Below are 206,588 nucleotides of genomic sequence, written 5' to 3'. Positions count from 1 at the left end.
AAGACTTTCACTAGGAACTGAGGTGGCAGGGATCACCAAGTACTTCTGGGCGAGTGCACTTAACAGCGTGTACCTGAAGCTGCCAATGGACTACCAACACTCACAAGTATTCATACCCCTTTCCAGAAGAGGCTTTTCTGCGTAGTCTGTAACTTCCCTCTCAGAGGATGCCAAATGTGTCTTCTCTTTGTTCAACAGTAGATCGTCAAAAGTATTCCATACACTCGATGCCACCAGTGGACACGAAGTTGACGCTGGCACGGCAGTGTCCCCACTGCGTTCCAAGAGAGCTGCCTGGAGCTCCCTTGTCATAAGGTCTTTCAGCCACATCATCGGACCAGATGCCTGATGAACTGTGGCCTTCAAGCGCGGATCAAGAAACATGCCTAGGCTGGCCGCTTCATCAAATTCGCACTCCGCATAACGAGTCTTGATAGATTTTGCAAAAATGTTAGAAAACCCTGAGTTGCCTTTGCAACCTGCAAGGCAATGTAGCATTTCATAAATAATTCGAATTTATAAAGCTCGGTGAAAAAGAAACCGAAACTGGTCATGTCTCAAGGGCCTGAAGCAGATATACTGAAACAGACCATACAGATAATGAGCGGATCATGCGAAGTTCTCAGTTAATAAACATGTTCTTAGGAGAATGCGGAGCAAGCATTCAATTCGTTAATTGGTCAATTATTCGCAGTCTATCCTAATATTCGTCGTTTCCACCGTTATTCGACCGTCCTCGAATATTCGGGAATTTCCGAATATGCATTTCTCGAATCGAATACGCTTCGAATAAGGAAAATATTCGATTCGTATTCGAAATTTCGAATATTTGCACACCCCTAATATTTAGACCCACCCTTCTGCTTTGCCTCTCCAGGTCAGTGAGCATGCATTGCGATTGGTCCCCTGAGTTACTAAGCAAGGCAATATCATCAGCGAATCGCAAGTTGCTAAGGTATTCTCCATTAACTCTTATCCCCAATTCTTCCCAATCCAGGTCTCTGAATACCTCCTGTAAACACGCTGTGAATAGCATTGGAGAGCTCGTATCTGCCTGCCTGACGCCTTTCTTTATTGGGATTTTGTGGCTTTCTTTATGGAGGACTACGGTGGCTGTGGAGCCGCAATAGATATTTTTCAGTATTTTTACATACGGCTCGTTTACACCCCGATTCCGTAATGCCTCCATGACTGCTGAGGTTTCGACAGAATCAAACGCTTTCTCGTAATCAATGAAAGCTATATATAAGGGTTGGTTATATTCTGCACATTTCTCTATCACTTGATTGATAGTGTGAATATGGTCTATTGTTGAGTAGCCTTTAGGGAATCCTGCCTGTTCCTTTGGTTGACAGAAGTCTAAGGTGTTCCTGATTCTATTTGCAATTACCTTAGTAAATACTTTGTAGGCAACGGACAGTAAGCTGATCGGTCTATAATTTTTCAAGTCTTTGGCATCCCCTTTCTGATGGATTAGGATTATGTTTGCGTTCTTCCAAGATTCTGGTACGCTCGAGGTCATAAGGCATTGCGTACACAGAGTGGCCAGTTTTTCTGGAATAATCTTCCCACCATCCTTCAACAAATCTGCTATTACCTGATCCTCCGCAGCTGCCTTCCCCCTTTGCATATCTCCCAAGGCTTTCTTTACTTCCGGCGTTACTTGTGGGATTTCAAATTCCTCTAGACTATTCTCTCTTCCATTATCGTTGTGGATGCCACTGATACTGTATAAATCTCTATAGAGCTCCTCAGAATTTTATAAAGATATTAAAAAAATATGCAGATCCCACGCATATTACAATAATAAAGATGTTATAGCAAAAATTTTGTTTCTTCTTGAACACCTTATATTTTTGTGTGTGTGTACCATGATACATGTGCTCTCTGCATGTTTAACATGCTTGTTGTTGAAATGTTTTATTTGAATATATGCAAGGAACTATATGTAACTTGTCCACGTTCAGTTATTCCTGTGTATAAATGCTGTTTTTCTCTTTTTGGTATCTGCAACACATACTGGAAATGATGTGTGCTATCCATGCATAACCGTAACCCTTCACTATGCAAGTGACATTAGTATCTCTCCGAATGTGCATTTGTGCCCATATAATAAAGGTATTTTTTTTTGTGAAGTTCGATCGTTGTTTGTGTCATTGCCAGCATTTTTTGGCAGCCTTCTCGTAGAATGTAACACTAGCTTGCCTGTGTCTGCATGATGCCGTTGCTTTTGGGGTACTACTTAGACAACATGCACTTGTAGCTAGGAAGCACCACGTAGTGATGAACAAGAATATACACATTCCAGCCTGTATTGTTGCAACAAGCAGCTGCCGCCTGCTGGACCATTTTGATTTTTTTTTATTTGTCCTATAACAGCTACTATATCCATCACCTACATGGCCCTTTTTCTAATAAATGTACAAGATCAGAATTATAGCTATCAGTTCTGTGTATCTGTTGCACTCCAATTTGCCTTCAGTAGACGAATAGCTGAGAATTTTATTACTTTTGTTCTGCTAACAAAAAAGTAATTATTGGCCATCAGATGATGCAGTCTTATCAGAAATGGCTAGTGAACCAATCTCCCTTTTAGCCATGCATATAAACAAGGTGAATACAGCTGTCAGTTATCACAGAGTTATCACATACCGACTCTGTTGATCTAATAAGGGACCAATAACTGTGCTATTGGACTGACACACCTTCTATCGGTTTAACAAGACATAGATAGGTGGGAGTTATCGGACTGATACACTCTCTGTTAGTCCGATAAGAGACGAATAGGTCGCAGCTAGTGGACTAATACATTCTTTATTAATCCAATAAAAGACCAATAGGTGGCACCTATTGTACCATACTACTTCTATTGGTCCAATAAAAGACTAGAAGGTGGCACCTATTGGTCCAATAAAAGACTAATAGGTGGCATCTATTGGTCCAATACAACTTCTATTGGTCCAATAAAAGACTAATTGGTGGCACCTATTGGTCCAATACAACTTCTATTGGTCCAATAAAGGACTAATAGGTGGCAGCTATTGGGCTCTATTGGTTCCAATAGAATTCCTATACAGCCTATAGAGCTCCAATAGATTTCCCATAGAACGTATAGAGATATTGTATTGGACCAATAGAAAATCCTATTGGTATTTTTGCTAGGGTAACCTCGTGCGATCTGCAGTGTTACGTAACACTGGTGTAACACGGTGCCTTGGAACACTTTGGGATCGAGCCCGAGCAATCGTGCGCGATCGCACTTGAAAGTGTCCGCGTGGATACCCATTAAGGGTCGCTGGAGGAGAAATGGATTATTTTGCTAGCTGGTAATCGGCATCAGATGTTTCGCGAATTTTTGTTTTTGTTTTGTTTTTACTTCAGACAGCTACCAGGCTGACTATCAACGTTCTGAGGCAATACGTCAGCATTTAACGTAATCTGGGAGTGGATTGCCACGTAAATTTTGCCCATCTGCGGCCGTAATAGTAAAGCAAGTGCATGTGATAAGTAATTTTTAACGTAACCTTGACACAGAATAGCGGTGCCCAAAAGTGTGTAATGGACATCCAAAATTACAGATGTTCCAAACTGGTATAAGAAAATCAAAAGATGTGTCAACACTGATCTTAAAGGCTGGTTCTAATACTGACTGTCTCTAGTTGCGTAGACAAATTTTCAGCATATAGGCATCAATACAATAATTATTCTAAAATACATGTTGTGAGTTACGTAGAGCAAAATGTCTGCTGTTTTGCCGAATAGAAGGTGCTTCATGAAGTCTTTTTTTAAATGAGTTGAACGATACAATTGAAGACACCAAACAATACCACAGCAATCAGTAATTCGGTGACAAGCTTATGTGCAAGAGTATTTGTATATGAAAATGTTTTTGCTTTACTGTGGATGACCGTCTGAAAATACCTGATAATATTTGCTTCAATTGCAGCTATTGCACCACTGAAGGATGTTTGTGTGCCGGTTTGTGCTCAGTTTCTCAGCCAGCGGGCCTGAGAAAGTGTGCCACAGCAGTCTGTCTAGTGGTGCTCTTTGTTCTGGTAAGCTGTGCCATTCTATTGTATATCTGGAATGACGAGGCCTATGCAAGTAGAGTAATTTTTGCAGATGCATTCAAAGGATAATTGATGATTTGTTTTCCTGTGGCAACAAATTGGTTCAGTATGAGCACGTCGACTTGAAAGGGATATTGTTTCGTACCTGACTTGGTTGCACATATGAGTGGTGTTTAAAAAACACTTATAGTGCCAGAGTTCAAGATTTGAGGCAACAGATAAAACATGCACCAATAAAATAACTGTTTGTCTAGTGTTGGCTAAATGAGTATGCAACAACACTGCACACTGATCGTTAGCACTGTCATGCATGGGCTCCATGGTAACTTAGATTAGCCACAAATAAGCTCACTGTAAGCTAGTGTTGAGCTAACTATAACAGGTGAGTATGCGATGATGTAATTAAGCGCAAGATTGGAAGGCAATGTAACAATGTAAAATTATAGCCTGAGCTCACAGCTGCGTTGCGTGGTCAGGCGGCCAAAAGATATGAATATTTAAAAGGGAACGAACAGTGCTACTGCCAGTGTGAAGTGACAGCGTTGTACACAGCAACATATTCCCTTTGTCCTGTCTCTAGCCCTGTTCGGTTCCCTTCTAAACATGCACCAAGCAGCCCAATTCAGAACGTTCGGCAGGTTGATCTGAATACTTCAATTTGCCAAGCAGGTTAAGTGATGGCACGCTAGCATAGTGGGAGCTATTCTGAAAGTTATGTCTGCTATGAAAATGTGTCATGAAGATACTTCACTGCTAAAAATTTGGTGTACAACTGCACAAAGCAGCATCAATAGCTATGTTGCTCCCCCATGTTGTGTCAAGGGTCTGTGCATGTTTTGTAAGATAATCCTTGAGTCATCGGCCGGTTTGTCCTACATAATTGCGGCTGCAGGACAGTGGGATATTGTAAACAGCACGAACCGTAGTACCTATGAACTCCAGCACATACTTTTTGATGTAAACTTCACGTGTTGCCCTGGTCCGGTTAACATTTTGTACGTGCCCAGATTGCTTGGCACTGAAAATAAAAAGGTAGTTTCAACTCTCTGAGCAATTTGCTTGAATTGATGGTTGCCTTTGTGTATAGATTGCATAATAGTCATAGGCCTTGGCTTTCTCGAAGTTGTCTGACCTGACACGTCAACTACGTTCAACTCCATTAAATGCTTTTTGGCAATGCATGCTAAAAGGCAGTGCGAACGCACTGTTAAAAGCAAACATTGTACTTGGTTATGGAAGCTCCCCTCCACGTCGGGGTGGTACCAAAGGTTAAATGTGCTCTCCGGTGTTCCTGTAGCAACAACATGCTTCAGTGTTCAGGTGCACCAATAGAAAAGTTAACACCTTTGAGTGCAGGGAATAGCTCCAGCTCGATGCTCACCACAGAAAATCTTCAGGCCCAGATAGTGGAGCTTGCCTTTCAGTAGTAGTTTTGCTTACTTGAACATGCGTGGCACTTTATAGGAGACATTAAAAAGTTGCTCAACCACTTTAATTGCGACTTTTCACTGCCGAGAACACTGTCAGCTAGTCGTAAAACACTAGCTGCTGTAAGAACCAGCGTAGTAAAGGTATTCTGCTTCATTGGAAACTTTCTACCCTATGTGAGGTGAAGTAAGACTACTAAATGGGTTGAGTGATTTGTTTTCTGTCTTCTCTACAGTGCTAGATGAGCTCATGGAAGGGGGAAAACTACATTTCAATGGATGAAGTGCCAACAGAGACAGCACAGTCAGAAAGAACAAAGACAGGACAAGGTGCTACTTGCAACTGTTTATTGAGGTCAAAAGCACTGAATATATAGCCATGGGGAGAGGGGGAAGAAAAAAAAAAGAAGCACTGATTACGTGAATGCACATGTGCAAAAATATGGAAGAGGCATATGAAGAGAATCATAAGATTAACCAAAATCTAAAACTTATCTAAAAACATGCGTTCATTTCTGTAAATAGTCGGAGACGGGGTGTCGACACAGGCGTCGCCTCTTTTCTTAGTCTGGTTGGCCTCCAAAAGTTCACGTGCCACAGTGTCTTTGCTTTTAAACATGATTGTTGTATCAGGAAGCCTTGCTTCACGTGCTTGCTTAATCTCATTCTCACATGCCTTGCAATGAAGCAGCAAGTTTGAGCCATAACCATTTTTTAGTGAAAGCTTGTGCTCCTGCAGGCGTTCATTAATACATTGGCCAGTTTGTCCGGTTTTCTCCTTCCCACACTTCAGCGGTATGCAGTATACGACCCCTTCTCCATACTTCACAGAAGGGTTTGTGTGTTTACTAGAACACTCTACTTTCTTAGTCATCATATCCAATCAGACGGCACAAAGTAGCAAGTTTTTGGGGCTCGGAAGAAGCCACAGGAATTTTGTATTTCATGATGACATGTTTAAGATTATGCGCTGCTTTGTGAGAATACGTTATCACCACTGGTTTAGCTTTCTTCTCCAATGTTTGACCTTCTTCACTGCTTCAGTTTCTTTCTTTTTGCACCTTTTTCAACGCCTCTGAAACTTTGCTCAAAACCAAACAAGGAAAGGCAGCTTTCTTCAACTTCAAAGGTTTTGTGTGCCTTATGACAGCACAATTTTTTAAGGGTAAATTCAAGGCAAATAGTGGCAATCGCACGTTTAACAGTCTTGGAGTGCATAGACTTATACTGCAACAATTAATTGCAGGGTCGGTATACCGACCTCGTGCCCACAAGGAATTTCTGCCGTATCCAGTGGCGATACCGTATTCTCCCGAAGTGGTGCGTAATCTTAAACACGTCGCCGCTAAATATAAAATTCCTGTAGTTTTTGCTGCGCCCCGAAAGCTTGCTACTTCGTGCCGCCTGATTGGATCTCATGACTCTAAAAGTAGAGTGTTCTATTAAACACACAAATCCTTTTGTGAAGTGTGAAGAAGCGGTCGTATACCGTGGAAGTATGGGAAAGAGTATATCGGACAAACTGGCTCATGTATCAGTGAACACCTGTGGGAGCACAAGCTTTCGCTGAAAAATAGTTATGGCTCAAACTTGCCACTTCATTGCAAGGCCTGCAGGAATGAGAATAAGCAAGTATGTGAAGCAAGGCTTCAGGATACAACCATCGTGCTTAAAAGCAAATACACTGTGGCACGGCACGTGAACTGTTGGAGGCCAACCAGATTAAGAATAGAGGGGATGCCTGTGTCAGCATGCCTGTGTCTGAATATTTACACAAATGAATGCATGTTTTTAGATAAGTTTTAGATTTTGGCTAATCTTATGATTCCCTTCATCTTCTGTGTTCTCGCGCGTGCACCTTCACACAAGCAATGCTTCTGTTTTTTTTTCTTCCCCTTCTCCCCATGGCTATATATTTAGCTGCTTTTGACCTCAATAAGCAGTTGCAAGTAGCACCTTGTCCTGTCTTTGTTCTTTCTTACTGTGTTGTCTCTGGTGGCGCTTAATCTTCTGAAAGCCCTTCACCAAGTAGCCCCACGACGTGTTCTACTGGAAAACTACCACTAGACAGTGATCTTCCATTTCTTGACCTCATTGTTTTCTTTGGTGAGTGTCATGTGCACTGCATCTATGCGCCCCGTCTTTTAAGGAGGGAATGCTGCCTTTCACATCAGCGCACTGTTCGGCTGTGAAGCTCTGTCACAGAAGCACGAAATAGCATCCTCAACAAGTCGAGAACTTCTATACCTAGGTCTAACATTGGCCTACAGTGGTGTGACCACTGTTAGATCACATTTAGAAGGTCAGCCATAGTCTCAAAATCTGGGTTCAAAAAGGTGAATCAGACCAGGCCTTGATGCAAAGTGGAGCAAGAGGCACATGCAGCAGTTCAACTGTGTGGTTGTTTACAACATCCCGCTGTCCTGCAGCTGCAACTAGGCAGGACAAATAGGCCTAATATTTGTTTGTGTGTGTGTGTGTGTGTGTGTGTGTGCGCGCGCGCAATTAACCAAAAGTCTTAGCCTGCGCTCGTGTTGTCCCCGAGTAATCAGCCGGTGTCACATTCTTATAGAATTTGCAGTTATGAGATTCATGCTTTGGAACATGATCAGAAGCTACCAAATGGATGACATAATCCATCCACATGTGTTGGTGTAGATAAATGTGTCTGTGCAGTAGGGGTAGGGCATCATATGTGCTTGCTTAGCACTTATGTATGCACTTTTGTTTCCAGAGCTTGTGTCAAAGTGATTCAAACTATGTCTGTAAAAACAGTGCTGCACGTTGCAAGGAAATGTTACAACACTTGTAGGTGAAGCTCGGTGTTGTGAGAGGTTATAGAAACTTGCTTTTTGCAAGTTTCTAGAGCATTTTTTAAAGATGCTTAACTCCTGCGTGCATCGTGTTCATGACTCGCATGAAACTGTCAACAAGTATGTCCTTTATGCCACCCGTTTCTAAAGATTACATGAATATAATTAACCCTTTGAGGGTCGATCTTTTTCGCCATATTCGACCGCCCAGGGTCGATTTTTTTCATTGCAGATTCCAATTCTTAGGGACTTATTTCGAAAAAAATTTACCGTAATTTTTGTAGGGTGTCCGTAAAGCCAGAAAAAAATTATTTTGTGTTGGTATACTATATGTACTCTTTATTCATGAATAACAATAATAAAAAAGGAAATAAACCTATAAGAGTAAAAATTTTGTTACATTGTTATAGTTCAAGGCTTTGAAAATGTGCACACGAGAATACTTTGCAAGGCTCAAATGTTCCTGCTCTTACACTAATACGTACTATTATGAGCAATATCTAAGGGAACACAGGAACGCGTAGAAAACACCTTCAGAACCAGCTATATGGGTGATACGCAGCGGCCACCATCAGAAACAAAGTGGAAAGGGGGACGCTGTTCTAACAACTGTTCGCACTCCCGCCATGCGTCTGCAAAGTGTGGAATTTCACATCGCCAGCAGGCAGTGATAACACTGTTCGATATTGCGTCACAGGTAACCTGTTGCGTCGAATCATTACAAAAGATAGCACTGTTCCGGACTTCGATATTGATTTGTGGTAAATCTTCTAAACCAGGAAAAAATTGTCTTTAAGGGCGAGTTCAAAATAAATTTATTGGCGCTTGCCGAATATTAAAAAGATATTGAAGCAAATGAAATAAGGCAATAGCGTTATCGCAGCTTATCCTCGTCCTTTGCTTTGTTCGTTGGTGGCCTAATAACGCGTCATGCCGCCTTCAACTTAACGACGGCCTCCATTCTTTGAGGCAAAGACGCGTAGACAGCCTCGATGAATGCGGTATCACGCTGAAGGCGGGCTTCCACTCATGTTCTATTGCTTCCCATAGTTGGTCGGAGTTCGCCAGTTCTAGTGAGCTCTTCGAAAGGTTCACTTTCATACGGCCCCAAACGTGCTCTATAATGTTCATGTCGGCACCCTTTGCACACCACTGAAGTTGCATTACCCCTCGCTCTTCCAAAAGGCGCGCCACGTCCTTCGATGTGTGAACGGGAGACAAGTCCTGCTGGAAAAAATAACGCCCATCCGGGTGCGGCCTGTTCAACACATAGGGGATAATCTGGTGCTCGAGCAGAGTGCAATACGCAGCACTGGTGAACCTCCCATCAATTCTCACCAGTGGGCCTAGGCCTGCTTGGGAAATCGGCCCCCAGACGTTCACAGACACGTGTCCACTGGCATCCACCTCCTGGATATTCTGCGGACTAAAGCGTGTGTTAGCGGTCCACCGCACTCTCTTTCGTTGGTCCCAGCGGCTCGAGAACGTGAACTCATCAGAGAAAACTACATACTTCTACCTACTCTCACTCCAGCTGCGGTGTTTATAGCGAACCTCAGGCGAACCGCTTTGTTGGCTGCGGTGAGCAGAGGTTTCTGTGCGGCGATGTGACTTTGCAGTCCTGCTTCTCTAAGCCTTCGTCGTACCGTGCTGTCGCTCAAGTTGTTCAAGCCAAGAGCACCTCGAACGTCTTTTGCACTTTGAAATGGCTTGTCGCTGACGGCAGCCACGATGCAAAGGTCTTGGTCGTTCGTTGTTGATCGAGGTCGTGTGCGGTGCGGTGCATTGTTTATGCGTCCTTCGTCTCGGTAAGCCTGGATAATCCGGTTGACCGTTTTCAATGGGCGGCTTGTCACGAGAGCAATATTGCGCTGCGTATAACCTCTTTTAGACATTTCTATTATATCTTCCCGCTCTTTAAGAGGCACTCGAGGCATCTTGAGGCTACAAATTCAGAGTTGGCTGCTCTGCGTGATCCACTCCAGTGTGCGACGTGAATTTTTTCTGAATGAACTTCGTGCAACAGTCGCACGAGAGACAGTTTGTCAATGTTCTTCTTTTTAAAATTTTTCTTTATTCTATTCCTCTGTCGTCATTGGTTCGAGCGTCGCCGCTGTTCGAGGTGCAACTGACAACCGAGTGCATCGATTCAAATAAAGAATTGGTTTGAAATACAGGGCAAACTTTTTCTCAGGGTACTATCAAGCGGTTGCACGAACAAAAAAAGAGAATGAAAGAAAAGAAAGTGAATCAGTGTAGGTCACTGGCGATGATCACAGTCTTATCGGCTGTTGGACGATCCATGACGTAAGCTGCTCCTTTGTAGAAATGCCAGCGTGGTGGGAGTGCCAACAGTTAGTGGAAGAGCGCTCTCCTTTCCCCCATCGTTTTTCACAGCGCCATCTGTGTATCGCTCCGAGTCTGTTTCAAGGCTGTTTGCCATGCAATCCTGTGTTCCCTTTCATATTGCTTATGATAGTATATCCATAGCGTAATCGAACTGTGTAGGTGCACGCACTCAAGAAAACTGTGCGGTTGTGTGCCCATCAAAAAAGCAAAACGTGTGACAAACTTCCACTAATCTTCATCTTATCGCCAGCCAGATGCAATTAGTTTTCGCGAGTCTAAAAAAGAAAGAAAAGGAGCAACAGAAGCGCATGCACGGCAGCATCCTTCCTATGCGCACCCCTGCGAGCACTAGATGAGCGAGAAACAAGCAGTAGCCTTTTGAGCGATTAGTAACGAGATAGCCATCAGTTTTGCAAGCGCAAGAAGCCAAAACGGCCTGCGAAAACAAAACCCAAACCGCCACCCTCCCGCGCGCACGCCAATGCGCTAGCGGTAGTACATAGACGCGCAAGAGCAAACTAGCGCTAAAACAAACCATGCAGCGAAAACTGAGAGAGCGAGGCGTGCAAAAGAAATTCCCTGTATTTCCACATAATGGCAGCACACGACAGAAAAGAAAAGGTTAGGAAATTGTCGCGCTTTTTAAACCTACAGACAGCGCCGTAAATATACGGCATCGACCATTTTTGTACTTCGCGGTGCAGTATATTTACGTCATTGACCCTCGAAGGGTTAAGGAGTCATGCTCCTTGAAACAATTTCCCATAACAACATTGCAAAATACCACCTGAGGGTCTCGCATCTCTTACATCTGCTGTTTTGCACATCATAATTTAATAAAACTGCATTTAGTAGCTGCTCAGCACAGGCCCCATTTTGTTTTATCACACTTCTTTGTCTTTTCTCCCCCTGCCCCAGGTCTTATTTCAACAACTGCTATCTGCAAGCCGTCATAAAATTGCTTCAACATTGTTGACAGATTCCAATATTTTTTTCGAACCATTCTCTCATGTGATCTAAAGAAAATTAACTTGATTAGCGTGACATGAAGATGAATTTGAAATAATTTATTTATTGTACTTGCTTGGTAGCACTGAACTGTTTCTTTAATCAATATAATACTTACAATTCACCTTTGTATTGCTGGGTACCGGTAGAGATAAGGTTAGTTATTCACCAGAAAGGATCCCAAATTTTCCACCTTCTTAGTGTAGGTTAGACACTCACTTGTACTTCACAAAGAGCAACTTGTGGTTGCTAGGAAATAAAAGTTTACTGAGAATTTTCATGCATCCAATTTGATTCTGTGTAATAGCATGTTTGTATTAGCATGTATTTCATGGAGTTGAGGCTCCATAAAAGTAAATTCTGTCATTCAATGTCTGTGACATGGTTAAGCAGGTTGACCATATCTAATTAGAACTTCCTATGTTCTCGGGCACTTGTTTGCAACTTAAATTATGTGGTTTGGTGCTGTCAGTGTAAGCCTAATGTCGTTTCTTGTTCTCCCAGGAAGGACCCAAGCATTGCAAGGAGCCATTTGACCTGCCGCCACACTAATATTGTATTTGGTAAGGTCTATTACAGATATAATTTCGTGTAGTATGTGCTATAATTGTGTACAATGTGTTCAAAACTTCAGTAGGTGGGCTGTTCGACAACAGGTGTTTACAAATTATTAATTATAAAAGATGTTCAAGGTCATTAGTGATACAATTGCTGCTCACTGCTGAATTTTATCCAAATTAAATGATGAGCCATCCAGCAAGTGCGGCTCTCCTGGCTAATTACACAAACTTTCAAATACGGTAAATTTTTTATCACATGTGTATAGCAGTCGGGGATAATTCTTCACAGCGACAATTTCATAATATTTACTTACATGCAAAAGTGAGTCAAATGTCAGGTGTACTTATGAAGTTTTGTGAAACAAGTTCATCATCATATTGCTTACTTCATTGAAAAGTTTGTCGTGGAATTCTCACTTCTATGAACAGATCAACAGTTGTCGAACGATGGTCGTCTCTATAGCCAATGTTTGGGCAAGAGGCTTGTCTTCAGAGCACTAACAAGAGACTTCTTTGCCATGCAGCTTGAGCTGATCAGTATGAAGAGATTACATAGGATAGGGACGCAAAGCATTAGTGGGCCTCTTCGATTATCAGTCCTTGACAGTCCTGGACTGCTTAGCACTGCTGTCCCGCATTCGATTTTCTCAATCAGCTTCCGAAGCCCCATCCACCAGTCCGAGGGCAGCCAGTATCGCATTCGTTTTACCAGAAGTCACAGACTCTGCGGACTCTCAGAGCTGTCAGCAGATATTTGTTCAGACATATGCAAGTAGCTACCAGACGGCGGCTGTCTTAAAAAGATGCATGGGGCTTGACGCCATGTTTTAAAAGAGGCTGTGTGTTTATGTGTACTTCGCGCGTTCCAGACAGAAAATATCATGCACTCAGCTATTGCTTCAGTTAAATCGATGCTTTGTGTGCCATAATGCGAGGTTTTCATGAGTGGTCTAATTGCTGCAACCTTAGTCCTTGTGTTTTTTTAGGGCAAAGCACAGTGATCAGGCGCAAATGCTTGCTTTTCTTGATGTTTTTCGTGAAATCTGTCAGGCTCATTGCTATATGCATAGTAAACAGGTAGATTTCGCTGTTCAGATGAGTGAAACTGGTGGACGAAGAAACATATCATATTGCATGTAGATATTTAATGCTGGTAGCTGGCGTCACATACAGGGTGTTTCACGTAACTTGAGCCAAACGTTGAAAATATGCAAATGCCACGTAACTGCACAGAACCAAGGTAATGTTGTTTGCCCTCGCTTCGAGATACTTTTTTTTCATTTTGCCAGATTAAATCATTAGTATTCTGTAATTAATCAACTTCTCAAATAGTATGACTAATACATGCTACATAAAAGTGTTTTTCCTAGCGTGAAAGAAGCCTGCAAATACACACTAAATTGTTGCGTGACTGTCCATTCGCAGCCCTTTGCACGTATTCGCAAGCTTCTTTCTCGAAAAAACACTTCTACGCAGCATGTCTCGAACAACAGAAAGCTGTATGGGGAGCTTTTCATGTTGCTCTACAATTTTCTCATGGACACTTCTAATCTAATTATAATATTTGAAAAGTTGATTAATTAACGAAGATAAAATATTTATTGTGGTGGAATGAAAAAATATCTAAGTATCTCCAAGTGACGGCAAACAATGTTACCTTGGTTCTGTCGAGCTACGTCACATTTGCATATTTTTATTGTTTGGTTCAAGTTACGTGGGACAACCTGTATAATCAGAGCTTCACCGATTGCCGTTGACATGTGTGCCGATTCCTTCTGTTACCCAAATTCGAAATTTTGCTTTTGGATGTGCAGGATTAGTAGACAGTGGCGACGCGCTTTGTCCTAGACACACGTCAGGCCTTTAGTAGACGGTTTCACGAGCTTTGAGAATATCGGCCTGTGCTTTGTGGGTGAACAGTGATGTGGCACAACCGTGTTTTTGCTTATTTTTGTGTGGCAATGACGCTTAAATTTTACAGGAAATGAATGAGCTGGCTTAAATACAGCGGTTAAGGGGCCCGAAGAGCGAAAGCACGATGTAAACTGAGCTTTGTTAACATGTTCAATGTGCTCAGGCTGCGATTCCATTATGCAAGCTTTATGGTTGTGTCGGCGGCATGGCCTCTGAGACTGCACCATTTTGATGACCACGCTACTGAATTTGCTGGGTAGGGCGCTATCTACAAGTAGCTAAAAGCACGAGGTCACGGGATTGAATCCCGTCCACGGTGGCCGCATATCAATGGGGGCAAAATATGAAAACACCCATGTACTTAGATCTAAGTGCACGTTAACGAACCCCAGGTGGTCGAAATTTCCGGAGTCCTCTACTGCGGCTTGCCTCGTAATCAGAAAGTAGATTTGGCACGTAAAACCCCATAATTTAAGTAGCTAATAGCAGACAACAGCAGTCAGGAGAGCGACTTCCAATCACGGTGCTTTCAAACAAAACCTTCGACAGTCCCAGGCAGCGGGATCACATGACTGTGATGTGCCCTTCTGTCAATGCAAGCCAGACCAGAAGCCGCAGGTGGTTTGCGGACAGTCTGGGACTGCATAATCGAAGGGGCACAGTGCTCTCACATACATTATGTCCACTGCGGGACGAAGGCCTTTCCTAGTAATCTGTAAATATATATGGCTTGCGCCAACTGACTCCATCCTATGCTTGCATATTTACAAATTTCGTCATGGTGCCTAGTTCTTTACCGTCCTCATCAGCGCGTTTTTTTTAAATTTATCATGCATATCATTTTTTGTCGTTGTGTTGCTTGTTGAGCAAGCCTTCATTCTCAAGCTCCATTTTTTATCATGTCAGGTTTCAGTCTCTTAGGTTAGTTTTAGCACAATGCAATGATGGTACCTTTATGTGACTTAAGTCTTCTAAACAATTTATAGTCTTTAAATTTTCTTCTACTGATCCAGGACTCCTGTGACTAATTGCCTTAAGTAACATACTTCATTGCCTTCTTGCCCTAGAAAATATAACCGGTGCCTTCTTGCAGGCCTCTAAAGTGGCAACATGTGTACTGCAGACAGTAGGGCATGTTCAGATGAATTCAACTGGACATGCCTAACGATCACTTTTAATTTTGATTTAAAAATTTATTTTGCTGCCCGAGCCTGGCGACAATGAAATTAACCTTAGTTTTCCAAGAAAGAAAACGGTGTCTCTGCAAAAAACAATATAGAATTACCTGTTTAGTTAGAAGCATTTTCCCTGGATTTTACCGAATCTGCATTTTGAATAGATCCGAATGAAATAGTGTTGTCGCTGCGGCTTTAAAAATATTTTGTACCAGACTGCAGGCCAATAGCATTAATTCCAACTAATAACCACAGAGTATCCCCACTATGGTATAAAGAAGAAAAATTTTGGAAAGAAACATTGCATAAATTGACCAAAGTTTTTTTTCTTTGCATTTACTAACAGCACGGAAATTGGCCATCCTGTTGCCATGAGTCGTAGAAATTTGAGCAAATAGTTCTGTCCTCATTGGCTCTCAAAATCCACGGGAAGTGCTCATGTTTAGGCACGTTAATGAATTACTCTACTTTAAAAGTTTTTAGGAGAGGCTTGATTCATTTAAGAAATTTCCCAAATTAAGCACATTCACATGAAGCAATGCAATCTGGAAAAATATGTTGCATTATTTGTTTCGTTATGGGATTGCAAGTCAAGAAACGGACAGAATAAACAGTACTGCCTGCCAGAGCCATGTATAGGGTCCAGGCATAATTGCAGGCTTCTTTACAAAAAGGGCAAATTTTTCGGTGAACACAGTGCAATATTATAACTTTTTATGAAGATGGGAAGGGTATGTTGATGCATTCATGACCGTAACTTTCAATTTTCACTGCTTGAGTAAAAAGAATATCACACATTGATACTTCTTCCGTGACACAAACCATATCCGAAAGGGGCTGACAGCTGTTGTGACACAGTTGTGGTGCAAGCATAGTTTTTTTGTATTGTTGCTATTCTACCAGCCTGTCAGCTGGACAATATCTTTGGCTTGCTTGTTCTGGGTCGGAAGTAAACAACATGCATGGTTTGCGCTTGTTTCAAGAGTACTTCATTGTTTTGGGAAACAGTGAAATCTGCAAGGTTGTTTAATGGAGCAGTGAAAGTTGAAAGCTATGGTCTGCAGTATGTGGCCATGGCAGCTCTACCTAAATATGGGAGGTGTAATCTCCAAATGTCATAATGTGCACGTGACATCCAAGCAAACCATCAATTGACTTGGGTCCTTTCTATCTGAAGCTTTTTATGCTATAAGGCTACGAATGAATATATACCAACATGGCTGAGTCTGAACCATTTCTTTTGACAAGAGCACTTGTAGTGACAGTTGTGAATACGAAATCATTGTTTATCTGAAAAACAATAGTGATGATGATAGTAAATAATTGAACAGCTTTAATTGATTGGTGTTTCTTTCTTTTCAGGCAAAGCCGAAAGCCTCTGCAAGCAGCCAGTCATTCCAAGTCTCAACCAATCCTTCCTCTAGTCAGCCAATTTCTAGTGTCTATGCGGAGAGGACTTGCGCAAGAGTGGACACGGGACACTAAAAAGGCGACAAGGACAGACGTAAACTTCCGACCGGTGTTCATTACAAAAAGGTATGTATATGTACTCTTGCACACTTGATCATAATCTGTTACAATCGTGCAAGTCAACATGGCCATCACAAATAAACGAGCGCACCAAGGCCTAAGGCGGCTTCCTGCATACAGACCCCAGATATTCAAATTCTTTAACAGTCAGTGCTATAGGGATGGCTTGCTAACGCAGTTGCATTCTGCAATAGCCGCTGCCTCAATGATGAGTCTAGTGTTTTCTTTCACACTGCTTGCTATTATTTCTGTTTTTTCAAACAGTCGATGACATTTGCATTGGGAGCAATGGATTCCAAGGGAACCTTCTTTCCCTTTTTGTACTTTCCGATTATGTTCCTGTAGTCTCAAGTTTAGGGAACTTCCTATTTGTCCCACGTAACGCTGCCTGCAGGAAAGAGGTATGCTATACACTATTCCTCTTGAGCATTTGATGAAACCCTTTCTCTGCACAATGTTGCATGATTTTGATTGTCTGCTGACAGGGCTGGTTTTGGCACATAACTTAGATAGCTTGCGGGGCGCGGAAGAAATGACCAAGACTGCAGTCCTTTGGCCTATTTTCTTTAGTTACACCTATGTGGTACTGTTCGCAGGAATCTAGCAGTCATCCCATACATTCACGTTATCTTGCATAAACTAAAGAAAATAGGCGAAAGGGCGGGAGTTTCGGTCGTTTTTCTCACACCCAACAAGTTATCTCAGTTATGTGCCAAAACCAGCCCTGTCAGCAGACAATCAATTTCATGCAACATTGCTCACAGAAAAGGTTTCGTCGAAATGCTCAGGGGGAGCAGTGAATAGCACACCTCTTTTCTGTGGGCAGCGTTACGTGGGACAAACGGGAAGGTGCCTAAATATGAGACTACAGGAACATAACACAAAAGTACAAAAGGGAGAGAGGGTTTCCTTGGAATCCACAACTCCCAATGCAAATGTCATGCACTCTGAAAAAACAGAAATAATAGCAAGCAACGCACAAGAAAGCACTAGGCCCATCATTGAGGGGGCAGATAACGCATAAGGCAACTGCATTAGCAAATTATCCCTAGCGTTGACATTAAAGAATTTGCATACCTGGGGTCTGTATGTGGGAGGCCGCCTTAGGATGTGGGGCGGCCTTAGTGCGCTCTTGTAACTGATTATGATCAAGTGCACAAGAGTATATATACATGCCTTTTCGTAATAAACACCAATTGGAAGTTCGCACCTGTTCTTGTCACCTTTTTAGTGTACCGCGTTCACTCTTGCGCTGGTCACTTCAGCATAGAATACCAACTAGCCCGGTCTCACCCTGCTTTTTTCAGTAAAGCAGAATAAGCACAGGTTTTTTTCAGATTCAAGTGGCTTGTTGTTTCTCGAACACAAATCTGTATGTATGCTGTGTACATGTTGGGTGTAGAACCCAAGTGCAACATGACAACACTGACACGAAGAATAAACGGTGTAGAAAACAATGACACTAGGAGGAAACATGCAAACACAGCACATTCTGTGTGGTGCATTTCCTGTGTGCTATGATTTCTGCCCCATTTCCAGCTATATATTAAATGATGTTGCAAGTTATCCACGTTGTAATGTACGACTTGGGTGGTTCATTTCCCAAAATAACTTATTCCAATGAACGAAACAATTTGGCTCGAGAACACGAGCATTCAAGTCCCCGTTTCTTCATTACCAAAGCACGGTCATGTACTATAATCACAAGTACGGGGCTCAATTTACAGCATTTCCGTTTTACGGAACTCACCGTTTTTCTTATTTGCAAAATACGGTCAATTCTGTGATCACAACTACGGAGCTCACCGTTTTCCATTTAACGGAAATAATTTTTACGGCCTGTCCGTTCTACGGAAACACCGTTTTCCATTTAACGGAAACATTTTTACGGCCTGTCCGTTTTACGGAAACATCATTTTCCATTTAACGGAAATAATTTTTACGGCCTGTCCGTTCTACGGAAACACCGTTTTTCATTTAACGGAAAAGTGTCCGGCAACGTTTTACCTGCAACTTTGACCGTAAACTGAAGAAATTTTTTTTACAGTGTAGTCGCCGAGTTGAGGGCGCTTGTCGAATAGCTTTCGCATGTACATACATGGTCCGCTTCCGTTTTTGACGTAGCCGAAGTACTAGCAATATGAGTGCGATGTTCTGGCTGTCAGGCATGGCGGCCGCATTTCGGTGGGGGCGAAATGCGAAAAACACCCGTTTGCTTAGGCTTAGGTACACGTTAAAGAACCCCAGGTCAGAAAGAAAGTGGTTTTCGCACGGAAAACCTTGTTGTTGTTTTTTTCTGGCTGTCAGGACAAGTTAACGCCATCCCGCAAAAGTTTTCATTTTAGCGCACAAACAGCGCGCGGAACGAGAAGCGCGCGCTACCCGAACGGCGAGGGTATATGCAAGACGCGCATGCGCCATGTAAACAGCTGTTCGCCGCGGCGAAGTTGCGCTCCCGGACGCACAGATGGCGCCAGCCTCGAGCTGCGCGCGCGCGCCGAACTCTAGAGGAAGCAAATTTCTTGCACCCCTGGCGTCGCTAGCGCAGCGTATCCGACTTCGCCTGCCGCGGCCTGGCGCGCCGATAACGCCGGACTATATCTTGACCTTAAGCGTGACTGTGCCCGCATCGACATCGGGATGGATACCATCACATTTTAGTATGAGGTGTTCTATTGTTTCTAAAGATTTACCATACACAGTACGCATGTGTCTTCTTCTTCGTTATATTTATTCAAGGTGATAATATCGCAGCGCAACGAGGTGGCAAGCGGCTGAAGCGTTGTGCAAATCAAACCTGCCAAACACAGCTTGTAACGCCATAAGACCTAGGCGCACTTTAGACATGGCGTGTACGCTGCGAAAATGTGTAATAATATTCTAATTAATAAGTTCTTTACCTTCCTGTGCTTAATCCCCAGTACTACGATGGACACCGTTTTTGGGGATTCCAAATTAATTTTCACCTCCTGGGCTTTATCAACGTGCACCTAAAGGTACGTACAAGATCGTTCTTGCGTTTGGCCCCCATCTAAATGCGGCGTGGAACCAATCATCCGACATGTTATCAGGCATGCGATGCAGCTGGGGAAGCGAGCGGAGGCGAGCGTCACGACGAGGAACGTGCTGAGACGTCATACCAAACGGGCGCGGCGGAAAGTCGCGGCGCTGCGCAGCGGCGGAACACCCGTGGCTCGGTGCTACTAGTGGTGCATGCGCAGTAGCGACTAGGGAGCGAGAGAGAAAGAGAGAAATATCCGCGGCGAGGTGCGCGTTGTGACGTCTGTGCCTCCTCGGAGCACCGCCAAGGCGAAATCGCAAGTTCGCGAACAGTAATGCTTTCGCTGTAAAGCAATATTTGTCTCCAGAAACTGAATGACGCTATAGCAGCAACAACGCGGCAACGCACTAAAATATGAGATAGAGGTACCGCCAACGTCATCCTTGTTCCGTCTGAGCCTCCCCGCATTCTCGCCGAACGCGCGCGGTGTCCGTAACTATAGCCAGCGTCTCTAACGGCGGCTCGGCAAGTTTCGACATTGGAAGAAGGGTTGGATTCACGATCTCGAGGCCACTCCGACGAGAGAGCCGGAGCGGGCCTTCTCACTCGTCGCGTAGCGCCTAATTTCCTATTTCTTGATTTCCTATACTCTGCAGAGGGACAAAAAGTGGCTGTGGCTTAGCTAAGGTTAAGCCCAGGATGCGAAGCATACTAGCCTTTATTTTAGTTGTTGAACCACTGTTTAGCCTGGTGAACTGCTGCTGCTTGGCTATATTCGAATCGGCTAGACGAAGAAACAACTCATGCAGGCGAGCGCACGAGCTGGGACCCGGCTATGTAGCTACGCGGCCGCAAGCGAGCGCACGAGTTGAGCCTCCGCTTTTGCAGCTGTTATGACGTCATATGGTAACTACGCGGCCGCGCGCGGCGCAGCAAGGAAGAGCGTGGTTGTGCGGCTTGTATGCTTTGCATAAAACAAAGACGGGAAGCGTGCTGTGCCTCAAACCACCAAAGATGAAGCAGTGCTAATTCGGGGAACGACAGTAGAAGAACAAGAAGAGAACCAGTTTCGATTGCTTTTAGTCTTGGAATGTTTGAAATCACACGACCGCAAACGTAACATGAGGGAGGACTTTCATTCTCAAAGAAAAACAATAAAAAAAATTAGCGACGATTACGTTACTTCCTAATGCGAAATTTGAGCGCAGCAAATGCGAGCCTTTGCTTGCGTTTGGCCTCGGCCTCGGCCGCGTGAACGGTAGAGTCTTCTCTGCGACGGCGATGAGCTTCTGCTTCAGCCTCGCTTACTGCTGGTTGCTCTCGACGGCGGCGATGAGCCTCCGCTTCGGCGGTGCGAACGGCAGGGTCTTCTCGGCGGCGGCGATGAGCTTCTGCTTCAGCCTCGCTTACTGCTGGTTGCTCTCAACGGCGGCGATGAGCCTCCGCTTCGGCGGCGCGAACGGCAGGGTCTTCTCGGCGGCGGCGCTTAGCCTCTGCTTCGGCGACGCGTACTCCTGGATCATCTCGACCGCGGCGACGGTAAGCTTCTGCTTCGGCGGCACGCACCTCTGGATTCTGACGGCGACGGCGCTGGGCCTCTGCTCTGGCAGCTCGTTTAGCAGCAGCAGCAGCAGACGGAGGACTTCCATCGGTCGTCTCGCTCATGGCTCAGAAAGAACTGGCAGATAATTTCGCAGTGGCGAACGGCAGCGGCAATTTCGGCTCGGGCGGTGCACATATACAGATCCGCCGCCACCGATCTGGCTCTCTGATTGCCACCGCACAGGGCGAACGGCAGCGGCAATTTCTGCTCGGGCGGTGCACATATACAGATCCGCCGCCACCGATCTGGCTCTCTGATTGCCACCGCACTGGGGTTGCATTGGAGGAGGAGCGAAGAAAGGAATTAAGTTCGAGCCGGCGCTTTGACAACCGGAGACTCGCAGGAAGAGGGGGGAGGGGGGCGGCGTGTACACCCAGCGGCAAACGATGGGGGCAGAAGCGCGCGCAGCAAGCGGACAACACGATAAAGGGAGGAGGGAAGAGATAGCAGCGACTGACTGATGCCGCTGACGCCGATAGTGAGTCAACCCCAGCTGCGGAGTTGGTCTCAGGGACAACGCCGCCGATGCCGACACAAACAATATGATACCCTCGCTTCCGCAGCGCTAAGAACCAGGTCTAGCCGTGGGAAAGTGGTCACGTATTCGTCGACGTGCCGGGGCCTACGTGAAATAACCGGCGCGTCGGCAACTGAAGAGCACCCTATCCGCCACACAAGAACAGGGGGGGGGGGGACCCTTTCCTCCTCTTTCTGCATGGCGGCGACGGTGTTCTACACTGTAAAAAAAATTTCTTCAGTTTACGGTCAAAGTTGCAGGTAAAACGTTGCCGGACACTTTTCCGTTAATGAAAAACGGTGTTTCCGTAAAACGGACAGGCCGTAAAAATTATTTCCGTTAAATGAAAAATGGTGTTTCCGTAAAACGGACAGGCCGTAAAAATGTTTCCGTTAAATGGAAAACGGTGTTTCCGTAGAACGGACAGGCCGTAAAAATTATTTCCGTTAAATGGAAAACGGTGAGCTCCGTAGTTGTGATCACAGAATTGACCGTATTTTGCAAATAAGAAAAACGGTGAGTTCCGTAAAACGGAAATGCTGTAAATTGAGCCCCGTACTTGTGATTATAGTACATGACCGTACTTTGGTAATGAAGAAACGGGGACTGGAATGCTTGTGTTCTCGAGCCAAATTGTTTCGTTCATTGGAATAAGTTATTTTCGGCAATGAACCACCCAAGTCGTACATTACAACGTGGATAACTTGCAACATCATTTAAGATATAGCTGGAAATGGGGCAGAAATCATAGCACACAGGAAATACACCACACAGAATGTGCTGTGTTTGCATGTTTCCTCCTAGTGTCATTGTTTTCTACACCGCTTATTCTTCGTGTCAGTGTCGTCATGTTGCACTTGGGTTCTACACCCAACATGTACACAGCATACACACAGATTTGTGTTCGAGAAACAACAAGCCACTTGAATCTGAAAAAACCTGTGTTTATTCTGCTTTACTGAAAAAAGCAGAGTGAGACCGGGCTAGTTGGTATTCTATGCTGAAGTGACCAGCGCAAAAGTGAACGCGGGACACTAAAAAGGTGACAAGAACAGGTGCGAACTTCCAATTGGTGTTTATTACGAAAAGGCATGTATATATACTCTTGTGCACTTGATCCTAATCAGTTACAAGAGCCCACTAAGGCCGCCCCACATCCTAAGGCGGCCTCCCACATACAGACCTCAGGTATGCAAATTCTTTAATGTCAACGCTAGGGATAATTTGCTAATGCAGTTGCCTTATGCGTTATCTGCCCCCTCAATGATGGGCCTAGTGCTTTCTTGTGCATTGCTTGCTATTATTTCTGTTTTTTCAGAGTGCATGACATTTGCATTGGGAGTTGTGGATTCCAAGGAAATCCTCTCTCCCTTTTGTACTTTTGTGTTATGTTCCTGTAGTCTCATATTTAGGCACCTTCCCGTTTGTCCCACGTAACGCTGCCCACAGAAAAGAGGTGTGCTATTCACTGCTCCCCCTGAGCATTTCGACGAAACCTTTTCTGTGAGCAATGTTGCATGAAATTGATTGTCTGCTGACAGGGCTGGTTTTGGCACATAACTGAGATAACTTGTTGGGTGCGAGAAAAACGACCGAAACTCCCGCCCTTTCGCCTATTTTCTTTAGTTTATGCAAGATAACGTGAATGTATGGGATGACTGCTAGATTCCTGCGAACAGTATCACATAGGTCTAACTAAAGAAAATAGGCCAAAGGACTGCAGTCTTGGTCATTTCTTCCGTGCCCCGCAAGCTATCTAAGTTATGTGCCAAAACCAGCCCTGTCAGCAGACAATCAAAATCATGCAACATTGTGCAGAGAAAGGGTTTCATCAAATGCTCAAGAGGAATAGTGTATAGCATACCTCTTTCCTGCGGGCAGCGTTACGTGGGACAAATGGGAAGTTCCCTAAACTTGAGACTACAGGAACATAATCGGAAAGTACAAAAAGGGAAAGAAGGTTTCTTTGGAATCCATTGCTCCCAATGCAAATGTCATCGGCTGTTTGAAAAAACAGAAATAATAGCAAGCAGTGTGAAAGAAAACACTAGACTCATCATTGAGGCAGCGGCTATTGTAGAATGCAACTGCGTTAGCAAGCCATCCCTATAGCACTGACTGTTAAAGAATTTGATTATCTGGGGACTGTATGCAGGAAGCCGCCTTAGGCCTTGGTGCGCTCGTTTATTTGTGATGGCCATGTTGACTTGCACGATTGTAACAGATTATGATCAAGTGTGCAAGAGTACATATACATACCTTTTTGTAATGAACACCGGTTGGAAGTTTACGTCTGTCCTTGTCGCCTTTTTAGTGTCCAGTGTCCACTCTTGCGCAAGTCCTCTCCGCATGGACACTAGAAATTAGCTGACTGGAGGAAGGATTGGTTGAGACTTGGAATGACTGGCTGCTTGCAGAGGCTTTCGGCTTTGCCTGGAAAGAAAGAAACACCAATCAATTAAGGCTGTTCAATTATTTACTATCATCATCACTATTGTTTTTCAGATAAACAATGATTTCGTATTCACAACTGTCACTACAAGTGCTCTTGTCAAAAGAAATGGTTCAGACTCAGCCATGTTGGTATATATTCATTCGTAGCCTTATAGCATAAAAAGCTTCAGATAGAAAGGACCCAAGTCAATTGATGGTTTGCTTGGATGTCACGTGCACATTATGACATTCGGAGATTACATCTCCCATATTTAGGTAGAGCTGCCATGGCCACATACTGCAGACCATAGCTTTCAACTTTCACTGCTCCATTAAACAACCTTGCAGGTTTTACTGTTTCCCAAAACAATGAAGTACTCTTGAAACAAGCGCAAACCATGCATGTTGTTTACTTCCGACCCAGAACAAGCAAGCCAAAGATATTGTCCAGCTGATAGGCTGGTAGAATAGCAACAATAGCAACAATACAAAAAAACCATGCTTGCACCACAACTGTGTCACAACAGCTGTCAGCCCCTTTCGGATATGGTTTGTGTCACGGAAGAAGTATCAATGTGTAATATTCTTTTTACTCAAGCAGTGAAAATTGAAAGTTACGGTCATGAATGCATCAACATACCCTTCCCATCTTCATAAAAAGTTATAATATTGCACTGTGTTCACCGAAAAATTTGTCCTTTTTGTAACGAAGCCTGCAATTATGCCTGGACCCCATACATGGCTCTGGCAGGCAGTACTGTTTATTCTGTCCGTTTCTTGACTTGCAATCCCATAACGAAACAAATAATGCAACATATTTTTCCAGATTGCATTGCTTCATGTGAATGTGCTTAATTTGGGAAATTTCTGAAATGAATCAAGCCTCTCCTAAAAAAATTTAAAGTAGAGTAATTCATTAACGTGCCTAAACATGAGCACTTCCCGTGGATTTTGAGAGCCAATGAGGACAGAGCTATTTGCTCAAATTTCTACGACTCATGGCAACAGGATGGCCAAATTCCGTGCTATTAGTAAATGCAAAGAAAAAAAACTGGTAAATTTATGCAATGTTTCTTTCCAAAATTTTTCTTCTTTATACCATAGTGGGGATACTCTGTGATAATTAGTTGGAATTAATGCTATTGGCCTGCAGTCTGGTACAAAATATTTTTAAAACCACAGCGACAACACTATTTCCTTAAGGATCTATTCAAAATGCAGATTCGGTAAAATCCAGGGAAAATGCTTTTAACTAAACAGGTAATTCTATATTGTTTTTTGCAGAGACACCTTTTTTTTTCTTGGAAAACTAAGGTTAATTTTATTGTCGCCAGGCTCGGGCAGCAAAATAAATTTTTAAATCAAAATTAAAAGTGATCGCCAGGCATGTCCAGTTGAATTTATCTGAACATGCCCTACTGTCCGCAGTACACATGTTGCCACTTTAAAGGCCCGCAAGAAGGCACCGGTTATATTTTCTAGGGCAAGAAGGCAATGAAGTATGTTACTTAAGGCAATTAGTCACAGGAGTCCTGGATCAGTAGAAAAAAATTTAAAGACTATAAATTGTTTAGAAGAGTTAAGTCACATAAAGGTACCATCATTGCATTGTGCTAAAACTAACCTAAGAGACTGAAACCTGACATGATAAAAATGGAGCTTGAGAATGAAGGCTTGCTCAACAAGCAACAGAACGACAAAAAATGATGCATGATAAATTTAAAAAAACGCGCTGATGAGGACGGTAAAGAACTAGGCACCATGACGAAATTTGTAAATATGCAAGCATAGGATGGAGTCAGTTGGCGCAAACCATATATATTTACAGATTACTAGGAAAGGCCTTCGTCCCGCAGTGGACATAATGTATGTGAGAGCACTGTGCCCCTTCGATTATGCAGTCCCAGACTGTCCGCAAACCACCTGCGGCTTCTGGTCTGGCTTGCATTGACAGAAGGGCACATCACAGTCATGTGATCCCGCTGCCTGGGACTGTACAAGGTTTTGTTTGAAAGCACCGTGATTGGAAGTCGCTCTCCTGGCTGCTGTTGTCTGCTATTAGCTACTTAAATTATGGGGTTTTACGTGCCAAATCCACTTTCTGATTACGAGGCAAGCCGTAGTAGAGGACTCCGGAAATTTCGACCACCTGGGGTTCGTTAATGTGCACCTAGATCTAAGTACATGGGTGTTTTCATATTTTGCCCCCATTGATATGCGGCCACCGTGGACGGGATTCAATCCCGTGACCTCATGCTTTTAGCTACTTGTAGATAGCGCCCTACCCAGCAAATTCAGTAGCGTGGTCATCAAAATGGTGCAGTCTCAGAGGCCATGCCGCCGACACAACCATAAAGCTTGCATAATGGAATCGCAGCCTGAGCACACTGAACATGTTAACAAAGCTCACTTTACATCGTGCTCTCGCTCTTCGGGCCCCTTAACCGCTGTATTCAAGCCAGCTCATTCATTTCCTGTAAAATTTAAGCGTCATTGCCACACAAAAATAAGCAAAAACACGGTTGTGCCACATCACTGTTCACCCACAAAGCACAGGCCGATATTCTCTAAGCTCGTGAAACCGTCTACTAAAGGCCTGACGTGTGTCTAGGACAAAGCGCGTCTACACTGTCCACTAATCCTGCACATCCAAAAGCAAAATTTCGAATTTGGGTAACAGAAGGAATCGGCACACATGTCAACGGCAATTGGTGAAGCTCTGATTATACAGGTTGTCCCATGTAACTTGAGCCAAACAATAAAAATATGCAAATGTGACGTAGCTCGACAGAACCAAGGTAACATTGTTTGCTGTAACTTGGAGATACTTAGATATTTTTTCATTCCACCACAATAAATATTTTATCTTCATTAATTAATCAACTTTTCAAATATAATTAGATTAGAAGTGTCCATGAGAAAATTGTAAAGCAACATGAAAAGCTCCCCATAGAGCTTTCTGTTGTCCGAGACATGCTGCGTAGAAGTGTTTTTTCGAGAAAGAAGCTTGCGAATACACGCAAAGTGCTGCGAATATGTGTATTTAGTGTGTATTTGCAGGCTTCTTTCACGCTAGGAAAAACACTTTTATGTAGCATGTATTAATCATAATATTTGAGAAGTTGATTAATTACATAATACTAATGATTTAACCTGGCAAAAAAAAAAATGAGTATCTCGAAGCGAGGGCAAACAACATTACCTTGGTTCTGTGCAGTTATGTGGCATTTGCATATTTTCAATGTTTGGCTCAAGTTACGTGAAACACCCTGTATGCGACGCCAGCTACCAGCATTAAATATCTACATGCAATATGATATGTTTCCTCGTCCACCAGTTTCACTCATCTGAACAGCGAAATCTACCTGTTTACAATGCATATAGCAATGAGCATGACAGATTTCACGAAACACATCAAGAAAAGCAAGCATTTGCACCTGATCACTGTGCTTTGCCCTAAAAAAAACACAAGGACTAAGGTTGCAGCAATTCGACCACTCATGAAAACCTCGCACTATGGCACACAAAGCATCGGTTTAGCGGAAGCAATAGCTGAGTGCATGATATTTTCTGTCTGGAACGCACAAAGTACACATAAACACACAGCCTCTTTTAAAACATGGCGTCAAGCCCCATGCATCTTTTTAAGACAGCCGCCGTCTGGTAGCTACTTGCATATGTCTGAACAAATATCTGCTGACAGCTCCGAGAGTCCGCAGAGTCTGTGACTTCTGGTAAAACGAATGCGATACTGGCTGCCCTCGGACTGGTGGATGGGGCTTCGGAAGCTGATTGAAAAAATCGAATGCGGGACAGCAGTGCTAAGCAGTCCAGGACTGTCAAGGACTGATAATCGAAGAGGCCCACTAATGCTTTGTGTTCCTATCCTATGTAATCTCTTCATACTGATCAGCTCAAGCTGCATGGCAAAGAAGTCTCTTGTTAGTGCTGTGAAGACAAGGCTCTTGCCCAAACATTGGCTATAGAGACGACCATCGTTCGACAACTGTTGATCTGTTCATAGAAGTGAGAATTCCACGACAAACTTTTCAATGAAGTAAGCAATATGATGATGAACTTGTTTCACAAAACTTCATAAGTACACCTGACATTTGACTGACTTTTGCATGTAAGTAAATATTATGAAATTGTCGCTGTGAACAATTGTCCCCGACTGCTGTACACTTGTGATAAAAAAATTAACCGTATTTGAAAGTTTGTATAATTAGCCAGGAGAGCCGCACTTGCTGGATGGCTCATCATTTAATTTGGAAAAAAATTCAGCAGTGAGCAGCAATTGTATCACTAATGACCTTGAACATCTCTTATAATTATTAATTTGTAAACACCTGTTGTCGAACAGCCCACCTACTGAAGTTGTGAACACATTGTACACAATTATAGCACATACTACATGAAATAATATCTGTAATAGACCTTACCAAATACAATATTAGTGTGGCGGCAGGTCAAATGGCTCCTTGCAATGCTTGCGTCCTTCCTGGGAGAACAAGAAACGACATTAGGCTTACACTGACAGCACCAAACCACATAATTTAAGTTGCAAACAAGTGCCCGAGAACATAGGAAGTTCTAATTAGATATGGTCAACCTGCTTAACCATGTCACAGACATTGAATGACAGAATGTACTTTTATGGAGCCTCAACTCCATGAAATACATGCTAATACAAACATGCTAGTACACAGAATCAAATTGGATGCATGAAAATTCTCAGTGAACTTTTCTTTCCTAGCAACCACAAGTTGCTCTTTGTGAAGTGCAACAAGTGAGTGTCTAACCTACACTAAGAAGGTGGAAAATTCGGGATCCTTTCTGGTGAATAACTAACCATATCTCTACGGGTACCCAGCAACACAAAGGTGAATTGTAAGTATTATATTGATTAAAGAAACAGTTCAGTGCTACCAAGCAAGTACAATAAATAAATTATTTCAAATTCATCTTCATGTCAGGCTAATCAAGTTAATTTTCTTTAGATCACATGAGAGAATGGTTCGAAAAAAATATTGGAATCTGTCAACAATGTTGAAGCAATTTTATGACGGCCTGCAGATAGCAGTTGTTGAAATAAGACCTGGGGCAGGGGGAGAAAAGACAAAGTGTGATAAAACAAAATGGGGCCTGTGCTGAGCAGCTACTAAATGCAGTTTTATTAAATTATGATGTGCAAAACAGCAGATGTAAGAGATGCGAGACCCTCAGGTGGCATTTTGCAATGTTGTTATGATAAATTGTTTCAAGGAGCATGACTCCTTAACCCTTCGAGGGTCAATGACGTAAATATAGCGCACCGCGAAGTACAAAAATGGTCAATGCCGTATATTTACGGCGCTGTCTGTAGGTTTAAAAAGCGCGACAATTTCCTAACCTTTTCTTTTCTGTCATGTGCTGCCATTATGTGGAAATACAGGGAATTTCTTTAGCACGCCTCGCTCTCTCAGTTTTCGTTGCATAGTTTGTTTTAGAGCTAGTTTGCTCCTGCGCATCTATGTACTACCGCTAGCGCATTGGCATGCGCGCGGGCGGGTGGCGGTTTGGGTTTTGTTTTCGCAGGCCGTTTCGGCTTCTTGCGCTTGCAAAACTGATGGCTATCTCGTTACTAATCGCTGAAAAGGCTACTGCTTGTTTCTCGCTCATTTAGTGCTTGCAGGGGTGCGCATAGGAAGGTTGCTGCCGTGCATGCGCTTCTGTTGCTCCTTTTTTTTTTTTTTTAGACTCGCGAAAACTAATTGCATCTGGTTGGCGATAAGATGAAGATTAGCACGTTTTGATTTTTTGATGGGCACACAACCGCACAGTTTTCTTGAGTGCGTGCACCTACACAGTTCGATTACGCTATGGATATACTATCATAAGCAATATGAAAGGGAACACAAGAACGCATGGCAAACAGCCTTGAAACAGACTCGGAGCGATACACAGATGGCACTGTGAAAAACGAAGGGGGTAAGGAGAGCGCTCTTCCACTAACTGTTGGCACCCCCACCACGCTGGCATTTCTACAAAGGAGCAGCTTACGTCATGGATCGTCCAACAGCCGATAAGACGGTGATCGTCGCCAGTGACCTACACCGTTTCACTTTCTTTTCTTTCATTCTCTTTTTTTGCTCGTGCAACCGCTTGATAGTACCCCGAGAAGTTTGCCCTGTATTTCAAACCAATTCTTTATTTGAATCGACGCACTCGGTTGTCAGTGGCACCTTGAACAGCGGCGACGCTCGAACCAATGACGACAGAGGAATAGAATAAAGAAAAATTAAAAAAAAAAGAACATTGACAAACTGTCTCTCATGCGACTGTTGCACGAAGTTCGTTCAGAAAAAATTCACGTCGCACACTGCAGTGGCCCACGCAGAGCAGTCAACTCCGAATTTGTAGCCTCAAGATGCCTCGAGTGCCTCTTAAAGAGCGGGAAGATATAATAGAAATGTCTAAAAGAGGTTGTACGCAGCGCAATATTGCTCTCGTGACAAGCCGCCCATTGAAAACGGTCAACCGGATTATCCAGGCTTACCGAGACGAAGGACGCATAAACGATGCACCGCACTGCACACGACCTCGATCAACAACGAACGACCAAGACCTTTGCATCGTGGCTGCCATCAGCGACAAGCCATTTCAAAGTGCAAAAGACGTTCGAGGTGCTCTTGGCTTGAACAACTTGAGCGACAGCACGGTACGACAAAGGCTTAGAGAAGCAGGACTGCAAAGTCACATCGCCGCAGAGAAACCTCTGCTCACCGCAGCCAACAAAGCGGCTCGCCTGAGGTTTGCTATGAACACCGCAGCTGGAGTGAGAGTAAGTAGAAGTATGTAGTTTTCTCTGATGAGTTCACATTCTCGAGCCGCTGGGACCAACGAGAGAGAGTGTGGTGGACCGCTAACACACGCTTTAGTCCGCAGAATATCCAGGAGGTGGCCGCCAGTGGACACGTGTCTGTGAACGTCTGGGGGCGATTTCCCACGCAGGCCTAGGCCCACTGGTGAGAATTGATGGGAGGTTCACCAGTGCTGCGTATTGCACTCTGCTCGAGCACCAGATGATCCCCTATGTGTTGAACAGGCCGCACCCGGATGGGTGTTATTTTTTCCAGCAGGACTTGTCTCCCGTTCACACATCGAAGGACGTGGCGCGCCTTTTGGAAGAGCGAGGGGTAATGCAACTTCAGTGGTGTGCGAAGGGTGCCGACATGAACATTATAGAGCACGTTTGGGGCCGTATGAAAGTGAACCTTTCGAAGAGCTCACTAGAACTGGCGAACTCCGACCAACTATGGGAAGCAATAGAACATGAGTGGAAGCCCGCCTTCAGCGTGATACCGCATTCATCGAGGCTGTCTACGCGTCTTTGCCTCAAAGAATGGAGGCCGTCGTTAAGTTGACGGCGGCATGACGCATTATTAGGACACCAACGAACAAAGCAAAGGACGAGGATAAGCTGCAATAACGCTATTGCCTTATTTCATTTGCTTCAATATCTTTTTAATATTCAGCAAGCGCCAATAAATTTATTTTGAACTCACCCTTAAAGACAATTTTTTCCCGGTTTAGAAGATTTACCACAAATCAATATAGAAGTCCGGAACAGTGCTATCTTTTGTAATGATTCGACGCAAAAGGTTACCAGTGACGCAATATCGAACAGTGTTATCACTGTCTGCTGGCGATGTGAAATTCCGCACTTTGCAGACGCATGGCGGGAGTGTGAACAATTGTTACAACAGCGTCCCCCTTTCCACTTTGTTTCTGATGGTGGCCGCTGCGTATCACCCATATAGCTGGGTCTGAGGGTGTTTTCTACGCGTTCCTGTGTTCCCTTAGATATTGCTCATAATAGTATGTATTAGTGTAAGAGCAGGAACATTTGAGTCTTGCAAAGTATTCTCATGTGCACATTTTCAAAGCCTTGAACTATAACAATGTAACAAATTTTTTACTCTTATAGGTTTATTTCCTTTTTTATTATTGTTATTCATGAATAAAGAGTACATATGGTATACCAACGCAAAATAATTTTTTTCTGGCTTTACGGACACCCTAGAAAAATTACGGTAAATTTTTTTCGAAATAAGTCACTAAGAATTGGAATCTGCAATAAAAAAAATCGGCCCTGGGCGGTCGAATATGGCGAAAAAGATCGACCCTCAAAAGGTTAATTATATTCATGTAATCTTTAGAAACGGATGGCATAAAGGACATACTTGTTGACAGTTTCATGTGAGTCATGAACGCGATGCACGCGGGAGTTAAGCATCTTTAAAAAATGCTCTAGAAACTTGCAAAAAGCAAGTTTCTATAACCTCTCACAACACCGAGCTTCACCTACAAGTGTTGTAACATTTCCTTGCAACGTGCAGCACTGTTTTCACAGACATAGTTTGAATCACTGTGTCACAAGCTCTGGAAACAAAAGTGCATACGTAAGTGCTAAACAAGCACATATGATGCCCTACCCCTACCCCTACTGCACAGACACATTTATCTACACCAACACATGTAGATGGATTATGTCATCCATTTGGTAGCTTCTGATCATGTTCCAAAGCATGAATCTCATAACTGCAAATTCTATAAGAATGTGACACCGACTGATTGCTTGGGGACAACATGAAAAGACAGTAGGCCAAACAACACGAGCGCAGGCTAAGACTTTTGGTTAATTGCGCGCGCGCGCGCGCATGCTCACACACACACACACACACACACACACACACACACACACACACACAAACAAATATTAGGCCTATTTGTCCTGCCTAGTTGCAGCTGCAGGACAGCGGGATGTTGTAAACAACCACACAGTTGAACTGCTGCATGTGCCTCTTGCTACTTTGCGTGAAGGCCTGGTCTGATTCACCTTTTTGAACACAGATTTTGAGACTATGGCTGACCTTCTGAATGTGATCTAACAGTGGTCACACCACTGTAGGCCAATGTTAGACCTAGGTATAGAAGTTCTCGACTTGTTGAGGATGCTATTTCGTGCTTCTGTGACAGAGCTTCAGTCGAACAGTGCACTGATGTGAAAGGCAGAATTCCCTCCTTAAAAGACAGGGCATAGATGCAGTGCACATGACACTCACCAAAGAAAACAATGAGGTCAAGAAATGGAAGATCACTGTCTAGTGGTAGTTTTCCAGTAGAACACGTTGTGGGGCTACTTGGTGAAGGGCTTTCAGAAGATGAAGCGCCAACAGAGACAACACTGTAAGAAAGAACAAAGACAGGACAAGGTGCTACTTGCAACTGTTTATTGAGGTCAAAAGCAGCTGAATATATAGCCATGGGGAGAAGGGGAAGAAAAAAACAGAAGCATTGCTTGTGTGAAGGTGCACGCGCGAGAACACAGAAGATGAAGGGAATCATAAGATTAGCCAAAATCTAAAACGTATCTAAAAACATGCATTCATTTGTGTAAATATTCAGACACAGGCATGCTGACACAGGCATCCCCTCTATTCTTAATCTGGTTGGCCTCCAACAGTTCACGTGCCACAGTGTATTTGCTTTTAAGCACGATCGTTGTATCCTGAAGCCTTGCTTCACATACTTGCTTATTCTCATTCCTGCAGGCCTTGCAATGAAGTGGCAAGTTTGAGCCATAACTATTTTTCAGCGAAAGCTTGTGCTCCCACAGGTGTTCGCTGATACATGAGCCAGTTTGTCCGATATACTCTTTCCCACACTTCCACCGTATACGACCGCTTCTTCACACTTCACAAAAGGATTTGTATGTTTAATAGAACACTCTACTTTTAGAGTCACGAGATCCAATCAGGAGGCACGAAGTAGCAAGCTTTCGGGGCGCAGCAAAAACTACAGGAATTTTATATTTAGCGGCGACGTGTTTAAGATTACGCGCCACTTCGTGAGAATACGGTATCGCCACTGGATAAGGCAGAAATTCCTTGTGGGCATGAGGTCGGTATACCGACCCTGCAATTAATTGTTGCAGTATAAGTCTATGCACTCCAAGACTGTTAAACGTGCGATTGCCACTATGTGCCTTGAATTTACCCTTAAAAAATTGTGCTGTCATAAGGCACACAAAACCTTTGACGAACAGATTTTGAAGTTGAAGAAAGCTGCCTTTCCTTGTTTGGTTTTGAGCAAAGTTTCAGAGGCGTTGTTGAAAAAGGTGCAAAAAGAAAGAAACTGAAGCAGTGAAGAAGGTCAAACATTGGAAAAGAAAGCTAAACCAGTGGTGATACCGTATTCTCACAAAGCAGCGCATAATCTTAAACATGTCATCGTGAAATACAAAATTCCTGTGGTTTCTTCCGAGCCCCAAAAACTTGCTACTTTGTGCCGTCTGATTGGATATGATGACTAAGAAAGTAGAGTGTTCTAGTAAACACACAAACCCTTTTGTGAAGTACGGAGAAGGGGTCGTATACTGCATATCGCTGAAGTGTGGGAAGGAGTAAACCGGACAAACTGGCCAATGTATTAATGAACGCCTGCAGGAGCACAAGCTTTCACTCAAAAATGGTTATGGCTCAAACTTGCTGCTTCATTGCAAGGCATGTGAGAATGAGAATAAGCAAGTACGTGAAGCAAGGCTTCCTGATACAACAATCATGTTTAAAAGCAATGACACTGTGGCACGTGAACTTTTGGAGGCCAACCAGCCTAAGAAAAGAGGGGACACCTGTGTCGACACCCCGTCTCCGACTATTTACAGAAATGAACGCATGTTTTTAGATAAATTTTTGATTTTGGTTAATCTTATGATTCCCTTCATATACATCTTACATATTTTTGCACATGCGCGTTCACATAATCAGTGCGTATTTATTTTTTTCTTCCCCCTCTCTTCATGGCTATATATTCAGTGCTTTTGACCTCAATAAACAGTTGCAAGTAGCACATTGTCCTGTCTTTGTTCTTTCTGACTGTGCTTTCTCTGTTGGCACTTCATCTATTGAAATGTAGTTTTCCCCCTTCCATGAGCTCATCTAGCACTGTAAAGAAGACAGAAAACAAATCACTCAACCCATTTAGTAGCCTTACTTCACGTTATATATGGTAAAAAGTTTCCAATGAAGCAGAATACCTTTACTACGCTGGTTCTTACAGCAGCTAGTGTTTTACGACTAGCTGACAGTGTTCTCGGCAGTGAAAAGTCGCAATTAAAGTGGTTGAGCAACTTTTTAATGTCTCCTACAAAGTGCCACGCATGTTCAAGTAAGCAATACTACTGAAAGGCAAGCTCCACTATCTGGGCCTGAAGATTTTCTGTGGTGAGCATTGAGCTGGAGCTATTCCTTGCACTCAAAGGTGTTTTTAACTTTTCTATTGGTGCACCTGAACACTGAAGCATGTTGTTTCTACAGGAACACCAGAGAGCACATTTAACCTTTGGTACCACCCCGACGTGGAGGGGAGCTTCCATAACCAAGTACAATGTTTGCTTTTAACAGTGCGTTCGCACTGCCTTTTAGCATGCATTGCCAAGAAGCATTTAATGGAGTTGAACGTAGTTGACGTCTCAGGTCAGACAACTTCGAGAAAGCCAAGGCCTATGACTGTTATGCAATCTGTACACAAAGGCAACCATCAATTCAAGCAAATTGCTCAGAGAGTTGAAACTACCTTTTTATTTTCAGTGCCAAGCAATCTGGGCATGTACAAAATGTTAACCGGACCAGGGCAACACGTGAAGTTTACATCAAAAAGTATGTGCTGGAGTTGTTCATAAACAGCACCACTACGGTTGGTGCTGTTTACAATATCCCACTGTCCTGCAGCCGCAATTATGTAGGACAAACCGGCCGACGACTCAAGGATTATCTTACAAAACATGCACAGACCCTTGACACAACATGGGGGAGCAACATAGCTATTGATGCTGCTTTGTGCAGTTGTACACCAAATTTTTAGCAGTGAAGTATCTTCATGACACATTTTCATAGCAGACATAACTTTCAGAATAGCTCCCATTATGCTAGCGTGCCATCACTTAACCTGCTTGGCAAATTGAAGTATTCAGATCAACCTGCCGAACGTTCTGAATTGGGCTGCTTGGTGCATGTTTAGAAGGGAACCGAACAGGGCTACAGACAGGACAAAGGGAATATGTTGCTGTGTACAACACTGTCACTTCATACTGGCAGTAGCACTGTTCGTTCCCTTTTAAATATTCATATCTTTTGGTCGCCTGACCACGCAACACAGCTGTGAGCTCAGGCTATAATTTTACATTGTTACATTGCCTTCTAATGTTGCACTTAATTACATCATCGCATACTCACCTGTTATAGTTAGCTCAACACTAGCTCACAGTGAGCTTATTCGTGGCTAATCTTAGTTACCATGGAGCCCATGCATGACAGTGCTAACGATCAGTGTGCGGTGTTGTTGCATACTCATTAAGCCAACACTAGACAAACAGTTATTTTATTGGTGCATGTTTTATCTGTTGCCTCAAATCTTGAACTCTGGCACTATAAGTGTTTTTTAAACACCACTCATATGTGCAACCAAGTCAGGTACGAAACAATATCCCTTTCAAGTCGACGTGCTCATACTGAACCAATTTGTTGCCACAGGAAAACAAATCATCTATTATCCTTTGAATGCATCTGCAAAAATTACTCTACTTGCATAGGCCTCGTCATTCCACCAACATTTGCAGTCACTGTCTATTAAGACTGCATATGCAAGACAGATATACAATAGAATGGCACAGCTTACCAGAACAAAGAGCACTACTCGACAGACTGCTCTGGCACACTTTCTCAGGCCCACTGGCTGAGAAACTGAGCACAAACCGGCACACAGACATCCTTCAGTGGTGCAATAGCTGCAATTGAAGCAAATATTATCAGGTATTTTCAGACGGTCATCCACAGTAAAGTAAAAACATTTTCATATACAAATGCTCTTGCACATAAGCTTGTCACCGAATTACCGATTGCTGTGGTATTGTTTGGTGTCTTCAATTGTATCATTCAGCTCATTTAAAAAAAGACTTCATGAAGCACCTTCTATTCGGCAAAACAGCAGACATTTTGCTCTACATAACTCACAACATGTATTTTAGAATAATTATTGTATTGATGCCTATATGCTGAAAATTAGTCTACGCAACTAGAGACAGTCAGTATTAGAACCAGCCTTTAACATCAGTGTTGACACATCTTTTGATTTTCTTATACCAGTTTGGAACATTTGTAATTTTGGATGTCCATTACACACTTTTGGGCACCGCTATTCTGTGTCAAGGTTACGTTAAAAATTACTTATCACATGCACTTGCTTTACAATTATGGCCGCAGATGGGCAAAATTTACGTGGCAATCCACTCCCAGATTACGTTAAATGCTGACGTATTGCGTCAGAACGTTGATAGTCAGCCTGGTAGCTGTCTGAAGTAAAAACAAAACAAAAACAAAAATTCGCGAGACATCTGATGCCGATTACCAGCTAGCAAAATAATCAATTTCTTCTCCAGCGACCCTTAATGGGTATCCACGCGGACACTTTCAAGTGCGATCGCGCACGATTGCTCGGGCTCGATCCCAAAGTGTTCCAAGGCACCGTGTTACACCAGTGTTACGTAACACTGCAGATCGCACGAGGTTACGGCAGCAAGCACGCTACACCGTCCATTCATTGTGATGTAGAAGCATCGCATGCAACATGCTCTATGAGGTCTTCATACACAAGCAGACTTTCGATTCCAGAAGCAGTCTTTCAATTACGCATATGAACATAGCGATTATGCACGCCAAGCACACTGCGTCCTAAGCTTAAGGAAAAATAGAATTCCGCTGTGATGCAATGCGTCGCCGAATACGGCTAACATAGTGTTACACCGCGCCGTGAGAGATTGCTAAGGGGAACACTAACTGCACTTTATTTTGGAATGCCAAGAACACATCACAACACAATGCAAAACTGGAATGCCAACGTCAGTAAACCAGCTGGCACATACAGCCGATAACGAACTGCTACAGACGACATCTTCGCTGATGTTGCCTACGCGCCTCAATGTACTCTATATGCAATCAGCACAACAAATGCTACACCGTTTATCACAGTCTCGCAATGCCGCGGCTTTATCAATCCTCATGGCCAAGCGGGAATGTCGTTACAGGGCATTGACAGGGCATGCTCACACAACACAGTTGAGCCCGTCACCGGCCATCGCGGTGCATTTCGCACGCGCGACGTGCACCAACAACAAAAAAGGACACTTAAATCACTTACTTGCGTAGCAGTCCATCGTCGATTCCTTCTTATTCTTTCAGTGAAATCCCAAATGCAACAGGCATACCACCAACGCACACCGCCATTTCCAGCCGCTGTCCACTCTATACTGTTGAGGCGGAGAAATGCAACCCGTCGTGTAGAAGCGATGAAGGGTGGTAAGCAGCGCCACCGCTGAAACCTCTTCCGTTTGTGCGTGCGTACTACAATTCGCCTATGAATAATGTTCAAGCAGCGTTACTTATGGTGATATTATGTAACTGCTGGTAAACGTGGGTGGTGTCTTTTCTTTATATTCGTTGCGTGTTGATTTTTCGCTCTTAACATGCTCAGTTGCCCTCCACATGAAATTACGGATGGTTCTCCGTATTTCAAAAAACAGAGCTCACGTCCGTTTTTTTACGTAGAATTCCGCCATTTTTCATGAAACTGAACGGTCTACGTAATTTTTACGGCAGGTTTGACCGTAAAATTATGGAAATTTTTTACAGTGTATGCAGTCACGTTATCTTGACTCTCTAGCGGCGTCAGCGGCATCCAGCGGTATCAGTCGGTCGCTGCTAGCGCTGGGGGGATGAAAGGGGGGCGGAGCTGGTTACGAGGCCGACGACAACGCCGACGACGACGCGAAACCCAGGAACGGACGCCAAAGAGCTGCACTCTAAAAATAATATGCGTTACAATTAGAACGCGGTCATGCCACAATGAAATAGTACACGACGCATAAATGGCGATGCCCGTGGAGACGCCGTCACTTCAAACTGCCGTGACAAAATAAAGCCAAAGCTTGAAGGCTGATCTCTCTATAACTGTTCGACGGGACTGCACAACAGTGCAAATCGCCTTCCTCAAGGTTGCGATGCAAAGCCCACCAACACAGTCAGGCGCTCACAAGTAGCACTATAAATCAGGAGAAGAAAGACGCCACTAAATGCGCAGTGGAAACTTCCGCCTTGCCGCTCCTGCTCGAGGCGAGTGGTCACGGCCACAGATAAGACGGCGAGCAAATGTAAATAAAAAAACAGATAATAATTGGTGTCACGATTCCGAATATAATGCCTGACGAGCTCGGAGGCAAGAAATAGTGATAAAGTGGCAGGCGGCCCTAATCTTTGAGTTAGGTGTCTCTTAGTGATAAAGTGGCAGGCGGCCCTAATCTTTGAATTAGGTGTCTCTTAGCCCAACTCACACCTCAGCGTAGGTATTCTGCACAAAGCGCACCTTACGTGTCCTCTCCGGTGCTGACGTCAGAGCATGTAACGAAGGAGCGCGCGCAGCTGTTGTAGCAAGCTGGCGACCGAGTGAGCAGGGGAGCGCCGGGAGAGGAGAAGCGAAAGAAGAGGGAATGACGTCACATACGTTCTACTAGGTAGATGTTCACGAGCAGCAAAACAGCGCTGAACAACAGGATGAGGAGAGGGACACACAGGCACCTGTGTCTCCCTCTCCTCGTCCTGTTGTTTAATGCTGTTTTACTAATTGTAATCATAAACCAACGAGCCCAAATGCGTACTCTTCAGGGGAGATGTTCACAATTCGCCTCTTTATGTTCCTGTACTGCCCTCTGACGCACGCCGCTGGAAACGTTTTGGAAGGGTGTCGGGGATTTCGTCGGTTGATTTGTGTGCCTGCGCCCATGTTTAATGTGCGTTGGTTGTGCGTTTCGCGGATCAAGATAAACTGTTTATGGTTTCTCCGGGGCAGCATGTCGTTCACCCATAGAGTATAGTGGGGGAACAAGTCCAAGTGCGCTGTTGTGGTGGTAACAGCGTAGCCGATAAAGACACGCTGAGTTCCGTCTACCGACGCGGCTGCCTTGAATGCGGTGTTGCCTTAGAAACGTGCCGTAGAAAGTTATACTTCGGTGTATATCGGTAATTGTGAGCATGTAAATTACAGAAGTCGCAGTTAAACACGTAGCAAAGTACGTTTTCGCTACACTCCTTCTGCGATTGCCGCACACGCAGAGCCATCTTGCGGCAAACACAGAAGACCCCCTCTTCGCAATGTACGGCGCTGCCCCGACAGGTGGCGCGCCACTCACCCGCTTTTCGCGGCCGTGCGGGGGCTGGTGCGGGGCGCGTAGCGGCCCGGCTGTCCGTGCCGATCCCTACGTTTGCCTCGCGTTGATCGTTTCTCCCTCCGAGACACCAAGTTCTTTGTTTAGTTCCGCTTGCTCAGGAGCACGTTTCGTTGCCGCACCAACGCTGCGTTGCTCGGCGCTCACCGCATGATTTGTGGCTGCAAAGTCCGGTGCGGGGTGCCCCGTAAGTGATCGCTGCACCGTAACGCATTGTCTTACACTCCTTGGCGGGTCGGCGAGAATGCTATCGCGTTCCACTTTTCAAGGCGAAGCTTAGGCGACCTCCAATTTTTTTGTATTCCTTTTACGCATGCACTAAACATTTCGCATATTCAAGAAGCCTTCGAGCGCAGCCTTCCACGTGGGATTTGCCAAAGCGGTGCATTTGTTTACGTTCACAGCTTCAGATCGCTGTTAGCTTCGGTTATTGTAGAAACTGCGTATCGCTGATGTGAAATGATCTGCAAACGTAGCAAAACATACAGACGAGTCAGTATGAGCGGCCGAGTCCCTTAAAGAACTGCAACTGTGAACCAGACATATATTACGGGCTGTTACTACTGATTCTCGCTTTTGTTTAACTTCATCATACTTACAGTTTGCGCGTGCAGTAAAGTATTATTAGAGACAACCGTGCTCGGCATAAGTCCCCAGTTATAGGCCGTGTAGTTCTCTCGCGAAAACGCGTATGCCATCGCTGGCACCGTTGGCAACTGAGCGAGTTTATGCTGCTGCACCGAATGCGCTGTCTCTTCTTTCCTGTATGACCCAGAGGTAAAGAGCGCTTCTTTGGAATGTCAGCATAACACGCACAGACCCACCACCTACGGGAATGCGACCGGCAGCGTTCGGGAACAATGACCATAGTACAAGATGTTGGCACAGTGCTGTGTCACCGCTTGCCGCTTATTGTGTACGTGCCGTACGAAGTGAACAGTAGTTATCAAACCGCTACAGGGCCACAGCCTAACTATGAGAGCCCTTTTTTTCGTCCTGACTGCTTATTCTTTAAGTAGAGCTCCATCGGTAGCGTGTACATGTACATACTCGACGAGGTAAGGTATAACCCAAACTTCGCGGGATAGGATCAACATTGACTCAAATTTCACGTGCACGGCTTGAGAGGACTGAAGCTCGTGCATTTCGACTTCGAAGGCATGTCGACACATTTTGAGCGCGAATAATTATATTTACAAGTCATTAAGCTGTAGCTATCGCGTTGTCGGTTTGACAGTTGATCACGTAGGGTTCGGACAAGCTACCACGGTCGGCACGCTGATTTTGTCGGTGCCGTCGACACGAAAGTCCGTCGCCCTATATGACAACTCACACCCGTCGGTTACGTCGTTGTCGGGCCATTATGATCAAATGGTCTCAATGACACAGTGCTGAATAATCGGCCAACCATCGGCGTCCGCGTCTTGGCGGTCTCGCATCGACCCAGTGTTACCACGCCTTAAAAGAGTACATGAAGTCAGGCATGCGCTACCCCCACGAGAAACAGTAGGCCGGCGCTGCAAAAAGACTGCGTCAGCAACGTGTTTTCGAAGTGTCGCCGAAGTGTAACGCTGGAGTTTATCGATAAATTTGACAGCCGTCAATTCAAGGTGGCACCTACGTGGTTCACGGTGCAGCCAGGAAGAAGCCCTGCTTCTTTTCTATTTCAAAGTGGACTTGCAGCCTTGCACACGTTTTTGGCACCACGCTGATGTCGAGCTACCAGTAGAATTTCGACGCGGTGCATGGCACGAGCCTTTGCAACAGCGCGCATCCAATTGCTTTCTTTCCGGGGTACTTCCCCCAATATCTGGCCACGCGGCCGCGCGCGCGTCCCTTCCAAAACGTTTCGCAACTAATCCGCTAGGGCAGGGCGCATGCGCTGTCGCGCCGTGAAAAAAGGCTGATTCTGCCAAGCAACTGTTTTCCAATAAGTATCCGGTTAAATGCCATGCCACCCGCTTGTATGTGACGACATTACTTCCGCTTCATATTTCCTTGTTTGCAGGAATTTCGCCATAGTCGGGCTCACGTGGCGGGTCCTTAAAGTCCACGATTCGGTGCATTGGTGAGCGGTAATCAGTGATTTCTAAGTAATTCTAATTATTCCAGTCACATTAGAAATTCCCTTGCAACTGAACTTATGCGGTGGTCATATGTATAATTAAAGCTATAAATTTTGTACTGTATTATTTTTTCTGACTTTTCTGAGGAGGTGAACCGGAAGTGCTGCGTAAGAAACAAGAGTGTCACTCGATGCTTGTACCACTCTAGAACGGTCCATATTTTTGTAAATAGTCGGTGTTCTCTGGGACGCTTATAGCGTAGCATGAAAATAGAAATCGTATTCAAAAGCATAAACCATTTTCGAAAAGTTGGTGTCATCGACCCTTTGAACTTAGTGTACAATTAGGGGGTGCATGTCCGACGAGCTAGCGAGCGTTATCGCTTGCCATAGATTCGATTTCATTGACATTTACCATGTCGCGAAATGGCTCTGCATATAGAACATCCTGCGGTTCGTAATTTACCGAAGTTAGCGTTAGAAGTACAGTGTCTGCACAAGTACTCATCAGCGATGAAGCTTTTCGAAACAGTACCCTTGGGCCATCGGCCTGGTCTCGCCGCTTTCGTCTAACGCAGTTTCGCTAGCTCGAACGACAAGGCCAAGTGAGAGCGAGTTGTTAGGGGCGCAGCGTTACCTTCTACGAACTCAGCGTGGCTACACGCTAATTCGCAACCCGTGCGCAGCTCGTTCTACTTGTAGTCAGTGAAACATGCATTATCGCATGCGTGGGGGCGGGCAATCGTGTCCACGTGGCTGCTGCATGAAGCAGAAATCACGAAATACACATTGACAGAAACATATTCGGCACATTTATTCAGACCTCGTCATAAAGAATCGACGGAAATGCCAAGGAATAGACGTAAAGTTTAAAACATTCATTGCGCGATCACTGCGATATTTATGACGAGTGACTACTTGTCGTGAGATATAAAATAACACGAAACGGTCGCGTGTAATTAGAGTTGTGTCCGTGCAATAGCAATCAAGATATCCGTATTGATCGTGCGAAAAGCTGGTGATATGCTGGTTGGATCTACAACAGCGGCTACCAAATAATGCATTTGCCGTAGGTGACCTAATTGGGTCAAGCCTTTGGGAGTGCCTCTTGCGGCTCTCATTCGAGACTTTCTGTTGTTGGCTTTGGCAAATTCTTAATCGCTGATGATGTATATGAGCTCGACGAAGGCCGGCCTTGTACCAAATCTGTCCGTTAAAAATGGACGTCATCGGCCCTAGGGCTCCAGATGCTCGCCCCTGCTGGTACACCACGGGCTCTTCAGAATGTGGAGCCCGTGTCGTTCGATGTAGTGATTTACATATGTCATCTAGTGACACCAAAGGACTGGACGTCGGCATTCGCAGTACTTCCCTATCCGGCGCCTCCTGCGAACGGTTCTCGAACACTTCCGACGTTCCTTTCGACGGTCCCTATGATAATTTGCACAGATCAGCGAGCCGGGAAAGGCTTCTGGCTGACGTCCGCGGAGCGGCCACTTCAGCCATTCTTCTAGTTGCCGTAGTTGACGTCCTTGGACCCGGCGAAACACGCTGCGTTCGCACCCACAAACCGGTAATTCGGTGGCGTTCCAGAGGCGAGTCTCCCCAAGACGGAAGCTTTGGGGAAGGGCTTCTTGCCACGTTGGGACACCCCGGCCTGTCGCGTTGTCTTTCAAGTTCCTCGAGAACCGCGCTGCTAACCCGTGGATCCTCGAAGCTGGCAGAAGTGTCGGGTTGACGCTTGGCGCCGCTGGCTACAGCCACGTCCTCTGTCGGTGACCTTGAACTTCGCTCAAGAGAAGGCCTTGAATGTTGAGGACTGGCACCGCGAGATCTCGAATATAGTACGCTTGCACAAGCTTTTTCTTCGCCGGACAAGCTCTTCGATATAGCGCTGTCGGACATAGCCGAATGTCGAGTGTGAAGCCTAGGGAGGTGTGCTTCCGTTTGACCAGTCGCTGCGTCAGTGTGCAATACGGATCAAGTTTCGCGGTGGCGCTAGGGGCAGTGCTCGTCAGATCCTTAAAAAGTGTGTTGCACCTACTCCCCCTGGTTATTACCAGGGCCAGCGCTGACGCGCAAGTTTCAAGTGGTGTCCACGTGACATACACCAACTTCTTTCTTTCCTTCAGTTGCCCTCACCGCTATCTTGGTGGCACCGAGATCTATACGGTGAGTGTGAAATTATTCATTCTGCTATCATGGTCTGAGTTAATTCACACGTGTGCTTTTCAATGCTTGTGGGTCGCCCTCGTCTATCTTGCAGGTGGTATTTATTTTTTTTAGTGGCGCGAGCTTCGAATGACGCCCTTGTTGCGCTGCACTTTTGTTTAACCTCCTGAGGTGACCATGGAGGAAATTCTAAATGAACCAGAAAAATAGAATAGAAAAGCACTCCAGTACAAAGTAAGAAAGTAATGTAAATAAAAAAATCCAGTGTATACAATTCACCATTTCAACATTAAATCATTGCGCTTGAGGAATCCCCTCGTTCATCCGACATTAAATATTACGGTTGCAGTTGGCCAGATATTTTTTTTTTTGGGGGGGGGGGGCACAGAAGAAAGGTACGCATATTTAGTCAGCCTACAAGGGTCAGATAAGACATTTCTCGGGAACGTTCGTATAACCATTTGTGTACAAGCGTAAACAAATAGATACGCCGATACGAAGCAAGCTCCCTTCAACCTGAATCTTTTAGCGCACGAGGTTGCCAAGCCAAACCTAGGATAGTGGGCCAAAAAATCTCGCTTTATAACCAAATACAAGTTTTGTACCCGGCCTACAACGGCATTCGCACAAATAACACGACCGCGAATACAACGCGAAAGAGAGGATTTTCATTATCTCAAAAAACAACAAAAAAGGAAATAAATGCTGCAATATCGCGGCGATTCCGCAAATATGTAAATGGCGCATAAACGTGAATGCACGAGGAGCTTTATTCATTAGTATTGAAAACTGCCGCGGCAAAATAAGGTGAAAGCATGATAGCTGATGTCTTTATCAGTGCTCGGGTGGGTCTGCACTAAAGCGCCTATCGCCTTCATCAAGATTTCGATTAACACCGCGCCACCACATTGATGCGCTATAAATTAGGGGGAGAGCGCCGCAATATGCAGTGGCAAATTCCGCTTGGCCGCTCTTGCTCGACGCGACCTGCCTTGCGCATAGACGAAACGGTGAGCAGTTGAAGTTAAAAGAAAAAAAAAACTAATGGTGTCATGAACGCGAATATAAGTTCCGAGACGCGTTTGGCAGACAGAAATTTCTGGTAAAGAACTGGTTATGTTTGTACAAATAGGGCAACTGCCAATTTTGTCAGCGTTGCTCCGTGACTTGCGTACACTAACATGAAAAGCAGGTATTGCGTACGAAAAGTTGGCGACATTGACCCTCTAAATTTTGTTTCCTGATTATGCGGTCATGGTCCCAAGAGTTGGCGAGCGTGATCACTGGCCATAAATACCGCATCGTTGCCATTTTACCGTGTCGTGAGTTGGCCATTTACGAAAGTTTACGCTGCAAGCAATACCCCTATGCAGGTTCTGGTTAGTCATTAGGATAGATAGTTGGGAGTGTTGGTTAAGCATGATCTGAAGTTAAGGTGCGACAACGACGCTGGACGAAGAGGGAACACACACACACACACAGTGCGCCACTTCCAACAATGTTTAATCAGAAAAAAACGCCACTATTTTGTACAGGGAGAGCAATCGCAGTTTCTCAGTGCGCATTCGCGTTCAGGTAAAGCAGGTCATTGCGTTACAGTGATACTGATGCAACACTTACGCACTGATCACCTGCCTCAATGCTGCTTTCGGCCTCAATTTTTAATCGAACCCGTTTGTCATTGCTTCTGGCAACCAGAGCGCAGGCGTGGAAATCTGGCTTACATTTGCAATTTCTGTTTCGCCCACGTACTTTGTACCACAATCTAAAGGAATCTCAAATGATTCCTGCCTGACAGTCTACGTACTTGTTATTGTGTTTTGTGACACAGGCCGGTGCCTTGCGGAAGAGAGGATGTCGCCTGTAAAAAATAGTGGCGTTATTTCCTGATTAAACATCGTTGGAAGTGGCGCCCTGTGTGTTCCGTCTTCGTCCATCGTCTTTTCCGCGCCTTCAATTCCAATCCTGATTAGTCAGTGATGGCGCTTTTCTTCACCACAGAAACTGGCCTCAGGGCGATCGACCCGGCCCCAGCGCTTTCGCCTGAAGCAATTTTGCTAGCTCAAACGAAGAGCCAAAGTGACAATGAGCCGTTACGGGGGTAGCGTTACCTTCTGCGAACGCTGCGCAGCTGTGTGCATTTAGCAACCTTGCGCAGCTCGTTCTACGTGTAGCCACAGTAAAACTGGCATTTCATACGCGGCGGCAACCGGTTAAGTCACCCGTCCTACTGTACGAAGCAAAAAAAAAAGCTATTAATGCACATTGACTCAAAACCATCGGTGGCTTTAATTCGTCGGCGTCAGTACAATGAGCGTTGCAAAAAGCAAAGAATCGACCTAAAATAGAACACGTACAATGTGTGATTAATACGATGTTTACGGTAAGCAGTCACGTCAAATGCAAAGGAAAATGAAACGATCACATATAATTAGGAGAATTACGGCAACGCAGTAGCAATTGAGATACCCGTATTGATAATAATCAATGATTGTCAAACCTCCAATGATATAAACAAAAAGTACCGCTCGCGCTATAATCTCTGCAGCAGCCACTTCGAAATCATCTCTCTGCCTTTGGTGACCTGGATTGGGTCTAGCGTTTGGCTGCCACTCTTGCCGCTCTCCTTCCAAGTTGGCTGTTGTTGGCTCAGGCAAATTTGAGATCATTGATGATGTATGCGAGCTCGACGAAGGCCGGCTTTCTTCCACATGCTGTCCGCCTAAGTTGGACGTCATCGGCTCTTCCGGCTCTTGTGCCCCAGATGGTTTCGCGTCCTGATGCACCACGGACTCTTGCGAAGTCGGAGCCCGTGTCGTTCGATGTACCGATTTACTCATGTCGTCTATTGACACAAGCGGACTGGATGTCGACATCGGCAGTACCTCGTTATCCGGTGCCTCCTGTGAACGGTTCTCCAACATTTGTGACGTGCTTTTCGACGGCCCGTATGACAACCTGCAAAGAGCTGCTGGCCCGAAGGCATCTCTGCATGAAGTCCGTCCATCGCTTTCTTCACCCATCCTTGTAATTGTACTAGGTGACGTCGCGTGCTTTTCATCTGGTGAAAGACGCGTCGTTTGCACCCACAAATCGGTGGTTAGATGACGTTCCTTGGGTGAGTCTCCCCAAGACGGAGGCTGTGGGGAAGGGCTTCTCTGCGACACAATGTTCACGTTGGAACACTCCTGCCTGTCGCATCGTGTTTCAAGTTCTTCGAGAACTTCAAACAATCTGTCCTGTGGATCCTGGAGGCTGGTTGGAGTGCCGGGTTGACCCTTGCTGCCGCTGGTTAGCGGCCCATCCTTTGTCGGCGGCCGTGAACTGAGCTCCAGAGAAAGCTTTGAATCCAGAGGCCTGGCACCGTCAGCTTTCGAATGTTCGTTTATGCCTCTGAAGGATTTTTCTTTGTCGAGCACGTTGTTCGGCTTAGGACTGTCTGACATAGTTAAAACTTCAGTGTGAAGCCAAGAGAGAACTTGCGTTTGACCAGCCACTGCCTCAGCGCAGCAATAAGACGCACGTTTCGTCGCGCCGCTAGATTCAGTGCTCATCAGATAATAAGAAAGTGTGTCGCCCATCGTTCCATTGGTTACTATCAGCGCCAGCGCTGCCACACAAGCATTAACAACGTCCACGTGATATCCACCAACGTCTTTCCTTACCGCTATCTTGGTGGCACCGACAGCTACAAAGTGACTGTGAAATTATTCATCCTGCTTTCGCGCCCCGAGCGCATTGACAACGCCATTGAATGTTGGTCCTTTTTTATCCACTGTTATTTACTGATGCGCATTTAGTTTGATTTTCTTCAGTACACCAGCCTGCCTTTTAAGCATCGTTCATAAAAACGCAACTTCGACCGTGGGCTTAGTTCTACTCACTTCTTCGTGAAACAGTTGGTCACGTGATTGCTGTTCTTGCTGGATTACCCGGATCCCTATTTGTGGACTGTATAAAAATGCGATTGTGCACTGCTCTTTCCTGAATTCATTGTTTCATCTTTGTGCTAGGCTGCAAGCATACGTGGCTATTATAGAGAGATTCTTCATTCATGCAATCTAACCTAGATTGAAGAAATACTTGCCATTGCATGTCCATGTAAAAGGTTTCGAGCAGTATAAAATGATGCCGGTGTACGTGGCACCGTTTTTTTTTCTGGGCCTCATAGGATCTGGAGATCTCGGAAGGCATTTCGGCACAAGGAAGTTGATGCAAAACCTGTCCTCGAGTACATTCGCGAGGCTGTAGTAATTTTTTCTCGAAGTGCATATAGCACTGTTTTCTGTTAACTGCGTCGCAAAACACGAATGGACGTAGTGGTTACTGTGCAGTATTTATCCGCGGTCATGTAGAGCAGCTCGTCTAGGGACAGACGAACCGAAGCGCGTCCTCCTTAGCCCTTGTGTGGTACCTAGGGTAAGGTAGATTCCGTCAGGCGAAAGTATCCAGATGTCTATCTCTCACTTCACGCATGCATCTGACTCTTTAGCAAGTACGAGAAAGGAGGCCTTGTCAGTAATGAGAGGTCAGTGGTGATTCGGGAAAGTTCCACCGAGATCGCGAAGCGATCACGCGAAGATCACCCTGGATTTCCCCTGGTCCCGAGATGTAGCCAAATCAAATTAACGAAAAAAGGGAAAACCTCTACCTGCTAAGAAGCACAAACAGGTTTAAAGCCAATGAAAACAAAAAAAAATAGGGGTTGCAGAATACCCGAAGCCCACAATTTAAGATAAAAGTCAATGGGAAAAATAAAGGGAGGGCACGGTAACTCCTAATGTCATAAGGTCGGGTCTGCGAGGGCACAAGGACCTCGCGTAGAGCGTTTATTGAGAAGGAATCAGGAAGGTGTGAATGAGAAGCACAATTGCCAGCTAGCAAGTGCCCGTAGAGGAAATGCAGATGGCAGGCTTGATTCAGCACCAGGTACTCGAGGCCATCAATGCAATCGTGCGAAAAGAATGGCTGCAAAACTAATACAAAATTAGTAATGACATGCCAATCCCCACCAGAATGGCAATGTCTCAACCAGGCGGATGGCCATTGCCTACGAAGAAAGCAACAACAAGCGCAATTATAAAGATAAAAGTTAGAAGAAAGGAAGAATTTAGAAACACTAGAAATACTAAACTTAGATGAAAAGAGACCACTAGGCGAAACAAGCAGAATGGGCCACTGAGCCATAGCTTTCGAGCACCCCTCGCAATCAATACCCGCCCCGCAGCTCCGCACCCATGGTTGTGGCATCAGAACTTGCAGGTGAGAGAAAACAAAGCGAGCAGAAAACAATGAAGACTATACAAAATGAAAAAGTAAAGAAAGAAAAACGAAAGTTAGGATTCCAACTGCTGAATGCGGCTATATGGAAACTTGCCCTGGCAGTGGTCAGGGGTATGCGCCTGCGGGCCAGGTATGTTAGCGTACCCGCTACTGGGGCTTGTATTTAAGACATGGCGCACACGTGAACGCCAGAACCATGGCCCCACGCCCCGAACGGCATCGGGATGGCACACACGGCAAGCTCGAGTCACCATTGACGCCGTTTTAATTAACGTGTTCCTTAAAGCTTAATCTCAAATCAAAGACGACGCCTAATAATTTCATTTTATCTTTTCTTTGGAGCCTGGATCACCCATAAACACTTTAAGTGCGTTCCCCTTCCTTGCGATACAGCCATGTGGGAATGTTACGAAGAATGGCTTCGCGGCGTTAATCTCCATTCTGTCATCCCGAGCCCAGCTGTTCACCTCTGTCAAAACCATTTCAGCAATGTGCTCAATGGCGGCACGGTTCTTACCCGGAGTTACAATGATAGTGTATCGTCGGCGTACGCCTGGATAAGTACTCAAGGAGGAACAGGAATCTCCAGCAGACAACAAATCCCTACATTCCAAAGGAGTCGGCTCACGGAGGGCCCTGAGGGCTACCGAGCGTCGCTCTTGGGATCGCGGCCTTTAAACTTTCTGTGTACGTTTCCGTCGTGGCTGACAAGGTATCCCCAGAGAAATATTTTTCCAAACTCGCTTCTGTGATGCTTTCAGAGCATTCATGCTGGTGTGCTGAAGTGCGTGGTCCTTCTTTTCAATAATAGCCCCCACAGAAGACCATAGGTTTTAGTCCAGGGTACTTCACCGGCCACTCTTCAGCTGGAATGAAATCGGGTGTGAGAACGCTACTGCACTACTGTGTTGTTGATTTGTTCTTCGAATACTGTGATGTGACACCATCCTGCTGCGAAGTCCAAGGCTACCCGCCGAAGTGGGACAGGTATGAGGCCAGTGAATTAACCTCTAGAATATACTCAGTGTGCGTGATTCTCGATCTTTGCACATTTTCTCACAAAAGCAAGAAAGATGCGGCCAGTGCTGGCTGTCCCAGCCCAAGCCAAGACAGACACCACATGGGAGTTTCGACAAACTATCGAACCGGCTGCATCAGGAAGCTCTCGCGTCGGAACAGCCACACTAGAGCTTTAAGGGCTGGGACGGCCATCTACCGTGAAAATTTTCTCATCGGTGAAGGCAGTTGTCGAGTGTTTCCCATTCACAGCCCTTGCCAACAGCAGCCGGCAATTTTCTCATCTTTCTTTCTTCTGCACCCACGTCAGTGCATGCTTTTTCTGGAACTTGTAGGGGAATACCGTGAGCTCCCTTCGCTGCACTCTTGTCATTGTTGTCGCCAACACATTTAGCTCCAATGCCAACGTTCCGATGTTACTCCGTGAGTGCCATTCGACATTCTTCCTTACAATTGTATTAAGGTGAGAAGTGGCCACAGAGGCTGGACAACCACTGTGAAGCAAATTTTTAGGGGTGAAATGTTTCAGGGTGCAGCGGACAATCTTAAGGTAAATGTTTTAGAATTTTGGTGACCATGGATGGAGACTGTTAAGCGCCGGTCAATGCCAAGATTGCGGGTAGAAGCATCCAGGGCGTGACATTTTCAGAGAAATAAGCAAACCACATAAACAGAGTCGATGTACGCAAGAAAGGCTGAAGAAATGTTTCACAAAATGATGTGGACAAATAATAAGTAAATCAAAGGCAGAATTATCAATCAATACGTGCGGCTTTAACTATGGCGCACCCTCTACTTTCAAGGAAATGTTTTGGCTATTAGCCATATAATTTGACTCTAGCATGTTTACATATATTTATTTATGTCTTGCACGACTGTATACTCTTTCTTAGTGTACACATAAAATAGCAGCCATCCCAAAACACGCCATTGCCATGACACTGTAGACGAGACGCAACAGGGTTTGCTGCATTTTGAGGATATTTGCAACCCTCCGCCACTCATTTCTCAAGCTGTGACACCTCATTTTATTCGCATCATGCTAATGCATACGATATGCAAGTATAGTACATGATTTTACAAGTAGAATTGCTCTCCTTTTTAAAATATGATTGCTTGATAGAACTTTTTCATTGCCTCAAATAAACAGTGGGGCTACGCGCATACCCCAGTCATTCTGGCACCGTCACTGCGCCGCTATTATAAAGTCGTCGTCCTAATGTCGTGGTGATGGCTGACCCTTGCGAGCCTGAGTCATAGCAGTAAGACCCGATCTCGGAGAGACCGTACCTCGCATATAGCCAAAGCAATCAAAATCTTAGGATGAGCACTACAGCTTCTAAATAAAGGTGTCTTCAGCAATGCGGTGAGTCGCTATATTGCTTTAATTCTAATCTCATTAGCGTCGACTGTCATCTTATTATTGGTTTTGCCGAAAGTTGTTTTATTTCTCTAAACATTTCGCTATTCTATTGTGCTTGTTGCAAATAATGTTGAAATACCTATTATCCGTATGCCCATTCTCGCCTTCGACACGTTCTTTACGCATTTCGTTCTGTCTCATCTATTTGTGTTCTCCTACGCTGATGTCTTCACAATACAAGAGGACTGTGCTCCATGATCGTTTGACGCTCATGGTTGTTCGCGCAGAATCACATACATTCTTGTCTTCGGGTCACGGAGATTGATGCTCCGTTGAATTTAGTTGCTTTCGGTGCCAGGTGGTTCGGTTTGTCTCAACAATTGCATGGGCGGAGGGGTTACCCTGCGCTATAGGGCGGAAAGCTCATTAGTAGGCGTGTCGGATAATTTTTCTGCAGGAAACATGACTATCCTGGTCATATGCAGCATACCCTTTGTGAGCCAGCGATACACGTTTCTTACTCATTCTTCAGACGCACACACAAAAACAATCCTACACAATTTCTGGTATAGCCCGGAACATTTAGTGGGTAAAATTTGATTTGAAAAGAAGCGTTTGATTCCTAAATCTTTATTTAAGCTGCTGTTTTTTTAGCTGCACTGGCCACATTTACTCTGAACCAGGTAGACTAATGCTCTCCTGTAGACCCAGTTCATAAACACATTGATTACTATGTAATTCGGGTTCTGTATGGTCAGGCCTACAAGAATTCCCGATTCTCTAGGATAAATTGGGACGGCTATGCCATGCCACCCTAATCAGACTAGCTGGTGGGGCACAGTCTGTACACTCTGTACATTTAAAAACCATCATGGGTGTATAAAAGGTGCTTGGATATCCAAAGGATAACGCCCACCTGATCATACCTGCTAGAAACGACCCGAAAAATACTATAAATGAAATTTCGACTCGCTGTCAAAATTTCTTGTCAGATATTTCATTGCGCTCAAGGTAGTCAAAAGGAAAAATTCGAGGACATCTACGCATTTCTTATGAGCTCCAAATGTGACAGCATTTTATGTCCAATTTACCACCGCTGATCGGTCCTTCGAGTTACGAACTCCTCGAGGTCGAAGGCTTGCCTTGAGACTCTTGGCGCGTTTTCATTTGGTCGTACCGACGCGCAGTTAGAACACAGGCAAGAGCTTGTGCGGTTAAGGAACGCCCGGAGAACACAGGCTTCCAAGGGTGAGAGCCATGGTGACGTAGAGAAACACGTGGAATCGCGATGGCGCGCTCTCCCTTGACGCAACACTGACGCGCTAACGGGGATGCATTTCTTCCGGCATTAGGGGTCCCCTTCTGCCCGCTCTTCTCCTTTGAGGCGCGCTCGTGGTATTTCGCAGCCAATGTGTCTCCATCGACGCGCGCTCGTTAGTGGCGTCCAAGCAAATGGGAAATGAGGTGCCATTTTGCTCCTAGAGTTGACAGATGCCGTCGTTTACGCTCAATAAGCCATTTGACGGCTTCGTACGACTAAGGAGTTTTCAGGTACGCCTTTCCACATCCCTCGTGTAGATAGAGCTCGACGTCGTGTGCGATAATTTTTAGGGCTCTAAAGATAAGCGTGTGACCCATGGGACGAGCTGACATTATTTCGGTTGTAAAACTCGAGATTGTACTCGCGAACGAGATTGTCCGGCTATTAGGAAGACTACTGCTATATTAGCATGTATAAAATAGCTGCCATTTTTGTTTTGACATATTAGCGGTCCACTTTGGCGAAAATTGTAACAGGGATAGACAGGTTAGGTTCACTGGCGAAGAGCTTTTACCGGGTGAGTCGGGAAGTGGTTAGGCTAATTCCATCGTTTATTGCAAAGTCGCATTCCCTATGCAAATGTCGTGCGCATATGATGGACAGGCCAGTGTCAGGTCGATTGCCACGTGGTTACTCGCGTCCCGCGAGAGAGCGAACCAAGGTGGCTCTTTTGACTTTTCCGGTGTCCGTCTTTGGTAGTGAATCCAGGAAGAAGACACCGCCGTAAAGGTGCTTCTGTAAAGCGTGGATACCTGCAAGGAAAAGGAAATAACTCTTGGAAAATGCTGTGCTGGTAATGCAAATGTGCGAAACAAAATAAGGATGTCATGCTGTGCCCTACACCAGAGAATTTGAATGGCCATGCCGGCTAACCGAGCTTTGACATTCCAATGATCAAATCAACGCACGTCTTAGGACGTGATATCCAAACTACATTAACGTAGCCAAGGGGAGGGGGGGTCAACTCTTCCCCCGAATTTTCCAGATGAACCCCCCCCCATCCTCCTTTACTTATGAACAAAAAGTTTCAGGAGGCGAGCTCAGAATGAGCGACATGGATGAAAGGGAAAGGCTGAATGTGAAACAAGTCGAGGGCTCGCGGTGCTACGAAGAAAGGGGAGGTGGATTGAAGGGATCGCCCCATGCGTTCTGGGGAAACCCTTTCATTGCGGAAAGAATTTATGGTGGTCAAACTGGCAGACACATCAATGAAAGACTAAAAGAGCACGAATATAACGTCACTATAGTACCTCGCACCATTTGGACATTCATTGCCGAGATTGTCTCTGCAAAACTCGCCGTGGTTCCTCAGTGGCTATGTGTTGGGCTGCTAAGCACGAGGTCACGGGATCGAATCCTGGCCACGGCGGCCGCATTTCGATGGGGGCGAAATGCGAAAACAACCGCGTACTTAGATTTAGGTGCACGTTAAAGAACCCCAGGTGGTCGAAATTTCCGGAGTCTTCCACTATGGCGTGCCTCATATTCAAAAAGTGGTTTTGGAAAATTAAACCCCATAATTTCTGTGATTGTCCCTGCAAACCACTGTTTGCAATCTAATCTAATCTAATCTTCTAATCTGTATTGGGCTCATCGCAGGACATCAAGGGAGATTGTCGAGGCCAACAAAATTAAGATGTAATTTAATTGAAAGAAGGCAGATAGGTCGGCCTGAGTTTAGCTAAAAATTAGAGGAAAGGTGCGGGAGCAAGCCATCAGCGTCGCAAATCTGAAAAAGTCATCATTGTCGCTATCTGAAAAAAGAGATACGATTCCTTGGTTTAGCGTTGTAACTATTGAAGTCTAAATTCTGATCAAGTCTTAGAGAGGGTTCATCGACACCATGCACCTCTGAATGTTCTTTTTTGTCTTGTTTGTACCCACTCGTGCGTTGTATGTTTATAGATGCGTGCGAAATTAATATATAGTTGAAAGTAGCGCTGTCTCTGTGTATCTGTTTCTTTCTACGTCCTCGTTCAGTCGCACCTACGCATTCTATCCCGCACGCGCTGGGGAACAAAGTAATTGCCTTGTTCCCATGAATTTGAATTTCGCTTCTTTGACTCTGATGATGTGCGACGGCTCAGGAACGATCCTACCCTTAGCCCAATGCCTAATGGCGCCTGAAAATTTCTAATTATCTATTGAGTTTTCGTGGAAACCATTGCGTTTGCAATGGCTACCTCTTCTGCTGTTTCGAAATGCTTGTAAGGGGTTTTGGGGTGTGATCTACGATTACTGCCGCGTAGCTATTTCTATGTGGGTATTGAGCCGCATCTACGAAGGTTGCTCTATCATCTGAGCCATCGCTTTGGATAATTTTCTCTTTTCTACTTGTTCTTATCTGGTCTTGTTGTAACCTGGATGCATGTCACACTAGAAGTTTCTCTCGCTCTCGTCCTCTTTTCCCCGTATAGATCTTGGTAACTCATTCCTAGCTTGCGTAGTACATGTCGTCCCGTTTTGGTTTTCGTCAGTCGTTCGTATTGAGATGTTTGTCGGTCTTCAAGAGATTCTGTTCAGTGTATTGTTCAGTCCTAACTTTAGCATGAGTGGGATTCCTCTGATGACTCCTTTGGCTGTCCTGTCTGGTGCTGTCTCGTAAGGATCGGTCTTATAAAACTTGCCGTTTATTCATGATATGTGCTACTTTCTGATATTTGATTGCTCGTTCTTGATCCGATGTACGGATCATCACAATATTTTGATCATTGCTGGGGGCGGAAAATATCCTGCTCCCTTTTGCCTTGAAGGAGGCCTGCCGCATCCTGTATCGCCGCTGATAGTTGAAATATACTGTGCTCGGATATCTTGACTCCTCCACGTGGCCTCACAACAATCTTGTAATCCCATCTTCAGAAATCTGGCGTTCTGGATACCTTGCGTATTTTCTGTAGCCTGGCTTTGCTGGTGTTATCGTTGCGCTTGTCGACTCACGTTGGCGACAAGGTGCTCTCGCGATGTCGGGAGGTTTCTTCTGTGCCTGACCTCCTCCCATCCATTGCTTATAACATTTTTTCCTGGTTTGCGCCACGCCCCTCTAAGGTGACTTCAATTATTGAGAGAATGATCGGTAATTGTTGAAGAAGCCTGCTCTACGGAATGAGGCCTCGCGGCCCTCCATCCACGAGGTCAGAAAAGTGTCGTAGAGGCCTGTAAATAGAGAATACCGCCTCATTTTCGGCATTCGCTTGCTCCTGGGAACGAGATGAGAGCATTGTTGTGGATATTCGGTGGATTTTGGTACTTTGCGCTGCAAAAGCAATCGTGGAATACGGAGCCGACGGGAATTGTGTCTGCTTTGCTCCGGCTCCTTCACCCCAAGAACAAATGTGTCGAAAATTTAACGACAAAAGAACAAGGTCGCGTCACTGCCGGATCCGTCGGCACCAGAGGGCCTTGGCCAATCGCATAGCTGAGTTTCACCTACCACGTCGTAAAATGTGCTACTTGCTGGTAAGAGTCAATTCCGAGAAAACGTCTCTGAAGTCTCAAGAATAGGCGAATGTCAGGAGACAATGATACTTCAAAATCACTAGGAGCTACTGGCCTCTATTTTACTGAGACTTGAGCATGCCGTAATTTTGAATCAGGCTTCTAACACAGAAAGCAGCGTTGCTTCGAACTGTCTGCCTTCTGGACTTCGCGGTGTAATTACATAAGCTCATGCGTGGCGGAATGAGGACTACTGTACTACGGTCGCAAGTTCGCTGTAAGCGTCTCTTCAAGCAGGTCAGACAGCAGACCATCGAGAGTGAAACTTGCATGATCCGATGCTATCGAAGTTTCAGCGCAAAGGTTCATTCCTATATTTGAAATGTAGAAGTAGTGAATACCGACAATGCAGGAAATGCGATCGAGTAACAGGCGACTTGCAAAATCTTCCGTACATAGCCATGGATGAAGAACTGAATAGAAGATCTGGTTGAAAACAATGCTTATCTCCGGGGTGACAAGGCATGCAAAAAGCATCTTTTTGCTCTTTGTATTTATTTCCAGCGCATTTCTTTCTCTTCAGGTATTCTCCGCCAAGTAACATAAAGAAAACACTAGTATTTTTTTCGTTCACAAAATAAAGAAAAAGCGGATAGAGGTGGAGTTTTGTGTGCAATTTGCAAAAATACAAGTTAGGTCTTTTGTCCGACTGGGCGCCTAATATGTTTCACTTATTTCATGCACAGTATCAACCACAAAGGGGATTTTAGCACAGAAACGTCATTCATCCCTCTAAGTACGGTCTCTCAACGGGAGGAGCGTGACCTCAGGGGGTTTAGAATTTCTAGCAAAATTTATTCTTCTCATGGTTCGCGAACCTCCACCCTGACGCCGAAAGGAAAGGTACTGTCGCAATTCAAGTGCTTTTGCTATCATCGAAACCTAGGAGATGGAGTAGGGCGCTTGGAGTGGCGTATGCGAAGCTGTTCATTGACATCAACAATAGCAACAAGAATCTGTTCTTCTGCGAATTCGCGGACCACCATGTATATATATATATATATATATATATATATATATATATATATATATATATATATATATATATATATATATATATATATAATCATAAGAAACCAACCAACACTGACACCAAGTACAACATAGGGGAAATTACTGGTGCTTAATAAATGAACTACATAAACGATACATTAATGGACATTAAAGTAGGTGCAAACAGAACTTGCCGCAGGTGGGGACCGTAACCACAATCGTCGCATTTCGCGAAGGCCGGGACCCTCGGTTAACCCCGTTCTTCTGGTATATATATATATATATATATATATATATATATATATATATATATATATATATATATATATATATATATATATATATATATATGTGTGTGTGTGTGTGTGTGTGTGTGTGTGTGTGTGTGTGTGTGTGTGTGTGTATTACAATTCGAGAACGCCTGAAGTAGGCTCTATCAATTATTTCGGAAGCAGAGTTGACTCCATGGTGGAATTTCACTGCTCGAAGCTACACAGTGAGCGGAAAAACTCTGTAGTGTCTCGCACTCAGTATGATTCATTTTTAACCCCGGAGGTTGAGTGCGGGGCACTGAAAGCCCACTACACCGAAAGCGAGGTACACCAGTGAGGTCGAACTCAGTGCCATCCGAACACTTGCCCCAGTGGTCGGAAATCGAGCAGGCGACCTGGCGCCAAGCAATAGGAAATAACAGCTGCTGTGCCACATTGGCCTGTATAAACATAACTGCGTAGGAGAAGCTGTTAGCTACGTCTTTTCATGTCCTCGTAATCTGAGCTGCATCAGAAAACCTTGAGTCTGTATTCACGGAAATCGCGATTTCATATCCAACAAATGACTATAGCAGAATGCGCGTGTCGCACCATACGTCTAGACATAGGAAAGTGGACCTTGTTGAGAGGAACTTAACAAATGATTGAAAGAGGCTCTCTTAGTAGCTCTCGTTCAATCTCGATTATGTCCAAGAGAATTCTATCGTCATAAGAACCTCTGTGCACCCGTCACCACTGCTAGGAGAATTCGAATATAAAGTTTGCAATTTCGGAGCGAATTCCATGATGAATATAAAGGGCGAAGAAATAAAAGAATCTTCAAATACATTTACTACAGACCTTTGTGAAAATGCTATTTTTTTCGCCAGTCAGACGTACACAAAAAAGGCAAGTTTACGACACTGTGCGTTTAAAGTAAACTTGAAAAAACGTACAGCAAAGTTAAGCTTCGCGGTAATCATAATTCTGTAATATGTACAACAATCTTTTTCAAAAGTGTCGCAACTACGGTTATTTAATGTTCTTACAAACAAACAATGGTTTCTGCGCATGTTCCTGGAGCAGTGACGCCCTCACCATTCCTCCGTACACTAAGAAGAGCCGTCCACTGGACACAGTAGTGTCTGGTGGTGGCAGGTACTGCTATGGTTTAATTTTTAGTGAGGATTTCACATGGCAGTTCGAGTCGTAGAGATGCATGAAAATATAGTAGAGTATGGATACTTGAGATCATAGTCCCGGGTAGCCATCAGCACCATCAATGACCTCGTAACAGTGCCCAATTTCAACTTTTGGTTTACTTCACAGCGTGGCGAATACGCTTCACCGCAATATTTTCGGCATGCTTTGCCGCTTCATACGACTTTACTGGGGAGAAGCTGATTATATACAAAAAAAAACCGACGAGGAGCATGTTCATCTCATGCGCATTGCCGTGCGCTTATCACTATACAAGAACACCGGCACGGCCTTTGTTAAAGCGCGCCAGGGGAGCTAGAAAGAACCGTCTAAAAAACATCATAACTGATGAGTGATTTGCACTTAAAACCCGTTCCGAATACAATTTGCAATTTTCCGTGGTTCAAATATTTTGAATAGTAAATGCGTCTATGGATCCAATCGAATACGAACCAATTTGAATGGAATTTCGAAGTTTGTATTATTCGCTCACCACTAGCCGTTATGGCTACTGTTATTTGCTCAGCAAGCACGCCCGTTGTTTGTGACGCATAACTTACTCGCTACTGTTGCTTTTATCTCTTCGGCGAGCAGCTTTGAGTCCTTCTTGCGGCCCTCGTCTGTGAGCACCACTGCCGCCGCCGGTGCCTGTACGTAGTGGGGATGCGGGATTCCCACAACTGCCACCTCGGTGATATCAGACGCATATTGGCGGAGAAGAAGCTCTTCAAGTTCGGCGGGAATCACGAGGTCATCCATGCAATCGATCATCTGCTTTAGGCGCTCGACGAAATAGATCCGGCCATCTTCGTCGTAGTACACTGCGTCACCTGAATGATCATTGCCATGAGCCTCCAGTCAAAATGTAGAATTTTGTTTCTGTGAATTAGTTTACTTCACCAAGTTTGCCACGAGCCTAATTCAGTACACCACTTCTACCACATGAGATGCTGCTATAACAGTAGTCTACAGCAGACTAAACAGGAGGAGGAGGGATAAACATTTATTTTTGAAACAATATCCCGCGGTAAGCCCGGTTCTACTCTCGGTGGGAGGCCTCCTCATTCCAGGAACCCTCTGGCCTTCGCTGCCTCCTTGGCCTGGCGACGAGGCGTCATTGTTGTTGCAGGTCCTGGGAGATGAGCTGGGCCTCCCACGTTTCTATCACATCTTCGCTTTCTTGTCTTACGTTACAACAAACACTATAATTATCATATCAAGCAGCTATATTTAATGGCATGTCAACAATGCACTAGCAGCCTCTCTCAACAGCCAATGATGAATGTTCCCTCCATGTTTGAATAAAACGTTACTTTGCTGATGCAAATATCACAAAGAAGGGGTGCACTAGTTTGTCCGAAAATTTAGCAAGAAACAGCAGCAATCGCCAAATATGAGGATAAGAACAGCTTATTACACAAATTGTTTAGCAGGAAATAATAGATGGCGTCTTCTACAAAGTACATGCTGGCTGACATCGGCAAGAAGATGCACTGCATACGAAAGGATGAATTTCCGGGTTGCTTCTGTCCCAGAGACCACCACTCAGCCCTTAGTAGTTACCCAATATGCATAACTTGTTTGGCTTCAAGACGAAAAATGCCTGAGTTTGACAAAGGGCTGACCGTTAATGCAAATGATTTGTCGACTAGGCAAAGTGATCTATGGGGCATATATTCAGTGAACTTCAGTAAGTTCATTGTTTTTAACCATTTTACCTTGATATATTTCATCTGCGAAAGTTAGTTTAGAGTAAAGTACAATGCCCGAAAACTTGTGCTCTTCATTCACAACTATTTGTTGCCCATGAGTTACCATGCAGGGTTCTGCAATGAACCCTTTCTTCACTGCGGTAAGTACACAGGAACTTTTATTGCGGCCCACTTAAATCAGTGTTCGCCTGCCCATTTGGACACATTGTTCAAGCCCTGTTGTACTTGTTTGTCACACATTCCAACGTTGGAGGATTTGAAGCCTATTTGAATGTCGTCCACGTAGACTGAATAAAAAATGTCTGGTGCTAATAAAACACGAAGCATGTTCATCTTGACGCCAAAAGAGCGTGCAGCTAAACTCTCCTCGCAGGGATACACCAGTTTCTTGCATAAAAGCGATTTGACAAGTGGCTTTCTATTATGTTTAGCATATTTCCACGAATGCCCATTCCCGACAAGTCTCAGAAGATCCCGTAACGCCACGTTTTGTCATACGCCTTTTCCATGTCAAGGACATAAGAAAAACTGCTTATGCACAAAGGCATCGCTGAGATTTCCTTCAATGCGCACAAGAGGACCACTTGTGAACCATCCTTCTGCGAAGCCCCACGCATTGGGATCAAGCATATTGTTGAGTTGAAGGAAATGTATGAGTCTACGATTAACCTTTTTCTTTTCTCAAAAAGCTTACACAGCAACTTCTAAGAGCTATATGGTGATAACTTTCCGCCAGGGAAGGGTCTTTACCATGCTTCTAAACAGGGTAAACTATCGCTTCTTTCCACGTAGATGGAAAAGGTCCAGCAGCCCAAGTAGTGTTGAAAAGTGCGAGTAGTGTAATTTATGTGTCAGTGTGTAAGTTTTTGATCTTGACATATGTGACTCTATCAGGTCCTGGTGCAGAGCTCTTGCATGCAATCAAGGCACCTCTCAACTCGGTAATACTCAAAGGCTGATTACATAGTTCGTTTTTCTGCATTCACGTACGAATTGCTTACGTGCTTCTATTTGTTTGTATTTAAGGAATGATCGAGTATAATGGATTCAGCTTGACAAACGCTCAAAATGCTTCGCGAGAGAGTCTGCCTGGCCTTGCAAGGTATTCCGCTCGTTGTTCATCAGAGGCAACGGATGAATTTGCTACCCTTTTAGCTTTCTTAAGTCATTCCGCGCTTTTGCCTCCTCCGTGTATGAATTAATACTCGAGAGAAACCACACCCAGCCTTCACTCTTTGCCTGACGCTGTGTCCACCTTCCCTGTGATTTATATTTTAAAATTTATGGAGGTTTTCTGCGTTTGGCGATTTGTGCAATACGCTCCATGGCTTATTCTGCCTCTTTCGTGCTTCTTTACAGTCGTTGTTTCACCAGGGAGCAAGTCTAGTAAGTGAACCACTTTTTCCTATTTCTTTCTTTTTTTCATACTTCGCGGGCTTTCATTGCAATCCGGAAAAGCGGACTATGTGAGATGTATCATAAAGGAAACATTTCGATCGGTGGTTTCTGAAGGTGCTCTGCAACTCTGCACATAATAATTGTGGTCCTCAGCCAATACTTAAATAGTTGGGTAAAAAAACTCAATAAATGAAGGGTGATGGGGAAAACTAAAATTGTCTGATCACTATTCGGGTCCCATGCACCTTTCATTTGTAAATTCTTGCCTCATGTTATGTGACACAACGTATATATATACATATATATATATATATATATATATATATATATATATATATATATATATATATATATATATATGTATATATATATATATATGGTTCTTTGAGAACAGGACATGTGCTGGCAGCTGTTTCGCCTAGTAAGAAGCTTGTACCTCTGCGTGGGGTGAAACTGAAACTGGGAGTGGAACACCGGGTATGTATTTCACCGGTCACAGACCTTTGCTTTTCCAATTCTCGACTTTGCTCCCGAAGGGTGCCGCATCGTTTTCGAAGGCATTATTACCACTACGTGCAATATGGCCACGGTGACGTTCCACTTCGGTGCCAGGGTGCTGAAATGAACTATAGCACGTCTCAACAATGAAAAAGCAAACTAGTTACAAGGGCAACTCAGGCACTGCTTGAATAAGAACGTGTGTGAACCTCAGGGTGAATATAGAGAAACGTTTGCACCTACTTTGCACGTTAGCTTGGCTTCCCAGATTATCCAACACTTGTGTTTTATCTGCGTAATTCCTCAAGTTACCCTATATATGCATTTGGGTTGGTGCTATATAATCTCGAAATTCTTTGTCTACGACTGCACAAGTAGAATGCTGCATTTAGCGCAGCCTTAGCCTCCCTTCGCCTATGGTTTCCAGTCTTGTCGGCGAGCAGTAAAGCCCGTTGTAGAGAAACGGAATAAAATGCGCTACTGATCCACAATTGCGAATCACGGGACGATCGCACGCAACAACTGAACAAGTGCGTCGTCCATTCTTGTGGCTCAGAAACGCGTTTCACTGCAGGATGTACAACAAAGTAAGTATAACCTTGGTCCTTCTAGAAAGGCTTAAGTAGCTGAGTCGCTCACCCCCTGCGAGGCTGAACACAGTACGTGGCCTCGGAGACTGTGACATGTTATTATATTCTGTCTGAGCGCAGCATTCTCCATGTCTTCTGATTCTGAAATTTTGCGCGAAATGCTTTGTGTGCTTAATTTATTTGAAAACTGTCCACTCTTTTGATTTTGGACCCAAAAGTATTTTTTGCTTTTTATAAACTTTTCTCGTCCATGCGTGGAGACCCTGAACGTCTAATTTAGTGGGAGAAAAATTTGCAGGCGCAGTTCGCCTTCGCTCCTTTCAGAAAGATTCCGAATTATAAAAAATAATATATAGCCCACGCCTGTTAGGTCATACCCCATCAAATTCCAACATTTAAAATTGTATAGCACGGGCCAGTATAGCGTGAAAAATACAGTACTTGTTTTTGTGTTGAATTCAGGGCGAAGTCTAATTATCCCCAATGTGACTCCTTATAGCCCAGAAAAGTCGAAAGTTTATTTATACTAAAAAAAACGGGAAAATCTGTGACCAAACGAAAATAAACACCACTGTAATTGGCGTTAACATCCCAACAACCACAACACTGCATCTTACCTGAAATAATCCAACCTTCCTCGTCGAACAGATCACTGGTTTCTTTGGGTCGTTTGTAGTAACCGCTCGTCATCCACTCTGCGCGATAGCAGATCTCGCCTGTCTTGTGGGGACCAAGTTTCTCACGCGTGAGTAAATCAACTACCTGAAACCCGACCGAAAGAATTGATGTTAGCAGCAAAAATGCATCTCATGTTGTTATTCGTAAGATAGTTAAGTAAAATCACTGTCAATGCATACAAGGTATGCCTCATCGACAAATATGATATAAAATAAACTTTACAGAAAGAAATACCATCTGGCCAATCATGGAAGGCTATTATAAGAAATAATATCATATAAGTAACGTACTTTATACATTTGGTTGCGACCTGCGGTTTTCGTATTTGCTACAGTGCGCTCAGATGTGCAGCTGGTCGCCTCAATATAAGATGAACCACATTTTGTACCTTTTGTTTTAAAATATACAAAGAAATGATTGTACAAAAGTAAGGTCATAAACTTTGCAAGCATGTTCCTTCAATATAAATGCGAAGAAAGAGGTGCTTACAATCATAACTCGCAGAAAAATATGGCGAAACGATCCCGCGCTAAAAGTGTTCGGGAGAGGACGGCGTCCTGCACGTCTGATGAACAACTGGCATCAATATTTTGGCGAGAGGTGGTTATCTATTGGCGCAAATAGTTAAAAAAGCTGGCTTAGCCAGTTTGTGATTTCTTCGTTCGCAATACTCTGTATTCGTAGTCCTTGACACTGAATACGCAATGAAGGTACGATCAATATTTCGGCTACCTAAGCAAGAAATTTGGCATGCAGTGCAACCATTTGGAGGCAGCGAAAGATAATTTGATTATTGCGAGAAACGCGGAGAGGTCGGCTGGAGGCATTTGAAGGTTAAATATGTGGAGCGTAAACACCTTTTCGGTTGAACTTTAATGCTCCGGATATCAAAATTTCATGTTGAAGCTTTAACAGGTGACGCTTGAATAATCTGAAGGGACAACCAAGCTCTTCGACCCGGGACCTGAGAAATATTTCAGCGAACATACCTCAAAGTGTTTTTTTTGTTTTAAACATGAGCCTACAGTTCTCCAAAATTTTGATAATCACATCAACATGTCGACGAGTACATTGACAAGCGCGCTGTAACGGAGCCCACCTGTAAAAGTAGCGAGGATAAGTGCATGCCTAAAGCGTTCTGGTGTCTAGGCATCATCTGCTGGGCTATGACAATGAATGCAGCATAACCCCTGCTATTTATGAGCTATGCTATCATTTTAAGGTGCCTATTTTACCCACTGTGCGCGCATGACATGCACACAGACTACGCTCTAGTCCGAGAACCATGTGCTAGCCTATTTCGTTAAGCTACCGATAGCCCCCCCCCCCTGCTGCTTATGTGCTTCCCTGACGCACACATAAATACGCTTACGACGTCGTGCGTGTGTTTATGTGTGCGTCAGGGAAGCACAGAAGCAGCACAGGGGGCTATGGGTAGCTTAACAAAATAGCCTAGCAGATGGTTCTGGGACTAGAGCGTAGTCTGTGCGCACTATCTTGCCTTCGCTAAATTCGTAGGGCAGCTCCACGACACAGCGCTGACAGTCGTGTCGGTTTGCACTCTTGTGAGATTACTAAAGATGTTACAGGGTAGCACGTGAACAGTCACAAATACGCCAGAAATATTTCTAAGAATATGCCAAAGAACTTTTTCATGGTTCAGTTCTGCGAAGCAGGAGATTTTAGTACAGCGCGGGATACTGTTGGGCTCAAATCAAACCTTTGCATTGTAATGGGAATGAGAATATCTTGCGTCACCACTGACGAAAACTAGCACGCTGTTATTTCGCAAATAACTATCTTTCTATTTTGGCGCTGAAACGAGGTGGGGGGGGGAGGCCAGGGTGAAGAAATGACTGCGACTGTCGCTTCTTAATACAGAGTACAAAGCAAGCTGTGTACCGTGACGTGACTTAAACCTACGCAGGAACAGTTATTGAGCATAGATGCATTGATGACATTGCATAATATTGGATGCTATGTCCTAGCTTGTCTGTTCGTCAAAGAGTGATTTCTCATTTCTACTTGGCGCATGTTGAAAAGTAGCACATAGAGAGTAGGCCAAATTTGTCTTCATGTAGGAGTAACAGGCTAGATTTATCTACGGATTGACCTTTTGTGCATTTAAGGATTTTTTTTTCGAAACGCCTGTTACAGATAACATAATTCTAACCCTTGAGCGGGATTATTGAGAGAGGCACACATTGCTTGCAATATAAGTTTAAATACATATCAGCCAATTACGAAAGATTCATTATCTTGTGAAATAAATACTTTACGGCAGATATTACAATTTGTGAATTGTAGCTGGTGAGTTTGCAAGATGTTTCCATTTGAAATGAATTTTCAGAATGACGCCAGTTTGGAGATATGCGCCATTATACTTGCCTTAATAATGCGCTGTTGTCCCACAAGGTTCTTTATAACGAAACGCTCGCTTATCGATTGAAGAACAAAAGTAATTGAAATGCCCTTTTATTTTGTGGTACACTTTCGGAAATACTATCTAGAAACTGGTATCATTATAGAAAATCATTTCAACTGGATACGTTCTGCACTCACCGGCTATAATTCGTAAGTTGCAATAAGTGCCTTAAAGTAATGAACAAAGAAGCTACTATCAGAATTTTCATAAACTCGTGCTAGTAATGTCGGCCTCCTCGAATAATAGAGCTCAAGGACAGGAATTACGCTAGCAGCTGCAGGCCACTTCCAAAAATACGATACAATCTAAAATGATCACCCTGCACATAATCCCAAAACGCCCCAAGTAAGTAAATAATTCTGGTCGCATCAAAAACGGTGGCGTTGAGCGCCTCTTACCTTTACTTTAACATTCGTAGCAGGGAAGCCGACGTCAGTGCTTATGCAGAGCTCTTTGCTCTTAGGTTGAGAAGTAACAGCGCAACACGCTTCGGTAGTTCCGTACATGTGCACCAGACACTCTAGACCACCGAACACTCTAGGAAGTTCTTCGAGCAACTGCTTCGGATAGAAACTGCCACCCATGGCGATGCCACGCATGCTGGGCAGTGTTCTTCCAGTGCGCCGCATCTCCCGCACCAGAGCTTGAAGCCTGCTTGGGTAAATCAGCGCTGACGTCGCCTGCAGGAGGTTTAAACCCACAGCGTGAGGAAGCTCTTGAACCAAGTTTTTCACGTGGCTTTCTTAATTTGGGTCTTATTCTTTAAAAAGGTGTGAGGGGGGGTCACGGCTATTTCATATTTTCATGTTAACTCTATTTCCATGTTTTAAACTGTCATCTGTGTTTGTTTCTAGATTATATTGAGATTTCGTTCAATTTATTCTTTTTTGTGTTTACGGCGGTTCACAGCGATGTTATTCTTCAATACAAGACCTCATAGCAGGTCTCGCTCACACTCTCGTGAATGTGAGGCGTCCGTTTGCGTTTATGTTTTTCAATGCAGTGCATGACTTGTATTTATATGTTCAGAGAAGACCGTATAGTTTTTGTTCAAGTTTGCAGACAGAAAGCCAGGGCTTCATTAGGTTTTACCACGTTTGCTTTGGTATGCATAAGACAAAAAGTGTGGCTAGAAAAGGGAGAAGCTTTTTTCTCAACATCTTGAGCACTGCAATCAACATTGAGAAGAAGCGCCTAATGTGAGTTTTGGTTCAGATATCGTGTGGAGGTGAACCACCCCAGAGTCGATGTAAGGTCAAGCGTCGGATCCGGTAGGCCAATTGAATATGTGACGTCGTGTAGAAGATCCCACTGCCTTGTGACGCTTGATGTATGGGCTCAACTGTCCGAATTCATGTACAATATTTCGAGGTGATCAAGACTTGAGGCATTTATTTTTGTCATAGTGGCAGAGTATCTAAATTGGTGATAGTTTGCAGCTTAAACGAGAGTCTTACGGCCAGTTTCAAGACGCAATGAGAGCGGTTCGCTTGATTATTTCTATTTCATAGATCTCTGGAGCATGACAAATTCTTTGAATGAAGAGATAAACCCAAGACCACTGGCTTTTGATTGCTACTCAGCAGTGTGATAGCGTTGTTAAAATGTAAAGCACACCATGCGATTGTCAAGTGCTCGCCACCACAGGCCGAAATTTCGTACAAAGGCCGAGGAAGAAACCACAGTTTATATTGTTACGCGAAGGACCAGTCAGTAAGACGAGCAACTATTTACAAGTTATATTTACAGCAGCAGTCGCAGCGCTGACCGGTTAGATTCACAGCGTGAGCCCAGTTTGTTCTTCCTTCTCTTTTCTAAGTGATGGCGTCCACGCCTCGTTCAAACAATCAAATATCACACGCGTGTAGTTTAATCCCTGGCAGCAGAAGCGACGTCCCGGAACGTCTAAACATCATCACTGGGAGGGTGATACTGCTTCAGTCGCCTAAAGTGCGCGATATCTCTGGACTAGGAAGCGGATGGGGTGTCAGGGGCGTTTTCGCAGGTCACGGGAGTCCCGGCACGAATCACTCGGTATGGGACTGTGTAACAAGACAGCATTCTTTCTGACAGGCCGACCTGACGCGATGGAGACCATAGAAGCATCAAAGAACCAGGCGGGAAGTGCACGTCTCGGTATCGCTGGTCGTACAAACGCCTTTGACTGTCTCGGTATTTCAGAAGGCGGTCACGGGCAATTTTCCTTGTGTGGGCACAGCGGGCATGGCGTCAAGTGCATATTCACTTGTCGATGCCACGTGAACAGAGAGGGTTGTGTCGAAGGCCAGCGCTGGTTCTCGGCCGAACAGAAGGAAAAATGGGGAATACGCAAATGTGACAAACGGTAGAGTGAGGTCCCAGTAAGTATGGTGTGAAGAAGCATGTTTGATGAGCATGTCCGTGAGAGTGCGATTGAGACGCTCCGTGAAGACTTTCGTTCGCGCATGGTATGACGTGGATTGCGTGTACCTCGTGGCACAGGACCACGATAACATTTGATAGGAATGTCCGGCCACGGAAAGTGAGGAGTTGTCGTGGAGCTCCGTATAATCAAATCACATCGCGTAGAAGAAAATCGGCGACATCCGTGGCGCAGCTTGTAGGAAGCGCTCGGGTGCTGGCGTAGCGCGTGGCGTAATCCGCGGCCACAGCGATCTATCCGTTCCCAGTGGTAGAAAGAGGAAAACAGCCAAGTAACTCCAAACCAACCCGAAAGAATGGTTCCGCGGGAATGTCAAGTGGTTGAAGATACCAAGCAGGGAGCATCGAGGGTGTCTTGCGTCACTGGCATTTCTCCCACGCAGCTACGTATCTTCGAGCGGAGCGAGCAAGGCCTGGCCAAAAGAAGCGTTGGCGGATCCGGTCGCAAGTACGTGACACATCCAGGTGACCGGCAGTGGGGAGGTCGTGAAGTTCGTGGAGAACAGTCCAGCGAAGGTGTTTTGGGATCACAAGGAGTAATGTAGGGCCGTCGGGGCCAACGTTGTGGCGGTAGAGTACGCCATCTTGAAGTGTGAATAAGCGAAGCGAACTGCCGGTGAGTGATGAATCCAGGCGGTCAATGATGATGCGCAAGGACGGGTCACGGCGCTGCTCGTCGGCGACACGGAGTACTGTAAAACAGAGAGAACACCGGCGTCGGTGTCACTATCAGACGTAGAGATCGTGCGTTCGACTGGGTAGCGAGAGAGGCAATCTGTGTCCTGGTGTTGGCGTGCCGAGTTGTATGTCACTGTGTACGGATATTCTTGTAGTCGGAGGGCCCAACGACCGAGCCGGCAAGTAGGATCCATGAGCGACGAAAACCAACAGAGCGCATGATGGTCTGTGATGACTGAGAAGTCTTGCCCATGGTATGCAATTCCTTGCCGCACAACTGCTTGGATGACAGAAATGGTGGGGGCCACTTGGTCAAAGGTACCTTCAGGGGGTCGTGCATGAAGGGGGGCCGGACTCACCGCTTCCATCTCAAGGTGAACGATTCGGGTGACGTTCTCTTGAAATGGTCGTGTGGCGGTAAGAACGGAGGAAGAGGGCGCTGCAAGGGTGTTTGGGAGCCGGGAAAAGTGTGGAACGACGCGGCGGATTTTGGCTATCTCGAAGCGGCGGCATTCTTTGACGACGGCGTCGACAGTAGAAACGTCGTTATAGAAGAGCAAATTGAAAGCGTTGTCCGCGATGCATTTTAGAATATGGCCCACCTTCTCAACCTCGGTCACGTGCTCGTCAACTTTACGGCAAAGCGCGAGAACTTCCTGTATGTAGGAGACGTACGATTCGGTCGACGACTGGACACGGGTGGCAAGCTATTTTCGCGCAGCCTGTTGGCGACTTGACCAGTTGCCAAAGAGGTAGCGAAGCCACTCTTTGAAAATGTCCCAGCTGGAGAGCACGTCCTCATGGGTGCGAAACCCGACAGGTGGTGTCCCGTCCTGATAAAATATCACATTGGCAAGCATGATGGTAGGGTCCCAGTGGTGGCTTTGGCTAACACGCTCATACATGCTGAGCCAGTCGTCGACGTCAACGTAACTTTGGACGGAGAATGTCCCATGATCACGGAGACTAGGAACCGCAACGTACGCTGTGGTAGGCGCCGCACAGGCGTAGGTGGCGACGGGGTGGTTCCATCGGAAGCCATGGATGAGAAGACGACGGTGTGGCCGCTTCGGAGCTCTGTGGTGAGGACAGGGAACGCCCCAATCCACCACAATGTTACACGAACGACGAGTCAGTAAGACGCGCACTTATTTAAAGGTTATGTTTACAACAGCGGTTGCAGCGCTGACCGTTTAGATTCACAGTCGAATGATGGTGCCCAGGCACCTCGTTGAAACAAGCAAATATCACGCGCGTGTAGCGACATTAACGAAATAGAACCAATCGCAGTGCCAGAGCTGCAAATGAGTGCCTCAAAACGTTTTCTAGCCTAAATAAAATGCTTCACAAGTCATATCCTAATATTTTAGACATGCTTGAATATTTCGCTTGAACGCTTGGCACGTTGCAGATTATTTAGTAGCACTCACTAAGCAGTGCGGTCGGAGGAAAGGATAGTTTACCATGCTATCCAACCACTCATATCCGCCCTTAATATTTATCAGGATGCTGATTAAATTACAGTGCCATTTGGTGTGAGGGCACACGGTAGCTAAGAAACCACCTTGTTACAAAAAAACTAAATGTCATTTAAAGAAATGTAATGACATTAGTTACTTTGCTTTAATGGTCAAAAATGTGAAGGCATAGCAACCTGGTGTTTGTCGACAGCGTCCATGATTTCCAGAGTGCTCATGTACTCTGGCACAAGTGCATACATTGCGCCGTCAAGGACACCTATCATGCCGTACATCATGCCTGCCTGGTGTGTGATCAGGTTCAAGCCAAGCAGGATGTCTGGTTCTCCCCAGGGCATGTGCATCCTGCACAGAAAGTGATGTGACTGACTGGCCCGCCACAAAATGGCGATGCTTACGACCTGCTAGTGTAATAGCCAAACGCGTTTAGAGATCTTCAGGCCTCGGTCCTTCTAGGAATGACACTGATTCTTGCGTATACAAGAGGGCTACTGGAGATGAGCTGAGCGGAACTGTAAAAAAAAACCTTCTAAAATATTTATGGGAAAATTAAAGTTGTCTTCAGTAGCCGAACTAAAAGCGGCGTGGAACAGAGGTAGAACATTAATTCTAATATGAAGCTATACTACTGACGCACCATACTGCTGACCTTTCTCAAATAATTATGGACCAACCTCAGCGTAAGTTTGGAAGGCGTTAAGAGCCCAAAATCCGATTGCATAGATAAAGAGCAGCTTCCTTGCATTTTTAACCATTGAAATATGAGTCTATGCACCACAAAAATTCGCAAAAAAGACACATTTGTAGCAAAAATAAAAAGGAATTATTTACAGCGCATTGGCGGGAAACAGTAATAGCGAAGCTGCCGACGGTGTTGACGGAAATGGGAAAGTGTCTCAATTTCTTCTATAAGGAAAACTTCCTCTTAGTTTTTTTGTTTCAGTGTTTGTCCACACTTGCTAGATTCTGAAGACGACTTCTTCATTTGCTTCTGGATCTGTTTTACTGTTCGTCCTCTGCAGATACCCATTGTGGGGCATAAGGGAAGATCTGGTTTATACCGAGTGGTGCATAATCAGAGACCGTCGCTGTATGTTCCGGTACGCGTCCACTGGAGCAGAGCTAGGCGCTGAAGTTGTGTACTAAGCAAGAGAGCAAGAGCCAGTATCCAGCAGGCACCACCAGCAGCGATGGGCAAAATTACATGTAAGGATCGCTTTAAAAGCATTGCCGGTGAATAAGCATGATGTAGATTGTTGAGAAGTGGCACGGCTCTACCCGTTCTAGTGGCTCCTTGGCGTGCCTTCAGAAATTAAGTGAGGCACGGAATGATCTCCGAGGCAGGTATTGCTGGCGACGCGCTTGAGTTAATGTCCTGAGGAACAAGCCGTCAGAAGTTTATTTACAACATAGTTATACTCATGTACACTCTAGCAATTTTTCTATCGCTCCAACGTTGACCCCACAGCGGTTGCGCAGCCCTATATAGCGGCACTCGATCTCCATACATAAAGAGCGCCGCAGACATCTTTTCTAACTGGAAATTGCCTTTCGCGCGCGCACATAGAGTCGCCGATGCTGCTGCCCCCTCCACCGCAAGGCTGCTGTGACGACGTGTAATTGGCGCTCGCACACTATTATAAAAAAAATTTGAACAGTGCACACCCTCGCAATTTTTGTACGCTTCAGGAGTGCCCCATAGCTACAAGGCTGCGGATACTATTAAGAGCTGCAAGTGGGAATACAAATACACATCAGTGCAGTCATACCTGCTAACTGCCAGTTGTCTGCTTAAGTGCTATTGTATGCACCAGTTGCCACTTTTTGTTTTCAGTTAAGCCTTACGTACTTCTTCTCAGCCACAAGATTTTATGTTGAACATTGAACATGTTTCCAATGCATGCTACATGCATTCTGCTTTGTCGTTCAGGATCGATTGAGAGTGGAAACTGAGCCGACGTGGCAGGTATTAATGCTTCGCTGCTCAAAGACAGCCAATGCATGAATACCAGAAACAGCGTAGTATGTCAGTATTTCATGAACCCGAACAGGCGTCTGATGTCCATGAAGAGGGCTGTAATTAACCTTGCTATAAACTACGAACTCCAGAAATCATTTGTGCTGGTATATAATGACCTCTGTTGGCGGAAGAATGAGTGCGCTAGAAAATAAAACGAAATATTCTGCTTTACGGGCCGTAGACTTGATATTATTATGGGGCGCGGCATTGGGAGAGGGGCTGGGAGTCTTGAGAATAATTTTGACCACCTGGGTTCCTTATACATGCAGCTCAATCTAGGTACACGGGCGCTGTTCCTTTTCGGCATTTTAAATGTGGCTGCCGCGGTATCGACCGAACCCGCTACCTGAAAATGAGCACTCACTAATTACGTAATGTATAGGCCTTAAGCTACCTGTAGCCCCTCTTTCCCACGTCACGGAAAATATTATCGCACAAAGTTTCTGCAAGTACCGCTTCTGTAGTGCTTCCGGACACCATCCCTGCTTGCCGAAGCCGTCGTTGGTATTCTGCACTGATGCCTTCCGGTACAAAAAGAATTATCCGAGCGGTGTGATTCAGTTGGCATTGCTACGCTATTGTCGTGCCTATGGCTCTTATATCCGTGTTTCGCCTCGCCGCATAAGCCAGTAACACAAGGGACGTATAATTAATTTGAAACAAATAAGAACAGAACAGACTTAGCTGTCATTACAGAACTACGCGAAATTTAGGTATTTAGTACTAAATATGGGGTAACAACTCACAGCGATCGTCGGCGCACGGTAGCAGTATATATCTATGCCTTCGAATTCTACTTTTAATAGGAAAACTTTCGCTAAACTTCATCACCGTCAAAACCAGAGACCAGATATCTAGGCAATAAAATAGCATTTTTCGGGCTTCTGTAACAGACTTTAGTTTTTAATTGAAATCATATATAGGCACGAAATCCTGTCTTTGAGGCATTAATAAGCTCACTCCACAGCAGCTTGAAAAGCTAAAATCCGGGCTTTTACGGGCTAAAACCACCATATTGTTATGAAGGAGGTCGTAGTGACTCCGAAAGAATTTGGACCAACTGTTATACTTGAAGCTACACACAATGCATGGTACACGGGTAGTTCACCCTCAACAAAATGCGTCCGCCAGTGCCAGAATCTCATTATGCGCCCTCGGTCTTCACAGCGCAACTTCAGAGCGATTACGCCACCAAGGCGGGTATTCAGAACTTCCACTGTGCACCTATGGTGGTGGTGTAGCAACAGGTGGGTATAGCCAGGTGATCAAGGCCGGCAATTGATCCCCCTGAGCCTTTCTTAAAATATCACTGTGGTGTTTGGTGTTTAACCACAAGTCCATCATATCAGTTATTTTTAAGAATCCCATAAGGAGACGTGAAGTTTCTTTGCGGGCTATAAATGGTCCTTTGCGCAGCACAAGGTGTAGCACACACGTATGTGGAAAGTCATTTTCTTGCTCTTCTTTCAGGAGAGCACCCCTTCTGTCTCGCAATTTTGGGCAAGACCACAGAAATTGTTCCATGTCTCCGGCATGGTCACTTGTCGTACAGTTTGGACAATTGGTGCGCCCGCTCCTAAATAACCATGCTGGTGTACTAGCAGATCCTGTTCCCATTCGACATAGAAGTGAGGCTTCCTCTCTACAAAATCTCCCGGTTATGCAGGGCATATGTAGTGGAACCTAATGTTACCCAAAGTGGTTTGGAATCTCAGATTTCTTAACGTGATTGCTCCTTGGGCCCTTGACTTTGGAAGGAAGATACAGTGCTGCGTAAGCAAGAGGTTGAGCTAATTGGTTGCCAGCAAAGGCAATGTAAGCGGGAATGTACTGAAACATTACCGCGAAACCTTTGTTGCCGAGTTATTTCACGAGGGGTAGTGATTTAAGTGGAAACTTGATAGACGGTAGGCCACGGTAGAGTTTTTGCAACGCGGCCTTTTATTCCGTAAGGAGGACTGCATTTTATGTTGGCAATGTCTTCAGTTTGCACAGAGCGGCAGTTATTGCCATGCCTTCTACGACTGTCCATGAAACTACCGTCCAGACAGGCAGACCACGCATAGCTCTGAGGGGGGAATACAGAATGCAGCTGCACAGCGATCTTCGTCCACTTTGACAGAGTCAGCTGTGCATACTTAGAGGTTATTCGAGTAAATCGTGTTCAAGTGTTCCAGAACTAGTGACTTCGTGTGTGCAGCTCGAATGCAGCTTTTTGACTGCGGTCTTTATACACTTAAGTTGCATTTTATATTCACAATGTGCACGGTGGGTCTACCTTTTCCCCATGTCTCAAGCAGCGTAATGCTAAAGCTCGAAGCATGTTCAGTGCTGCACAAAAATGTGAGCGCTGCAGTTTCCTAAAGTCTTAAGAGGGCTTTGCCGGATGAGGACTCTTTCAGCGGTTGTAGTTGAGTCATCAGAGTTTGGGAAGCATGAAGCCGCAGAAGCAGTGACTCCGTTTCGGGGAGCACTTTTTTGCTCGATGCCGGCTGAGGGTCTCCTAAACAGAGCCGAAGACATTTTCTGTCTCTAATTTCAAAACGCTTGTATTGGCTGAGTGTGACATTGGGGGTAGCTGGTATGGGATCTGACTTGTAACCAACGGTGTATATCCGTAGCGTTGACGTCTGGTAGTGCCCCAGCGTATGCCAGAGATTCACTTGAGCACGTAAACCTCTGTGACGATGACGTCATAACGTAATCCACAGCCTGGCGCCAGAGAAGTTTGTGGTGCAAGGTAATGCCATGAAATTGTGCGTTCGTGAATTGTCGAATATGATACCCGTTCACAATCGGCTTCATACGAGTAGGTTTTCTTTTATTCCAGAAAACAGTATGAATGATGACTTCTCTGCTGATAGTGATAAGCCAAGCGTTGTCTAGTGGCCCGTTACTGCTCCTTAGTATATTCGTGCTAGGCAACGTTGCTAGTAGCCAGAGAGCCATATGTAGATATCATCTGTTTACACAGATATCCTCATGGGTGTTAGATGGTTTAGTGTTCTTGGGAGAGTCATCACGGTTATGGTAAATTATAAGGGAGATAAAACATGCCCCTGTGGTATGCTACGAAATATACCAATTTCATCACTCAAAGTATCGCCCCGACGACGTTTCATGGGGCGATCACTGAGAAACTATGAATGAAGAGGAAGAGGTGACCTCCCGTAGCACCTATTGCTTGTAACTGGCTGATGATAGCTGTTTGAGAAATGTATTCGTAAGCCTTGGAACATCTATAAAAAGTGCAAGTGTTGACAGGCCGTCTGCATTGTAATGTTCTATATGACTTAAGACGTCCAGCACCTTGTCTTGAGCAGTTAGATGCTGCCAACGGTAGTTTCCGACCCTACTCGACTTGCGAAGTGAGTCTTGTGCACGCCATCTTTTTCATTACATTGGCTACGCAGGAGGTTAGCGATACCGATGTGTACGAGTCCATAGAAGTCAGATTTTTTTCAGGCTTCTGAACCGGTACCATCGATGCTACCATCCGTAGATCTGGGATATCTCATCTGGCTCACACTTCGTTAAAAATTCCAGCAGATCACGTCGCCTCTCAACCGGTAGGTTAGTCAGCATATGATTGCTTGTAAGGTCCCGTACCACCACACAGTGACGTTTGAGCTTTCTCTTTACTAGTTCTATCTCTCTCAGTGTCAAACGAGCATATATCAGAGACGATGAGAGCGGTGGAGGTGGGTTGGTTATGCTTGCTGACTTACCGAAAGAGTACACTTTATGAAAAGCATTTTCGAGACAAGGAAGTGACATGTCTAATTTTAAAGCTAGGGTTTCGAATGGCTTGCTTGGTCGGACCATTACAGCAAGGTTATTAACGAGCCACCATATTGTAGGTACTGACGTGAGGACCGAGAGGCTTGCATAACGTGTTGCCCCTTGCTCTGTTATTGGCCTTCTTGTGTAATGGCGAATCACTGCACTAATTCCGTCATACATTGTGTTCACTGGTGGGTCACCCTTCGTCCTAATCAGCATTCATTCCGCTTTTCTGCGGGCCACGCATAGGTTTTTGAGCTTTAAGTTTAGAGCGGGGAAGAGGTCCGGTAGCTTCACCTCAGCGGTAGCTAATCTTTGTTACGTAGCAAACCGCGAGAAGATCACCAGAAGGTTCGGTTAGACCATCCCTGTCCGTATTCCAATGCATCAGAGGACAGGATCTTCTGCCGGTGCTACAAGATCTAGCATTGCTCATGAAGGCAGGAAAACGGTCGCTGCCCATTCTATGTTTGCACTTCGTTGATCATGCAATAATGTCCGCTGGGTGTAATGCTAAATCAGTGATACTTTAAGAGGCCGGTAGTCGGAAAAACGGTGGCTGTCTGTCATTCACCACACAGTCTCTCAGTATCTAAATCACTGACAATTTGTTTGTCAGGAACATCAATCTTCTTGTCACCCCAGAGAGTATGGTGCGCATTAACGTTTCCGCATATTTTCCTCAGAACAGGGCAGCGGCCGAAGAGGTCTCTTCTGATTTCTCCCATCGAGCGCTTCTGATGAGGGCTCAGAGATATGCGCGCCACTTGAAGGCTTCGTTTTCCAACAGCACTTGCACAGAAGTGACCTCCAAAGCAATGCTGCAGAGGTTTTGATCTGTTCGGACGATGTGTGGTATTTTACGTGTGACATATAGCATGGTGCTTCCGTTCGCAAACTTCGGAATACTTTGGTTTTCATGTGCGGCATAACCAGCAATTCATGTGGAACTTGGAAGACCAGCCTCGGAAAGGGCTGATATTGGCACAGGCATTCTACGTAGAAAAACTGACAGTTCAGGTAAATGACATCCAAGATCCGCGCAGTTCCATTGCATAAGAGGAGGCACCTTTGGACGAGATGGTGAACATTGTGGCACTGAGTGCGTGCTGTGCTCGAGCATTGCACCAACATCTGCCCGAACATTGTGTAATTACTACGTCGATGTTGCTAGGTGTTTAACGAGGAGGCAGAACTTATAAGCATTGTCTCGAGATCCAGGACTTCTTCTAGCACGTCCTTTGTTGAGCTCTCCGGCATCTTCTCTATGTGTGATCACTGGGCTTCCAAGAGAGCACATAACACCTGTTGGCAGTCGTCCAGTGGTGTTGTTTCATCGCAGAGCGAATTAGGTCACTGCATAGCAGACACATAACGTCGCTGTTATAGTTGTTCAGCTGTATTTTCGTATACAGGGCCTTTTATCAATGATGTGACTGCTTTAGCCGTCCGCTGTGCTATATCCCCACTCTGTCCTGGGTTGCTGATGCAGGCTTCAGGGCTGGGAATGCAGTATCTGTCTTTCAGCTTCCACTGATGTCATCAACCTTCCACATTTTACCCTGTCTTATTCTCATCCTTTGCCTTTATGAAAATAAATGATTTCTTTCGCTTTATTGCCGCTGCCAGCGTAAGACGCTTGCTAGAACCAGCAGCGTGGACTCCACTACAATTTGCGCAAAGAATGTTCCTGGTGCGCGTGCATGTTTAGACATAATGTCATCCTCCGCGTCTTTTACATCTCGGCTCACCATGGCAGTACTTGACCGCATGTTCGTAGCGCTGACACCTAAAGCATCGAGGTGGTGTCTCAACCAATGGCCTTATGTCTTGCGAAGGCATGGATGATATTCTCTAGACCACCCGCGTTTGAAGCAGACGTGAGAATCATGGTGTTGGTTTGCCTGGACTCCCATTCGAACTCAGAAATTTGGACGCGTCGTGTAACTCTCCTTGCATGATCAACCACTTGTGGTTTTAGGTAGTACAACAGTTCCTGCTTAGTGTACCACTTCGGCACTCTTCTAAAATACAAGTGTTTACAGGCAAGAGTTGGGCACTCCGGCTGATACAGCAATCCCTGAGACTGAGTTGCAAATAAGAAGGGCTTTCATATGCTCTTCAGTCCGAACATCCAAAAGCAGCGCCACTTGAACAGTAAACCGACTGCTAAGTGGTGATGTGCCAAGAATTTCTCGATGTCCATAGACAGTGCACTGAGATTGAATTTTTTTAATGCCACATCCTTTCGTGACAAATGCAATTAGCACTGGCATTCCGACGGTCCTCTGAGGTGGCGCACAATCCTGAAGCCTTGATCGTTGAGATGAGTGACGTACGCTATACCACAATCTTCAATAATCGTGGAATCGTCGTCTGCTTGTGTAGCCTTACATCGCTTACATTCAAGGTTGCTCTCAGAGTCAGTTGGTTGAATCTGGCCTGGTGTTAGGTCTGGTGTAGTCATGCCGGTGCTCTCGCTTCCACCAGATCGGGCTTTTCTGCAGGCACCTACTGCAGCGACTGGAAGGGAAGGCTCCACCAGCCTCTGGTAGGAAAGGAATTTTGGCCAGTCGCCTGACGTCTTCGACAATTATGATTGACAAAACGTCAAAAATGCGAAAAAAAAAAACACGGAAGCGAGACAGCAGTGCGACTGTGGTTAACCAAACCGCCTCTTCTTTGTTCAGGTTCAGCTCAGAGGAAATTATGCTTTTTGTAAGAAACACAGCGCACCAGGTTTCGTGAAAGTAATTTTCTTTGCTTGATAAAATGGAAGGAGGCAAGATACTTGGCATACAAGATGTATCTGAATTTTACTGTGATTAGACACCAATAAAAAAGTTGAGCAGGCAGCGACGAACAACCACCATGTGAATAGTTTCTAATTTCAGGTTACAGTTTTTTGTTGTAGCATTGGTTTGTATGTAGAAATAGAACACTCAACATGCACCGGTATTAGCAGCACAGATTTGTACTTCGCAAGTTTCGATGATTCAATGCCGCCAATTGAACTGCAGAATGTTGGATCGTCAGGGCCTTCGACAGTTCTTTCTGCACCGAAATCTCGGTAATTTGTTCCGAGACGTCGGGTTGGCCCAAGACGTTGAGGGAATCCTCGTGTCCGATGACGATCGCATGTGCGCCCAACGCCCCGTCTGGCAAAAGCACCAGCAGGTTTCGGGAGTGCGAGGAAGCCTTCCTTTCGGGGGCGGAGCACGCCGATCGCAAGTGCTATCGGCACCACCGGTCGTGTCATGTGAAATGCCTCCAACACTACATGAGTGTCTTTCGTCACCAGCAAGCAGTGAGTGCAGCAGGCACCGCCACCTCTGCTATTTTCCCGCACATGCTTAGTCAGCCACGTTTTTGCCATGGTACACGCGGTGGTAGGTCGGATTACCTAACTAGTAAGTCGGAAGCCCATTTAACCTGTTATTCTGTTCGAGAAACCCCTCAGTAACTTAAACTACAGATATCTGGCCTGGTCGAGGTTGAGTTGCGATCGCAATCAATGCTTTTGGAGTGTACATGAGGTTGCAGTCCGTTCTTTCTTCGAGTTTGTACTGGGTCGCCATTGATGAGAAGACATGTGGCAACCGCGGTGGGCCGAGGCGCAGCACTGTTGGCACCTACCTCGTTATCCCTAAAAAATATCAAAGTAACTCTATCGGCAAGAGGAACATTGGGTTAGGGCAAACTTCCTCTGCACGTCAAAAGTAAGCTCTGCATTCTGGATCAGAGTTATGCCCAAGCCCTCAAGCTTTTGCATAATGCCGTCTATAAACATGAACTGAGCGTTAAAGTAAGCTACGGCCCCTTCAAGCGTATCGTCCCGTAGCCCAGTATGAGCCCTTCTCACAGCCTTGCTCTCATCTGTTGCGAAGCTGTCATTAGGGCAGCTTTAGCTGGACCGCAAAATTCTTAGCGTTTGTAGTTTACCGGAGAGGTATACGACTGCACGAACGCTTGTAGCAGCATATTGTGAAACTCCATCTGAGCACAAAAGTTTTCGTGCTCCGGAATGTACATTTTGAAAAAGAAACACTTAAAAAATGTTGTTATTCCCGATTTCACCACTACCGAAGATTGGTTGCAGTTGCAAAGGGCTGTTGCAGTTGCAAAGGGTTATTGCAGTAGTAAAGGGATACTGCAGTAACTGCTCTTTAATAACTGACCTACTAAAGCTCTGTAATCGTCTCAAGTAACTTACGCTGGCAATGTGTTTGTGGTAATAATCGGCTATCTGCAGCCGACGTAGCCCACGGGGGATATTAACCTAAACACGAGGTAAGTTCAGCATAAAACCAGGAAGAATGCATTTTTAGGTTCTGAAAATTTGATATAAGCAATAGCATCCAAATTGGTGTCTATAGTAACCAGTAAAAGTGCCTATCAAATGTTTCTACACCCATAACTCGTTCTTTTACATTAAGAAGGCACAATAAAGATTTAAGAAAAGAATTATGCATTTTGCCTAATGTTCTGGTCTCCAGTCATAACTGGCTTGCGTTTATCCCCGTGTTCATAAAAAATATTTTACATTTCACCGCCTGCTCTTCTGCTGGCATGCGGTACACGTTCGGACACTCTAACAGCAACTTTTCCGCCTACATCAAGGCGCACACTTTTGACCCAAATATTTCGGTGAGGCGCAAGAGTGGTGTGCTAGGACGGAGCAGCTACAACTATGTTGGAGATTAGTCACGCTGTTTCACTGTACTTTAAAGAAGCTTACTTCACCTCTTACGCTGTCGAAACATTGCCTAGGAACGTGACTTACGTAACAACGAACAGCCTTTAAGCGATCTTTCAGTAAAAAATTAAGAAGGCCTTGCCCTCTTCAAGCGACTATTATTTACCTGGATGTGTAGAAGCACCCCACGTAACCGAAGTGAGTCACCTCGGCGCCCTTGGGGAAGGCAGTGGTTCCCGATGTGTAGGACACAGCAAGAACGGTGTTTTTCGGATCGGTGACCGGGCACTCGTGGAAAGCTTTTTCGTCGATCTTCAAAAATTCGGAGGTAGACACGAAGTCGGCTGCTTGTCCCACAACGAATCGTCCCTGAATGAGAAAATAATTTCAGAAGCGCTTTTTCATGACTCCCAACCTCTAGAAGGATCGACATTTGGGCGAGTTCGTACTGATTGAAGATATTGAAGGGGCAGCGCAATATGACAAAGACAAAAGGCAGGAGCGCTGTCCTGTGTGTTTCTGTCTTCGTCATATTGCGCTGCTCCTCCGAGATGTCTTCCCAATCTCATCAAAACGTCATGCTAGATGCCATGTTTGTTTGTACGCGGATAATTCGGGCGCCCCTTGGGCGACCATATCATGGCGCCCAAGGGGGTATATCACGTGGTATTTTGTTTGTATTTCGCGGGCATCTGCAGTAAGCTGAAAAACACTGATACTTAATATATAGAGAATTAGAAACTGCCTTATCGGACGTTTTGAAAAGCGATATATAGCTGCCCAATTCGAATTTTTCGCCTAACTTTGTTGGCTCAGCAGCTGAGCAGTTAAAATTGACTAATTATTCAATTAGGCAAAATACGAAATAAATAACATGGCATCCTACATACCAAATTGAGCAACATGCATTTGGTCGAGCCGTCTTAGAGTGCATCCGCATATTTTTAAACTCTGGAAAAGATTAGCTCAAATACCTTCTATATAATATATGTGACGAGGTGTCGGTGCTGCTGTCGCATTGTACACGGGGTGCAAGCCTAGACCTAAGCTTAAAAAGGACTCTTTACTTTCAGTCCCAGCATCACTCATGTAATTATCTTCTATCTTTATGGTGTATCAAAATGACTTGAAATAAGCTACAACTCCAACGTGTTTTAAAATGTATAACAAGGAATATAGTGAGGAGGACAGATACTTTATTCATTGATATTAGTTTATCACAAATGTAGGTACTGCAGATTCAGCTGCACAAATAGTAGGCAGGAGATTTGTCAAATGTATGCAACAACACAAAAACACTTCTGATTGAAAGAAAAAAATTAAACAATGAAAACTGAGGAGTAAATTGTTCCTTAATGTGCGCACAAAAAACAGACCACTCCATACTTCTCAAGGCAACCACCTTTGCCGTGTACTCTCATAATGGGAACAATCCGGGATTTCTGACACATTCTGGTAAAGCTCCCGCGTGCGGAAGCAGCAGATCAAGATTTTTGCTTTCGACTGTCTTTTTGTTACCTAATTACAAAAATCCGGGCCTAACCATTCATATGGTGGCGGATTAGCCAGCGTAACTTTCGCTCGCAGACCGAGCAACTATGACCAAACTACGCGTCTAGAAACGTTGCCTCGAATTTGGAATTCGTCCCGCTGAAATTGAAAAGAGGTTCCAACTCACGGCTTCTGCCGCTAGGAGGAAGGCGATTAGACTGACGTTCTTCGGAGGCAAAGTCCCTGGCCGCATTCTGCACTCTCACACGGGCAATTTGTCGTTAGTTACAGTAGCGTGTCTGCAGTCGACGCACTCTTCTCGTGCTCGGCTTGTCCTTCGGCCTTGCGCACAATGCGTGGTGTTCCCACTTTTCCTATTTTTTTTTTGGAGTTGGAACTGTTGAGACTGTCTACCACTGCAACGCACAATCCGCGTGTTACAAACCGAGGTGGCTACCTCGGCGCACATCCCGGTGTTTTTCCGCCGCTAGTGCCACGCTGTTGCATTGAGTGCAGACGACAGCAGCAGACGCAGCCGCCAGCGACGACGGAAAGCGCGGGTTAAGTCCCCCACTCACTGGCAAGGGGGTGCGCGCGGTGAAATCACGTGTCCTTTCTTTTTTATACGCCGTACTATCGTTCGTTATCTTTTTTGTTCACTACACAGACGCTAGGCCACACAGATGCCCCCCCCCCTCTCCCCTTTACGAGAAGACGCATGCGGCTCATTTGTGCAGGTCCGTCAGGTAAACAGCGTCGCTGCTTAAAACTCGGGTGCAATTTGTACTTTTGATGTTATTCATATAAAGCTCGGCTACTGTGCCGTAACTTTATAAAGACAATCTCCGTTGGAAATGGGGCAAGGTGTGCGATGCTTTTGTATAATTACTTAGCGTACATAAACACCTAAAAACATCGCAAATGTGCCGCTACTCACCTTCAGCTTTAAGCTCGCAACTGATTTCCTAACCTTCTCTGCATTCCGCTCGTCGGTGATGACGTGTGTGCAGTCGCCGTCTTCCACTAGGCGGCGCAGCTCATCTGCACATAGTATATAGAGTACGATTTATTCTCTAAATGTACACTTCGAGGTAAAAAATACCTGGCAGTTAAATATCTAGCGTTGCATCCAAGAGGATGCCGTGTTTGGTATCAATGGGCAAAACGATGCTCGAATAGGCCTAATAACAATTTGCACGAACGCAAAGGGCGCTGAAGATGCCGACGCTTTGCTTCAGTAATATTCCATATTTTCACGCTAAGCCGTTGCGCAATGCTCTGTCAAACAGCCTGACGTGGCTGATTGCTCGTTGCAGCATCCAACAACTAAGCTATCGACTTGTCTTGTCCTCGCGGTCACAAGGCCAGCCATTGGGTAAACTCGCCATTTCTAAATAACTCTTTAGAGTTGTCTGCTGTCACGCACGCCAAACCTGCGAGCCCTAATTCACTTCTCATTCTTTTCGCCGCTTTGCGCCCAAACATTCAAAGGGGGAAAATTATTGGGGGAAATGTAGCTAGCAGGAAACTGTTCAATGTGTTGTTTTCGACTTCAATAAAATTTTGACATTCGAGCTTATGCGCAATCATTGCAACTAAATCAAAGTGAACACTAGTCAGGTTTACTAATTAGCTGATCAACCATAGCAGGAATATTGATGAGCACGCGCAAGGCGACTGCTAAGTGCTCTACTGTTGGTCTCACCATCGTATCTCGTAGACCTCTTTGTTCTGAACTGCGCGGCATGCCTTAGTAGGGGACATGGCGTAAATTTTCGAAAGAAGATAGAGTGGCGACGGCTACCACTCGGACGGTCATAGAACCATCTTGGATCAAGATTTCTTACTGTCCTTACATTTTACTTTGGGCAGGTAACTTGTCCAACTCACTAATGTAGCTATGGTTCGATAGTGCTGCACCTCCATTCTGGCCTCAAGTGTGCTTGTGATCCAGTGCTGGCCTGATTTGCGATAGCGTTAGGGGCAGTGGGTGCACAGCAGTCTGCGCATTTTTGACTAAAACTTGTATGTTTCACGTAAACTTCGCATTGACGACACCACTGACACATCCGCAGAAATGAGCGCAAGGTTAACATGCGCAGGAGCACTCGTTCAAACCACACACGTTTACGCATTACACGAGTCACGTAAGAAAGCGGCGCTCAAGTATGCGCATGTAGTCTTTGAAGCACTGCACACGAGCTGACTTGGAATGGGTAGCCTTGAGGGAAAGATAATCTGAAACAAATAAATCTAATTTATTGCAGTGCGTTAGTTTAAAATTCTTGCGAGGAATTTTTCTTGAGAGATAGCCCCTTTGTGTAGACGCTTTTCAAGTAGGACCAACCGCATGCGTGAAACTATTTAAATCAGTGTTCTACCCCTACCATAGACCTCACACATCTTGAATGTCACATCTCCTCGAATTAGTGTGGCTTCATAACATTTGCCAGATTTTTTCCAAGCGCGAACATCCATTGTCGGTTTTCCAGAAATTTGTCTGAGCCTCCTCTGTGGTTTAGTTGTAGCCTAGTGTATAGTGCACGAGTCAGCCAATAAAGCAAATAAAAAATGGCTGTGGCTTAGGTAAGGTTAAGCCCAGGATGCGAAGCATACTAGCCTTTATTTTAGTTGTTGAACCACTGTTTAGCCTGGTGAACTGCTGTTGCTTGGCTATATTTGGTTCGGCTAGACGAAGAAACAACTCATGCATTACTTCTTCGCCTTCAAGAGTGGAACGCGACAGCGTTCCCGTCGACCCGCCAAGAGGTGTAAGACAATGGGCTACAGGGCAGCGACTACGCGCCCCGCATTGGACGCGGTGAGCGTCGAGCAAAGCAGCGTTCGGCGCGGCAACGAAATGTGCGCCTGAGCAAGAGACGCACGCCTTAGAAACAGCGCGTTTCTAAGGCAACACCGCATTCACTAGAGGCGCTTTTGTACCGCTTTGAAGCGTTGTACTCGTGGCTCAGTGGTAGCGTCTCCGTCCCACACTCCGGAGACCCTGGTTCGATTCCCACCCAGCCCGTCTTGCAAGAGTTGAGCCAAAGCCACTTCTCCTCTGTCGTGACGTCACGGTGTCACGTGATTTCATGGTCACCGCCGCGCCTGAGGAGCTGGGTTGAGCCCTCGTAATATGCTTCGCATAAAAAAATACTGCGCCAACTCTCCATCCGTTTGCTGCTGGAATCTCAGCTGATTAAAACCGACACTCGTAGCACATTAGCGGGATGTCTGCCCGTTGTGTAATGCCACTCAGGGTTCAAACAGCTTTCGCTGGACTCTCGTCCGTCGCAGTGACAAAGGAGCTCGTATGGAATACAACACGTGTTCTATGCCTTGTCTTGCTCAGGGACCGCAGGTATTTTTTCAATATAACACTTCATTACAACTTGATCAACTCCTGATTACAAGCAGCCGCCGCAGTAGCTCAGTGACTATGGCGTTATACTGCATAGCTCGAGGTTACCGGCCCGATCACCGCCACTGCGGGTGCATTTTGATGAGGGCTAAATGCGAGAAAGTTAGTGCACTTAGATTTAGGTGCACATTATGAACAACGCGTGTTGAAAATTATTCCGTAGCCCCTCACTCTGATGTGCTTCATAAGCAGAACGCCCTTTGGCCCGTGAAGTCTCAGAGCTTTATTTAAATCTGATGTCAAGCACAGATCTGTGCTACGCGTACTTCACATTAAATTGACATGGTTCATAGATACTAGATGCATGGTATAGATACCGTACGCGTCAAGCTATCGCTGTTGGTCTGTGTAAAGTAAGAGTTTAAGGAACATGCGTTCGAACCGCACTTATATATACCAAAAAAAGTATGTTCATTTTCGCCGGAGGGCATCTATTTCTGATGAAGTTGTTGCGCAGAGAAAAGGACAGCCGCACGGGCGTCTCCTTACATGCGGTTAACGAGGCGCTGGCCAGGAAAGGTGTCGCACCCGCTAGGATGCATCCGTATATTGCTATCAGATTTTCCACGCTGTTGTTGAGGTGAATGGAGACATGGTCGCCGGGAAGCATGCCATTCTGCCGGAAGCCGACGGCATAGCGCTGCATGCAAGTCAGAACCTCGGCACGTGTAAGGCTCAGCTGTTCGTCGACCTGCAAGTAATTTTAGCGGGAAATGTGGCTTAGAAACAGTTCAGCAATTCTCACTGCAGAGACTCCATTGCATAATCAAAACGATTGACACAGAAGTGCGTTTTGTGCTATCAGCACCACACTTCTTCACGCGAGTGAATTGAATCTTTATGTGCACAAACAAATGAACGGCATTATCCAAACGCTACTGACGCTCTACTTACTCAGTGTATGCCATTTATTTTGTTGTTTCCATAGCTCTTGTTATGTCGTTTGCACAGTTGTTCTAGGCTGCCTTATAAGAAGTGCCAATTTGGCACCATCTGGACCAGTTAAACTTGCTGCTTCACCAGGTGTTTCTTAATACTGCAAGAACTATGAGATTTGGAGGATATACTTACGGAATCTGACTGCAACCGGCTATCATATGCCAAAAGCCCGCAGCTGATAGTTGCCCGAAGGTGTATTCAATAAAGGAAATATTACTGACAGTTTCTGGCCAATTGTTTGTATTGAGGATCGCATGGCATCAGGGAACAGGTCGCAGGGGCGTTGAAAGGCCTACTTAAATATCAGATTGCTAGCACAATCCAGCGTTTACCCAGGTTTTTGGAGTGCTATAAAATTAAGTTGCCCCATGTGCTTTGAAAATCTGATTGCCGTCTGATAATTTGGATATCTTTAGCAAAGCGTTTTCCTCTGCAATCTCTCAGAGCCACTTTGCAGTCTGCGGTCACGGTGCACCTACATTTCGTTTATGCAGCCGCTACATGTCGCCGTGCGCCGAAAGGCAGATGCAAGGTGCCCAACCCAACACAGCATTCATAATTTTCTTAATTTTAGTTGTCATTGGAAATGCTGACAGGGGACCTAAGTTCAGTGCTGGAACTTCGATTCCCTGTGCAAATATTCGTAGACCATAACTTCAAAAAGCCTTATTTTTCCATATCTGTTGAAGGTCTTGCAAGATACACATACAGGTGACCAGACCATTAAGGCCAGCGGCGTGGCTGACACCACATCATTCGGCATGGCACAGCATATTATATAAAAAAACCGGAGAGAGTATTATAGGAGAATTTCTGGCTTTTTTCCTTATCGCCGGGTGTATGTATGATGAATGTGCATCTAATGTGTTTGAGTGAAATGAACCATTTAACCAGTGCATTTAACCAATCATTAAATCCTGCCACGGTAGAAAGCGCAGGAAGGATATTGTCAAAGCGTCCATATTCGCTCTAACGGGTATCTAAATTTGTATATATATATATATATATATATATATATATATATATATATATATATGTAAATTGTAGGAGGAATATGTAGTAGCGCTGTGCGCTACTGCCACCGCTTCGGTGCGCGGCGCGAACTGTGCTCGAGCTACTGATGCCAAGATCAACCTACGATCCCTCGAGCGATCTTCAGTACACCTTCGTTTATATAGTGGGGGTCATAGTTTTTCGTGTGTTCTGCCAACGTGATCCGGCCATCGTTAGCGGCACCAATGGTCATGACGCGGAGGATTGGTTGGCATCGTACGTACGGGTGGGTCTGCCCAACATGTGGGACAACGCCACCAAGTTGCATAACGTGCTGCTTTACTTAACCGGTGCTGCGAACCTCTGGTTCCGAAACCACGAGCACAATTTCACAACATGGAACGGATTCAAGACATGCTTCAATTAGGTGCCCTGCTGTGCGCAAGCTTCGCGCTGAAGAATGTTTAAGTTTGCGTGCGCTACATCAGGGTGAATCTTGGACAAGTTACATAGAAGATGTCATTAACGTGTGTGAGTGCGTGAATCCGCCAATAGCAGAACAGGACAAGATAAAACGCGTTATGAAATGTATTGATGAGGACACATTTCAAATGTGGTTTTGCGAAGGATCCCTGTACCTGTGCCGAAGTTATCAATTTGTGCCAACGTATTGACGAGCCACGGAGGCAACGCATCTTAGCTCGGCACTCAGCGTCCACGGAAGATCCGCTAGCAGCAGTGGTATATTGGCGATAACCAGACAACTTTGCTGATGCAGATAAATTAATTTGTGCGCGAGGACGTCACGAGACAGCTCTTTATTTATACGACCATGGATAAGCCTTCTGAATATTCGGCTCCAAGAATTTGACATTCGCGTTATCTAGCGCTCCAGACATCAATATTGTGACGCAGATGCGCTCTCCAGTTCACCCATGCAATCGGACGAAGCGCCACCCTCATCCATGGAGTGCCCGGTTGGTACGCTTGCTTTTACTAATATGCCACCTGAAGAAAGAAAAGATCCGTAGATTGCGTCTCTCATTGACATTCTCACCAGTTATTCAATGGCTACATGCCCTCGAGTCCTTTGTTGCCAAGCCGCCAATTTCGCACTACGGGAGGCCTTATTGTACCACCGAAACTATCAGCCAGACGGTCGCAAATGGCTGCTAGTCATCCTTCGCCATTTGCGTTCCGACATATGCACGTATTTCCACGCCTATCCACTACAAGGTCATGCTGGCGTCCTAAAAACCGACGTACGGCTCCGCCAGCAGTGCTACTTGCACGGCATGTATTCTTATGTCGGCAAATACATTCAGTAATGTGCAGCCTGTCAGCGACGCAAGACGTCTCCTCATACGACCTGCCCTCTGCAACCTTTACGGTATCCTGCACGCCCTTTTGACAGGATTGGCATTGACCTTTATGGGCCTCTTCCCTGCACTGCGAACGGAAATCGCTGGATATTTGCCGCAGTAGACGATCTAACAAGATACGCCGGAAGTGCTGCACTTGCTTCGGCTGCTGCTCGGGACGTCGCTGCGTTAATCTTACGGCATTTAATCTTATGGCCCGGGGCACCGCGAGAACTGCTCAGCGACCGAGGCCGTGTCTTCTTGTCCAATGTATTATTGAGCTACTTGCCGCGTGCCGCACTATTCACCGCACCACTAAGCTCTATCACTCACAGACTAATGGTCTTACAGGACGATTTAACCGCAGTCTTGGTGACATGCTCACAATGTATGTGGCGTCTGATCATACCAATTGGGACGACGTACTCCCGTTTGTGACGTACCCGTATAATAGCGCCCCTCAGGCTACCATAGACTTCTCACCATTTTTCCTTCTTTATGGACGTGAACAATCCTCTGCTCTCGACACCGAACTCCTATACGACGGAGTACTCCCATACCAAGTGATCTTTTTGCATCAGCTACGCAACATATATCTATAATTCTCCATTGTTCCGTATTCTGCTGAAACACTATTTGTATTTTCTGTACTTTTTTTGTTTCTAATCCAGTGAATTTCCTACGATGTTTTTGTATATTCATGGATTTTTCTTTGCGCACATATTTGCTTGCTGTTTGCATAGTTTTTTGTATAATCTGTAGTTCTTTAACTTCTTGCAAATTGTTTTTCTCCTCTACTTTTTGTATGAAATTCATGCCTCAGTAGGCCATGCTATGGTGCATGGACCCAGTCAAGCCTTTTCAGGTTGTTTTTACGCATTTCAAACATCTGGCAAATGTTGAAACAGGCTGAATTGAATGGAATACCATCCGGATGCCTCTGAATTCACCCGTCTTTCCGATGTTGATCGCCATGCTGAAGAGTGCCGTCAACTGGCTCGCTCATTCATGTAGGATACCCAAGGCATTCGAAAAGATAGCCATGACAACAATCAGCCAGCACAGTCCTTCGCCGTGGACTCTCATGTTTGGGTTCAGCTGCCCTTCAAACCTCTAGGCCTTAGTCCAAAGTTTCCTCCGAAATATCAGGGTCCATACAGGATCGTCGAGTGTGCATCGCCCGTGAACTATGGAGTTGAACAGGTGACGCCATCTTCGGACAAACGCCGCCGTGGCCGCGAGATGGTTCACGTAAGCCGCCTGAAGCCGTACCATGACCACCTCATCGTGTCAGTACCTTAGGTCGGTAGGCTGGCTCCTCTTCACCGTGGGGGCCGTTGTAGTGGGTAATATGCATGTAGCGCTGTGCTCACTGCCAACGCTCTGGTGCGAGACCTGTGCTCGAGCTGCTGCGGCCAACAGCTACTTGCGATCCCTCGAACGACGTTCAATAAACCCCCTTTCATAATATATATATATATATATATATATATATATATATATATATATATATATATATATATATATATATATATATATATATATATATATATATAACCACAAGAAATACAAGGAGGCTAACCTGAGCAACGGAATCTAAGGAAAACTGAGGTGAGCTTATTCGTGGCTCTCACAGCCACACTCCTGCCTGCCGTCTTCCTTCATGCTACAAACCTGCATAGGCAGTCTTCTCCAAACTTCCATGAAGAATTTGCGCAGATTCGCCGAAATTTTTGTAACATGATGCTTAAGTTCGTCGATACGGGGATCTATGGCCCTTCCACTCGAGGCCCCCACATCCACCTAACAATACGTCAGCACGTTTATACATTGCCATACATGCAAAACAAGCTTGTACTACAACAAATTGCCAAGACTTACATGGCATCTTGTAATAATAGTACAGCCCGTATAGAATATAGCAATGTCAGAACGGTGTGTCGCTACATGACACCAATGTACGAGCGACGTTCCGAAAGTGTCGTCATTTTACAGCGAAGCTGTATATGCCTATCCGATTAGTTCATGCGTCCGTTGGTTAGTCGCCTGTACGCCGAAAGGGTGTCCGGCATAACCCAATGTGAATGCGCGACAAAAACGGAGAGAAATTGACGCGTGCGATTAGCCAATGGCACCTAGATAACATAGGGCCTATTTACTCTGACCCATGATTTTATTCTACCATGACCGATATTTCCATTCACAAGGCCGGCGTGATGACAGCGGTGAAGTCAAAATCACTGTTGCCTACTCGGTAGCATCCCAATTACTTTCTATTGCAGTTGGGCAAAGTAACCTGATGTCATGGAGTACAGTAATATTGCACTGTGCTATCTAGGTGGTGTTGGATTAGCCGCGCCAGCAGTGAGGTCGTTGGTCTCTATCGCAGCCGAGCGTGCCCACAGCAGTTTCTTTTCGGCTCCGAAATGGGTAGGCGACGCATCATACGTACTCCTCAGGAGCCGGCGGCTTTCGATTAGCAACACCGCGAACAGAACCGGGAACACGTTCGTCTGCGCCGTGGCGATGCTGTAGCCCGGGCACAAGAACAGGCTCGCGCAGCCGAGCACAAGCAGCAGCTGCGTAGCGATGATCCGGCAGCCTGCCAAGCCATCACTTAATAAACCGTAGGGATTCACTCAGTGATAAACACCGGAATCGTACGTTTCACCCTCGCAAATTAGCCATATGTAGGGAGAGCTTGGGCGGGAATTTTTTGAAAGAGAAGGTTAAACAAACAATCGCCATAAGAATCCATACCCTTTGCTGTTTCAACCACAGAAGGCTATTCAGCGTCAATGGAAGTGCGTGCTGTTATTCGGTATCAATGGACACGTGTAACTAGTGTCTGTCATCCATGAACGCCTACAATTCGTGTATGGTGAAGACGTCATGTCTGAGGCTTTGCATCGTAGGGCACTGATGTTTGCCAGAGTGGTTTCTTCAAACTTGTTACACTCTACGACAAATGTCTCAATGTCGGTAGCAACTGTATGGGAGTATAGTACAAGACATATTATTTATGATGCCATGGTGTATTTTGCTTTGGCAACAAAGTTTCCGTGTGAATAAAAATAACACAACTTACTTTCGGAACGCAAATAGTAAAATGAGTACTTTGCAATTTTCTTGCCTCTCCGCTTACACGCTTATAAGTAATTCCCAACAGAGCACGCGAAAGCGTGGTCAACACATCCGCCATCCCACCTCCTAAATGTCAAAATGCGCCCAAGCACGCGACCACTAGAAATCCACAATGAGGCTCTGTCGACAATTCTCTGCCTATGTATCGCTTTTTCGTGCAGCGCTAGATACGTGTATGTGTCCGTTTATGCAATATCGCAATAACGCTAACGCTATCGCAATAACGCTTGCTTCGGCACTCCCACCTCCATATTTCCTCAAAGGCCACCTACGTCGGCACCACACCCACAGGTGCAAATGTCAATAGCGCAGTAGCTCTGCTCTGGTGATGAGACCACGAGATCGAGAACATGGCGAGATTCGTTAATTGCGCTGCGGCGCAATCACAAGTCACACTTTGCAGGCCAATGAAAAGGTAATTTAGGAAGCCTGATATCAAACCACGCTGCCCCGACAGCTATTCTATGTATCGTCCACCGTGGTGTCATAGCGGTGGTATCTCACGTCTCTGAGTTTTTCTTTCCTCTACGCCATAGAGCAACTGTTTCCTAGATTTAGGCAAATATTGCTTTTTCCCTAAATAAAGCATAAAATCCCTACATTTCGAAAAATTCTCGTGGGCTTGGCATCACAGTTGTCAGTGCAATGACACTTCATGTATCCATCCGCCACATGATAGCTGTGATGAGAGCCACAGGTAAGCGAACTAAGATCGTTTCATGTTACATATTGATGGAGTTACAATGGGTGCCATGTATCATCTAGTTCAGACATGATACTTCAATAATAAAATTGTTGTATTAGAAAGAATTACGCTACGCGTGTGTGCCATTTCATTTCTATGTAACTTGTAATATACACAACAGACGAAATTAAGCCAACCACTCGTAGCTTAAGTTCGCATTGTTTCGTGCAACAACCTTCAGTTTGTTCTTAATTCAAGAGCTTACTTGCTCAGCGAATTTCTGTTTCACCGGTATTCCTCTCTCATAAGCTCCATATAGGTTATTGTGTCTACAAGCATCAGTGGCGTTTCAAGACCACAGGAACGTTGTTCTTACCAGCGCTACCTTGTTGGGGTTAATCAGCAGCTTCTCTCTTGCCAAGGCATAAAACGAGCACACTGGGATGTCGATATGCGGGTATGGTGAGTAGATGACGCGATCTTCGATGCGAGCCTTCATGGTTCCAGTAGGCAAGTCTCTCTGCGGCACTGTAAGGTTGCGCAAAGTTCGCATTTGTCAGCACTTGCTCTTAGTATCAGTTTCAATATTTCCTGCGTTTTGTACAGGCCCTCCGAAATGTTAGGATCGATGAGAAGTATGATGATGACGAGAACAACAGTAAATATTGTCGATACATTTTGACTCTGTGCGTGATCAAAGTTCCGCGCACATTTTTTGAAATATTAGCTTCTGTTTCAATGCCATTCTCGAGTAGCAGCTAGGCAAAAGGAAGAAAACGCTTAGTAGCAAGTCAACTTGTCGCTAGCCGCGGCGCATGTGAAAGTAACACCCAGAAGCGCCTATGATTATTGGTACGTGATGCGCCATATTTCAGACTACAGGTGCCAGTTAATTTGAACTTTAAATCAGGCTACGACGGTGTACTTTAGGAAACCTTTGTTTAGACACGACCTTTATTTCGCCAAGAAAAGTGGCAACTCAAACAATTGCCTCATTCTTTTTTTTTTCAGTGAACAAAGTGCACAATCATAAACACAATCGAGCGTACAATGAGGTAATACAATAACAAATCAGATATTCTATATTTGCTTGCTTGCACTTCCGCAATGTCACTGATGGTAGCAGATACCCTGTTAGATATTTAATTTTATGCTCCAGAGAGGGCCCCAAGATTCTGAAACTTAATTTTACTGAACTATCTTTGGTGCCTCTTAGAACAGCATCGGTACACATCGCAAGAAGCAGGACTGAAGGACGTTACGTCGCAAGCGCAAGGTCCTCAAGTCGCTTTGACGGCGAAAAACGTATCGGATACTTAAGGACATAGGAAATTCCAAAAAGAAACCGTGAGATTTATCACTCTTGACTGTCTGTTCAATACCTGAATGAATAATTTGTTTATTGATATTAAATTTTCTAGTCTATCTGTACTGCAATGATGCAGCTATTCAATGGCCTACTGCAGGAGTGGGAAAACAAAACAAAGCCGACGCACAAAAAATGAGAAGTCACGAAAAGTATTACAAAGACACATACATGAAAGCTGGTGAGAGCGAGCACTCAATGGAATTCAAAAATTCCTTCGGGGGTAAAGTTTGAATAGTACCAGACTGATTGCGCCAGTTCTTTTATATTTTAATAAATGGCGTGTATGACATGTAGTCACCTTCATTTGGCGCCGGCTGCTCGTTTTCAAATATAAATGCGCGAATAACAAAGCCCACAGGTATCCAACACAAATCACTTAAACGCACTAAAGCTTAAAAGCACTAAAAAGCAACATAGAGTTGATCGACATAACTACCCTGAAGTCAACACAAGGTCGGCTCACCCAACTGTAATATAGTAAGGACAGAGACGAAAACGCACAATGCATTCAAAGGAAGGCACACAATTCTAGGCATCATCGTTATACCATCGTCGTCATGCCGTCTTCAGCAAGCCGGCTTTGTTGAACCTTGCCAAGGTTGACGACTGGGCGTGTTGGTATAGCATATTAGAGGTTGGATTGCGCTCTGTGGTGTGTGTCTCTTCTGTGTGTCTCGTCAAAATGTTGCGCAATCCAACCTCTAATCCTCCTTTGTTGTTGTATCAGCCTCGATGCATCTTTGTCATTCTATCGCAAACGTACTGTCGTCATCGATTCGTGATTTTGGCTTTGTTGTCATGCCATCGACATCAATTCGCCGTCCGAAAACAGTTGCTGTCATGCCCTATAGGCACACCGTTGTTCGTCATGCCGCCATGGTTGTGGCACTGTGGCAACTCCAGCTTCGTCTTTTCACTCTCGTCAAACACTCGTTGCCAGGCTACGTGATGCAATCGTCATTTAAGAGCTGCAGAAAATTTCCCGTATGCTGTTCATGGTGTCATCGTTGGTTGGCTTCTTATGGCATGACTAATCATAATCGGGCCCTCTCGGTCCCCCCCCCCCTCTCTCTCTCTCTCTCTCTCTCTCTCTATATATATATATATATATATATATATATATATATATATATATATATATATATTACATATTTAGGCGTGCGTCAGGTTCATAGGGCACAGGTCGTCGAAATTACTCTCGATTTTGGTGCTGTTACGTAACATGCCATAATCTAAGGTAATTACTACTACTACTACTATTATATATTTAATAGCACATATAGGCCCACATCCTGAGGCGGCACTATCTCCAGGATCGGCTCAGCAAACGAGGCTAGAAGCCTACGAGATACGAAGAAGTGGTGCTAACACGTTTATGAGCACTTTCTCGTTGAAAAATAAATGAAAAACCAAAAAAGCATAATATTCTACCACGGCCAGTCTGAACTGCCACCGAAAGGGAATTAGAAGCTTGGATAGCGGGAAATGCAAGTCGTGTAATTCCATTTTGCGCACCCACGGGCTTGCGGACTTTTGTGCCCAGCTCTGTTTTCATTATCCAGGATGCTGGGCGTCTTAGTTACTGCTCCGTACTTTCGCGGTAGTTCATTGTGATGGCCAGGTGGTCCGAGCGATGGTGGACTGTGCCTGCTACAGAGTGTAGGACGCGGAAAAAATTGGGCTGCAAAAGAGCACGGAACAAGACAAGCAATAGCTGATCAGTCTGAAGTTGGCGGGGATGACATAACCTATGAAGCAAGGTCTTTTTATTTAACACCGTGGCTCACAGAAAAAGAAATTACATGTTTTGAAATCGCTGATCAATTTTTCTGAGGTCGCTCTTTTTGGCCACTTCACATGTCTGGAAAAGTTACCTGTTCCAAGCTATTATAACGAAAATTATTTGGAAGACTGTTTCTAGGCTTGAAACTTGTTCAGAATAAGACTATGGAAAGCTTCAATTGCTCAATTGCTTCTATAGATAAGAAAAGTATAAATTTCTGAATGACAGTGTAACGACCGTCAATCCCTTTGCCGTGCCTTGCCGGGGACATTGCCCCCTGCTTTTTCTTGGTGCCGATGCGGCTGCCAGACTGGGGTGCCAGCAGAAGCACTCGGCAAACCTGATTTTACTGTTTAATGAATTCAGTCAACGCCCCGTTCTCAAGCTGTGACAAAGGGGATTCCTTGCCTGTGATAAATCGAGTTCCCAATAATATGTGACCCAGGACATCTATGGTTTTTTTCCAATACTAGCAATGGCGACGCGGCTCCTACTGCGGCTGACAGAGACGACGCCACGATTGCGTCTCCTGCCATCGCTGCAGAGCTTCAGCTTCCCTGATTTTAGCCCAAGAATCTCCGAGTGTGTTTCACGCAAGTAGACGCCCGTTTTCTGCTCCGGCGTATACGTCACAGAGAGCAAAGCACCTGTACGTTGTCGCCACGCTACTTCCCGAAATCGCCAATGCATAGACAGTTTGCTAGCGGGTACGCCTGCGGCCACAACATACGATGACCAATGCTCTTCTCCGAGGAACCACGGTCAACGAATCCTGCACCGGTTGTGACAGTCACAGGGTGAGCACTCCGCAAATTAGTGGGTTTCCAATTTTTCGCGAGCTGTTCTGGCAACACCTCCCAAACACCGTACACGCGGTACTGAAGGGTTTCGATGAGACCAGGCTCTGTACATGAGTTGCACGAGCTCACTGCATGTGCAACTGTTCGTCTGCGGCACAGCTACCTATCGCCGCTGCGAGAGCCTCAGAGCAAGGAGACCGACTCTCGCTCCTGGACGATACAGTCAACCGCCTTACCGGTGCCCTGGAGACGCTGACTACGAATGGCAACACTGGCGACCAGCCTCGGCGCAGCCGTTCGCCTTCACAGTCTCGCGACGCAGCCTGTGACTCGCCCCGGCAGTTGTGCTGGTACCACCACCGCTTTCGCGAACAAGCGAGTCACTGCATCTAGCCCTGTTCGGAGAAGGGAAACGCACCGGCCTGACGCTAACAGCTGTATGCGACATCGGCCCTCGCACAAGCCGCCTGTTCTTTGCAGTCAACCGCATCACCGGGAGCCGCCTCCTCGTCCACACCGTAGCCCAGCCGTCCATCTTTCCCGCCACGGCCCCGCAGATCATCCCGCGGCAAGTCCACACGCAAGCTCTACGCAGTGAACAACGCTGCCATCGGATCGTGTGGGTTCCGGTCAATACCACTACATACCGGACTTTGGCGCTTGCAAAGATGAGTGTTTGTGATTCGCCGGCGTCAGCTTTGCCATACTGGGTGCGAACCTCTTCAGAGATTTAAACCTAGATGTTTGTGCTCACGATCGGTGCCTAAAAGATAACGTCACATCTATGTACTTGGCCTGCAGTATAATATCACCTCAATTGGCACCCGTACGCTCTGGCCAGTCTCAACGTACAAGATACTTGCTGAGTAGCTATAACACATGAAGCCCAGAAACTATGCGTGGCCAGCCAAACACAAGGTAACCCACCGTGCCACCGCCACCGGCCCAGCTATCCCCTCTTGGTCGTGGAGGCTAACTACGTCCCACGATAGTCCCACGCTAGTCCCACGCCGTAAGTTTCAACACATGCTTCAGCTCGGCGCTATCGGTCCTCTCTCCAGCAATCGGTCTTCACCTCTCCATCCTTTCTGCAGGACAGTGGCGACTGGCGGCCTTTTGGTGATTACCGAGCTCTGAATTCCATCACTACTCCGGATCAATATCTCTTTCCTCACATACATGATTCTAGCGTTCATTTCGCAGGAACTAAAATATACAGCAAGATTGATTTTATGAGCGCGTACCACCAGATTCCTGTCGAACCCAGCGACACTCCCAAGACAGCAATCACTACTACATTTGACCTGTTTGAGTGTGTTGATACGCCTTACAGCTGGAAGATTGTGGCGCTAACATTTCTAAAGATCACATAGGAAGTTACGCGCGGACTCCCGTTCGTTTCCCTGCACCTTGACTACATTATCATTGCAAGTCGCGTAGACGAAGACCATGAAGAGCACCTTAGCCTTCTGTTTGAACCACTGTACCAGCACGGCCTGGTCCTAAAGCTTCAGACGTCCATATTTGTAGTTGAAGCCCTGGGTTTTCTTGGCCATCGCATGTCGCCCCAAGGCATCAATCTATTGGAATCACGGGTGCGGGCAATAGAGGATTTTCCCTTTCCCACCTCCTTCTGAAAGTTGCGCAAGTTTCTGGGGCTCATAAATTTTCGCAGGTGCTTCTTACATCTTGTGTGAAGTCCTTAAGGCACTTACCGACTGCCTGCTTCGCGACTAGAAAAAAGACTAAATTCCACTGGTCTTCGGAGCATGCAAACTGGCTTCAGGAAACCAAAACACGGTTGGCGACAGCAGTGTTTCAGATTCATCAATTGCCTGATGCTCCAGCTCGCATTATGGTAGACGCGTGGGCCATGGCAATGGGTATCAGTACTGCAGGAGCACTATGGCACGCACTAAGGGCTTTTGGGCTTCTTCTCAAAGCGCCTCAAACATACGGAAGCTCACTACAGCATCTTCAGGAACGAGATGTTGGCCATCTATTCCACTGTAAAGTATTTCGGTTTTTCATCTTGAAGGCTGTTGCTTTTAAATTTTGACCAACCTCAAGCCATTAACCTTCATTTTCATGAACAACAGTTCCTCGTATTCAGTATGTGAGCTTCAGCAACTTTCCTGTGTGTGCGAATTTTCTGCGGACATCCGCAATATCTCTGGGACCGAAAATCAGGCAGCTGACGGACTGTAACGAATCAGTGCTGTGTCTGCTGGTCTTGTGAATTTCGCAGCTCTAGTTTCTACCCAGCAAAACGCCCTTAGCTGCGCCAATTTCAGCAAAAGGCTCATCGCTACAGCTTGCGTTGGCGCCACTTCCTTACACAGCAACATTGATCACTTGGGACACATCGGAAGCAACCCCTGGCCCTTTCCTGCGCCATCAGTTTCGGTGCCCAATATTGGATTCACTGCACGCGATAACCCATCCCCCATCAGAGTGGCGCAGACGCTTATCACAGGCCATTTCGCCTGGCCAGGGATCCACAAAGAGGTTCGAAGCTGGGCAAGGAGCTGCCAAGCCTGTCAAGCCGTGAAAGTAACACGGGACACGCATTCAGCGGCACAGCGTTTCGACCACCATAGAGGCGTCTCGATCACGTGCATTTAGACTTGATGGAGCCTCTTTGGCCCTGCCAAGGTATCTGGTGCCTCCTCACGTGTGTCTACCAGTACGCAAGGTGGCCTTAGGCGACGCCTCTACAATGCTTCACGGCCGACAGAGTGGCCGAAGCATTTGTTGCTAAGTGGGTGTCGTGGTATGGTTGCCCTTTGCGCATAGATACTGAATGAGGCCGGCAATTCTAGAACACTTTTTTTCCTGTTCTGGCGAGACTGCTCCGCACGCGCCTTCATCGCTATTATGAGCTATTATACATCAAGACACAGCTATTATACACTTTTCACTTGAGGGATAATGGCAACCTGCTGTTCATGATCTGAGAATGCCTGCCAAACGCACCCCTGCCCATTCTTCTGATTATTTCCCGACTGCGCTTATCAGAGGTCAAAGCGAACAGTCAGCTGCCCAGACCGAGGCCACGCAGCCTGGGAACTTTCCAGCGGAAGGAGTTCAAAACATGCTCCACTGTAAGGCCAGCTGCATCAAAACGTTGGCGCTTTCCATTATCACTGCGACCGTAGGCCACGAAAGAACTCCGTCGTTTGGAAAATACGGAGGTCATAAAGTGCTTACAGGCATCGAGATGGGTGTCGCCAATTGTAGTTGTAAAAAAAGAGGGAGCTATTAGTCTGTGTTTCGTCATCCTGGCCACAAACAGAGCCGTTGTAGCAATACTTATCCCCTTCCTCACAACGAACGGCTATTGCATAGTCTTGTGGGGGCGACGCCCTTCACACCTTCAGGAAGGCAACGCACCGTCAAGTTGTGCTGCATCTTGACCGCCGAAATCTCAGAGCATTGGTGACCCATGGTAGTTCATTCCGTTTCAAGCGTGTATGCTTCGGTATGGCCTCCGCGCCTTTTGTATTGCACAGCATGATGTCAGAAATTATGCAGTGATGTAGCGGCATTTCTTTGTATAATGACAACGTCGTCTTCGGAAGCGGCAGACGAGAACACACAACCAACCTTATTGCAATATCCCCCCTTCACCCTTCCCCCCGTGCTGCGTAGCCAACCGGAACTGCCTCTGGTTAACCTTCCTGCCTCTCTATGCATCCTTTTCTCTCTCTCTGTACTCAAGCTCACTAAAGAGACAGGACTCCAATTGAAGAGGAAGTGTCTTTGATACGGAGGAACGCTCACTTTTGGAGCATATGGTTGAAGCAAGTGGTATTGTTTCACTGACAGAAAAGGTTCGTTCCATAGAGGGCACTCCGGCACCCACATACGAAGCCACTCTACGATCTTTACTAGGCCTAGTCGAGTACAACGGTAGGTGCGTTCCTAATTTTGTAGCCATCGTTGACCTAGTGTATACTCTTCTGCGGAAGGGGCAGCCATTCTTGTGGTTAAAGGAGGCAGACACCAGTTCCTGAAAGATAAAAGAGGCCCTTTCGTCCACCATTGTACTGCGAAAGTCTGATGCATCCTTCCAGTTGTCGCTTCCACCGGCGCTTCGGAGTGCAGGCTTGGAGCAGTTCTCCAGCAAGTGGACAGACAAGAACTGCCCGCTGTCCGCTCTGAGGACGCGCCTGCCTGTTGGTGCTGACGCGATGTGGCGCCTGGTGTGATTCCGTTTGGAGCAGCCCTGGATGTTGCCTGCTCGTAGCTCACTGTTGGAGCAGCGTAACGCTGTGTCGGGGACGAGGTCTAATAAAGGCGTAACCATGGCGTTTGCTTTGAGACCACCTCTTGCTCGAGGTGGCACGTGGAGTTGTGGTGGTGGAAGCCACCCATCTGACACCTGTTCGAGCGCGATGGACATGGTAATGCAGCCAGGGACCTTCGCCTGCCTCATCTGATGATCAGTGTCGTAATCGTGTTTTGGCTCGCCTCCCACGAGAGTTCGGACCCTGGCTGGCCTCTCACGAGGGTCATCGTGCCTTGGCTTGCCTCCAACTAAAATTGAGGTGACACTTCTACCGACGATCACCGTCGCCATTGGAACTGCATATGTGAGACGTTTTCACTCCGTTCTTGGATGGTGCGCATAAGACTTAACGTAGACATGTGTTTGTAATAGTGACTTTCGTTCTGTACTCTGTGTTTACTGATTGTTTTGTTTCACTCCTACAATCTTCAATAAAGTTTGGTTTGCGTGTTTTTGGGCGTTCTGACGTTCATTACCGCTTGCCTGCACACAGACATACGTGACGAACAACCGTTACAACGGCCTTTCGAAGTGGTAAGAAGTACGCTTCTATATTGAAGGCGCAACGCGCATAGTAACCAGCTTCTTGCTGTTTGCGCTCGCTCGTGAAGGGCAACTGGAAGAAATTACAAATATTACCGGGCCCTGGTTTTTATTGCGAGAGTTGAAGATGTTTCAGCAACATCGCGAAATACACCTGCGCCAGTAATCTGTATACTACCCCCCAAAAATTGACAAAGTAGAGCACTTTCAACGATTTTTAAATAGTTTCAAGCAGCTACGTTGAAGCAGTCTCGGCTGCGTAAGGCAGTGACAGAATACCACGGTTTTTACTGCTGGAAGACGCATGCTACAACTAGAGGTGCCCCAGCCCACTGTTGCATGCAGGACATTAGCCAGGAACTCGACTCCATGAGGTCGATCAGCCATCAGCCGTTTTCTTTGCTGACCCTGGTTCGGAGCTCCACCGCCTAAGCGAACGTGTGAAACGAAAATAAAAGTACAGTAGACATTACACTGACACTCGCAGGGCCACAAGAAAAAGAAAGCGAATGTGTTGGTGACTCTGTACGAGTGAAACGGCGACACAACTGCTTTCAAATTAGACTTGTCCTGCTGGCGCCCAATAAAAGTGTTGTTGACAACGGCGAAACGCGGAAGATGTCATCAGCCTCCACTGCCCTTTATACGCCGAATAAGACACGCGACTTCTAGTGAATGCAGGTCCCCTCCAACAAGTGATGGATCCTTTCCGGAAGCTCCAAAGAGACATCATCATCATCTGCTGCTGCTGCAGCAACGCCGTCTCCCGTGCCACTGGACACTTGCAGTGAGTCCAAAGCAATTCTTGCCGCCAGGGCTTCTCCTAAAACAGCAGAACCGCCGCACAGAATACAGCCACGAAAAGACAGACGACCCGCACATTGCTATGGCTACCATCTATATGTATGGTGTGGCACTGCGTGGCCGAAAGAGTAACACTCGAGGTTTCTCTCGAGTGTTATCGTTTGTGAGAATGTTGCGTGATAGAAATTCCATGTGGATGCATGCTTTTTTTGCACAGTTATTTATATACTACGTGCACATTACCTCTACCCAAAGTCATCAATGTATATCTAATTCTGGATGGTAGTACTAAACTACCCCTCTACTAATCGATGTAGCTCTCGCAAATGCGGGGTTTTACCTGCCAGAACTAGAATGTCAATGTTAGCCCCGCACTAGTGGGCGACTCCGCATTAAGCTGGACCACCATGGGACCTTTAATGTGACTCCAGTGCACGGGATAGGGCTCTGTTGCATTTTCCTCCCATCGAAATGCTGTTGCCGCGGCCGAGGTTTGATCCCGCGACTCCGCGCTTAGCAGCGCAACACCGTAGCCGCCAAGGCATCGCGGTGGGTGACCATCTAACTGTGTCTCTTTACGAGCGGGGACATGTTGTATAATATATTTTCTTTTCTGGGAACGATCAATGGCTCTTGTGGTGCCATTGTCGTCGTGTGTATAATAAACGTGTGGGTTGCACATAGGGGTTATGCGTCAGTAGTTTGGCTGTCTACAATCATCTGCAGCACTTGCCGCCACAACAATCACTTTAAAATTGTTAGAGTCGTGCGCGTACCTTTATGTCATGCAGATCAGATCTCATGCTGTGCGTGCCACAGTGGTTCACGACGCGTATGCGTTCGCTTTCAAACAGCTCTTCAAGAGAAATGTTATCGTTATCTCTAGTACATAGATTCATTTCCATTCCACGCACTCACGTACGAAACGTCGGAGGTTTAACACAAGCCAAACCAAGAATTGCATCTTGGCAAGCAGTACTTTGTGTCTTTTGTGTTGTGTAATGTCTGCTGCAAGAAGTTAAACTGTGCCGCAGTGTGAGGTCATTCAAGTGATAAAAATGGGGCTTGGTATGAAGTCTCGCATTGTTGATTTCTCTGAGCCAACGCAAGAATCAACTGCAACATGCGTTTTGGTCAATTACAGGCTCCTGAGTTATGTCTCTGCCATTATAGAATGCCCGTGCCGTGTGCGGACACCACCATTTACTTTGACAATCACTGATACGCAGACATTTATACCAAAGTGGAGCTCACGTTCTTCAGCCTAGATTAAGAATATTGTTACGAAAAAGAGACACAGGCTGGGTGATCTGCCTCTTGAGGTGGCTTTAGCAATTTATTTCAATAGTGGAGAATAGATCAACATTTGTTGGGGGGGAGGGGGGGGGGGGCAGATCACATTTTACATTTAGATTGCAATGAAACATTAGCGTATTTGGTGCTCTGTGGGTTGTTCCGGAACGTGTTTGAATTGTTTGATGTTCTATGCCCGCATTTTACCAATATTCTTGTCCAGGTTTTTTAAACTCACGGTGTCAACCAGCTCGGCTACCCTACATAAAGTTAACCCTAGTCACCTAGATATCCGAAATTGAGACGAAAGGACCAGCAGACAAGAATCCTATAGGAAACATGATGCTAAAATGAAATTGTGGAGAAAAGAGGTGCACATGAAAAGGAGGCTGTCAATTGGGGTTGCCAGCGGGGTTTCCGCCCACGTGAAGTGGAGGCCAAAAAGATGTGTTGCCTAAAGGCTTAAAGGTCGAAACGCTCAGCATTGGCTCGACCGCGAGTATAATACTTTGTCCCGTCACGGTTAAGCCTTGCATGGAGATGCGCGGGTGGCACTGACTTCTGAATGCTCCGGTGCGTCGTATAGCAACAAACGAAATCCGGGGAAGAAATGAAATGAGAAACCAGGGAAGTGGGTTCAAAGACGCACTAAACCCGTCTAGGTTGACAAACCATTGTGGGCTATACTCACCCGAAGCCCACTGCTTCTTCAGTGCTAGCTGATGTCGGCTCCGTGCAGAACGTCCCCAGTGCCTATATGGTGGACGTGTCACAGTAAGGGAACGCTCGTAGTTTAATGTGCCTGCCTGAAGTTTTAGTGCATCCTGTTAACTGCGCACGAGTATGTATGCGACGCAGGCAATAAATGTCTAGCCAGAGTGGCATACGTTCTGTGACCTGCGATTGCATCGGAACGTTGATCCTATTTCGGCATGTGGCGTAAAGTAGGGTATTGTTCTATTCGTCAAAAAAAAAAATGGCCGGATACAGCGGTACACCACAAATATATACGCATCCTGTGTGAATGTAGCAATGAACTATCGGCCTTTTTACACTTCATAGAGTTTTATAGAAACGCGAGAAATACGTGGCTTACTTACTTTATTATGTTTCTTATCTCTACGCTGAGGGTCCTTCGGCATTATCGATGTGAGTAGTTCAGAGAAAATGAAATGTTGGTGTATATAAATTGCTAGACTACAGAGCTAAGGTAATAATAATGCACAGTCTGCTGATGCTCTGTTAAATAGATCATCATGGCGCAACACAATATAACTAGCACCAGAAGTTTTAACACCTCTTCACGCAAATGAGAACTATCTTGAAAGATGTGGTAATGATTTTCGAAACTTTTTCATCATTATTATCGCTAAAATATCAGAAGATGAATAACTAAATTTAGTGGGAACCATAGTGGGAGCCACTGCATTATTATAGAACGCCTAAGCTTCGTTTTCTTGCGTGTAAATATAAGGACGTGTGTCTCTGTCCATGTCAGACCCATCTAAATGCAGCCGTCCTGGCTGGAATTGAACCACCGACCTCGAGTGTCGCAGCGCTACGCCACCGTCACGAAGCAGCCATGGTGGGTATCTGTCAGTGTAGATACATTTTTTCTGATCCTTCAATATGCGTGGTAAAAATTATTGTTAAATATGTGGTTTAGACACAAGATTTCGAAATTGATGCTAGTGATTAGTGCGGCGAGATTAGCAATCAGTTCGTAACATGAATTTCAAATTGGGAGGGAGGCGGTGATGTCGTTTATCAAGAAAACAATCATAGGTGATATAGCCTTCAGCGAACAGTGCTTAAAAGTGGTGAATTCGTTGGAAATGGCATGTGAGGTGCCGCAGAATATCTTCGCATGGCCTCTTAGCACAGATGACAATGTGGCTGGCAAAACATTGTTTCTTGTGTTTATCGTGTCCTGTGCACTAGATACACGATGTAGAGCTCCAGTTGGTCAAAATTAAACCGCAGCCGCCCGCCCCTCTCCCCCACCCCCACAACTCTGGCCTCAAAAGCAGATTATGATTCTCGGTCGTAAAACTCCAGAATCATATTTTTAATTTTTTGATAATATGAATTGGGGTGACTGGTTTCGATACCGATATAGATGTATCTACATTTTCTGGTAAATAGCTTCTTTATACGAGTGTTGAACAAAGGCTAGTGTGATATACAAGCCACAAGAGCAGTTGTGTACTTATTGGTGACGTAATTCACCCTTGCCGAAAAAAAAACATTCAGTGTGACTGGACCCTAGCAATACAACCTACTTTTAAAAAGGCCCAAGTTCACTCAGCTCGTTGTTTATTGCTTCACTTTAAGCGAATCCTTTTTTGTCTCTTCCGCCTAGTTTGCCGCCAATGGCTGGGTATATTTTTCTGTTTAGTGCCAACATCTTCGAAGAACATTAAAGCTTTTGAAGTAAATGTTAATCAGCATATTTTAGCAAAGTTATGCTCTGGCATATGAGCTACACAATATACTCGCAACGGCATATCCAACAGAAGTTATCCAATCTTGACTTTCCGCAAGCTGGAGCTTCAGCCTTGTCGGCGCCTTGCTATATTGGGCAGTACACATACATGTCTCATCGTATAGGCCAATGCAACAACATAAAGTGAAAAGAACCGTTAGAATATACGACCACACTGCTGTTTCCATATATGTTTTGCTGAGCTTGCGCCTTCATAGCATTTTCCTTGTTTTCTCTAATATGCACAGAAATGAATGTGTTGATAAAACGAAATAACACGGGGACTGCTGAAGAGAACAAACTCCAGTGCTGGGCTACGAGGTCGTTGAAATGTGAGCTCGGCTGACAACTATGCAACCCACGGGGAAAGTTGATGAAGCGAATCATATAAATAGGGCTTAGTGGTCATGAGAGACAGCCTCCCATTTGCAAATTCACGCTCCTTACAGCAAAGGTCGGAAAATTCGATGCTGATTCGACTTATTCATGCTCACTCCGACTCAAACCAACCCGTGAGTCTGAGTCAGACTGAACCTGGTCGAGGATAATTTTGGTGGTGAATTTGGCTGAGCCCTTAGCAAAAATACGTTTTGCGAGTGAGTCTGAGGGAGTTTATTTACCCTGCCTAAAAATACATCGGTAGAGGCACTGCGACGACTGAAACTCCACGCCTTGTACAAAGTATATCCCGCTAGTGAAAAAAAAAAATACAGAGTATGGGAACTAGCGGCCATCGCTTGCATTGTCGTGCGGCTCCGCGACGCACCAGCAACCACTTCTTTTTTCCCAATTCCCGTTCCCCCAATGAAAAAGCGGGCTTCAGTTTTACTGACGTTCTAATCGCAGCATAGGCAACTCACAGTGACGCCCTCAAGACTACACTGTCGATTATCATGGTTCCATGCCTTGACCATCCCTTCCCTCCGACCTATATCCTCTGCTTCCCGTTTGCCTACTATTCGAGTCCCCGCAGAGCTTTGGATGCCTGTTTAAAAAAAAAAAAAGTTGGGTCGAGGGGACATTCCTTTGTGGATGCACGCATCATCCTCGCAGACGCGAGTAGTTTATGCTATGCAGGCTACCCCTTTCATTCTTGTAGCAAAAGTCAGACAAGGCTAGTGTGCGCTAGGTGCGACCGCTCTGTGTGCTCTGGAGTACTGAGAAGCGACTGACACCACCGGCGAACGAGTTTCTCGAGTTTGGAATGTTTGGTTGACTCGGTTGCCGTTCGGAGCTCGGGCGACCTCTCCCGTATTCTTTGGACTCAGCATCAGCGAACTGACAACTGATTTCATGTCACTGGTCGTAGGCTGGTGGTCCTACGCATATGAACTTAGTGATTAATATGAGTGGTACTTTTGGGCTTCTACAGAGAGAAAGGGCTTTCAAAAGTCTTGGTGTTTAGCACAGTTTTTTAGATCCACGAGGGCGACTGGACTTCCAGCGATGCTCTCGTGAATCCTAGCTTGATTGAGCGTTAAAAAAGGGTAGTGAATAGGGTTTTACGCGCCAAAACCACGATCAGATTGTGAGGCATACCGCAGCGGGGGGCTCCGAAAATTTGATGAAACACCTGGGGTTCCTTAACGTGCACTAAACGTAAAGTACGCGGCTGTTTTCGCATTTTGTTCCATCGATCTGGGGCCGCCGTGGCCGGAATACGACCCCGCGACCTCGTGCTAAGCAGCCCAACACCTAAGCCACTAAGTGACTACGGCGGGTTCGACTGAACCTCATGGACGTAGCTTTCATGCAGACACTTTCGTGCTGTAGGAACAGAATGTCCACAAAGAATTGCAATTTATATATGAATTCAAACACATGCTCGAGTTGCGCTTCGTTCGTCCTGCTGGTAGCCTTTTTTCATCTCCTTTACACATGATGCCGAAGAAGACCGGTGATTGGCTGCCGTGTGGCGATTACCACACACAAAATGACGATTCCCGATAGGTGCCCTAAACCCCACATCCACGATTTCGCAGCATCGCTTCATGGTTGCTGCACAATTAGCAACATTGATCTTGGATCTTGGATCTTGGTAGCCTTTTTTCATCTCCTCTACACATGATGCCGAAGAAGACCGGTGATTGGCTGCCGTGTGGCGATTACCACACACAAAATGACGATTCCCGATAGGTACCCTAAACCCCACATCCACGATTTCGCAGCATCGCTTCATGGTTGCTGCACAATTAGCAACATTGATCTTGGAAAAACCTATCACGAATTTCGCGTCGGGCGTCTTGACATTCCTAAAACGGCAATCATTACCCCTTTTGGCATTTTGCATACGTGCGCATGCTATTCGGGCCTCGTAGTGCCGCTCAATCGTTTAATTGGTTCGCCGATCAAGTACTCCGCGCCCAGACTTGTTGCTTCGTCTATTTAGGCAACATTCTTGTATTCAGTCGCTCTGCTGTGGAACACGAATTTGACCTACGTAAGGTGTTTGAACAGTTGCGTCAATATGGTCTGGTTGCAAACATTTCGAAGAGTGAGTTTGTGGTTGTTTTTTCTCGATTCTCGTTGCTTTTCTCGATTTCTCAAGCAGGTGAGCATGACATCCAATTCGTCCCATCCTGTGTCGAAACCACAAAAAATTTTCTACGCACATCTTCCACCAAAAAATTACGGGCATTTCTTGGTTCCATCAATTACTATCGCCATTTCATTACTCGTTGTCCTCAAGTTTCTCAGCCTCTGCACATTGTACTATGTGCCACAACACGAGCTGGTGTGCCTATATCATGGACTAATGCTGCAGAAACTGATTTTATTGCTTCGAAAAACGCCCTTGCTTCCATTACTCTATAGGCACACCCGCAACGAGACCCCCCAATGTCTGTTATGGCAGACGCCTCTGACAGAGCTGCTGGCGCTGTGTTTCAATAGCTGGTTGGAAAGACATGGCAGCCTATATCTTTCTTTTCAAAAAAACTGACTCCGCATAAACCCACTACAGCACTTGCGGTCACGAATTGCTAGGACATTACCTCGTAGTCCGCCACTTCTGCCACAACCCCGAATGGCGTCAGCTGTTCACTCTCACCGACCACAAACGGCTCACTTATGCTATCACCTCCAAGAGTTCGCCAGCTTGCATATATCTCTGAATTCACTACGGATATTCGGCAGATCGGTGGTGCCGATAATCCTGTTACTCATGCAATGTCATGGTTTCATGTAAATGCACGCCAAGTAAATCGTTCTGGCATTGACTACGTCAACCTTACTACCGTTTAACGCACAGACCATGAACTTCAACCACTCCGGACTGCCAATGACTCTCTGTACTTCGAAGATATGCTACTGCTTGGCTGCAACGTCACGGTAATATGTGACATGCATACGGGTTGTCCTCGACCGTACGTTCCACAACAATTTCGGCAGCAAGTTTATGACACACTAAGCTCCTTATGGCACCATGGAGTACGCATCACACAGCATCTTGTCGCTTCCCGCTATGTGTGGCCGCGTATGAACGCTGACGTTCGTTGGTGGGCTCGGGCATGCTTACAGTGCCACTCCACCAAAGTCAGCCTATGCACTATGAGCACGCTTGCTTATTTTCCACCACCAGACATTCGTTTCGACCACGTTCACATTCACTTGTATCGACCGCTTAACACGCTGGCCCAAAGCAATGCCACTCCCCCACATTACTGCACAGTCTGTAGCCCAGGCCATAATAAATACCTGCATTTCTCATTACGGCGTACCACACACCATAACGGCAGACAGAGGACGGCAACGTGACTTGTCTCTCTTTCAAGCTCTCTCTCTCGTCTTCTGCGTGTAACGCACAGACGAGCGAGAGCTTATCACCCATTGCAAGTTCCCGTGTTATGGTAGAACACTTCCACCGTCAACTGAAACCAGCACTTCGTGCCCATGATTCCATGATTCCATGGACAGAGCGCCTCCCTTTGGCTCTACTGTTGCTGCTGTTTAGTTTCTCTTGAAGACACTGCTACTACCACGAATATACACTCTGTGTTATAAACTCTGTGACAGAAAAACTATGTGTCATAAGCACAGAACGCTATTATTGTCACCAACACTAGGCATTATTTTAAAGGCACGGTTGTAAGATAATATAAAAGTTCGCAAAAGGACGACAGCTTGAGTAATCATGCAGTGGAGCGCTCGCCACTACGGCACAATAAGGATCTGGCAGCAACGTTTTGTGCATATTAGTTCCAGTGAACTCTCTTGAAACGTAAAATACTGGGAACGAAAAGTGATATATTGTACCCACGAAATAATTACGTGGAAACTCCTTTAGAAGTGTCCATGTATGCGTAAGCGCACCTTTATTTTTTTTATTTTTTATTTATTGATACTGTTGACCCTCGCTTGAGGGTCGTTACAGGGAGGGAATACAATGTACAACAATGTACAATTTTGCACAACATACAAAATTCATATATCATAATCATCAAGTTGGGTGCTCCTGACAAAAGATGTCGATAGAACGTTCGAACTTGTGCACGTCCGATTGCTCGACAACTTCAACAGGCGAACCATTCCAAATTTCGATCACATCAGGAAAAAAAGAAAAACGAAAAGCATCAACACGTGACTCGTAAGGCTTGATGGATCGTGTGTGGTTTGTTCTCGCGCTCCGTTTTCCCGGAGGCTGAATATATCTATTTGATTTAATCTTAAAGTGCCCTTGAATTATTTGAAATAAAAGCTTTAGTCTTGATTTTTTCCTTCGATTTTCAAGTGACTCGAGCCCACATGAGTTCAGCATTTCCGTCACTGAATCCCTTCTTCTGTATCTTGACGAAATAAAACGAGCGGCCATTCTTTGAATTCGTTCCAGTTTATCTTTTAGGACTTTTTGGTGCGGGCTCCAGACAACACAAGCGTACTCCAAGGATGGGCGGATAATGTTTTGTAAGCTATCAGCTTGACATCTTTTGTTGCATGTTCCAATTTCTTCCGCAGAAAGTAAAGTTTTTGGGAAGCTGTCGAGCACACATTATTAATATGTTTATGCCACTGCAGATTATGTGCAATTGTAACACCTAAATACTTGAAGGTATCAACATTTTTTAGATTATTTTTTCCAATATTATAAGAAAATAGCTGCACAGTCTTCTTATTAGTTATATGCGTAAAAGTTGATTTTGTGTAATTAATTTCCATGTCCCATTTTTCGCACCAAAGATGCAAGGAATGAAGGACACGGTTTATTCTAATTTGGTCGGTAGCTTGTGTTATTCGAGAATAAATTAAACAGTCGTCTGCAAAAAGCTTCAATTCTACGGGAGATTCGGTAACCTCGTTAATATCATTAATATAAATTAGGAACAGTAATGGAGCTAAAACCGATCCTTGAGGAACGCCAGAAAGTACTTCTAGTGTAGAAGAAAAACAATCATCCACATGCACAACCTGCCTGCGATTGTTCAAATAGGCTTTAATCCACTTAAGAAGGGTTTCGCTAATTCCTGCTCTGTATAACTTGAAAAGTAATTTACTGTGTGGAACCTTGTCAAATGCTTTTGCAAAATCTACGCAAATGACATCTATTTGTTCTTGGGCATCTATGGCTGAACTAAAATCATGTATCGTTTCTATGAGCTGTGTTATGGTAGATAGCCCTCTTCGGAATCCGTGCTGATACTGATAAAAGAACGCGTTATCCTCGAGGAAAGTTAGTATATGTTTACTTATGATATGTTCTAATAGTTTACAGCTGATACTTGTCAGGGAAATTGGGCGATAATTATTTGCGAGTAGTCGGTCGCCGTTTTTAAAAACAGGTGTTACGACTGCGCACCGCCAATCTTGTGGCAACGAGTTAGTGTGTAGGGACTTTGTAAAGATTATTGTCAAGAAAAATGATATCCACTCAGCGTATCGCTTTAAAAACTGGGTTGGAATCCCATCCGGCCCGCTAGCCTTTTTAGAATCCAAAAGTAACAATTGATTAAACACGCCGGCCTGAGTCACGACCAGGTCTTCCATCGAACATGAAAGGGAGGAAGGCGGGTACGCGTCAAAGTCGTCATTGCTTGGTTTAGAAAAAACAGACTGGAAAAAGTTATTGAAATGATCTGCTATTTTTGTTTTTTCTGTTACTATGTTGTCACTAATTTGAATTCTATTTATTTCCTCTTTGTTGCCACTAAGGTAAAGCCAAAACTTCCGAGGTGCCGTTTTAACGAAGCTACATAGTTTTTTATTAAAAAATTGCTCTTTTGATTCCATCAGAGCCGTTTTTAAACTCTTTCGTAATTTCGATACCTCAGCTGAGCTGTCTTTTCTCCTGCGCAGCCTCTTTATCTTGCGCTTGATGTGTATAATAGGTCGATTAATCCAAGGGTTACGGGGTTTTATTTTCTTTTGTCGAGTTGGAATGAATCTGTCAACGCAATGTTTTATGATATTCTTGAAACGTAGCCATAGATCTTCAACTGGTTCACAATCGCAGGCAAGTTCGAATTCACTATATGACATTTCTAGAAAATCTTGAATGGATGTGTCGTCTGCCTGCCTATAAGCCTTAAATTGCACAGGTACAAAGGGTTGGCCACGAGTGTTTGTTCTGATCGGAATGTGCACAGAAACCATTTTATGGTCAGATATCCCGTCTTTAACAGACACAGTATAGTCACCCACTCTGCCCGAGAGAAACACCAAGTCCAAAAGTGACCGGGATTCGAGTGTTACCCTCGTGTCTTCTTCCACGATTTGTTTAAGATTGTGCGAAAACATTATTTGCAGCAGTGCTTCGGAACTAGAAATTTCAACGTTCCCAGGTACTTAAAACTTAAGGTAGCGCTAAAAAGGACGAACACACGGTGAAAAGACGACACAACGACGACGAAACGCTAATGACAACTGGTTTATTTTTTGAAAAGAGTGCAACATTTAAGAGAAACACAACACATGCGCACAACCGAACTGCGCCAGCCTTCTTTATCGTAATATCGCAAACAGTTACGGGATGTGCAAAATGATAGAACACCTAGCAGCAAGAAGTGAGCACATGACCAATTGAAGAAAAGCCATATTTTACGATTTTTAAATCTCTCCAGAAATGTGCGCTCAGCCGAGTACAAATTTATTGAAGCATCGCTGATGCACAGACCCGCTTTTTTCTATGTGGAAAGCTTCCAGCGAAACTCTAGCTTTAGCGCTTGCACTTCTGCCCAGAACCTTTGCTTCTTTTAACCGCGGCACGCACTCGCAAACCATTCACAAGTTTGTCATGTTTTGTTAAGCTTTGAGAGTGTTCCCTTAAGTGGTCATTGGGGCAACGCCCCGTCTGCTCGATATAGCACTTTCCGCAGGACAGGGGAATAAAGTAAACCAACACTAGGGCAGACCTGACGAAGACGTCTTCATGCTACTTTTTGCAACCGCGCTGACCTTCACTACAGATGCGGGGGCACAGGTTCGCCAACTTGTTTTGCGCAGAAAAAACAAGCGGCACATTGTGCCTGCTGGCCACTTTCTTGAGGTTGTGTGAAGTTTTATGAATGTAAGGCATCACCTCAGGTTTGGTCTTCACGTGTTCAGGTGCCGCCTTCCTTCGTCGGGGACCAAATTTCTTGAGAAGGGTTTCAGCGACTGCTACAAGGACCGAGCAAGGGAAGCCTGCTGCTAAAAGCTCGGGAACCTGATTGTCAAAGCTAAAAAGCATTTCGTGCGGGCACGACTTTTCAAGCGCAGATTCCATGCAGATCGATGCAATTGCTCTTTTCACGGTAGTTGAATGAGACGATTCATAAGGCAAAAGCTCTTTCTTTGCACGTGGGAAATACGCCCAACAGGTCTGTCCCTTAGTTATCCTCAGCTTGAGGTCTAAAAAACGTATTTCGCTATTTTGCGGCAGTTCATGGGTAAAAGCCAGGCCTTTACCATGGTCGTTAAAAGTACTTAAGACCTGTCGTACAGAATCTTTAAGAGAAATGTCATTACGAGCTTATAAAAAGATTAGAAAATCGTCGACATATCTAAACACCTTTAAAACCGGGCCTCCAAAAAAATCTATGTCCAAAAGGCGATCAACATGAGCTAAAAAGATGTCGCAGAAGATAGGTGCAACACAGTCCCGGTCGTATATTCAGCAGTGAACCATGATAGACCTTTTACGACTGCTTTAAAACCGCAAAAGTTTTTCTGGTGACACGTTCATTGCCTGCCTCAGCTGCCTCCGTTGCCTGTGTGTTTACAATGGATGTACATGCCGCTGGCTCGGCTTCGCAAACATCTGTTTGGGCGGATATCGCCGACGGTGACTGGGTGGATGACACGCGGAGCTTTGGCTACAGCTTCAAAGGATATGTAAGCGGTTTCAGAGCTCATATTTCTTTGTAAGTCCCGGTCGTGAATTCACCAGTGAACCATAATCGACCTTTTACGACAGCTTTAAAACCGCAAAGGCATTTGTGGTGACATGTCCATTGCCTATGCCTCCGTTGCCTGTGTGCTTACAATGGATGTACATGACGCTGGCGCGGCTTCGCAAACATCTGTTTGGGCGAATATCGCAGGCAGTGACTGGGTGGATGACACGCGAAGCTTTGGCTAAAGCTTCACAGGACATGTAAGCGCGTTCAGAGCTCATAATGCTTTGTCCAAACGGCGAGATCAGCGTATCCGGAGCTTGCAATAAAAGCGGGGCTGCATATCTATTCCATGCTTCATGCGTTCATGCACTCATGCATTTAACTTCAATTTCAATATTATTTTCCGATCTTGCACTACAGATGGAGGGGTTGCAGAAAAAAGCTACGCCGGGGCAGCCTCACGAGTCTAAAAATCTAACCTTCAGCAGGGAGGCAGTATTGGAACATGCACAATTAAAATGATAGAATAAATAGGTATACAAATGAATCACTTTAGTATACAGAAAACAGCAATATGTATACAGAAGTAACCTTAAGCCGCGGTATTTAGATACATAGTATGAAGCTCTTCGCGGGAACAAGAAAACGATTCATGAGCTGAATCAGTATCAGTTTGTTAAACTCTTTGTTCTGTATTTCGCAAATACTTTAAAGCAACGGCTTGTTATGTTTCCGACTCACTAAACTTTTCTGGGCGGTCCCTATTTGATTGCTTGTGGGTGTTCTCAGTTGCGATAGATTTGCTCTTGTTGGACACAATTCATGTAACGTATATCTTCTGTACGCTGTAATATCTTGTAGTAAATACGCATCGTCGCTAGCCACTAGCTTACTGTATGGACCATTGCGAAGCGCAATCACGTCGTCCGATCGAGCAGACGTTGCAACGCGCTACCACCGTCACCACGGACCACATGCACCCGGGTGATCAAACTTGCTCGGTGGCCAAGTCGGCCCTTCTCCTCATGCGGACCCCCAACTGGCGTCGCACAGGACGCCTCAGCCCACCATCATGGTTCACTCCTACTGCACACTCGTTCCCGTCGTCTGGCATCTCCGCGTGCTCGGGCTGATACTACAGGCCAATGGCCATAACATTGACGCCATCTACCGGCTCTCGCTTTCGGTTCAGCAGACCACGCGCATGCTGGCTCGTGGCCGAGAGCGGTGCGTGGGCATGTGCGAACATGGTCTCCTCCGCCTAGTCGATGCTTTCGTAGTTTCCCGTCTCACGTATGGCTTCCTCGCACTCACTCGTCTTCTCAAGTCGGAATGCGACAAGGTCGACGTCCTCTTCCGCCTGGCATATAAGACTGCCCTCAACCTTTCCCCCCGATGTATCCACGGCACGCCTCCTGTGCCTGGGAGTGCACAGCATCCTCGCCGAACTGATCGAAGCTCACCGCACCACTCAGGTGCAACGTCTGCATCATTCGCCGACCGATACCACATGCTCTCTTTCACCGAGCATGATAGCTTCTTTCACCCGCTGGATTTGGTCTCAGGTCTCACCACCGCATGCTCTTCGGGGAGCCTTCTCCATTAAGCCCCTATCTAGGAATATACTCGCAGGCCACCGCGACGCCCGCCACCAATCATGTGTGGTCATGCTTCACGCTAAGTACGCCGACCACCCAGCAGTCGCCTGCGTGGATGCTGCCCGACACACCTCGGCTGGGGACGCCTTCGCAGTCGTCTCTGTCTCGCCCTCCTCGGTGCCCTAGAAACCGACAATCACGGCGCCGAGGCAGAGGGGGAGTAGGCGGCCTTCGCTTTGGTCGCCAACTCGGCCAACGCCAGCATCATACTCTCCCACTCCAAGCACGCAATCTTCAATTCGCCCAAGGTCTCATCTCGCATACCACCCTATGGCTCCTTAACCCGCTCCTACCGGAAGACGAACCACGTCACCTTGAACTCATATGAGTCCTCATCCACTCGGGCCACCCTGGCAAAGAGTCGGCTGGCCAACATGCTTGAGGATTCCTCAACCGAGCGGTGGGTTCCTCCATGTCGGACGCCCCAGTGGCTGAGCGCCTGGTCCCCTACTACGATATTGCCCATCAGTGACGTCTCGAATGATGCACCTACCCGCCCCCTCACGGCCTGGCGCGGTGCCCAGCCCTGCATCTTTCCTTACCCCCTCATGTATTCGCGCATCCATTCAAATGACATAGATCCGCGCTGCTGCCTGTATGGCGACTTTGCTTCACATAACGACATCCCCTGCGGCTGCCCGGTGGACCCCCCGCCCACCCACCTTGTCTCACTACCCCCAACCACGAAACAATTGTTGGCCCTTCTCTCCTGCATTAACTGAGACATCTAAAGGCGGGTCTTGGCACGAGCTGAAGACGTCATTGTGGAGCACAGCCTGGCAACCTACTTAGTTCATCCTCCTTTGCTCCTCACCCCTTCGAGTAATAAAGTTGTTACTCACTCAGTAGTGACGCCCGCTAGGAGCATGAGCACGAGAACAAGCACATTAAATGCTCCGCTAAGCTTAGTGTGGTTTAGTGACATATAAGGGAACATAATTTTTTTGCCCGCACATTCATGCAATTAATACACAGGATGTCGATAAAACTGCAGCCGACAATGATGCGGGGCTACACATCTGGTTCATCGGGTACATATGAGCTCGGGCTGTTGGTCATCGGAGAATTGTTTAAAATTTACGCACAGTCAAGGAGGCGGAAAAAGGGGGTCTTCACGCATATATGGCCCTCCCCCAACCGGCACCTGGCCCCCGGGATCCACGCTCGGTCCCACTCCTGTTATCACGATGCCACTGGTGCTCTGTCGCGCATCTGTTGCAGATCACACGAGAAATACACGAAACAAACATTTTTACCAGCCACATTGCCACCCATCTTGGCATGCAATGCGAAAAAATTCTGGCGCACCTGACATCTTTCTAAGAAAGCAGCTGTCGAATGTAAGAAGGAGATGCCTTTCTAAGAAAGGAGCAGGTCGAATGACTTATCGCCTATCATTTTTTTTTGAAAATTGGATTACTGCCTTACTCTTTGTCAGAAATTCATGACACAAACTTATCGCTAATCGCACCGCACTGATCACTAGCATCAGGTTAAAAATTGTGTGTCTAACCCATATAGTTAACAATCATTTTTACCGCGTATATCGAAGGATTGAAGGAATGTATCGAAACTGAGTGTTACCCGCCGCGGTAGTTTTGTGTCTGTGGCGTTGCGCCTCGCCGCTCGAGGTCACGGGTTCAAACCCAGCCACGGCTGCTGCATTTCCATGGGGGTGACATGGAAACAGGCGCATGTACTTATACTTTGGCCAAGGTAAAGACACTCCAGCTGTTTGAAAATGTTGAGAAGACCTCCACTACGGTGTGCCTAATAATCAGATCGCGGTTTTCGCACGTAGAAACCCAAAATTCATTTACCTTACTGCTTATATTTTGTCGACGATAATATCGAAAAGTTTCGAAAAGGATTAGCATATCTTGAGCTATATTTCTCATATGCATGAAGAGGCATTAAAGCTTTGGTGCAGATTATATTGTATTGTGTCGCGAGGATGTATTTAACAAAGCATCAGTAGGCATTGCATCATTAGTAACTGAGTGGTGTAGGCTAACAATTTATATACAACAACGTTTTTTTTTTTCTATAAACCACTCAGATCGGCAGTGCCGAAAAACTTTTAACGTAAAAAAACAAAAAAGGAAGTAATCCAAGCATTATTCGCCGATAGCCCAATGCTAGCCTAATACAGGACTCGTATTCTTGTAGTGCGCGAGTATATCCGGCCATATGATCATCAACAGCAAGCCATCACAGGTCACAGAACATGTGCCATTTTGGCTAGGCTTTTAACAGCTGCCTCGCACACATGCCCTTACGCAGTTAACAGGAAAGACTAAAGCTTCAGTGCAGGCTCATTGTGCTACGAACGTTCCAGGTACTGTGACAGGTGTGCCATAAACGCTCTGGCGACGTACTGCACGCAGCCGACATAAGCTAGCACTGCAGAAGCAGCGGGGTTCGGGTAAGTATAGTCGACTGTGGTTTGTCAACCTAGATAGTTTTGGTTTATCTTTGAACCAAATTGTCTGTCTCCCCATTTAATATCTTGCCCGAATATGGTGTGTTGCGACACCGCGAAGCCGAGCAGCCAGGGGTCATACCCTCCCACGCATCTATGTGCAAGTTTTAACCGTGTCGTGGGAAGACAGTATTCTGGCAGTTTAGCCAGTGCCGACTGTTTGGAACCTTTAAACCTCTCGACGGAGGCAACGCGCCTCTCTGGCCTCCGCTAGACCTTAGCGTCCCCCCTCTTGGCACCCCCACTTGACAGCCGCCTTTTCCTCTCCACCTCTTCTCTTCATTATTATGCGAAGCATATTACGAGAGCTCAACCCAGCTCCTCAGGCGCGGCGGTGTCGCCTTGAAACCACGTGACACCGTGACGTCACGACAGAGGAGAATTGGCTTTGGCTCAACTCTTGCAAGATGGGCTGGGTGGGAATCGAACCAGGGTCTCCGGAGTGTGAGACGGAGACGCTACCACTGAGCCACGAGTACGATGCTTCAAAGCGGTACAAAAGCGCCTCTAGTGAATGCGGTGTTGCCTTAGAAACGAGCTGTTTCTAAGGCTCAGGCGTGCGTCGCTTGCTCAGGCACACATTTCGTTGCCGCGCCGAACGCTGCGTTGCTTGACGCTCACCGCGTCCAATGAGGGGCGTCCAAGGCGAAGCAGAGTAACGCATGAGTTGTTTCTTCGTCTAGCCGAACCAAATATAGCCAAGCAACAGCAGTTCACCAAGGTAAACAGTGGTTCAACAACTAAAATAAAGGCTAGTATGCTTCGCATCCTGGGCTTAACCTTACCTAAGCCACAGCCATTTTTTTCATATTAGTATGATATTTCCTATAGCGGTCCTGTGTCCTGTTCTTTTTCTCTGAATTTCTAATGTCCAGATGGGTAGGGTTAAGTTTGTGTAGGACAACCGAGCTGGTTTATGCCATGAATTTGAAAAACCTGAATGCGAGTATTGCTAAAATGTCGGCATAGAACACCAAAATGTTGACACACGTTCTGGTACAGTACACGGAGCACCAAAATACGCAGATTGTAATCAATATGTACATGATGATCTGGCCTTTAGAACACATGCTGATCTATTCTGTATTATTAAAACGGATCAGAACATCTAAAGTGGCATCTCACCCAGTTCGTGTCTTCTTCTTTATGAAATTCTTAATGTTGGCATGAGAATGTTAGCTCCAGTTTGGCATAAAGTCCTGTCAATCAATGATTCTCGCAGCCACATAAGCACGTTCGAACATGTCAAGCTCACTGACTACTTGGAGAGAAGTAACTAAGGTGTCCGCAGAAGTGACCTATACACATGCTGCTATTGTTTCTTGCACTGGCTCCGAGAAATCAAGATCGCGGGACTTCATAGCCAGTGCCATATTTACCTCTTCAAGGATCTCACACTGCGGCGTTGTTTTTTTTTTAATGTGAGGATAAATGCCTCAGTGCACACAGGCGTATGGGATGTTTAGTTCCGTGCAGCAGACATTACGGACCATAAAAGACACAAAGTACTGCTTGCCCAGATGCAATAGTTGTGTGGGTTTATATTAAACCTCTGACGTTTCATAAGCGAGTGCCTGGAATGTCAATAAAACTATGTAGTAGAGATAGGGAGTCTTTTAATTTTATGAGCTATCTTTTTTAATACGAGGGTAAATGTCTCAGGGCATACAGGAGTATGGGATGTATAACTTCATGCAGTAGACATTGCATACCATAAAAGAGACAAAGTACTCCGTGCCCAAATGCAATAGTTGTGTGGGTTTATACTAAACCTCTGACGATTCGTAAGCGAATGCCTGGAATGGCAAAAAACTATGCAGTGGAGATAACGAGAACTTTTCATTTTATGAGCTATTCGGGAAGTGAACGCCTACGTGTCATGAACCACTATAGCCCACACGGCATGACACCTGATGCGCATGACATAAATGTAAAGGCACAGTTTTTAAAATTTTGAAGGAATTGCAGTCACGATGCGTGCGTAACCACTGACGCATAACCCCTTTACTGGAAGACGCATACTGACAACACACAGAACGACAATGGCTCCACCCCAGGCAGTAATCGCGAACAGAATACAAACAAGTTATCCAACATTTCTCTTTGTTACAAAGACATAGTTAGATGGATTAGTAGAAACGTAGCTTAGTACAACTACGCAGAACTTGATATACAGCTGTGACAAGGGGCAACGGAACCATGCACGTACTTCATACATAGATATAAAAAAGTCCCAGTTTCGTCCGAAAGGCGAAACACCTATTGCGATAGCCAATTAGTAGACAGCGATACGAAGTAAGGATAGCAGTTTGATTGGTATCACGCGTGCGGAGGCAAACACACGCTAACAAAATCCTAGCATGAGGAAGCATGGCAGCAGAAGCAAGCGAAGTGACGTACATGCTGCCTATTGCTTCAACACAAACTAAACTGCGACAGTACAGCGGCCACACAGCTACAAGCTGTCAGCACCGTCAGCGCACCGGCACTCTGTCCACAGCAGAGTGCTTTCAAACTTAGGCACGGGTGGCCGTGCCACACGCAGCAGCCGCCGAAATGAAACGCCCCCTCGCGTCCCTCTCCTCACCCCCGGTGCCTTGCACGTGACGGAAGACGGCGCGCACTTCTGCCCTGCTTCATCTTCTTTCCCAAGCTTTAACTTCATCATCACTTTCACAAGCTTAAATGTCATCAGCTTCACAAGCTTTAACTCGCACAAACAACATAGGGCGCGTGGTGATGGGGTCGCCGCCCTTGGACGGAACGTCATGGTGACGGCGACAGCAAAAATTCGCCTGAAGTTTTGAACATATTTACTATCGGAAAAAAATACATGTGTCCTGGTGGTATTTATATCACGCCAAAATGTAAGAAACGATAACACTCTCAAGAAGTCTCCTTGTCCATTTTGCGGCAGTACTACGTCACAGCCTACACATGTTAGCTGTAGCGATCTGAGGGTCGTCTGTCTCTTGTTGACAAAATCTGTGGTGTGGTTCCGTTGCTCAAGTAGAAGCATTGGCGGCTGGAATGTTTTGTAGCTTTTTGTAGCAGCAACAGCGTTAGCAGCAGCAGCAGATGAGGATGCTGTTTTGGTTGGCGATTCTGGAACGGGGCCCTCAACTTGCAGCACAGTTCCTGCATTTACTAGCAGTACCATGTCTTATCATACGTCTAAAGGGCAGCGGAGTCTGATGCCATCTTCAAGAACTTCGAAGCCTTTCACCTTTTTCCGTCGTAAAGGCGTAAAAGGGATTGTCCATTCCTGCTGGCCACTTTTTTGTACGACTGAACGCCAGTTCGACTTTAAAAACAGTTGTGCTTTCCCTTTACTCAGACGGAGTAACCAACATATATACAGGGCGTCCCAATATCATGCACTATGATTTAAATATATGCAACTGCCACGTAGTTGGACAGAATTGAGGTAATTTTGCTTGCCGTCGCTTGGAGATACTCAGATTATTTTTGTGCTGCACATCAATACATAATTAGTCTTAAATAATAAATCAACATGTCAAATATTATAATTCGATGAGAAGTTTCAATGACAAACGTGTAGAGTAACATAAAAAAGTCCCGATACTAATGCAAACCCGCCACAAGTGCTAACTGCGTGGCATACGCAGACATAGTAACGCGTCCGAAAAACCCCTGCCCTGATATCCGTCCTTTCCTCGCTCTCAATTTCAGTTTATTGTAGTGAAGCTATGTCCTAATTATTTTCAAGCAGCAGGAGGCTAACCTGATACTGGCGTTTTCTTGCTGATAGCCTCCGAACGTTCGGGGTGGTTACACGTTGTGGCACCTGAAGCTTTCTTTAACGTCCCGCGTGGTGCGGTCAGATAGCGTGCCGCTCACTGATGCTCACGATATGTCGCCGGTAAAAGTGCACACGTGACTGGGTTCGTCCATGGTATCGCAATTCTTTACAGCGGCCTGGCGGTTACGCAACCATCCACCGTCCATGAAGTTCACAGCTTGCGGTCGCTTGTCGCGTGGAAATCCGAAGAGCGCAAGTAACCGCAACTACTTCGTGCTGTCTCCTTCCTCTTGCCAGGTGGAGCCGTTGGCTTCGAACTAAACGGCAGGTGACACGTTTGAGTAACTTTGGGACCTTCCCCGAGGCAGCCCAGGCACATTGGTGGCCATCCAGCTTCCACCAGGCGGGCTGGCTCACCTGCAATTTTAAATTAATGAGCAGCATCTTCAATGGGGATTCCAGGCTTCAACTTCGTGCCCAGGACACGCGTCGTCGACCCTTTCTCAGCGACGCCATGAACGCGCCACCATTCTTTGGCTACTTCACACACCTTGCCCTAAGGCAAAAACGCGGCACGCACACCACCATCCTTGACATTGTCCAGAACACAAGGCACTTTTACACGGAATCCTTGCTTGTTAGGATCAACAATTAGCATCGGCGTCCCTTGGCATTTACGTCGCTCACTGACAGCAACTTCTTCACAGGCACGGAAATCTTAAACGTGACGGCGCACCCGTGATTTATTTTAGAAGCCCTGAGGGCATCCACCTCAAAGATCAAATTTAAATCACCAAGGGCGTTCCGTTTGCATAATTTCATTCAGGAATATATCTGTCCGCCAGCATATTCAAAAGGGAAATGCAAAATTTCCATGTCTTTTTAGCTATTGTGTAAAAGACGTGAAGGCGAAAACCTTGTATAGCCTACTGTAATTCACCTTAATTAAGTTTATTCCACCCTAAGCCCCCTGATCTAGCATAATCCACCCTAATTCTCTTTAGTCGACCTTAATCCACCCTAATCCATCTTCATCCTTATTCATGGATCCTAATACACCTAATACACCATATTATACCCTAATCCAGTTTTCTCCACCTAAAGCTAAAGATTGACAAATCATTAATTAACTTTGAGAATAATTAGTGATCTCGTACGCATGGCCGGATATGCTTTTGGTCGCTTCTGTCCTTCCTTGGGTCACGTGATATTTTTGTGCCTCACAACGCGACCTTGAAACGTAGGGACCTAATGCCTTCACTTAAAAAAGAAAGTGATCGTAAGTATACATGCATAAACAGGGCAGCGTACGTATCTTTATTCGAAGGTGTGACATGAAATTGGCAAGTAGCACCGCAAAATATAGCGTTACTTAGGAGCAGAGAGTAGTATTTGCCCATGAAATTGTATGCAGTATTTAATATTCAACGGCGCCTATACTTGCATACTGAAACCAGTGTGGCACAAACGAAACCAGCGCACTTTGCAGTACCAGCAAGCAAACTGCCGTGCAAACAAGCGCGCGTACAGCACCAACTACTGCCTCCCAGCGTCATAGCAGTGAAACCAGCGTCTCGTCTAGTGTGAGTGAGCTCTTCTCCAGCGTTCTCACTCGTGTGCCACTGACTCCCAGCGAGCGCCGGCGTACCCAGTGCAATACAGTGTCAAAACATGTGCTGGTTTCACACCGGAACCCAGTGGAAGACAAGGCTTATGCAGTAGGGTTGCCTCGTATTCCTAGCGAATTTATCTGCCGCCTCAAAGCCTGGCCACCACGTGAGGCAGGGGAGCTCTGATGGGGCTAGACTCCAGGCCCCGCCCCCCTTAACCCAAGCAAGCACATTTCATAAAGTTTTCTGTCGCTGTCTCTCTTCCCCTTCGAATGAGGAACAGCATGTAGTTGAACATTCATACGCTTGTAAATCTTTCTTCTCCTAAATAAAGGGCCCTCTCTCTGTTCTCCATCACATCACCGGGGCGTTGTTGGTTTAAGACCCCTTACCGACTGCGTCATGCTGTGTTTCTCGAGTACCTTAAGTACACGTGGCTGTACGATGACACAGTGACAATCATGGCATGATAGCGGTGCTACGATGGAATGAAGACGGGTGCATAAAGACATTTTCATGGCCGTGACTGTATCATGAAACCTGTTTGTCAAGGATGGTGTGACGACGATAGCATTAGACTCAGGTCACAAAGCTAGATTGAAGAAGCTGCAACGACAGTGCTTGCAGTCACGGCCAACCTTACCAACCGAATGGCCCAAGCTATCGCGCGACTTGGGCTATGGCGCTGGCGTACAAGGTAGGATGATGACGGCATGACGGGAGTCCGAACACGAAGCGAGAATGGCGAGGATGCAACGACCATGAAGGTATCACTATCATGGCTCAAGCTGTTACATAACTAGGGTGGTTGCTTGGGCTAGTTGGTAATTCCTGGTCACAAATAACGTACAGCGCGAAGGACAAGGACAGCGATAGACGACATACACAGTGCTGTATGTCCACGACTGTCTACGAGGCGCTGTGTATGTCGTCTGTCGCTGTCCTTGTCCTTCGCGCTGTACGTTATGTTTGATCTGTTACATAACTTGAGCCATTTGGTTGGCGCAAGACTATCGGTAACTAGCTATCGGTAACTAGCAAGACTATCGGTAGCTAGCTAGCTAGCTAGCTTGCTAGCTAGCTAGCTAGCTAGCTAGCTAGATAGATAGATAGATAGATAGATAGATAGATAGATAGATAGATAGATAGATAGATAGATAGATAGATAGATAGATAGATAGATAGATAGATAGATAGATAGATAGATAGATAGATAGATAGATAGATAGATAGATAGATAGATAGATAGATAGATAGATAGATAGATAGATAGGCTCAAAACGTCTGAAGTAGGCAAATATAGCTAATCACATTAAAGTATTCTCCCTGAGGATCTTTGTGCATAATCCGGGACCAAATGGTCAATCCGAACTTTTAGCCGTGCTCAATGGCATCTGGAAAAAGGAGTGTGTCTGTGGCCTTTCGAAAACGTCCCGTGTCGTACCTAGGTTAAATCCTGTTAAAACGTCTCTTTATCCTGAGTCATTTCGACCAGTTAGTTTGCCAAGCTGTATTCTCGAGGCCACGGAGAAAATGACAAACACCAGTTTGCTATGGTGGTGTGAACAAACAAAAGTGCTTCTCGATCACATGACAGAATTTCAAATGCTGTAGGGCCGCACGGATAAAATTTTAGGCATTGTTACGTACGTCGAGCCTGGAATAGCTAAAGAACATTTCACAATAGTGGTCTATTTAGACATTAAACAAGCCTACGACAATGTCAATTATGCCTTCGTATTATGTCGCTTGATAGAACTGGAAGTTTCTCCAAGGGCGGAAAGGTTCATTCAATTCAATTCAATTTAGTTTCACCTACATAGGTGGTACAGGATGTCCACGAGGCGCGGTAAAAGGAGGCAACAATGCCTGATGACAGGGCCTTCACCACGGCATCACACATCATGACAGAAGGTCGGCATGACAAAACACTGCAATACAGTGTGAGATCAAAGCAATCAGTGAAAATTCAGCAATACATGCTGTTTTACATACGACAAATTTTCCTATAATTTGACATTACATCATTCTAGCTCACGGAAACAATGATGTAGAAAATCATTCGAATTGCACTTGCTCAAGACAAAAGAAAGGTACAATACTAAGCAAAAAAGGTAGGAGAAGAAAGCATCAATTTCATTATTTTCTTAAATTGAGAAAAGGTTTTTCAATCTTCTATGCAGTTCATCATTAAAGGATATGTGTTAGAGAGTGTAAGTATTTGGTTTTCTACGACCAGAGCACCACAATTTGTGCGTGACCTCGACGAAATCATAGATACAGTGCCCAAGTTAAGGGTAAGGTTCCTGTTGAAGCACTTAGTGTAGAAGGATGTAAAATCATGCCTAATGTTATGTAAAACAGGTACAGTCAATCAGAAACTCTAAAGTTCATACTACGGCAGTACTGTAACTGCGTCGTAGAGGGATTCTTTGGTAATTGTTGCGGAATAGATACCGTCTTCAACGCCCTTAACTGAAGCTAAAACGGTGGTCTCATTCTGATCGTTACATGTGCCCTAAACTAGCTGACAGTATATAAAATAGGTGTTAACTACGGAAAAAATAAATTTGCTTTCTCAAACCCAGAGGCAAAATCCAATTTAGTCCTTGCAACAAACCAATAGACCTAGATGCTTTCAGACGAACCCCATCCACTTGATCCGTCCATGTTAAGTCATATTTCAAGCAGACACCCAGGAAGCGGCGAGAATTTGTTGGCAATACGTTGGTATTATAGATCTGTAGTTGGACACGATGATTCAAGGACTTGTTTTTAGGGCGGAAAATAATATATTGTGTATTTTTCTTATATAGGTCCAGTTGGTCGCTTTTTAACCAGATCTGTAGCTGGCTCAGCCATTGATTTGCATGTTGTTCAAGCGAGGCTAGATTTGGACCAGAAAATAAGACCTTAGTGTCATCCGCGTAAAGGATAATACCCGGTGTGCGATGGACGTTAAGGAGATCATTTATTTATAAAATAAATAACAAAGGCCCAAGAATAGACCCTTGTGGCACACTGTGCGCAATTATTTCTATATAAGACAGAAATTTATTCATACCAGTGTATTTTTTTCTTCCTGTCAGATAACTGTCTACCAGCCCACGTGCTATTCCTCTGATATCATACTTTCTCAGTTTTTTCATAAGAATTTCATGTTTGATAGAATAAAAGACATTTAGAATGTCAAGGAAAATATCCATTGTATATAGCTTCCTTTCAAAGTTTTCCGAAATGTGGTGCTTTATGAAGTGCAGTGCTGTCTCCGTTTATTTTCCAGCCTTGAATCCCTATTGTTGTTGACATATTATATTTTGAGCATTAAAAATATGTTTAACCTCATGCATAGTATGTCTTCGGGTATTTTAGAAAAGAGCGGCAAAACAGAAATAGGTCTGTTTTATTGAGATAATTTTTTCTTCCTCCTTTAGATATTAAGGTTAGGCGTGCAACTTTCAATTTATCGGAGAATATACCGGTTTCTAATATGAGATTGCATATATATACTAGAGGACCCACAAGAAATGGTTCTACGGCCTTGATAAGGCACGCACTAATATTGTCATTTCCTGGCGAGAACCCATCCTTCATTGCATTTACAACACTTACAACTTATTTCGATGTAGGTATTAGAAACAGTGAATTAATATTACTGGAAGGAACACATTAATCAATAGGCGTCGACGCTTGGGTCATTCGTGAGTAATTCCGCAAGCCTGCATTAAGAAAATGTTCATTAAACTGCTTTGAAAGTGCTACACCTGAAAATCTTTTACCGTCGATATAAAATCAGGCGAAATGCTTGCTTTGCCCTTTTAATGATGTTGTTAGCTATTTGGCACAGTAATTTAGGATTGTTCATGAGTGTGGAAAATTCGTTGTCGTAGTAAGCTGATTTTGCTTTCAGATATTAAGGTAAGTTGTTACGGAATCTTTTAAACTCCTTCAATTAACCGGAATATTCGTTTTTATGAAACGAGCAAACAACCAGTTTTTCCTGTTTATACGTCTGTATGATGCCGGAGCACTTCACTCTTTTGTTATCCTCCTTTGCTTTTTTATAGGGAAGAGTGGAAAAGCACTGTTATAGTGGTGAAGCGCTTTCACTAAAATATGTCATATGCCTTCCACGGGTTACTTCCACTATATATGTCATCCCGGACTGCGCCAGCTATCAGTGAATGCAACTTTGCAATGTTATTTTCATTGATGATTCGTCGAAGAAATTTAGTTCTATCCATTTTTCTCACCAAGGAAAAGAAGGGAAAAAAGGGAGGTGATCACTTAAGCTCGTCAAAATTGCACCGGATGTAATTTTATTTGAAGCTAAATTAGTAAAGCACAAATATATGATCGTTCCAGAGCTTTGATTGATTCGTGTCGGCCTATCTACAATATTTTCATAGCCATATGTTAACATGAACTCGAGCAGGCACCTGGCTAGCATTGTATCTTAATAAATCAATGTACATGTCACCAAATATAATAACATGCCGTTTAGTGAAGGTAGCATATTCAAGAAAGGACCCAAGGTAAGTAAGAAAGGTGCTAACTAATCCGTGAGGGGGTCGGTACATGAGATTACTATGATTCGTACTATGATTCGTTGCACCAACTGTTTCAAAATCATAACAAACTACGGTTAACTCCGGAAGAACCTCATAGTAAATGTTTTGTTTTATGCACAAAGATACGCCGCCACCACATTTTTGTTTCCTAAATACAGAGACGTTGTCGTAACCTGGTAACTGTGCAACATCGCTATTCGATGTATACCATGTTTCTGTAAATCCAATTATGTCAAAGTGACATTTTATGAGCTCGAGATCAGCCTCAATTTCATCAATCTTATTTCTGAGGCTTTCTGCATTTAAATGATACAATGGCAAGAAATACAGGCTAGAGTCATATCATAACCAACCTGCGTATGAGAAGTGATGAGAATGGGGCCGACGAACAAGCTGGACAGCACGATGTTCGCTTTTTAAGGGCAAATTGAAGGGGCATTTCCGGGGAACTGGTCACACGTGTTGCAGAAGGTGATAATACAGCCGATAGCTTGTAGGTGGAGGCTTGCGCCATTGATGCCCAGAATTTCGATGATCGTGCGCATGACAAGTGATGAGAACGGGACCGACGAACAAGTTGCCGCCAGTGCTGCCCAATCTAATTTATTGAATGGCAGATCAATATTTACTCAAACAACCAAACATAAAAATTGTGCTAGTAATCTTAGCCAAGCAGTCGAACAAGGGACTGTCTTAAGTTTGTTTCTTTTTAATTTTGTTATAGCGGATTTACTGCGAAGCTTTCACATGCACCACGCTATTCTCTAATCACGGGTGACATGTTTATTTGGGCCCTGGGTTTGTGCCTCAAACTCTTCAACGTACTTTGCTGAAATGCGTAAACACCATGGAGAATTTTTTAAAAGAAACAATGGAAGTGTGTTAAAGAAACACGGCTGTGCTATTCTTCACCAGAGGATATCTAAAGGGCTTTAAGCTGTATCTTGAGGGACACCCTTTGGCCATCGTAAAACAGCACAAATTTCTGGGGCTACACAAGAGAACCTTCCTGGAATTCTCATATGAAAGCCTTCGAAGAACATGTAAACTCTATAATATTTTTTTGCCGCTTAGCAGGCGCGACATGGCGCGTGTAATTTGATTATTACGAAAGGTAGATAATGTACTTATAAAGCAAAAGATAGCATATCCTTCAAGTGTTCTGCATGGCAGAACGACTGCAACAAATAATAGCTAGGAAGCTCAGGTATGCTTAAACGTTATTAAGCAACCTAGAGTTCCTTAGTAAATGCAGAGGCACGTCACCCTTCGCTTCCTACTATGAAAACGGTTAAAATATATTGGCGCTACTTGCACGTTTCAATTAAGACAAAATACACCACTAGCCATTGCACTTATTGAGGGATACAGGGCTTGTATCAATACGGTGATTTATGTGCAAAAAAGCCTCCTACTACATCAATAATTTTAGATTTATGATATCTGCAACCCTTCATGACGACTCATCGCCCAAAACATTGGACTTTCTGTTCAATGTACTATACGGAAACGAGAAAACATGCTTAGAATAGCAGCACAATAAGCGTTATTCTAAGTATACTTTGGATCCCGTCATGTTCAAGTGTACACAGAAGGTTCTTGTCGAACAAAGTTTTCTACAGCCACATCTATGTAGGACATGGTGAATTGCAGTATACACTAGACCCCATACCGTGGTTTCAGAAGGACATGGTTCGATCAGATCTGGAAACCTTCAGATTTATTTTAAATTGATGCTTTACCTCAGTTGAAATTCGCTTACACATTGGCTAGAATCAAAACATTTCTCAAATCAAACATTTCCTGCAAAAACATTTAAAGCTCTGATAGTGCGCAATGTACTTGTGAACACGCGGATGAATGAATGCAACATATTCTGCGGTGATGGTAGCGAAACAACACAGAGATAATGTTTAACATGTCATTTAATGGCATTGCACCACAGGGCTTTCAGCCTCACTAAAATCTTATGCCCACGACGTACGTATTCATTTAAAAGGCGAGCGTTACTGGCTTTCCGAAGATTTCTAGATGCGAGCTAAATTCTTGGAAAGTATTCAGTGGAGCATGTATATGTGATAAGCAAACTTAGTGTTTCCTTTGAGTTCGTTTTATTCAATGTCTAGATTTCTGCTCTTCATCTATACCTATTTAGTGCTTTCTTGATCTGCCCTGACTTTTGTGTAGATGTGTGAGGAGACCCTGTGTATACTTCAGTGAACTCGTGTGACTCGACTTCGTGTTGAAGTGTTTCTGAGTTGACAATTAGTTTTTTTTGTGGCTTTAGTGTACTTTTGTACCAGGACACTCTGTTACTATGGTTAGGAGTCGGTTTTGAAATTTAGTAGTTTTATGTATTTTTTTTATATCTGTGGGTTTTATTATTGACTCGTGTCTTATGCGAAAAGGGGCAGCCTGCGCCAGTTAAAGGCGGCATCTCCTTCGCACCATTTAATAGGTGTCAGAAGTCTGGAACAGACGGCCCGGTACTGCCCAATCTCTACGCCCAAAAGAATTCGTGAATGCATTGAATGCTCTCCCTAACCTGCCTTTATATATATGTATTTGTAATACCTATTATGACTTGCCATTTTGTGTATGGGCGCTTTATTTTGTTTTCACACTCATGCAATAGTTCCTTGAATCGCTGTAAAATAGCAGAGAAAATAGATTAGAAAATATTAAATAACTAAACAAATTATTCATTGAGGGGTTGAACAGACAGTGGAGAGTCAGAGGTCTTCTAACGCTTTCTGGGTGAAATTTTCAGTGTCCTTAAATATCCTGCGTAATTTTCACCTTGAAAGCCACATTACGAACTTGCGCTTGAGATGTAACGTTGATATGTCCTGCTTGTCACGACATGGACCGAAGGTGTGCTAAGGCGTATCAAAGATATGGATGAAAAACTTTATTAGGGTCCTTTAGGGCGCGCACAAGCGCGCAGCGGGCCGCTCCCACGTCGGGACAGAGAGGCCGAGTCTCTCCGCCGCGTCGCGGGCCCGTTGGACAGCCCATAACTGTTCTTCGAGGTTGGGGCTGTGTAGGACCGCATCCCAACGTGAAGAAGTGTTGTTTTTATCGCTGTGTAACGCGGGACATCGCCAGAGCATGTGAGGTAAACTCGCTAAATCATTGCAAAGTGCACATGCATTTGTTATTTGAATTTCGGGGTACACCTTGTGAAGAAGTAGGGGGTTTGGGTAAACCCCCGTCTGTAGAAGCCGGAGTGTCAAAGCTTGAGGTCTACTGAGTTTGCCATGTGGGAGGGGGTAGATCCTCCGAGCCAAATAAAAGTGCTTAGTAATTTCGGTGTAGGATGAAGGAGAGTCCCGATTGTCAGTACCCCCAGCGTCAGGCTGCCCGGTAGCTACGCGGTTGATGATCCCTCGCGCAGCTCCGTGTGCCGACTCGTTGAGGTTGGGCGGGGCACCCTCGATCTGTCCCACGTGGGCTGGAAACCAGATCAATGTGTGTGGCTTGATCTCCTTGCTTCCTAGTATCCTTAGGGCCAGCTCGGATATGGTACCTTTGGCAAATGCCCTAACAGCTGATATGGAGTCACTGTAGATTGATGTCCTCTTGTCGTCCAATAAGGCCATCGCTATTGCAGCCTGCTCTGCGATCTCAGAGGACGTCGTCCGAATCGAGATTGCGTTTGTTATTTGCCTTTCATGATCTACGCTAACTACAGCGAAGGCCTGTCCGTCGGCGTAGCGCGCTGCGTCTACGAAACTGTTCTCCGAAGCCCGTTCACGAGCCTTTTCCAGGAGAGCCTTCGCGCGCGCCCGACGTCTTCCCACGTTGTGCTCTGTATGGACGTTTCGTGGGATCGGGGCGACAATGATGCGGTCCCGCTGCTCTCGAGGGATGCTACAGAACTTTGTTTTGATTACTGTGGGGGGAACGCCCAGCTCCTGTAAGATGCGTCTTCCAGCTTGTGTGGTAGATAACCTGACGAACTGGGCCCTCTCCTGTGCTTCCGCTATTTCCTCTAGCGTGTTATGCATGCCAAGTTGAAGTAAGCATTCCGTGTGAATGTATATGGGGAGGCCGAGAGCTCTCTTGATTGCCTTCCTGATTAATGCGTTGAGCTTATCCCGCTCCGATCTTTGCCAGTTGTGCATAGCCGCGACGTAAGTGAAATGACACATTACGAACGCATGTACCAATCTCACGAGGTTATCTTCTCCGAGGCCTTGCTGCCGGTTGGCCACTCTTCTGATTAGTCTGATGGCATTGTCCGTCTTCTTAGTGAGTCGCAGCACTGTCTGGTTGTTTGAACCATTCGACTCTACCATCATGCCGAGAATCCGGATAGCATCCACCCTCGGAATATATCCTCCGTCGTTTGTGCGCAGTTTTATGTCGCATTCGGCGAGTGGTTTCCACCCCTTCGGTTTCGGGCCTCTGCGCTTGGGTCGATAAAGTAGCAGTTCCGACTTGTGCGATGAGCACCGAAGGCCCGTGGACTCAAGGTATCTCTCGGTAGCATCAATCGCCTCTTGCAGGGCCGTCTCTACCTGTCCGTCACTACCTCCCGTACACCAGATGGTAACGTCATCTGCGTATATGGTATGACTGATACCATCGATAGCAGAGAGTGTCCTGGATAGTCCAATCATGACGAGGTTAAAGAGGGTTGGGGATATGACTGCCCCTTGTGGCGTCCCCTTAGACCCCAGCTTGACCATGTCTGAAGTCAGGTCCCCGATCTTAAGTGTGGCTTCTCTATTTGACAGGAAAGATCTCGTGTAGGAATGAAAGTGTTTCTCCAGGTTAAGACTCGAGATTGTGTTCAAAACGAACGAGTGAAGAACGTTATCGAAGGCCTTTTCCAGATCTAGACCTAGTATGGCTCTCGTGTCCCGCGTATTACAGTCAATAATGTGATGCTTGATGAGCTTCATCGCGTCCTGCGTCGAGAGTCCGACCCTGAAACCGATCATGTTGTGTGGGTAAATGTCGTGGTCCTCCAGGTAGCGTGAAAGCCTGTTTAGGATTGCGTGCTCAGCAACCTTCCCCACGCACGATGTGAGCGAAATTGGGCGGAGGTTATCGAGGCTGGGCGGCTTGCCTGGCTTGGGAATGAGAATGGTGTTGGCCGATTTCCACATTTCCGGGACTTTACCGCTGCTCCATGTTTGGTTAATGATGTCCGTTAGGTATTCGATGGACTTCTCGTCCAGGTTCCGTAAAGCTTTGTTTGTGATCTTGTCCGGACCCGGAGCCGATATGCCGTTGAGGGCATGGAGCGCCTGCCTGATCTCCTCAATCCCAAAATCTGCGTCGAGCTCAGGGTTGTCGGAGCCTTCGTAGTCAGGGCAAGGTGGTGTAGTGCCCGATGCGACTGACAGGTACTTCTTCACTAGTTGGGATAAAATTTCATTGCTCGAATATTCTCGCTTTGCTATGTGTAGGGTGCGCGCCAGTGTGTTGCGTTGGTTGGTTTTAGTGTTTGTCTCGTCGAGGAGATGCTTTAGGAGGTTCCAGGTGCCCCCGTTGCGCAGCTGCCCGTTGATCGAGTTACACACCTCATCCCATTGTTGTTTAGAGAGGGCTCTGCAGTGTTCCTCTATAGTTCTGTTGACTTCCGATATCTTTTTTCTTAGCCTGCGGTCGAGCCGTTGTCCTTTCCACCTGACGAGGAGCGACTGCTTGGCCTCCAACAGGTGAGCCAGACGGCTGTCCATCTTTTCCACTGGAAGATCGGTACAAACCTCTTTGGTGGTAGCTTTGATGTCCTGCCTAACCTGTACAACCCATTGTTCGAGGCTAGGCTTCTCCACACTCTCCGTTCGCTCTTCCCTAATTTTGCGAAATTTGTCCCAGTCTGTGTACTGGAACATACGCTGTCTCTTCTACTCGACTTGGAGGTGCGTGGCCAAGATATAATGGTCGCTACCAAAGTCTACCCCGAGGTTCGTCCACTTGACGGCTGCATTGCTCCTGACAAAGGTGAGATCCGATGTCGTGTCACGGCTCGACGATGTTCCGCATCTGGTGTGGAACGCTGGGTCCGTGACTAGCATCAAGTTTAGGTTTATAGCCTCACGCCAGAGTTCCTCCCCCTTGTTAGTGTTATATGGGTAGCCCCAGGTGTGGTACGGTGCGTTGAAATCACCAGCTATGATCAAAGGGGAGTCGCGCGATAGTTGCGTGGCCTTGGTGATTAGGGCTTTGAAGCGTTGTCTTGGAGCTTTGGGACTACTGTAGACATTCAGGATGAATATACTTTCGCGGTTAGTTGGGCTAGGAATTATCTCTATCATCATGTATTCGACTTTACTTGCGGTCATGTTAAGGTCGTGAGTGATGTGGGTCAGCTTGTTGCTAATCAGTACGGCGATCCCCCGTCCTTCTTCGTGTTTTGCTACGGGCTTGTAGCCAGACAGCGTGACGTTAGACGTTAATGTTTCTTGTAAAACGATAACATTTGGCTTCTCTGCGTGTGAGCGAATATATTGTTGCCGGCGAGCCCTCTTGGGAAGGAAACCCCTGCAATTCCATTGCCACATTCTGAATGAGCTAGTTTGAGTGGGCATCGTATTGCTCTTGAGGTGCTGTGCTAACCTTTGGAGGGCCGATCGCCCCCGAGCTGTTACTAGTCGATGCTGATGCTGGGAGTGTAGGAGCTTTAGGTACCAGCACAGGTGTTACAACGTTTTCTAGGAAGGATTCAATTTTGCTGATCCGTTGATTAGTGCGCTCCTCCATGGACGCCATGTTGCTGTGGAAGAGCGAGAACTTTTCATTTATCTGCTTTATGCTGTCACTTAGAGCGGAGAGCAACTCGCGAATCTCCGATTTGGCCCTGCCTGGTGCTCTTTCTTGCTCGTTAGCGATTGCCCTCTTCTTAGCGGGCCTCTCTGTATCGATCACCTCAACCATGGGGACTTCCATTGGCTGAGGAGCAGCCGGTTGCTTATCCGTAGAGCTCTTCTCAACCATGGGGACTTCCATTGGCTGGGGAGTGGCTGGCTGCTTGTCAGCCATGACGGGTTGACTGCGCTTCTTAATTTCGGCAATTTCTGTCATCAGTCGAGCTATCGTGTTCTTCATCATCTCGTTTTCACGCTCAAGTTGCGCTAGTCTGTTGTTACCTCTATCATGCTCTGGCGGTGAGCCCCGCGTTACCTTTCCCGGCGTTCCTCGAACTCGGTCGGCCCAAGTTGGGTAGCACTCGGGTCGGCGATCCCTGTAGCAGGACCTCGAGCAGGACCTGAACCGGACTTGACTGCCTCGGCGCCGGGATCCGGAGCGACCCCTGGAGCGTGATCTGGTCCTGGTTCTGGAACAAGAGCGCCCTCTGGATCGAGAGCGACTCCGTGGGTTCTCTCTGGAGCCAGAGCGTCCCCTGGATCGGGAGCGCCCCCTAGGCTCTTGCGGTGGAAGTTGCTCGAAGTGATTTTTGATGTCGCTGCTACGTGGTGTTGATGAAGCCCCACTTGTTGAAGCTTCCACCGTCGCACTCTCCCATAGCCTCCTTCTGACGATGTACGGGATCCGGAATCGCTCCTTGCACGTTTTGTCCGCCGTAGGGTGTGGGCCCCCGCACAACCCACACTTTGGCGTGCACTGGTGTTGATCGTCCGGGTTGACTGCCCTACATCCTCTGCAGGTGGACTCTTCGGGAGTCGGGCAAACGTCGGCACGATGGCCGAGTTTGCCGCACGCGTAGCAAATATCAACTTGCTTGCGATAAAGAAAGCATTTCACAAGGACTGGGCCATAGCGTACGAAGTTCGGAACCTTGAGTCCGTCGAAAGCAATGATGACTGTGCCTGTGTTCTTAATTCTCTTGACCGCCAAGGCCAGCGGGTTTCTCTCGTTGATGATGTTACGTTCCAGGTCCGATGGACTGTCGTTGAGGTCGATGTGTCTGATTACCCCTTTACACGTGGTGTGGGGGGCGGCCTCGTATGCACTGACTTCAAACATTCTTCCAGCCACATGAATTGCCCTGATTCTTGTGTATTTTGAAGCGTTGTCTCGGTTGGGCGTGCTGGCCACCAGAATGTTTTGTAGTATGTTAGGACAAATGATGTCCGAACTTATTTGCGTAGGGGTAAGACCCGCCGCTTCCACGATCGCCTTGCCGATCACGGTCGGTCCTGTCTTGGCAATATTCAGCCCTCCGCGGGGCCGTATGATAATTTTGGCATGTTCCTTGGGCATGGGAGGCATCCGTGACGCCCTGATGATTTTGCTTTTGAGCTTATCTCCATTTTATCTCCAGTTCTGAATGACACGCCAGCGTTACGCCTATTCCCCCATATGCCGCCGCTAGGCCGGTTGGCAGAGTCCGCCTTGGAGGACATACGCTTCGAAACTGCCGACTGCCATCCAAATTCTGCTGAAAATTCTTCAGGAGGAAGATCCTCCCCGTCAACCGTCATTTGCATAGTTACTGAGATCTCAGAATTCTTGCTCCAGCTACACTTGGTGACGCCAATGGGCGCTACGCCGGGCTAGGCTTGTCGTTAGGGCCAGATAGGCGGTGACGTAGGCCGAGCACAAAAACGTTCATAAAATGGAAGAGGCCACCCACCGGAGAAAGTCCGATATCGATGTGATCCTCTTCCCCTTAGACGTGCGTTGGTCACAACATGATGGAGATTGGAGGCGAAAATCTTGCCAAAATCAGTCAAGAGAGCAGGAGCCGAGATGGAACGCTAGCGCTTGCGACCGTCGTCTTCTTCTTCCTATCAAAGATATGTCAATAAAATATAGCATCCGAATCTCAGTGGCTTTCTTAGAACAGGAAAAATAGTATCCACTGGGGCAACTGCTATTCAAAGCGATAAACATTTATAAGTCTTGACTTATCAGTTGCGTATAAGGTAAATTTTACTAATGGAATTATAGAAGTTCCGAATCTTTCCAGCAAATGAAGAAGACCCAATAAATGAGCGACAATTGGTCATAAATTTAAAGCGCACACAAGGGAATAAAGCAAAGATAATACTCATATAAATCAGTGACATTGTCGAAGTGCAAGGAAGCAGTCTTATATCTTTGTCAATACTGTATTTCCTAGTTGTATGTTGAATACTGTTTATGCTTTTGGGTTTAGTTATTTCGAAAAAAGAAGCGAGACAACTGTCCGAATTAACAATTGTTTTAGGGAAACGAGGGCCTTGTCTAAAGAAAGAATTTCTTGAATTAACCACTGTAGCCTGATTTACAGCATGAATGAACTGGAGCCCAAATATCAAATAGGGCGCATCACGTAGGGTTAATCGCAATCGCTTGTGGGTGTACTGCTCCCATGCGTGCGGCCAGAGCCAAATCGACTAGCTAGTACTTCGCGCTTGCCTAGCTTGCATAATTCGCGCTTGCCTAGCTGCTGCTGGACAATGGAATTGAAGCAGCAGTGAATGTATGCGGTGCTTTGATGAGGCACCTAGACGAAATGTATCGGCAATATGTTTTCAGGCTCTCTTGATCATATTTACTGTAGCTACTAACATTTCATAGGGCCTGTACAAAACGCAAGAAACATTGAAACTAAACTAAACGTGAATTTCCGGCTGCCTTACAGTGCTTCAAAGCGACTTGCTTCCTTGGAAACATGAAGGCTCGCATCGAAGATCGCGTCATCTACTCACCGTACCCGTCCATCGACATCCCAGTATGCTCGTTTTATGCCTTGGCAAAAGAGAAGTTGCTGATTAACCCCAACAAGATAGCGCTGGTAAGAACATTGTTCCTGCGGTGTTGCACCGCCAGTGATGCTCGTAGACTCAGTCACTTCTGTGGGGTTCACGTGAGAGGCACAACGGCGAATCATAATGTTGCTGATTAATTGAGATTGACATTATTGCATTATGACAAAACTAAAGGTCGTTACACGAAGCATTGCGAGCCCAAGATGCCAGTGGTTGGCTTAATGTCGTCTCTTGAGCATGTTACCGGTAAGTTACATGGAAATAAACTTCTATTGAAACCAACGCTTTTTATATCTAACTAGCCTTTCTGAATTATGTGATGCATGGCATGCATTCTAAATCTATTCAAATTTAACACAAAATGACCTTAGCTCGTTTAGCTCTGCCTTCATCACAGCGCTTCTTGTACCAGATGAATACATGAAGTATCACTGCCCTGCCACCTGTGACGCCAAGCTTGCACAAATTTCCCAAAAGTAGGCATTTTAGGCTTCGTTTAGGGGGAAAAAATCTTTTCACATATTCAGAAATTGATTGAGCTAGGACTTCTGGGAAAGCAAAATTCCGAGACATGAAAAACCGCCGCTCTGATACCAGCATGACCGATAAAAGGACTGTTGACAGGACAGGGTAGTCTCATTTCAGGCACTGCAAATTACCTCCGCATTAGCCTGCGAAGTGTGTCTAATAATAGCCCTGCAGCCCAGGGAACAAATTTTGCCGTACAAACGACAAGGTGTAATCTCCTGCGTCATTAACAAAAGAGTTGATTGTTGGGCCATGTCGTGTTCCATAACTGAACTAGTAACTTAGCGCAACAGAAATCACAAACACAAGAAAGGCGGACACCTTTCTCTTGTCTGATTTTTATTGCGCTAAGTTACCAGTTCTATCATTCACAGACCACAGCTACGCTGCCATTGCTGTTTGTACCTCTGGCTGCGCTGTCAATTTTTGTGGCATTTGAACTTAATACTTATCCCTTACTGCCGAAACAAACTTTACTGCAGTATGAAACAATGGAGCAAAGGCATATGCGGACACATATCCAGCGCTGCATGACAAGGCGGTCCGTAGGCAGAGCAACCTTCAACAGAGCCTTGTTGTGGATTTCTAGTGGTCATGCGTTTTTGTGCGTTTTGCCAGTTAGGGGAAACGGCCGCACTTCTGGGTGTTTCGATGGAAAATACGAGAAAGCGCGTCATCGCAATGAGAAGAAAATTATATAGTTTTTATTTTACACCAATTTCGTAAAGTGGCACATCATTTATATACTGCTTCATTTATAATGATGGTCAGGCCCGCATGTTCCTTACAATTCTTACAAGGTACTACATAAATATTTGCATTTTGTCGTAGTGCTAGCTTGGTTAGTATTTACAGCAAAGTACAGACATCCCGACGTCTTCTGCGAATACGGCGGCCTCAAAGAGGAGGCCTGTGTGGTTAGCACTACTTGCAATGTGACATCATTTCAGCTCCTGTGAAGGGATTTGACTATTTAAATAACTTAAGCAAATGTGGACATTATTAAAGTAGAAAATATGCTAACTATTTACATTCAGAAAAGGATCTTTATAGGTACCTTTATACAAGCAATCTGAAGAAGTGAATTGCCTGAATTTAAGCAAGTCTATGGAGTTTCTTCACGCAAGTTAGAGGAAAACTGGCTTCGGACGTTGGTGGCACGGACTGAGAGCAGCAGGCAGGAGAGTTGCTGTGCTAGCTATGAATGAGACTAGCTCGTTTTGCATTAAATTTGGTTCCTCAGGTAATCCTCCCTGTATTTATTTTGCCTCTATCTCTCTAGGTCTCTCGATACCTGAGAGAGCTAATATGAGCGCTTTGCTGACATTGTTCCTGCGCTTACTACTGTGTGAAGGCTTACTGAAGTGAGGCGCTTGTTAAAGAGCGCAATAAATTGAAAACAAATAGAGGCGCATTCCGGGCACATACACCTGGCGATTTGGAAAGAAGCCAGAAATGATCTCATATTACCTTTTATGGTTTTCTTATCTACTCTGATTTACCATGCCCAATGATGAGGTGTTGGTCACGTCGCAGCCACTAAATGTCTGCTGACGTTCAAGTGCTCCTCGCAATACTTTCAATGGACATATAAAGATCATGCCTACCGAAATTATCGCCCCCAACTTGACGGATTTGGTGCCTCCAGCAGTGAACAAAATTTCTCCCTCAGCATTTGCAATACCAATGTAAGTAAAGAAAGAAAGGAAATACTAGGATGGGGGGGCTAGACGTCTTGCGTATTTCTTTCATCGCCAGGTGACACATTGCAGCTCCATAAGCGAAGCATCGTTGCACCAAGAATTCAGGCTGCAGAGTGGTTGAGAGAGAGTGCAGAAGAAAAATCTTTACTATAAATCCGCTAATTCTCACACAGCATTCAATTTTTACTGTAAATGTGCCACCTAATTCTTGAGCGCCTCCAAAACTATAAGTAAACGCTGGACTGCACTAGCTTTTTCATATTTAAGTAGGCATTTCAATGTTGCTCTGAGCTATTCCATGATGCTGCGATAGCCTCAATACAAGCAATCGTCCCGAAAGTGTGAGTAATAATGCCCTGATAGAATACGTCTCTCTCAAGTAGCAGCTACAGAGTTTTGGTATATAAAGCCCACTGGCGGTTAGATTAAATAAGCAAATTACGCAAATATCAATGTTCTAGCAGTATTATGAAACACTAGGTGTAACAGAAAGTTGGACTTTTGCAGAAGGCGCCAAATCGTCACTTCTTATTTGGCTATCTGGAAGAACTCTTCAAACTACATGAGAAAAATTATAGAAACAATCAAATTTATGCGATACTCTAAGCAGGTAGAGGGTCAAGACCGTTTGAATAATGCCATTTGTTTGTTTACACAGATAAAGATGCAATTCGCTCGCACGCAGAAGTATGGTGCGCACGGGATAAAATGCGCGCTAAAGCACTTCAGTATCCCACATTTTTGACTATGCAACGACGGCTCTGTACTGAAAATTGCTGAATGGTTTCTAAGTCACCCTTTCTGTTACAATTACTTGCAGGTCGACGATAATCTCAGCCTCACACGTGCCGAGCTCTTGGCTAGCATGCAGCGCTATGCGATCGGTTTCCTGCAGAATGGCATGCTTCCGGGCGACCACGTCTGCATTCACGTGAACAACAGTGTGGAAAATCTGATAGCCATGTACGGCTGCATCCTAGCGGGGGCGAAAGTTTTCCTGGCCAGTGCCTTGCTCACCGAACGTAAGGAGATGGCCGTGAGGCAGTCGTTTTCCCCGCGTGCTAGTGCTTCAGAAATAGATGACCTACAATTAGCTGTTTTGTTCATTAGTTTACCAAGCTGGGCTAAAACGCTGTTTTATGAAAGGTCTGGCTTTGTACTGAGAGAAAGCGATAGCTTGATGCATACGGAATTCGTATGATTAATACAATATTTATCGGCAATGTGAATACCCTCCGTAGCATATATTTATACTTGTGGTCAAATTAATTCTAGCCACACTCCAGAGTTTCACGTGGCAATACAGCAGCCTGATTTTGAAACACACCAGTGGGGGTTACGGAATGTTTTGATTCTCTGATCCTCAATGCGCGTCTAAGTCTAAGTAAGCGAAAAATTTTGCATTTAGCCCCCACAGAAATGCGACCGCCCCGGGGGCGATGGAACCAGTGACCTGGACCTTAGCAGCCTAACGCAATGCGCTGCTAAGCTAATGCGGCTGCTGCTTCTATTTAAGAGTTAATGAAGTTGTAATAACTGTAATAATGAAAAAAATAATTCCGGTACCTGACCCAGACAGGGCTTAAACAGCAGTCGTTTTGGATTCCATACGAGCTCAATTTCCCCTATGCCAGACGGAGTCCATTAAAACTGTTTGTGGAGCACTACCGGCTACCAGCGTAGCTTTGAAGCAGCAGAGATTGGGGCAGCAAATGGACGGACAGTTGATGCAGAATACTTTTATTCACTTTATTAGATGCTTGGTGTGTTATAGATAAGAGTGTAACTAAGCCAACGAAGGGGGTCCGTCACAAACTGTACGAAACGACAGCGGACGTACGCACTTGCAAAACGTGAAGAAAATGTTATGAAGCGAGACAAACTAGAATATATCAGAGAATAATTCTGTGGGAGAGATATGGTAGGTGTAGAGTGCTGATTTAAAGTGTTTCAGGCATGAGTTTGGCCGTAATTGAAGAGCGTATCTCTCAATGAAAATTCCTCGCAAAAATTTCAAACGAACGGCTGCAATAAATTACGTTTAATTGTTTCAGATTATGTCTCCCTCAAAACTAACCATCCCGAGTCAGCTCACATGCAGTGCTGCAAAGACTACATTGAATGAGTGCTCGCATGCCTCGTATTGCTGCACTCGTTCCTACTGCTGTTTCAGCGGTGTCGTCATGGGGAAGTTTAAGTGGAGCGCACGAGTTTTAGTCAGCATGGACAGACTGCTGTGCACCCACTGCCCATAACTCTATCCCAAAGCAGGCGAGCACTGGATCAGGAGCACGCTTGAGGCGAAAATAGAGGTGCAGCACTAGCAAACCACAGGTAGTCTAGTCAGTTGGAGATAGACTAAAACAAAAAGAGAAGGTGAAACGTAAAGACACTAATATTGATCTGAGGTTATTCCACGACCGTTCGAGCAGTAATCTTCGCGACTCTATGTTATTTCTAAAATTTACTCATGCCTCCTACTAAAGCATGCCCCGTACTTAAAAAAAAATTCTACGAGATGCGACAGTGAGACCAATGATGGAGCGCTTAGTGGTTGATTTGCGCATGTTGATAAATGTTCCTGCTATGGTTGATTAGCTAATTAGCCAACCTAATTAGCGTGCACTTAGATTTAGTTCCAATTATTGCGTATAACCTCGAATGCCTAAATGTCATCGCATTCGAAAACATCACGTTCATTGGTTTCCTGCTCGGTACCTTTCCCCCAATAATTTTCCCCGTTCCAATGTCGGGGCGCAAAGCGCAGAAAAGAATGCGAAGTGATGTAGGGCCCGCACGTTTGACGTGCAAGACAGTTGACTTCGTTAAAGTGATTTCGATATGGCGATTCTACCGAATGGCTGGCTTCAGGACCGCGAACAAATGAGAAGGCGACAGCGCAGTTGTTGCCTGCTGCAACGTGCAAGCCGCGACTTCACGCTGTTCCATATAGCATTACGCACCGGCGTAGCGTGACACTATGGAATACCACTGAAGGGAAGCAAAAAAAAAAGAACCCAAGGCAAAACCACGGCATCGGTTCTTTAATGTCCTCTTGACGCGTTCTTGCTTATTCTTATTAGGCCTGTTATTGGATAATTTAGCGTATTTGTGCCCTACGTGACGCGGCATTCTCGTGTATACAAAGCTAGACATGCAACTGTCAACTATAATTTATCTGAAAGTAGCATTTAGAGAATATACCGTACTATATATGCTACGTGCAGATGAGCTGCGCTACCAAGTGGAAGACGGTGACTGCGTACACGTCATCACCGACGAGCCGAATGCCGAGAAGGTTAGGAAAGTATTTGCCAGCTTAAAGGTAAAGGTGAGTTTCAGGGCATGCGCATTGCTTGTAGGCATTTATGCACGCTGTGTATTTTAGAAAAAAGCTACGCCCACCTTGCACCATTTCCAACTGCGATTGCCTGTAAATTGGCGGAGCATTACCAATGTTTATATGAACAAAATCGGGAAGTGCATATTGCAGCCGATTTCGTAAATTAGGTAAGCAAAATACATTAAGTACCAAGCGTCTTTATTCTACTTTCGTAGGCGGTAGCTCCAGCAAATGTGTGCACAATACAGCGATTACCCACATTACGAGATTACACAGCAGAGCTGGTTGTCTTGAAAAGTGCGAACCGCCTGCAGTGCGCGCAATAAGAAACAATTTACACCTTTGTTTGCTGTTTTTTTTTATTATTGGTTATGCTATTGTCCTCGAATAAATGTTGGCCTTGGTGACTCCCAATTATAAATGCGAATAGTTTTTGTATTTCTGCATACATTTGCAGAAGTCTGCACAACTTCTACATGTGATCTACTGACACCTATGAATAAAATATTTGTCATCTGGGTTGTTCTTCAGAGCCTGCAAGAAGTTCATCATACCATACCGTAACTCTTTACTACATTTTCTGTCATAAATGTTAAAACCCATTTCAGTCGTGGCTTAATTCCCAGTTTATTTCAGCAGAGAGAGAGAATAAAATTATGTGAGTCATGCTGGGAGTGAAAGTAAAGAGCCTTTTGTAAGACTAGATCTAGGTTTGCACCCCGTGTACAATGCAACAGGCATAATGTGACATATAGTTACAAAAAGTAACGACAATTGCAAAAGCAACTGCTATTCCTTAATAAACATTAATAAAAGGACATCATATTAGTTTGCTACAGAGTTTAGAATTTGTGGGACTAAGGATCAGATCATCTGAAGGCCATAATTACTGAGGGTAGAGGTAGTCTTTCAAATCGGTTTACTGTGTGTATTTCTTAAGAGTGAATTAGGGATGTCGGGGACTAGGCTGTAAATTAAGGACGTGAATAATGTGGTTCCTGTGCGACTCACGTGGTGGGTTTGCAATTATTCTCAAAGATTTACTATCTATTCTGTGTATTCCCTATATGTTAGCTTCTTATGCGATACCCCACACAAGACACTCGTGTGTCAAAGTTGATAAAGAAGAGAAATACAGGGGTGCTTTTTAGACAATGGATAATTTTAAGAAATCGCCTTTGCTGATAGCATATTTCTAGTGACTGAGCTGGATTGCTCGAAGAGGTGTATACTACTTGTGAGGAAAGTGAAAATACATATTCCACTAATTAAGAGATATTGGCTAATTATTTTTTTATTTTTTCACCTAATGGCACATCGTGCAGTTTATGAATAGTAGCGGCTTAGTTCGCAAGGTGTATCCACATGGATCGTGTTTTCAGGATGACGTCAGTTTCGAGCCGTTCATCCCTCAAGCGTGCGGCAAAACACATGGGTGATCGTTTCTTTCGTTCTTGAATTCATAATGTGGTGGTCTCTCTCAAAAACAAAACAGCACACTAGCGCACTTTTGCCGCAAGTATGACGACGCATATCCCGATGCTTGCACGATCTATATTAGCCATGACAGTCGTTCCAAGTTTGATACGCCTTGACAACTCACCAGTTCCAATTCGCACATTGGAATATGCGGCGTAATAATGTAATTATAACAAAGTGAATGACCGAATGTTTTGGTAATTATTTGGTTTAGAGCGTCAATTTTATATGCAGGTAATGTCCGCCTCTTCGAGTAATCCATATCAAGTTCCACCGCTGGGCTATGTAACACACGCGACCCTTAACAATTCTCTATGGCCTAACAACACCGCATATAACAGAATTGTTTCTTGTAGCAGCAAGTGGAACTTTATGCGCCATAAGTCTCAAAAGGTGGCAGAGTGCACAGCGTGAATATATTGTCAGCCTATTGCAAAGCATGTTCCCTTGATAACTAACATCCGTGATTTTGAGTGCACGTGTAACGTAAGTGATAGTGCAACCAACTATTGCCTGTACTCAAGTAAATTAAGTCAATATGGTCGGAGTGCAGTAATTATTGGTGAAGACAACACTACTCTAACCGAGATATAACGGCTATAACTATTGCGCTGTTGTGTAATTGCCTTCGAAGAGAAAGTGCAGATCGAATGTTTCCGTGTGCTATATTTTGCATTACACTTTTTCCGCCATCTAAGAGACATTCCGCGAAATATCGAAAAAAACGCCACGTGACTTTGCACCAACGGGTAGGGGCAACAGCACTCTCAGGTGAGCTGAATAGAGAGGCACTCGTGTCGCCTCTAGCGCATTGCCCGGCCAAGCGTGTTGCGTTGCACAATCAAAGAGGCACTTAAGATATAGCGTAAGACATACCTTGTGTTGTCATCTCTGCAATAAGTATAATTACGAAGTTGGGTAGTCGTCACAACATAATCAGGAAGAACACAAAAAGTAGGAGATGCTCCTTCGAGTTTATGCTAGCAACATTCAATTGATTTTACCCGCATAGAAGGCTTGGCATTCTTTTTTTTTTACTTGGTGCATGTGGCTGAGAGAGCTGACATATTGGATGCCTACAAATGCTGCTAGTTCAAGTAACAAAAGTGATACTGTCGTTGCATTTCTTTCTGGAAGTCGCACGTTGCCTTGAGGCATTGTGTAAGCAGCCTGACTTACTTATTGTCAACGCATGATACATGACATTATTCTGCTATGGCCTACCGTAGGGCTAAGCCATCCACACTGCTACTGTATCGCGCTGCATGTATACACAAAAATGTTATCAACTCACCCAACCTACTGTGTTGATTCAGGCGTAGGTGGCTTGACAGGGACTTATGCACAAGGCGTGGATATACAGGAGGCGGCATGAGCACAGAGACCGATCCTTCGTTATAGCCATCATGCAGTGATAGTTCTGATGAGACTGGGAAAATCATTGAGAAAGCTCTTTTGTAATTATTTTCCCATGCAGGGACGATTCATCGTGGGACAAGCAGCCGACTTCTTCTCTACCTCCGAATTTTCGAAGATCGATGAAAAAGTGTTCCGCGAGTGCCCCGTCGTCGATCCGAAAAACACCGTTCTTGCTGTGGCCTACACATCGGGAACCACTGGCATGCCCAAGGGCGCTGAGATGACGCACTACGGTTACGTGGCGTGCTTCTACACATGCAGGTAAAGGATGGCTGCGTGAGCAAGGCGTGGCCTTCTTGCTTTTTATTCAACGATCGTCTAAATGCCATCTATTTCGTAAATTGGGCTAACTAGGTTAAATATTTTATGTTGTTTTGCACTGTTGCTGTGGACTGGATGTTGTTCTGGACGCTTCTTACGCGGTTTACCGCGTAAGAGGCGATGTGAGCTGTTTTAAAACCTAACGAAACAGTGTGAATCACATCCGTCAACGGGGTAGCAGCTCCAACCAATCGCACCACTCCTTTGTCTCACTTAAATCTTTCAGTGAAGATCCTGAGCCTAGGAATCTTGGTAAAAGCGGCACTTGTAGATTCAAAACGCGTACCGCTTGTCGGCGAAAAAGCAAGCGATGACAGGTGCAATACTTTTTCGGGAACATGGGAACGAACAAAGCACAGATATGAGTAGAGAGCGGAACTTCACGCAAAATTGTATTTTGTCATAATTATTGTGCCTATTTAACGTATAATCACAAGTTATGGGCCTAGAAAGATTTGATAGGCACTCCTAATGTTGCCTATAAATGGCTATGTTGATCTTGGTGCCTATATGAGTTTTTAGGAGTCTAAAAAACATTTTTCTAGTTTTGCACTGACTTTATGTTATCGATAATGTTGTCACTCGCTGGCCAAGTTGGCAGTAGTTATCCGACTATAGCCAGAAATACATTGCCCGCGTAAAGCTTTCATTTGAGAAGATTAGAGAGACTTAGTTTGCCCTCGAGGTTCTGCTTCTGCTTGCGGAACAGCGGGTTACAGGAGCCGTATAAACTTGAGCGGCCGGTTTGGAGGCGTAACTTGGTGGCATAAAGCTTAACAAACAAAGATAAGTTTTAGTAAAGAGGTACCATTATACTTTGATGCTGCAGCAAATCTTCGGCACCGGCGTAATGGTGAATACGTAGTGTACTCATGTGTTTTGTTTCGAATAGGACACTCAGAGAAAACGAAAACACGCGCTTAGACGGAGCGTCACGGTATGCTGCTATGCACGTTGCTTCTCTCTAGGCCTCTCCGGTAAACCGCAAAGAGTAAGAATTTTGGTGTCCGGGTAAAACTCCCTAATGACCGCTTTGCAACGAACTAAGGCATCGCTGTGAGAAGCGATGGCGTCGTTTGTGCGATACGCTATGATGCGCTTGAAGGTGTCATAGCTTACTTTTTAGAGCTCAATCCACGTTTGTAGACGGCATTATTGACAAGCTTGAGGGCTTGGGCACAACTCTGACCAAGATTGTGGAGTTCATTTTGGGCATTCAGAAATAGTTTGCCCTAACCCTAATGAGCCTGTTGCTGATAGAGTTACTGAGTGGGATATCCATTAATTATAGTTTTGTCGAGTGTAAGTATATGAAAGCAAGCTGTTCTTTACCTAAGCAATCTGAAGTCGGGCTGTTCCACGATGCCAAATTACGCGGATGTTCGCTTTTATATTCGTTGAAATGGCTCAGCAAAATCGCGCGCCAGTAGTTTATCTAGGGATTAAAAGCCGATGTTCGAACTGTGCACCACGCCACTAATAGTTCGGTTATTGAAGACAAGTTACCTTTCCCCATAAGGTATTTCAAAGGGTCCTCTTACGTCACGCTTATCACATTTCCAGTAGTTTTCTCGTATATGCAAGCGGCAGTGACAGTGCTAGAAGGACCAACGTCTTAAGATCTAAGGACATGTTGGGCTACTAGCAGGTCGTAAGCGTCGCCATTTTGTGCCGGGCCAATCACTCACACCGCTTCTTGTGCAGGATACACGTGCCCTGGGGAGAGCCAGACATCCTTCTTGGTCTGAGCCCTATCACACACCAGGCGGGCATGCTGTGCGGCATGATAGCTATCCTTTATGGCGTAACCTATGCACTTGCGCCAGTGCACACGACGCCTCTGCAAATCATGGATGCTGTCGACAAACACAAGGTTGTGGTTTCTTCATGTTTTTGTCGTCTAACGCAAAGTTACTGTGACTTCACCTTTCCTTAGTTCGCATTTCTATTTTCGTAACGAGGTGGTTTTTCAGCTAAAGCAGGTGCTCACAAGAAATGTAGCTGTCATTCAATCAACAGCCTGGTAAATATTAAGGGGCGGTATGAGCAGTCGGTTAACGAGTCGACCTATCGTTATCCCAACATCACTGCTTATTCAGGTAACGAGTTACAATTTCGTAGGACGCTTTTATCTATTCTACAAAGTGCCTTGTGTTCCACAGAAATACTCAGATATGTTTAACACAATAACATACTACATGTAATGCGTTTTGATTCGGCTAAAATGTTATTGAGGAACTGATTTCTATGTAATTAGCTGGAATTGGTTATATTTCCTTTATACGTCGGGCTTTCTTCCTGAGTGTTCTGGACTATATTTCTGTCTTGCGTACTTTATTGTTTAAGAATACTATAACACTGTTGAGCGCCAATCTAAAGGCAGCGGTCTAGGGTTTATCTCCTAATCCAAAAGCTTCCTTATGTTCCAGACATCAATGAAATAATAAGCATGACGTATATCTCCCCATAGCTTCTTAAAACAGGGTGCTTGACTTTCGCATTAGTGGCACAGGTATAAAAATTTCGATACTCTTCCACATTGACAAAAATGCATGCCTCAAGTATTGATCTCATCGAATCATTGAACAATAATTGGGACAATGTGGCCCCCGCAAGAAGCGTCATAAGACAGTTGTACCTCATACCCGACGTGGCGCATTCAGTCGGCATACCAGATTCTATGCTTGATCTTACATTGATTATTGGGTGTTTCACCTCTACAATATATCCGAACTAAAACTCAGGTTCGGCACTCCTTCCCTATGTCCGTTCGTGTGCTCAAGATATTACAACAAAAACAAAATTGTCTCGTTTGTGCCCCTAATTTTTCTGTTATGGATGTCAACCCAAACCTGGTCAAACCTAACGAAAGGCATAACTTTTTGTCTGCGAACTTGAACAAGAACTATACGGCTTTCTCTGAACACAGAAATAGAATTCATACCCTGTATGAAAATACATAAACTCAGAAGGATGGCTCAAATATAGGAGAGTGCGGGGGAGACCTAATATTAGATGCTATAGCGTAGACTAACATCGCGGAAAATAGCGATAAGCCCAAAAAATTAAATTCAACAAAGTGTTTATGGAATCTGCAAGCGTACATACATGACAGTATAAAACACCGAAATAGAGTTAACATGAAAATATTCAGTAGCCTTGAGTGCCCGTCATATTAAGAATTAGTGACCCAAACTGAGACCAGAACGAGAGAACTCTGTTTCGAAGAGTTTCCTTACGCCGTGGGTTCTAACCTCCTGCAGGCGACGGCAACACAGATGTTCCCAAGCCAACTCCAAGTTCTGGTGCGCGAAATGCGGCGCACTGGTAGAACGCTGCCTAGCGTGCGAGCCATCGTCGTGGGTGGCACCTTCTTTTCGACATTGGTGGCCGAAGAAGCTCGTAAAGTGTTTGGTGGTCTTGAGGTCCTGATGCAATCGTACGGCATGACCGAAGCGGGTAGTCTTGTTACTTCACAGCCTAAGAACAAAGAGCTCAGCGTGAGCGCTGACGTGGGCTTTCCTACTACGAATGTCGCAGTAAAGGTGAGAGACACTCGACAGCGCCATTTTAGTGTGATTAGAATTTTAGGACAATAACCTTAGGTAACTCGTGCTACGAAGGCGTTTAACGGAAATTTGGCGTGTGGTCCAAAAGCAGAAAAACAACCGAGTTGACTTTCTCTGAGCGACCGGCGAGTGCAGAGGTGAACGAGCTCGGCGCCCAGACAGAAACAGACAGACATCCGAGCTTGAAGGACATAGCATATATTATGCAATGCCACCGATGCATTTCAGCAAAATGAATCTTTCTGTGCGAGCTTAAGTCACTTACCTGTTGAAAGGTTGCTTTGCACTCTCTTTTATCAAGCGGCCCAACTTGTCATTCTTGCGCCCCCCCCCCCGTTTTCAGCGCCAAAATAGATGGTTCCTTGGGGAATAACAGCCTCCTAGTCTTCGTAAGTGCGCACACATGGTATTCTGATTCCCATCACAATGCAAACATCTGGTTTAAGCCCAACACAGTCCGACCCAACACAGTCCGACTCAACACAATCACCTGTGTAGCAGAATTAAAGCATGAAAAAGTTGTTTGAAGCCTGTAATGTGCTTAGAAATATCTCCGCCATATTTTCGTGTGCTCACTTGCAACCCTCCAACATTTTAGTAATCTCAATAGAGGGTCGACCAATTTGAAGGTGAGTGCCATGTAACGGAGCACCCCTAGGAATCTATCGAAGGTAGCCGCATGTGCACTGTCTGCGCTCTAGTCCGAGCATCCTTTGCTAGGCTGTTCTGGTAAGCTCCACATAGCCCCTACTTCTGCCTATGTGCTTTCCCTAGGCACACAGAAGTACGCGCTCGTGATCCTGCGCGCACAATAGGTAAAACAGGTACTTTTCAAATGACAGAATAGCTCATAAATAGTAGGGGTTACGCCGGCTTCATTGTAGTAGCCCAGCAGATGATGCTTAGACACCACAACGTTTTGTACGTATGCCCTTATCCTGGCCACTTTCACAGGCGCACTCCGCTACAGAGCGCTTCCGTACGATTATAACAATTCTGAAGAGATGTAGGCTCACGCCCAAATTAACATCTTGAGCTATGCTCACTTAAACATTTTCTGGTCCCGCAGTTGAAGATAGAGTTTGCCCCTTAACATTCTTCAAAGTAATGCTTGATCACAAAATTTCTTTTTGGAGCACCAAACTTGAACTTGAAACACATTTACGCTCCATAGATTTAACCTTGTCATTCCTGCAGACGATCTCTCTGCTTTTCCAGCAATAATTCTTTTCTGTCTCTAACCTTCAAGTGGTGAGGCTGCTTGCCTAATTTAGAGCTTAAGAAGCCTAACGAAATATTGCTCATGACTTCAGAGTCATAGATTTGAAGACTGATTATTGCGAAATGAATAATGCCGGAACGAATAAAACATCTTTTTTAACCTATATGCGCCAATAAGCCGCCTCCCCCTATCGAAAAAAACTTGATCCCACTAGTTCACGAGACGTCCAGGATATCGGCCTTTCACTAGCCCTTACAGCGCTTTATCCGTTTACGCCATATTTTGTGCAAATGATCATTGCAAGAACCTCTTTCATTGCATTTCCCTGGAAGGAGAATTCTTGCCACGTTTCTTGTTTTACAACAGCGTAATCGTTCCTTTACACTCTTTAAAGAAAAGGCAGAAAATGTGGCTCATCCAATTGTGGGTAGGTCACCAGCACATCAGAGTACACCACAACAAACACGAGAACCGTAGGTAGTAAAGAAGTGTTTAATCTACATGGCTTATAGAATTTCAAGCCTTATAAGCATGCCATAATCGAGTAGCCGGTATTTTTTCTCTAAAATATATATTTGTATCATATTTGCCAAAGTGTGATAACTTTGATATATTGACAGTGATGTTACGAGTAGTTATAGTGTCTTACGAATAAAACAATTTCATGTTTATTGTTACTGCTAACATAAATTTTTGGTTGATTTTCAGGTAGTTGATGTGCTCACGCGTGAGAAACTGGGTCCCCACCAGACAGGCGAGGTCTGCTATCGCACAGAGTCGATGATGAGCGGATACTACAAACGACCGAAAGAAACCGCCGATCTTGTTGACGAGGACGGTTGGATCAAGTCAGGTAACGCGCTGTTTTGTGTTTGTCGGAATTATAGTGCAAACTTTTGTGGCGTTCGTCTTCGTTTACCGACAGATTTTCGCATTATTTTACTGTAGTTTCACTTTGAACATTTCTTGGCTAAAATAAAAGTCAAATTAATGATAATTACGCTCCACGTTGATTTCTTCAGAAAAATGAGCACTATATTTTTCGGCCTATAGGGGCAAGTGCAATATAATTTTAAGTGATGAAATATTATGGGGTGCCGACTATCAACGGGTTACGTTATATATACTTTCTCTATTTCGGAGGGGTAATGAAGCAAACGAGTGGGCATGCGTCTGCAAATTTTTCTCCCGCTAAATGAGATCCTCACAGTCTCCACACGATACGTTGAAAAATCATTCATAAAAGGAATGAAATATATTTTCTTGTCCACAGCGAAAGAATTGACTGGTTGCAAACGAATTAAAAACAAAAGCACTTTGCTCACAATTTCAGAATCGGAAGTCATGGAGAATGCTAAAGTTACGAGAAACATTGCTAAGGCTCCAAGGCCACGTACGTTTTTTAGCCTTTCGGATGGTGGGCGACTCAGCAACTCAAACCTTGCTGTGAAGGCTAAAACATACCTATCTTTTTGCACACGCTGAATTGAAATGCACTGCGTAGCCACAACATCAGACGATGGACTTTTACACTTGCTGTGTACGTTCTTTCCGTCCTTCGTTACTGTGGATCAGTTGCGCCTTTCACTACAACAGGCTTTGCTGCGAGCCGATCAACCACGAAACTGCAGGTTAAGGGTGCGCCAAGGTGCAGGCGCTGTACTGTTACTGTTGTATACAAAGAGTTCTGTAAGGATATAGCGCTGACCACAATGAATAGACCTGTTTCCTTGGGAAGTTATGCATGTAAAACACACGTTTTGGGCAATCTTGGAAGTCAAGCTTTGTGCAATGTTTGTGCGCAAGTTGTTCGATGTTCGCGCTTATGTTGGGACACATGTTTATTTAGAGAGTGCATGAGTTGTCTGTGCAAGTCGTTTGTTTTTCACTGTTCAGATGTTTTATAGTTGTTCATTTCAGCATCTTGGCACTTCAGTGGAACGGCACTGTTATCATTTCACAGACGACCGCTTGTAAGGACGAGGAATGCGCGGAAAAAAGGGCCTTCACCAAAGCGACCATAATGCCTTCGCATTCCCGCCCCTGAGCAGTGTGAAGTGTCTGCTGAATATTTTTGCCGAAGCGCTATGGAAAGCTTTTACTGTATATGGTTGGTTATTTTACCTCCTTGCGAATCCTAAATGTGCGGTATGCCGGTGTGCACGAACACTGAGAATTATGCGCTATCTCTACCCGCGGAAATTCGTGTTGCAGCGCGCTAGAGCTCAGGGTTGCGGTGCCTGAAGATACCCCATGGTGCGGGTACGATTACAGCCACCCTCCATTACTAAAATCCTCAGTGATTTGTCGGACAAAATTTCTTCCGCGGGAAATTTCCGCCGCTTTCCGCATAGAGTATGTCGGTTTCTAGCCTCTGTGGGGTGCAGAATCCGAAAATTATGCATTTGAAAAATGGAACAAGGTTGACGGTGGCTGATTACGAAGTATACATTTCTTCACAAAGCGGCCGTGAAGATAATGAACCCTATATAAATAATACAAAATATGCTAACCCACAACTTGCCCACAAAGATGGTTTTTCGTCAACTTCAACTTAGGGACTGAATTGTCCTCGATTTTTTTTCTTTAGTTTATGAGCACCATGAACGAGTAAGCCCGCATTTTTCCCTGCCTCACCTTCGAGATTGGTCATAACTTTAGTCAGACAGATAGCCGGAAAGAAAACAAGTCTGAAAATGCCAAGAACGCTAGCCACGTTAAAAAATACAAATTAGAAGTAACCGGCAAATAAGAAGTTCCAAGACAGCCCCACACTCTGCTTTAGAGGCCATGCTCAGCGCCTGCAACTCCTGACTTGATGTTGTAGCAATTTTTATAGAACGTGACCTGGATAGAAACTATCTGCCCTTTCACTTGGTACAGCTTCACCGTGGCAGGCTTTACATTATAATTGGCCCACTATTATCACGTGAGGCCACGCGCCATGTTCATTTTTGTAATTTTTTTTGTTCAATCGCCATTTTTGCTTCAGCAACGTGGCAAGACACTCGAGCAGAATGCGCTGTCTCTGTGTTGTGTGTAGAGTTTTTGGTAGCTTTCATAATCATCCGAAATGTAATCGAAATAACAACTTTGTTGAACGCTGCTTCTCGTCATAATGAACCTATGTGTCTTCGTATGCCTCAAATAATTCGGCTAAAACAAGAAGCTCCCCACGATACTGCCCGGCGTGGCGAACGAAACACCTAATGAAACTATCGTAAGCGACCGGTCATCAATACAGGCGCCAGAGCGCCTCGAAGTTCAGTGAATATATGCCCCGCACATCATCTTGCCTAGACAGCCAATCATTTGCATTCATAGCCCGGGGCTTGTCTACCTCGGGCGCTTCCCCGTCTAGAAAACAAACGAACTATGTATACCGGGTCTGTTGTTAGTGAGGGCCGAGTGGTAGTCGTCTGTCTAATGGAAACAATCGGGGAGTTCGGACTCTCGTACGCAGTGCATGTTCTTGCTTGCCCTTGTTAGCCAGTAGGTAGATCGTTGAAGACGCCGCCAATTTTATCGTGCTCATCAGATTGCGTTATAAGCTGTTCTCATTAGCATACTTGTTAATTACTGCTGTCGGTTACTCATTTTTGTGGACGAACTAGGGCACCTCCTTTTTGTAATGTTCGCATATGTAAGGTAAACTTTTCTGGAAGCACGGAGGGATCATTCATCATTCGATTTTCAGAGAAGCTGCTCCTGCATTACTTACATGTCACTAAGTATAGCTGCTTGATATGACAATTACCGTTGTTATGTCTGCTGGGGACTATTATACGGACATCTCATGGGGTAGCGGTGGTGTACCTAATAAGGCTGGTCGCGATATCCTTCAGCACAAATAGTTTACAGCAAGTACATTTAAGATTTGAATCTCGTAGGCTCATGGCAATGATCATGCAGGTGACGCTGGCTACTACGACGAAGACGGCCGGCTCTATATCGTCGAGCGCCTCAAGCAAATTATTAAGTGCATGAACTACATCGTGATTCCCGCCGAATTGGAAGAGCTTCTTCTCCTCCAACATGCGTCTGACATCGCCGAGGTGTCAGTTTTGGGAATGCCGCATCCCGACTACGGAGAGGCAGCCGCAGCTGCCATGGTGCTCACACAAGAGGGCCGTCGGCAGGACCGAAAGCTGCTCGCCGAAAAGATAAAAGCAACCGTGGCGAGTAAGTTATGCGTCAGGAACAGCGGGCGATCGTATTCATTAGGTAACGCTGGCCGTAATGGCTAGTGACGTAGAATCACAGAAACTTCGAATATGCATCCAGAGTACAACAAAGAAAGGCGCAAAGCACGTGCACAACACATTCAATCAGCCTACTCTAATAACCATAGGTACAACACGTACTACACGGACGCAGCTCTGTATGCAGAGGCGACCGGGCAGCGCTACCAAAGGAGGTACGCCCTCGCAGTCGTGAACGCTATCAGCCAACAGCATATTACCGCGTCGGCCACGGCGGGATCCCCAACCTCGGCCGAAATGTTAGCACTGGCGATCGCACTCGCTCACGCGGAGCGCTCGCAAAGGGACTCGGTCGTGGTCACGGACTCCCAGGAGACATGTCGCATGTTTCTCAAGGGGCACGTGACTGCGGCTAGCCTCGCGATAATCCCCAGATCCTTCAACCACCATCATCGCCTACTCTGGTGCCCGGGCCACGCGGGGGTACAGGGGAACGAAAAGGCTAACGCGTTAGCTCGCGGGTTCACTAACCGAGCGACGGCGTCCTCTTCTAACCCCACCCACCCGCACTACCCATCACAAAATTCCACCAATTTAAATGCCAAAGACATCCTTGCTCATCAGCGTGGAGTCCGAAGAAAATGCCCGCCGCCTCACCCACAACTTAACGGGGAAGCGGCCGCCGATTGGCGTAAAATACAGACCGGGGTGTTCCCCCATTTAAAATTGCTGAACGTCATGTATCCCACTCGTTATAGGGCCAACTGTCCTTGGTGCGCTGGCATACCTACCCTAATGCACATAACCTGGGAGTGCACTAAGCACCTTCATAGGCCAAACACCAGTAGGACAATGGAGCAGTGGGAGGCACAGCTCGCCCGCTCCGACCTGGCAGGACAAAAGTCCTTAATTAGCCAGGTCAGGCAGGCGGCAGAGGCCAGTGGGGCCCCGGACTGAGAGGCTCCGACCACCCCTCCTTCAAATCTTTATAATTACACTAAAGTTTCTCTCTCTCTCTCTCGACATGCCATTCGCATAGGTTTGTATTTGATTGAATTTGAGAGAAACATTTACATTTGAAAAGTAATCCAAGCGCTGAAAATTCCGAAGTGGATTCGGAACCTGTTTTAACGGCGAAGTGGCTGATCAATTAGAGTATTTATTGGATGGTGCTTCCTAGGTCACCTAACGCGCTTTCTCAACAGCTGTGCCGATGTTCTTATATAGGCATTAGCGCGCTGCAAAGCGCATATGGATAAACATGCTCCTCGTCGGTTTGCTCCAATGCGTTTAGTCTCAGTACAGTCGTAGTAAAGCGGATATATATATATATATATATATATATATATATATATATATATATATATATATATATATATATATATATATATATATATATATATATATATATATATATATATATATATATATATATATATATATATATATATATATATATATATATATATATATTCCAGCGAAGCACCTTCGCCGCGCAGTGAAGCATACCATAAGTTCCAAAGGGGGCACTGTCATGGGATCACTGATGGTGCTGATGGCTATCCGACACTATCAGCTCAAGTAGCCATATTCTACTACATCTTCATGCATATGCATGATTCGAACAGCCATGTGGAAGCCTCACTACAAATTACACCAAAATTGTACCTGCCAATACCCGACACTATTGTGCACATTGGGCGGCTCTTCTTGGTTTCTGGAGGAATTGTGAGGCCGCCACTGCTCCATCATGTCGAGCAGCCATTGTTTCTTCTTGGGGAGATCAAATAACTGTGATTGCGACACTTTTGTGCAGGCGTGCTGTACATAATAGGGAACTATAGTTACCACGAACTATAACTCTCATGTGCATTGTTTTTAAAGTTTACATGAGACGCACAGTGCCCCCAGTACTTGCTTTTTTGCAGCATGCGCTATTGGGGAAAAATTACATTTTCGAAAAAGGCTGTAGTATCCGTTTTCAAAAAGTATTTCAGCAATTATTAGTTCACTTTCATTACACCAAGTCACTTAGATTGAAAGTTTAATATTCTTCCACCCCTAATGACGGTGATAGGTCTGTGCAGGTTCTTACAGAGATAGAGTTATGGTAGACCCGATGGAGATGGAACGAGGCGGTTAAATAGAAGCTGACACACCTTTCGAAAAAAAAGAGTTCCCTTCGGCGTTCTACAGTATTTAGACAATTGAACACGAATATCTAGTTTGAAAAGGGCAGGAAGAAACGCCAGCGGCTGTATTTTGCAAGAAAACGCTCACCAGCGCCTCAAGGCATCGCGTGAAGGCCGCTGTTGCCCGTGATTGGTCGGGACCGCTGTGACGTCATTCACGGGGATCACCGCTCGGCACCGCAGTTTCGGAGCGTAGCACGCTGTTCTGGTCTGGCTTCACAGATGACTTGTAAGCATTATGGAACGTTCTCGCTTTCTCGGACAGCTTGTATTTTCGCCTTACATGTTCGTACCGACAGCCGATACAGAAAACGATGGCGGCAGCGACGATGTTGAGTGTGCCAACAGCGAGAACGATGTGTGCAGCTTCTCGCGCATGGGAAATATTAGCTGGTACATATGTTTTTTCATGTAGCTGCAAGTTGCAATGACAGGAGAAAAAACGCGCTAAAGTGTCACTGGGAACATGTCTCTGGAAGAATGTCGAAGCACTAACTTCTCATTAGGTTATAAACACGGGTGCTATTCCGCGATGTCAAGCACCTTGCCGCTGATTGTCTAAAGTTCGGTGGTTTTTTGCGTGTTGATACACGATCGCGAACATAAGTACCACGTTTTAAAGCGCGCACATACAGTGCTGCGAGGTAGTCATGGAAGTTGCTTATCATACACATCCAGATCGATATGTTGAGCGGGATTATATGTGCAATATTTAGACCATGGTTCGACGAGTTTGCGATTGTGGCTGGATCAAGAATCTGCATGCGTTCTGCATGCTAGTGTTGACATACAGATATTAGGCAGTTTTAGTACCGCCATGTGATAAACACGGTAAATTTACGGTAAATGCAACCATGCGTCGAATGTCGCTAGTCAAGCCTTGCAACGCTAGCAACAACGCATTTGCGCATTGGTCGTAAGGCTATCGGGCTACAGACAGACAGACAGACAGACAGACAAGAAACTTTAATTGGTCCTAAGGAACTACCGTGTCGTAGTCGCGGGCCGCACCTGCGCCGGGGGCGGAAGACCGTGATCTTCAGCCCTGTCGCAGGCCCTTTGGACAGCCCGAAGCTGGACTTGAAGGTCGGTGCTCTTGACGGCTTCATCCCAGTCTTCTTGCCGGTTTAAAGGCGAGTGGCGCAAAGCAGAACATTGCCACAGCATGTGGTTCAAGGTCGACCGTTCCTCGCCGCAGTCTGGGCAGCGGGGATCCACACCTGGAGAGTAGTGGCTCAGCCTCGAGCGAGACGGAAAGGAGCCCGTCTGCAGCATTCTCAGCACCGAGGCCTGGGGTCTGCCCAGCTTCGGGTGAGGAGCCGGATACTGTCTGCGTCCCAGCGGGCTACGCTAAAAGTGTGTTACCAGACCTCCATGGCTGTAAATGTTCGCATTTCTCGAGTGCATCCAAGTTGGCACCGGAACACCGGTATTGGAATACCGATTACCCGCATTGTTATTAATCTCTGATGATAATCACTGTCGCGGAATTGGTCCCAGCACAGCACAGTTTATTTCGTCGGCACGAAATTCTCTCCTCACCGCACAAACCCACCGCGCTGCAAGCTTCTTGTCCCTCGGGAAGATGTGAAACACCACATCGTCTGGCCCATCTGTGTTCGCACAGCTGAATGCTGTACAGAACGAGAGCATGTTGGGCGCCCTTGGCTGTAGGCACTAACGCAGCTGAGAAATGAAGCACAGTTCATGAAAATCGCAAAAGAAAGCAAGCGTCAGTGGCGGGAGATCACTCGTAGCGTCGTTTAGTAAAGCGCAGGGCGGAAAGAAACACGCCAGCACATGCCAGCACGCTGGTCCGCCGGCACGCTCCCCGGGAATGACGTCACTCTCACAGGTTCTCTCCTCAGGCTGCCTCTTCACCCGGCGCTCTGGGAAGCGACGGGGGCGTGTCCGCGGGGGGGATTTTGAAAGCAATTTCCGCCCCTTATATTAACAAAACGCAGAAAAAAATTCAGAACCGTAAATTAATAGGTCTGTTCTTCCCAACCCCAGCAATTCATGGAATTTTGCACAACACCATGGCTATGGTGTTGTGCCTCGGAGGCCGAGGTCGCCTGTTCGATTACGGGCCGCTGCGGCCGAGTTCTGATGGGACTGAGTTCGACATCACTGGTGTACCTCGCCTTAGGTGCGCCGCGGAGAATCTAAATGTGTTAGACATTAGTCATATTGAGTGTGAGACACCAGACAGTCTTTCCCACCACAGCGCAGCTCCAGGCGGCGAAACTTCGCCATGCAATCAATGCTGCTCATGAAATAATCGACATTGTCTATTTAGGTGTTGCTGAGTCCTGACATGTATTAAATGAACTCTCCCCACTGGCTACGCTAATGTAGTCTAGATATCACCTTATAAGCGGCGCAGTGATCCGATTTCCTGAGTATCACAGCTCGGTTAACTCTCATGGCCGTTTAAATTCGCTGGAATAGGACACAGCATGACGCCCCTTCTTAGCTTCGAGAAGCTGAATTGTAAGCAAAACATTTTCCAACAGTTATTGTCTTTTTGTTACAGGTACCCTTGCTTTACACAAGCACCTATATGGCGGTGTCTTCTTCATGGATTCACTACCAAAGACGGACACCGGAAAAGTTTCCAGAGCCACTTTGGCTCGCTGTCTCGCCCAGTGCTAGTAAGCACATGGCCATCTACCTGATACTGACCGGTCCAACATGTGCGCTCGAGATTTCCACTGCCGATGGGAATTCGCAATAAACTATAGAACTAGTCTAACCATTTGCAGTCCCCATTCCGGCTTCTTTCAGTCAATGTTGACTGCTAATGTATCAAGACGAAAGCGCTAGCTATAAAAAGTTAACCGAAGCCTGTTTAGCAGTCTTCGGCAAACCAAGATGACCGCATTCATGACAATAATTTCGACTTTTACAAGCGAAATATGTTAGCTTGTCCCATAGGTAACAGCTTTACCTTTACCGCCATAACTAATAATTGCACGTGAAAGTGAGCTCTAACTACACGAGCCATGCTAAAAAGCGTACGCGCAAACTCTTTATTGATGCGACAGCGTCGAACGTGAACAAAAAAACCTGTATTTCTGATCTGTAAGCGCAAAAGGACAGATAATTTTGCATTGGCCGCGATGCCGCTTCGCGACCTCACGTAGGCAAGGTTCGCGTTGGCTGCGACGCCACCTCATGAGTGCGACTCAGTGGAGCAGAGCGGGTGAACCACGACACCTGCAGCCCCGATAGCGCCCCAGATGTTCCATGAAGGGAGATGGCATTGCCGCGATGCCACGTCACTGCCGTTTGCGGAAGCCTATGTTATCTACACGTTCCTTGTCCGCACGAAATCTAGCCTGTGTTCTTCGTGCGCCTCTGTAAGGTCGAATGAAAGTGCGTCAAGCATCTCAAGGCGCTTGCTTGCCCGCGAGCTGTTGATAACTCAAAGAAATTCTCAGCGGCGTTCAATAGGAGACTAATTCTTTTGCATTCAAAAGTCAGAAGAAGTGCTTAGGTTTCCTCAAAAGAAAGCAAAAGAGGGGTGCTCTAAAATTTTAAGTTATGATCGCCTGCAGGGCATAAAAATATCTGACAAGAGAATTTAACAGTGACAACTTTGAAACTTAATTTAATGCAATTCTCGGGTCGTTTTCAGCAGGTACGACCACGCGCGCATTAGCCGCGGGACAACCAAGGATCCTTTACGTACTCATAAATGTTTTAAAATGTCCAATGTGTACAATTGGACTGTGTTCATCCAGCTAATGTGACATCCCGGTGCGTTCGAGTGAATCGGAGCTTTCATAAGCTTGGGCCCTATTAAATGTGAAATACATGTAAATCCATGTGTTGATGAGTTCGGGTCTACAGGAGAGTATTAGTCTAAATGGTCCCCAGTAAATGTAGCAAGTGCAGTTCTCTAAAATCTGCAGCCTGATCTGGAAAATATGGAATCAAATGCTTCCTTTCATAAATATAAAATTCTACGCGTAAAATGTGCCAGGATATACGAGAAATTGTGTAGGATATATTTGTCCGTGTCTGAAGTATGAAACATAAGAAACATGTAAAGTTGACTAACAAGGGGTATGCTGTATATGGCCATGTTAGTCAGGTTTCCTGTGGCAAAATTCTCCGACATGCCTACTAATGCACTTTACATCTTGTAGTTTTGGGTACGTCCATCCCACCGAGTGTTTGTGGGAACAGACAGAACAGCGTGCCACCGAACGTAAAAAAATAAACATTCAACGGGGGATCAATGCGCATGTCCTCACGACGACAATGAATCTAATTATGGGCGAGTGCCCATGAATTTCAAAAATTCATGGAAAATGGCCATGCTGTTGTGTGTGGACATCGAGGTAAGTACGCTAGACGATGAGGGAGAACCAAATGCCTAAAGGATCTGTGGAAGGCGGAAATGGGCATGCGGACCACACGCATTTTCGAAATTTCATATACAACAGAATGAGAATAGGCTAGCGAATTTATGCAATAAATAAAGAGAGCATTTGACCGAACCAATATTACAATGAGTGTCAAAACTAATGAGCAATATAGCAACCGACAATATTGCTCAAGACACTTCTATTTAAAGTTTGTCATGGTCATGCAGAGATTTTCTTTGCGTCGGCTGTAGGAGACATACAATGTCTCTGCTTAGACTTCGATGTAATGACGTGGGCAGTACAAATACGATAACATGAAAACATTGGCGTATTGACAGCTGTATGACGACGACAGCGTCACGAGAGTCCGATGAAGAAGTTTCAATAATGACAATCGAACGGCCACGACGGCATCAGGGCCATGAAACGTCCCAAGTCAGTAACACCTTGGGTCACTACGTTGGTGTAAGAGTCTAGGTGAACAGAAGGTTTCATTAATGTGCCTGAAATTGGCCAATAATGCTAATCGTGTTAAACTTATCGAAACATATTTAGTTGTTGAATAGAAAGCGCGCAGCAAGGTGTTAGAATACTAGAAGTACCACGTCGTCTCACATATTGTTCCCCACAGAGCTAAACAAGGCTTGTTCATCCTAGGTAATCATGGTAGCAAATTACATAGATGGGCTATGTTGTAGAACATCACGTTAATTTTAGAAGCTAGGCTGAGCGGGCAAACGTGGTTTGCCTACTGAATATTTGCAATAGAGCCAGTGAACAGGCTCGATGAGCATATCAGGCCGTCACAAAAATTCGGCCCTTAAATATTAGTGAAATATTTCTAAGTGGTACTGACAAGAAAAATGCATTGAGTAATTGGAACATAGAGAATCATATATGCGTGATTAAGCAATTTTAATGACCTAGTTTAAAGGAAGAGCCGTTGCTACTAAGCGATACTAGGGGTGTATTGCAGACAAAGAGGCAGAATCCCTACTTAAAATTTCAGAATAGCCAACCATAAATTTGAGGCTGCACAAGATAAGAAATGTGTTGGGCATGATGGAAAACATGTTGCATATGATGGAATTTATCGTGCTTATACTGGGTGGATGGTGGGTGCAGCGGTAGATGGAAAGATGTATTGGTGGCATACAAAATGAGTGTCTTGTCTTAAGGTTAGGTACTCTGAGTGAATGGTGCGTTTACAGGGTGAATGGTGGGATACATACCGGGTTACGTGTGTAAGAGGTCGGTGAAATCTCAATGCGCTGGGTGAAAGGAGGGTGTGCTGGGTTTATGGTGTGATACATAATGGTGAGTGTACTGGGTGGATGGTTCGATACATAGTGGGAGGATAGTGGTTGAATGTATGCGATAATCCAAAAATAATAAGGTCACTTATAGAATAGTAGTAACACATTGATGATGCCAAGTTCCTCGTGGCAAATTGAAAATTTTTCTAATATAATTAGTTATTTGTAATGAGTACAAATGATAATCATGCATTGAGCACAGAAAAAGGAAATACGACATTAAAAAGTTCCCAGAGTGATAACACAAAACTCCCAACGAATATTCTAAAATAACTAAATACAATATTGTTTCACGCAGCGACAATATTGTTACGTAGGAAGACGCAGACGAAAAGTTATGTACAAGTATATTTACAAGAAATTACGCTGCGCTTGGCCAAGAGGCAACAGCCCGTGCTAGCTTTTAATCGTCGTCGTCGTCTTCTGACTGCTCGGCTCTTCGTCATTGGAAATACTATCCCGTAGCACTACCCCCGGCGGCAAAAGCGCCGTCCCGGAGCGACTAAAGGCCAGAGTCTGAAGCAGTGTAGTAGGCCTTGAGCCTACTGACGGGCACGACATCACTAGATGCCAGAGTAGATGATGAGGCTGAGCTCACAGGAGAAATTTCGTACATCACAGGCGTCACCTGGCGCAGCATGCGGTGGGGCCCTATGTATTGCGAAAGGAGCTTTTCTGAAAGCCAAATGTGACGAGAGGGTGACCACAGGTGCACGAGTGCACCAGGCGAAAACCATACATCACGGTGGCGGGCGTTGTACTGACGCTGCTGCGTGGTTTGCGAGTCCGTCAGTCGAGCATGGGCAAGCTGGCGTGAATGGTCGGCGAGGGCGATGGCGTCGCGCGCATACTCGGTTGTTGAGATCGCAGCAGGAGGAAGTACCATGTGAAGGGGCAAGTTTGGTTCGCGACCGTAGAGTAGATAAGATGGAGAAAATCCGGTGGTGTCGTGCCGGGAAGAATTATGAGCAAATGTGACGTAAGGAAGGGCAACGTTCCAGTCGTGGCGGTCCTTCGAAACGTACTTGGACAGCATGTCGGTAAGAGTATGGTTTAACCGCTCCGTCAGGCCATTGGTTTGAGGATGGTATGAGGTAGTCAGCGTGTGTTGAATAGAGCAGGAACGCACAATGTCGGCGATAACTTTCGAGAGGAAGTTGCCTCTCACATGAGAATATTCAATGATGAAACGCCTCGTCACTGATGAAAATAAATTAGCCCACAAATTTAACGAATGCTTCCACTCTGTCTTTGATCGTCTCGCGGAATCATCCGCGAGAACTGGCTCCGGCCTGAGTGGTTGTCTGCAGTCCAACATGTCGAGTGTTGTTCTGTCCGAGCAAGGAATATTGTCGCTATTATGACAAGTCATGCCGCTGTCTCGTCATTTCAATCGGCTGCCTCAATCCGCCGCCAATCTCACCGTCGTGACGTCATGTTGTGGAAACGAGGAAATGGAGAGGCCTTCAGTAGTCAAGGTGCTGTTGACTAAGGTGACTTGCGGCTGAGGTTAACGCGCACACCAACGAATAATGACGTGGTCCCCCTCCGGAACCAGCTTCTCAATCGGGACATCCCTCCCTGTGCTAGCGAAGGGTGTCGCGCCACCATGTTCTCCGCCATGTTACTGGATACAAATGTCTGCCATTTGCCTTGATTATCTCCTCGCTAAATGTTTTCTCGTTAAAACTGCAATAATAGTGGTGCGGGAGAAAGTTTCTTTACAACCAAAAAGGGGACAGTTTGGACACCGCACGGAGACGATTGGTTGACCATTAACTTTGATTTGGTTGTGACAGACTGACTATTCGAATTACTCACTTACAGACTACAGGAAAACTTTACAAAAGATCCATTTCATGACCTGTATAACGGTCATGGGCAGTAAAACAGCAGCTCCACAGAAACTTTGCTAGAGTTGCCGTGACAGCTAGCATAATACTATCTTCACAAACCTTCGCACATAGTAATAATATATCACACTTGTAATACCCTTACCGTTAGCGTCTAGCCAAAAAAATTATAGAAGATGAAAACAGAGCTCTAACTAGACGTATCATGGCAAAATACGTACTTGAGAGCTATGTAATAATTCTGACAGTCTTTGGGGTAGAAGAGAAATATCCCATAAGAGAATTTCACAGGGAGGGATATGAAACTTTCTTGTCGGATATTTCTGTGCGCCCAATGCAGTCAGAATGATCGCATAATTTTTATTGACGTCTTTTTTTCTTCGCACGTCTAGTTACAACACCCTTATCGTCTTATATCCGTTCGCGTGAGGCACATAGGTATGGGTGTTACTTGTGCAACAAGAAAACACCCTCAAGAGCAAGGTTTAGCTCGAGCCCAACTCCGAAGTGGCCTATTCAAATACCTGTAAAACTCTACAACGTTTTCTAAGATAACCCTTGGAAAGATTTTGATGAAATTTCAGAGAGAAAGTTAAATTCTAGTGACCGCTGGAAGTGGAATTTGGATTTATGTACCCTGAATTTCGTTACAAAAGTTTTCAAAAATTTGAAGGTTTGCAAGAAACAGAAGGGCGAAATTTACAAATGAATAGCTCTGCACCAAAAACAGATATTGTGGTTTTGTAAACGGAATACATTAGATCATAAAATTGGACAAATTTGACAGGTGATTTTGTTTCTGACGTGAATTTGTTACGTTGTGTGGAAGGGTTCTGGAAAAGCTGTATTTTCATATTACTCAACTTTTCGAGGTGAATATGTAATGTATCAAATTTGTCCACGTTAGATCTACTAATAAATGCAATTCACATAATTATGGCATAATATTTCATTGCTGCGTTACAGGGTTGTAAACTTAATGGTTTCGTTTTCTGAAAATGTTGCATTCTGGGAAATGCTTAATAAAAATTGAAAACATAAATAGAAAATTCAAAACCAACAGTCACTAGATTGTAAGTTCTTCTAAATGCGACAGACCTTGTCAAATTTAGTGGAGTGGTTAACAAAAAACGAATTCACCTCTTACATGTATTTACATACGAGCACTAGAGTTAAAGCTTCCTCTTAAGAGTGTAAGGATTTTTACAGGCACACACGTTATCTGTTAAAAGAAAAAGCAGGAGTAAGTCACACACACAAGATGCATCGCTCAAGTCGCGTTTCGTTGCGTAAGAAGAAAGAACTATTATACCTAGTGCTAAGTCTCAAACTCCCGAAACATATTCCAGAGGATACGGTTGACAGAAAACCCCTAGCGTACAAGAAGACACTTCTCGGTATGGGAGCGTTTTGATCGTCCGCCCTGTTCCAAGAATAAGGCTGCAGTTGCCGGAAATATAATCCGGCAAATTTCGCGGAACAGTAGAATACCACAGCAACTGAACTACAATTGATGATGCATACAAGATGAAATGCTTTCTCTATTGCGTACACTGAAGGACATTTGAGAACGTCGTTACGTTTTGCAATTAGCAAGATGAACAGTGATAAAAAAAGTGCGCTTGAGTAACGTTGCCTTCAAAGGAAGGTCACTTTACAAATGAAACGCTGTCTGCCAGAATCGCTGTACCATATTTATGCGTGCTGTTTCATCGGCTTTATCCCGTGGATTACATAGTTGTCAACTAAGAGTGGATTCTTCCGCCCCCGTAGCCACTTCTGGAATTCTTCGTTAGTGTCTTGGAACAAGACGTGCCTTTCTTCAGCAGTCAGGGTGTTATTTCCTGGTATCAATGCAGCCAGCATTCCTGCGGAATAGAAAGAGAAAGAAAACAAATCGACTTCGTCAGAGCACATACTATGCAATTATTATTTGTCAACAGCGCTGGGGTTATATATTTTCCATTCGTTTTGTTTTCTGACATCGGCTCGCAGGATGCTGCTTTCCAGCTAATGAATGGATCAGTCACTTGGCACGGTGGATGCATATATATATATATTAAATAAGAGGGAAAGAAGCCTTGTGTGCAGGGCCTGGAATTGTCAATTTGGTGTGTTCTTTTCGGAAACATAGAGTTCCCAACGTGAAGAACTTATAGACATGACATTGAAGATATTGAATAGAAATACAAAACATATCAAGAATAATGTTTTATCACGATGTGGTTGGTGGGTGGAAGCTCGACAGAAAGTCAAGGAATGCTAAAGGTGCTTTTTTTTCACCGAAAAAGACGGAACTCAGTTGGTTCATGCTGGCGCCACTCACCGAAGCCAGTAAGCGTCATTGACTTGCGAGGTACCAAGGCCAACAATATTTTTTAAAAATTTTAACCCAAGCGATGCACACTTTGTTCTGGCTCACAAGAAGGTATAAAGAGTCCAAAATAAAATAAAACGACATATTTCCTCCAATTGAAATTGCCTATATTGAGCATTTCGTCATATCTTAGCGATAAGAAAGGTTCCCATACTGTGACCCTAAATAATCCTCGCTAGCTTCTCTCTGAGCAGTTATTGTCGAGTTCGCATATAATATGTGACTGTGACCAAGCTAAATGCAGAAAGCTATTCGATTAGGATTGCTTGCATGCTGTGTGACGACTGTTCGGATTCGTCGAACTTTGCATATGCTAACCAACCTTCTGCGGATTGTGTGAGGGTGGTCGGGGCCTAAACACTCACCGAGCCATTCTTGTAAGGGGACATAGCAGTGCGCCATCTCGCAGCTCCTCAATTCCAGCCCAACATCCTTCGCCAGTGATCGGACGTAGTTGAGCCTCTCTTCAGTGCTCCCCATGTCCTGGGACGGCGGAATGAGGTCTTCCCACACCTGTAACCGTGGGTTCCAGAGTTAGTTGCGGCAACTGTATCACGAATAAACGAATGAGTTAACGTATACGTAATCAAATAACATAATCAGGGGCCGCGTTCACACATGTTTTCGTTCGTAAGGGATCCTGGCTGCCAGCCAGTTAGTTCCTTCACTGAGAATATGACCGACGTCAGAATTGGCTTCAGCGTCTGTTATTCAGCGTCAGTTGAGTCAGCGTCTGTCTTCAGCGTCAGTTGAGTCTGTTACGCGAAAGCGCAACATTTTTCGCTTGGTGCGCTAAGTTATGCCTTCACCATAAAAACGTATGAATGCACCCGAGCTGATGTAAAACTGAGAGCGCAACCGCCAAGTGCTCATGTTCTAGCCGCATTTACGCAGTAACTAGGTAAATTGCCTGAGTGTGCTAACTTCATCCTCAGGATATCAGGAGTCTCCACTATTGCTGAGTATGGCACCCTTCCAGCCTTGGTTATGCTGGATTCAAGTGCGATAATTCGCGATCATAATAGCACGCCTCCAAACAGGAGTGCTTGTCTTTTCGGGTGCTTGCGATTTTCATATATTGAGACTTGTCCCGTAATTTTCAGATTTATGTCCCACAGGTCATATTTGAGCCTAACTGTGCCTGCGCACTCGAAGACAAGCAAGATCATGACATTACTGAAACCAGCAAAATCAACCCATGCCATGCTTTCGTACAGACCTGTGGCGTGTGCCAGTTGCATAAGAAAAACCATGGAAGGCATGGTTTCAATGGGCCTGGAGTGGGTTTTGGAGAAGCGTAATATATATGCAGACTCGATTACAGATTTTCGCAAGGGAAGACCTAGCAACGACTGTTTAATATCGGAAACGTCGCCATGGCTGCTGTCTTTCGTGATATCAGGGGTGCTTTTGACAATCTTCTACATCATGAAATTTGAAATGCCCCTGCAAAATATAGCAGTGGAGGCTGTATGAATCAGTGGATAGCCAGCTGTCTACAAGCGAGAACGATATTCATAACAACACTAGACGGGGAAACAAGGAACCACCCAGTTTATTGTGGGGTGGGTCAAGGAGGCGTACTGAGCCCAACATTATTAAATGTCGTTCTCGCTGGACTCGTCGAAGAACTCGCAGGTACAGGCTTGGTCTCTGTGTACGCAGACTACATCTGCATATGGGCCGCGCGCTTAACGCGCTTGCAAGGGGAAACGAAGCTTCAGCGTTCCGTGTAGATGGCATCGACATACCTAATGTATAGCGGACTGCATGTCTCACCGTCAAAAAGCCCAACCATGACATTTACACGGAGGTCAATGGCCTGCTACCCCGTTAAGATTGATGGGACTATTATACCTTCGGAAACGCACTGCAAATTTCTCGAAGTATTCATCAACCGTGACTTATTTTGGTCGAAGCAAATCTCTGCATGAAGAAAAAAACTAAACAGCTCTACTGAAATCATTCGATGTATGTCTAGAAATTCGTGGGGGCCTTCGAAATCATCTCTTCTGCAGCTCTACTAGGCACTTTTTGTTGGCTACCTCCACCACAGTCTGCCTGTGCGTTCTCGGGTTACTACCACTGCTGTTCGCACACTTGGAAGTGCTCAGGCTCGTGCACTAAGAATTTGCCCAGGACTACCATGATGTGCGTCTACTTGGGTACTACTGCAGAGGCAGCTCACATGGTTCCGAGAATGGGGATGGCAAACGTTACAAAATAGGACACAGAACATCGACTACAGCAGCTGAGTTGACTGAGAAGTAGAAAGCGTTCTGTGACTAAAAACCAGCACTGCAACTCATCAGCAATAATATGAATCGCAGAACCGCATATAGCCCTCTGGTATATTATGTAATGTCTCTGCTTGCTGAGGCTTCTCAATCCGGCCATAGCGCCGTGCTGCAGTGGGTTTCTAGCCATTGTGAAATAGATGCAAATGAACAGGCTGACTCGGAACGAAAAGAAGAGCACCCTGGCGGGAACATTACAGAAAGTCATTTTTCCACGTATGACATCAATGCCTTGGTCCATAACTCCATCAAAACCTCTATGGATCGACAGTGGGACCATGCCGAACATCAGCAAGGCCGTCTTCATAGAGTTGATGCTGATTTACGATTCCGGGTTCCGCTTCGGTTGCGGAGAGGCCAGGAAACACTCATCCGTCGATTACGGCTTGATGCGGCGTACACTCACCGACACCTTCACAAGATTGGACAAGCACAGGCCCCTTACTGTAGCGTATGCCACACTCCCAATACAATAAATCACGTAGTTTGCATGTGCCCTGAATCTGTGGCCCAGCAAAGGACACTTAAATGTGATGTTGACTGCTTGCACACCCGTCCCTTTTCGGAAGAAAATATTTTAGGCGCGCGGAGAAGAGTTGTCCATACCCAGCGTGACATAAAGTCACTCTTGAACTGTCTGCGTGAGACTGGTCTATAAGGTCTCCTCTAGAACCTGTGAGACGTGCAGACAGTGCGAAATGTGTTTGCGCGATGACTTTTTGTGTGGACAGGATTACTCTTGCTTGTATTATGTCTACAGCGGTCATCCACATATTGGACGTGTATACAGTATAGAAGGATAGGCATTTGGGCGAGTTGATACTGGTTGAACATCTTGAAGGGGCAGCCCAATATGACGAAGACAGGATGCAGGAAAACACAGGACAGATGCTGAACTCACAGCTATCTTTATTCGAAGATACACACAAATCTATGTAAACAAACCATACCCACGTGCTCTCCCATGAATGGCGTCATTATCAGTTCGCAGGCAAAAACGCAAGATCCTGTAATCTCATGCTAGACTATGAGGTGGCCTAAACATTCAAATTCACTGTCATACAACTTCAACGATAGCATGCTTACACAACGCGACCCTTTCTTCCTGATGTAGTAGGCCTCAATTACCTCCCTCGTAGTCTGATTTCAATGTGCGGAAAGTATTGTGGTGATCTTATATATTGGAGTGCACCTATGCTCAGCGCAATGCCGCGCGAGAGGTGAGTAGGCATTACCCGTTAGCGACCGCCTATGCTCAGACAATCTAATGTTGAGGCAACGGCCTGTTTGGCCGATGTAGACGTGACTGCCGCAATATGGAAACTCGTAAACAAGTCCCATTCTACAGTGCACAAGCAGCGACGTATGATTAACAGTGCAGCCTTTCCCAGCATGAGTGAAGACAGCCTGGGCCAACGCCCTATCAACCTTACCGCAAATTTTGATCATTTTTTTAGGGGCAGACAAAACAACCTTTACGTCAAACCTGCCTGCTTCAGTCCTGAGGCTGCGCGATGGCCTATGTATGTACATATGGAATTACAACCATTCTTTTTCTTCTTGACGGCAGGGTCTGGATTGTTCATTCTTGTGGGTGCTCCTAGTTTTACACGCTTAACAAGCTTCGAGTATGCTAGAGGATGCTATCCGCATCCTCTAGCATACTCTACCAGCCCGCCACGCTCTTCGTTTCGAAAGTCATGCGCGGACTGTTCATTAGTGCCACAATATGGCGCAGCGAGAGCAGAAAGAAGTGCGAGAGAGAAGCTATGTTGCCTCATTGCAGGTTTCTCAGCGACGCACCTCAGAGGCTACGCACCGGTTTCGCGACGGTGGAGTTGCGCGAAAGAGGAATCGCCCTGAAGTGCACACCTTATACGTAACTTGATTGGACGGGGGGTAAAAAGTTGTGTAGCTATATCGATTCAATCATAAACGCATTCCCGTCAGCAGTTGTGCTGCGATGCGATGGGTGCTGCTGAGATTTCGCTTACTCAATCTTAATTTAGCAAACCCATGTGCGACGACGTTGCCATCTTCTTGTTTTTTTTGTTTCCATGGTTCTGAGTGTTTGCTTGCATTTTGTCACATTTGCCTAATCAGAGAAAGGAGCCGGCAGATTATACAACTGTGGCATAAATTATTACTTGCGCATATACGTTTTAGGTGATCTTCACAGGCGAGAATATTGTTGTGCGGGCACCAGAGAGAGAAAAAAGTCCTGACTGGCTTGCCTATAGGGCTGCTACCGTTTAGGTTTAGGAATTCAAAGAACGTCTAGTAGCCTGAAGGTTTTCGTTTAGTATTACGCACACCTCTAGAGTGGTGTTCTCCCGTTTGAGTTTATTGAAAAGTTAATCAGCTGCCGTGGTTGCTCACTGGCTATGGTGTTGGGCTGCTGAGCCCGAGGTCGCGGGATCAAATTCCGGCCACTGCGGCCGTTTTTCGATGGAAGCACAATGCGAAAACACCCGTGTACATAGATTTCGGTGCATGTTAAAGAACCCCAGGTGGTCGAAATTTCCAGAGTTCTCCACTACGGTGTGCCTCATAACCAGAAATAATTTTGGCACGTAAAAGCCCATAACAGAATAGAGTACATAGAAAAGTTAATCATACTCTACATCCGTATACAACTTCTGAAAATGGAACGTTGTCAGGATCACCAGAGCTTGCTACCTCTATTGGTAACGAATCCCAAAATTATGACTCAACAAGTGAATTAATAAGGGTTCACATCTTATGCGCGTATATATCGTGGAGATCCCACGCCCAGTAGCCCAGTAGTTTTGGTTCATACAAGCTTCGCTTGTATGAACCAAAACGACAAAGCAGCATAACCATAACAGACAAACGCTTCCCTTACACGCTCCAACTGACGGCAAGTATCCTTGCAGATAGATGGCCGGAGCATCGGGCTGCCGGTCTGAGGGAATCAGGCTCAAAGTGTATCATAACACACTAAATCTTGTTTTTTATTTGATGAGAGCTTCCAGTCAGGGTGGAAGATGACGGCCACACGCAATATCGCGCAATAGTAAGCAAACGAAGCTTGGCTGGAAAAAATTGTGACAGGAAATTTACAATGCTTTTCATGTAAACTTTGTCTTTACCATTGGCCAATGGCATAAACAATTAGTACGTCAAACATCACACTGACTTGTGACAAGTTTTAGGACAGTTATAGCATTAGAACCATTTCGTGATTACGTGCGCTACTTGTAAGTATCCACCACTCACCTCTGTAAATCTGCTCCAGCGTTCCTTTTTGGCCAATGCCCTCCATATTTCCGGTGTAACGTACCAAGCGGCGTAAAACAGAAGACACTCTCCACCAGGCTTCAGTAGCTTCGCCATGTTGCGCCATGCCTTTGGCTGATCTTTCACGCGGTTAAGACTATTGAAGCAGTAGAGGCGATCAAAAGGTCCGTACTGGCTGAGGAACTCGGAGACGTCTCCTGTTATGTCCAACAGTTCGTACGCCAGCTTTGGATGAGAGCTGTGTTTGCGGGCATAGGAAACCATGTTTGCACACACATCGACCCCTACAATTCTCCCTATATTATCTGGAACATTGGGTAGCAGTATCTTCATGGTCACTTGACCGCAACCAGAGCCCACGTCGAGGAATTGCAATGGTTGACATGGACTCATGCTTTCTTGCCCGATGCCGATGTCTAGCGCACTTTCGAATGTCAAGTTGTAATAATTTAGCAACTTAGTTATTGTAGGGAAACAACAGGAGACGTTCTCTGAGTACTCGCTCGCGTCGTAGTCAGGTTTCTTGTGATTGGGCTGGGCTTCGTCTTCCATTGTAATTGATTCCGAATGATAGTTAGGTCCGTGGCTTTTACTTGCTGTTCTGAGACGTTCCTGAAAAATTGAACAGTTACAATACGGCAATTTGCCTGGCGTTTTGGCTCGCTCTCATTCTCCATGTTAAAGACTACTTGCAACAGCATTCGGAACTGCGTAAAATGCCTTGTTTATTAAGGTAAGCACACAGAGTAGCCCTCTTGCGATCATTGGAAATTTCAAAAGGCTAGCGCGAGCGTCATGAAAAGCTTGCCAATATAGCCATTTTGATACCAAAAAAGTACGCTGCGACTACCGCTCGCCGGAAGCGACAGATGACCCAAAACACGGTTCCTCAGCAACGCTTCGGCAGTCTCGGACGTCCCGTAAATGCAGATCCTGCGGCCACCGCTGGCTACCGCAACGAATTCTGTCCCCGTGTAAGACGATTAGACTGCGGCGTCCTCTGATTCGCCTTTTTGGTTTTACACGTGTGGCGACGCAAGTTATCCGAGCTGGCGTCGTCCTCTGTTGCGTGCAGCTCGCTGATAAAGTTCCTACCTGGCTTGCTGGGACTTTCGTCCTAACGGCACCAGGCGCGCACTTCTTCTTGGGTGTTGCGTAAAAGTTGCTAACACTCAAAAACAAACTACAAATTACCAGCTCTGCGGCGTTGCCCAAAATATTTCAGTGGCATACATTACACATTCGTGACAAATCTGGCCATAATTTTTTTATATTTGGCTTTGAAGTGTTCTTCAGAAGCAAGACTGCTTTGCGCCTTGATGTATATGCTGCAGGAACTGCTGCTGGTAGGCGCAATGGAGGGTATTTTCACTCACATCGTAGCCAACAATGAGGCTGAAGAAAAATGCAGGACGAGACGGGGCAAGCAACCTTGAGTTGGGCCCCGGGTTCAGCCCATAACGTGAAATACTTTGATGCGCATGTGCAACAAATACAAGTCGGTGTTGTGACGAGCGGACTTCTTGCTTTGTATAGAAATTTGGTTCAAAAAGGTTGCATGCTTCCAAGTGTCGGAAAATGTATCAAACAAGCAACGAACTGCTAATACTTACCTGAATACCTTGTCAGAGCACTTTTCTAAGCTAGGCTTCGGCCTGCAGTGGACATTGGAGAAACGAAGCCGCGTATATATGAAGCGTAGTATCGTTCCCTGCTCAGCGCTCTTTTATGGGTATATTGCACGGCAGCGGACGTGGTGCACATGTGTCGTGATGAGTCAATATAAGTTCGCTTTGAATAAAAAGATCAAAGATATTTCCAAAGGTCATAAAAAACATCGTACGATCTCTACTCCTACACGCACTAGAGTCGTCGTGCCGTAAAGTTCCTTCCTGTTTTTCTTACGGGTTAATTTCAAGCGCTGACGGCATGTCACCCGCATTCACCGGATGGGAGACCGACACTGTCGCCTCTTTCTGTTCATAGAACACCAGCGAAAGTGCAAATGTGCTCGTTTTGTCTCTCTAAGTTTTTTCCTTGTCTTTCTGCATATCATGCTCATCTTTTCGCCAACACAGTGTAAGAGCAAACTGGACTTTCTTTTCCTGCATGGGTAACCTTTATTCTTTTTTTTTCCTTTTCTTTCTCTCTCAGTGTACAGCAGTGCCTCACTCTCCTCTGTATAATAAATACTAACCCCTAGAATATTCGAATAATTCAGAAAAATAAACATTAACAGCAGGTGAGATAATCATATCCAGCTTTTCTGGTCACGTACCAACTAGCGCTCCAAGCGGGCCCGGCACGATGCTAGCGTGTTTTCATGGAAGAAGCGGGTTTGTTTTCCGCGAATAACAAAAGCTGCAGGTCGATTATTGAAAAAGGCCGGTGACAGACGTGTTCTGGAAGTCAATCCACACGAGCCGAATGCAGTGATCATGCTATGGCACGTAAGAATTTCGTTCCCACGGTGATTGAAGATTTAGCAATGGAAGCCTACGGAAACGGCGAAAATTTTTACTCGATTTACGAGGCAAGAACGATGCCTGTGATAAAACTACGGCGTCTATCGTAATACCTAGTGCAGCGTACGTAGTCCGGAGACACTCTCCACCCGGCTTTCGATTGATGCCAATGTGGACTCTCCACACATGCCGTACCACTGTTCCCAAAAGCATTTTTTGCAGCATTGACGTGAAAATTCACGCGGTATCTATAAAAACATGAGCGTACCCCTTAGCCAAGCCTCCGAAGTCGTGGCCGAGGGGTAGAATCGCGCGCACCTATAGTCCCGCGTCATGGTGGCCGGAATTTGATTCGCACTTCTTTTTCAAGCCGCATAGGACGTAGTTTTGTAGTCTCTCACTAGATGGCAGAAACAAAAAACCCAGGATTTGCTTTCGGTTCTGGTTTTTCAGCAGCGCAATCTCTTTTCAAAACCGCATAGGACTTAGTTTTATAGTCTCCTACCAGATGGCAGAAACACAAAACTCAAGATTTGCTTGGGGTTCGCTCTTGAAATATTATCTTTTCTATTTTTCCTTCCTAAAACGTAGCACTGTCATGTTCATTTGTTAAATCATCGATTTTATGAAAGTTTTATTCATTGCACTAGAAGCTTGCGCACTAGAAGCACTAGAAGCTTGCGCATGGCTTCGTGTTATGCAAAAAAAAAAAAGAAATCTTTTGTACTTTGCAGCGTGGTGCCTGGGGCAAGAAGATGGCTATTCTTATCGCGTTCTTCTGCAAGGTGCGATTTCTTCGAATTTCGGCTGTCCTTAATGGCACATACTCCAAGCGAATAATGTCCACCTAGGCCACAATGCTACCCGGTGGCCAGTGCCATTCCTATGCAATATTCGTTTGGAACAAAGGGTCTGTTGCTGAGTCGTGACCCGATCGAACTTTAATTATTTCTAATGATTCATCCAAATATGAAATGCACCAACTAGGAAAAGATGTGCAGCGTCTGGATTAATAGCTACTGTTAATGTGATCCCTACAGCCAAGTGTCATGAATCCGTAGGTGTGACCCTAAAAAAACCGTTTGAATAAATGTCCCGTGCTGTGTCTGCCCCGGTCGCTCTACAGAGAAGCAAGCATGGCTAGCCGTCAGCATTTAGGATCAACATATGGCGGCCCTCGTTCGGTGCATTTGTTTTTAATGCGAAGCATTCCTTGCCGAGTACTCCAGCAATTTGGTAGCAAAATGGTGCAAAATCGTGTCTGCAACGCCAAAAAATTTGACGCATTTCCCATATAAATACATAGGTCTTCATAAAAGGGCTGGGGTGCCCAACTTGAAATTGGAAGTGGCATCAGTATAAGTTTGGGCGTTATACAGGGATGGTCCAAGCTGAAGTTGGTAGTGATATGGAAATGGGCCCAACCTAAATTAGGGGTGAAATGGTAGGAAGCCAAGCTGAATTCGTGGCTGATATGGGGGTGGCCCAACCTAAATTTGAGGTGATAAAGGAGTGGATAGTCCTTACTTTGTGGGAATATGGGGGGAGGGCCAGCCTGGATTTTGGGATGATATGAGGGTAGGGGAACCTAAATTTGAGGGTGATATGGGCGGTGGGCCGCCCCAACTATTGGGGTGATATAGGGCTGGGCCGAGCTGAATCGGAGGTGATATGGGTTGGGCTAACCGAAATCTGGGAGTGATGTGCAGTGGGCCATCCTAAATTTAGGGTGATATAGGTGCGGTCCAGGTTAAGTTTGGGGCTGATATGTAGGTGGGCCAACCTTAATTTGGGGGTGACATGAGGACGGGCTAACCTAACCATGGGGGTGATGTGCGGCTGGGCCAAGCTGAATTGAGGGGTGGTATATGGGTGGACTAACCTTAATTGGCGGTGATTTGCGGTGGGCCATCCTAAACTCGAGGTGATCGAGGGGTGGGCCAGCGTTAGTTTGGGCCACGTAGTGAGTGGGCCAATCTAGATTCGCAGGTGGTATTCTAGTGGGCAATCTAAATTTGGTGGTTTGTATCTGTATATCTGTATTTTTTAAATCTGTATTTGGGGGTGATATGGGGGTGGGCCAACCTAAATTGTGGGTTACGTCGACTTGAAATTTGAGGGCGATTTATTCATATTCCTTTGTGGACCAACTTCAAAATTAGGGGGGCCCAATTGAATTTTGGGACTGGGCCAACTTGAAGTTTAAGGCTGGGTGAAAGGAAAATCGGGTGTGGCCGACTTGAAATTTGGCGTGGGCCTAATTATTGCTTGGAGGTGGGCTACATGGAATTTGTGGGCCTGTTTACGAATAGTAAGACAACACCAGTGGTGTTTCTGCATCCTTTTCATCATGCCAAATTACGTATATTAATAATTGTTAGCCAACACCTCTCAAGGTGAGCTGGCATTCGGCCCTTCCAAACCCACCGGGCTAATAATGTTTTAGGAGTGCTCTAATCGTGGCGACTGCGAGGTTCAATGTGGAGATCCACAAGAAATTCGCATGTGCTAGACGCAACACAAACTTACAACGATAATAATTCAACTTTAAATCGCACGCTAGTCGACACGCTCTCGGTGCATAATTTCGCCAATCATCTGGACAGGAACTTTGCTGGATGTTTCAGTTTTATGCTGCGTCGTTTTTCACTAAGGCCTTTTCCCTCAGAGAGCATACATTTTTGAGATTGACGAGGCAAGCTAGTATATAACTCATACGAAGGGAATGTATAAACGATTATACTGTTTCAAAAAAATATATAAGTAAATAAGATTTCAGATGGTATTGTTTTGACCGGGCATGACAAGGATTTCTTCCCGCCCGTCACAGTGCTTTGACCAAAAACCTAATCATTTTACTCAAACGTGTTGCCGCAATACTACATGGGCTAAATGTACAAAAGTGCGGTGCGTGGTCACAGCTTCAAAGCCAGTCTATTTTATGTACTGTAGTTGATATTGTAGTAATGTGGAGTTTTCCTCTTCATAAGAGCACAGAAAGAAAAATATTACAGTCGATAGCTAAGCGCAAAGTTCATTGGAAGATCTGAAACCAGCGATTTTTTTTTATTTGCAGGTTGGTCTTCTCGGCTGGTAGATCGCTGTCCGATCACTTCAGCGCATTTTGTTTGTGTGCAACTGTAGCAAAAACGTCTACGCTACTGTTTCATTGCCACGACCTTTATGCCCTCCACACACACAAGAATTTTACCATATAATTGGCGCACGCACTTTTGTATAAACTGATATTGTTTGGCTACTGTTAGTGTAGCGAGGTGTCTGCGAATGGAGCATTTTCTTATTATCAGTGCAGCGTTAGCAGTTAGAAGCAGTTTGGTCAACCATACCCATGAGCGCATACTAGCCATTGTTGCGCTTTACTGTAGGACAAGTGAAGTGCTAAAAACTTGGTGTGCATTGCACTTTCCGGAGGTCGTCCCTCCATTATGCTACGGTGACGATCAACGTTGTGTCCGTCGGGCCTCCTCTTCATCTTTAGCTTCACCATCGCGAGAGCGGACAGAGAAAGGAAGCTTGCTTCACAATCAGCCCCAGCACTCCACCACTCATAACTGCTGCAATTTGCAGTGGCTCTCTACATTTTCCGGTCATTAAACTACTTCTTCTGCATTCAGTGGCTGGACATGCTAACCACATCCTTAGTTTCACAATCGCTAGAGCACACAGAAAAAGGAGAGCGTTGGTCGCTATCACTACCACGATCCCATGTGAATGCAGATATAAGTACGTGCAGCTGTTGGGCATGCTAACTTCTGCGCTTGCATCTGCCGCCGCCACCTTAAATTTTCCATGCATACCTGCTTCTTGTTTTCATCCCAGACGCATGCAGGACAAACGCGGCTAAGAAAAAAAATTCAGTGCCCTTCCACTCTGTGAAGAAGGATGACCAGCAAAGCTGTGTATGTGGGCCCCTTAATAGCGAACTGCACCTCCACCGCGGGTCGGCTCGCCATTGCATATTCTTCGGGATCGGCCCACGTATGGGGAGTGCCTAACGCCTGCTTCACCGCCGCCACGGGTCAGGTCGGTAGTGCGCAATCTTCGGGATAGGTCGACGTATGGGGAGTGCTTAACGGCTGCTTCACCGCCGCCGCGTGTCAGTCCGTCTTTGTTCTATCTTCGGGATTTTGTTCTACACGCGGACACGATAGTGGAGAAAGTAGCCCTTAAAGGGGTGGAGACATCAAAATTTTCGTTCATGCGTTTGTTGCTTCAAACGTTGCGTCATGCTTCAGGGAGCACGATACACACAGCGGGATTCATATATATCCGATAAATAATTTAATAATAGCATTATTATACCGAGCGATTTCGGTTTCGGTTTCTGGGCTGCGGGGGATGCTATGACGTCACAGAGGAGGAAACGCAACATGGCTTGGTCACGTGGGCCACAAAAAATAGTGACGTAAAACTATGCTGCGTCGTCTGCTCGCGCATGCGAGTGCTCTGCCAGCAGAGGTCAACTGGCGATTCGAAGTGCATGTCAATATTATTATAATTATTGCGAAGAGCGGCAACAACGGTAAGAAAATATTGCGGCTTGTGAGAGTCGGTGATTCATTCCGAAGCGCCGTAAGCTTTAGCTTCGAAGTGAACCGGAAAAGGCCTAGCCACAATATCGGTGGCGCCGAACGATCAGAGGCGGTGAAGCTGCCGTCGGTGCACAGAGTGACCACTCCTCGGACGCTGATTGGCCGCTTCGCCGTACGGCTGTCGCACAAATGGGTCTCGGGCCCGTGCTCTCTACAGCTAGGAAATCTCGCCGTTCGCGAGCAAAACCGCCGTGGCACGGGGGCCCGCGAACGGCAAACGGCGTGCGGCGAGTTTCCGTGCCTGTAACGTGGACGGGCCTTCACGTTGAGAAAGGCCAAGCGAAGGAGAGACCGCTCCGAGCTGCCGAACTATGCGACTATGCGAGGAGAGAAGCGGACAACAAGAACGCCGCATATCCTGGTCGGCCGGCTACTGTTTTACACTCAAACGTGCAAAGGCCCGTCGGCACGGCAACTCGCTGCACGCAGTTTGCCATTCGCGGGCCGCCGTGCGGCGTTCGTGTTGTCCACTTCTCTCCTCCTGTGTCTGTGTCTGCACGCCTTACCCCTTCTTTGCATTAAGAAAGGATTTCTATATGCCTGTAGCTCGCTCATAGTATGAAGGCTAGAAGGTTTTCCTACACTGTAAAAAATATCTGTTAAATAACACAAAAAAGAGGAAGATTTTCTATTTTGGGTACAGAAATGCTCTTGAAGTAAAAATAACAGAACTTTCTTTCTTTAGAAGACAAGCTTTTTCAGTTAGCGCTACATATACACTTTTTCTTGAATTTAACAGAAACTGTTTACGCGAGAAACAGGGTTGTTGTTGAATTTAACAGAAATGCCGGATGCTGAGGATACCTTAATAATATCATTTCTTTTTAGGCTCTCTTTACTTTAATGAATGATTTCACGAACACATCTGTACAAAACGTGATTCGATACAGGACTATCGGAACATGACACGTGTTCGCAGACATGAGGACAGTCGGTATAGAGATGCTTTGGAACGATACGTTATGGTATACGGTCCGCAGCGAAGTTCAGATGAATCTTGGCTACCTGGGGCTCTTTACTCTGCACGCCTCCATTAGAACGCGTGCGGCCTATGCAGCCAGGATTCGATCTCAAGTCCTTGAGTTCAGAATCCGAATGGTACAGCTACTTAGCCACGAGCTACTAAGCAATCGAGAGTTGAAGCGTAAAGTGCATGCACATACGCGCCATTTCCCAAGCTTCAGAAACCGCACTGCATAGAACATACGTCAGCAAGCCGTCCGCATATCCACCGCTGCTGTGGCTGAGTGGTTAGGGCGCTCGACTGCTGAGCCCGAGGAAGCGGGTTTGGTCGCGGTCGAGTCGGCCGTGTTTCCATGGAGGCGAAATGCAAGGCGCCCGGGTGCCCTTTAAACACCAGGTGGCCGAAATCTCCGGAGACCTCCATTATACGGTTTCCCTCACAGCCAATGTCGCATCTCCGTGTTAAATTGTATATATATAGATGTATGTATGTATGTATATGTATATATATACAAGCACTAAACCAAACCATGCACTTCCGACCATGCAATGTCGGCTCCTGAGCACGTAGGCACAGTACAAATGTGGAAGTTGTCGTCTCTCGCGCGACGCAACTCATGTCCAATGGAGCCGCCGCGACCCTGAAACCACATGCGGCACGCTGTAGAAAGTGGGCTCAAATAGACAAGCCTTCGCCTATGGCCCCCTAGGTGTGAGGGCCGGTATCGAGGGCTCCTTTACATTAGTTTTACTAGGGGACCGTCACCTGTGTTATTCACAGGAGGTAACAATTTTCGAAGAATAAACATTGATTTGATTTGAAGAACTTAACGGCATTGGCCTTGAAAGCAGATGATATGTTGCCGGATGCGACTGTCCCATTATCAGACATATCCGAAACGTTACCATACGGAGCCGACATATCCGACGTATGCTGCAGTGCTCATGCGAAATATGCCGGGGCTTCATCTTCCAATGCGCACGCAAGGAGGGTGATCGGAAGCATGATTGGCGACGGAGCACACACGTACGTACGTGAGCCGCCAAGTCATTATATCTGTCACCGGGAGTTCTAAGTAACATATGCCATATATTCGGGACGGATACAGAGCATTATCCAATATCAGAGAGAGACCTTCAGCATCTTCTCATGGTCGAATGTGTCGAATGGTTCTTAGAAAGTCAAATGGATGTCTTCGTAGCTACACTCAGTTTCCCATTGCTGTGCTGGGAACCTCGTCATACTCGCAGCGTGCCGATAAGACTATAGCGGCCGCAGGCGTCACTGGATCATAGTCTGTTCTAACGTTACTAGATTACCTCGTTGGTCTGTGCGTCCCCCTCCTCCTCGTGATACCGGATGAAGCAGAATAAAGGAATATTCTGAAGGGGTCACAGCGCACACAGGGCCGAGAGACAAAGAAATACACAACACAAGCGCTGGTATTGTGTCTCCATGTGCGCTGTAGCCTTTTCAGAATGAAGGGTTTTCCAAATATCTCTTCAATAGAGGGAGTATTCTTTTCACGCCACCGCGACCGGACGTTTGCTCTATTCTTTGAGCCCGGCGACGCATGGCATCAAGTAAGCAGGGCCTAAGATGCACCGCGAGCGACTATGACAGTCGCGATATAGCAACGGCGCAGCGTACCGAGAATAACCTTCTTCATACAGTCGTCGTGCACACTAAATGCGACCAGTTCGTTGCGCACATTCAATATAATAAAAAGGAAACCGAAACACGCCGAAAACGAAACCGAACTATTTTGCGGAGGCAGCGGAGTAACACAACATCCATACGCGGAAGCTCAACTTTGGCGGCCGCTTAGCGCACTTTACTAATTGCGCCTGAACGTGTTTGTTCCCGTGCTGCGGCTGTGCAAGTGGATGTTGGGTTCATCGCGAGCTTCTCGTTTACGGTAGTCATCGAGTGCGTGTATGTTTGCTTGGTTAGTTCTAGCAGCATCGTGTATTTGATGCCTTGTGACTTGCTAGAGCTGCATCTCGGTGAAATTTGGAGCGCCTAACGAACGGGACGGCACCGCGCTCGTCCTGGCTGAAACAAGGTAAGCATGTGTAGTAATTCTGGCTTCATTTCGCTTATGACCATGATTAAGCGGGGCTATCTCGCAAGCTGTAGTTTCTTGTCTTGTATAGCGGGTAATGGGATTAGCCATCGCTACTCCTGTAAATGCCGCTACTCGTTGTAGGGCTACAGTGAACGGGGCCTTGTTGCTCGCGGTCATGACTTCAGCCTTCCTTTTTGCAGCGGTGATGTGTAGCCTTCGGGGATTGGATCGCGAACGTTGCCTGAAATTGTGCTGTGGTTGGTGTTAAGGCTTCTCTTACGGCCGCGGCGCACGCACGCCGGTGGTCGTCGGTCACGTCAAGTTTGTCGCGCCAGGCGCGTATTGAGCCCCCACTACAGTTAAACAGTTTCGGCGTGGCATGGCGGCCGAGGTAGCGGCGGCAGCGGCGGAGCGCATGCGCAGATCGTCCGTCGTGGCTTTGTGAAGCCGCGAGCTCCTTACGAATCCCGCGCCGGCAGCTGTGGAAGCGTGCGGAAAGCCGCCGAACACGCTGCCAGTTGAGTGCCGCGGAGTGTAGTTTGGCGCTGTGGCCACCGTGACGTCGCTGAGCCGCGCGCGCGCGCTATGTTGAAGTATATCTGCGCCTTTTGGGTAACAGTAAAGCCCAGACCACACGTACGCTTGCGTACGCGCGCAAGCTCGCGTTTAAGCGCCTGCAGCGCCTAGCGTGGAATGGTGGTTTGCATCCACAAAGACGCGCGCGCGCCCTCACTGCCTTCGCTCACAGACGCCTTGGAAAACGCCACTTCGTACTTTGCCATTGACTGTGTTTCAAGATGCTTCGATATCTGTAAACGTAATCGTTATATTTTTAGAGCTGTTTGATCAGCACGAAAAGGAAAGATTAAACACTTTCTTGCATGATATAGATCTGCTTCACTGAGTTGAATGTACCGTGCTGTGGCTGCGCAGGCAGGCGCCTCGACGCGAGGTGGTCCAAGCGGGCGAAAACATGAGCTGTTCACCGAGATCGCGCCGCGTTTCGACGCGTACAAGCCGTGCCGCATTGTCTGCGTTTACCTGGGCGCCCGGACGCGAGCTCGCGCGCATCAACAAGCGTGCGTGTGGTCTGGGCCTAACGTCGCCTATATGCGCCGAATGGCTGTGAGGGGTAGTTCGTAGACTGCAAAGGACTGAACGAGTACGTTGGTAGCTTCATAATGAAGGCTCCCGCAGACGGGAGCCGTTAACACAGTCTCGCTATATCCTTTAGGGCATAGCCTAGGTGTCCCCCAAATTTTAGTGGTGATAAAGGTTATATGAAAAATATCTGTTTAGTCTACCTTAGTAACCAATATGTTTGTGGCTGCAACCAATAGTTTCTGTATGGTTTAAAGACGTTTGGCTGATTTCGTGTCAATGTAATTGTGCAGCTAATAACAAAATCTGTCTTTAGAACTGTTTTGGCTTTTGCATGTGGTTTATCTTGTCATTTTTTGTAATATGACGGATGGCCTGTAATAAAGGAGTAATTTCTCTTTAGCATCCACGCAAGCAGGACAACCCAGCTACGCAGGAAAGCTGTGCAGCTTTCACGCTAACTTTGCATTTGAATAAAAATTCTTCCCGGTCGCATATTTGAACCCAGAACCTTGATGGATTTGCCTAAACATCAGTCCCTCTCATGACCTGTACCTTTGTTCTTTGGGTACTTGACAGGTGCAGCCGAGGGATCGGCTGCTACGTCCAATTATGCTACATATCTCGCCCATGCTTGAACAAGATATTGACATGAGTGTGAAAAGGCAATTGCTTTGCACAGAGTATGATCGTGTACATTCCGCAGGCGTTGACACAATCTCATTTCTATTTCATGCAGCAAGATATCAGTTTTTGAATGCCTTCCCTCCATCTTGCTTTTCTCATTTTGCAGGAGACTGCCCATGACGATGACTTGAGAGACATGCCATTGACGCCCACAATATGTATGAAAGGTTAGATTTTGTGATCATTGACCATCTCACAATGTACTAATATTCCTTTGCTCTATTTTTTCTAGGACCAGCTCTCTTTGAGGCAGAAATGTTCACTGTCTGTGTGGATGGTGTTGCTATCTTGACCACTCAGCGGGCTGCAGCTTTCAAAGTCATGTTTCTCTTATACTTCGTTCTTAACATCGAGTATCCACCTGAAGTGGCTTTGACATTGGCGTTTGTGCAGACGTGAGGTCTTGTTTTCTTTATCTTTCCTGATATGTGTTGGTATTGACCTATTGCATTTCTTACTTTCGCACATATCTTCTGGAAATATTGATGTTGGGCTGTTTTAAAATTACTGTTTTTAGGCCACTACAGAAGGTGGGGAGTGAGTCGCAAAGTACATGTACGCAAATGACGTTCTACAAGAGGAGCCGGCAAACTGGGGCCATTGACCTAGTCGCATCATGCCCTTAAATGCGGACTTAAGTGTCCTCCGCTTATTTCCTTGAAATGCCCGCTTTTATTCTGAAAACAGAAGAATCCAGCACTGATTTTAACTTACAAACGAGGCCACAGGGGGAGGCGAAATTTGTTATGCTGTCCAGTGACTTGTGGCTTCTTTCATACATGTTCTGAAACAAGTGGATTATTTCCAACTTTGTGCACTCATGAAAAAAGCGAGCCAGTTGTTCCACCTCGCTTTCCACTAGTGAGGATTTCTTTGGGGATTTTATGTTTGTTAACATTGTAGCCGGTCATTTTGATAAATTTTCTTGATTTGTCCAGTCAGTGCTTTGAACAGCATCTAAGCTTTGGTAGTACCCAATATTAGCCCGGTGGTATTGGTACATTAACCCCAGCTCCTTTTTTTTGTCTCTAAGGGCAATCGCAGGAATCAACCCAGAAAGAAGCACAAAGGCACGACGAGCGTCGAAGAGGCAGTATTGTTTGTCGCCAAAAGTGGCTGCCTTGGCGAATGCCCTGGATCAATACAAGTTCTAAGCTTGAGTTTGAGTTCTAAATAAAGAGTAAAATTTGGAATGTCAAGCTGTTGCCTTTAACTTCGCTAGTGAATATAAATCACTCTGGTTATGCTGCTAGCACCATGCATGCGAAGTTGGTGCTGCCCGCAGCTTCTATTGCAGATGATAGCACATAAACAGCAACTATCTAAGTGGAAATATCTACTTAGCTTAGGAGAGAACAGAGCCCATTTTTCTTAAATATGGTAATACAGTTGCGTTAGTACAGGGTTCAACCATGTTTCTGCAAAATGACAAGCAGTATATGAACAGAAAAATTGTCATTGCAAAATAACGTTTAACACCAAATGCGAGGCAGAGAAAATTTGTGTAGAATTACAGAAAAAGCATTAACAGAAAAATTGTGTGCGATTACAAAATACAGCCTCTTATTTGAAACCTTTCAAGGGAGAGAAAATGTCTGTAGGATAACAGAAAAAGCATTAACAGAAAAGTTGTGTGCAAAAACATAAAGCCTGTTTTTTTAAGAAGATATCGGAAACAAAAAATCTCTGTAGAACTACAGAAAAGCAATAACAGACAATAGATGCAAAATTCCTGGGAAATCGAAAACGGAAAACATACAAGAACAGAACTGTTATGTCACTAAATTTGCCATGCATTTTCTGTTTTTCTCATAAAATTTTTTTTACACTATAGTGTCACGACCGAGCCGGCGCAGCTGAAATAACTTGCTATGCGCAAGGCAGATGGCGCTACCGCCCGCTGGCGCGCGGGCAGGCGCAAGAAGCCCTCATGGGGGTAGTGCTCTCTGGTTCAGTCGGTTGATCGTGTGTGTGCTGTTGTCACTGCTTTGACAAGGCGTTAAAGTGCTAAAGACAGTGCAAACTCTGGCATAGGCTCTCTTGTCATTTAGATTCGACACGGACTAGCTGTAACGCCGAGAGCGTGCCGCGGCAGGAGCAAATGCAAGCGTCACATCGGGCCCGACCTACTGCGCCGTAAAGAAGCGTAAGAACACATCTTGTACATGATACCGAAACGAGAAAATGAAGCGGGACAAATCGCAGGGCGAAATGTCTATATTACACAAGGTTCCATGGCAACAATATACTAATGCCTTTCCTTGTGGGAAGTGCCTTGTGCAAGGCTACCGACAGCGCCTCATTTTCAGCAGCTTTTTCTTTTATCGCTGCGCTCTTTGTTTACTGACTTTACAAGAAAATGCATCCTAGTCAAGGCGTAAAACTTCATCACTTCTGTCGTAATTCGACGTCCATGCTCCTCGCAGCTCACACCTTGAAGCTCACGTCCCTGAAGAAAATGCAGAAAGCTGACCATGCTATCTGCGTGTAGCTTATTGCGACTGATAAACACCGTAAATGCGTCCTCAAGCTTTGCTATGAGCTGTTAAATTGGCCTTGATGGATAAACTAAGCCTCCATGGTCAAAATTTCGAGTAAGCGAGGCATTGTTTGACTCGGCTTGCAAAGACAAAGTGCTGAAACAAGTTGCACATTGAGGGCAAGCAAATCTTTTAAGGATTTTTCTTACAACATACCCAGCTACATAAAAAAAATTAGTCTGCTGTCACTTTCTTTTTTGTCTACACAGCCCTGAGGATCGCTCAGGCTGCTGTGCTCCTCGATCACCTCTGCATGCAGCAGAAGCCAAGTTTCCGCCATCCAGTAAATTATCGACAAGTTCAGTTATTCGCGCATTTTTTTCTTTGGGGACATGAGATGGTTGCAAGAGGGCAGTCACTACTTCTGCAAGTACTTTTGCTCCTTTTGGAGGCTTTGCGAGGCTGTAGAAAGCCAAGTTGTTGATAATTATCAAAAACTGCCCCACTATTTGATGATCATTGCAACCGAAGCACTGGCACGCAATACCAAATACATTCTCCATCCTATCTTGGCTTAGGTTTGCGGTCAACAAGTACTTGTATTGCAGGGACGTGGTTAGGTATTTTACAAGCGGCAGTGTGCTTTGCAGCGTTAAACGCAGCCCAAGGGCAGTTCCTGCACTTAAAAAGCCGCCACCATGCTGTGCAGCATATTCTTCCCGTTTATTGAGAAAAACAATATACTCATTCAAAAACTGTGCACTTCTTGAATCAGCACGAAGGCCTTTTGATGGGATTCTAGACGAAATTATAAAAATTAGTCTTTCCATTAGTTTTACAAACCGTTCTGTCGTGCTGATGTTTCAGACGTCACCCGCCGCGGTAGCTCAGTGGCTATGGTGTTGGGCTGCTGAGCACGAGGTCGCGGGATCGAATCCCGGCCACGGCGGCCTCATTTCGGTGGGGGCGAAATGCGAAAACACCCGTGTACTTAGATTTAGGTGCACGTTAATGAACCCCAGGTGGTCGAAATTTCCGGAGTCCTCCACTACGGCGTGCCTCATAATCAGAAAGTGGTTTTGGCACGTAAAACTCCATAATTTTTTTCAGACGTTGTCCCTTTGCAAATGCGGATCAGGAGCTGTGGGCTCCTCATCCGCATGAGGATACATTCCAACACCCACAGCTGATTGAACCGCATGCCCCGGGTTGACTTTCTGGAAGCTGCCTCGAAACATGCCTTCACACCAGGGCGCTGCTTTGGAGGAAGGCCTCCGATTTTCTCCTCCAGCGCAATAGTTGGGATGGACTGCGTGAGTGCCCGGAGGTCTTTGATGGTCTTGCTGAATGTTGTTGTTTTTTTTTTGGGGGGGGGCGGAATAAGTCAAGGGATTTTCGCTTCCTTGCATTTATTTGTTTCAAAGTCGTGAGTCGTTTCTTATGCTGCCAGCTGAACTGGTTCAAGATAAGCTTTCTTGAGTATTTGCAACGTAGGCAAGTATTGCATATCGGACGTCGTCACAGTGCAGGGTTTCGAGAAGTACGCTTTTCCATACTGTGTATGTTGGCCAGGTGAGAGAGGCTCAATCTAACTGCCGGGACAAAGTAGCAATTTATCTCGTGCTTTGAACGTAGCGTTCGTTGAAATGCCTTGAGCACACGACACAGGTTTCGTCGAGAGCCTTGTCATCTCGCGTTATGTTTCGAGCCCATTCTTGCGATCGATGAGGGTCGGACGGGGCGCGGAACGACACTTTTTCTTTCGACGACTATTAGCCACCTTTGCAGAGCGGCACGAAACACGTGCGACCTTTTTTTGTCGGCATTATTACACGTGCATCTAGAGGCACAAACAAATCACGCGCAAATCCCAGCCCGCGCGCACTTGTCAACTGGCTGGGCGAACGACGCGCCTAGAACAGCGCGGCCAAAATTCGCCTGGTAGCTGCAGCGCCACCTACGCAGTGCATCCAAACTGGTTTCACCGGGGCCCCCTGAAATGGCGGCCGTTCACGACACTAGGAAAACCTTCTAGCCTCTGTAGTCATAGTGGAGGTTATGCTCGGTCGCTCGGCTCAGCAGGCTCCGTAATCGGCATTTCATCGCTACTCATCATACGTCACGTTTTTGTGCTGGTGTGCTATGACGTCAATATTTTCGTTCCTCCTCTGTGACGTAGTAGCTGCCGCGCTAGCGATGGGTCTCGACTACGAGAAGGAGTTTTTAATGACTTTTTGGAGCTGAATTAAAATTATTGTGAAATGTTTGCAGCGTCCGATACCTCGTTCTGGGTGTCCTTGCATACGGAAGCAGCCTGCAACATGCCTTTTATAGCCTCAAAATTTGGTGTCCCAACCACTTTAAGAGGAAGCTTTAGCTTGGGTGATTTTATCTAAATATATGTAAAAGGAGAATTCGTTTTTCTCGGCAACCACTGCAGCAAATTTGACAAGCTTTGTTGCACTTTAAAGAAAATCGTAAAATCTAGTGACTGTTGGTTTCTAATTTTTGATTTGGGTCATCATTGGTTTGCTGAAAATTGGCAAAAATCGCCAATTTTCGGAAAACAAAGCATCAAGATTACAACTCTGTCTTTCGGCAATGAAAAATGATATCACAATTCTGTGCATTGCGTCTTACAGCACATGTAAAGGGGACGAAATTAATATATTACATATCAATCTCAAAAGAAAATTTGTAATATTGAAATACAGCTTTGGAGAACCCTATACGTAACAAATTGACGTAAGATATAAATCAACCTATCGAATTTGTCCGCATTGAACGATCTAATCGATGCCGTTTACAGAACCGTGATATACGTTCTTGATCCGGAGGTATTAATTTGTAAACTTCGCGCTTCTATCTTTCTCGCACTTCCAAATCTGAAAAATTCTTCTAACAGCATTTAGGCCCTAAATAGAAAGGCCGCTTCCAAAAGTCACCAGAATTTACCTTTCTCTCTAAAATCCAGCAAATTTCACTAAAATCGGTCCATGGGTTATCTGAGAAAAGCGTTTTGGCATTTACATCTGTTTCAATAGGCCGTGCCGTAGTTGGGCGCGAGTTAGAAGTTCCTCTTAACGGCTTCGGTATATAAAAAATGAAATAAAGAAAATAAATGCCTCAGCCGTCTATACCCGCGCCCCAGATTTCGTGCCGATGGCACCGTCACCATCGGCACGGCTCCGTGAGCTGCTACCAAGCTGTTCACTTTTGTTATTTTCCTTTCCTAGGTGGCAGGACATTGTCTTGATGCCAGCGACGCGCTATATCTGCACCATCATTGCGTCATGCATCGCTTCTACGACCAAGCAAGCTTTCGGCGGCACACGTTCGCTGCTACATTGAAAATAAGAATTTAAACTGTTTGCCTTCGAAACAACAGCGTGAAAAAAAATTGAAAGTGGACTGTCCGACCACAAAGAACGTGCTCACGGGGCCATACTATTGATGACAGCATCACAAACGGCTAGGTGCGGTCAGGTTGACTTTACAGGTTTGCAATTAAAGGTTGACGGGCTAGTTGCTTCACTATCACAGAAAAAAGAGCGCTTCAAGTTGTTAGCCCAGCTTGTGTGTTGCTCCTCCTTTGTGTCACGTCTTGAAGTGCTGTTCTGTGACTTTATATATGTTCTTTTTCTGCGTCAGTTCCGCTTTCCAAGAGCATTTACTCAGAAAATTTGTCTTCGCATGCCTCTTACAGAAGCATGTTTATTCAAAATTTTTTCACTTGCCTGCATAATCTCGAGGACAGCTCCAAGCTACTCATTTTCTTTAGCCATGTAAGATCAATTACTGAAAAGTTAATTAACGTAGCTTTCTTAATTAGGCACACAATTTATTAGGTTACTCCGCATCCAAAGGTTACAAATCTGAACACTCGCATGACAGAACGATGTCACCATTGCTTGTATTGGTTTAATAGTTTTGTTTGGTGCAGGTAAAAGCAGCCGGCATATTGGTGCTGCAGTAGGCTTCTTATAAAGTAAGTGTGAAAGTCTTGGCGCAAATCAACTTCATGAGCTCAAGAGGAAACTAGCTTGGGCCCATGTTCAACGCGTCCCATTCATATACACGTAAGACGCAAGAACGTTTATCCGAGATTACCCCTGGACCATTTATAATGAAATTTGTTGCATTTGAGAGAGTAAGTTCAATTCTTCCACGCTTCCACCAGCACTTCCACCAACTGTAAAAGGGTGCAATTAATAATTCATCTGGTAGCGTCAAGCCTAACCGACAAATCAGGCAACTAAGAACAGGACTCGCTGGATGGACGAGCAGCTTTCTTCCGTGCCAAACACTGATGATCCGGCTGGCTGAATGGTTGCACTCCAGACATCGAATAGACAGCCTGGCTAGCCTTGTTCATGTGCTGTTCATCTTCCTTACATAGCCCCCAAGCTGCCTCATGGTTAGTTGCATCAGAATAAACGCACATGATACAGACTGTGTAAAACGAAGCTTTAGTGATTCCTATAAATAACTGATATAAAACTGAAGGCGATGCTCATAATCGAGTTTACTTTCATGTAATGCAACCTGTGCAGTCTCGGGCATCAGTCATGTTTATGAATAGCAAAGATACACATCTAAATTCCATCTAAATTCACAATAGCACATAGATCTGAATCCATTTTAGGCTTCTATACTGCGTTTGGCGCAATGATGCATACTATTTCTGGAGGATTAGGCAAATGGGCCACGGTGCTGTGGCCCATACCGAATGGTTGAATAAAAAAAAATTTACTTTAGCAGTGTAGTGGATGAATATAATGCGTATTTTCACTGAGTGGTCGGTGTGGTTCAGGGATTCCTATGTCCAGACATTACGTGCTGAGGTCTGATGTAGGAATTGATTATTTTATTGTGCAGGACATAGATGCACTCACTTGCACTCATGCTCAGAAATTTTTAAACATTGCCTCTTAAAGAATCTGTTGTTCTTCTCGGCAGTACGTCAGCATCAGACAATTGGCAATAACTTGAAAACGTCATATTTTATAATGTTGGTCCACTTTCCAGGAGTTTCAAAAAGGAACGCCGAGAGGGTAGTTCCTTCCAATAACGCACGAATTTACAACACTAAGTTACGACGTTGCTGCTGCTTTGTAGGAGTGTTTCGGTCTGGACTAAACCAATGCTATAATTCCGAACTATGAACCCACTAAGTGTCATAACTGCGTGCCTAAATATAAGAAAGTACCCTATAGACGTCGCAAACGAGCAGTTGTTTAACTTGGTCGATCTCCGATATCTAATGTTTGAACGTGCAGCCCATTTATTTACGCTGGTCTGAACAGCTAAATTTAGCAGATTACTGAAGGCGCAATGCCCAAAATTCTTCAGTATGACTCTGTTGGTCAGCAAAAACGGTTTATAAAAGCCCGTTCGTGCGTACTTGCATTCACTGCACCTATACGCTTCATCTCTCTCTTTATGTATGTATGTATGTATGTATGTATGTATGTATGTATGTATGTATGTATGTATGTATGTATGTATGTATGTATGTATGTATGTATGTATGTATGTATGTATGTATGTATGTATGTATGTATGTATGTATGTATGTATGTATGTATGTATGTTTACAGAAACATAATGAGCGAGGAAAGGTTAGATGCAAATAAAAATCGGCATTAATGCCCTTGAATTTTACAAGTTTTCTTGCGGCCATCTATCAAACTTCACTATCATGCACCAGCGTAGTTAAAAGCACCAAATAAAATAATAATAATTTGAAACGCCACCCCAATTCCAACAACTTTCCGCTAACAATGTCGAGAAGCTACGCCTTGGAATAACATGCCTATCTACGGCAGTTATTCATAACTCCTTTGTCGAGTTATAGCGGCGTTTTTTTTCCTGACCAAAAAGCTGCTATAACCAAGCAATGAAGTTACGAATAAGTACCATGAATACGCATCTTAAGAAGGGGGTACTTTCCCGACGCTGGCAACGAAACGTTGTTGAAATTGGGCCGGCATGTTGAAATATAATTTCTATATTGCTACCCTTTGACTTATGTGGGTAACCCGGGGTGAAGTTTGATGAAATAGAAAGTAGCAGTGTCCCAAATTCCTGGAGATCAATAACGAAAAATTCGAGCTTCATTTTCTCTGATAGTAACAAACCTGTTGCCGCTCAATTATTAAAAATAGGGTTTGTGAGAATACCGGAAGCCTGAGCAGAATAGGTTTTTGCCTTCTCTTTCGATATACAGGGATCCAGGTATCAGCGTTTTCGAACACAAAATTAAGTGAAGAATAAAGAATTCTGACGTCGAACTATCTCGCCTACGTTTCCTGTTCAGTCGGAATGTTTGCAATATTCTAGGAGTTAATAGTCAGGGTACACAGGAGAGCCGAGTGGCGCTCTCTACTGAGAGAGAAACAAACAAAAAAAGAAAGAAACGCAGGAATATCAACCATGGAGAATAAAAAAAATTCGGTTTGCTGTCTTACACTGGAGCGGGGGAGGAGGAGGATGATATGTGGAAACGCGAGAACAAAATAGAACGAGAAAAACAAAGCACATTCGCCTTACCGCTGCCATTCGCTCAATAGAAGCACATGATACTGTTGGTCTCCCATTTGGTGAAAACATGTACCATGACTTCCTTGCGTAAAAATAAGCCGTAGTAAAGATATAACGGCACTTTATGGCACGACGACTCTAGTCCGACTAGAACTATTGGTTTTACGATGTTTTTCACGATGTTTTGGAACTATTTTTGATATCTTCTATAACAGCCAACATATATTTGCTCATCAAGACGCAGCTGCACCACATCCGCTGGCGCGCAACGCTCACAAAACAGGGCACTGACTTGCTAGCGGGCTTCACATATGTACCACCTTTGTCTCTTCAATACTGAGTGCAGGCCGAAACCTAGCTTGAAAAAGTCCTTCGACAAGGTATTAAGGTAAGATTTGGCACTTCGTTACAGGTCGGATACCTTATCCGACACCTGGAAGCATGCAGCCTTTTTGAACCAAGTTCTATTGCAAATCAAGATGCACGATTGTCTAAACATCCACTTGTATTTGTTGCATGTTTTGGAGTGTCTCACGCTGAAGGGTCGATACAGATCTGAACTGCAGGTTGCTTGGCCCGGTTTGTCCTGCGCTTTACTTCAACCTCATTCTTGGACACGAAGTCAGTCCAAAGATGCTACAGCGTGCCTAGCTTCAGCAGTTCCCGCAATGTATTTTCCAAGGGGCTCAGCAGTTTTGCATCTCAAGAACACTTCAAAGCCAACTGTAAAGTTATATTTATTGGCCAAATTTGTCACAAGTGTGCAATATGACTTAAACAATTCTCTCCAATCCGCAGAGCTGATAATGTAAAGTTTGTTTTTTGTTAGCAACCTTCTGAAGAACACTTCAAAGCCAACTGTAAAGTAATATTTATTGGCCAAATTTGTCACAAGTGTGCAATGACTTAAACAGTTCTCTCCAATCCGCAGAGCTGATAATGTAAAGTTTGTTTTTTGTTAGCAACCTTTAGGAAGGGCACCTAAGAGCTGTGCACATGATGTAGCCAGGACAAATGTCCCAGCGAGCCTTGCGCAGCAGAGGACGCCACCGGATCGGACTGACTCGCGTTGACACGCCTGCAAAACCACAAAAACCAAACAGCGCACGCGATAAACTATGCATCTCACACGAGGACAAGATTCGTCGCGGCACTTTGCGGCATCCGCAGCAACGTGGCCTCCGAGATTCGCGCAGTCATGCCGAGGAGCCGCGTTTTAGGTCATGCGTTTCTTCCAGTTTGCGGTAACGGCAAAGCTGTTTCTACCTTTAGTATAAGAAACGGCAGCATTGGCGAGCTTTTCCTGACTTTCACGCTAGTATTTCAAACATGAGAATATTTGTAGAGGGCTCTTCTATACGCATGTCATGCTAAACAAGGCTTTGTATTTCATTTGACATTTTCATGGAGTTGATCTTTAACCAAGGGAAAGAGAGCGAGAAAGGAAATAAAAAAATGCCGTATTTTTTCCAGGTTTTTTCAGGCACGTCTCAGAACAAGTAAAGAGCTCGTACAGCACCATCAGTGCTAACCAATTACAAAGGATGACGAAGCCAAGCCCATTCGCAACAAACCTGTCTATGACGCTGCTGCGTACTTGGAGAGCATCACGTGTTGTTTCCCTGCAATAACTAAGTCACCAAATTATTACAACTTGACGTTCGACAATGCACAAGATGACGACGTCGGGCGAGAAAGCGCGAGTCGATGTAGGCCATCGCAATCCCTCGACCTTCGCTCTGGCTGCAGTCAAGTGACCATGAAGATCCTTCTGCCCAATGTTCCAGAGGATCTAGGGAGAACTGACAACTGCACCCAGTGAAACGCAAAGTTGGACCAAAAGTGCAGTAAAATTTCACCCCCAAGGGCATATTATAGACATGAATCATTAGAACTTGCGTGGTGGAGCGGGCTGTGTGGCTTAGGTAGGCGTAGTTTCGTTGCCCCTAATTCTCCACTGTTCGCTTAATAAACAACACTTCTAAATGAACTGTGAAATGACAGAAACGTCCTAACTTTAAGAATACTGGGATGTGAATGCCCTTTTATAATAATTGTCATAGCGTCCATTCATTATTGGAAAAGTATTCGAAGACTATTCGTTATTCAGTTCGATTCGCTTCTGAAATTATTCGATTGGTATTCGATTCCGTCTCAAAAATGATTAAAAATGACCATCCTTATCCTTTTCCTGTTTCTTGCCCCGACTAAGTCGACGAGTTTTTTCACACGTCTTGCGTTTTAACCCTTTAAGGCGCCTTGTACACAATTGTGTACATTGTACTTCTGGTGTTTTTTTCGCGTTTAGGGCACGCAATTTTTTATTAGGTTGGCTTTAGCACATTCCCAAACTTTAAACTGACAACCATGTGCATTTTGGGCGCCATCTGTCGCATTTCGGTGAAGATGCTCATATCAAAACAAGAAATGGGGGACGCCGGAGCAGCAAAGAGCGGTGAGTCAAGTTCTTATTTTTTTTAGAGCCACTTTTTTTATTGTGGCAAGCGAAAAAAAATTAGACGCGCTTGTGCATCATATGAAGTACCGAGGAGTGATAATTTTATCCTTTCTGAGGAGATGACCGAACGCTAACGCTCGCACGCGCATGTGTACACGATTGTGTACAAAGCGCCGTGGTCGCCGCAGAAATGAAGAACGCTGAGAGTTGCTTTGATTTTCTTTCCAGGTTTTTTGGCCATTCGTCGTTCTTACTACAATGCAAACAAGTATAAGAAAACCCAAAAGACAGCTGAAAGGCTTTTGGAGCTCATTGCTGATAAATGTTTCAGACGTTGGGGAAAGTGACGAAGAAGAAGCCACGTGCGAAGCGACCGACGCCTGCGTTGCAGCTGCGTTCACCAACCTCACAGAAGAGGAAGACGCTGCTGCAGGGGAAATGCAAGCAGAAGAAGTGGACACAGAGTGTTTTTTTTCCTTTTGTGAGCCTGGGTATCTGCAATTCTTGGCTGGACTACCACCGTGACAATCAAACGCTGCCTGGAGCTAAACTCCTATATTTGATGAATTTTCGCTTGCTTGCAAGCTGCCGAAGCATTAATTAAATCGGTACTACCCGAGGAAAAGCGTGGAAGGCCTTCTCTTGCAGAGATCCAAGCACCACAACCAAAGTTATGGCAAAAAAGCAAGAATATCGCGTCCTTTCACCGACGCGCACTACGACTCCTTTGACCATTGGTCCGAATCCCGCGACCAGAACGTGCGAATTAGGTGCAAGCTCGAGAAGTGCACATGAGGCACCCGGATATTCTCCATGAAATGCGCCGTGCAACTGTGCCTGACGAAAGAGAGCAATTGCTTCCTCGCATTCCACAAGTGAATTTTGTGACCACCGAGGCGCTGTGTACACAATTGTGTACGATGTTGCAAATAATAAAGTTTAATAATAACTTTCAAGAATTCCATGGTTTTGTGTTTCTTAGGTCCCAAAAAGAATGTTTATATATAAAAAGATTTTTTTTCTATGCATAATTGCAAGTGGCGCCTGAAAGGGTTAAGTTCAGATTACGAAATTGCATCGAACGAAGCAGATGTAGTGCATGCCGGATATCTCTAAGGTAGTTTTGGAGACGACCATAAACTGTCGGACGCATTCATTTTGTCTGGTATAAGTGTAAAGTATAAGTTGAGAGGCCCCCAACGATCGCTCACCCATAGAAGCGAAGCCAGAAGGATGGAGAGACTCAAGGAGCTGCATTATTTATTAGTCACACCTTTACGAAGAAACAGACAATGACGCAAGATAAAGCATACAGGAAAAGTAACTGTTTACTTGAAGCAATGAAAAATTTACTTGCAGCAGTGTTGAGCCGAATACACATCTTCCAACTGCAGGCGTAGGGTGCTTCATCAAGAAAGATATCGCAGCGGTCTATTTCCCGTCAACCTTATTACCTATTTGAGCAGAAGATTTGCCATGGCAGTGCTAGCCAGCGTCACTTACGACCAGGTTGACAGAATGTGCAACATTCTTTTAGACCTATTTGGTTCTACCTTTTCACAAACATAGCCTTAGCAATCAGTGGTAGGATGGCAGCTGCGGTCGCTTGTATGCTGAAGAACGAAGCACATCGAATGAACAATCATGTATCTAAATGTACAATAAATGAAAAACAAAAGGATTTTAATAACGCAATCGACCGGATTCCATGGGAAATTATTTTCGTCAGCTTTACCTTCCTTTATTTAACTTGTTACTTTTATCTCAACGTAGAAAATTTATTTCTCTATTCCTCCACTCTCTATGCGTACAATAGCAGATTGACGCACGCGGTCCTCGTCGAGCCTGCGCCCGTAATCTTCCGCCGTGATAATTAAACGTGTTTTAACTTGAAAGTGCCATAACATTTAACTATCGTGAAAGAGAACTGAAGCTTCTGAAGTGCTTTTCTTTAACAGTAGATTGAGCAAGCTGAATCTCCCGGCAAGTAACGCATGCCCTCCGTGTTAAGTTGAGTGTTGTAGACCCCTTTAATAACATGCGCCAGTTATGGCATGTCCCCTTCCGGATATATTGAAGCGGCACCTGAATGCTGCAGTCTCTGAGAAAGTACTCAAGCCGCCTTATCAAGCCCAGTTGGTATGCAGGAGAGTTCCGCATCAAAGTTGCGCGGCGGCGTCAAAATAGCAACGAATTTCTTGCCGAAGTCGCTCGTGATAACAGATTAACATTGGAAGCATCGTAGTCAGCAATAATGGGTGACACTATTTTCTGTGACGTTGTAGAAAAGAATATTTTTGGGTCGCGCTTGAAGTAGGATATTGCTTGGATATGCGTAATCGAATCATGGACGCGAGATATCTTAAATTTGACCATATCTTTCTCTTTTAAGTAGACCTTCATTGTTTAAGAAACCAAATGGTGCTTTCGTGTTGGTGCGCTGCTACTATGCGCTGATGTAATGATTCAATTTTGTTCCGCTGTGAGAAAGCACATGCAATATGTTGTGACTGGGAACTGGCTGGATTGCCTCTTTCTCCACTTCGATAAAAACTGGGTCAGGTCCCATTTAATTCGAGGGGAGCCAAATGATCCCCAAAAGACCATATCACTTATGAAATCCCTTCTTTTTCAAGAACTGGCAAATGCGGGCCTGCAAACCATATTCTCTGTAAACCACTCGGACATTTACGCTTCGGCCATTTTCAATCTGCAGCAACTCCAATGCCCTACCCCAAATTATCTCGATCTGAATGCGCTTAGGACGCATGCCAAACCAAGTTGCTTCCCGCGCGATGAAACACGTCTGTTTGACGCATTTCAAAGTATTGCTGAAGTCCTTGACCCACGCCTTCTCAAACATGCTCATCCAGCCCGCTTTCCACCGCGAAGTCCGCAAGAGGTAGCAACCAAAGCTGAACCAGAAACGTCTGCCGAGATCACTCCGAACGCCGCCCAGTACAGCTGGTCACACTAATCATGACGTCGACCTTCTCGTTTCTAGACACTACACCGACTCCGGTTGCCGACCCCGTCCTATTTCCGGCTTTTTCCTTCGGGAAACTGACGGCGGCAGCTGATGAAGGTGAAGCTGCTATTACCACTTGTGCTGAAATTCCTTTCTTCACACTCCCTACCAATGCGAACCTGATCGACTATGAATTGGATTGCCGACCTGTCGACTTGTTCGACACCAGCGCCTTCATTTCTGTTAGGAGCTCTAAACTCAGTCTGCAGACAGTCCGTCACCTCCGTCACCAGTCAGCCGCATCACGTATTGTACGTGCGGCCAACGATGGCACGTCTCCTGCAGCTGGAGTCTCTGTACCGCAAGTGTCAATGTTTCTTTTTCATGGGTCGTGCGAGTATCTTCTTTACATCGTCCTCACCCGCTGTTTCAATGATGTCATTCTCGATCTTAACTTCTTATCCGCCCACTGCTCCCTCAACGACTGTTCCGCTGGTACTGTTTAGCTTGACCTACCAAGTGTAACTGATAAACCAGGACCAATCAAGCGTATCCTATGTTCTGCTGAGCAGGTCCGTTTGCCGCTCAAGCTGTGGCTTGTCACTTGTGTTGGTGTTACGCTCTCTCCACTGGTAACCGACAGTGACTATGCGCTCGCGCCCATCACTGCCATTCGTTATGGAGTTCAGGATTCTAAGGACGTAAGGAGCACTGGTAGTTGTGAGGATCTCCAACGCATCCATTTCTAACGTAATAAGTAATAATTTCTAATAATAAGTAGTAATAATAATAATTTCTAATAAGTAACAGTTATATAAGGAAGAGAAGGAGGACAGCGCCTTATGAAGCCACAAATCCGAGAGGAGGTGAGTGGAGGGAGAGGGGCGCAGTGAAAATACCGTAAGCAATCCAGCAATGGGGACATCAATTGCCCCCACGAAATTTCGTGCCAACACGGAGAATCAGTACTCGCAGAGTTGAATTATTATTCGGGTTTTATTTGCCGTAACCACGGTCTTATTATGAAAATACCACCTCAACTATAATTTTCTTCGCCTGTGGTTCTCTGCACGCAAATATAATAAACGAGCTTTTTTGCCTTTCCTACACATCAAAATGCTTGTGCTCAGCAGCGTCACGCCTTAGTACTCGCCTTAGTACGTCGTATCTTCTGCTCAGCAGCATCACGCCATAGCCACTAGACTACAACGAGTAGCCATTGCTGCCATCTATCTCACTACGTGCACAGGGAATTTGCTCTAAGCATGAGTATCACAAGAAAACAGAGCAAACAATGTGGTGTAGAAGTACGCAAGTGAACCATATTTTTAGTTACATTGCTTGTCCTTTTCAAATATGAATTTCATTGCGCTACCTCTAGCAGCCCAATTATTAGCCTATCCCCATTAGCGGGTACGAGCTATATAGGAGGTGCGTCATTACCATCATCCAATAATTCTGTCTCTCATATGTACGCAGTGTTATGTTACGTGATCTCGATTTCCTGGCCATCACGCAACTCGAGTTACCTTACGCTTTCTTTTATGAGTACCATAATGAGCAGCAGAAGGAACACCTTCAGCCTGAACATTTCTTTTAAGTTAACTCACGGGGTAGCTCATTTTGTAAACTTATTTCCTCAATTAATGGGCTAAGTAAGTGTTCCAGATCTAAATTTAAAAGCGCACGCCCATTTCTTCATTGCTCTACATGAAACGTTTATTTCTTCCTGAGTATTTCACAAACCATTACATTGGTGGCAGCGAGTTTTACCTGAACAATTTTATCTTTTATCAGCCACAGACGCGCTTCACATGGGCTCCCGCTTCTCGTGCCTGTCAACCAGGATCACGGCCAGCGACCAACTTAATTTTGCCAACTGCACAACCGGCAAGGTGAGAGAAATCGGCGGGCACTAGCCACCATCAAGTGAGTGTCCTATTTACTGATTTCTGCAACGACCGCACAGCCGCCTAGCTAAGCCCAACGCCGAACGAGCGGCTGCAACCCCGTGGCGCGTGCTCGCGCCGCTCGAGCGTATCTGCGAGCATAGCACGGGCGCCTGCCCACGCAGCGACGAACTCCCGAGATGAGCGAAGCAGCAGTAGAAGCAATCAACACACCAAGAGAACAGCTGGAAGGCACAAACACAATGCAGATGCACCCGACTGAAGTAAACAACACAGAAACTGCCTGGAATTATGACGCAAGCAGCGGAAGAACTATTGAACGCGAGAGCATCTGGATTACGCGGGGCAGAAAAGGCAAGAAGGACGCAGAGCATCAAACGACACAAGAAAGCAACCCAGCCAAGCAACAAACGAATGGAAAGCCACCACCACCGCAACAGCGAAAGCCCCGAATGCCGCCTCTACCAGTCGACGACTACAAGGTCGTATTCCGCCCGCAACCAGGCCTCGAGCTTGCAAAGTGGAACAATGTCACCATTATGCACGCCATCGGAAGAGCCAGCGGTTTCTCGCAGCAAGATTTCGGCGAAAAAGTGTGCGTTCAAGTGCAAAGAATTGAGAACCTGATTATTGCAAGCACGGCCGACTGGGAAGACGCGAAGAAACTCGAAAATATCAGCACAATACAACTTGGCGGCACTTTCTTCACTGTAAAAGGCAACACGAGAACCCCGGACGATGTATCCAGAGGCGTAATAAGCGGGCTCTTGCCCGACACGAGTGAAGAAGAACTCAAGGCCAGTCTTCGCGCACCAGCGAGGTACACCGTCCTCCACGCTCGTATGCTCGGGCAATCGTCCGCGGCCGTGATCTTTTTCCAAGGACCGCACGTTCCTTATTACGTCCGCTTCCAGAGTCTCGATTTTCGATGCCGACCCTACCGCAAGTCAGTGCAATACTGCAAAACTTGTGGCAACACGGGACACCGCCAGGATGTCTGCCCGAGACCATTGCCAGCCTTTTGCTCTAAATGTGGCAAAACTGATCAACTACCCGATCACGAGTGCAAACACGCATGCAAGTTATGTGGAGAAGGGCACGAAACCGCAAGCAAAGATTGCAAGAAAAGACTGAAACCCAACCCGCCGCCATTCAACATACGACAGCAACGCATCGACAGGCTCAAAGTGAGAGACAGTCGCTGGAGCTCAGGCGGCGAACAATTCCCACAATTAGGAAGCTCAACCACCAGCTTCAGGGGCAGTGATGGCAGCGTCCCCAAACGAAGTGGATCTAGATCTATACTCCTATCGCCTTCCCGATCACGCTCACGCTCGCACTCGCCGAAACGCGTGAGCTACGCGGATGTGGTAAGCGGATCGAGTGGATCGAGAACCACGAGCAGTTCCAAATTCTTGTCGGCCGAAGCTGCGGCTCTTCAGGCTCTCGAAAATAAGGTGCAAATTCAACAAAACACGTTGCACAATCAAAACAGTCAACTACAAAGCCAACAGGCTCTCATCGACAAGCTGATCCAATGTCAACAGATACAGCAAGACAACATAAACAGGCTTCTACAGAAATGCGAGGAGCAAAAAGATATCATTGATAAACTGCAACAGAGTTGTACAACAGGCCAAGAGAACATCGCACAGCCGCGACTCTCACTTCCCGACGCAGATGTTCAATCCGTAGTTAACGCAAGATTCCAAATCCTCAAAGAAACTCTCATGAAAAATACCCACGACACAATTGAGAAAATCGTCCAGGCAGCAATAACGAATTTCGCCGCAAGTATAGCCAATAAGGTCAACACGCTAGACGCCAAGGTGGATGGACTCGCAGCGCAACAAAACAACTTCATAGCCCACATCAAGAAGACGTATGTAACAAAACAGCACCTCAACACGTCACTAAATGACATTCAGCCCGACAGAAAGCGGCCGCGAGCAAACGACCGAAGTGCCTCTCGTTCAATTTCACCTACCCGCGAGCGCCGGCAGGGAGCAGCAACAACCGAAGATGGCGGTCCCTAATCACAGGACTACAAATGCGCTTTCAACTCTCCGCATATGGCAGTGGAACTGTCGTTCCTATCGACCACGGCATGCTACCTTACAAGAATTTGTCAAACAAGACCCACCCGACCTCATAGCGCTGCAAGAAACAAATACACAAAACGTCCGGCTACAAGGGTACAACGCCCACGTACAAACGAAACGCACGGCAATTCTCACCAAGAAGAATCTCACAGTACAGGAATTGGAACCCGTCAATACACCGATTGAACACACCTTAATCGAAATCATACCGGAGAGGAAATCGCTCAAGAGCGTATTCGTAGTCAGTGTGTACAGCCCTCCCAGAGACGCCCTTTCAGACTTCGACCACCTTGTCCGAGAAATTAAGAAGCGCACTGATGGTCACCAAGTCGTTATAGTTGGGGACTTCAACGCCCCACACACGGCCTGGGGATACCAGACCACCACGAAGAAAGGAGCCCGAGTGCACGACACTGCACAACAGCACAGACTCACCATGTGGAATGACCCACTCCAAACAACGAGGATAGGTAATAGTGTCTCCAGAGACACAAACCCCGATCTCACCTTCACGCTAAACGTGCCCTCGGCAGAATGGAGCCGACTCCCAGAAACCCTGGGCAGCGATCACCACATCCTCCAACTAACCGTGGCTCACACTCGCAAGCCCGCTAGGCTTGGAACGGCCCGGGTAACGGAGTGGAAGTTATTCAGAGACGTGCTAAATGTCGAGACCACCATCGAGAACATAGATGACTGGCTGGAGAAAGTCCTCGACACGGCAGAACGCCACACGAAAACAATACAGTTGAATGAAGTAGTGCCAGCCGTCGACACGCACCTCCTCCACCTCTGGGAAGCCAGAAGAGCTCTTCTCAAGAGGTGGAAGAGACAGAAGCTAAACAAGAAATTAAAGAAGCGAATTGCCCTCCTCACCGAGCAAGCACAGGCATACGCGGAGAGATTAGGAAGACAGAACTGGCACGCATTTTGCGACAAACTCCAAGGAACCCTGAGCACAAAGACGACGTGGCATCTCCTGCGCGCCCTTCTCGACAACGGCCCTACGAAGACGCAGCAGCGACAGAACCTCTGTAGGCTCGTGCACAA

The 206,588-nt window shown here is 45.5% G+C and overlaps 3 protein-coding genes and 2 long non-coding RNA genes across 17 annotated transcripts; 2 read left to right on the top strand and 3 right to left on the bottom strand.

Moving 5' to 3' along the window:
- Positions 1 to 23,803: 23,803 nt before the first annotated feature.
- Positions 23,804 to 38,736, bottom strand: LOC135917069 (uncharacterized). The gene is made up of 4 exons (XR_010569171.2): positions 38,639 to 38,736; positions 37,121 to 37,229; positions 28,843 to 28,901; positions 23,804 to 24,400 (listed from the first exon to the last, which is right to left on the bottom strand). It is a non-coding gene; the product is annotated as an uncharacterized lncRNA (long non-coding RNA).
- Positions 38,737 to 42,626: 3,890 nt separating this feature from the next.
- On the top strand, positions 42,627 to 162,425 carry LOC135917058 (uncharacterized). Of its 13 annotated transcripts, XM_065450551.1 has the most exons (12): positions 42,627 to 42,786; positions 44,916 to 44,955; positions 62,950 to 62,976; positions 139,595 to 139,747; positions 142,773 to 142,974; positions 145,180 to 145,283; positions 148,252 to 148,454; positions 150,219 to 150,387; positions 151,778 to 152,059; positions 154,014 to 154,158; positions 157,218 to 157,487; positions 162,236 to 162,425. In XM_065450551.1, the coding sequence occupies exons 1-12, from the start codon at positions 42,665 to 42,667 to the stop codon at positions 162,352 to 162,354; spliced, it is 1,836 nt and encodes a 611-aa protein (XP_065306623.1). In that variant the 5' UTR covers positions 42,627 to 42,664; the 3' UTR covers positions 162,355 to 162,425. The 13 variants fall into 13 exon arrangements, with proteins under 13 accessions (XP_065306623.1, XP_065306622.1, XP_065306621.1 ...); XM_065450550.1 differs by lacking the exon at positions 42,627 to 42,786 and having other exon boundaries at positions 43,027 to 44,955; positions 145,180 to 145,277; XM_065450549.1 differs by lacking the exon at positions 42,627 to 42,786 and having other exon boundaries at positions 43,027 to 44,955.
- On the bottom strand, positions 54,515 to 85,264 carry LOC135917060 (luciferin 4-monooxygenase-like). Its single transcript, XM_070528021.1, has 6 exons — positions 84,684 to 85,264; positions 82,422 to 82,624; positions 67,578 to 67,859; positions 64,694 to 64,838; positions 60,439 to 60,708; positions 54,515 to 54,691 (listed from the first exon to the last, which is right to left on the bottom strand). Exons 3-6 carry the CDS (start codon positions 67,806 to 67,808, stop codon positions 54,570 to 54,572), a joined length of 768 nt encoding a protein of 255 aa, XP_070384122.1. The 5' UTR covers positions 67,809 to 67,859; positions 82,422 to 82,624; positions 84,684 to 85,264; the 3' UTR covers positions 54,515 to 54,569.
- Positions 162,426 to 168,939: 6,514 nt separating the features above from the next.
- LOC139050329 (juvenile hormone acid O-methyltransferase-like) lies at positions 168,940 to 175,443 on the bottom strand. Its single transcript, XM_070526564.1, has 3 exons — positions 175,159 to 175,443; positions 169,987 to 170,134; positions 168,940 to 169,112 (listed from the first exon to the last, which is right to left on the bottom strand). Exons 1-3 carry the CDS (start codon positions 175,441 to 175,443, stop codon positions 168,940 to 168,942), a joined length of 606 nt encoding a protein of 201 aa, XP_070382665.1.
- A 9,580-nt stretch (positions 175,444 to 185,023) lies between these two features.
- On the top strand, positions 185,024 to 188,244 carry LOC135916467 (uncharacterized). The gene is made up of 3 exons (XR_011508881.1): positions 185,024 to 185,286; positions 187,184 to 187,244; positions 188,111 to 188,244. It is a non-coding gene; the product is annotated as an uncharacterized lncRNA (long non-coding RNA).
- Positions 188,245 to 206,588: the final 18,344 nt, after the last annotated feature.

The sequence above is a fragment of the Dermacentor albipictus genome, chromosome 10 (genome assembly GCF_038994185.2).
Source record: "Dermacentor albipictus isolate Rhodes 1998 colony chromosome 10, USDA_Dalb.pri_finalv2, whole genome shotgun sequence".
In the NCBI taxonomy this organism is placed as follows: Eukaryota; Metazoa; Arthropoda; class Arachnida; order Ixodida; family Ixodidae; genus Dermacentor; species Dermacentor albipictus.
The sequence above is the reverse complement of the archived record's forward strand: the minus strand, read 5'-3'. Positions and strand labels throughout refer to the sequence as shown.

What these genes read in the sequence shown, in the direction of transcription:
- LOC135917058 (XM_065450549.1), top strand. Translation starts at nt 44,695, where the DNA reads ATGTCGAGTGTGAAGCCTAGGGAGGTGTGCTTCCGTTTGACCAGTCGC. An exon ending in TTCACCAGGGAGCAAGTCTA is followed by an intron (nt 62,977 to 139,594) that starts GTAAGTGAACCA and finishes GCTGCCTTACAG; the next exon opens with TGCTTCAAAGCGACTTGCTT. An exon ending in GATAAAAGCAACCGTGGCGA is followed by an intron (nt 157,488 to 162,235) that starts GTAAGTTATGCG and finishes TTTTTGTTACAG; the next exon opens with GTACCCTTGCTTTACACAAG.
- LOC135917060 (XM_070528021.1), bottom strand. Translation starts at nt 67,808, where the DNA reads ATGCGGCGCACTGGAAGAACACTGCCCAGCATGCGTGGCATCGCCATG. An exon ending in CTACGAATGTTAAAGTAAAG is followed by an intron (nt 64,839 to 67,577) that starts GTAAGAGGCGCT and finishes GTCGGGTTTCAG; the next exon opens with GTAGTTGATTTACTCACGCG. An exon ending in GGAAGGTTGGATTATTTCAG is followed by an intron (nt 60,709 to 64,693) that starts GTAAGATGCAGT and finishes ATGATCATTCAG; the next exon opens with GTGACGCAGTGTACTACGAC.
- LOC139050329 (XM_070526564.1), bottom strand. Translation starts at nt 175,443, where the DNA reads ATGGTTTCCTATGCCCGCAAACACAGCTCTCATCCAAAGCTGGCGTAC. An exon ending in GCTGGAGCAGATTTACAGAG is followed by an intron (nt 170,135 to 175,158) that starts GTGAGTGGTGGA and finishes CCACGGTTACAG; the next exon opens with GTGTGGGAAGACCTCATTCC. An exon ending in CCCCTTACAAGAATGGCTCG is followed by an intron (nt 169,113 to 169,986) that starts GTGAGTGTTTAG and finishes TCTATTCCGCAG; the next exon opens with GAATGCTGGCTGCATTGATA.